The 282835-nt window shown below is 39.5% G+C and overlaps 8 protein-coding genes across 19 annotated transcripts; 2 read left to right on the top strand and 6 right to left on the bottom strand.

The window, feature by feature from the left end:
• Positions 1-8884: 8884 nt before the first annotated feature.
• On the top strand, positions 8885-12014 carry cldn11a (claudin 11a). Its single transcript, XM_085257727.1, has 3 exons — positions 8885-9351; positions 9612-9776; positions 10620-12014. Exons 1-3 carry the CDS (start codon positions 9126-9128, stop codon positions 10880-10882), a joined length of 654 nt encoding a protein of 217 aa, XP_085113853.1. The 5' UTR covers positions 8885-9125; the 3' UTR covers positions 10883-12014.
• Positions 12015-15464: 3450 nt separating this feature from the next.
• Positions 15465-41846, bottom strand: slc7a14a (solute carrier family 7 member 14a). Of its 2 annotated transcripts, XM_085257026.1 has the most exons (12): positions 41728-41841; positions 36685-36835; positions 35602-35714; positions 29386-29911; positions 28807-29043; positions 25498-25715; positions 25209-25355; positions 23314-23522; positions 23079-23226; positions 21659-22154; positions 21311-21547; positions 15465-20186 (listed from the first exon to the last, which is right to left on the bottom strand). In XM_085257026.1, the coding sequence occupies exons 4-12, from the start codon at positions 29690-29692 to the stop codon at positions 19888-19890; spliced, it is 2298 nt and encodes a 765-aa protein (XP_085113152.1). In that variant the 5' UTR covers positions 29693-29911; positions 35602-35714; positions 36685-36835; positions 41728-41841; the 3' UTR covers positions 15465-19887. The 2 variants fall into 2 exon arrangements, with proteins under 2 accessions (XP_085113152.1, XP_085113151.1); XM_085257025.1 differs by lacking the exons at positions 35602-35714; positions 36685-36835 and having other exon boundaries at positions 41728-41846.
• A 32249-nt stretch (positions 41847-74095) lies between these two features.
• On the bottom strand, positions 74096-82234 carry LOC146552180 (eukaryotic translation initiation factor 5A-1-like). 2 transcript variants are annotated; one of them, XM_085257297.1, is made up of 5 exons: positions 82075-82234; positions 80880-81060; positions 80645-80749; positions 77501-77632; positions 74096-77112 (listed from the first exon to the last, which is right to left on the bottom strand). In XM_085257297.1, the coding sequence occupies exons 2-5, from the start codon at positions 81039-81041 to the stop codon at positions 77050-77052; spliced, it is 462 nt and encodes a 153-aa protein (XP_085113423.1). In that variant the 5' UTR covers positions 81042-81060; positions 82075-82234; the 3' UTR covers positions 74096-77049. The 2 variants fall into 2 exon arrangements, with proteins under 2 accessions (XP_085113423.1, XP_085113424.1); XM_085257298.1 differs by lacking the exon at positions 82075-82234 and adding an exon at positions 81785-81939.
• A 1525-nt stretch (positions 82235-83759) lies between these two features.
• slc2a2 (solute carrier family 2 member 2) lies at positions 83760-91526 on the bottom strand. Its single transcript, XM_085256788.1, has 12 exons — positions 91432-91526; positions 89400-89495; positions 88336-88532; positions 88043-88167; positions 87714-87829; positions 87458-87620; positions 86852-86958; positions 86459-86539; positions 86236-86340; positions 85922-86023; positions 85298-85501; positions 83760-85177 (listed from the first exon to the last, which is right to left on the bottom strand). Exons 1-12 carry the CDS (start codon positions 91444-91446, stop codon positions 84986-84988), a joined length of 1503 nt encoding a protein of 500 aa, XP_085112914.1. The 5' UTR covers positions 91447-91526; the 3' UTR covers positions 83760-84985.
• Positions 91527-92031: 505 nt separating this feature from the next.
• Positions 92032-147026, bottom strand: LOC146552178 (traf2 and NCK-interacting protein kinase-like). Of its 7 annotated transcripts, XM_085256781.1 has the most exons (35): positions 146628-147026; positions 136215-136280; positions 120555-120611; positions 119449-119574; positions 118016-118126; positions 116991-117081; positions 116503-116633; positions 116363-116417; positions 115811-115889; positions 115506-115681; positions 113821-113887; positions 113525-113723; positions 111802-111918; positions 110548-110634; positions 109339-109548; positions 108457-108999; positions 105422-105586; positions 105006-105272; positions 104561-104667; positions 104286-104401; positions 103624-103721; positions 102522-102590; positions 101457-101554; positions 101214-101316; positions 100922-101071; positions 100721-100817; positions 100398-100568; positions 100147-100290; positions 99748-99882; positions 99011-99111; positions 98633-98782; positions 97882-97899; positions 96831-96990; positions 95581-95720; positions 92032-94873 (listed from the first exon to the last, which is right to left on the bottom strand). In XM_085256781.1, exons 1-35 carry the CDS (start codon positions 146682-146684, stop codon positions 94790-94792), a joined length of 4545 nt encoding a protein of 1514 aa, XP_085112907.1. In that variant the 5' UTR covers positions 146685-147026; the 3' UTR covers positions 92032-94789. The 7 variants fall into 7 exon arrangements, with proteins under 7 accessions (XP_085112907.1, XP_085112908.1, XP_085112910.1 ...); XM_085256782.1 differs by lacking the exon at positions 97882-97899; XM_085256784.1 differs by lacking the exon at positions 108457-108999.
• A 2488-nt stretch (positions 147027-149514) lies between these two features.
• Positions 149515-186624, bottom strand: pld1a (phospholipase D1a). 2 transcript variants are annotated; one of them, XM_085256875.1, is made up of 26 exons: positions 186536-186624; positions 174813-175028; positions 167726-167895; positions 167396-167538; positions 166664-166775; positions 166359-166424; positions 165825-165883; positions 165559-165651; positions 164653-164805; positions 164034-164183; positions 163169-163252; positions 160453-160534; positions 159929-160039; positions 159565-159756; positions 158723-158936; positions 158381-158509; positions 157964-158082; positions 157493-157606; positions 155337-155447; positions 154919-155007; positions 154466-154579; positions 154260-154309; positions 154000-154134; positions 153328-153481; positions 152016-152133; positions 149515-151696 (listed from the first exon to the last, which is right to left on the bottom strand). In XM_085256875.1, exons 2-26 carry the CDS (start codon positions 174994-174996, stop codon positions 151472-151474), a joined length of 3171 nt encoding a protein of 1056 aa, XP_085113001.1. In that variant the 5' UTR covers positions 174997-175028; positions 186536-186624; the 3' UTR covers positions 149515-151471. The 2 variants fall into 2 exon arrangements, with proteins under 2 accessions (XP_085113001.1, XP_085113000.1); XM_085256874.1 differs by lacking the exon at positions 186536-186624 and adding an exon at positions 185310-185471.
• Positions 186625-189159: 2535 nt separating this feature from the next.
• Positions 189160-193795, top strand: ghsra (growth hormone secretagogue receptor a). The gene is made up of 2 exons (XM_085256552.1): positions 189160-190941; positions 191169-193795. Exons 1-2 carry the CDS (start codon positions 190026-190028, stop codon positions 191480-191482), a joined length of 1230 nt encoding a protein of 409 aa, XP_085112678.1. The 5' UTR covers positions 189160-190025; the 3' UTR covers positions 191483-193795.
• Positions 193796-195611: 1816 nt separating this feature from the next.
• Positions 195612-282192, bottom strand: fndc3ba (fibronectin type III domain containing 3Ba). Of its 3 annotated transcripts, none has more exons than XM_085256974.1 (27): positions 282068-282192; positions 260340-260485; positions 256793-256868; positions 238155-238231; positions 235798-236029; positions 235466-235625; positions 234663-234793; positions 222981-223039; positions 221826-221977; positions 221662-221721; positions 221399-221537; positions 220920-220973; positions 220506-220630; positions 219621-219795; positions 218696-218782; positions 217604-217739; positions 217133-217207; positions 216242-216360; positions 215576-215681; positions 214716-214882; positions 213972-214085; positions 213054-213203; positions 211135-211415; positions 207996-208214; positions 204054-204220; positions 202347-202474; positions 195612-200194 (listed from the first exon to the last, which is right to left on the bottom strand). In XM_085256974.1, exons 2-27 carry the CDS (start codon positions 260454-260456, stop codon positions 199883-199885), a joined length of 3618 nt encoding a protein of 1205 aa, XP_085113100.1. In that variant the 5' UTR covers positions 260457-260485; positions 282068-282192; the 3' UTR covers positions 195612-199882. The 3 variants fall into 3 exon arrangements, with proteins under 3 accessions (XP_085113100.1, XP_085113101.1, XP_085113102.1); XM_085256975.1 differs by lacking the exon at positions 282068-282192 and adding an exon at positions 281664-281951; XM_085256976.1 differs by lacking the exons at positions 260340-260485; positions 282068-282192 and adding an exon at positions 257329-257468.
• Positions 282193-282835: the final 643 nt, after the last annotated feature.

The following is a 282835-nucleotide window of genomic DNA, read 5'->3' as shown; positions in this document are numbered from 1 at the left end:
ACTCGGGGTTCGTGAACAGTGTGGACCTTTATTGTTATTAGTGTATTGGATGTATGTTTGCTGCACTGTGCTCTTGTGTGTGTGTGTGTGTGTGTGTGTGTGTGTGTGTGTGTGTGTGTGTGTGTGGCTGGAGGATGAAGGACAGCCACCTGCAGGCCTGATGGGTGTGGCCCTGCCAGCTGCTGGTCACGCCTAGCTTACCACACACCTGCTTCTGATCAGGATCGTCGGGGGAGCTACTTAACAGAGCGATGGAGCTTCCTCCGGCGCAGGATCGTTGAGTTAGACTCCATGTCAGTGTTTCTAGTGTTGTTAAAGTGTATGCCTGCCGGAGTTGGTGCCATAACGGCTGTGTCTGTGTTTTTCCCCAGGAGGACAGCGGAACACAGGACTGCAAGACACACGGGGTGTGTGAAGGCACAGGGGCAGAGAGCACGGGATACCAGCACTTGGGAGAAGACACGTCACGGGAGTCGAGGGAGCACTTTTGGAGATTTAATGTGTGGTGTACAATTACCTCACTGTAAATAAACCCACTGTTCATTCCATTAAGTCTGCGTTTTGGGTCCTTTCTCCTACATCCCCCACGGTCTGGCTGGCAGACCGTGACAATTTCTTAACTACTCCAATGATCTTTTCCGGTATACCTTTCTGTCGCTGCGATATTTAAAATAAAGGTAGAGGTGTTAAGGTGTAGAGGTCTCCTCATGAAAACAAAGAACTTTAATTACTTATCCAAACCTCAATCTAGATTTTTTACACTATTTTTTCTTCCAATTTTGTTTTTTAATAATCATATTGCTATACTTCTAAAATGGAAAATGTGACATTAGCAGGCGTTTGGAGTTTTGTGTTTAAACCGATCGAATGAAGCTCTCCTTTTAGATTAGTTTTGGTGCCTCAAAGCACAGGAAAAAATCTTTAGCTACTAAATGGTCCATAAAGTTAAATGGTCAGTGTGCTAACTGTCATTTGGTGCAGGGCATGTAGTATATGGTGGAAAACAGCCAACTGCTGTTCTGGGAAAAGGGTTATGAGAGCAGTGAGAAAAGTAATGTTTAGGGATATAACACCAAAGAAATTAGTTAATGACACGCAAATGATAGCCGGAATTCACTGTACGATTATTTTTGATTAATGTGTTAAAATTTTCCATTTTAGAAGATATAAATCTGGGCTTACTTGATTTGTGAATTCAGTCACCCATACATTCACTGAGCTGGTGCGTAAGCTAGCTCAACTTAAAGAATGAAAGCAGCTAGCTAGCATGGCTCTGCCTGCAGCTTCCTTTAAAGTAGGAAAATGTAAGTGCTTTAGCTCATTTAGATGATTTAAGGTTCTGGGGAAACTTAATGTATATGCTGGAACAATTTCTTAACCAGTGACAGATAGGACTTTTTATGGCACTATTCCAACAGTCTGTCATCACAATAATTTTGCCAGGAGTGTTACCATCATGCTTCTGTTTATCTGCACACAGTACAGATATATATGCCATGCTTAAAACCTGCCTGCAGTCACAAATTGTTGCTCGGACTAAGTCAGACATGTCCTGACTTCTGGACCTCATTTAACACACAGAGTCGAACTATCCCTTTAACTGGTCTAACGTAATCCTGTGGTTCACATATGGCCCAACTTCAACTCAGTCCACTACTGCAGAGCCTCTCATCAAAATGATTTACGAGTCACAACATGGCTCCTTCTCCCTATATCTCTCCATCTCTCTCTCTTTCTGTCTCACTTCCCAACACATTCCCATCTCCTATATTAGATAATGCACAGCCCACCGTGTAAAGAGCAATAGATTATTCTATTCCTGGTGACAACAGGGGAGAGGGGAGGGGAAGAGGAGGATTATAAAGAGCAGAATGATGAGGAGGCTAATTTAAGCAGTTTGAAAATGCCGGAGAGAGGAGCTGTATGAAAGGAATAGGACGAGATGGGAAAGACGGAGCTCAGGTTTAGAAACAAGTTCATGTGCCAGCTGACAGGTAGCTTCAAAATATGTTTGTATACAAGAGTTTCAGAACATGTATTTTGGAAAACACCCCTTTCTTAATCCACCCTCCTAACCCCTGGTAGCTACGTAAATCTCTTCCCAGCATTAATGAAATATTATGACAAATCCTGTGAGTGCATTTACTGTGTTGACAGAATCTGCGCTCCTCGGTCCCAGAGGGTCAGGATGAATTATATATCACCTTTGTTTCCATTTGTCTCTCCCTCCCTCTTTATCCTTGCTTGTTCTCTAGCTGTAACTTTCTTCCCTCTCTTCAGCCATATGGGGAACGACACATGTATCTCTCATCTTCTCCCAGAGAGCGACGGGGTTCTACCACTCTGTTATGTTCTGTGTGGTATGTAGTTAGCAGAGCCAGTGGTGATGTATTGAGTGTAATGGCCAACAGCATTTGCTGAGATTAATTGATACTAATGGCTAACACAGTTAGTGGTGAGTGATGGCTGCTACACTGCAAACACATGGCCAACTCTGCTCCAACTGCAGCAACATGCTCCAACTGCTCTGCCATCTACAGTGCAGTCAAATCAAAGAGATATGTGTGTGAGACCATAAAGTAGCACTCAGCCACTTACTTCACTAGTGGTTTTACTGAAGACTTTTGTCACAGTGAGATCCACTTCCTGACAGCCAAAGGCTAACATTAACTGGTGTTCAAATAAAGTTAATTAGTGGAAACCCATTTTAATGAGAAAAATTATGAGCCACCAAAGCAATTTCACAAAAAAGACATTTAAAAAAGCACAATACCAAAGAAGTGAAGGTGTTGTGCAAACGTTCATATAAAAAAAATCAAAAAAACAAAATGGAAATTGCAGGAGTATGTCAATCAAATGATCTAATAACTCAGCAACATTATTACAGGAAGTGATGTGAATGATGGATGTACACAGTGGAGGAGAATAGAAAATGTAAGTGTAATCCATCTTAATCGTGTCTGTGCAATATCCCAACAAGAGATGCATGTTCACGCCAGGCATAAATCCAGGGATGTATAACAATTTTCAAAAGTACAGCTCCGCGGCTGCTGAGTGAGCCCTCATCTGGGACTCTCCTCAGCTCTTTCCGGGACAGTGGCGCAGCTGCCCCTCTGTTGGTCTTCCTTGGTCTCTTGTGTTCTGGGGGCCTCTGGATGTCTGGAGTTTTGATCTCCTCCACACCTGCTTCACGCCCTGGAGGATGGGGCTGTGGCCCCCCCACACCCTCTAGCAGATTATTACATGAAGGAACCTTTTAAAAAACAAAAAACAAGCGCGTCCATGCTCACAGGTGTACACACGGGTGATCACACCCACAAACTACACCCTTTTTGGCTCCTACCTCAAAGCACACTGTGTTCTGTTGATCTTATGTGCTGCACAATAATGTTTAACATTTAGTATTTACTGTCATATTCCCATATATCATTGTGATGTTGTTTATTCTATTACTCTTGTTCTCTTCTGCTTGCTTTCTTTTTTCTTTCTCAGCAGGTGATCCAGGTGATTGATATATGCATTTTTTTTTCTCTGCCCGTTCTGTTGGTTTTTGTCTTTTGCCCTTCTCCCCCGTCCCTCTTCTCAGCTGTTTCTCTTTCCCTCTTTCTTTCTCCCCTTCTTTCCCCCAGTCAAGTCTGTCCCGTATTCAGTAAGTGAAAATAAAATAAACAATAAAAGGTGAATCAAATGGACCATTACGGCAAGGCTGGGATGGTCAGTTTGGTAAAGTAAATCCGTTGGGCATCTTTCTTTGCCTTTAGACAACAATTCTGATGGCAAAAGAGCCAAACGGGACAGGCCAAAAAAAAAAAAAAAAAAAAAAAAAGTTGGAACAAGCTGAAAATACTCCAAGGAATAAATGTAGGTAAAGTGGTTAAAAAAAAAAAAAAAAAAAAAAAAAAAAGTACAACTAAGCAGCAATTTAAATTTGGGAGCTCTGCACTAAAGTCTATTTGAAAGAAAGGATCTTTCCTTTTAATGTCTTATAATTGCATAAGGAAATGTCAGCAAAAGTGTGCCTATGTGCCTAAAATACATCCTTTAGTTTTACTTAACCAAACTTCACCATAATTTATGTAATTTAAACATTGCTTTGAGAAATACAGTACTGTGCAAAATTCTTGACCCAGCTCTTATTTCTGTATATCTAGCTTTCCTATCATTTTTAATTTTTAAGTGGTGTTGAGCGAAGATTTTCTTTGGTTATTGGCTACTTTTTCAGTAACTTTCAGTCCACTACATACATATATTTATATATAATATATATTTTGGATTCACGCAGGAGAGATTATATAGCTCAGCTGGCCTGGGAACGCCTTGTCGATGTTCCCCCAGAAAGGCTGGAGGAGATGGTTGGGGAGAAGGAGGTCTGGGCTGGGATTTTGTTTTTTAAGCCATTTAACAATGACCTTTGACTTATTCAAGCATAAAAAACACATAACTCAAGGGGTGTTGTGTTTACACATAAAAGACAATTTAAAAAAAGCTTTGAAATGTCCTCCCAAAAAGCCTTTTTAAAGACTGCTTATGTATATTCAAAGAAGGCTTGCCAAAGAGAGTTCAGGAGGTGTTGAAGAACAAAGGTATCCGTAACAATATTGACTTTCAAGTTCACTGGAATTGTATAAAACCCCTTTTTTAAGACTTATATGGTTTATTTTTTATGTATCTTTGCAAATGTGTAAATAAATTGCTGCCCTTGTTTCTCAACTTAATATCAAAATATAAACGTCTTTGCATAGTTCTGTCAAATGACCAAGAGATGCATAATGGAACAACAGAGACTGTCACTATGCAGAAAAACATAACTGCAGTAATTAAAATATAGTTAATAAATGACCCAACATCATAAAAAGTCAAGTTGATACTTTATGTTCTTGATAACGCTTTTGACGAGCAGATGCTTTGTGTTTAACATTTAAATGATGCATACTCGTTTTTTCCTCAACACATCAACTGTGAAGCACTTTGATTGAAATCTCATCAGTGCAAGTCACGTCACTGTTGGAATGATCGTCTTCTCCTCCGCTTCTGGCTCCTGTTAATCACAGAATGTGACTTGACATCTATTTGAAAAAGTACCCATCATTCCCTTAGGCTGGGGATGACTCATCCAATATGGCTGCCACTCCATCACAGTGGGCTGGCCTAAAACGCTAACCTTCTTCTTCCAATCACTTTATCATTGCTTCTCTTCACCTCCCCACTCATAACTCATTCTCTTCCAATGCAACTCCACCTCTGAACTGGACGACTAGTCCGGGTTTTCAGAGACAAAGAGCATGTCATTGGTCTTCATCTCTTCCAGCTGACTGACTGACAGCTCTGACAGCATGAGGGGTTAGAGAGGAGTTACTCTCTTGTGCTTCCTGTCTTCTGTGTTCAAATGCCCTGTCCACAGGCACACACACAAACATGCTGCATGCACTGCCCCCTCCCCTCTTTCTCTCCCTAGGAGGGATAGAATCCCATCATCCCTCTGTGTCAGTGTCACTGTTGCAGTCCTTAATCCATTAGCATAATATTCCCATCCCCTTGCCGCCTGACTCAACCAGTATCTTACGAACTGCTCAGGGAATCATAGTGGGATTTTCTCTTCCCATGTTCAGGACATTTCTTATTTTTTGACTCTTTTTTTCCATGTGGTTTCCCCCGTTCATGCATGGATACTCCCTCACTTTTTTCCATCTTTGATTTAGTTACTAAGAGCAATCTATCTATATCCATCCATCTTTCTATCTATGCATTCATCCATTTCTATTAGGCAGTTGAGCTGGAGAGTTGAGGGGAGAGACAGAGAGCGATATGAATGACACAGAGTAGTTAAATGGTGGGAGAGATGAAGTGTAACACTTCTTATATGGCTGACTGGCTTAAACCACTTACCCCAATGATCTATGTGTTTATCTAATGTGTTTTTATCCCACCACTTTTACACTAATGTGATGCACACAGACTGTGTCTCATAAGGTTGGAGATACTATCTGAAGATATACGTTTGTGTTTTTCCTTCTTTTCTTTCATTTCTTTCATTTACTCACCACTAAACACACTGCCTGTGCATCCATTAATACATTTTGGATATAAGATTAACCCAGTAAAAGCAAGGTAATCTACAATAAAACAAAAGCCTACAAAAAGTCAGTGGTGTCAGCTGCAGATGGTGTAATGGTAAAGACATTTTTAATAGTCTAACACCACCAAGTGCATGCAGCAAACCCCTTTGCTGTCTTGAATGGAACAAAGTATAAATATTGATCTGAAACAAAGTAGTCTCTTTTAAAATATAACAAAGCTACACTGAATGACTATAACTCAATAGCTCTGTTGGACCCAAGTGAAAGTCATAAATGATTATCTTCAGTGGAAGGTTTTCTCTTTGAAGCAGCTGAAAGAAATATTGAAACTGCATTAACAAGATACATTGCTATTACCCAAAAAAAGAATAATCTGATACCAACAACTTTGGCTTTTCAGCAGCTTTTTGTCCTGCTGATACATTTAAGTCTTAGTCTTTCCTTACTGTTTTTTTCCCCACAGTACCTGGTGGAGTTTTTTTTTAAAGAAGTATGCAGTCTGTGTTAAATTTTGATATGCAGGGTGAGGTAATACTATCGAGCCCACATCTCTGATGTCAAAATTTTCTCAAAGTAAAATCCATTGACCTGGAAGCTATGACAGATACATTGAAAGTAACACTGCTTTCAGGATACTTGTCGAGAAACGTTTTCTTTCAGGCTGAAAATAGCATAGGCCTACCTGATGAGAGGCCATTTCTGTTTAGATATTCTGATCATACCTGATCTGATGAGATGTGCTGAAATAAATAAAATCTGAGATTTGTGCATCTGTGGCAAAGAGCAATGGGCAAAACACGCAATAAGGATGTAGCCCAAAGATGCCATTACAGTCAGTGACCTTGGGGTATCTGAAAAGTCTCAGTCAGTTTCAGTCTTCCTCTCAGAATGATTGCTATGCTGCTGCCACGTCACTGAGTGATGTGAGTGATGGAGGACTTACTTAACTCCATCCAGCAAGGACGGGTGGAAGGAAACACCTTGTCATACAACACCTGAATGTAAACGGTGGACCAATGCTGTGCTTTATCGCCCCCTGTTGATGATTTGGATCATTAACTAGTGGCTCCAAGATTGAGGGATCTTTACCATGATGTTAGAAGTCCCAAACTGTGTCTACATGTAACAGCACAGAGTAACCAGCAGAAATCATACTGAATGTGGGTGTAGATCAAAAGTGGGCATGCATCTAAGACTCATAGGTATGAAAAAATGAAGCTAATTTCACCTGTTTGTGAACTACAGGAGGACACAGTAAATTTCTCCCAGGCTTGTAGTACACTATATGGGAGAGGTGACAGAGAGTTAAAAGCCAGGCAAAAAAAGAGAAAAGATGCCGGCACAGAAACAAAGGAAACAAAAGAACAGAGTAAAGTGACTGGAAATACTTCCTAACACACCCTGGTACAGCAGCCAAATAAACAAATCTACTCCAATTTGCTTTAAGGAAAAGGCACTGTATATACATGTGGACAATAAATTAGAGCAGAAAATCCAGGAGAAAAATAAACAGCTATGATATTTAATCTGCGATGACTGAACAATTTTAATCTACTGAGATCATCATCATTTGTTAGGTAGAGCCCCCAATTCCTGTGGGCTATCATGTTGTATGTTGATACATAGATAGGCTCCTTCAGCTGAACACTGAGTATGTGGTTCTGATCTCCCACCCTGCGTCGTCACATGACAAAATTAATCAGTTTACCTTACACCCCAAGACAACTAAGTCACTTTACAGGCAGAGGAAGCTGGCGTTTAGGTGGTAAACAAGACCAGCAAACATAAAATGCTCATTGTCAGCCACAGCCTGTATATGTCAAAAAAAGGAAGAAGGAGACGAGTTGCACAGAAGGTAGCTCCACATATTTGATTTGACATATTTTTAAGGTGGATTTCCTAACTAACACAGCCCCCGATGGATTTGTGTCTACTTCTAGAATCGATCCTTTGCTTGTTAGGTGAATGTGTGAACCACTGCACAACATATAAAATTATTACTGACTGTTCTTGGGTGATGCTGAACATGTAGTGCTGATAAATTGGACTGCTGTCACAGATAGACATTCAAGGTTATTTCACAGTGTTGATTGTGCTAGCGGTCTTGATCATGCCTTGTGTCTGTTTGCCCAATAAATTAAGATGCTGAGCTTGTCCTCTTTCCTTAATTAGCATCTATATAAAGAAGATTACTTGTCATGTAGGGCTTAGTTCCAGCAACGATAGAAAAAGATTTATCAAAAATGGTAAAATTTACGCCAGGAAGAGTCTTTTTTTTTTTAACCAAACCCCCCCCCCCCCCCCCCCAAAAAAAAAAATAATAATAATAAATTAACATGTAATATATAGTAAATTAACCGATCTACTTTTGTTATTTTAAGGGAAATAACAGGCGGTCACACACAGAAAATTATATACAGTAAAAATATAAAAGTACATAAAAATTGTGGATTTCAAATAACTTTATTATCCCGCAACGTATCACACAATAATAGAAGTGCGGAAAATAAACGTAGCGATATAGTGAGGAATGTGTACCTTAACTCGGGTCTTCTTTTATTCTTCTCCAACTTTTTATTGAGGGATTGTTTCGTTGGAGACGATGCACCTTTCTGCCAGTCCGTTTGAAGAGAATGCAGAATGACCAGTAGATGGCAGCAGGCCTCTTGTTAAACATTCTGTGCTTCAATCTCAGCCACCTACACAGTCTGCATCACTTGATCCGGTAAAGGGGAGTGCACATTTTGTTTTTTGGAAATAGCAAACGTGATTTTCTGATTGGCTGAAAGTTTTAGGCTAGTTTTTTTTCTTTACTGAACTTCCCCTTATAAAAGGTATCGTCATATTAAACCTTTCTTTTGAAGTACGCAACAGATCTCATTTGATGGAATTATTCAATTGGACGTGGACCGGATTATCTTGTGTGGTGGAACTGATTTAACGCTTTATCACTTACATTTCTGTTTTGTCATTTTACTCAGCTTTAGTTTTAGGGATTCTTACGGTTTCTGAACTCGGGACAAGTGGTCTTTACTCGCAGTTTTCATCATGGCAAACTCTTGTCTCCAACTGGGCGGGTTTCTCCTCAGCTTCCTCGGGTGGCTAGGTATAGTGATCGCCACATCCACCACTGACTGGGTGAATATTTGTAAATACGGTTTAAACACCTGTAAGAAGATGGATGAGCTGGAGGCCAGGGGACCATGGGCGCATTGTGTCATCTCTACAGGGCTCTACCACTGCGTCTCCCTTACACAGATCCTGGATCTGCCAGGTAGACACTGCTCCGTCTACGTTGTCTGAACAGCACAGTGTTTGTTTATACACGCTGAGTTATTCTCTTCACTTGAGCTCATGCGGTTTGTTACACCATATTTTTGACACTAATTATTTTATTTCCCGTTATCTAACTACAAGTTCTTTATAATTTCATTCTTTTTCATCTATTGATTCATGAGTTGATTGTCAAAAAAACTGCATTGTTTTTTATGCCGTGTACATTCCTCGCATAACTTTCCTTTTCTGCGTCTATAGCCTACATCCAGACTACTCGTGCCCTGATGATCACAGGTTCAATCCTCGGTTTCCCAGCAGTGGTTATGCTCCTCATGTCCATGCCCTGCATCAACCTTGGGAGTGAACCCCAGAGCTCCAAGAACAAGCGTGCCATCCTGGGAGGAGTGCTTATACTCATAGTTGGTAAGAGATTAGTTAATATACACGTCAACATCTCTTTGAACCTTCCTGATTCTGACCACTTTTATACGTGCACCAGATGCTTACAAGCTGTGGCGAGCACAGGATGTTGAATTTGACTGTTTTCCTCCCTGGGGTACACATGCACTCCTATATGTTCCTGTTCCATTGAACCCACCCCCAAGGTTCCATCACATTCCTCTCCTCCACCTACTCGTCCACACCCTGTCTTTGTCCTGAACAACATGAACTCTGTGCTTATAAATATTTCACTGGTGCTTTAGCATTTCCAGCGCCTGTGTCCCTGAAATGAAATTTCAACCCTAGTGACCAAATCATTTCATACTGCCCATTTTTCTCATGACAGATTTTCTTTCACCATGAAGCTCAGATTTAATGAAGCTAGTAAAAAGTTTTCTTTAGCTATCAGGAACATATATGGGTATGCATGTTTTTAAATACTTATTGGATAGCATAATTAAAATTCAGTGGGCATGTTTCCTTATTGTAACTATACAGTATCTGTATTCTGTTGTCTGTAAAACTATAATCCACATTTTATCTTTATATCTGTGCTTACTTCTTTACATAAGTAGCCGTATCATTTATATATCTTTGATCGTGTTCACTTAGAATTTGTTCTTGTATGTAATGATACTGGATATAGGATGGATTTAAGTGCACTATTTAAATGTAATTTTTTACATTTAGACATTGTTTGTTTTACACAGGCTTTTTGGGATGAGTTTAAATTCAAGATTCGGTTCTCATAAAATCTAATCATATGTTTTTTTACATTAATTTCCTGTTTCTAACTGAACATTTTGTCTGTCTCTTTCTCCTCAGCAATCTGCGGTTTGGTGTCCACTATTTGGTTTCCCATTGGGGCCCATCGTGAGTATGGCCTCATGTCATTTGGCTTCTCCCTCTATTCTGGGTGGGTGGGCACTATTTTCAGCCTGCTCGGTGGATCCATCGTCACCTGCTCATCCGATTCCTCCTCGTCTCGCTCCTACCAGGAGAACAACCATTTTTATTACTCCAAACAGGGAGGCAGCAACCCACCAGCTGCGCCCTCCACCAATCATGCCAAAAGCGCCCACGTCTAAGATTGGAGATTAAGCCCATGTGGATTGTTGATAGCAGTGGTTTGTACATAGAGACCTATCCACGAGTGTTAATATATCCCCGTTTATTGCAGTAATCTTTACATGTCCCAGAAGAGAAGGCAACCCATTCTCACACCCATTCATGAAATGGAAATTTCACATTTTTGAATGCGCGCATATGCATACACAAAAATCCAAACATAAAAGACTGTTTTGGTGGAGTCGTTTTCCCACCAGTGGACTGTTTTTATGTCTTCCAGCCTCCTCATCTTGGGTGCGGTGCAAACATTCCCAAATGTTGCATAATTGTAGAATCTCTGAGCAACGGATGCTCAGTCACCTGAGGTCATAGTCAGATGAGGCCTTGTGTCATTCAGACATTGTATTCTATTCTGTATTCTATTTTTTTTCTATTGTGTACCTAAAGATGAAATCCTTTGAGTGCCTTTGTTAATGAATGTGTTTTTTAAACTGAATAATATCATGACCTATTGCTTTGATTTTTGCAGGGTATGACAGTATTGTTCTTGGAATTAAAAGCATGTTCAATGTTTATGCACATTGATTTTCTTTGACAGTGTTATACAACTCTCTAGCCTCTTGAGTGATAGACTTGATTAAAATGATGTACCACTGCTTTCTGTTCTAGTCCCCACTGAATGATGGTAGAACTATGAGGTCATAAATTTTACAGGAGAGCTTTACCAGTGTTACAGGCTTCATTAAAGTCTCACTTTTTGCACTGAAAAACCTTACTGTAGAATACAACTTTGAACTATGTCATCTGATAGCAGTATTTCTTAGTCCCTTCTTTTGCTACAGTTTAATGTTTGAATAATGACTTTCTGGCAAAATGTAACTTCAGGTGTTGTAAATTTTCCCACAAAATATCAGTTAAATTTTCTCATATATTAGCTCTTGAAAAATGTCTACAGCTAAAAGTATGTTTAACTTGTGTGTGCAAAAAAGCAGCATTGTGTCGATTAATTTCTCGTGAAAGAATATAACACAGATGGAGCCTGATACTTTCAAGCAACTCTGTACATAAGCAGCGTCGGCAATGACTATTTATTGTTTTTACTTATGTGTTGTTTTATTTTCAGCAATAAAGGCAAAGTAGTGAAATGAATAATGCTGGAAGGGTATTTTTTATCTTCTTTTTTTTCTATTTATGGGTGGAAAGAAACTGGAGAAAGCATGTGGTGTGGATGTGTGAGATATACTGCAATGTAACATGCTGTGTTGATTTTTGTTGCACATTAGTTACAAAGACAAACTATAATTGGCGTGTTTGTGCATGAGTCTGTATTTTTTACAAATCTGAACTGAAGACAATGAGAAAACATTACGCGCTGTGATAAAATGTGACTCAGTGACCTTGAGTTAAATCAGTAAATGAAAGCCTGTTTCAACCACACAAATAATATGCAACTAAGAAAGATAATTGTTTCCTTCGTGTGCACTTCTGTGCCCATATCGAGGTCACTTAGTCATACCACAGATATGACATGACACTTTGAAAACAAAATGTGCTATCTCTTTGTCCTGAGCTTTTCTCCTACCACACACGCAACCATCTATAGTGTGCGTACAGATTTCCACTGTGTTACTGTATTTCTGCATATCATTGTCGCTCTGCATGTGAATTTCCTGGCACGCCTGTGAGTGCAGGTGTGTGATCATGTCGGTGTGTGTATTCCCTGAAATGTGATGCTGTTCTAGGCATAAAGCCATCCAGTCAACAGGAGGCCAGTGGGAGGATAGCAAGCATACAAGCTGTCCTGTATTGCTGAAAAAGACTTGTAGTGTTATGATATCCTATACATAAATATTGCTGCTGTCCATCAGGGACAGAACTGACTAAGAAGTTTGAAGGTAATATGGCTCCCATTTACCATGTTGTATCATTTTCAGTAGCTAAAAGTACTTACCAGTTCCTAATGATGCTTACAACGTAGGTACATCATGGGAGTCACAGTTGGCAGTTTATAGCAAAGAATAAACTAATTGTGGGATTTTTTTAATCTCTCCTGGGACATTCTCATACACCAATCTTTATTTTCTGACTAAGTATTTAATTTTCTCTTCTTGTGTTTGCGCCATCATTCAACCTAGCTTTTCTATTTCCATTTCAGTCCCGAATCCAGTTCAAATCCACTATGTAAACATCCATTAATTTTTCTTCAGCTGTGAAGAAAATCATAGTAATGTTTGATTTCCCTTGACCACAACGCACTGGTCTACACTGCTGATGTGGGTGTTTCATTGTTATTTCTGCCTGTTATGTAATGGATTTCTCACAGTTTCTTCATCACTGATGCAGAATGTCCCTCACTGTATTTTCATACTGTAAAAGACTATAAATAATACCAGATTTTAAGTACATTTAATCCTTATATGCTGTTCAAGTACCAGATTTCAACTTTTAGGTTAAAATGTCATTCTTTTAACCTAAAAGTTGAAATTATGTTTTATTGGACAATGGTGATAAAGTTTAAGGGGAACCTTGACATTGTCATGACGACTGTCTGTGTTTGCCCAGGTTCCTGCAGAGACAGGTACATGGTTTTTGAGGGTTCATGGGAGAATCTCAAAACAGTGAAATAGTAAAATAGCACAGGAGTGACCTGGATATAAGGAACAGATGTTATACAGGGGTCAGAGGCTGTTTTGACACAGACATGAAAGCTGTGCCTGCAGGTGCAAGTGCCTACAATTTATTCTGAGATGTATTCTATGATAACTGAGACGCCGGTGGATCACTGACTTCCTGACGGACAGGAAGCAGCATGTGAGGCTGGGAAAGAATGTCTCGGACTCCCGGACCATCAGCACCGGCTCCCCTCAGGGCTGTGTTCTTTCTCCTCTGCTCTTCTCCCTGTACACCAACTGCTGCACCTCCACCCACCAGTCTGTCAAGCTAATCAAGTTTGCAGATGTCACCACCGTTATTGGACTCATCTCGGACGGGGATGAGTCTGCCTACAGGAGGGAGGTTGAACGTCTGGCGTCCTGGTGCAGCCACAACAACCTGGTGCTGAATGCCCAGAAGACAGTGGAGATTATTGTGGACTTCAGGAAGCACACAGCCCCACTCCCCCCCATCATCCTGACTGACACCCCCATCACCTCTGTGGACTCATTCCGCTTCCTGGGTACCACCATCACCCAGGACCTGAAGTGGGAGCCCACCATCACCTCCGTCATCAAGAAAGCCCAGCAGAGGATGTACTTCCTGAGGCAGCTGAAGAAATTCAACCTGCCAACACGGACGATGATGCAATTCTACACTGCAATCATCGAGTCCATCCTCACCTCCTCCATCACCGTGTGGTACGCTGGAGCCACTATCAGGGACAAACAGAGACTGCAGCGTGTTGTGCGCTCTGCTAAGAAGGTGATTGGCTGCAGACTCCCATCTCTGCAGGACCTGTACACCTCCAGGACACTGGGGCGTGCAGCTCGGATCTCAGCTGACCCTTCTCACCCTGGACACAGTCTGTTAGACCTGCTCCCCTCAGGCAGGAGGCTCCGGTCCATTTGCACCAGAACCTCTCGCCATAAGAACAGTTTCTTCCCCTCTGCTGTCGGACACATGAACAATAACCGTATGACTGTTCCCACCACTAACACATGACCCTACACTGTGTTCACTGCATCATTCCATGTTTGGCACTGATCACCACCTGCACTCATGTATATATCTATCTACTTAGCACTTTTAATTCTTATTCTTATTTTTATTTTCATGTCTATTTTAGCGTAATTTATGACAGTATGTTTGCACTGAAGCACCGCAGCAATTTCCTAATGTGGTAAACCTGCTCAACATTTGGCAATAAAACCCTTTCTGATTCTGATTCTGATTTTGAGAGCTAACTAAAATTAAAACAGATCAAAAGAGGAGTTCAAGGGGGTCATAAATTTATAAATGCACCTGAGCTGCCATTTCAGTCAGTGCAGGAAACACATGTGCAAGGGTTTCCTTCCAGTGCTTTGAATACACAGACTAGTGTGCAATTAGCATGTTTTATGTTTTCTGTTCTGCTAATTATGAGAATTTTTTTTATCATATAGCTGTGAGGGCACTAAAAAAACAGGACAAGTCTATTTTTACATACCAAATACTAGTATTTCAAAACAAATAAAGTCGATCATACTGTGGAAACATGAAATATACACAGTATTGTCTGGGTCCCCCATTGTAGGGGTCCAGCTGTCCTCCTCTGTAGACATGGCAACAGTGAGACATCTTATACTGATGACAAAATGCTAAAACAACAGTTTTATATTTTGAGAAATCAATCCGTATGCCTTTTTAAAATGGTCAATAGAAGTAAATTTGTATCTCATTTCGGTTAAAAATAGAATATAACATAAAATAGCTTGCTTTCTGCATTGCAGCCAAAAACTTTAACTGCATACTTTTGCACAGACATAAGAATTTGTATGTAATAAAAAATAAAAATATATCTATTTTAAATTTTTAGTTTTAGAGGGAAAAGACACGGAAAACATCTGTGTATGCATGTGCATTCACCTAATGTGTGAATAAATGTGCGAATAAACGAGCAAGCCACTGTTTTGTAATTGCAATAACTAACTTTCATTGTTGCATGGAAGCAATATCAACAACTCAGCAAAAACAGTGCACCCAGGAGCAAATTAACCACACATATGGAAGAAACCTTTAAAAAACAAAAATTAAAAACAATTACATTATACAGCTTTGTGCCAAAATATACAGAAGTGAAAAGGAATAAAATCTGCTGTTGCAAGAGAAGCCAATCTCAACAAGTCCAACACACACTGACTGGACGCTTGGCCACAGTGAACACAGAGCACAGGAAGAACATGGCACACCTTCTCCAAGACTAAATAAACAAACAGTAACTGACTTTAAAAGCAACAGAGGCAATCTTTGATTTTGTGTGTAGTTTACCATTTATAGAATCGTATTAAAATAGTTTCTGCGTGTTTTCTCTTATTAGTTATTAGTATTCTTACTCCTAAACCACCTATAGTCGTATTGACGTCTTGAACAACCATTTGAAAAACCTTCAAAGGAAAATATTAACGTTTATAAATGAGCCTTTTCATTCTAGAGAGACTATGGCTGTTAAAAATATATTTTAGCAGTTTCTCCCAGGCCTCCTTGTGATTAAACAAAACCACAGACAGTGAAGACTGATAACTCCACCCAACTCTGCTGTGTACACCTTCCCGAGGAGGATCCGTGAATGGGAAACAGCTGTAGAAAAATACCTTTCTTTTAGTTCACTCCTCCTATAGTGTTGTACTTTTCACCGCATCGTGTCGTTGCAGAACAGATGCATCGGATTCTACACTAATACTTTAAATATTAACGAAATACTAGCAAAAATTCAGAAATTATCCTTTATACCAATGACCAAAGTCACTTTAATAAAAGAAAAATCTGTCTGCTTGTGATAAAGTAGCTTATTAGAAGAGAAGAAAAAAATTTAGCTCTGTTTTTTTCTCAGGTCTTCACTCTGAAGAAACTACAGCCTTCTGTACGTGAAAAGTAAACAAACATTGTGGACTTTGGCTTGCAGAGGTTGTGGTTGAGAAGATGGACAAAGAGGAAGTAGGCATATTGTAAGTGCTTGAGGAAGGATGTGAGAAGAGCAACCCACATCAGTGTGTTTGCTACATGTACTCCTTCTTTTTCAAATGGAGTCCTGGTTCTCATACCTGGGCAAGGAGATATCGTATATAATATTCCTTTAGCTCTTTCATTTAACATAGTATTGAGTTATAAAGTAAAATTCTGGGTTCCCATCAGAATAGAAAATGCAGCAAAGTGCAACAAATGCACAAAATCATCCTGTAGGATAGTGGTTTTATTTAACCTATTAAATTGTTAAACATTAGTCCTTCCAGAGCAGAGAGGCCAGCGTTCCCAGGTATAAGAATTAAGCCTGCATTTGGTTTGGTTTAGTGTTCCATTACAGGTCATTGCGATCAGTCACCGCATGCAAGTACAACATGTATAGTCTGGGCCTCGTGCATGACAGCATGCTACACATTCACCAGACGATCACACTGAGGCGCAGGCGTAGACCACAAACACACATCGCACACACATACAGCACATGCATTCGCACAGTTTTTATACACACACGCAGATCAAATAATATAGAAAGTCGGCTGTACAGTCCAGTGTGAGAGGAATGGCATCGCCTGAATTTACTTTTTTGTTTTGGCTGAGCTATGAATGCAAAGCTGTTGGATTCTTTTGGCTGAGTTAGGAAGTGATCTGAGTGGGTATTTTGGCTCAAAAGTACAAAATGAAAATATGTTTAGATGTGTGCGAGACTTAATGTGCAAATGCTTTTCCAACTGTATCACCTAGAATAATGTTTATATTGGACAATTCTGCAAAACTTTCTATTATTTTTTCCTGTGCCAACCGTAAAAAAACTGCTATAAAATATCAGTTGTTCTAACATCCATGGCTGGAACTTACAGTGTGGTTTAATGTAATATTGTGGTCGTAAAATATGATTCCCCCCCCTCAAGTCAATAACCCAGTCACATTTCCATAAAAGATACTAAAGTCATGACCTTGGCAGACTACATAGGCTTCACACTCAACCGCAACTAAATTCCAACTCCCTAAACTTCCACTTGCCTGCACAGCATACTGCTCCGTGCGCTGGCTGCCTGCAGAATCATTCAATATGAACATAAATCCCTGTGTATATGGAGTTGGTATAATCTCTTCAATGGACATCACCAAAGGGCCTGTTGATATAATAATTATTTTAATTTATTTTTTCATTTTTGGTTTGTTTTATTTTTGTTTTCTTGTTTTTTGGAATGTGTATGGTTGTGAGGGGGGCAGAGGTGGGGTGGGGGTATAGCGTGGCATCCTTAGATTTAGTGCATTAGACAAATAAGGCTTCCCTGGAAGGGACTGATGCAGCAACAGGGGCAAAAGGTACAAGTAGGACAATCAGGGCAGACAGCAGCAGCAGCTATATAGAAGAAGCACCCCCCACCTATAAGGGTGGGGGGTGCTTTGGTTGATGCCAAAATCAGTTATAGTGCCATGAATGGATACATTGCACAATCCCTTCAATGTAAAGCACTTTGTATTCTCTTGTTTAAAAGTGTTTTACTCTTAAACATGCTTTGCAGTACATACTAATTATGAAATCCAACCCCTAACCTTGGCTGTAGCTTACTTGTCCTACATGTTAAACCACACTGGCTCATTATCTGATCCAGCTGATTTTCACAAGCTCTTCTGAGTGCACCAGCAATGTAGGTACAATGTGAAGAGTGGGACTTCAGCACAAGCTACATGCTTTAAAAACAAAGTAGGGCCAAATAGTGAGGTTCACTCATACCAGCTTGAGCCTAAGTGGGAGCAGGACCACAGGGAGTGTAGTAAACGCTCCAGTGACAAACCAGAAAAGCGATAGCGGACACCCTTAAGCGAAACAGGAGCTAATAGATCGACAGGCCATGAACAGATTGCTGTTACAAATCCTGACTGAAAACCAATCCTGGCTCTATCACTTGTGGCTTAAAGTGGATGACATGGCCCGATGGATATCAAGCCGAGGGTGAGGTGGCAGCGAGAGGAAGGTAGAGTTGGTTTGGAAGAAGAAAGGAATTGTGGAACCTTATAAAATGCAAAGAAGAAGAAGAAGAAGAAGGAGGAATTGAAGAAAGAAAAGGAAAGGAGGAAGAGGAAGGATTAGATTTCATTTCATTTGGTAAAAAAGAAAGCAAAAAGAACAGATGATCATAAGTCAAAAAACATTCTGAATGAATTTTAAATAAAATCGTAAACTTATCATGCAAAAAAAATCAGGAGAAAACATGACTTTCTTCAGAGTAACCATAGTGGTTACCAGTTATTATTCAGCTCATTCTCTTTTGCTATCGACTACTCTCTCCTATTTTCCAATATACTGATGAGTTGATTTGTTGCAAGTGAATTCACGCTGAGCTTCATGCTGGGGAAGAGTGGGAAAATATATCTATACATACAGAGTAAAACAATCTGAAGAACACACTTTATACGAACACAAATATAATAACCCATGTAAAGGTGGATTTTGAGTGTACATGCAGTACACCCTCAAATACACACGCAGGCAAAATTAAAGTAGAAAACCGACATAATCAGAAACTCACGTACACATACAGTAGATGAAGGCACTATTGCAAGCAAAGTCCAAGTAATATTTGTGACAGAAAACATCAACACCCTTTCCCACATTCAACTCAGAATCACTTGGGCTAGATGTTCGGGGTCAGGGAAACATTTAAAGCATGAAATAACACTGAGGGTTAACTTTTTTTTTATTATTATTATTTTGAGGGTATGCACAGCACTTTTGCTTTCTGTTGAAAATTCCAAATGAACGGAGAAAACCAGAGCTGTCCACAGGAAGTCATTTGGGCTTGCCGTGCTGTCATCTAACCTTCCTGCCTGTCTGTTAAAACAGGATGGAACATGCTGATTCATCTGCCCTATCTCGTTGCCTTCTCCTCTATTGTATCTCGTAATTCCGAGAAATAAACAGTTAAAAAAATTGCTTAACAGACACTCTCATTTGGTTCAGAGTTCAAAGAGCCACATTGTATTTTATCTCTTGCTACATCTGCACTTTTTCTGTCTGGCCTTTCTTTGTGTGGCATGTGGATTCCAGTAAGTAATAACAAGAAAATGAGTCAAGACACTCACGACCTTGACATCCAAATTTCTGTGGAAGCGGGGGAGCCAGGCACGGTGGAATAAAGTGATAGAAAAGCAGTTCCACTGCCAACAAACAATCTAGCCCAAGAGTTGGACACACAAAAAAACACACATGCTGGCATGAACACGCACACACACACACACACACACACACACACACACACACACACACACACACAGAGTCATTCGTGCACTCACATATTCTTCCCCACCCATCCCCCAGGCAGCAGACAAGGCAGTACATTCAGGGTAACGCAGAGTCAGTCCCTTAGAAATCCATTGGATCCTCCTCCGCGAGGCCATGATTGGCAATGGTTCTGCCTCCACTTTTCGATGGCATCCCATCATTTTCAGGTTTTGCCACAGGGGGCGAGGTTAGCCCTGATGCCCCGTCTGGCGCACCCCAGGCGTCAGTGGTAGGTGGGTAGAAATCATCTTCGAAGCCGCAGAAGCCTTCGTCAACACCTTGATCGTAGCGCTGGTAGGTGGAAGCATGCACCTCATTCTCTCTGGCTGTGATTTCCAGAGTACTATTCCACATGCCATAGCCAAAGTATATGAGCACACCTACAAGAACAGAACATGTTAATATTTTTCACACATACATAATCCAGTGGATCATATTTATTAGACCTTGGGGCATGATTTTAGTTGCTTAAATAAAAATACAGAAAAAAAGGAAAATCTCCATCAACCTAAAAGCTCTGTTGGACTCTCCTTTTCCTTTCAGCCGTATCCTTTTGGGGGTTGCCACAGCAGATCATTTGCCTCCATCTCACCTTGTCCCTAGAATCATTTTCTGTAACAACAAGCATGTCCTCCTTCACTACATCCATGAATCTTGTCTTTGGTCTTTCTCCTTTCCTCTTGCCTGGTAGCTTCATCTTCATAATCCTTTGTCCAGTATACCCACCATGTACTGTGTACATGCCCAAGCTATTTCAGCCTTGCTATTGCGACATGAGCTGTCCCTCTGATGTCCTCATTGTTAATCTTGTCCATCCTGGTCACTCCCAAAGAAAATCTTAGCATCTTCATCCCTGCCACTTTATCTTAGGCTCCTGAAGTTTTGTCAGTGCCACTGTTTACAAACCACATATCAAAGCAGGTCTCACTACCTTCTTGTAAACCTTCCCTTTCACTCTTGCAGCTATAGAGGCAAGTCAAAAATAGGTGCTCAGATAGATACAACTGAGGCAGGAAGGAAAAGGAAAGTTAGATGCCCCAGGTCTTCCACAATAAAACAAACAAGAAGTCACACACAGTCTGTTCTTTATTGGTCACAAAATTTTAATTAAAAAATAGTTATTTTTAATTACTCAGTCGTTACACTAAGTATCAACTGTCATGAGTCATTGCTTACAGTGCAATATTTTGGTTGGCTTTTTGTTTCACTGCTATATTGAGATGGAAGCAGCCAGTTTTCATATAAACCATTGCCAAACATATATACATTACATTCTATAATTATATTGAATTATTTTCATGCATACAACATGGAAATAATTTAGCAACCAACCTGCATAGTGATTAAACACGACAAAACTAAAACAAAAGTCTCATTAAGTTCCTGCTTGTCCTTCTACATGACTGACAGGTGTGGAACTGACTAAATAAAAGCATTATCTTTTCTCTTTCCGAATGTTTTAAAGTTAATTTAAAAGCAAACAAATAAAACATCATTTACTTACCCACGAGGCACCAGATTGAAAATCGTATCCAGGTGATTGCAGACAGTTTGAGCATGAGGTAGATATTAACCAGCATGGCTGAAGCAGGTACGAAGGGCACACAGGGTGCCATGTAGGGAAGTCGCTTAGGATTCTCTGGTTGTTGCAGGATGATGATGACTAGTAGGGCAATGATAATGATGAAGACGATCAATAGCAGCAAGGCCCACCAACGACCCTCCCCAATAGTGCTAGCTCCTGAAAGGAAGAAATAATTCATTCAATTCAGTTCAACGCTTTTATTATTTGTTGACCATTCTGTGCCTGAATCATACAAATGTGAGTGTGAGTTTGTTAACTTGTTCTCACCAAAAATTATGAAGGAGCAGAAAGCAAAAATGAAGATGAAGAGCAGCAGAACACACACAGTGACAGTTTTCCCCGTTGCTGGAGTCGGTCTATCCATTTTTCCCGGTAGGCCCAGTCGGATCCTCAAGGTGTAGTAGCGTGGTCCAATCAGCTTCTTTAACCGCCGGGACAGGCCACCTTCTGATTCTTCTGCTTCAATACCAGTAGTCATATCCACTGTACCATAGTTAGGGTGATTGGCCGTGTATGCATTTTTATCTGGTTTGCCAATCAGCATCTCATTGTCACCCAGTGAAGGCAGGTTTTTGGCTCCGCAGGTGTTAGTGGGCGGACCGCCATACTCATCGGCCTCGCTGGTTGGTGAGCAGGCGTCTTTCTCACACTCAGCCAGAACGCCTTCCTTCCTCTTTTTATTCTGCTCCTCAGAGAGAAAGTTCACGAAACCATGGATGTCTCCCTCAGGTTGGTAGCGTAAGAGAAGCACACAGAGACTCACCTGCAAAACACATGTCATTTATAAACAGGAGCTCCATCACAAAACCATTTTTAGTAGTGACATTCCCATTCCACAGGAATTGTGTGGATGTTTTATTTCAAAACAAACAGCTCAATAATTAGTTTTTACAAAAACTGACTGGTTCATAAATCAGTGACTCATTATTATCTTAGTTAACTGCTTACCATCTAACTAGTGTTGTGCAGCCATGGGTAGAAGGTAATCTTTAGAGCCTGATAAACACATGCCCACATGTCTTGTACATACTGGTGACTCTGTTAAGATTTGTTGTCTATGAACACATACAGCTATCCTGTTATCATAGGAAATCATGCACTAGAGAGATTATTTTTCCTAGCAAGGTATCTGTTATTGTGTGCAGTATTTCATAGCTCCTTTAAAGAGCAGTGCTTTTTTGTCAAATCTGAATGTATAGCTACTTAGGAGAAGAAACACCAATCTTTCTGTTTTCAGGCTATAAATTTCTTAGAGTTGAGATGAAAGCTGAGCAACGCATCTTCACTTAGTTCTTATAAAACAATTGTTGCTGGATTATGGATGCCCCCTGGTTACAAAATACTGTGAATTGATCTCTGTAAGGCAGTGTAATACAGTGAGATTGTGGCTTTGTATTGTTCTGCTTAGCAGTTGTTGCTAGTATGTTTGTTTAGACATCCTTAAATACATCTCAAGGGCTTTATCCAGATATATTAAATGCATTCAGTTCAATTCAGTTCAATTCAATTTTATTTATATAGCACCAAATAGCAACAGTTGCCTCAAGGCACTTTATATTGTAAGGTAAAGACAATCAGATGCCCCTCAATGTGGAAGGAAAAACTTCTTTAAAGAAAATTGATCTAAATAATATTGAGAGTAAGCTTCATGATGTACATGTTTCCATTATTATTATCCAACACTCACCAGGGTATAGGCCAAAAGCGTTCCTATGGACATCATCTCTATGAGGTCTCTAAGGCTGACCAGGAGGGACAGCAAGGAAGCCAGAAAGCCTGAAACCACACAGGCTACAACAGGGGTCTCTGTGTAGGAAGACACATGGGCCAGGAACCTATAAAAAAGAGATGAGATGAGACTCATATGCAAACATCATTAAGAATGACATATAAATAAAAATGCAAGTACAGTGTGAACTAACTTAAAGAGCAGGCCATCTCCTGCCATGGCATAGATGACCCTGGGCATGGGGAACAGCGAACCCAAGAGGGATACAGTCAGTCCAGCTATAGAGCCTACCGCCACTATGTACTTTGCGAACATACAACCATGCATGGCAAACATCTCCATCAGTGGTGCATCCTCATCAATTTCATTGTATGGTACCATCAGTGTCAGAATCACAGAAACCTGGAATAAAAAAAACAAACATAGTGTTGATTATTACTAAGAAATCTTTACTGCAGTTCTCACCATAAAATCAAAATCTCATCATGAATCTATTAAAGTACAGAGAAACTTTAATACCAGTGTTAACAAGCAGAAATATTAGATTTTTGCTGCCAGAATTATAGTGTATTAATGCTGCGGGATGATGCTGCAGAAAAGAGACTAATTCGACTTCTTGTGGAGGCTCTTCTCAGAGTAACTCTGTAGAGCCTATAGTCACATCAACATTTAGACCCTAGATACTAAAAAGAGTTGAGCTACATCCTTAGAGCTTAGTTTTGCTTAGCTAATATGCTCAGCACAGAGCATGCTCCATCACATGCAAAGTGGTCATTACTCGTGCCTCACTCAATATGTGTGTCCCTGTGTCTGATGTGTGATATCATGCAGAGCCATCTGTCACAAATGCTGTGCTGCTAATCAGATAGATTTGCATCAACGGATTACAGAAGGGGAGTAATAACAATAAAAAGCACTAACCCCTTACAGAAAGGAAGTTAACATCCATTATTTACTGTATGAAAAGACTGGCTAACACTGTGTGTGAACCAGTCATAAGGGGGTAAAGTAATCTAAAACAAATCTACAACAACATATTTGCTTAGAGCACAAATCCGATCCCAAAATGTATTTTTCAGTGTCCCCTTCAGCTCACAGTCGGCTAAGTTTAGTTGGCAAATTCATATTACCCATCTCCAGAGCAAAGGACTTCCCAGAAAAAATAATCCGCACAATTCTCTCCCTTGCTGCTCATTGCCCCAACCTAAACTGAAGACCACAGTATTGCAAGGCCGTACAAGGATAGATATGTCATCACTAACAGTGAATGAAAAGCTCAGAAACTGACAAACAAGCATAAGTTTGCCTTGCAAACTCTTTGATTTAAATGTACTGCAAAAATCAATGTCACACACACACACACACACACACACAAAAAGATGTGACAGGTAATGTGTTTAAGCTGATTTCTGAAGATTGAACAGCAGCAACCACGGGATCCTCACAGCAGCAGAAAAGTTATTCCAAGCAGCCTACAGTGAGTGAGATCAAAGAAAGGTGGAGATTAGAGAGAGGCTGGTGCATAGGAGAGCGATGATGTGGAGGAATAGATGTGACTGTGAAAGAGAGAGACAAGGATTTCAAAAAGAAGCACTCGAGTTTTTGAAGTTGATGCAATCTTTGCCACACAAAATGCTGAAAAACGTCTTATATCTGATAGGCTGCTGTTCCACAGCACCCATAGCAACAACCATCCAGCACACATTATGTAATCAGGAAAGCTGTACGGGCTGTAAAGGTGGAGATCATAGATTAGATATACACCCACAAATTTGAAATACAGCATCTTCATATTTATTCATTCCGTGTATTGGAAACTTGTCAACATTTGGGGGAGAGCAGGCAGCTGAAGCTAAAGCTGAATTTCAGCACATGATAAGTGATCAATATTCTTTAGGTTTATAATTAAATTAAGTCATTTTACAAAATATATCAACGGAAACCACCATAACATGAATGACGCTCTACTTTGTTATACACAAAACTATTAGTGTGAATAACAATAGATTTGTCGATTACTTAACAATAGATATATAAAGAATAGAGTGGTCATGTTTGTTTATGCAATATGTTATAAAGCTAACTCACAGAGACATAGGCAGTGAGGCAGGTGATGAGTGAGGCGGTGATAGCATAGGGGATGGAGGTGTTGGGACTCTTGGCCTCTTCTCCTGTTGTAGCAATGATGTCAAATCCAATAAAGGCATAGAAGCAGGTGGCTGCACCCTGCATCACCTGCAACACAGAGGAAACAGAGCTGATGGATGTCCTAAAGAAAACAACCAAACAGCACAGATACCCTGCTGATGGTAGGGGGGTTTCTGTTTGTTTGTTTGTTATTTATTGTGTGTGTTTATATATACATTCGGATGCATACCCCTGACCAGCCGAAAGGCAGAAATCTCCCCTCGTCCCAGTTCTCCCCATTTACAAAGAACAGGCCAGCGATCATCATGAACACCCACACTATAAGGTTGATGACGTTCAATGCGTTGTTGAAACCAACAGAGTTCTTCACTCCCAAAGCCACTATCACTGTCACCAGCAGTGCTATCAGCAGTGCCAGTAGGTCTGGGTAGGACTGTTCTCCTTTACCTGGAGAGGAAACACGCATGCTTGAATACACAGAAAGACATAAAAGTGCTGTCACCCTGTGGTGCTGAAGATGAATATATCCACTTTCCTGTGTGTTTGGCGTAAAACTGTTTGAGTAAGTGCTTTGTTATTTTTTCAAGAAAATACTAAATTGTCAGAACAAGAACAAGTCCTCTCACAGTTAAGCAGGTTTCTCAGAGAAATGTTTTTCGTTTTCTTATTTTGTCTGATTAACGCCAAATTAAAAAGAAAAGTAGAAAATCCTCACATTATTGGTGCTAGTTCCAAAGCGCTGTCAAATCAGTTTAACTAAATATAGTTTTTTATCAGAAGTACACATAAAGTACAATCATTAATGGGATAAATGTCAATGCAAATTTGGTCTTTTAATAATTTCTCTGAATTTTTCTTTTTCCAGGGTCGAATAATTGTACAACATACATCTAAAATCAAGAACCGGGTTCAACATTTTGAATTCATTTTGGATTTTCTGTAATCCACACAGGGTCAAACATACAACTTCAAATGTACCACTCTTCACCTCAACCCGACACTTTTAGTATCAATCGACAAGCCTCTGGCATAATTCTGGCTGGATATTTAACTACTCTTCTTGGCAGAATTGGTTTCCTGGCACCGGCCCGGCTTTTAAGCATAGCACACACATTTTCAGAAGGGCTGAGAGTGGGGCTTTGGGAAGGTCATTCCAGAAGCTTAACATTAGCCTGCTTTATCCATTCCAAAACCAGTTTTGATCTATCTGTTGGAACACCCATTTGTGTCATCTAGCTATTGATCTGAGGTGAAGTTGATGGATTTTGAGGAGAAGCATAAAGAAGCTTCTTCCTTCTGTATCATTCCATCCATTTAGTGCATTGTACCAATACAATAGTGGCAGAGATGCAGAGCATGTTCATAGGTTTGAAAGCCTCATCTTTACTCCTCCAAACATAACTCTTGTCATTGTGGCCAAATAGTTCAATCTTTGTCTCGCCTGACCATCAAACCTTTCTCTATAAGAAATTTAGCTTATCCATGAGGGCAGCTGAAAATTTAAGTTGAGCCTAAAGGTGTCAACTTTGGAAAAGTGTCTTTTCAAGGTCATCACCATTTCAGTCCATGGCGATGTAACTGTTACCCTGGTATTCCAGCAGTTTCCAGTTCATGGCAGGCTTAAGTGGTTAAGGCCTCAGTGGTTCCTGGCTTGCTCCACATGTCTTAACCAATTTTCTCTCATCTGAGGGTGACAGTTTGGACCTTTTTTTCAGACTTTGACAAAGTGGTGGCCCATCTGAATAACTTTACTTATGTACAATTATTTGAAGTGATGATCATGGAATCTGTCACGAAAGATGTTTGACGTACAATTATTCTTACCAAGAGAAAGAACAGTTCAAAGTCTAAAGAGCTAAAAGGAAGGTGACTTGCATTTGTTTTTGTTTTTTAAATGATGTTTCACCTGTCATCTAAGAGATTACTGAGAACCCACATAGACAGAAACTGTTCAAAGTAATCATTAAATGCTCAAACTTTCCACGATATGAAATCATGTCCATGATCACTCTATGTAAACATTTGACCACAACTATTAATCAGAATAAATAATCCCAGACTAATTTGTTGTTTCCAAGAGTTTCAGCCGCTCTCATAGAGTATGTTGGAGTATGTGTAGATAATTATCCAAGGGTATTCCAGTGAATTCATGTGTAATTCACAGGACATTCCCCAATGGTCCAATAAAACACCCAAAGCCATGGTTTAATAAAAAATTGAACTTTCCAACTCTGTTTAATTTCTTGGCAACAGAAAGTTGGAAACACCTTTAGATTTGGCACATCAACTGAACTATTTTTGTAAGATAAGTCGTCATAGTGAAGTACTGCATTCCTAAATTAGATACACCCCACCCAGTTGACCATTACGGCAACAAATTTTTAGATGCACATGTTCCACAAGAACTCAGCCTGTGTGTATTTGGAAATGAATGAGATATATTTTAGTTAGATTTCACATTTTTTCCCCTTGGGTGTGGAGAAACAATCATTTCTCTCCAACAGGAAAAGGAAACATCAGCTTTCCGTGATCATTTGGAACGGCTGGCCGTGACACTTGTCATGTGATCACTACCATCACTTTTTCAAAGGCTAACAGGAAGCAACTGATTAGGCAGTGTCAGCCAGATAGAAACATAGCTGGCACACACATCAGCTGGAGCATTGCACAAGATAAGCAGGCATCCTCCTCATGGTAAGATTATGGAAAACTGTGTTATATAGAATTCAAGTTGATGTGCCTGCTTTTACTTTCCGTGACAGTATGACTTCCAAGATAAGCTGCATAATATTCTTTGGATGTTCCTGGGAAAAATAAATTGGTATGGTTTGAATGGTTTCTGAGATAAGCATTTTTATCTTGGTGTTTTTATTAAAATTTGAAAGATGTGTTGTGATTATCAAGGCAATGGGAGATCCTTTGTATGATAGAAATGGCGCTGCGCTTCTATTCCACACTGATAAAGTAAATCATGACTCTTAGGAGCAAGTCGTGTTAGTGTGCAAATATGGAAGCAGAGCAAAGGCTGGATTTATTAAATGTACTTCTCAAAGTCTAAATGTCAAAGTCTGTTCAAGACCTCAAAGAGGAAGTATTTGTCTTAACTACAACTACAGCAAAAGGAACAGAGCGCTGTCTGACCTTCTGAGGAGAGTGGGGAGGGAGAAAAAAGATAACATCTCTCCAAAAGTCACTTGGGTCAATGCATGTTTTTACCATTAAAGCAAACATGTTTGACAGCTGAACCAAAACAACTAACTGTAGCTGATTGCTGATAAGATGTCGATTCTAAATGAATTACCCTGCTTCTTAATGCCTTTAAAAATGTGCCTTCAAGAAAATTATCTCACAGGTGATTTCTAAGAAGCACTTTGGCTTCAGTTCCCTGAAATATTGTAAATATAACACTGAATAAAGCATTCACAGTAAACCTGCAGTACTTTACACAATACTTGAATGAATTTCAATCCTGAGAAAATTAGAACCAGAGAGAAAATGTATCAAAGCTGTCATAGCACTGCATCTTTGTGCTACTTACCTAAGCCGTTGAGTGTTCCAATGTGTGAAATCATAAAGTTACTGATGGTGTGATTGGCCAGTGAGTCCGCCATGCTGCTGAGAGCTGACGCCCCCGCTGCTGTGCCAATCAGATATTCCAGAATTAAGTTCCAACCGATGAAAAAAGCCACACACTCCCCCACTGTCACATAGCTGTATGTGTAGGCTGAACCTGTGGTCTTAGGCACACGGACACCAAACTCTGCGTAGCATACTCCTGTGGGGGAGACAGGAAGAGGAGTACAATATAGACACACATAAATTCAGACACATATCAGTGATTTGACTGCATTATCACTAGAGTGAAAGGCTGAATTGAAACTATTGATATGAGCATTAAAGTATATTTTACTATCTCTTGAACCTATTATAGCTGTGCCCCTATAATGTCATTGCCCTTGTAATAATTACATAGGTATTAAAAGGCTTTTCAAATATATCTTACCAGTTTAATGGTAATAAGAAGGACAGCAACCTTTATACTGCGGCTATTGTCCCCTTGGTATTTATGTGATTAGAGAAGCCTTGCATAAATGAGCGTGCATAGCTCTAGTCTCACCTGACAGAATGGAGGCAACAGCAGCAATAATAAAGGACACAATGACCCCAGGGCCAGCCATCTCCTTGGCGACCAGTCCAGAGACCACATACATCCCCGTCCCGACGCAGCTGCCCACACCCAGCGACACTAGGTCGACCGTAGACAAAACCCGGGCCAGTCTGGTTCCATGTGAGCTTGTACCCGATATGGCTGAATCTAACATGGACTCCACAGGCTTGGTCCTGAGGACACGGGATGCAAAGGTGTTCCATGTTGACCCCCACTGTATCCTGCGAGGATCCAGCTTCCCTACCAGACCACTCATATTGAAAGCCAATGGGGAGTAGCGGAAGATACTGTTTGACCAGTGTTTTTCCTTAAGTTCTGTGAATGAGTTCTTCAAGAAGATGTGCAGATGTGAGGAATTATTCCTAATCCAAATAAATGAAGAAAATCTGATTTTGTCTTGCAGTCCACGCCTCTGTTTTCAGGCTCAGTAGAATGCCACGTCAGTTTTTCCCCACATAGTGAGAGAGAAAGTAATCTGAAAGACACAAGAGGGATAATTTATTTTTACAGCATTTCACAGCCCATTGCCTACTATTATTCATCTGACACAATGCTTATTTTGGAGTATGCATGCCAAGACATATTAGTTCAAAAGGGGAAATGTATTACAAGTTTGTCCACAAATGAGGTGTACCTGAATGAGGAAACAGCTAATTAGAAATCCTCTCCCCAAAGCCATGTCGCTATAGTAGCAAAGCTCATTAGTGACAGCCCTAATGACATTTTATTTTGTTTGTAAGGGGGAGAGATAGCAATATTAAACCTTGGCAAAACCTCTTCTGTTGTGTTTGCTGATAAATAACTGTAGAATCAGAGGCAATGTACTTCAACTACAACATCTTCGCCATACTTAACGATCACTCCATTAAAATTCAGAATGAAATCTTTAACACGTTTATTTACATTTTACTCTCATGTGAAAATAATACTGGGGTCTTTTTACATAATTATTTTTAATTTATTAGCCTGTGTTTTCACATAAATAAATGCCATATTATATGATGCATTACTTCAAAACAAGCTAAAAAATATTACATGCAAAGCCATGGCAATCATAGGGGCTGAATGTTTTTTTTTCCTTTCAGTATAAGTAGAATTTATCGGAATAATTCAAATGCAACTATGTAAATTCCTAGTGCTGCTGTAATGCAGGTTTTCCTGCCACGTTTAAACAAAGCATTAGCTGAGTCGAGTGAGTAACAGATTAGAGATGCTGTTGAAAAGAGAGCTATTAAAGCCATCAATTGTAGCCGAGTCCACCTCTGTCTCTCTTAACAGCAATGAACTAACACTCACCATTCATCTACTTTAAACAACAAATTCAAGTTACTGAACAAACACACTTACATTCAGCAGACCCACACTGCGCGCCCTCAACTATAACATAAGCCACTCAAATGATGACTGCAATTACTCAGCTATTTAACCAGATAGAGTGGGGCTGCTATTGTCACTGCACTTAGTGGGTGTATTACATGTGCAGCAGTATAGAAAGCTTAAAAGGTGATTCACTTTGAGCATGGTGGTTAGCTCTGGGTGGGGCGGTACCTCTTAAATTCTGACAAAAGGGATTTTCCTTAATGGAGCTGGTATGAAGCCCTGTAGTTATAAATGACGTGCAGAACCCTTCTGAAATTAAAATTCAGAAATTTCCAGTCATAACCATATATAATAATTTACGTTTAAGAGCATCTGATCAGTAGAGTTCTTACTCCTGGGCATGTAGATGAAATTCTGCTTCTATTCTGTATTTGCACACACATTCTAACAAAAGTTTTTATTGCTCTTCAGACATAAAATGATGACATCTTATTCAATTATCGTAGATTACTGCAATAAAAACTCATTTATTCTAGTGCCATTTATGTTTTATATGAAAATGTACTTAAATGAATGACGCAGTCACAAAATGTGACGCACAAGTGAGCTATGTGTTACAATCACTGGACAAACAACCTGATATTTGTGGAAACAAGATTTTATTTCCGTCATCTCATAGAAGCAATCAATAAGAAATAAGAAAATTTAAATTGAGCGTAATACTGCTCAATACTTGTGCGTGTGTGTGTGCGTGTGTGTGTGTGTGTGTGTGTGTGTGTACAGAAGACAGAAGAAGATGAACACATTAGGAGAAAAGAATGAGGATGATGAGCAGACTGAAAAACAGCAAATCTGGTTTCGTTAGTGCACTAAGCTTTGATCACCTGGCTCTGCTTTGTCAATCAATGTGTGTGTATGTGCGGGTTCATGAGTGTGTGTGTGCGCGCGTGTATGGAACATGAGTGTCCAGACAAGCCAGCCAGACCTTAATACCTTAAATTTGAAACAATGATACCCATACATGAATTCAATCACATTCAGCCAGTTTCAAAAATGTCATAAAAGTGGCAGATTAGGAAGACATACGCTCCATTTTGTGTGTACTAGAGTAAGTGCCACACATAAACATACAACCTTTCATCAGTCTATATCTTTACTCAGATCATACAAGTGCTCTGCTTTTCAGAACATCTGCTCACTTAAATATTCTAGGCCAGTTTTCATTGATGATGACCACCACCTGTCCTGCATTGAGTGCGAGCTATTTGAACAGTCGTACTCTAGATCAACAAAACAGAGCCGCACAAAGCCCCGTGGCAGCAGGTGTTCCATCTGCTCTGGAAAAATGACTTCATCTTGCTAATAGTTGTTCCTGGGTTAAAGGTTTATGTGATAAAGTGTCCTGTTGATGTTCTCTGTGTGACCTTTTTATGGTAAAGAAATACACTTTGCTTTCTAGCAGGTGGCATGATGAATGGATCAATGAGAGTCTGTAACCAGGAGGCAAATTTCTGGATCACCCTATATAATGAAAACCAAAACCTCCCTCATTAGTAATGAGTGCATCATCACAGCATCCAAAAGAAAATCTGAGCACCTCTAACAGAGACAGACACTGCTGTTCTTCGGAGTACAGTGCAGAAGCTAAAATGCCAGTGGTGACACTGGCTACTAAATTATTTAATAGAGTGTGGTTGCAGGCAATACATTTTAGATTTTTGCCTATTATTTAAATATCTTTTCATCAGTTGATCTAATTATTTCTGTCACTGAACTGCAGGGGAAGAAATCTTGGAAATTAACACGTACGTATCAAGAAATGTGTAATGTGCACAACACAAAGAGCTAAAAGCATCGCTTTCGTCTCCCAGCATGGGAGGAACTGTTTCACACTCTAATGGATTTTTGAACTAGACACTTCTTTGTTCTTCTTCCATAATTTTACACGCTTAAACAAACACCCATTTGCGCAGATGTATAAAGATCAATAGTTAAATCCCTGTCATCATAATCACCACAGCCACCTCTAGCATCTTAACATTAGTGTGTTTCCTCTCCAGATAAGAGAGCTGTCAGAACATCTATACTTGTGTCTAATCAGCCATGACTAAGCTTGTTTCTGTGTCCGCCCCTGCCTGTGTCTGAATTAACTGGATGAATAACCTGATTGAGCTCTCATTGCCTTTACAGTAAGAGCTGCTGTGGTTTAATAAAGTTGAGAGCACTTCTAATTCACTCAACACTGACATGGAAACCAGTCTGCAATGCATGGCCCTGGCCTCCACAAAAATTAGACCTGGCATGCTGCCCTGGCCCCATTCTCACATCCTGCAGACAGAACAGGAAGCAGTTCTTGGTAGAGCACCTGAGTCAGGGAAATTACAATTTTTGTGTGAGTTTGTTTTCCGTTTTATCACACACTCGATGTCAGTGTCACTGATGATTTGGATGTTTTTTTGAAAGAGAAATTAATGTAAAATACAAGTGAGCAAGTCTGTCACTTTGCAATTGCTTTTGTTTTAGCACAATTAGCAAATAGCAGTATATAAAAATGCTAAATTATATTTCATTTTAGCTTAACAAACGGACACACAAACAACTTATGTAAAAGAGAAAATATTATTATGCATAATTCATGTGTGTATGTGCATATCTCCATATTAGTGCCTCTCAGTATTAAGAGTTATGAGGCTAGCCTCTGTGGAGTGTTACACATCAGTGCTTAGAGCCCCATCGAGTCTTAAACACAATAATGTATTACTATCAATCACTATGACTAATAGCAAATACCCTCTTATTTAATCACAGCTAATTCCATTTAGTCATACATTATTATTAAATATATTCTGGTCTATATAAACCAGCTCTATTTTTCATGAGTTCCTATAGGTCTCGTACCTGGGAGCAAAGCTATTGTGCTAAAAGCACAATGACCCAGTCAGCAGATCAATAAATATCAGCAGTAACTGAAGGTTTTAACGTGGAAGTGGAAGTCCTAAATTCATTTTCCTCTGCATGGCTGATCTTGGTGGCAGTGTGGCTGATTTAGTGTCTTGGCTCCCCGGCCACAGTGTCCCTGTCTGACAAGCCTAATGAATCTGACATAAAAGAGAAATTGCCACCTGCCAGGTTGATTATGTTGTCTGGCTCATCAGTCACACTGTACCTATCCCTGTACGACCAAAGGCTGTTTTTTACTGTATACATGAACTTTGATTTTCTGGAGTTTCATCGAGCAGGAATATGCTAATATCATACATCATTTGTTTTATTTAATGTCAAACAAAACTAAATGACCACCAGTGCAATAGACACAGCATATCAATATGGTCAGTTCATGAGCAAAGACAAAGAAAACTGCACATGCGTTAAAATAACTAGGTAACACTCAATTCATGCTCCTCTGGTTTATATTGTAAAATAAACTGACTAAAGGTTTAAGAAGAGCAGATAAATATGGTTAATTTAAAGAGATTTAAACTTGGTGGTTCAATGTCCAGCAATGTTGCATCACAGAGAGAAGGTCCTGTGTGTGAATCCATCGGTCAACTGGTTGAAATTATATGGTTTTGGGGCCCGGTAGAGATCATGATCCAACGATGTTTGTTGGATTGATATCTACTAATTAAATTTTCAGTTCATAATAATACAATTGCCGACCCACTGTTTATTTCAGGCAGATGAAGACACATGAAAAATGTTTCTTTGCTTAAACACAGGATGAGACTACCTGGGGAAAAGGCGTCATCATTCATCAAGGGGTAAATAACATATTGTAAAGTAATGGTGCACACACAGTGCACAAGAGCCACTTAAGTACATATCTTTATTTGTTCATGCTGTTATGATATGTTTTATAAACTATTTCATATGTAGAAGCACATATAAAATGTATATAGCTCTAAATGTAGAGCTATATACATTCTGATCGCCTATATTTGAAGTGTAGACAACAGGACTATCCTAAGACTATCTATATTTTTGCTGTCTTGTTTACTTGGAAAAAACCACAGTAAACATTTAGCTTGACTTTATGGTAATAACTGATAAACTACATTTAGATCAAAACAATTTTTTTGGTGTTTGTTTTTTAGCATGTTGTATTATGTGTTAATATAAGTACGACTCACGCATCAAGATCTGGTTTAAGATCACTAAGAAAAGAGCCACCTACCATGCTTTTCTCATCTGTTACTACAGAAAAACTCTTATTCACGATTTTCTTATCTTTTGATTCTAATCTTGTGATTTTTAATATGTTAATTCATTCATAAAAATGTTATGATTATGGAGCACAAGACAGAATTAAGACAGACCGTGTGGCCTTGGAACTTGAAATGGGCTCGGCTCACAGTGTAAATAAACAGCATGCTCGTAGAAGATGCTGCTGAACCTTAATTAAGATTCAGGAAAACACAAGAAATCTGTGTCCAAGTGTAGATTGGGCAAAGATTTTCTTAAACAAGCCAAAAAAAAAAAACCACAACTAATGTACTGTATAAACCAATGAGTGGTTAAATGTCTCGAGGTTTCCAGGTTATGTATATAGTATCCACGTTACTGGAATTTCTATTCCTTTAGAGTACTGGAATCAATTTTTTGGCTGTCTCACAGGATTACTCTTTTAATGACTACCTGGACTATAATCGCTGCAAATTTTAACCATTAACCTTAAATCTGTTGAGGCATATTCTAGATTTCTAAGAAACCAGTAAACACAGGGAGGAAATGTTCCATTTCTCAGTCAACTTAAGACATATAATGCCTATCTATCAAAAGTTTACAGTGTGGAATCTCCTGGCACTAGTCCAAAAAGGTACAGACCAATTGCTCTGCATGACTGACCTGTCAGCTGGTCTGCTCCACTCACAGTTTGCAATGCTACATCCTCATCTATCTTCCCCTAATGTAGCACAGTCGGGGCCTGGAGCCTAAAGCAAAATGGATCTGCTTCTACACTGCAAGATAAACAAAAACAGTGCTGTCATTCCCTCTGGCTCTGTGCTTAACCAGCCATATCAATGACATCTCTGTCAATGTGGCCTAAAGCCCTAAAGAAACAACAGGGCCATCTGACATCCCCAGTTGTGACTCCCTTAATGTTAAAACTTCAACTGAAGACCTGGCCCTAAAACTGGCTTGTTGATTCCGTGGCAGACTTTAGGCGTGCCCTGCTGAGTAATTCTTTGACAAATAACTCCAAAACCATGAAACGCTGGTAACACTCTGAACCAATGGGAAAGGAAATATTGCCTGTGGCAGCCAAATGATGCTTTTTCCTCACAGTATTGTCACTATATGTCCAATTTGCTAATCCCTCTCAAATCAAATCAAATCAAATCAAATCACTTTTATTGTCACATCACATGTGCAGGTACATTGGTACAGTACATGTGAGTGAAATTCTTGTGTGCGAGCTTCACAAGCAACAGAGTTGTGCAAAATATAATAATGTAAACAAGCAAAATACAAGAATGGCTACATCTGAAACTAATAAATATATGTACAATATATAATAGTATATGCATTTCTGGATGTGTATACTAAATATTTTTCTACGTGTGTGTGTGTGTGTGTGTGTGTGTGTGTGTGTGTGTGTGTGTGTGTGTGTGAGTGTGTGTGTGTGTGTGTGTGTGTGTGTGTGTGTGTGTGTGTATACACATATTTTACAAATTAAATAGAGTGAACAATAAATAAAATATTACTCCCAACTGTGTCCAGGATTGTCACTCTGTAGTTCCTCAGTCAGAATTCTATATCACTGACAATACATCTATCATAAACCATGCCTTTAACACAACCCTCTCTAATCTCCACATTTCCTTTCTGATATATTCCCGTTTCAGCTCCGACAGTGCAGAGAATTGTTTGTCATCTCATACCGCTCAGCACTAAATGAATGCAGCGCCTGTTGTGTGCACTGCTCACCATGTCGAAACAGTCCTCTGCCAGTTGACAGTCTTTTATATTTCGATTCCACTTTCACCCGTTCGACCACTCCACACTCCCAGGTGTATTTCATCCCCTTCTCTCTCTGGCAGTGTTTCTCTGACTTCTTTCAAAGGAAAGCCTTGGGGTACTTTCCCAAAGAAAGCAAATGGATAAATTGAATTGACCGAATTAGTGGAAAACAACCTTGCATTTTAAAGTTAACACACGAATAAATGCCAGATTCAAAGTTAAACAAGACTGAATGATGTTCTGTGCTTTGTTTTCTTTGACCTTTCTTAATGGTCAGTGGTGACAGTTTTGAACAGACCAATGCAATTTTTGAGGAGTGACTGACTTGATATTGTAAAAAAGCGAGACAAACTGAGTCAAATTAATACATTTATAAGCATTTAACTAATGATCTTTCATTTGTTTTTGGGGTGAACATTTATTTATGAAATACATCATATTGAGGAATACGTTTCTGACAGCATTGTATTAATATCGTTTTATAATATGGAGCTATTTTCAGAGATCTTTTTTACATTCCTGTATTGCGCTACTATTGTCTCTTTGATGTAAAGATGCAAATATTAGGTTAGTTAACTGTTTCTTGTTGCTGTTTTCCAATATACCCTGGGCAACACTGAAATGAAGGGAAAATGAGGGGAAATAGGACTGTTCGGGGTAGAAATAGGACAGAGCCCCAGAGGCATCCAATCATTCCTACACAACCAATTCCACAGATTGAAGCTACTTTGTAAAGTTCCAAAATCATTGACTGCATTTGTCAGTGGAACAGAATGCCTTGGTTCACTATTTTATTGATTTTTTAAATAATGGGAGCCAATTGTTTTTTGAAAGGCAAACCTTGAGTGGAAGAAATGGGTGCTGTGTCTGAAAGTGGCAAATACATCAGTGTGTGAAGACTTTTTTATACAGATTACAAAACTGCATGATCCAGCCATTTATATTCATCAGCTACCTTTTAGCAAAGTGTTTTTCTCCAGCTTAGAAACATATGCTTAAGTGGCAGCTTTTAGCTTTAGTGTGATTCCGTACACCCATTTTTAGGAACGATCTCAAAATTGCAAGTGAAGCCTGTGAAAAGAAAAGTAGAAAAAGCCTATTTTTATGCAAATCTGCTCCTAAATAAGCAGTCACTTTCTCAAATCAGAGATCAGATAACATACTGGCCTTCAAGTCTTTTTTCTGTGTGTGTGTGTGTGTGTGTGTGTGTGTGTGTGTGTGTGTGTGTGTGTGTGTGTGTGTGTGTGTGTTCTGATTATATTAGCCTTTATGCGCAAGCAGACTCACTGACGTCAGTGCTGAGCAGCATCTCATAGAGGAAGGGTGATGGAGGCCATAAAATTAAGAGCTGATGTTTACGTGTCTGATTTTCTCTTGGTTAGTCACAGCTATATTTTACAGTATAGAAATTAGTACATCACCTATTCTAAAGAATCAATCTCAATAAATCAATTAACCTCTTATCCAATTCAGGTGTACCTGTACCTGTCATCTGTCTACTGCTGCAAAGAGAGAAAGACACTCACAGCTGCACCTACAGTCAGTTAAGAATTGACTGACCAACTGACTGTGAGTCATAGTACCTGGATACTCAGGCTAGCAAAGTGAGAGCACAGGGACTCCACATAGGCCGCAGCTAGCTCCTGGATTCAAATCCAGAACTCTATTGTTGTGTGCTTAACAGTGCATCACTGTGCTGCTCATATTCTATTCTAAAGTAGTTATTTGCAATATACCAGAAATATTTTGTGTTGAAGGCAAATAAAGATTTTAAAAATAAATATCAATTCCCTTTTTCGTATGTGTCTTGTATCTATCACACGCACACACACACTCACAACTCTTCTGTCAGCGCCTATTATTGCTAATAAAAATGAATGAGAGGCCAGTAGCATTTCATAACCTCTGCAGTAACATAGTTCCTGCCTGCATCTAAAGCCTTGAATAGGAGCAAGACAGTGTGGTTTTGAAATTGAAAATAAAACATATATTATTTATGTGAATGCAATATTTAGATTCAGGGGTTTCATTGCTGAAGCCTTACTACATCTGACACGACCAGCTAGTCTCTAGTTGCTCACTGGGGCAAGAGTCCGAAAGCTTTCGATTAATATTGCTGCCAAGCTGATATTACTAAGTCTGTTCGTTTATTTTGTTATCCCTTTTTTACTTGCACTTCCACACGTTTCAGCATTTGCTAGTTTTATTTAATCGATACTGAAAAAATGACAATTTGTTAGCCTTTGTCGATGCAGGACAAGAATCTTGGGAGAGAGCAGTGGGGAGACATGCAATAAATAGCCTCGGCGCACATATGAACCCACAAGCCTCTGAAGTGGCCTTAAGACATATGTGTCGCCTGCTCAACCCAGCTACAGCACCCGAAAATGGCAGATGAATCAAATATTGCATCGTCTAGGTTAAGAGCGCATTGTTAGTTTATGTATGCTGTTTAAAATTGTTTTAAAGTTGTTTAAAATTTGTAACACGGAGAAATCGTAACACATGAAAAAACCCATATGAGTTTATGAATGGTACCCTAAAGATGTGGCATCAAAAAAGTGTTTTCATTAGATTAGCATTATTACAAGCAGATACATTAAAGGCTGACAAAATAAATAGATAAGTAAACAATAATATACAAAATATTTTAAACACTTATTAAACGTACTACTTTACTGCATTGAAGGAACCATTTTTCTACCCCTTCTTTGCCACATCTCCAATATTGTTATCTAATAAAAGCTATTATCACATGTGCACTGTAGATATCGACTTCTCTAAACATTATCCAACGTATGCATGAGAATGCATATGTACAGAGCAGTCGTATTAGTAATCAAGCAGTCTTTGACATGTCAGCTCGCTAGTACAAATCTGTTTCAAGTTTATTGTGCCAATATGAGATCGATGAAGACAATAGTCCAGTGAAATCAGAGCCAAGTAATAGCCATCTTATATCCTTCTTCCTGCAAGTGCATCCCAACCCTAAACATTTTATTTCCAGTAGTGAGAACACATCTGAAGCAGACAGCCTCCTGCTGTGTCCTGTGATTCTTCTAACACTGTCTGGAGTTAAATTGTGAAGACAGCTAAAGACAGAAATGCTCAATAAACGTCACCAACAAATGAGTTGTGCCTTATCCTCTTCATTCAGCTGCAATTTCAATACATCTCTTCAGCATGATAATATTCAGCCAGTGCAAAAGAAATATAAAAGGAGGGGGGTGCAGATGCCCCACTCTTGACCTTTGTTACTGCTAAAGTGCCCTTAAGCAAGGAACGACTGCCCCTCAAGCTTATGGTGTGTCTCTACATGTGACTTCATCCTCCAATGTGAGACCTGGATATCCTGGAGGCTGTTTGACAGAGTGTGTGAGGGATATGCAGACAGACATAGTGCAGTTGCTAAATTGGTCTGTTATATAATATTCTGCTTCTACTTCTTATTGTTGTTTTCACCAACTCAATCATCAGCATCACCATGGTTTTCATTTTCCTATCGGATGTCCATTCAATGGTTTGGATGGACTGCTTTTGACTTAAATGCTAGGAGCTTCTGAACGTTTACTGCCTGTCCAGCATAGATTTTTCTGTTTGAAATAATAAAGTATTAATTATTATTAATACTTTATTATTAAGCATTAATATTGATCAGATATTAATATTTATACATTTTTACTGCTTGATTCTATGGTAATCATCCCAAGATTTTTTGCTTATTGATACATCCTGAAATTCAGAGCAGTATCACAAACCCAAAAATCTGTAAAATAATGTGTGTTAAAAAGCAGTAATTTTGCAATGCCCACTGCCCTTTGAATTGCATAATTCCATGTTGGCAAATTAATTGCTTCTGTGTCAGGAGCATGCCATTTCAGAGAAAAACTCAGAGTGCATGCAATCACAACACCCGTTTTAAATGACAGAGTTACAACTGAAATCAACTTCTCTTATTTCTGTGTAGCTGTAGCAGTAAAAGGCACCTGTTGAGCGATGACAGGGCCATCAAGCTTCAGCGTATTAGCAAGCCATCTGCAGACGACTGCTTTCAGCACCATGGACAGCACGACACCACAAGTGTGTTTTTTAAAGAATTAAGAGCAGAAAAATGAGACAAGGCCTTATGGCAAATGAGAGAGAAAGAATGAGAAAGAGAGAGAGAGAGAGAGAGAGAGAGAGAGAGAGAGAGAGAGAGAGAGATCTGGCCATGTCATTAGGGATTAGCCTAGTTGAACTGGTTGAAGCTTTAGTCCTCTTGTCCTCACAGACACACACATGAATCAAGTAACATAGTAGTTTGCTTTACTGGACAGACAGACAGACAGACAGACAGACAGACAGATAGATAGATAGATAGATAGATAGATAGATAGATAGATAGATAGATAGATAGATAGATAGATAGATAGATAGATAGAATGTCCACATGTCCAGCTTTATTTTTCCTACCCTGCCCTGATCATAAAGATCAAGTCTAACTCTAATTATGTAATCTTTTCTTTCTCCGACACACCCACTGAGCCAACAGTCTAGGTAATAACCGCATACATACTAAAAACTGCAAATGTTCTCAATTAAAGAACCCACCCTCTTTCATTTGGGTCCAAGTCGCCACTTTGTCTTGCCCTGTCCTCCTCTCGACCCTCCAAGCATAGCCTCCTGCAGCTCTAGTCCGCTGGGAGAAGCGATACCCGCCCTAAACTCTGCCTCCCCCCTTGTTTCTAACGCTCACCGTTAAGGTGACAGGACGGGACCATTGACCGACCATTCCGTCCACTCCGCGAAATCATAAACACACTCCCTATAGGAAAGACGCACGGTTTCCGCCACGTTATAATGCGCCATCACTCGTGAAAAAACTGCACAAAGGAAGACAACAAAAAAGGGTGGGTGAAGAGGAGGGGTGGATAGGTGATAAACGAAGGAGGAGGGTGGAAGGTGATCAAGTTTAAGATAACACGATGGCAAGGAGAACAAAGGGGAGAAAAGCGAAGGAAAAACACTCACTGTGGCACGGCCGGATTAGAGGATACCCATGTCGGATGCTGCAGTCGGTCACCAGCATCAGCAGCAGCATCTCCGGGCTGCGCGGTGCATCAGCGGCAGACAGAGCGGGAGGGAGGGTGAGGCTGATGATGTAAAAAGCTTTAAATCATTCAGGAGCCCGCTGCACGACATGTGACCGTCGACACTGTGTATTATTCATCCGGTTTATTTCCTGACCGGCCAAGACACCAAGCTGACCGGACATCACCGTTGCAGTCCACTACCCCCCCGTGACTTAAACTGATCCAGCCATGACACAAGGATTATCACTACAGTACGCCCACAATATGCCTCAAATTAATATTCGTATCTTATTCAAAATGAAATAGAGAAGATTCGTTATTACTGATCATTTATGGTGAACATATGTGCTCAAAGAGTAAAAAAGTTTTGTCAAGGCCAGTAACACAAAACAAGGGTATAAAAGGAGCATCCCAGATTAACAACTGAAGAATAGTTTAGGTATAACATTTTTTTAAGTAAATCGCAAAGGATATAGGGTTTTAATCTACTACAGTACATGATATTAAAACTCTTAGTATGAAAGAAAAAACTTCAACTCACTAAGAAAATATTTGCTTTTAAGACTACAGGAATTACCCTTTTTTAGTTCCAAAATTAGTACAGAGAGCTTAAATAGGTTTAATATTTTCATGCCGGTTTTAGTACTTTATAATTTCATTGAGCGGATTATCAGTATATCATGAAACTACCAAACACATCTGCAGCAATAAATCATCTTCCATAATGTAAAGCAGGTGGTATTCAGGCATGCCTGTAAAATATAATGATATCAGATTTAGACAGCTGTTGAATAGTTTCTAGTCAAGTGGCAGAATTGATTCCTAGTGTGCCAAGTGGACCCAACATTCACTAGCAGTGAGAGTCATGCAAAGGCCTGTTGCTAAATTATTAAGGCAGCGCTGGTCTCTGATCAAATATTCAACAGATGGCTATGTTGTTTGCCATAGATAGCCTGTTTATGTCATTGTGTGTATTTGAGTATGTTGAGGAGAAAGAGAGACAAAGGCTGTGTATTTGACTTCCTATGCAACATCAACATTGCCAGTGAATAACCTGTTCTCCAACTCACCAATTTCAGCAGCCATTAACCCGACACAGACCTTAACACTTGTTTATCAGCAATATTTCTTTACAGATATGCCAACATATATGTTTTTAGAAAAAACTAACAAACAAAGCTCTCTGTTGCTGCCAGGACATTAAGTAAGGTGGGCAATACTGAGTAGGAAGCAGGTCTTATTAATCTTTACGTTGTATGGATACAACATATACATGTTCAAGACTATTCAAGGCTTGAAAAAAAAACATGATTTTAAGAAATATTTTAGTCTGGAGATTGTTCTCAGCTGAAAAAACTGCTCTTAAAAGAATAACAAGGAAAAATAAATAAATAAAATAAACATATTTTCATAAAATGTATCTTGTAACATCTCGCAACAGTAAAGAATACTTGCAAATATTCCTGGATCCAGATCCAGATAACTTGTAATTTTTTAGCAATTTTGCAAACAGATAGATGAGATGTGGTGGTGTAAAGTGGTGTTCGCACCAAACGTCGTAGAGACAAGAGTAAAACAAACTGCAAAACATTACTGTAATTTATTTTTCATTAGTTATTTGCACTGTTGTATTAAAAATGCCTTGTTTAGATTTCAGACAGTAGGTCAGTTTCCTTATTTCAGTTTAGTTTTTGATTTTTAATCATTTTTTTGTTTTTGTATAGCTTATTAGTTTCTATCATAACATGGACGTGAACAGGATCCAATGAAAAGAGTCTTTATTGTGGTTGATTTGGGGGAGTTCAAAATCCCCCAAAAAGAACATCGCCATGAGCCAGGCAAAACAGAAGGGTAGATAACAGACCCTTTGACAAAGGAAGAGTCCGAGCTGATTAGGCTAAGATGTAAAATAATACTCAAACATAAACTAAAACACCCAAAACATAAATTTAAAGTAAAATTGGGTGACTCAATAAAAGGACAAGGATCCAAAACTGAAAAAGAAAAAAAATATCCTTAAAGATTTGATCTGTTTAGAGAACAGCTATTAAAATAGAAAAATATTATGTGCTGGCAATTAACTCACACTCATGTCAACAACCCCATCTCAAAGAATTATACGCACCAGTGCCCCCTGTTGTTTGTGATGTCGATTCATTTGACCTACTTGACTACAAGATTACAGCTGAAGACATTTCCTGTATAATTTTAGCTTCTGCGCGGTCAAGTCTAATCTAGCCATTCATCAATCTTTTTAGTTTCTAAGTGAAAGTAAGTGTTTTCTCACGTTTAGGTTTTAGTTGAAAATATCTAATGTTATTCCTATTTCATTTCAAGATAAAAATGCAGATATATAGCAAGAGACGTGCCACCTAACCTCTAGGCCAAGGGTGGGCAACTCCAGGCCCCGAGGGCCGGTGTCCTGCAGGTTTTAGATCTCACCCTGGGTCAGCACACCTGAATCAAATGATTAGTTCATTACCAGGCCTCTGGAGAACTTCAAGACATGTTGAGGAGGTCATTTAGCCATTTGAATCAGCCGTGTTGGATCAAGGACACATCTAAAATCTGCAGGACAGCTGCACTCGAGGCCTGGAGTTGCCCACCCCTGCTCTAGGCTAAGAGACTGTGTGTAAATCATATCCACCTCAACCTAAAATCTTGTTTTTGAGTGTTTGAATTGATTGAATATGGCTTATCTGTTAGACCTATTGCGTTTTTATCACTTGCTTAGGTCAGTGGAGAAGCAGCTCTTAGTAGGTCTTCAATCCAAACTAGCTTTCAAACTTTCTCTAAAGGCCATCTCAGACATTTCAGCTTCACTACTGATTTTCATATCTCAGGTGAAATCATATTTATTCCCACAGGCATTTCCAGACTGCACTAAAATTCAAGAGTATCTGCAAATAATGGAATGTTGTTTTAATACACCTTAAATGTCGTTTTAAAGTGTAATTGTTTAATTTGCTTTCATTTAGTGTGATGTTTTAATCTCTAAAGCAGATTGAATGACTAAAATTCTTGTAAATGTTTTGAAAATTCACATAAAAAAAACATGCTGTAGCAAAGAGAATAAGTACAGGCCAAAAAGCACACACTCGCTTTAAACACAAGTAGGCCAAATCTATGACTATTCTAGTCTTTGGTGCTCTGATGTGTTTGTTACCATCATGGCTGCAGCTCTGTTTTTTTCCAGCTCCCACTCATTGCTTTTTCCCTCACTTTTAAATGTCAGCGACTCTGCAGTCCAGCTGCTGCTGTGTGTGTGTGTGTGTGTGTGTGTGTGTGTGTGTGTGTGTGTGTGTGTGTGTGTGTGTGTGTGTGGGAGAAAGAGAGAGAGGTAGAGAGAGATGACTCACTATCACTGTGCCCAAAGCGGTGAGACAGCTGTGAGACCTAAGTGCCACTACCCATAATTCAACACTGTCTGATGGGGTCACTGGGCTACAGGGCAGGAGTGACCCTTTATGTCTGACAGATCTGACTCTGCAGGAATGGACAGACCACAAACACGTCCTGCTTCCTCAAATCTCAGATAAGAGTCAATATCTTTGCTTATACATATTTGAAGTGAGGTTTAACCATCAACACATTGAACTGGCTGTTAACATGTTTATGAAAAAGTCTGTATGCTCATTAAAAACATCTAAAAAATAAACATGTGCTTTTACACATTTTCACTTTTGCCAGGAAGAACCTAAAAGATTTATCAAATCTTATAATTTCGCCCTGTAATGAACCTGTCTGCTCATTTCTCAACATAATAAATGCTCCATAGTCACACGTTATAAAAACTCTATATCCAGCTCAATAGTCTCTCTTCCATCCATGTCAGCCTCCTCAGCTCTACTGTGCTCGAACAGGCATGTATTATTCAACAAATTCTTAAGAAGTAGTCCTCTTACTCCCTTTGGATGGAGGAGAGCTAAGAAGAGGGAGGATTCAAGAAAAAAAACTTAAAGAGTGAAAAAGTGAAGTGAAAATTAGAGGAACGGAATGTGATGAGTTGAGAAAGCTAAAACAGAAGGAATACGAGATATAAAGGAGAGGATACACCATGAAGAGAGCAACACAGACAGAGCGGGGGAGCTGAAAAGGAGGAAAAGACTAAACAGATATGTTTTTATATATTTTTGAACACTTTGGCTTTGAAGAAGCTTTGAGGACACTGCAGTCCTGTCTTTTTTGGAGTGTTTCTTATCCTCTTCAGTCTGCAGCCAGCCAAGTTTGCCTCATTAAATTTCAATACATGGAGATAAATTTAGTCTTTCATTCTACAATGAAACACAACAAAGCTGATAATATGATAAAAAATCGACCTTCCTAATCTGATGCTGAATAAACATTACTTGAGATCTTTGACAGAAAACAGCAGGCCAAACCAACAATAGGTTGTTGGTGTAAGCTATATGATAAAATTGAGCTTTATGATATTCTAAACTTACATTAATTAAGTTTAGAACTAGGAGGAGTAAACGCTAAATGGTCCTCTTCCTCCAGCTCTATATTTAACATGCAGGCATTTTTTTAAACTAGCTCTTTGAAGAAGGCAAAAGTTTCCAAAGCACAGTGGCCAAAAGTTTAACACTCCATTAAGGGCACTTTCAGTGGCACTTTAAAACAAATGTATTTTTAAGTAGTACCATATGCAGATGGTATTATAGACAAACTGATGAACTCCCCATATTAGTCAGCTTGGTTTTTGATCAGAATATGATAGTAAAAAAGTTTTGCTGCAGAAGTCATTACCAAAAATCTTAACATACCTTTTCCATGACTTCTTAAAGAGTGTGCTTTTCATTGTGTTGTGCCGCATGGTCACCTCCTCTAAACCAACATTTAAACAAAACTTGTTATCTCTGTGCAAATGCAATTTTACACAGACTTGGTCTGCAAAAGGCAAAACCCAGAGGGTTCACACCACTAATTGGCAGCGCTGTCAGTTAATGCCATGGTTTCTGGAGTCTCTTTGAGGCATGGCGGCTCCTGTGCCATGATCCTTTACAGCGCTTTTGAGGTTGGCTGTTCCCACAGGTGTGAGCTCCACACATGGGGTCATTATCGATGGCCTCCCCCGGCTGCTTCGACCCAGCAGCCATGCACTCACAATGCACATGCACCCACAAAAAAGAACACACACTTAATAAACAGCTTCGGCAGCTCAGCAGGAATAGACAAACAACTCTGTGTAGCTGGACTCGAACCAGCCTAATTGTGCAGTGCACCAAGTTTAGATTTATAACTGTGGATGTGTATCGATTGGTGTCTGTGCGCTGTATGCCTATTTGGCTGTGCACGTATTACTTATTTCAGCGATGATTAACAGCATATTGTGGTTTCATTCAGTTGGCTTCAACAGTGCAATTTATTGTGACAAATGTCTCCCAATACAAACAGGAAACTGCTGACCTGTTCACAATTTTCAAGAACACTAGCAAGCATTAAAGTGTAAGGGACAATCTTTTTTGTCCTGATGCATGGATAGCAAGAAAATATAAGGATCCCAGCTAGTGTCCTCTTTTAAAAGAAGCACGCACAGGACATACCTAAAATGCTATCGAATATTTGAAATGGATGATAATTTTATCCCATTGTTTCACTGTATGAAATTCTTCTCAATTCCCTTCCCCTGTCTCCTCATCTTCCACATATCACAGTGTCACTCACACACACATTCACATTATCAATGTGCTTTGTACATCTCCCAGGTGAAGATATCTCACATCTCTTGTCACAGAGGTAGCTCGTGAGTTGCATGTTTCTAAAATGAGCTCAGAGCTGCTGGATTAAAAAAACCTTGTATCTCCATGAAGCCCATGGCCTCATTTTCTAATGCTGATGAGTTCTTGACATTTCGGTTTGGGTGTTATTATCGAGGCAATTATACTAATGTATGCTTGTGTGGTGTTTGGTAACCACGGCAACCGTGTGTGTGTGTGTTTAGCACGAGAAGCTTCTAAACATATGTTAGAAGCAAACATTACTCATTAATCAACTTTAATCATGAAAATGAAGATGACAATTATTACTTGTAATTACTTTAATGCATTTGAATCACCGTCATCTCAAAAATCGATACAAAGATGTTTCGGTTATGTATAATGGGCTGTTTCTACAGCGGTGTTTACTTTTCTGCTTTCCACACAGAAAGGCTGGTCCTCCTACTTCCTTTCATCATTGTTTCCTTAGGTTGCAATCAATGAATGAGCATACAGATAGCAGCTCTCCATGCAGGCTCAGGAAATATAACATTTCAGGATTCAATAAATGATTCAATTACATTCCAGCTTATGAGTGTCCATGGGAGATTGACTGTGAGAGCAATTGTTGCAAGCATATGGGTAAGTATGACTCGCATGTGGAGCATGTCCTGTCACATGTAATCTCACGGAGACCAAGATGTAATTAAGTTGTAAACTGAGCCTTGTAAACGCAGCCAAGTGCGAAAAAACAGAGATGGCTCAGAGGAATATCATTTTTAATATCAGGGTGGGTGAAGCATTCCAACATTTCTCTAGAACTTGTTGTAATTAAATAAAAATGCAGATGATAAGCTATCTCCAGGGTGTGTATGTCTTTGTGTATGGGGTAGACAATATTCAGTGTATCTACTACTGCTATTGTTATAAGTGCTCTGTCAGAGAGGGGAAAAAATAATTTACCACCCCTACCTTGGGGAATTGACCAGTCTGCTCTTCTGCACTCTCTTTATTTCCTTCCGTTAATGGTTTTCCTCAGCTTTGCCCTCTCTCTCCTCAGTGTCTGCCCACACACATAAACACGTCACCATGGGGATGAAAGATGGAAGGAGGGGGTGTTCTGTTTTATGAAAATCTGGACAAAACACCCCTGATGCCAGCTTTTCATTATCTCTTGGATCTTTCCCTTTATCACTTTTTTCATAATGTCTTCATTATGGCGTCTGCACAATTTTCAGTTGCCACGTTGCCGTATTTGATATCATCAGTAAGCCTTGCTTCATTCATCCTTCTTCTTCCTTGTCTCTGCATCTTGTTTTAGAAATTGTTAAGATAAAGATAGATGCTATTCACCCGTTAATGAAATCCACCTGAGGCAAGGCATGACTCATTCAGTGTTTACCCTGGGTGACGACACAATGTCCTCTACATCTATCATGTGCGTATACACATACACCATTGTATAGTAATTAGATGTGTGTGGTAATAAGAAAATTGGGGCTATTTTAGGTGCCTATAGGTTGACACCCTGATCAAACACTGGATTAATCTTATATCTACGTTTACCCTGAAGTGAAAGTCACAAATGCATATATCCCTCGATCAAAACATCCCAGACACATACTTGAGCTCATCTGAGAGCAGTAGACTAAAACACTGCACACATATTCTATGTTTATTCATAAGGTCCACAGTGTTAATAGAAGCAATAGATATTGTTAGACTACACAGCTGCTGTCGCAATTAACCTAAAGCACAGCTGTTTGGTAATATTTATTATAAAACTAAATCCTGCGTTCTGAGAGGCACTGCTCATTGTGACAAATCCACAGAGAATTATCAGTCAACAACAGGCACTATAGAGCTTTTTAGTCTCTGTTAGCTCATAGTTTTGGTGCCGCAGTGTGCAAATCTTGCTAAAATAAGCTCCCAGCTAAGAGCAGATGTTTTCTGTAAATAATAAAGCTCTAAATTATTTAACCATTAAACACTTTAAAGCCAAATAGTAAAATCTGACAACAACCTCATAAGTAAATGTTTTTTATTGGTCTATACCAATAACTTTTGGTAGCTAGATGCAGGTAGCTAGGACTGATGATGCCATTAAAATTTCCCTGTGTAACAACTAATATAGAAATTATATTTGTGATTTAATATTTGTTGATGAACCATATGCTTACTTTTGTCATTAGCCAGAGGGACAGTACCACCTTATCTGTTAAGTCTGCTTATATCAGTTGGTTTCATATCCTGTGTGGAAGCTCTACAATGTGTGCAGGTTGTGTGTCTGTGTCTGAAATCCTATATGACTCATAACCAATGGATTTAAGTGCTTATAATCCATAAATGTGCACTTCTTTGTAGTTTTATTGTAGTAAGAGTACGTCTCTCTTCAGTAATCTCAACACAATGGTGGTATGGGACCTTGATGACAAACTGGCACAGCAAAATAAATGTCTAAGATTTTTTGTCTTTTTTCATTCCGTCCTTCTGTTCGATTAGTGCACAGTAAAGGGCTTCTGCCCTTGATAAGGTTCATTCTTTTCATATTTATTTCTTTGTATAAAAAGTTGTTTCAGCCATCAGAGAGGAATTCATTCTTTTCAGTGTAGCAAATTGTGACATATGTGAAAGACTTTTATTCAGTTCCACAGCAATAACAGAAAAAAATGTAAATATGAGTTTGTTTGTGCATTATGCAATGACCCTGGTGACCATAAGATGAGGATATGCAGATCTCTACAAATATGTTTGCTTCACAAAGCACCTCTAGCTACTTTAAATATATCAGAAACTGTGCATAACCTGTTTTAAGCTACAGTAAAATGTAAAATGCAAATAAAAGCGGAGTGCAATGTTTTGCAGGTCACATAAATCCAGATTTGCTTCACAATAGAATAGAAAAGATACATTTTACTATTTTATGAAAATTATTAGCTCATTTTGAATTTGAGCTGCACATGTATAAAAAAAGACAGTTGCTATGGGGGCAACAAAAGAAATGAAACAGCTGGAGGGACATTTTGCAGCTAATTAGGTTAATTGGCAACAGGCCAGTAGCATGACTGACTATAAAAAAAGAACATCTGTGGGAGGAAGAATTTCTCAGAAATTAGGACTGTCAGAGGTTCGTCATTCTGCAAAATCGGCATCTACAAACTGTGAAGACTTTGAATATCTTATTATCTTCAATCCAAAAATCATCAAAGGATTCTTGGATTCTGGAGAAACCTCTTTTGACTAGTGAGGTCAGTTCTGCATGTCTATGGTCTTTGGTTCCTCAGGCAGCACTACATTCACCATTTGAAAATATCTGATGCATGGTGACATGAAAAATACAGCAAAGGACTGTTAAGCAACTAAACTCCTATGTCATACAAGAAGAGGACAAGATTCCTCTTCAGTTCCCAGATATTTTTGGACTTTTGTTAAAAGAAAAGGGGACAGTACGCTGTGGTAAACATGGTCCTCTTCTCAACTTTTTTGAGATGTACTCCAGTCATCAAATTCAAACATGTCCTTATTTTTCTTAAAATTGTATATTTTTTTCACTCTAATCTTTTTATATCTTCTTTGTTCTTTTGTGACTAAAGTATAGGTTTATAAGACAAACGGTCATTTAAGTGATTGCTGTTGGTGCCACACAGGTTCTTCTGAGAATGGTCCAAAAAAGAGAAAATATCCAGTTTTTGGACTAACAATTTTTTGGACAAAAATGCCTTTTGATGCCAGAGGTCAGAGGAGTATAGAAAGGCATCAGTGATTTAAATAACCACTTATTAAAACCAGTATATGCAGAAGAGCATAAGACAGCATATCAAAGCTTGAAGCAGATGGCCTGTAGCAACAGAAAACCACACTGGGTGTCATTCCTGTCAGCTAAGAACAGAAACTGAGGCTCCAATTTGCAAGGGCTCATCAAAGTTGAATAATGGAAGACTGGAAAAATATTGTCTGGCATAATGAGTTAGAATCTCTGCTGTGACATTTAGATAGTAGGGTTAGAATTTTGTCTAAATGATATTAAGGCAAGGCTTCATCCTACATCATATTAGGTTTAGGCTGCTGGTGGTGTAATATTATGAATATTGTTTTCTTGGCACAGATTGGACCCCTTAGTACCAATTGAGTGTCTTTTAAATGTCACAGTGTACCTGATTATTGTTGCTTGCCACAGCCATCCCTCCAACCTGGTACTAAAAAAGTGTCCATAATAAAGTGGCTGGCGAGTGTATAATTGTTAGTTTTCCCAACTCTGTATATAAAAGAGCTTCTATGAGGGACTATGTATTCAGTTTGAAGAAATGTGCAGGTGTCATGGGGTTTAGGTTGGGTCAGTGGCCTTTCGTTACCTTCCTATTTTAAATGAGCATTTTAATTTTAAAACGCCTGATTTTAAAAGACCTCTGTTTTCCTAAGAATAACAGTAGAAAATGTTGACCTACTCGCTGCTGTGTGATTTTCATCTGTTCATGTTGCTTATATTTGTTTTTCAAAGCACACAATGGGGAGCTAATGAGAGGTCTAAGACTTGAGCAAACATGCACATCTGCCCTAACACATACTCACTTGCTTTATTAACCCCTGACCTACAATATCAGTATCAGTGTCATTATCATAGGTTTTAAAATACATCACAAGCTTGAAGCATCATTTTCAAAGCACTGCTCAATGATTAAACACACACAGACATGTAATAACACAAAGGGATGGACTCATTCAACACATGTCTCTCCGGCCTACTTATAGCCCCCAGCATTAGAACAAAGAGAGCTGTTAGGATCTGATTACAAAGAGAAAGAGCTATATAGCAATCCCCATTTCTCTAGTTCTGTTTTATTTAAGTCCTAGCTTTGGCCATTTCTGATTGATTTTTTTTTTCTTTTATTTGCTTTAACTCTGTTTGTTCATAACCAAAATACACAGATACATCACTCCAAAAAGACGTGCACTCAAAGTACAGTAAAGATAGAAAAGAAATGCAGCCCTAGGAAAGAGCTTTAACCACCAGACCCCCAAAATGACAGCAAGCCAATCACCTCCCAGTGCTTCAAGCGGGTCATGAATAAATGATGCCATGAAGTATTTTAACTGGAGCTGGAATGAAGTTAAAGTAAGTCACACACCATAAGTCAGAGAAAAAAGGAAAGGGAAATGAAAGCAGGCATTTACTGCCTAGAAAACGGGAGGTGTCTGTATTTTCTTCTCCAGTATAACAATTTAAAGAAACATGAAGGATAACTGCATTTAACAACAGCTGTGCCATGCAATGTTAAACTATGGCCACATGTCCATGAAGTAGCCTTGAGAGAGGGGTCACCAGAACTACAGGCCTCTACTGTTTGGACAAAGCGAACAGGAGGAAGACATTTAGGGCTGCTCCTGTGGATAAAGGAAGGCGCTTTGGGGGTCAAAAGTTAAATTAGAAGCATCTGAACTTTGATATGAAGGTTTTCATTACTCTGCTGACGTTGGACTCTTTACTCCCCCCATAGCATTTTGCATTGAATTTTGTACTATCAGTATTTTCTTGTTTTTCAGTATTTTGATTGTCTTGTGGGTTACATTCCTTATAAATCCCCAACATTTTTGTCTAGTTTTAGTCTCAATGTTGCTATAAAAAATCATTTTATGCATTCATTTCCTATGACTAGGGTTTTTCTTTCACTATGACTATACACTTCACTGGGACCATTACCGTTATCTTATATTAATCATGTTGTAATAGAAACACCACCACACCAATAACACCACTTTGGAAAGATTTGAAAACAGTACATCAGAATGCTTAAAGCCAGCAGAAAGAATGCTTTATGTTTTATGAATCATACAAAAAGTCTTTGTAATAAAATCACACTCAGGTGAGTCCAGATCCAGTTATGCTGCTGCTTCTCCAATGTAGAAACCAGTTTGACTAATCTAATAAGTCAGTGGATTCAACCGTTTCATTGGATTATACAGCAGGAAATGATTAACATATTGGAACACAGGGTCAAGTGAGAAGACTGTGCAGGAAATATCGTTTTCTCTCACTACCGGTGCAAGCAATGTGTGTATGGGTGCTTGTGCGTGTGCATGTGTGTGATGTACAGCTAGAAAAGCAATGACTGAATGAGTCACTTGGAAGAACAGAAACACCAGAGGGTGAACTTAGATCAAATCAGTCTCGAAATGGGGTCTATCTAAACCAGAACCAGATGACAAGGATCAGCTTACATTGATTGAGACATGACTTGCAGCCCAGTGTGAATGTGTCCACGTATGAGTGTCTCTCTCTTTGCCCTGTTTGCAAAATATTGCTTTTTCTGGATAAAATTCACAGTATGTGTTTATTTCCCTAAAGAAATAAAGGAGAAAAAAGGGTTCTCCACTGATTTGAATTTATCTCTAAAAGCAAACAGGCGGACCTAGGTCACAGGACTTCATATAACTAATTCTAAATTTTCATGAATATAAGGTATGTTTATTCCTCCTTTAGAAAGCCTGAGGCAGTGAATAAATCCAAAATATGGGGAAGTAAAATCCCCCCCAAGCCTCAAAGCCAGAAATATCTGTGGTGAATACCTTTCCCTGAAATGCCTCCATGAAGTTCAATTCAAACCAATTACTGTTGCTAAGTCAACAATTCAGCCGGTAGAGTACATCTCCTGAGATGTTATCTGACCTCCCAGTTTAAAGGTCAACACAGGCTTAGGAATGCCAGGAAAAGGGGTTGAAAACAGAAGCGACCGCTGGTGTGTACTTGTATGTACACACACACATTTATGTGGGTGTCCGATTGTGAAATAGTATCTCACAGTTGCCATTTTTCTAGACTAACAGCTTTTATTTTTGATCTTGTAGATGCTAGACCAAGCAGTTGCCTGATATACATCGTAAAACCACTGAGCCCAGACTAGCACAGCACACATCCTGCCAACATAACCACACACACTTGATATGCACATACACTCACATGCCAAGGGGGGGGGCATGAATTATTTATATGCTGTCTCCTGAAGCAAAATGCACACTTAGACTAATATATAAATGGATAAAAATCATTAAACTACACTTGCATGGCAATGACACCAAGAAAGACACTGCCAAGTTTAGATGCTATCACAGCTACTGAGTGCTAGATTCTTCACACACATGCTTCAGACAAAAGGAGCTTTATTAAACTGCAGCAAAGGACTTGATCTCATGATTGCTTATCAGGATCATGGCATCATTTACTGTGTTAAGTTCAAATTGCTCGCTTCGCTATTCCTGAGTCCTAAGACCTTGGCCGCGAATCAAGCTGTCTCAACTTTCAGCACGTTTCACCAGAAGTTTCCCTAAAGAAAGCTTATGAAACCACCCAAAAACATTTACTACGTGATAGTGGAACAAGGAGCTGTAGTCCTTTATTTTAGTTTTGTCGTTGGGTTTAGAGCTAGTAAAGCACAGTTGTGTTTAGGGAACATGCAGAGAACACAAGCACAAGTTAAAGCAGGTACATGTGAACATGGGTGTCTTGCTTTTTTCTTAATTTTTTCATCTGCAGTGAGTGCGTTAACCATATGAAAATGATACGCAGTAGTTATGGGAGAATACGCTTTTACATGTCTTCTCAGATTCACTGCTGTGTTAGCACATACCTGTCTGCCTCAGCGCTATGATTGCTCAGTCTGATTAGAATGTGGTTGGTTTATTTAAACTCGGGTACGAAGTGTAGTATTTATCTGATTAAGAAGAAAAGACATTTCTGCAGCTGCACATGCTGAACTGTGGAGAGGTGCTGGTTATGGAAACTCATATACTGTGTCTCATAGACAAAGTGCACATCCAAGCAAGACAATCTGGTAGCACGTAAGTAAGAATCTGAGCTGCTTTTTGTTGAAAAACACTGCTTTAAAACTATGTACCCATTCTCATAACTTGATTTTATTTGCAATCTTTTGGTTTATATAAAGTATATATCCTCTTTTCATGGTTTTTACATTATACAAATATAGCTTTTAAAATATTTATTTCAGTAGTTATGAGACTAGAATTTTGACTTTTCAGATTTCTGTGCTAAGCCTCACAATGGGAAAACTGGACAAAACATTTCCTGTACAGCACCTTTTGTGCAGTTCAGTGGAATTTAAAGTGGTTCACACATGGATGACATGCTAATAATAAGACAGCACAAATAATAAGAAAATAATAATTTAAGAAAAGCAGGGCTAGATATCAATCTCCTGCTCTGCTATTCACCCTGACTGCACCAGAAGTACCCTGGCTTATGACCTGTAGCAACTTAAAATATTACACTAAATTAGATTAATAGGGCTCAACTAATTTTAGTATTTTAATGTTCCTCCTTTCACATCTATCTATCTATCTATCTATCTATCTATCTATCTATCTATCTATCTATCTATCTATCTATCTATCTATCTATCTATCTACTCAATAAAACATAACATTTGATCAGTTTTTATGGTGTTTTTCCAAGAAATTCAGCCCCTGTTTCATGTTGCTGCTCACACATTCAGAGCAGTGGATAGCATGTACTTGATGAATGACCACTGAGTAGGTGGGATTTTGTTCTGTGTTAAAACTAAGCTATATAGATCTGCAATGGATTCACTTTCCTGCATACTGCCTGCTCAGGGCAGCAGGTTTTTAATCCTTTCATTGAATCAAGGTGGCTAAGAGCATTTAAACTGAAACTAATTAAATGGACAAAACGACTCCAAAGTATCAGCTTAAATAGCTTATATTGATTAGAACATTTTAATGCATATATGCATTTAGTGTATATGCAAGGCCTTGTGGACACACTGGAACACAGACTAAGTGTCAGTGTGAACAAAATCCAATGATACATTTTATGCTTTAACTTTGAAGTCTGAATTTTGTGTGTTGTGTGTCAGCCGCTTGGATTAAAAATTATAGCTGCACCAGCAATGTGAGGAACTAAATCATCTTTATATTTCGTCACAGGCCTGCACTGCAGAAAGGACATCCTTAGTTATTGTGCAAGTGTGGTACACTACTTTCATCAAATTACCAGGGATAGTGAAACATGGCAAGGTTGGAAATTTTGAAGGGATTGCAGAACAGATGGTGAGGATTTGACTAGCCAAAAGGTTTTGGTTTCATAGAGTGAGTCGGACATAGGTCTAAGCTCAAGGCTGGCTACTTGGAAAAAAAGACGGACAAAGTACAAAAATTATCATTTGAAGACAACTTTTTACTCTCCAGGGAATCATTACTCTGTCTGCTGATTGAAGCTGTAGAGCTAGACGGTACATTACAAAACATACTCAAAATAAAGGATTGAGTGTTCTATGACTAATTGACTGCAAATGTTTGGTGACAAAATGGTGTGAGAAAATGAGTGTTCTTAGGAAGGAGGTCTGTCTTTGATCATGCAGCAAGACATTGGGTAAAGAGAGAAGATGGACCAAGTGAAGGAATGGAGAGAGAAAAAGACATGGGGGCCAAAGTAAGCAGGACTATTGGTTTATTATCTAACCGACATCCATAGTGTGTGGGTGTGTGTGGGAGTGTGCAAAAGTGTGTGCTTTCTGTCCCTGTCCCTATTGTGTGTCCTGTGCACAGTAGTGGGAAACATGTTTTGGATTGTTACAGTATGTTCATAGTGAGAATGTTAAGATAAGCACACATGCGCATGCACGTACATGCTGTTCCACTAACATACACACACAGCGATAGCTCTGATCCACAAATAAAATCCCTGAAATGGATGCTGTAAGCAGGGCTCCAAATCCTGGTGCAGTGCACTGTTCTTCAAACAAAAACATTTTTTATATTAGTGATGGTCTACAGCCAAATTGCTTTGTTTTGTCCACAGTTTTTATAGTTCTTCTACGTGTCCATTTAAACTTAAAAATCTAATCAGTCTAACATATCTTCTGCTTTTCTGTTAAAGTGTTGATATATTTGACTCTGTGCCTGGCAATGCAAATACTTTGAAAAGAAAAAGTATGTATCCCTGCTCAAAATTCTATCATTTAGCATTTAATTGCTACACCTAGTGAAAAATACAACCCCAATTCCAAAAAAGCTGGGATGCACCGTAAAATGAAAAAAGCAACAGAATGCAGTCATTTTCAAATCTCATTAACCCATCATTTATTCATAATATAACATAGAAAACATATCAGATGTTTAAATGTAGATAATAATACCATTCTGAAGTTTAAAAAAAAAGAAAAAGCTTTGATGGGAGAAACACACCACAAAAAAGGGCCATCTTTAAACTTTGTAGCAGTCTGTAATCATCTATGAACTGAGGAGGCCAGTTGTTGGACTTTTGGAAAAGGAAAGGAAGTTATGTTGTTGTATGTTTGGTTTAGCATCAAATCATGCTGAAATATGCAAACCCTTCCCTGAAAAATATCATCTGGATGAGACATATGCTGCTCTTAAACCTGTGTGTAGTACCTTTGACCATTGATGGTGCCATTGAAGATGCACAAGCTATGTTTCCCCTACGATCGAAGATGAAACCTTTTTATCTAAGCCCTCTCCTCTTTAGTCTCAACGATGTAGCTTTTCCCAAAAAAATTGTAAAATATCAATTTTTCTCATCAGAGAAGATTTTTCCACTTTGCCATTTTAAATGCGCTTTGGCTCAGAGAAGAATGCAGTGTTTCTGAATCATGTGATCAAATAAGGTTTATTCTTTGAATGATAGAGCTTTAAACTGCATTTGTGGATGGCATCATACACTGTGCTCACAATTCTGAGTTCCTGAGTCCATGCAGGGATTTTATGGAAGAATTAGTTTTTTAATGTGTCTTGAGGGCCTGAAGCTCACTGGTATACAGTCTTGATTTTTGACCTTGTCATTTGCACATTTGCGTTTCTCCAGATTCTCAGATTATTTTGATCATATTATGTACTGCAGATGAAGAGATATTAATGCTCATTACACGGAAATTCCTGCTTGTCTAAGATGTTCTTTCTGTGAGCGATCATGTTACTGACCTTTCGCCAGTTAACCCAATTAGCTGCAAAATGTTCTTCGAGCTGTTTCTTTTTAGTACCATTTACTTTTTCAGCCTTTCGTTGCCCTTGCCCAACTTTCTTCTTAGACATGTTACTGCTATCAAATTCAAAATGAGGTTTTGAATTTTACATTTTACTATTATGGACTTGTGAGATTTGTAAGTCATCAGATTCTTTCTTTATTTACATTTTGAAGAGTATACTTTGTAAGTACCATCTTTCAAAAGTAGAGCAGTCTCGTAACAGAAAGTGAGTGGTGTATTGTCTCTTGCATTTCTACTTCTTATATGTCTGATGTCTATTAACTCAATTAGGTTTCTCACACACCACGAGTCAAGCCCTTTGACATTCTTTCATCCTTCAGACTCCCACTCTCACGTCTCAGCGCTCTCTTTCACCGCCCTACCCATTTTATCTTGGTCATACTAAATCCCTCACATTGTTTGGGATATGGTCTTCTCTCACGCCTCATCTCCAAGTAAAATTCAGTGAGCACTTTGATGATCCAACATTAGAACAGTAGGAGAAAATGCCTCCAAAGCAGAAGATAAAAAAAATTAACTGCAGCCATGAGAGGATCAAGCTCATGAAAGAGCTGTTATAATTCATCCAGTTTCTTCTAGCTGCATTGCATATCTTTCCCACTTTCTATATAAGAAGGAAATGTAAGAGTGAATCTCTGGGCAAAATGTTTTATGATGCAAATTATATTAAAAGCAATATCAACACCAATGATTGGTGCTATTTGATGCTGTTATTTGTGGCCCATGTGGACAAATCGAAAGCCTTGTGGTGAAAAAAGACAAAACTAGAATTTGTTGGTCACATTTATAAGACGTATGTTTTGAGGAGTAAAGTTGCAGCCAGTTGACAGTGGAATTGCACAAAATAGTTGAAATATTGACTGGAGGATGTCTACCTCCGATTCTCAAATCGTGTGGTATGAAATGAATGAATCAGGCCAACATTGTGCTTCTAGAATTGCCTTCCCAAACCCTCGACTAAAATTGAAAATCTGTTGCTTACACTTGCAACTGGCTCCATGCCAGGAAACCAACCCATTTAAATGAAATCTACCAAGTGTGGCAAGACGAATGGTCAAATATCCAGACAGGATTATGTCAGAAGCTTGTTGATTGCTGCCAAAACTGTCTGGTCGAGGCGCAACTTGCTAAGGGACGTTTAACCCAAGTATGTATATATTTACGGCTGTATATACACTTTTATCCCTGTGTGGATTAGAAAAAAATCCAGAATAAACTTGTTTAAGTTGCCAAGGATCATGAACTGATATTTAAGGCCTTATGTGCAGCTGTCCCTCTTTGCAGACAGCATTTCAACCCATATACCTTACTATGAAAAGACTGATTTGGTCTTTTATACATTGTTTGAAAAACTATGGACTAAATAACTGTTTTTCAGTCAGAGAAAAAAAAAACCACGGCCTTTGTTCTCATCTGTATTTTTACGAGGTTTTTTAAATCTGTCCCTTGTGAGCATCCCAGTTTTATGGAACTACAATATTAAATTAGTTTGGCATCATTGTAACACAGTTCCTGTTTCCCCCTTTGAGCCTTTCCACATCATCGTCTAATGACATCTTGAGGATTGTGAAGATTCATTCAGCATGTCCCATTTTAAGCTTGACACATGGTCAACAAGAGAGCAGAAATCCAGCTCTATACTTTATGTATGCTGTCGGGCCAAAGTTGTTCATAAACGACATCATTTATCCTGAAGGACAAGATACAGTATGAAACTGTTGACATTAGTCATGATGATGTAAGCATGTTTATCCAGTTTGTTCAGTGAGTTCAACCCTGTCCCACACTCAGAAAAATAAAGGTGCCAACTGGAACCAAAAGTGGTTCTTTAGACTGATGCCATAGAAGAACCTTTTTTGGTGCCACAAAGAACCTTTAAACAATGGTTCTTTGAAGAACCATTTCTTTCAGTGGTTCATTAAAGAACCATTAAAGGTTCCCCAAAGAACCATCAAGAAATGGTTCTTTGGGGCACCTTTAATGGTTTTTCAAAGAACCTTTTAAAAAATGGTTCTTTAAAGAACCATTTTTAAAAAGGTCCTTCAAATGGTTCTTTAAAAGAACCATTTTAAAGAACCTTTTTTCAGTGGTTCTTTAAAAAACCATTTTAAATCTTTCAAAATAAAATGCATCATAAATTGAATTTGAGTAGGGCAAAATAAATACTAGCACAGCATAGACATATATTAATGGTTTATTGTCATTTTGTAGTTACCAAAAGACAAAAAGGCATTTTAACCCTCAGCACAACATCACTACTAATACATGTCACATATTAGTGTTTTAAACAGTAATAATTAAATATATTTGCTATACTATAAATAAATATATATAAATACTATAGCTACAGATAACACAACAAATAATACATGTATTGTTTAATTAATAAAACATCAGAAAGTGATAAAACACAATAGAAATAGCAATGGCTTCATAACAGACCAATAAATCAAAACTGGAAAACTGGAACTGCAGTTCCAGTTTTCCAGCACTGCGAGTGGTGGGAAAATGGCAAAATGGCACAGAACGCTGAACTTTGAACATGTGTCATGTCTTTGTGTCTTGAATTGTTAGAGCACATTCTTTAATGTTTATTATTGAACACTGAGGAGGAGAAGCTGCTTAATGACCTCCAGTTCACCCAGAGACACACACTCTGGTGTTTATTATTAAATGCAGACTGATTGGCAGTTAGACAATAGAGAGGGCAGAGAGCAAATTTTCAATCAATGTGTAACTTCCACCTTTTCCATTGTGATCACAGAGTATTGCTTTTTTTTTTTAAATTAGGACACAGGTGAATGCAAGCACATGCACAAAAACACATGCCCTTACAAACAAACACACACACACACACACAAAGAAAAAATGGACATGGGAGAGTTTGCTCATCAATATGGCATCTTGTGTTGGATCTTTCCTTTCAGAGAACAACGGTCCAATCCTGACTTAATAGAAACAAGTTGTTGCACCTGCCCCTCCCCATTTGACCCACTCTGTTTTCATTGTTCTCAGATTTACAGCATGTTCTGAAGCTATATGCCATGAAATTATTTGAGATGAAAAGAAGTTTGAACTGATAAAGAACACAAACGGTTCTTTATCAGTTCACTGGCACCACTCACACAGTGTAGACATCGTATTTAAGGCTGGTTTCTGAACACATATACGCGCGCGCACACACACACACAATTACATAGAAAGAGGAGCCATGGGACAGCTTCCTTTTAAGTGCAGATTTATGTGATCTTGTGTTGGTCAGATCCCTAAGTCTTCTTGCTGCCACGGCAACAGGTTTTGGAAACAATGATTCTGAGCCGCTCTAAGAATGATCCAGCCTAACACACAGAAAGCAGCCAAGTCTCCCATGCACATGCGCTGGAATACATTATAAACACTCACTGCACACCGTGTATCATTTTACCTGATACACAGAAAAAAATACAAAGCCGATAGTAATGATAATGCCATACGGAGGGAAGCATAACGCACACATGCTTGCTAACAATTTCCTAGTTCCCAGTGTTGTTCACATCTCTTCTCACTTCAACTTGAAGACCACAAGTCTGTGCTGACGGATGTGGGTTACTGACCTGGTAGCCTGTCTGCCCCTGGGTGGGTGTGAGGTTCTAGGGCGCTCCGTCTCTGGGCTGGGGCCCTGTGTTGCTGGGGTTGTGGGCGGGTGGGTGCATCGGGGCCCATCCCTGGCGCAGGGTGCCGCCGGTGCGTCGAGCCACCTGGGGGGTTCTTCAACTGGTGGGGGAGATTGTCACACCTAGCAGGAGCTTTCCTCTCCCCAGGAACTCTCTGCAGGAGGGGGAGATACAGGAGAGGTGGAGGAAGATCTCAGCCTGGGCGTCTATTGTCTCATGTAGTCTGGAAGATGAGTGGATGGTGGGGTGGGTGCAGTTTTCTCTGTGGTGGGGTTGGGTGGACTGTCCCGGGCTCTGTGGGGCCGGGGGGCGCTGCTGCGCTGGGCCCCGGTCTGGATGGGCCTGGGCCCCCTTTCCTTGGCGGGTCGTGGAGTATGGGGGTGCCTACTGGGGTCAGCGGGGGAGCTGGCCCCAGGGAGGGGTTACCTGCCCCTCCCTTCCTTCCCTCCCCATCTCCAGCTGCCTCCCTCCTCCCGCTCCACCACAACCACCCACACATGCAGGGCCTTGGAGTAGGGGTATGTCACCAGGGTGCAGAGGAGGCTACCCCCCCCCCCCCCCCCCCCCGTCCCCTTCTGGCTGCCTCTGCCTCAATTTTATCCCACAACTTAGACATTCACATTACTCACACTCTCATTACACATACATATAGGATCTTGGGGGTGGGCACGATACACGGAGTCCAAATTACCATCAGGGTGTACACCTCACCCCTGGCGTCGTTGCCCACCTCTCAATTTTGAATACACGTAGACATTGAGGGCTAGCAGGAGGGCCTATGCGCTTACCTGCTGCTCTCTGGCAGGTAGCTCCATGCCCTCCTGGGTTTTAATTGCACCTTAGAACACACATGCATCAACACTACAATGAGCGGGTGGAGGGAGGTTTGGAGTCTTCTCTCACCCCCGTTCTCTGCGGCCTGCTGGAGCGGGGGAGGCTAGGAGGAGTTGGCCGTCCGACTGCGGTCTGGAGTGTGGGGCCTCCCTGCTGCTGCGGAGTCGGGGCGGTCTGCCTCTCCCCACCGCAGGGAAAAGGGTAACACCACCTGGGTCTGGGTGCAGTTCCCCCCTCCAGGGGCAAGGGTACCTAGACCCGGTTCGTAGAGTACGCTTGGGGAGTGTGATCGTGTGTACAGCGTCTCTTTATGTCTGTCTCCACGTTGGTTGAGTGTGGAGTAAGTGCATATGAGAGCATGAGGGTGGGAATGGATGTTTGTATCTGTGTGTGCCTGTATGTCTGTGTCTATATGTCAGGTTGGGTATCAGACGCCACCTCTCTGGGGACATCTCAGGCCCTCCAAGGTTTGGAGGCCTATCTCCACCCACCACCACTTCCCCTGCCAGTGGCGGACTCCCTCAGGTGTCGGTGCGTTGGTGGTTCTTTGTGTCTGGGGGTGGGCGTCCGGGTACACACCGGCTCACTCCTTGGCGGCCGCTTATCAGGGCCTGGAGCCTGGGGCTCGCTCGGGCCACTTCGGAGGTGGGGTGCCCCCGGCCTCTCGGCCTGGGGCTCGGTCACTCAGGCACAGCTGGCTGCCGGCGGAGCTCACGGGCGCGTCACTGCAACTCCCCCTGGCTTCTGCTCTGCGGCTGCTGAGTGAGCCCTCATCTGGGACTCTCCTCAGCTCTTACTGGGACAGTGGCGCGGCTGCCCCTCTGTTGGTCTTCCTTGGTCTCTTGTGTTTTGGGGGCCTCTGGATGTCTGGAGTTTTGATCTCCTCCATACCTGCTTCATACCCTGGAGGACGGGGCTGTGGCTCCCCACACTCCCTAGCAGATCGTTACATGGAGAAACCTTTGGAATGCAAGCATGCTGATTCACACAGGTATGCACACAGGTGTACACACGGGTATTCACAGACGCGGACTACAGCTTTCTTGGCTGCTGCCTCAAAGCACATTGTGCGCTGTCTATCTTGCGTGCTGCACAATATCGTTTATTACTTAGTATCTACTGATATTTACTGCTAGCTAGTTTATTGTGATGGTGCTGTTTTTTTTATTATGTTGCTCTTTGTTGTTTGCTTTCTCTTCTGTTTTTTTTCTCCATACAGGTGACCCAGGTGTTTTGTTTTTTTTGTTTGTTTGTTTTTCTTTCTTCCCCCCCCTTCTCACCGTCTCTTCTCCCCTTTGATTTTCTTTCTCTCCCTCTCTTTCTTTCATTCTTTCTCCCTGTCCTATCCCCCAGTCATGTCTGTCCCGTTTGTAGCAACTGAAAATAAAATAAATTCATAATTATAATAAAGGTCAATCAAATGGACCAATATGGCAAGGCCATGATGATCCACTTGGTAAAATAAATCTGCTTGGCATCTTTCTTGGCCTTAAGACAACAATTCTGATGGCTAAAGATCCAAACGGGACACAAAAAAAAAAAAGAAGAAGAAGACCACAAGCTGGTGCCAACCATAAAGTAGCCAGCTGTTTACAGTCACAAATGCAGAAAAGGTCATGCAGTAGGGAGCATGGCTTTGCAAGCCATTGGGCTCTCTTAAATAAGAAGCCCTTAATTCATGGGTGTCAATCATAAGGCCAGATTTGGCGCAACAAGAGAAATGCGAAGGAGGATGAAAACCTTGGACTTTTAACTGTATTTTGCAGCTTCTCTTACACATAAAGACCTCCCCATGCCCATTCATACTACGTCAAAGTAAATAAGTAGTAGATAAACAATTTAATGATTCCTATAGAAATGACTGTTTTATATTGGAGATTATGCATCAGAATTTCAGGAGCGGGACCACGCCTCCAAACACGCTCCTTCCGGTTGTCATCTATATAGGTTCCCCCCAGTTCTGCAAGCTGTTCATTCTCGTTTACGCGCCCCACCCTCCCTCCCTCCCCTTTTCAATTCTTTAACTTCTTCACTTCTATTTAGTACATGGGGATCTGCCAGGCCCGGGAGCCATCGCCAGTCCCATTCGAGGCCTTCCCCAAACCGCAGCTCAGTTCATGTCCAAGCATTCACCTTCACCTACTAAAATGCTGTCTAACCTAAAAAGAGGATGTGGGCCCAGCAAGTGAAAAGTTATTTCTTACAGTTGTGCTGACTGGCATCTTTTGTTTACTACAGCAGCATTTCTTTATCATGGAGAAAAAACGGAGGCATATTGTTTAAATTTTACTTCTTTTTTTTACTTCTTTTTTATTAAACTTGTAGTTAAAGTTCTTTATAAACACAAAAGGGAAAGTTTTACTGGTCTGGCTTCCTTAAGATCAAAGTAGCCTGTATGTGGCCTGCAGTATAAAATGAGCTTGACATCCCTGCCTTAACCGATCTCATCTTACAAATGTTTTATATAGCAGCAGTTGGACTTCTGACAACAGACGCAAAAAAATAAAAAAGCACCACCAATTGGAATTGTGAAGCTTTATATATTTCTGAGACTTACATACTGAATATTTACATTCATGTATCAAAGCCACAAATTCTGCTGAGGGATGGGATAGTAGGGGTTATAGTTTTATTCTTTTGTGCGAAAGGGTTTATTTTTCTTTTTATATCCTTTTAGCAAAATAAAATGTGTCCACACTGTTCTACACCAATTTTTCTCTTCTGGGATAATAAAAACCTAAGACTGAAATGAAACCACAGCTCTAGACCCTAAACATTATAAGTCATCCAAGTAGGCTTGGTAGAATTTTTAACTTCACAAGAACTGGATTCTCATGGGAAAACGGACTTCTCACCGTGACAGGTGCATCCCAGATGTGAGGAACTGTGATACTACTAGAGGTCTTGGAGAAAAAAGAAAAAAAAAACAGAAGACAGGGGAAACAATGAGGCAGAGTACAGTGGATTTATGAAAATAAGGACAAAACGTTTTGTATGGTGAAGAAAAAGAAAAGGGAAACTGCAGGTGGAAGCTCAGTCATAAAGGTCAGTTTGGGGGCATATTGTGGATTTTCTGAGTGAATCACGAACTAAGTAAATTCCACAAAAGTGCAGGGAAAATACATTTCTGTATTGTATTGCAAAGTGTACTTATGACAAAAAATGACCTATTTTTCCTGGTGTTTTCCTATTATTTTCCAATTATGCAGCTTGTTGCATGAATCGGCATATACAGATTGACATTCATAGTTGTTGTGGTGCTTTTTGTGTTTCTTCATGCCGTTAGTATTTCAGAATTTCCCCTTTTAACTTTAAAACAATAACAGATGGGTGGTGTTGTGCTACGTCTTCGCCGGTTTCTTAGACACTTTGGCACCACCTGGTGTATGAAAACAAGACTGCATATCTACCATTTTATAACATTGTAGTTGTATCTACTTGGATAGGACTACTATTCTAAAATTTACAATAGGTGACTTTCACATGCACCTTCTAGGCTTATAGTGTCAACAGAACATTTTTATTATATTTTATTGTGACCTCATGTTGAAAAGCTGTTAAATAAAATGGGACATTTATGGGATACTTAAGATTCTTAAAACTACTACTAATTCTAAATGACATATTTCCAACTACAGCTTTGCCTAGGTATGCATTTCAGTTACATATGGTTTGGTTTGGACACACCACGCTCACTCACGTACCTGCACGTACACATACGACTGTCAGTGGTGAATATAACGTTAAGCTGAAAACAGCTTGTTCTGTTTTAGCATGATGTCACTTACATCAGTCTCCTCGTCCCGCTTTTTGGGGGTTTGAAAAACGCACGGACTCACACACACTGACTCTCTGAGAGGTTTATCCGCTCCCTACAGTGTCCCAGCCTATCCCACAACCCCCTGGGGCTGTAACCTGTGATCCAGGAGAACTGTACTCTGGGTAACACTGTTTTCATAACCACTCCCAGTCAGTCCACAAACACACAGAACCACAGAACATATGTAGCACATTACATACTCATGCACACACACTCACATTGACAGGGTCTACAAACATACAAATGTGGAAAGCTTCACAGACTTTCCTGCTACGTTAGTGTTTTGGGGTCAACCGCTATTAATTCCAGGAAATTTAAGCTAATAAGCCAGACATTTAATAGTGCACTGTATAACAGACCCATGTGCATGTGTGTGTCTGTATAGCATTATCAAGTTTCTTCATCAGTATCAAGTCGGTTCAGCAACAGTGCAATGCACAGCTGCTGTGGATGTGTGCATATGTGGATCACTATATAGTGCTAGTCACTTCAATGAAAAGAGATAGGACATCTGCACCGGCAGCATGCCTTTTTCTCATGCCTTTCTCCTCAGAGGCGAGACAAAATATGACTGAGCTGTTTCACAAACAGCCTGCGGGAACAGGGAACACAACATACTGGCAAAGTGGCTCTGTCTGCATGTCCTTGAGATTGTTTCCAGGGCACTGTGAACAGATAACGTTCATACATTCAGACAGAAGTTGGAGCAATTTAAGGACACAAAGTTCACTTTATTTTTGGTTCAAACAAATATTACACACATCTTAAGCCCCTTATCTCTCCACATGAGAGCTTTGAAGCACATAGCTGACAATGCACTTTAAATATCAATCTTTGCTTTCTTTGGATCATTATTTTTTCTTTTTTTCTAGATACCAGTATAATGGTACCCCTCTCAAAATCTCAACCTTGGCATTTTTATGCCAAACATAAGCCTCGTTGGTCACTTGACAATCTCTGAAACCACTTTATAGCCAGACATCCACTCCAATTGATGTCACCATGGTGCTGTGTTAGTTTCATCTTATATAACATACTCAATGAGCAGCTGTGTGGTGGCTCTAGCTATGGCCTGGGGATTGATAAGAGTTTGAGGAGAGTGAATGGACATCTGTTTATTAGTATGATAGCATTGCCTAATTTCTTTTCCGCCTCCCATAATATCCCTTTACTCCATCTCCCTTAGTAATTGAGAATGAGTAATAGCACAAACAGAAACATTTAAGACAGAAGTTGCTGACAGTCAGTATTATTTTCACCTAGACACGTGTTGTGTACCAGCTTTTATTTTCCATAAATTCAGCTGATTCCAGTAATCTGAAACCAGAACCTTTAAAGGGGAAAATAAATCAGAGATTTTGCAGGAAAGAACAGCCGGTGTGTCTTTGGTGCTATGTTATGTAACCCTGTTAGTGGTAGGACAAATAAAACTAGAAGACAAACATCTTGTTCTTTAACAAAAATACATTATACATACAGTAACAAATCAGCAACTTTGAATAATGTAATATCAATACATTGCTGCTGTTTTTTATCTAAAAAAACAGTCACAGACAGATTATGAGACTTCCGTCCCTGGACACAGACACAGATGTCCCCTACCCTAAAACTTTTCATACTAGGTTATGAAAAAACAAGACGTAAGTTTTGATATTGAAAAGGTGGTTTAATGCTCTTACTGATTTACATTTCTGTGTGTTAGACTCTTCAAAGTATATAATTGAGTAAAATGATCCCTGGATACAAAGTACTGCAAGGTAAAGATGCAAACTTATGTAAAAACAATCTTGAAAATGAATTATCTGGTAATAAAGTAAATGGTGTCAAAATGAAAATAAATATACTTAAAATAAATTCAACCTAATGTACAGAAAGGCAGTGTTTTTATTCTTCGGCTATGAAAAGCTACTCTCATCTGGTTTGAATAATGACGCACCCAACCCACATACTCTTCTTTGCTGCAGGAGTCAACCTCCAGATGTTGGACGAAACCTTTCAACATTCCTACTACTAGTCTGCTAACTGCCCTTACAAATATACACACATACTTTGTAGGTTGCACACACACAAGGAAGTTCAAAGCTGTGCCAGAGGGGAGCAGGTGGCCAGAAACAACACACTGCATCTAAACAGTTCTAAAGCCTGCAGTCTGAATATTCAAAGTCTAATCGTCCATAGAAAGGAATTGCAGAAAACAGAAATTCTATTGTTATTTTGAAGTAACCCCATGTAATTGTAAAATTATTGCACATAAATCCATATATGCTTTTATTTTGTTATTGTTGTTATTGATGGATACAGGGTCAGGTTTGCAGAAGCAATTATTGGTACGAACTTGTCCATCATTCATGACTAGCGCAAAGACAATCAGGAAACAAGAAGAGAAAATCATTGCAGACCACCACACACACACACACACACACACATACACACACACACACCAAAACACCAAAGGAAATCTGTTTTTCCTCTCACAGCTACCCTAACAGCAAACTTTCCTGTCACTTTCAAATGCATGTCAATGCCAAATATCTGTTCATGCAGGCAAGCATGTATATATACTAAAACTACTGACTATATGTACTGTACATTAGGTTAGTTATTTTGTACATAATAAATATTTATTTCAGTGCTCACAGACATCTTCGCACTGCTTGTATAAATTCTCAAAACTTAAAAAGTTAAAAGCATTAAAAGCATTTATTTAGCAATTTAACATAGTATGTGTATATCTGTTTCCATATGGATACTGTGTCTCTCCTAATAAATGTAGAAACATTGTAAACACACTGAGAGACACCAGACCTGAATATACTTTGCCAAAAGTTGAAGGCCAGAGGCTCTTTTTTGTTAGCATTTACTATACTTATGCATTTCCTAATGTTAAGATGTGCCAATGTAATGAAAGTAATGCTATTTAGTGTAATTTCATTTTCTATCTTGAAATTGTTGGATGCATGTTTGTTTTTACACTTGTGAATATGTGCGAGTTTTGTCAGGTGAGAGTTGTGTTATAGTTGAGAAACAGCTTGTGAGCTGCCTACTAAGTCCTGGAAGTTCAATCACAGTTTGAGCATAAGAAGAACAATAAAATAGTTTGTGTTTAGTCATTTATTTGTTTTGGTGGTTTGTGGTTTGTGAACAGCATGTGCTTGTAGTCCATTGATGAGAAGAAAGATTCAATCTTTCATTCCATAAAAACAAGACTACTGTGAATATTTTGCCTGTGAAGTCACTGACTAATTCTTCCATGGAAGTTGTTCTTTTTCAAAAACAGATGGGTCTTCTCAGCAGTATGAGTGTACAGAAGGGTGTCAGCTAAAATAGAAGGTACATGCTGTGAGCTTGATTCTCAGATGAACACATCTGTTAGCATAACTATTCCTGAAGAAAAAACACTCCCTTGCCCTTCTGGTATTAATCGCAGCTCCTTACAAATGTGGAAAGGCTCACTGCAGAGCTCAAAATCACAGATTTTCCCCCACAAACATCTAACACCAAATAGCACATAAGAGATGAAGTCTCGAATTGAAAGTTGACGCCTCTAGCTGTCCAGTCTCTGTTCTAGTCTCATTATCTGCTTCAATAAATACAAAGAAAAATAAATCCATCTTTAAATACCACAAATGTTCAGCCTCAGAGCCAGACTAGAAAAAGTCAGGGAATTAACAAAGTCATTAGGACTTATCCTTTGTGGTTCAGGAACATGTGTCCAAAATGATATTGCAATCCATCCAAGACTTGCTGAGAAATATGGGAGGCCAACGGATGTACATTACCATCTCCGCAGTCACTGCTTTTCCTAACAAAAGAAAATACTCTATTAATTTAAGAAGAGATGGTCACTTCATTATATTGCAGTACTTTTAACTGTATTTTTGCAAAGATGGCTGCACACACAAACTCAGACACCACAGCTGTACAGAAACCTTACCTGGTGTTTCTCACGTTTTAGGACTGAGGAACTAAAAGGAGAACAAATACCTTCTTATGGACTTCAGATCCTTAGATAAAGCGTTCCTTCACTCAGTTCTTTCCTTACTTCATAATCTGGAGCCTGCAGTAAAACTTTCCTTATTTTCAAAAACACTTCACCACTACCACATGCTAAAAACATAAAAAGTAATATATAACACACTTTAAAACAAGTCACATTATCTGTAAATGAATAAATACAAAATATAAAGTTATTAATACTAATTAATTATGCTAAACCTTTACTGTTTTTACATGTTTAAGTTGGAGAAGTCATATTTATCTGCAGTAGTTTAAAAAACTTCAGGTGTTATTTCTTTTCCAGATACGAAGATGAGATGGTGTTTGGGAAGTGATTTTCAACTTATTAATGTTGCGTAGCACTTTTTCACCTCCTAGATTATTTATTGATACATTTTAATAAAGAGATTTTTGCTCTTTGATCTTTTCATGCCTGCCTGCCTCCGTGCCATGTTTAATATTCCTGTAAGGACTTCCAGCAGTGTTTATGTGATCTTCTATGAATAAAAGAACCAGTGCAACGTAACTTCAACTTGACTTTTCAGCTTTAATGGATGAAACACACTTTAAAATCTAAGGTAAGCATCTCACCTGACACTACCATGTGTCTCTGTGATTTTGATTTATTCATTTATTCATTGGTTAGATGCAAATCTGTGTCGGCTCAACTGAAATGGTCTGTTGCATAGACTAGGTAGTTTTTTGAACTTGAAAGCCTGTTTCAGCATAGTGATGGCCTTGTATGATAAGATTAGTGGTAACTGGGTAGTTTTTAATCTAACATGAACATTTACACCCACTAGTGCTCCTTTAGACTTTGTTTTGTACCAGGGTGATGCAGCTCTGATTCACTTTTATAAACATTTTTGTGTTTTTACAGTGTGATATCGCTCTTACCCTATGTGTGGCACTAAAAGCTGAAGATAGCTCTATATTTTTACTCAGCTTTTTCGCACACAGGCACAGTTAATCCCATGCAGTTTCAATAAAAGCACATGGTTCGCACTAATGCTTTGATCTCTTCTCTCCCCATCTCATGCTGTTTTGAGAAATGGGTCCCAAAGTTACATAAACGTACTTTCTGTGTTTGACCATACCCCACTGCTGATGTATGTACCCTATGTGTGTGTGAGTACTGTTTACCCTGACTTACAAGGCAAGCCCTCTATCCCAGAACTCTATCAAATCTCTAATAATTTGAAACTGGTTCATCTCCACTCAAAGTCAACCAGGAATCCAGCTGCTTCACTGTCTGGATAAACAGGTTCGGAGCACTGTGGAATGGCTCATAAAACCTTTGCCAATCCCCTCTACAATCCCTGCTTTGCTCCCCACATGAGTTTTGAAAGAGTTTGGCATTTCCCTGTAAAGAATTCTTGAAGATCACAGAAGACTTCTCTGTGTCGATTTTTGTTTTTGTATAAAACAGTATAAAATCTGCACAGTGATACGGATGTAGTTTCTACAAAATCTATTTACCAAGGCTACTGCATTTTTCAAGAATAGGGCTGAGACACGTTGGGGTGACTTCGATTGAATAGGTTCAGTTTGGCTATTCACACTGTTCATCCTGAATTAAAGAACTTAGACATCAGAGAATACGTAAAACACAGAGTGAATTCTTCATCTGTGGGGGAAAAGGTATAATTTCTGGATAACTTGAATAAACTTGAAAAAAAAAGTACTTTCCCTTGTTGTCCCTGTGCTATCATGCACACAGTTCAAAAGCAATACGAACATCTCTGATGTTGGACTGCCATCTGCTGAGCAGTTTAGGTAAAAACCTTTAACCCCATTGTTTCTGTCTGACTTTTTAAATGTTCGTTGATCTTTTACAATGAAAAACAAACATTACTGGAACTAGCCGTTGAATATGAAGATTTTAACTGCCGTGAATTTAAATTTACTTACAACTAAACACTTTAGATTCATAACTCTGAGCTTTCAAATTTACATGTAACGTTACATGATGAAAGGATTACAGCGCCATCTCATACATCCCCATCAACACACTGCTGTCTTGAAAATTAGCCTCTGTACACCACCACACTGGATTTTAAAGGAAACAATCAAGATAGGATTAAAGTGCAGACATGAAACCACTTCAGCTGCATTCAGTAATCTTTTAGGCTCTTTGGTATTTACTGGCCAGTGCATTTCTTCTTTGTAAGAATGCACGTATCTTAGATATGACTGTTCCTGAAGTTTAGGGGTTTTTTTCTGTCTTTGTGACAAGTTTATTTTAGTTTTTCCTTCATGTGCGCCAACATATCTTTGGACCCTATAGAGAGTTCCAGTGAACTCCTACCAAATAAATGTTCAGCATTTAGAATCAACTCCATATCCTTCATCTGCTTAATTCATCAAGCGAACAGGTTTCATCTGGCTATGAAACATGTCAATGACATTTTATTCTGAATTTCAGTCACATCTGGAATAGTGAAATTGTGACATTGCCCAAATGAACACTGCTCCCACCTCCAATTCAAAAACATATAAGATATTAGAGATTGCAATACATGTTCAAACTTAGCCACACCTCTGAGATGTCAATCATGAATATTTAAATAGCCAAAATAATACTGTACATTAAGGATATAAATTATGGTTATAGTAATGAGTTTTTATAGCCAGTAACATCTTAATGAGCTGTTATTTCAGAAACAAAACAGTAGCCAGACATTAGCAAGTACATGCATCTCATTTCCAGTTTTAAGATGCTACAATGTACCTTTGGTCCATATACAAATGAAGATACACCAGAAGAGTCAAAATTATATAGTAAAGTGCATACTTTTGATGGAGAAAAAGATAGATTCCCCCAGAATAATACATGATGAAGAAAGATTATTCGCAATAGAAGACATGCTAATTAAAGTCATTTATTATCCTCACTGATGACACAGTCTTATCAGTGCTCATTTACAAGCACAGCACAGGGCCATCTCATATACAGCGTAAACATTTCCTTGAACAGAATCGGATTAATACTGCTACCTAAGTCTCTGTGAGAGACACATCCAAGACTGCTAAACAGAGGATAAATGGCATGATGTGAAATACCAATTTGTGTAGCTCATCAGCTGTAGGATGTTTGGAGTCCATTATCCTGGGTTCAACTTTAGAAACAAATGTAACAGAGGGGCTTAAGGAATGCACATCTTCTGTTTGGGCCATGATGGTAGTGTAGCCATCTCTTCATAGGTGCAATGACAATTTAACCCACCAAAAAAATGAAAAGAAAAAAGAAGCAGCACAATACTACGGTGTATTCTAGTTTAACATTTATAGTTTTATTTCTGCAAAAGAATGTTTACTGTGGTTTGTAATGGACAGGTTACATTTTCACCACATTTTTTCAGTTTATTGCTTTTAAAGTAGAGTAAAAATCAGGTTAAGGTTCTGCAGGCTTTAGCTGTGAGCAGATTTGTGTGCTTGAGAAGGCAAGCAGGGGCTTCAAGCTGTCGAGCATGGGCCCTTGTTTGTCAAAGTCTGCCTAATAACTTCATTACACAGGCTCCTCCTGCTTTTTGAGCTTTCATCTGCTAGTTCTTCCACCTCCATGAAGAAGTTACTTCTCACTTTGAAATGTAGCATTAGTCTATTTAGTAAGGTCTTAAGGCAGTAGCCTTTGCTTTTTGCATTCCAGGGTACTGCTGTTACGGTGTTTCAGATCACACACACACACCAAAGAAAAAAAAAAAAAAAAAAAAAAAAAAAAAAAGGGGGGGGGGGGGGGAGGGGTAGTTGGAAGCCACTGTTATAATGCCAAAGCTCCACGAGGAGAGACAAATCCCTTTGGGGTTGTGTCAGGAAGGAAATCTGGCATGAAACTGCCAAAGCATCACACAATATGGTTTTGGCTCCTGAAATTATGTTCCCATACAAGTAAAATTAATTTGCAATTGCATTTTGTAAAGCCTTTGAAAACATCTTTTCATTTTCAGACCATCAATCAAAATCAGTTGTAAAGCAAAACATCTCTTTTTTGTAAACAAAACCAAGTAGTATTTGCACCTACAACCAACCACTGAATAACAACAAATCTTAATAGGTAACTAAGTGGAAAGACCCTGCTTTCACTGACTAACTCCTGGATATAATTTTCCCACTTGCCAGCCTGCCTCCTTATGCCAACTTTGAACATCTTGCAAAACTGCACAGTGTCTTGTTGGAGAAATTTTAAGTTGTCCATTCCAGTTTAGCTGTAAGGGAACAAAGGTTTTTAGAAGACCAGGTTGCACACTGAATAGGTACAGTATGAATACAATTATTACAAAACACACAATTTGCTGACAGATGTAATGGAATATTAAGCTTAGATTCAAGTCCAAGCAACAAAAACACAAAACAATAATAAAATAATAACATTACAGAGCAGCTGTTGTTGTGCAAAGGAAAAAGAATATCTTCCAATGTTTATTACAACCTGTGTTCACATAAATGTAAGAAGTCTGGTTGTTGTAGATTTTTAGCAATGACCTAACGTCATAACCATCATGTAAACATTTTCTCTACATGGTGTAAGGGACTGGGGGACTTCGGCTACAGAAAGCTACAGTTTTAAATGCATTTGCTTAACTGAGGTTTGAACAGGGTTTGTACAACAACAAAGATTCATGACTAAAAATGAATAGCTAGTGTTAGAATGTATACACACATGGACACTTGTAACCAAAAACCAAAAGGCAGACTAAAACCTCTAACCAGTCTGATTAATTCATCTACACAAGCTAAACAGGAGGGTTTTTGTACACTCTTGAAACAGTATCCAAATGCTCAGCTCAAAAAACAAAACAAGAAAAAAGAAAAAACTGACTGCAATGCTTTAAATTTAGTTAGCAATGCTAATACTCTCAAAACACTACATTCAGTTTTTATTTTCCATTAGGAGGTAGGGGAGAAAACCAACAATACCAGCATATAAATGCAGGTTCTCCAGCAACATTGATGCAGTGCATGTAAACACATTCTGATTTCCTGCCATTACCTGATGTCTCCGAGGAACAGTTTGTGAATGGAGAAGTAATTAACCTAAGCAATATGTAATAAAACTCCTTGTGAGGCATTTTAGACTAGAAAATAGACCTGCTTACTCAACTACTCTGTAACTACCATTTTCCCACTTTTCTAATTTCTGCTCGTCATGAATGTCACAACAAGAATTGGATAACTCAAAGTATAACTTCCACAGATTTTGCTACATCATACAATATTTTGACAATTTCTGCCAAAAAAAAAAAAAAAAAAAAAAAAAAAGAAAAATGATATCAGTAGCATTCTGAGAATGCGAAATGTACTTGTCAATAGAGACAAAACTGTTGGAATTAAAATAAAGAGTTTAAGACTAAATAGCACATGTTTTTAAGTGTTTTGTTCTTTTAAAATCAGTTTCTATACATCTGACAGCTTGTAAAGGCCTCAAGTGAAAGGAAAGTTTTATAGCATAGAGGAGAATATGGCCCCACCCAATCACCCCATTATGGCCTGTTCAGCTTCATAACAGCTGAGACTGCAAAAAAAAAAAAAATTTAAAAAAAAAAAAAAGGCCCATCTTGAGTCCTGGCTATGAGCTATAGAAATCCTGCCATGAGTAAGTAAAATTCTCATTTACATAAATTCATAGCTGCTAAGGCATGAGTATACTAGTCATGAATGTGCATGCAGATGACTGTGCGTCACTTGTAAAGGCAGGCAGATATAGTCAAGCTACTAATAACGTTAATGCTTTAGGGTCTCTTAACTGTGCAATGATTATAGCTGGAGCAAATATCAGCCAGCTGAATTTGAATTATTTTACGGGAAACATTAAAGAGAATAAATCAGGTACAGCATCTAACCCTGTAAACATAAGCCATGTTTACAGGCATCTGAAAATGTTTAACTTTTTTAAAAATAAAACGTAATTTAAAAGCAAATACACGTAACGAGTACTCAAACAGGAATGTTATGGAGTGCTGAAATATTTGTAGGAAATACTGGAATAATATCAGCACCCACTGCAAAGTTATGCTGTGATGGCAAGGGGAAGATGACTGTTTAGAGAGAATGCCAGTCACGTCTGAGCTTTAGATAGAGAAGAAGCTGACCACGTCCAGTTTCTGGATTTTAGCTGACAGCAGCAAATCTGGTGGCGGTGTGGGGCAAAGGCCAGTAGCTTTGGTGAGGCTCCAAAACCATAATGGAGGATAGGATTGTGAGGTCTCCAGCGTTGTCCTTGACTTATTAGGAAGTCATGGTCTTCGTGCCCACTACATGCTCTTCATCTATAGCTTTTAACACAGAGACCTGAAAATGGAAAGGAATTAAGATCTGGGTCCAGTATTCTCACATCACCTTGATTTTTATGTATATATTTTATGCAAATATGTTTGATCCAGTATGGCATGATGACTTCTCAAATTGATAGGCCAGGACATTTCTACCACTAAAACATGTTAAAGTACACTAGTACACTTTAAAATAGCACATAAGAATACAAGTGTTCTAGACTAACGTAAGGAATTTTTCTTAATTATTACATTATTAAAATGGACACTAAGTAAATATAGTGAAGACAGCAGAGTTCATTTATGACTAAATGAAATGCAATATATCAGAAAATATCCAAATAAATTTGCTTCTAAAATTTATTTGGATTTTAGAACTTTTTTTTTTTCAGGACACAGGAACTCACCATAAACTGGTCCCCGTTAGTGAACCTCCTCTCAATCTCTTTTCCCAGGTCATTGTCTGGCAATTTAAGGTCCTCTCTGGTTTCTCCGTTGTCATCCATCAGAGCCAAGAAACCATCAGCCACATCAATTACCTAAATTTGCCATTGTAAACAGAATGGAAGAGGTTAATAGTTTAGGAAATCATAAGAGTGATTCAAGTACTTTTTCCTATTGCAATTGCTGTAAACATTAATTTTAATGCTTTCTTCATAACACTGTGGTGATTCACACCAACAGAAAGCATTTACTGTGAAGCAGCAATACACAGAACATTGTGGTTTAGATCAATAACAAAATTCAAAAAAATATCCATTATACAAATATACAAATTAGGGCTGTGCAATATGTCCCAAAATCTCATATCCCGATATAAGACATTTCTCATCCCGATAGCGACATACCACAAAATAGTGCATTTTCTGTAAATTCTGCGAATCTCGGGGAATTCTATTTGTGTGAAGTGTTTTCAGTTGGCCGTCGTGTACCTGGAGTCGAGTGTTTTGACTGATCCATGAAACTGCTGCGGGGAAAAGCCTTTTCTCAAGTTTGAGTCTAAGGTTTATTTTGAGCACCTAATGACTCTTTTTTTTTTTTTGCTTCTCATCTGTAAACTCTCCACACTCTTACACATGAGTCTTGCGTAGCTAGTAGAAGTGGTTTGTCGTGTTTGAGTCTGTGGTGGGGACTGGTTTGCGGCATAATTTGCATAGTACAGTTTTCTGGTTCGTGTCAGACTTTTCATAACCAAACTATATCCATGCTACAGAGGTAGCCCCTCGTTTAGGAATAAGATCCGTGATTTGTTTTGACTGGTTTTTCTGTTTGGACCTACCTGGTTCTCCCTCATCTCCACTGGCTATGTTGGTATTCTCTGTGGTGACCATCCAAACAAGGAAAAGATCTTGCCGTAAACATTGTACTTTGCAACATCACGAAACTAACGACAGCGTATAATATGAAACGATAGACATTTTAATTTCAACATCTGATATATTTCGTCATATCGCACAGCCCTAATACAAATATTGGGAAAAAATAACACTTCATTTCTAATTTTTATGCATTTACCGTGTGGGTTATATATTGCACAGTGGTATTCTGGGCTAGAGGAAAAACCCTATTATTTTATACATACTACAACCAGAAGGAACTAGTACCTGATGCCAATTACATGGAATTTACGAGATTATTAAGTTAGTGACACCAAATTAAGGTAGAGCTGGGCGATAGAACGATAACGATATGTATTGCGAAATAACTTTTTCTCGATAGAAAAATTAAACTATTGCGATAGGCCTCGCCGCTCTTGTCCTCTTTAAAACAAAAAAAAAACAAAAAAAAAAAAAAAACAGCCAATCCAAATTAAGTAGCGCAGAACCGAACCAATCACAGCCTCAGCATCACGTCGCGTGACTTGTTACGTATAGCACAAGTGCCAAGCCGCACATGTGTATTTGTTTGGGAAGCAGCCAGCCGCTTTGCCGCCCGGGTAATGGAGGAAATGAGTGTGCCGACTAGAGAAAAATCAACCGAGAGCGTGACCGAAGGTTACTGAAGAGAACACAGATGATGGTTCCAATGCCGGAGAGATTGTCGAACGGAGGAGCCATAGAAGTTCCGTAGTGTGAAGGTATTTCGGCCATTTCAAGTCTGAGAAAAAAAACAGTAGATTGTGCCGAAAGCAAGTCTGGAAATACAATAAACTCATGCTCATGCTCAATCTCTGACTGGAAGCGCTAATTCGTCATTCGGCTTTTGTCAGACTAAAGTAACTGTTAAAACTGTTTGAAAAGCTAAGCTATACAACAAGGAGAGCTTGAGAATTTCCTTTTAGTTCTCAGTTTATTTGATATTGACAAAAGTTAGTCAATTTTGTCTGTTCTTCTGTAAAACAAACTAAGATTTATTTTTAGAATTAATATTTTGTTTCTAAGTGGAATTGACAATTTAGTAGTCTGTTTTGTTTGTTCTATTTTGAAACTTAAACGCTTTAGCAGCTGCCTTTTGTGTAGTTTGCAAGATTTGCCTTTATTTATCTGAAAAAGTCTCATGTTCCTTAAGTACATCTACCCTGTTGAACTTATTATGGGAAATAAATATTTAAATCAAAACAAGCTGCTGATTATTTCACATTTTACTTGTGAGCAACGGCACATTTAAATCTTACAAATATAGTTATTTGGCTTATATCGTGATAGATATCGTTATCGCCTGAAATGAAAAAACATATCGTGATATGAAAAAATCGTATATCGCCCAGCTCTAATTTAAGGTAACAGTAGTATAATTTTTACATCTGTGTATCATTTGATGTTGCTACAAGATCCAGATGATGCAATTCCCAAACAGTGCAAGATGGCTGATTACTCACTTTGAACTCAGTATAGATCAAGCCCCCGTCTTAGGTTTTGGGTTTCACATAACTATTGTTTAACATCCCCAGTATCTGCTGCATTTGCAGTTACAGCAATTATCATTTCTCATTCAAATTTAAACTTAGCAGTCTAGCAATGTGCTCTGTCATTCTTTGTTGTGCATGTGCCTATCAGGGACAGTGTCATGTACAGTCTTTAATTCTAAACCATTACCAAAAAAAAAAAAAGTGCACACTACGTGGAAAAGCACCTAGACAACCGCAGACACCAAAGAAGTTGTGAAGTGTATGGTCTGGGTGGCACATCTATACAAAACCTGAAATCTGTCACGTGGGCCTCTATACATCCATAGGTAGAACGTAACATAATAAACCACCACCAGGAAAATGCAAATTATAAGACTCATTTGCTACATAGAAGATTTCATTATACGAAGAAAAAGATGCATTTTCTGAAAACTACGGCCTCTAAATAGCCCAACAGTTAGAGAAGACTGCTTATTGGTCAATCCAAAACCTGACCGACCAGTCTGATGCCTGTATATATTTTTTTAAACATACTGAAGCAACACTTCAGCTCTGATAAATGAGACACACCCCTTCAGCAGTCAAACCATTCATTCCTTTCACACTTTAAACAAATTTCCAAACAGTTACTACCCTTTAGTACTAAATTGTTTAACCTGCACAGCAAGCAATATTGCAAGATATGTCCAAAAGAAACATTCACCTGATAGTCTTTCCTTGTTATATTTGGAACATCCATGTTGTGGGTAGATGGGCAGATATCTTCATACTTTTTCTGTGTAAAGATGTCAAGTCCAGTAAGGTGAACCTGGGAACAATGAACTGATTAGAGCTTACCTTGTGCCAAAGAAGCATTCTGTATTACTTGTACAACTGAGACCCATCAGGCTAAAGTTCCTTAAGCGCTGAATTCTAAAGTATAGACAAAGTGGTTTTACCTTTGCATGTCCATGCTTGCCAGTCTTGGAGGTAGACATGTCAACTATCTTACAGGGACGTCCTTTCAGCATGACATAGCCATTCTTCCTCAGTGCAGAGCACTGCATTGGGTATGTTGTAGAGGCCCCAGCATCAGCAGTGGAGAAATCATCATCTGCCATAGTGGATCCACAGGTTGTACTGTATCACCAGGATACATTTTTTTAAATTAAAAAAATATATACAATAAAAAATAACAATGATAATAAGATGATGATTTAACAAAGAATTTGGTTAATATGATTTGTATAGTGTCAAAAACCAATGGCCCATTGCAAGTTTACAAGAGGAATTATATAAGTGACATTAAAAAGTGAGTAATCAGCACAGATTTCCAGATTATAAACATGACAACTTAGCTCAATCTATCACAATTCAATACTTGATCTAATGTCAGCCATCCCTTTCGAATTACTTTGAGTTTGTTTACTTTGCATTTGTTTTAAAATAATTATTGCATTATTCTAAAAGTTCAATAAAGCTATAATTTTAACATGCATTCCCCAAACTAGTGTAAACATTTCTAGGCGTTGCACCCATACACGGTATCCAAGCTGCCTGCTATCCACCCGAAAAGCTAACGGCTAACGTCATATGTGAATGTGCTAAATCTATTTGGACACCAAGCTGTTGGGTTCCCAAATGTTCCCATAAACACTACTAAGTGGAAAAAAATAATACTCCAACACGGTAACTTGTCAGCCACCCTTTTCGTTCACTGGGTCAAAACAAAAGGTCGCGTTTTTCTCACACTGGCTAGGCTGCTAAGGTTAGACAAGCCCCATTAACGACCTAGCAGGTTACGTGGCAGCTGGGCCAGATGATCATCCGCCACTACAGCTTTAAAACAGTACGCTAACCGCACCTTCATCCTGTCCCTTTTCTGTCATAGTTAGCCACGTTAGCTCGCTAACCCAACCTACATCCACTGACACTGGATAACGATACTGCTGCTAATGTTAGCTTGACAACAGTGCTAAATAAAAACCTCAACGAGCGCCCACTAATTCCAAGTTACCGACAAACTGTCGAGATAACGAATGCATCACAGTGTTAGAGATGAGGTGAGTTTTCATTACACCGCAAACAAGCGCTGCACATAACGTCAGCGCTACTGTCAAAAATATTAAACTTGAGCCTGAACATTTAGCTTACCTTATATCTTAAAGAGAAAAGGGAGAGTCACTTCGCATGCGTGGAGCTTTTGTACCGCATGAGAAGCGGAGAGGGCAGGTACGGGCTCCGGTGGCATGTGTGACGTGTTAGTAGGAGGAGGGTGGGGGCGCTCATATAAACGTTGCAACGTTATGCGCTGGAGCGCAGTGGCTTCCTGGAGGTAACTTCCGCCCTGCCTTGCACACCTGTACAGACCTATCCAAAAAAGCCTTTTTTTTTTTTTTAAAGTCCCCCTGCATCAACAGTAGGCTATATGAAAACTAGTGAAGTGTTTTAAAGCATTTATGAGCTCATTTAATTCGAATCTTCAAATCAAATCATGTAAAACAGGGACCCCTACATAATAAGTACACCCAGGTCCACATTTTTGGGCAAAGCACAGTTTTTGTAGTTTTGATTCTGTACACCATCAGAATGGTTTTTAAATCAAACAGTCAAGACATGATGTGCTTGAAGTTCAGACCTTCAGGTTTAATTCACTGGGTTTAATGAAAATAGTGCATTACTGTTTAGAAATTACAGCTATTTTTATGCATGGTCCACTAGAGGCTCAAAATTAATTTGATAAACTTTTTTAAAATAAATATTTTTAAATATACTTTGCATGCAGTGTATGAAGTCTAGAGGGCATGGACATCACTAAATGTTGCATTTCCTCCTTTGAAATGCTCTGATAGGCCTTTATTGCAGCCACCTTACTGCTTGTTTATGGGTATCTCTGTCTTTAATTTTCTTTTCCCTAATTGAAAAGCATGCTCTACTGGAGAGATTAGGAAAAGAGATTGATAAGAGATTGCTTTTTCAGAGCTGTTCAGGCTTTTTGAGATGTTTTCTGTCTAATCTGGCCTTCTTGTTTTGTGTTTTGTACACCCTCTGTATTTCTGTTCATGAAGACATCTCTTGAATGTAGACCTTGACAATTATATACCTCCTTGAGAGTGTTCTTGACATGGTTAGATGTTGTGAAGTTGTTTTTTTTTATTCCAAAGATAGAATTTATGATGATCCATGTTATTTGACCCCTTTTCGGGTCTTTTGGTGTTGCTGAGCTAATCAGTGCAGGCAGATAAATTCAGTCCAGAGTTTCCATGATGTCTTCATTTGCCGTTTGTCCATCAGTGAAATGTAATAAAACAGCGAAATGAAAATTGTGATTTAAAATACTTCTTTTATTTTTTCTTGTACAAAGAAAATCAGACAATATATTTTCTTAAAAGCATAACATATATGGCCTGTTAACTTGTAATGTGAACATTAAAATTTATATATATTTCTCTAGGGCAAAGGTTGTTATTGTTGTGGTTAAAGATAAACATAGATAGAGAAAGCACCATCCTGTGTTTCCATGTGTGCATTAACCCATGATGATTTTAATTTACAACACAACAGTGGTGCTTATACAGTGAAGTGATGACACTGACAACTGCAAATTGGTCTTGAATTATTCCCTGGGTGTTGCTGGGGGCTGCGTAAAACAGATTGTGTTTCAGGGTAAGCAGATGTGTCTGAAAGCAAAGTAAATTTCTTCTATTATCAGTTAAACACCCATCTCCAACCATCTGTTCTCTGAACTCCTTGACTCTTTGCATGGAATTTCCAAAGTGAATGGTCTTTTTTGTGTGTTGCTACATACTGTAAACACACAAAGTTCCTCCATTTTTCCGTTTTTCTTTTTTTTTTTTTTTACAGGTGCACTTTGTAAGATGATGCAGAAATTAATAATAATAATTATAATATAAATCTTTATCAGTCTTTAAAATCACATCTAATACGTCACTTCAATCTAAACTGAGTATAAATAAATGTTCTTTCAAATTCACGTAATTTAACATCACAACAGGGACTACACCATGATTAGCTTTCAAAGCACTGATCAGTTTTACAAAGTAAACAAAGGCTTGCACTCACTATTAATATAATCACTGGGTAACTTCATTTGTGTAAGACACATACATGGATATACATACATTATTCTGCAGATTAAAGGTGACATGCTCCTGTAAGTCAATAATATCCGGTGGTGGCAGCTAAACATTCATACAGCATAGTCATACACTTTAATAGTTTGTTGTCTCTTGTGTTTCAAGTTTTAACTTCAGTGCTGTTTCATTAGCTCATTCATTAAGTTTTAAGTTTTTTCATGCTTTAATGCCAATAGCCAGCACTATTTTTTATAACCACTTGGGGGCAGAAGATTAAAGCTGATAAGCTGAGTATTTTACACACTAGCACAAAGAGCAAAATTAGTATTAATTTGAAACCCAGGATGAATTCAAATCCAATATTCATTCTCCTTTTTGCTCTATTTTTTGCTCTCCCCTTGTTCATATGCCGACATCTAGCTCTTTAGCTCCTAAATATGTCAGTATTCATAAGCCAGTCTCTATTCAGTTTTGGTCTTGAGTAGGTAGTTTACATTTAGTTTATATACTTAAAAATAATAATGTGCAGTGGCTGTAAATATCACTATGAGGATGATAAAAGAGAACCAAAACAGTAGTAAGTATCCTGGAAACTAACGATGCTACACATATAAACTAAGTTTCGTAGAGCTGAGGTGAACTGCAGAGTTGGGTTGTAATTTTCTGTAGTCAGTCATGTCATGTTATTTGTTGTCAGTGTAAAATGATTGTAGCTTCTTTGAAAGTTTCCCTCATATTTTGATAAAATGTAAACCTTTCTCCATGCATAATGGAAACATGACACTTTCCAACATTTCAGCGTTGGTTTTTGTGTAGTTCACAAGCCTTAAAAAATTTCTCTTTAACAAATCAGGTGGTCGTTATAACGCTAAATTGATAAGTGTGTGATAAACGAGCATCTAGGAAATAATATCGAATATACACTTGTATATCATAGAATAAGACTTCAAAAGCAAACAGCTTTTGTTTTAGGCATTTGTGGATGATTTAAGCTCTTGCAGTTCACTATTATCTGTAGGGATCCAACGTCCCTTGTGGAAGATAGCAGCAATCTCTTCAAAGGATTTGCCCTTGGTTTCCGGCACCCGAAAATAAATAAATAGTACGAAGCCAAGAAGCAGCACGGCAAACAGGATGAACACGTAAGAACCCAACCAATCCTGATGAGAAATATTAAAAACACAAATCAGGAATTATTAGTGAAGCTGAGATATGTCAACCTATTTGGGTTCACGAGAAGCACAAGTTTACATTGCCTATGTGTGTCTTTTCCCCCTCACCTGTATATACTGAAAGGTCATGCCTATGATGAAGTTGCAGGTCCAGTTACAGCAGCCAGCTAGAGCAATAGCAGCAGGTCGAGGTCCCTGGCTGAACAGTTCAGCCACTATGAACCACGGAATGGGACCAGGCCCAATCTCAAAGAAACTTACAAAGAGGAAGATAGCTGACATGCTGACGTAGCTCATCCATGAATATTCATTCTGGAGGAAAGAGCACATCAATCAAGAAAAACATTTTTATTCAAATTTATGGACATTAAAAAGGAAAAAATGCGCTTTGAGCACTTTTTGTTACTTTCTGTTCATAGGCGTGTCTCACTGAGTATGCACAAGAAATATAGGAGCTCTCTCTGCAGAACCCAACCTTCCAGCTATTTTTTCTGGCTTTATTCCCGACTCAAAATGACATCTGAACTTAACACATAATAATATTCTATAATTATCTTTAAATGTAATTATGCAATTGCCTGTTTTATACAGTCTTTTTGTTTGCTTTACTTTTAAAATACAGACTGATAAACAAGTTGATCAAGATATCAACAGTGATGTAACTTTTCTGCACTACATAATATGATCAAAGCATTGCAAAAAGACTGAGGGTGTGAATCTGAAGTGACAAACCTGCAATTTGAGGCCCACTGTCATGGCAACAGCACAGCAACACATTCCCCCAAGACCAACCAGAGTTAGGGTGCGTCTGCCAGCCCTGTCCACCAGTGCCACCTGGAACACATATATACATATAAATGTGTGTGTGTGTGTGTGTGTGTGTGTGTGTGTGTGTGTGTGTGTGTGTGTGTGTGTGTGTGTGTGTGTGTGTGTTTACATGTATGTAACAGTGTGTAGATTGAAGAAACAATACTATGCCAGTACATGGTTCCTGTTTTACATTTTTTGCAAGTTTATGTGTGTTTTGTATTCATATTGCTACTCACAGACACCATAGTGAAGATCATGTTGATGACCCCGACTCCTATAGTGGCATAAACTGGATGACTGACACCAGCTCGAGAGAAGATAGCCGTAGAGTAGTAAAAGATCTTAAAGAGAAAACAAGCAAAGGTTTTCTTGACACTCTGAGTGGTTGCATACTTAGGAAAAGTCACAGGTCTGTAGTCAGTTAACTCAGACAGAGTTAAAACTGCTTTTTCCACTCACAGCATTGATGCCAGACAACTGCTGGGAGAGGTGCATCATGAGGGCAACAACCAGCTGTTTTCTGTATACAGAAGAGCAGATCTGGGAGAGAACAGACAAAAGTGAAATATTGTTTTAAAAAAAAACAACTTTTTTTTTTGTTGATAAATTTGTGTGAATGGTGTTTTTTTTCTTTGGGGAATTCAGTGGAAATACCAGAATGCTGTATTATACACTCAGAAATATTCTGGTTGCAATATTATTTCTAGTGGCTCAGGCTATTTGAAATACAAAAATAACTGTTTTAAAGCCATAAAACCTGAACTTTTCTTTTGAGGTGCTGCTGAAATATTGACATTTTGTGAAAATGAATGGTAAACGGTGTATAAACAATAAAACTGCACAGACACCTACCAAAGAAAAGATAGAGACTCTGGCCTCTTTGTTTGCCTCTTCTTTTTCCCTTCTCATCTCTTCCAGATCCATAGTTGGATCATACGGCCCCTTTAGACGACACAGACCTGAAACAAATCATAAAATTTTCCAATTCCTTACTTAAATAACTGTTGTAGGACTATAATTTAAAATGTCCTGTACAGTTAAAAACATGCTTTTAAAAATGGCTTTAATATGGGAGGCAAAATGCTGGCGTTAATTGTTTGAGTGTTCCTGGAGAGCAGAAAAGCACTATAAAAGAATCAGTAAATGTGCCAAAAAGTATTGCCAGAGAAAAGTAAAAGCTATTTAGGAATCTTGGAAATTCAGTTATTCGCCATATTGCCAGGAGTTGCCAGTTGGAGACCTATCAAGGTCTCCAAAAATAATAAAAACACTTCCCCGGTGTCCTGTTTTTTGGTCTTTTTGTTTTTGTTATCCTCTATTTTTACTCTTTGTTCTAAGCTAAACAAACCAGCTGCCAACAGTGTGTCTAATACCTCTCATGTGCAATAATTTACCCAAGCGTACTGCCAAAATATACATTTGAAAGTTCCACGATGAGGAGTAAGTTTCTGTACTTACTTTGTCGAGCCTCTTGCTCCTTGCCCAATAGGATGTAAAGGTATCGTGGACTCTCAGGACAAAGAGGCAGCAGAAGGGATTGTAATATTGCTGGAGCTCCAGACAGACCAAGCAACAGGGGCCACATTTTATCATTACCAAGCACAAAATCCAAACCTATTACCTGCATCAACATATACATTTCAGATTATATCCTCCATGTGCTCTTGAGCAAAGATGATGTGCATGTACATGTGCGTGGATGACTGTAGCTCACCTGGCTGATTAGAATGCCAATGACAACAGCGAGCTGGTGTAATGCTCCCAGAGCCCCTCTGTAAGCTTTTGGTGCAATCTCCCCAATGTACATAGGGACTAGCCCAGATGCCAGACCTTAAATATGCATTATAAGTGAAACCATTTAAATTAATACATTTGCAGTTACAGATACGACAGTATAACAAGACTGTTGTTTAATGTCCATGTGCAATTTAGGAACTCTTGTTCATTTAGAAATCCCAGCGCAGTGTTTCCATAAAACCCTTAAACACTGTGATTTCATTATGTGAGTGTTGATTGAAGACTGTAAGATGTTCGTTAATGTACCACAATAGAAACCCATAACAGCGCGGCCTGAGATGACCATGATGTGTGGCTTCCACATCTTACAAAGACCCATCAGCAGTCCAGCTGCTACAGCCAGAACATTGACCATTAACATCCCTTTTACCCTGCAAAACAAGAGAAAGTAAACTGACAGTTTAATACAAAAAATGTTCCTCCCTAAACTTGCTACATCACTCCTGTCGTTAGTCTAATCATTTTCCATACTCTAGCTTTTAGTTTTTTAACCAAATTTGTTTCACTTGTGCCATTTTAATTCATTTTTCTTTTCTTACCTCCCTTTCCGATCACCCACAAATCCAACCAAGAAGGAGGATACCATGCCACCGATGGAGAAGATTGCCACTGACAATGACCAATACATGATCACAGAAGGGTGGTGACCTGGGTCTTCTTCTGTGATGTTTTCTGATGAACCAGCAGCCCTTTCTGTCCACACACCCAGGGACTGGCCATAACTCTTTTCAATGATCTACAATACAGACACAGACATGTTATGAAACAGTACGAGGAAGGCTGCAAACATAGAGATAGACTTGACTCAAAATTTGCTTGCACAAATAAATACAAATATGTTGCATCCAAACGTGAAGTCCTATAGGGAGAAAATCCACCATGAACATCCCTCAGTATACACAGTTTATACAAATGTATAGACAGATTTTGTTTTTTCACCACATTTCATAACAGTGTACAAAGAAGTTTCATCAAAGCACAGACAGTACATTAGTTAATTTTTTCTTCATTCATTTAATCATTTTCTTAACTTTTTGATGTTCATTACAAAGTTGCAATATTGATGATATACTGATAAATATAAAAGTTTTTAAATTTCAAATCTTCTGTAGTGAGGTGGTAGTGGAACCTGGCAGATTCTGGTTCACTATTCGGTGATGTTTTACCTGCTAAAACTATTCAGTTAGATTTAGGAAAAGATTATTGTTCGGTTTCAAATACGCCCACTCAAGCACTAACACTACACTGAAAGTTAAATGTACTGAGCGTGTAGAGGATCTTCCCAAGTGTGTATATGTGTGCTATAGTAATCAGAAGGTCATTTTTATCATCTCTTACAGTCCATGACTAAATTGGACAGAATGTAAACTTGCAACAATGGACAATAAGATTATTTTCAAACTTCACTGTCATTTCATTATTTAAAAATCCTATATCAGTCAATCTCTACTTCCCAGTCATCCAGTCTAGTGCTAAATATAAAGCTTACCTTACCTAACAATGTAATCAAAAAGCATCAAATTGCTACAGAATTTTACATCCCTCTTGTTCACCCTGGCTGGCAGGGACAATTGGGTAGCTTAGTAAGGGTGAAGTAGTCTACCTTTTGGGGTGCGTTGATGACTCCAAGACTGTATCCAAACTGTAGGGATCCCAGAGTGGCTGTGAACACAGCCAGAGCTAGAGTGCCTGTTAGCTGCTGCAGAAGTGAACAGTAATGATGAGTCCACAGAAATTAATAGACGAACAAACACAAGCTGCTTTATTTATAATAAACTCAGTGTTATTTCACAGTAGAAATAAAAATACAGTGCTGTGCGAAGGTCTGGAGCCACCTCTCAGTTCTTTATACAACACTATGGCTAACCCAATAACAGCCAGTTATTGAAACATGCAAATATACATGGAAATACAATCTATAAAGCAAAAATAAAGTTTATACAACTCCAATAAACTTGAAAGTGAATATTTGGTATGACCACCCTTATATAACCCATGTCATAAGCTGTGGTGGACCTCCCCGGAAATGTAATTACGTGTCACACTGACAACTACTGTGATTAGCCTATTACGTAGCATCTCAACAGGAGTAACTATCAAGATATAAATTCCCTGATGTCAGGAAATTGCTGAAGGAGATTGTAGAAACTACTGGAATGGATTCAAGAAGAAGGGGGTGGGGGACAAGTGGGGACCCAGGAGGGAAAATGCCCCACCCTTTTATATATTTTTTTATTGTGGCTGGCACCAAGACACAACCACAGGTCAATTAATATACAGATAAGCATGAATGCCAGTGAGAGCACTGGCCACTTACATTGGTTACATAGCAGTCTTTACAGAGATTCACTGCAATCTCAGTCAGCCAAAATATATAATCTCTCCAGCATGTCCTGAGCTTGTAGGTCATACCCAAAAAAGAGGCATTTGGGAGGCATCCTGGTCTGATGCCAATGCCACCTCAGCAGCCGCCTTTCAGTGAAGAGGAATAGCAACTCTACTCTGAGCCTCTCCCACATGACCAAGCTCGACACCCTATGGCTAAGGCTAAGCAAAGACACCCTTCAGAGAAGAGAAAACTCATTCCTGCTGCTTGTATCCACAATTTTATTTTGTTGGTCACTGGCCACAGCTCATGGCCACAGGTGGGAGTAGGACCCTAGATCAACCTATAAAGCTTGAGATTTGCTTTTAAGCTCAGCTCCTTTAACTCAGCTCTCTGTCGAACTCCTGCTCCATTCTCCCCTCACTTGTGAACAAGACTCAGAGATCTTTAAACTACTCAATTTGGGGCAGGAACTCATCTCTGACCCAAAGTGGGCAGTCTACCATTAACCGAGAGCCATGGCTTTGCACTTGGAGGTGCTAATTCCCATTTCCTGCCAGTCACTTCACATTCAGCTCCAAACTGCTCTAACACAAGCTGGATGTAACTTCCTGAATGTTCAAGTTCAAGTTCAATTCAGATTGATGTATATAGCACCACAACACAACAGCAGGCACTTCAAGGCCCTTTGCATTGTAAGGTAAAGAGTGTACAGTAGCAGAGAAAATCTCAAAAACAAATGACCTCCTGTGAAAAAGATGGCAACAGTGGGAATGGAAAATTCAAATTTAAAAGGAAGAAAACTCTGGCAGAACCAGGCTTAGGAAGGGGCAGTCATCTGCCATGACTGGCCAAGGGTGAGGGGAGGAAGACAGCACAAAAGACACATTGTGAAAGAGACCCAGAGAATAATAATTACTAATCTCAGACAGAGTGGTGTTTGAACACCCAGTGATTAAAAAAGGGGAGCGAATGAGAAACATTCAGGCCCCAGCAGCTCAGGCTTTTTGCAGCATAACTAATAAATGCTTTCACACAAAAGTAATTAAACAAGTTTAAGGTCTCTTTGAAGCAGACACATAATTTTAATCACGAGAGTGTCTTAAGCAAGGTAATAATGCAAGCAGGACGCCCTGATGATTAAAAGCCAGTGTCCTCTCATTTAACAGTCTCTAAGCTTTAAGCATCTTTACGCCAACGACACCTGCTTTCAAACACTGCTTTCCATGAACCAGTAAAAGGAGATAGATATGTAGCCATTTATAAAGCGCAAAGAATGTAAAGAATGTACATGTCCAAATACGCTTACCTTTCCCGTCTTCATGCTGGGTCCAAAGTGTCAGGAGTTTAGCAATGATCAAGCAGCATGCCTGATTACACTGTGTCCACTGACTAAAGACAAACACACACATGGCACATGCACATAGATGCACACACATCCCAGGAAGACCTTTTACAAATAAATGAAGCAATAATATTCCTGATTTCAATGCACAAACCTACATACTACTATAGTATATCATATTTATGGCAAGTATAATGAGACAACGAAGAATTTACGTTGAAAAGTTCTGATCTAAAGATCTTCTGTGTGGTGCTTCCACTTGATTATTATGAAACATGACGTTTATATTGCAATTAAATATGGAATCCAAAGTTAGCATATTGTTGCTAAAAAATGCTTTTCTTGATAGGAGCAATGACATTATCTTTCTCTTCCTCTCACTCTTACACACACACACACACACACACACACACACACACACACACACACATTTGCTGTTAATGATATACTTGAGTGCTGGACTGGACAAAGTCTGAGGATCAGACGTGATACGAATGTGCAAACTTGCAAAAAACAACTGACTCTCTCATAAACATGTTTAGAAAGCACACAACTCGAGAAGAGTAATGCTAGTTTCATTTATTTCTCTCTTACAGCATCTCTTTTACAAAACAAATAAATCCCAAAACAGGACATTAGTAATGCTCTTTTAAAATAAAGAAAACAAGAATTAAATTGAATAAAGAATAAAGTGGTTTCGTCTTTGAAAGGAGAAACCTCAGTGTAATGACAGTCAGCATTTTCCAATGAGGGGAGCGAATTAAATGATTAACAAACACCTCAATAATGCCCCATTCCCACATGATCATTAATCAGACACAGAAATGCATGTGTGCACACATACACACACACACACGGAAGACAGTGGTTTCTGCAGCTAAGCTCTTTATTGCTATAATGTTAGAGCCTGCTCCCCCTAACAGAGATCGGTAACCCTAAGTTACAGGTGCACAGTAACAGCTACTACTGTATATGGATGTGTAAAAAATCCTTGAAAATACAACAGAAAACATTCAACAATTTAACAGAAAATAAGAACTTCAATCAGAGGATCATTACTTTGAGAAACATGTCCATTTTTTGTGAACCAGAGAACCAATTTACTGAGAAATCTAAGAGCAAAGTTATTACAAAACAGGAGTCCATCTTTTTAAGCTCTGACTTTAAATTTAAACCATCACCAGGACTATTATATGTGGCAGGTGTGCCAGCTGGTTGCATTTCTGTTAAAGGTGTGAGTTTTAGGTCTTTAGTGGTTTTAATTTACTGCTCATGCAAAGTCTTCATATTTTCATAGTTACAGTAACTGAGTTCTACATGAGCTTCCCGAAGCTTGTCTCCAGGTGGTGGGATGATGACGGTTTTAATGTAAAGCCAAAATCGCCTCAATTTTGACAAGTAAAATCGATTTCATAATTTTGATGATTGAGCTGTGCAAAGTATTTGGACATATATGGCAAAGTTTCGTCATAATTAGTTGCTCCTTTCAAAGAATAATCAAACTCTTAAATTTGTTAATGTACATCTCCATAAGTGGAGAAAAATAACATCGCCAGTCAGTTACGTTAGATAATAACCTTCACAGAGATTAAAAAAAGAACAACCAAAAACAAACCTGTAATGTAACCATATCGGCCAAAAAAAAAGCAGTAATCTTTTGGCCTCTGATTAAGTTTTGCTTACATCATGCTAGGCACTGTACAAACAGTTAGGAGCCAAAAATCAGAAGAACCAACCAAGGAGGAGCATGATTCAAGACGACCCCACAGTTGTTAACAACGAGTGCTTTCACATGCACACAGTATTTGGGATAGTAGCTCATATCCTGTTGAGGCTATGAGCTCTTTATATGCATTGTCATATTTCTGCAGCTAAGCGGCTGTAAGAGTGAACAGCCAAGACACTACTGTGTTCATGGAAACACACAAAACACCCCCCTCCCACCCCAAAATCAGCCATTAATATTGCCTATTTTAAACGTATGGTGTTCAGACACCAACTCATAAACTTCATACTACGAAGATAAAATTATAAATCTGCATGTAAACACACTCAGTGTTGCTTTGATCAGATTAAGGTAAGTTTACACACAAAGACATGAATTACTTTATTCTCGCCGGACATTGATTTCAATGTCCAACTTTGATTGAGATACACAAATTCACACGCACGCATACGTACACACTAAAATACACTCCTGATTTCAGAGACACAGATGTGCTGTACATTTCATCAAACTTCAAAGACTGTCTGACTCAAAACTGTCCCACAGAAAAATAAAAGAACAGAAATAAACAAAAAAAAAAAAAACCCACTCCCATTGCTCGTTTAATATTACAGTATATCTGATGCAGCACCTTCAGAGTTTAAAGACGTAAAAGTGAAGAGATCATCATCACGATGTTGGCGGAAAGGGGTGAGGTGAGGAATGAAAGGAAAACAAAGAAGGGAAGAGGACAGGATGGACCAGTGATTTTCATTTTAAAGGGACACAGATATCATCTTTGCATACTGTTAAGACCCACCTGACGGCAGAATGTCTCACCGCATCTCTATCGGTGGCATGCGATCGAACGTTAAATCACAACTCGGTTTTCTCAGAAACCAAAAGATAGTGAGGGGAGGAAGTGGAGGAGGAAGGGAGTGTCAAAGGAGAAAGAAAATCAATCAGGCTGTCTGCTTTCATCGCTGACATTCAAAGAGGATTTGTCATCTCTCAGCTGCTCTCCCTGCACCGTTCTATTAGAAGTATATTTAAATTTAGATTAAATTGTATTCATATATTGCTTCTCCAATCTCTGAGGTGTAGTAGTATTCCACACACAGTGGGTAGGAAGTAAAGAAATTGATGAATATGGGTCTCAAAGGACTGAAAATGAGTTTGAGCTACCAAGATGGACAGGAGTGAAGGGAGGGGGGTTAAGAAAGGTCAAAAGTGTATTTCTACATTTGTCAAACACTTGGATGCACTGGTCAGTTTTGAGGGAATAAAGAGAAAAATTGAGCTACATAAAAAGAAGAGTTGCAGAGAAACAGGGAAGAAGAGATTGTTTGGAAAGTCGGTGGCACCAGTTTGCCAGTCAGCTGGATGGCTTCTGAATGACCCGGTTTAATCTAGAATAACTTCTGTCTTTATTTAGAATTTTTTTTTTTCCACTAAAATAACTTCTTTTTCTCTCTCTCTACACTTTGTTAGCCTCTCCAGTGTTGCAACAGTTCATTTGTGGCATCTCGGTGAGTCGGGTTCACTTGTGAGATGTGTGGTGGGTCAAGGTCGGCTGCCACCAGTGGGAGAGTGAGGCAGAGTGAGTAAGGGGAGACATCACCAGTTCATCATAGAGTTTCTGTTGAGCGTCATGAAGAAAACTTGGCTGCTACCTCCTGAGCGCACGGATGCAAAGAATACCTGGATAAAAAAAAACATGAAAAGCATGTGTTCTCAAAAAGCACAATTATTATTAGCAATGATGCAATTGAATTTACTTTTATCAAATAATATGTTAAGTGTACTCGAGACATCACCACCTACAAACTGTGACATATGTATAGGTATGTCCAACCTGCATCTAAAACTCTTTTTCACTAGAAGGGACCACATCCGGAGTTAGGCTAGGCGACATTTATTGAAAGATAAGCATATATCCATATAGCCTGAAGAAGGCATTAATGAGGACTGGCAGCAGCTCCTGGGCTGAGCAGATCCACAGTACTAATGAGAAGTGTGGGAAATTAGAAAGGAGAAGGAGATAATAAACTGCCTGGAGTGCAGGGAGGCATATATAAACCATGGGACTGAAAGGGGAGTGTATGAGATATGGTCCCACTCTTGAAATACAGCAGTATTATTCCCAAAACGCTAAAATTATGCGTGGCAGTTCATTCAAACTTTGTTGTTTGGTTATGTTTCGGGTGCACCGTATAATAAACTTAGTTCTTAGAATTCATGTTTTAAAAGCTTCCATATGCAAATGTGGGCTCTGCTCTATCCATACAGAAAAGCACTGCAACCGCAAAACACTCGAGATGGGTCAAAACTAGAGCAAGCAATGTTAGGTAATTTTACAGTATGTGACTAGTGCCACACTAGTCCAAAGCAGTAAGTCAGCATATTACCTTGTCATTCCGCTCACACAGGAATTTTAGTCTCTGGGCTCTCTTGTGCATAAAAACTCCATCCAGGTGACCCGTTTCTACAGAACGGATCTCTATGGCTTTCTCACCCCAGCCCATAATCTGATTAGAATGAATATAGGCTGAAAAATAGAAAAACATTAAAAAAATATGTAAAACAGTGTATAATCAGATTTACATACAGTTCATTTCCTTGTATATATAAAAACTCAACAGACCACAGTGTAGAAAGACTTTATAACTTTATTACTCGCATATTTTCTTTTCTTGAAAACTTAACTAGCAAGTTATGCAGTGATGCAATGTTTTACATGTGCTGACCTATTCTTTGTACTTTTTCCACACTGCACAGAAGTAAGAGGTCAGAGGCGACTATTGAGCAGTTCAACTGAAATAAAATATATTTCATGAACAATTCCTCGCCAACATGGCAGTTCTTAAACCTTGCCAGTTGAGCTCACGGGACAGATTTTAATAATCCAGGTAGAACTAGCATTATTGTACTAATGTAACACTACTAGCCACCCCATGATAATACTTTCTACAACACAAGAAAGAAACAGTATTTTTAGAGTCTTTTCTGGAGTTCTCAAACATACAGATGCATGGCAAACACAGCAAGCAACATTAAGTGTCTTATTAGGGTTCTGGGACACCACATACTGTCACAACAGTTTCAATGGGCCTTGACATCAATTCTCCAAGTGGGAAGGAGCATCATGTGGAATATAGGGATGGAACAACTAGCTTGCAAAAATATATATCAACCTTTTGTGTTCAGATGATGGTGGTTAAGAGCTATGTTAAACTGCATAGGTCTACTCAAAACTCAGAACAAGTTTGCATTGGTTTACAGTGGACCTGCCTACTATTACAATTTAACGCAAACCATATCAGTGAACTGCTTCACTATAAGAGCTAGTGGTTCCTATTTATGATTCCTCATTTTTGACAGCCTCTTTCATGGTTGTACTAATGAGTTTTTATGTTTTTAGCACAGTTCTGAGAGACCTCATATCACAACACACACGCATGCACACACATGTAGGAGCTGAAATGCATATTAATATTTCTTTATTTCATATTTTGCTAATTTAATTTAGATCTTTGATCTGGCTATTTCTCTGTGCTGCTTTAAGGTCTGGACTGAATTACTCTATAATTACATCAATTTTAACAGAAATCTATTTTAATCAAAAGCATTAATAAATCCATATGTAGGTGGGGCTTACCAACAGAGGTAGGCATCTCTCCCCACTGTAGCACCACGTCCTTGGTGATTCGACCATAGGTATTGACATAGACACCCTCGTCCTCGTAACACAGCAGCATCTCCATTCCATCAGTCTTTGGCAGCACCACGATGGCATGGGGTGTCACCTGGCTCTGGATCTAATACAGATAAACACACGCAAGCATTTCAGAGGGTTTAATCAAATCTGTCAACTTTAATCATAATCTACATTAGATTAAAATATTATAGAGCTTTCATCACTAGAATTTAAGCTGTGGACTGGCGTGGGTTCATTTTTTTATTTTTTTTTATTTTTTTATTTTTTTTGGGGGGGGGGGGGGGGGGGGGGGGTTGGACTATATTCTATAATCCTCAAACAACCTGCTCAAGTATCTGGAGCCTCAGACCATGAAAGTCTTTGGGTTGCTTGAACCTGTATACTTTCCATTTGTGGTGCCTCAGAATACAGTAAGTGTTGTTACTTGTGTCAGCATGCTATTTCATGGTAGTTACCTGAAAGCAGTTTGTGGCAGCCAGATGAACTCTAAGACAACAATTCAGGAGAAAGGCAAGCAGTGAAAAAACTCATCTTACCCCCACAGGAATATGCACATACATTTACAAAGGCACTCAAAACACAAACTAGCTTTCATGTATTAATGAATTCAATTACTGTACACAAGCTATCAAATTGTGGTGGTACTGATCTGTGAAAGTCAAGTGCATACCATCAGGTATGCCCAAAACCTGACTGCAATACAGTCAATGGAAACGCTGTTTGACTGTAATACAAATAATTTTCTTGCATGTCAGCTTTTTTATTTTTTAAGTTTAAATTGTGTGTTCTTGTTCTTGTTGGAAGTAAGTACATGTTTCGAGAGCCTTGTGCTGTCTGCTGTGGGTAAGACAAATTTGTTCACCAGTTTCTGGTTATCTAATATCTACACTAGTGAACTGCATATAGGCACATGTAGCTGCTGTGTATCCACTACAGGGGTTTTACTAAAGAACTATTGATCTAATCTAAAAGGTGGATAGCAGGATGTCACCTTCATCTGTTTGGCACACTGGAGGAGGAAGTTGTCAGGGAAGGAGAGAAAAAAGAAGCATGGGTGAAAGGTTGAAACAGCAAAACATGCCAGTGATTAAGAATATTCGGGTATTTATCCCCATGTACAGTATGCATTACTGCACGGTACAACAGCTCAAGAATAACATGTCTCATCTGTGGTTCATCATGTCTACTAAAATATTGCCAAGAAGTTAAGATTTGGGCTGAACTGTCTTTGACCTGGATTTGCATTAAAGCCTGAGATTTGCATCCACTATGGAACAAACTAATCTGCATGCAAGAACCAGATTTAATTTTTCACTCAAGCATACAAGAGGAAAATTAGTGACTGTCTCCCAACCTTGAAAGAGTGGAGTGGTTAAAATGAACAAGCTGATTTTTGATAGCAATTCTAAAGTCACATTTGGAAGTAGGTGTTCCTTCTTTATGCTCTGTGATAAAAGCAAGCAGTTTACATGAACAACCTGATTTCTTAACAAAGATAATCCAAGTACTATACACCAAGTGAAGCAAACTACAAAAAATGACATTCAATCATCCAAGTAAATTGTATTGCCAGAACCAACATGAGTCAATCCTCATGAAACAACAGATGAGTCAGCGTTGTCTCAAGCGGCAATAAGCAGGTAACGGTTGAAAAAACTTAGGAGTGAGATGTGGATGGTTACAGAAAGAGTCCCATTGATAAAACATGTTTAGACATATTTAGAAAGTAGTCTTGTACTTACATGTGAGGGAATGTATATGTCGTAAGGGTTGCCTGAGTCCACATCAATGACATGGAAGCCCACGCTGGAGCCATAGATGACCTTTAACCTCTGACCTTCTTCTACCGTCAGGTCAACCAGCTGGGGACGATGCTGTAGGTCTGTAAATGACTGAAAGAGAATGACACATAGTCAAGGGAGGCGCGATCAAAGAAACAGAAATAAAATCATAAAGTCAATCCATGAAACTGTAATTTACAAGGCCAGCAGTCATATATAGTATATAAACTTCATATAAATTTATACACATGCTGTGCACGCAGTAGACATGCATTCTACTTATGCGTGTGTCCAGTATGTTTTTGAGCACTGATGTCATTTCAGTTTTTACTTCTTTACCTTAAAGGCCATGAACTTGTGGTAGGGTTTTGGAGCCCAGGCATAGATTTCCACGGAATTTTTCAGAGCAATCACCAGGAACTTGATCCTCTCATATTTGACTGCAAACATGACAAAGACACATTTAAGACAACAAGAAATTAGAAGTGGCCTTACATTGGCCCAGTGTATATAATGAACACTCAGTTTTATTTATTTAGTATCAAGGAACTCTTTATTTAGGTTCGTGCTCCCACAGCATTTGCTGGTTGGGATTTCTTAAGAGACTTATGTTGTTAGATTTTACCTTCTAAGTATTGCTTAATCCTTGTCCCAGCTATTTGCATGGCAGATCTCCCAAATATCTCCTATGCACACCTTTTCTTGGCCATCTGATATGATTCCTGCCAGGTTTCTTGAGAAGATTCTGGCTAAGATCGCACCCTTTGCTTTGGTCTGTTATCAAATTGACTCTTTCATGTGGTTCATAACTTCTTAAAACTCTCACCATAGATACAATGGATTCATTTCCAAGCACTGACTAATTTCTAAAATTCTCAAGAAAGCTCTTGCACATCAGCTCCTTCACCAAGTTGGGGTTTGAGAAAATTCCAAGGTATTCGTCAAAATCAGCAGCAAATTATATTACCCATTTTAATTTTGGTTTATAAATTTCACAACAGGTTAGATAATACCACTTTAACTACAATGGCCCTTCAAATTAAACTTTATTTTTATTCATACAAACAGACACTTACCAACTTTATAATGCACACAGCCTTCCAGTTCTCCTACGGTAATCCAACCCTGCTTTTTCTCTACTTCTGGGTCATTATGTAATATTCTGTTCCTCAGCCAGGATAAATAGTAGACACGCAACTTATTCTTTTTCCCTGTGAAGGTAGGGGCAAACAGGAAAATAAAATCGATCAAATTAGTATTAAAATGATAATAATCAAATTTTTTGTAAAACAAAAAATAAATTAATGAAAGAATCAAAAACAAATGACCTCTTTCTGTAAAAAATGAGATAAAAAGCTACTTACGAAACAGATTTTGTCAACATGTCTTTTACTACCTTAATGTCTGTTACAGAAAGTGTAACTTAAGGTACAGGTATGAGCGAGTTGTGCATACTGTATGCATATTAAACCTACCAGATATGGTGACCAACACATTGAGGCCCTCTAGTACATCCATCTGTAGGAAACGCCTTCTGGTGATCAGGTTATAAACTTTTCCCTGTCCACTTCGGTCGAGCAGCATGAGACCATTTTCTGTCCCCACTAGTAGATTCACACCTAAACGTGTACGGATAAGAGTTGGAGTCAGAGAAAAGCAAACAAAAGCACACAAATAGAATATTTTGCTTTCTGTAGTGGGTAAGATAAAGGCTACACCGTCCTACCCCAGAGTGCAGCACAAAGGATCTCGGAGTTAAAGCGTTTCTTGTATTTGCGGATCTCTGGCGTGTCACTGTGGGGTCTGATGTTGGTGGGGTTGACATTTACCACAGAGATCTTCCTGGCTTCATTTAGTCGTGCCTGCTCCTGCCTCAGCAGCTCATTGGCAAACATGGCTGCCAAGACAAAGACGAACAAAGACAGAAGGGAATATGTGATTTTGGCAACAATGATGACAGATAAGAAATGCCTTTTTCCACTAACAGCTGATTTCAAAGATGGAGTTCACTGACTGACATTTAACTAAAACTCTACACTATCCAACTACCTGCTGCTGAGTTCTCATTGTCATCACTTGGGGAGGTCTGATAGACCCGTGGATCAACGAATGGAGTAAATGATGCTTTGGACCCACCAACACCAAACTGTAAGACACAAAACAATCAGTAAGTCCAACAACAGTCTACCTAGTGTGACATAAACACACAGGAATCATTGTTAAAGTGTGCAATTTGTGCCCGTGTCTCACCTCAGCCATGTCGCTGAGCTCCTGCAGGGCTGTGGTGGGTGTCGCTGACGGGGAGTTGCTCTGTTGCACCAGGTCAGGGAGGTTACCATGGTTACCATGATTTCCAAACCCATTGCTCTCACTATGACCTCCTCTCCTCCTCTCCTCTGCCTGTGTGACAAATAAAGACATATAAATATCAAGAGAAGTTAGGAGAACAGAAAGATGAGCACAAAAGAATATATTGCTCTACAGCAATAACAGTTTTGTAAGTGTGTAAGCATGTTTGAGTGTGTGCATGCATATTCGTCACCTCTCTCATTACTAGAGTACTGTCCTTCGAGCTGTTATAGGCATCTCCCAGAGAGTCTTCTGTCAACCCTCCATATGACTCTCCACTACTCTGCACTGCTGGCCTGCAAGAAAAATACAGAGACTTAAATATTTACATTTAAAATTAAACCAACTACTATGCTACTGGCATTGTGCTAATCCCAAACCTACGAACACTAGCATGTCAAAGCAAAAGAGAGGAAACATGAAGGCGAAAACGTACATTATGCGGGGAATATCGCTCACAGCAACAGTTCCATCTGTCTCCCCATCTTCATCGCTGCTCTCTGATTCTTCACTGGAAGACGAGTAGTCTGTCACCTGTGTCAATGAACAAGACGTAGAGAGAAAAATTTACTTTCGAACCACTGAGAAGAAACACTGATGAGAGAAGATTTACGGTTGTATCTGATTCCCTCTAGAAGTCATTTAGACTGCACCAGATATATACGGTTTGGTTTATATTGTGCGATCAGTGAAGAATGTGGGAAAGAGAACACAGATCTTTCATGCTGTTCTGCTAATGTGCAGTTGGTGGCACTATTGCACAAATGCATCATCAATTTTGGCAACAACAGCAAAAATGAAATAGACTGCAAAATAGCAGATATGGATGCAAGTGTGGTAGTGGGGTATGGTTTCTGCTCAGCCGTGTAAAGAGAAGTGGGGCAGAGTGGTGCAGTCAGCAGTGTCAGTGAAGGCTGAAGAAAGTCATTATAGGTCAGTTATTATTATAAGTTGTTTTGCCTAGCAAGATCTTTTTTCCCCTTTTTTAATAGAAACAAATTAAGGATTTTTGTGAAGAAGAAATTGCACTGCAAACACAATTGTTAGATCTCATAGATACACATATTCTGTTCTTTTTAATATATATAAAAACATTTTTAACACAAAATAACAGTCACTTTTAAGTTAGGTGGAACCTAAAAAAAATGTTAAGCAATTCAAACAACTTGTAGCTTTACGATTAACCTGAGATTACTATAAATAAGCAAAAATATATTTAAAGCAATGTTTCTTTTAGACTGAATCCCATCGGCTAATTACAATTTAAAATTGTATTGTAGCAGTGGTCAGAGATATCTAACATGACAGAGTCTAATTTAAATTTGCACTGTTTAATAACGAACGAGAACTTTGTTTTGCCCATTATCTCTACATGAAGATTTGTCACTACCATTCTACCTGATTAACGTCACAACATAAACAGGCTTTTAGCTTTGTCTATTTTCCATCCTCAACTTTTTATTTATGTTTGAATTTAGAGAATTTACAGTTGTCATTTTACCTTCACTGGAGGTCTGCTTCCCTCCTCTACCCTTAGTTCTCTGAGTTCCTTAGCTAATGCACTTAAGTCCTGTGAACAAAGGCAAAAGAGGAGAGAAAAGGTGATTTCATTCAGTCTCAGAACCTCAAGACTGAGAGACCAAATCACACACAACGGGCAAAGGAAACGGAGAGGGTCAAAGATTCAGACAAATAATGACCATCAAGACTAAAGGCCAACTTAATTGTTGTCACATAGCAATCCGAGCCTGTACACAAGAGCCGTGGAACAAGAGTGCTGATCTGGCAGTACACTTTAAAAAAATCTTAACAGTTAAATTCTAACTTTCAACATGAGGATTGATCAAAATCAGCACTTTCATTCACTCACAAGCAAGTACGACCCTTGAGAACACAAGTCATAAGAACAGAGAAAGACATATAATCAAGCTTTATAAACTACTGGAGTGCAGAATTACTCCACTCTACCAATCGCCCCCATGCCAACTGGCCCATGGTTCCTCCCCTCCCTCGCCTCCCCATCACCCAAGCAGATGGATCAGACCAAATCATGCAGACAGGGGGAGGATTATTACACACGGTGCGCTTACCAGCTCCTCCTGACCAGTAACCGTGATAATGGAGAAACAGGAAAAGAAATTCAAAGACTGTTCAGGTGCTTTGCAGTACACACATATTCACACACGCCCCCACCCAACACATGCAAACCCACACAGGCACGCATCCAAATATACACTCTCTCAGGTATGTGTGTAGAAGCACACATGCACTGCTATTGCCATTACACCCTGATATGTCAGCGTAAAAAGGAAACATCATCTTCTTGTGAAACCCACTAACTCCATCATGCCAGGGGAAGAAAAGGGCCTCTGAAGATCAAAGGAAAACCAGAATAAAGGAAACGGGAGGGGGGGCGCAATATTCACTAACCTCATCTATGGCTTTCTTATAGCTCTGAAGAATAGAAGAAGAAAGAGATGGGAAGAGAAAGAAAGATCAAGTGAATAGTAGAAAAAGAGAGGAGGAGGCCTGTAAAAGATTCCCAGAGAGGAGATGCCTGTGACAGAAAGAGGTTCTTTGTGTGTCTGTGTTGTTTGACTCACGGCAGGTCTGCTGGGTCTTGTTGACTCACGTCCCTCCTCCTGCTTGAGCTTTGCTTCTTGATTGGCTCCTAGAGGGGATCCCTCCTGCTTGCTTTGACCTACCAAAACAAAAAATGGCGATTAAAAGAAAATTAGCAGTTTAACTCAAATCTAGATATTAATTCACTGCGAAACTCGTTCATTAGAATTTTTTTTATTTTTCTCCATCTGTATTTATTCCATCTTTAAGACTGTTTTCTGTCAACAGAGTTGAAAAATAAATCCAACTAATATCAAGGTACTTCAACCTTTCTATGTGTTTGTCAGAGGGAAATCCATGCATATCTTAGATATCCCTCTGGCCTGTTGTTTGACACCTCGCTCTGCGCTTCTCTCTATCTCCCTCTCTCATTTCCTCTCTTCAACCTCTCCAGAGGCCCAGAGTAACAGGGCACATCAGACAGGTTGATCGGTGCAGAACTGCAATGTCCTGCTGATAGACTCGAAATCCATGTCAATGTATGTGGAGGTACGCATACACAGTATGTGTGATCCTCTGCCTACACATTGGTTTTTTTCTGGTTTACTTACAAGCATTCACTTGATGTTGATGTTTGCCAGATTAGGTTTTGTATGTGTCTTATGAGCCTGTATTATGTGTTTAAGAGCTTGAGGTTTTATACCTCTCCTCTCAGCTGAACCCCCCTGAGATGAAGGGGACGAGGAAGATGATGAGTTGGAAGAGGTTCTTTGCAGCATAGCGTCCAAAGAGAGTTCAGAGCGCCGCAGGTCAGGGTTGCTGAAAAAGGATGAAAGCAGACCTTTTAAATACGCAGTATCCTCATACAAAAGTACAAATAAATACAAGTTTTTATTTCTGTTTAAACACACTAAGGAATAACACATGGGAAATGTTACAGAAAGTAATTCAAAATCAGTTTGCTACTTTGCCCTTTACCTTGCCCTTATAAGCTGAGAACCTGTCCGAGGACCCAGACCTACTCCTCCATTAGGAGAGTTTTTCCTGACCAAGGCTGGGGAGATGGAAGTGGTCCGTTGGGGTACCTGGACAAACACAGAAACAAGATAAAACTTTGCTTTTTCTCCTGGAAAAATGTTCAAAACATGTATCCTCGTCTTTGTAAAGTACACTACCGATCCATGGCAAAGAGGGAAATGGTAAAACACCATGATGTACAGTATAGCATGAATTTTGTCAAGCAGCTGGAGAGGCCAACATTCATTTAAAACAGGATTATTAATAAAATTGCAAGTATACTACACTATGCAATATTTAAACACAGAGTTCAAAAAATGCTGAAACAATAAATAAAAAGCATAAACACAGGTTAATAAAAGATACCAAATATTCTTAGCCTTCATTTCTGATTATGAATCTCAACCTTGGGTGGGATGTCCTCCTCTCTCAGCCAAGCGGTTCTGTCCCGATCCCGATCTCGATCCCTGTCACGGTCCCGTTCCTCCCTGCCAGCATTGCGTTGTGGAGGTCCCGGGGTGTCAGAAGTGGGGTCTGAGTTCTGACGAGGCATCTCAGGCCTGGGGGAGCCCACACTCACACTCTCACTGAGAGCTGAGTCTTTCTGGTCCTGCAGAGACTGAGAGCCAGACATGGAGCTAGTGTGGGTTTTCACAGGAACCAGGTGAGCCATCTGTGGGGATAAACACATTGATGAAGTCAGAGTTTAACAGTGTGAGTGAAATGGACAAAGGATGGTTAAGGGTGAGGTGGACAACAATATGTGAGAGAAGGCACGAAAGGTGAAAGTGCCTCTTTTTGCGCGCGCGCACACACACACACCTGTGGTTCGTTGGAACGGTGGATGGGTGGGGTGCGGGCAGGCTGCATGCCCCCACTGCTGAAGGACTCGGAGCGGGGTGGGAGGGAGGGGTCAGAGATGCGGTTGGACACTTTGTGCTGCAGTGCTGGAGAGCTCTGCCTGTTCAGCTTAGATCGCTCCTCCACCTGAGGCAGGTCACATACGACTGTTACTCACAGTGAAGCACACAACACAGCCAGTCACCATGTATGATCCACAATGGGCACCACCCACACACCCATGCACCTCTACAAGCCACTAGACAATCTTAAACATCACTCTTCTCTGCGGTGACAACAACCGCAATGTAGAAGTGTGCGACTGATGGATTGATGGATATTACATAAGAAATTTACGAGAGCCTCTCTTTATATTGCACATTGTTTTAATGACATGATAGGACTCTGCGTGACTAAGTGAAGTCTTGTTTTTCGAGTTAAAACCAGTCTTAACCGTCTCTTCTATGCAATAATAACACAGGTGAGCCATGCCAGACTTCCACAGAAGCCCTTATCAGGGTAAACCAGCAGGCCAACAATAACACAAAGATTTTGTTTTGCACAAAGAATAGGTTTTTTATTCACAAACAGATTGGGCGTCTGACTAATTTATGTCTCAATTAAGTTGTTTGTGGTGTCGTTTCTCCATGTTGAGGAGTAAGAGTGTCTGATGGCTGTAGTGAAAGTTTAAGTATAGCTTCTAATCTGCTTTATCAGATGCCACATTCAAAACAGAATAAAAGAACCACGTAAGCACAACGCAATGTTGAAGTGTTTGTGTAATTCCAGTCCGTTTCCACTGAACTGTGCTCACGTGTGTCAAAGTAAATACATCTGTGTGTGAAAGGGGCAGGAAGCTCCTCTTGCCAGTGTAATCTGATTATCAGATTATCTGCTGTGCAATAGGAGAATGTTCCAAGGGATACGCCCAGCTGCCAAAATCACACTTTTCCACTCTAAACACTCTACCCATCTGTAGTTTCAGGGTTGAGTGATGGCTCAGCGGGTTCTAGTTTCAACAGCCCCAAGGTAAACAAGAGTGCCTTTCTCTTTAAAAGCTTTCTCTAAATCCACAGGAGCTCACATAATCTAGCAGGATTATTTCAGATTATGACCTGGTTCAAAACAACTATGCGATACCGAGCCATTCCTCAAATCTGTTAGGTGCCTGCTACAAGGTCAACTACAACGTTGCAACTTTGACATCTACAGCATCAAACAGCTTTTGTTAGTTCCTTGAATGAAATGCAACTACGGATGATGGAATCAGATTTAGACAAACAGTCTGCAAATAACTGAAAGAAAAACATTCAGTGGTTTAGGCGAAGTACTGCTGAGATCGAAGTTTGATCTGTGGAGTGTAATCAAGGTTAGTATATTGACTAAACAACAAGAAAAGAGAGATTAGAAAAAGATGAAGAAAAACCTTTTGGGTAGTGCATATTTCATTTTTTTGTGTTTGTCATAAGTTTACCACCCAAAAACTCTTTCTATTACAGAGAGAAGAGAATATTGGAGGTTAGCTGTTGGCAATGTTGCATCTACATACAGAAAAAAATACTGTATGAGATGAGGAAGAAGAATAGGTCGCCAGAAAGGCATCTCGGGTTTATTAAAAGGATCCCACCACCACTTGGCCAGCACCCATCACCAGGCTAGGATATGATTTACTGGTTGACTGACCTAACTGGAAGATGAGATGGGTGGGTTTTCCCTGATGCCATCAAATCCAAGATATCTAGAAGTAGGCTCATCACGGTGCCCTCTGGGAAACTGGGTGGCAGGGGCATTGAGGGGGCAGGCAGGGGGGAATGAGTGGTCTAGCTAACTAGGCTACTGTATCTACAAAGTGGTATTAAACTATAACTGAACACAGGCACCTCTCCCCTTGATCTTAAGCCCATAAATAATACGAGCTATATAAAATGAATAATTAAATGTGTTACTAACAGTAAGAAGAATATATATATAAGCTTTATAGGGACAAAAGTGGAAATGTACCTTTTACTGTCTGTATGCTTGAGTATGAACATTCTGCATGTATCCAATTGTACCTCTGTCTTTGTGGGAAATTTGGTACTTTTGACTGTTATGTCAAGCAGTGTTTTAGAAATTTATCAAGGTTATATCTGAGCCATAGAAGTAATACAAAAACTTGATATGCTCCAGTAGTTAAAATGAGTAGAGTGGAGCATTTATGTAATCACAAATATAGAAGTACAAGTGCGCGTGCGTGTGTGTGCGTGTGTGTGTGTGTGTGGTCTTATATACATGTGCTGGAGCAGAGTCTAGCACTCTGTTGCTCCAACAGACCTGGCGATCTGGGATTGGGATCCAAAGGGAGAGCCTTGTGGGGAGCAGTGAGGTGAACTGTTAGGAAATGACGTTTGGTTAGGCAAGACTAAGGTGGGGTAATAAGGAGATTCTGTGTTGAACCCAGGGCTCTCAGGGGAGAATGGAGGAGAGAAGAAACTGCTGGATGGCGATACTGGGGATGTGGACGGCGACACTAAGGATGTGGAGGACTGTGTGCGGAAAATTTGAGAAGAGCTGCGAGGAGAAAGGCACAACCAAGGGGATGGAGAGTTTGAACTCATTGAAATAATATTATTCATGCTTCTTTTTAGTAACCCTGCAGGGGCAGAAGCACTAAGATCACACATAGAGGAACTACCTCTAATTGCATGTTCCCTCCATGTCTCAGAGGTCATGCCCCTATCGGAAAGAGGGGAAAGTAAGTGATTGTTATCAGGGACTTGGAGAAGATTGCTACTGCTGGGAGCAGGTGAGTAGGAGTTCCTGTGTTTAGATAGGGCAGAACAGAGAGCATTTGCAGGGAAGGACTGAGAGAGTAGGTCAGTTTGGTCAACTGCCTTTGAGTCCAAGTGCATTGTAAGGCTGTCATGGCTCACGCTTTGCCTCAACGATTTGTGCCATCCTCCCGGATTATAAAGCTCTATGTCTACATCTATTCTATTGCAGGGTGAGTGTGACCTGCCACGTCGATGGGCACTAACCATTAAGGACACGGGTTTGGAAGGCGTGGGATTCTGGGTCTGTCCTGGAGATATCGGATGAGGTCGAGCCTTAAGCTGTGACTCTTGAGACATTAGCTCCTTAATGGTTGGCTGACTTGTGACAGATAGACATCTATCTCTATGCTTCCCATTTTGACTGCTAGGCTCTGGTAGATAACACAAGCCTTGTTTGGGGCTCTTGACAGGACCTTTATTGAGCCCTTGGTCAACAGACTTACTGTGCTCTAGGACATACCCTGGGCTACGCCCCCTTCGATTGTGTTTCTGAGCTCTAAGTTCTTTGACCTGCTGGCTTATCTCCAGCTTCAACTCTGGATCTAGGGGTTCACCAGGGTCTACTGAAATACATATATGGGGAAGCTGGCTGGAGAGAAGCTGGGGAGAATGAGACAGAGTACGCTTAGGCGCCTGAGGTCTAGATTGGCCGTGAGAGCTAGAAGTTTGAGGCTGGTTGAATGACTGATGATGTCGAAGGCGGGAACGAGGTGGGTTACCATGAGCATGCTGCTGCTGCTTCGGGACCTAGGGGTCACAGTCAGAGGACATTAAGCAACACAGACACACACAAAGCACACTTCACAGCGTAATTATTAAAGAAACAGAATTCATTTTAAAAGGGTGTTTCGATTCAAAAAGCAAAGTTTCTCCACTACTCTCCTCACAAAGTTCCTGCTTCTAGTACAACCTGCTAAATAAGATAACCACAATGCAAGAAGGCAACTGGTTGAGGTTCACTTTAAATACATTATTGACATCAGCATAAAAACATTTAGTACACAGACCTGGTGCTCAGAACCTTTCTTCATGGAAGACAAGCAAGTTCAAAAGACCATGCATAGCTTTGCATGCCATGTATATTACCTCTTTAGCCCAGGCAGGCTTGTCGTTAGGATTAACGACATCCTTATAGTGGTAAAGCGGTTTCTTCTCTGCTTGTCTTCCCTCCTGCTGCTGCTGCTGCTGTTGTTGCTGCTGCTGCTGTAAAGACACCAGGTAGGCTCTCTCCTGCTGGAGCTGCCTCTGTAGCCGCTCTGCCTGCCGCTGCTCCTCAATCTGCTTGCGCTTGTACTCCTGAAGAAAGAAAGGTAGAGGGTGAATGGCAAGAAGGAAAGAGATGAGAAACAAAAAAGAGGAAACTATTTTATATGGGAGCAAAGACACAAAGACAAATTAGCACAAGGGAAAACGGCTGAGGCAGATGAGGTACCAGTAGATATCGACACAAAATTTAGGTCAATAGGTATTACGGAACTTTCAGTGCATTTATAAAGTCAGGTAGAAAAACAGTGGATGCGTATTCTAATGATCATTATCCCTCCCTACATGTGCAGAATTTAAGGGTTCAGAATGGCTTGAATAAATGGGAGGAAAGTCCATACACAATATTTCCCTTTTGATTGTATTTGAAAATACTTTTTGTGTGACACAGTCTTCCACATAGTGTCAGATTTGAGTCATGCATTCACATAACAGACCTGACAAACATACAAACTGACCATTGGATTAACCCAATATGGAACACAAACAGACTTTCTACATATAGCTCTGGCAAAAAACCAAACAAAATCTGCAGGAAAAACAGGGAAGAGGAATGTAAGTATTGGAGCGATGGGCACAAGAATAATGACATAGCACAGCACTGGATTTTGGCACTAGGGTCATTTTTGTGGCCTTTGGATCTCAAAAGGTTTCCTTTCAAACTTGTCAGTCTTCAATTTTTAGCTCTAAAGTGCATGAGTGATGCAGTATACAAATACTAAAAGGAAATACTCTTAAAAAAAGAGCAGGGCACTGAGGAAAACAACAGTGTCCTACATTTTCTTTGCATGACATAACAGGGCAGTCAAAACAGAAGTCTTTTTTTCTGTAAAATCCTTTGAGATCCAGCCAACTAAATGATACTGCACATGCGTTCAGTGATCCGAATCAATTTCAGAGGAAAATGTTTTTGCTCAAATCCGTAGCTAATAGGCCAAAGAATATATATTCCATTCAGGTGCATGCAGTGGGGACAGGGATCACACAGCACAGTTGGGGAGCAGTTGTAGCACGTGGGAGGGCTGTGGTTACCAGCAGTAATGCCTGTTCCTGCAGTAGCTGCTGCTGGAGAATCTCTAACTGCCTCTGTTCCTCTTCCAGCTGTCTACGGATATACTCCTGAGCAGCACGACGGCACAAGGAGATAGAAATAGATTGAGAGAAAAATCTGGAGATCTGAACATTTATATACAGGCAGAGAAGAAAGCTAAAGACAGAAAGGGGGGAACAGAATAGAATAGAGAATATAATCTCCTGTGGTTCTTTTCAATGAGGAGAAAAGATAATAATAAAAGATATTATATCCTCAAACAATTTTAATGTGTTACAAAGGGAAAATGAGAAAAAAAAGAGATTGAAGTTATCTTTTCAAAAGACTTGAGAAGCGTGGCGGGAGAGCAGCAGAACGATAAACATTGAGTAGGATAGACAAAAAATACAAGGCTGAACTGCAGTTCAGGTTCACAGAGAGGACAAGAGAAAAAGATGTTAAAAGAGAGAAAGAGACAAGTAAGAGGAAAGATACAGAACAATCAAACTGCATGCATCTATAAAAAACTCTAAAATTGTCCATCCCCATAACGCTGCAAAAATTTCTATGCTGAAAATGCCGCAACAGCTTTCTTTGCATTCTAAAAAAAGGTGCAAAGTAATATCTCATGGGAGGGGCTCTACAATTTTGTTATGCAATATTTATATTTTTGCCACACAAACAAGCCGTGGATTTAGAGTTTCCACGAAGGTTTTTGGCACCTCTATCCAATGTAACAACTTTTAGTGCTTTTATGTTCTATACTTTTACTTTTTGAGGTTTTTTATCAAAACAATGGCATGCGGCTGATGAAGCTAGAAAAAAATAAATATTAATTTTGACATAACAAATACTGAAGAAAAACAAAACACTGAGGGACAAGCTGTGGATTTAGAGAAAGAAACTCCGGGGATGAGTTTCCACCAAGGCTTTAAGCAACCTCTGTGTAATGTAACAGTGCTTTTAGTTCTGCACTTTTAATTTTGATTCATGACTCAAACATTGAGCTTCTATATATAATTATATAATTTTATATTAGCAAGTGATGAAGCCAGATTAAAAATAAAGATTAATTTAAAACAGCATTACAAATGTACAAATAAAGAAAGAAATGTCCTTTCCTATTATGTAACTGTATTATACCAATGTGTAATTAGTTTGAGGAATTCTAGGCTAACTCCCAACATCGTGGTTCACATATCTGTTGCATTACATTGTCGCACGACAAATACATGTTTTGCAGTACAAGTATGGACCTGTTCTCTTTCTGCATGCCTCCTCTCCTCTTCTCTACGGAGCTGCTCCATTTCCTCATAACGTCTTCTCTGTTCCCTCTCTTGCTGTTTCCTCAGCTCACGCTCACGCTGCTGTTGCTGTTGTCAGGAAAGCAGGAACGCACAAAGATTAAGGATCATCACAGTGAACACAAATCAGGAAATCATGTTTGTTTGGCACACTTTTTTTGGGTACGTGTTACAACTTCTAGGATAATAACACAGGAAATGAGTATACAAACATATGCGGGCTCAAATTCTAACTAATGTGTGTATTTGGTCACGCGTACAAAGACACAGACACCATTGAAGTGGTGGGTTCATGTAAGTTAAGTCTAGTCATGGTGCTTAGAGGTGCATTGGAAGGCAAATCCTTGGGGAAACCCACAGAGAGCACACAGATTATGGGCTAAGGATTTCCTTCTGTAAGCCTGCTCTCTGGAACTAAGAAAGGGACATTGGGGAACAAGCTCTGACTGTGTCTGTGTAAGTGTGTGTATAAATGTCATTCTTTCTCTACCAAAATTGTGTTTTGCAAATTTAAATATGTGGAACCAAATATTCTTTCCTATAGATAATAAACTATTTGACAGAGGACACAAACATTATTGAAAATGGTTCAATTAGAAACATTATTTACATAGTAGTGATGTTAATTTGTGGTGACTGTTAATTTAGAAAAAAATACCTGAATTTGTCAGATGTATTGCTAATAAGTAAACTAGGTTATTGATGGTAACATGCTTACATATTTTCTGTAGATAAATGTAATTCAGCTGAGGTGGGGCCCAAAGGTTGTAATTAAACCAACTACTCTATTTGCACCACTTCCAAGTAGTTCTATATTCACGTTTGATTTAATGAATAGCATTTTTGCCATTTTTGTGTACTCATTCAGTTTGTAGCATATCTTCAAAATTTCAATATTTGCACGCATGCCCCAGCAATACATTCATAAAACCGCTCCAAGTGGCACACCCAGAGCCACACTATTTAAACCTGTCACGACTGATTTCATAAAGCTCGCTCCCAGTGTTGGTAAGAAATATTGTCTTATTATGGCTGAGACGTTATATCTGGGTGGAGGCCTTCGCAACATGAAACAAAGATGTCATAGCAAAAGCACTGTTGATAGAGGTCGTTCCCAGATGGGTAACTCCCACAAAAGTTGATAATTGTTCACAATTTGTAAGTATAGCTGTCAGACAGCTAGGCTTGGACTTAACACATCATTGTTCTTTCATCCAGCTAGTGGAGGAGCCATGAAACAAGAGAAGCATCCATTGAAACAGAAGCCATTAAATATTACGAAGAGACTGGCCTTCAATCATTTTCAGTCCCTTTGAAATCCTGTTTTGGAAAACTTCAGTGATGGTGATGGGTATTGATAAGCATTGATTATTACCATTTATATGCAAATATCCAAACAAGTTTTTGCATTCTGTTTGTAATTAAACTGGACACTGACTAACAGTGTCTGATTAACAGATGCTGCAAAACAAGAACAATTAAAAGCTGACATTCCTTAGACTTTCCAATGAATTTTGGATCGTTTTTTTTCTTCTTCTCCTTCTTTTTTTGTTGGTTTATGACCTACTATATTTTGTAGTTTAAAATTTTTATGCATGTGTATCTTTGTAGCTTTTGTTGTTTGAAAAGCTACAGTATACTTTCAAAGCTTTGCCTTCACTTCATTCTCTCTTACTTCTTCCAGTCGCCTCCTCTGCTCCTTTTGCTCTTCGATGCGTTTCTGTCTCTCAGCCAACAGTAAGCGCTTGTGCTCCTCATTCTGCTGTTGCTCCAGCTGTTGCCGCCGTTGGGCCTCTGAACGCTCCTTATTGGCGAGCTGTAGGCGCAGGAAGTCTCGCCTCAGGGTTGACTCCCCGGGGATGTTGATGATGGAGCTGGAAAGGTGGACAGTGAAAAAGACCAAGTCTATGTTGGGTGAAGTTGGGCAGAACATGTTAATGTTCATATCTGCGCATTTGTAAAAACACTGACCTCGGGTCACAACTGTCTCTGTCTTCATCCTCCTCTTCACTGCCACTATACTCATATTCTGTTTCATCTGGTAGGCAGGGAGATAGAGTGAGGCAAGTAAGAATGAATAAAAAAGAAGCAGCAAAGAGTAAAAACAATAAAACCTTAGTAAGGTAATAAGCAGCACAGAGCAAAGGCACTTCACGTTCTGAATTTTTCACTTTAACTACCTCTGTTCGTAACAAATTGCTCACGTTTTTGCCATTCCCAGATCATCGTCACTTCAAGGCACATTCTCTTAGCCACTGAATAAGAGTATAAATTGTCATTTTACTGTGTGCGGTGGGGTGGAGAACATTAGCTCAGAGCTCCTTCAGTCAAAAAGGGCCTTAAAAAACAGCAGTCATATAAAAGGCCCAGCTCTTCCTCAGACGCATGCACATGGACTGGTCCTCTGAATGTGACAAAGTGACAGCTGGAGAAGTCACAGCCTCTACAATGGCAAGATATTTCGATACATCATCCCGACGTCCGCTCTGCAGTGTGTTGTTTCCTGAAGCGGTTAATGTCGTTCTTTCTGGTGCAGTACTTTATGCGAGTGCCAGTCTATCACTCCGACACTCGCCAGTGTGTGTTTGTGTCATAATGGAGTTTAATGGAAGTCTGTCACTTTTATTTTCTGCCTTGTTGAAAACCATGAAATCAACGGCATAAGTGAGAATTTGTGCATTTGTCTGAAAGTGTTTAACAGCTCATCCTTAAAGTGAAACATTATTCATAATGTGACTGCGTATCTCTGAGAAAGTATCTCAGTCATACACTAAATCTGTGTGCTTGCTGTTTTTCAGCTGGAAAGATTTAATATGCTTAAATCTTGCTGTTACTGGTCTATATTAGTGGCGGTGTTCATTGTGCTGCAGTCAAATGAGCCTGATTTCTTTTTACTTACTAGGCATAATAGACATGTAATAAGTCCATGTGAACGCACTATACTGCTGCTTCACATTTCACTTACAACAACTTTGGTCAAAGAAAGATTGCTATTTACATCTCTAGTAGTTTATTTTTGATACTAATAACTTGAAGCCACCCCACCCTTCCCACATATATGGAAACCAGTAGTGAGACTCGCTTAAGCAGGGCTGTCAGTTTCAACCAACATGTGGTTCACTGCATTTATTAAAATGTAGAATCAGAGGGAGGCCAGGCTGAAAAGCAGCTTGTAGTGGCAAACATGACTGTATCCAGGCTAAAACAAGTTAAATAGTGTGTTATTTAAAAGATTTGCCAATAGGATGATAGGATGTATCAGCTAACCTATCAGCGTATGTGTGCTGGCACTGACATGTTGTCATCAGCTAAGGAACCAAGATGGCAGGTTAAGTCTGACGTTTAGTTACGCCTGAAGTAATGCTCAATTAAAAATAAAGCAAGATAACCAAATCTTTATTGATCTTAACTACTTGTGCCAAAATATATTTGGAGCATGTGCCAAGAATTACACTTTGAAAATACTAGAAAGCACAGGTGTGTCCAAATGAATAGAAACTACAGCTTGGAGGGATGAGTCACAGTGGGGCATAATTCAGAGAAAACATTTTAATATCCTAGTATGTCACTCCAATTAGTGTAAGCATAACTTTCACTTTGTTGTCTGCATGCAGAATCCAAACATGCACACATCTACAACACAGTTTGTCGCTCACCCCTCTCTCCTCTCTTCTTCTTGGTGCGGTCGATGTGATCCTTCAGCTGGATGCGAATTTGCCTCTCATTGGGCAGGTCCTTGATGAATGGGTGTTTGAGGAGCTGCTCTGTGCTGGGTCTCTGGCTGTGGCTCTTTACTAGACAGCTCTCTATGAATGACTGGAACTTCTTTGACCTGAACACACGTACACACACGTCTCAGCAAAAATGAAAAAAAAAAAACCTTTCGCTGTTTCTCTGCTACTGGCACTGCTGCTCTGAAGTATCTGCAAACACGAACTGCAATTATGTGATACACACTCACCACTTCTTTGACTTGAGTCTGGGGGCAGGGTTGCGTGGAATGAGGAAGAGGGCTCTCATTGGATGCATGTCACAGAGTGCTAAAGGTTCAAAATAAGAGAGATGCGAATGCTTTTAGGTATTTGTATTAAACATTATCATGGCATATAGTCAGAGCCAGCATGCTAATAATCGCTCAACTATATCAAAACAAAATTAGGTCCTTTCTGCAGATTGTGATCAGTTATAAACTGTAGCTTGAAAATAAGTTATTTTTTACTGAACCAAAATTAACTGAAGGGTGGATACAAGGCCTGTCACCTTAATGATGACAACTGTGTTCAAATACCTCAAAGAGGAAAATAACGCATAACAGACCAAACTCTGGGCAGCGGCCCAACAATGTGACACATGATTTTATATCCACTCCTTTGCCTTCGTTAAAATTATGACTTAAAATGGGTTGGAGTATCCTGGACTGAATAATGATCTGACTCCTGATTACAGTGATCTACTGTGGAAGCACTAAGAAATGATGTGTAACAGAGACATAGGTTATTCTTTGGGTACGTACGTGGTGCTCCCTCAGCCATCTCTATTGCGGTGATTCCCAGTGACCATAAATCACTCTGCAAAAGAAACACAAATAGCACAAGTCATCGAAATCCTTAGTGGGTTTACGAATCTTTAGAGGAAAGGTGATTGAAAAATCACCTTGAAGTCATATGTGGCCTCAGGGTTCTCGTCACAGGCAATAACCTCTGGCGCCATCCAATATGGTGTCCCAATAAATGTGTTTCTCCTTCCTACTGTTCTGTCCAACTGGGCTGAAACCCCAAAGTCCACTAGAAAGTCATGACACAAATACACACACAGACAAAACCAGTGAGCTTTACTGAATTCCATGAGAGAGAACATACCCTACAATAGATAGCCCAGTTTACAAATGCACACATACAGATCCCATCTTGGTTTTAATAAGAGAGAGAGCAAGTCATGTCTTCAGCAGTTTGCATCATGGACAGTGGCAGAGCTACAAACGGTTTTGTAATTTGGCATCCAGCATAAAAGAAGCAGGAAAGACAAAGACACACACACACACACACACACACACACATCTGAACCATCTGAAACTTTATACTCCATACTGCCCTCCCAATCCTGAAGCAGTTTTGTGAAGTGGAGTTAGATGACAGACTGACCTAGCTTGACCTCTGCATTCTCAGTCAGCAGGACGTTCTGTCCCTTGATGTCTCTGTGGATGACCTTGTGCTGATGGAGATGAGTCAGACCCTGCAGACAATGACAGAGACACAAAGTGAAGGAAAGCTCTGTAACAATGAGCCAAATCGTGACAATTATTACATAAAACACTCATTTCCAAAAGGAAGTGTCCTTGAGCAAGACTATCAGCTCTTGGGTTAGAGCTATGGAACTAAACGTGATCTGTACTTCTAAAAAGTTGCATTGTTGCATTGATTTGAAATCAAGCTGTAAGATGGAGAAATTGGTAGAAACTGCGGGGAAAAAATGTTAAAAGCACTGAGGGATGAAAGAAGAAGAAAGAAAAAAATGTGACGGGGCAGAGGCAGCAGAAAGAGCGAAAACAGAAAACACAACATGAGGCGAGAAATGAGGGTTGGGAAAAAAAAGAAAGAAAAAAAGTGAATAAAAAGAAATCATTGTTCAGAGCAGCACTGTGCTTAACTGACAAGATGCAGTGATACTGCTGTTTTCTGTTGGAGACATCAGCCCTCGGCAGCTAAAACGTACCATAACAGATAGCAGAGACAAGATGTGGTAGAATGGGTACAATTTCCCAAGAAGAACAGTTCATAACAGAGACATCATAGAAACCAATCAGCGTCTGATTGCTCTCAAATAACAGGCTGGGCATCGATAATTTAACACACAGTCATTTAAAAGAAGTATAAAGGTTTTGAACCAAGAATTGTCGCATATAACTATCCCCGTGCGTACTTTATGAGTTTAAGACAATGTGGGGTTTTTTCAGTTTGGATTATGCCCTTTCAAGAATCAGCCCTTTTGAAATTACTCTCTGATTTTCCACTATAGTGACAGATTGATGCGGTTTTCAATGACTGTCGGCAGGCTCACTTGCTCTTGCATCAGTCTTTGAGAACAAAGAAAACAAACAAAATCAGAGAATCCAGAAAAAAAATATTTCATTTCTCTGAAAGAGAAAGCTGCCAACAAGGTTACTTACCCTGAGAATCTCTCTGCAGATGTAAGCAGTCCATTCCTCTTTCAGAGAGTTGCCCTTGGTGTTCTTGATCAAGTCTGTCACTGAGCCAGCTCCACAGAACTCCATGACCAGCTACATGCACACATGCACACATATGCAGATACAAGGTCAATTACTGACTGGAAGCAAGCGACCTTGTCTTTATCTTTTCTAACCCAGTAACTCTCATAAAGCAACCTCCAATACCAATTGTTTACTTATGAATGTAATCTTTTCTTCTGTATTCTGCTTAACTGACCAATAACACTTTTCTTTTTTCCTTATTATCAAAGTACGAGAGAGCCAATATTATACAGTCAGGTCATTAATAAATGTGCATCAATAGTTCCAAGCCTGTTGGGAGGAAACTGTAGCAAAGCCAAGTAATTCTGTGCATGTGGAGATTAAGGAATCACATTTTTGGCTGGAAAGTAAGAAAACCTTGGCGACACTCTCTTTGATGTGTTCATATAACATTTATAGTCCAGTACTAACACATGTGCATACAATCAAAGAGCCATGTCCCACTTTACCAGCTCTAGTAATAGAGCAGTACACGTGTAGCTCACACACACTGACACAAACAGCCAACAGTGTTGCAGACTTTCTGTCTCTGTCACTCCTTACAAACACACACCCCACACAGACTGCAGAAACTACAGGCATAAACTGACTCGATGGGGTCATGAGATCACAGGAATGAATCAAGTCCATCTCTTGACCCAAACACAATGTGTCTATTCTCTCCTCTCCTCTCTACATCTGTGGAGAGTAGCAGGCAAAAGTTCAGTTGGTCAGTTCTGGCTGCGCTTCAAGCCTCATCGTCATCATCATCATGCTGGACTGAACAGACAACAGAACTCCTCTCTTCATGGCTGTCCCCATGTATTCAGACACACAAAGGAACACACTCAGGAATGCATGAGGATGACACATGTGAAAGCCCACTAAGATACTGTTATGATCACTAACATACTCGAGGAAAAACGGGCCGATGTTGAGTCAGGGAGAATTATGGAGGCAATACATTTGGCTGCTTTGTGTATCTACATATGTTTGTGTGTGTCTGCTCCAACTGTTGTGTGATGAATGCTGAGGGATTAGAGATGAGAGAGCTCCCTTAGATGGCGTTAACAGATGATTTATCGCAGCAGCAGCCAGCCAGCCTCACATTGATTTAGCTACTTATAGCTTATAGCTTTCACTGATACATTAAGTATATATACCATATATGCATTTCCAATTCACACAAACCCACGTTCACTGCACGCATGAGTGCATGCATTCATATAGCAGAAAAGCAAGAAATGGACCGCGACTTTTTCCAGACCTGTCATCCTCTCCTCCTGTGATGCACACATGAATGACCATCCAAACACACAGAAAAAACAAAACACACTCAAATAATGCCGTACCCATAGCTGGTCATCTATGCCAGGGGGATTTTTCTTGATGAAAGCTCCGTAGTAGGTAGCGATGTTCCGATGGTGACTGTACTTCTTCAGCATGTTAATTTCTGCCTTAATCTCCTCTTCCTCATCCTTTTACCACACAGAAAAATTAAAAGCAATTAGACCACAGTCTCCATTTGCGACCCATCAAATAGCTCAATGTGATATGGACAGAGAGTGAAGCTGCTGATGGATTTTCATTTTGAATCCATTAAAAGTCTGAAAAGTGTTGTTGCAAAGCACACAGCTGGGCCCTAAATTATCCACGATAACAGCATTAACTTTTAATTACTTTCATTTCAGGGAGCTACTGCCACAAAGCCAGTTGTTTATAAGAATGTGTCACTTATTGACTTGCTTATTTACAACGTCAGAAAATTGTGCCTTGATTAATTCCTTTTAGTGCTCACTGGTGAAAAAACAAAGACATTTGTTTCACCAAGCGGATTTTTTTCTACAACAGCAGATCATTAAGTTATCAATTTGGTTTTTGCTTCCATTTAATTGTCATTAGTAATTAACACGGTCATTCATTTATTGCCACAGATTTACACATATGCAGCCATTCATATAGTTTTAGTCATGTCTTCATGCTTTATTTTTAACATCTGTTCTTTTCCCCTTTTTACTCTTTTGTTCATCCTTCATATACCTTGCACCCTTTTCCCTTAATCATTCATTCAGGATTTTATTGACTGATTCATTCATTTATCACTTCCATTGTTGCTTAATTCCTGCAGTGCTTTATTGTTTTGCTGGCAGCTAAGTGCTGACAGGGAGGCTCTCTAAATATAGCTGAGATTCCCTCCTGCTTTACAGACACGCCTGAGACCACACTGCTGTCCTAATACTTCCAGCTAATATTACCATGGCAATAGGCCTGTCCTCATTTCCTCTCTGCCACATCAGACAAACACACGTGCACGTACACACACACACACTAGCACTGACTCATCGCTCATAATTAGATGACATGCCCAACACTGGTATAATCACTTGAGATGATATTCTGTGTGTGGGTACGTGTGGGTGTGTGAGCAAATGCCAAAGTGCATGTATGTGTGTCTTACCCCTGTGACATCCATGACCTTGATTGCTGCCAACTGCCCCGTCTTAACATGGCAGCCCTGGTGGAAGAAGCAAAGGAAGTAAGTACAAGAAAAAAGGCAGAAATGTGAATGTTCATTTAATGCAACTTTTTCCAAGAACGCAGCACATTAGCACATTTGCTTCCTCCTTTGCTTTCAGTCATCACACTGAACTTAAAACATTTAGATTAAACAAGAAATAGCATTGTTTAAAAGGAAAATCTGTAATTTCTGTAAAGATACAATCCGCGCGTTATCTTGATGAAATCTGTGACAAACAATTCCATATAATAGGAAGAAATTTGCTCGTTATAATTTGCAGGTCTAGCATATTTATTATCTTTTAACAGTGGAGTCTGGGAAGTTGAAGCGACAGAAATGGAAAGACATATCAGAAATCATCCTTGCTGTCACTCTAGCCAAGGGAATTGCAAATAATGGTCAACAACACAAATCTGTTTCTGAGAGAAATAAAGACTGCCAATCAGCAGACCTTGAATGTTGCCGAATATCAAGGCTAGGCAGAAGCCTGGGGGAGCTACGAGGCATGAAAACAGGAGATTGGAAGCTGAGGGGCAAATGAAAGGCCCAAGTGGTTTGTTTGCAACAGAGCATCTGTGGCTGTGATTAACTAATGAAGCTAACAGGGCTAAAGATGCTAAAACCACTGATGGCTATTACTTTCACCTATCTTAACTCAGCTGATTAGAATGTTATTGTCTGCCCAAATGCCTAGCAGCGCTAGCCCAAACACACACACACACACACACACACACACACACACACACACACACATACACACACACACACAAAACAAGGGCAGGACTGTTCTGCTGGTAGAATTGTTATAAACCAGATGGCATTCAGGGCCTGGCTCTAAAGCACCTCCTGAGGGCTTTAATCCAAGGGTCATTCTGATAACAAGCTGTAGCAAATACACAGGCTAGCAATGCTTTGGTAAGAGTAGTGCCAAATTATAGCTTAAAGTTGGTGCTTGCATTGCTTTGCAGTTCATTTGCAGGAGTGATTTTACAGTCTCTGCACCCTGTTATTGGTCATTAGTCACTCTCACTGCCTCACATTGTATTTTCGTGTTGTTTTAGCAGATCAGTTGCATCCACTGGCTCGCCAAAACTCACTTTACCTGATTAAAATCTTGAGAGCTTTCACTGTTTGAATGAGATTTGGATGTTATTCAACAGTGAAATAATGTTGATGGTCAACAAAAGGCGTATAAATAAAGTTGTGTTACTCAATAGGTCAACTGATGTTTAGGTGGATTCCAAATAAACTTCTGCTAAAGACTGATCTAAGGATGAAAGTATGATATCAGTGTTATATAATATAATATATAATCATTCACAGATCATTTCTGTCACCACTTCAAAGGGCACCGCAGTATGTTTCCATTTGAGAAAGTGATATTAAGAGCTATATGTGGCAACAAAACGCTGGTACATTTTATGGGATCCCACAAGATGACAGCCAATATTGTTAACATTATTATATGCTATCAGCTGAGGTCCCTGAACGAGGGAATATTAATTCCAGGAGTTGAATTTTTTATTACACAACTATTCTGGGACTGGAAAAAACTCTTTTAAACTTGCTGATTTATTGCTGAAAAGAAAGTTGGGATTTGAATATGATAATTCATTGTGTCACAATTCAGCACCACACAATGCAAACTAAGCACCACTGGATGGTTGAACACTGTGATCGGCCTCTTTTTCTCGCTTTCTCACACACACACACACACACACACACACACACACACACACACACACACACACACACACACACACACACACACTCATACATAAATATGCAGTTCAGATTCTGTGAGAGTAAAAGAGCTGGAAAGATTGACCAGGGATTTCTCATTAGGATCAGACTGCCCCAATTCCACAAGCACAAGGACTGGCTTTGTTGAAGACCAACAAAGGAATTACAGCCACTTACAAACCAGAAACCCTCTCTCACACGCTCACACACGCGCACTTCGACACACACAGAAAGCATAATAAGAGCTCCCTTTTTTCTACTACTCACACTGACAGAAAAACTCTTGCAAACACCCACACATGTGCACACAAAGACATGGTGAGTGCGGGAGAGAGAATGATTGAGGGAGTTACGAAGTGGCTGAGAGGGCAAGAGAGAGAACGTGTCAAATACATAGTGGACATGGATATCATCAGAGCTGGATAAAGATTCATTACTCCGAGCCACCTTGACAGCCTCCCTCCCTCCACTTCTCCTTTTTCCTGCAGCAGTAATGCCATCCAGCCTTATTAAATGACCTAGTGTGAAAGGAGCAACAGAAAAGAATTAGCACGGCCTGTTCATCTTCATCTCCTGCTCTGTCTTTGTCCTCTCCCGTTCATTTATTTGCCAATTCAGAAATAGGCTGGGGCTGGGCTATAATAATATTACCAAATTAGGTAACATGACGATGTGTGAATAACATTATCTAAAGAATAAGGAAAGACAAAGGTAAAGTAATAAAACCATTAGTTAATTGGCTGTTTCATCAACAACATGCCAGGCATATAAATAGTTGCCGATTCCTTTTTTTCTCCTCTTTTCTGTTTTATATAATTTGGGTTTTGAACTGCTAGTTGCACCACGTGCAATTAAAGTATCTTAAGTTCTGGGAACTTCCGAGAGAGACGGGTTAAAGCAGTATTTGAACATTATGATATATTACTTATTTGCTTTCTTGCCAAGAATTTGATGAGAAGATGTGTGCCATTCTCATGCCTGTACATTAAATTTAGAATCAAAGCTAGGAGCCAGGCTAACTTAATTTAACAACTTGAAATGGAGGGAACAGTTAGCTTGGCTATTAGACCTAAAATATATTTATAAGCTGTGTAAAAATTAATAATCAGTCCAACATGTCTGTGCGTTAATTACTTAGTAGAATATTAGCGACATATTAGCCAGTACAATGTAAAACCACAGATTATTGGTTTCGCATTTCTGGTTGCGTGCATAAAACACAGAAGACACAAAAATTTAATTATCGAGTATTTGATGTGTTGTTCTCGAAGCTGTCATGTGAATGTTGGTTATGCAAGATATCCTTTCATTATGTACTGTGAAGCATAGCATTCATTTAAGCAGGCCACTACTTCAAGCTCAAATGTAATTCCAGGGCATCAGTTGATCTTGATGCAAGCCCGCCTCAGTTGATGTTTCAGATGATACCAACATATCCACCTAGCAAATCTCTTAAATGGCACGCATACATGCTTTAGTCTGCCTACGGTTGCTGCACATCTGCAAACCATTATGCAACCCACCTCCACCCCAGCTCCTCTTTTTTATGTGGTGTCTGACTTCACTGTCACTGATGTCGTCGGAGCAACATTCTGTTTACAATGCTTGGTTTGGGGTGCTGGTGCATCCAATGGATGTCACATTGGAGATTAAGCTTTTTTGAGCTTTGATAATCAGCAGCTGCAGCCCTTACGATGATAAATATTGGAAAAAGAATTTCACACAGTATTAAAATGATGTTTTTATCCTTCTTCCTCTTTCTTTCTCAGAGGGATGGCCCACTCTCTCTCTGATCTGTCCCATTCAGAAAGACAAGCGCTGAGCCCGAGAGGCTTGTTCATCCCTTCCTCCACTCATGTGTTGACTGCTTTTCTTTTCTGACCTAGATCTACAGTTTCTCGCTCTATCTACCTCACTCTGTTTTATCCCTGTGGCTCTCTCTCTCTCATTATCTTACCCGCTTAACTTCTCACAATCTCCTCTTTATGCCTTTCATTATTTTTCACTTCCTTCCTGTAAATTTGTCGCTTATTTTTCCTTTGTATGTTTCTTGGATTTTGTTCTCTTTCATGCCTCACAGCTCAGCCTAGTGACCTATGAAAAGCAGGTTGAACATGAGCATGACTGAGCTGAACGGTAATGGGAACAAAATACCATTCAGTTTTGAATCTGACAGGCAAATATGACAAGAGCAGAACCTTGCTAATGCATATAGAACCTTCTTCAAACCACAGGAGGTAGTTCACTGAGGTGGGCCTGGGTGTGCATGTAAAATGAGGATATACCGCTGCTTCTGCACACAAACACTTTCATCTAGTTGATCTATTCAGTCATAATACAGAGAATACTGGATAATGAACTTAAACTGAATACATTATTCATCTAAATTAGATAGGAAAGTATCTTTACTTTGCTCAGTATGTCCATAACACATTTTTCTTCCTTTTTCAATCCTGTGGAGCTATTTTGACCACATATGAAAGCAAAACATCTGTCACTCACACACAAATCCACATGGAGCTGTGATGCCGCTAGGCCAGGTGTGTTTGAGCGATAACAGCCTAAATCGACTACGTTTATTCCGCTTGGATGACCGCGCTGTGATGGAGACAGCAAACTGATACCAAACTGATCTCCAATTAGCCTTTAGGTGGTCACATGATGAAGGACTTGGCATCATCCCTCCAGGTCAGGAGTTGATGAACTATTGTATAAGCTGGAAATTCAAAATGGGGTGACTGTTCTTTTTGACGGATCGACCAAACAAACTGAGGGAATAATTTTAAAAATCAAAGCCTCTTACTCTTAATTTGTGTCAATTTGTAAAACTGTTTGTCATCTCCTATGACAGCAGCACAGATCATGATTCATTTTGGCGAAAAAGTTGGAAAATGCCTCTAGAACAACTGAGAGACGAGGTAAATTTAAGTAAATTGTGCTGCAAACAATAATGATTTTTCAAATGATTGATTTGGCTTTTTTTTTTTTAAATGCCAACCACAACAACTGCAGCCCAAGACTAAACTAAACTGCATGCTTACTCAGACTAGGAAAATTCTTTGTTAACCCATCCATCCCTCCATCCATCCCTCCCCTCAACCATCTTCTTCCATTCGTAGTGGAAAATGCACCTCATAAGGAAAAGCTTCTTGTTTTTCAGCAACTTGGTTTTCAATATCAGGACTAGTATAATCCGGTGTACATAAAAGCATCTTATCCTTATATGTTTTAGCATCTTTACTTAACAACACTGTTATTTTCTTTAATGTGAATTTTTCAAATTTAATCTGTTGTCCCAAATAGACAAGATGCAACCACATAACTAAAAAACTCATAAAACATAAAACAGTGCAGTACTTAAAATTCCATCAGCATGACATTATGAACCACATCAATATGTCAAATACAATACATACAAGACAATTACTGGTGGTAAACGGTGATGCTGACTTAGCCCAGGCAGGTTTAAGCACTCCAAAAGATCCTCCCATGTTTCTGGGAATGAAATTCCACTTCCACTACTTTACCTGAGAACACTCTTTGTCTGTGTCCTAATTTTTTGTAGCTGCTGAGAATTATAATGGACTGATTTGGCTAACCATTCACCATGCTGTCTTTAAGTTCATACTGTCACAAAAAAGGAAAAAACTCCCAACCAATCATACGTCTGATAACTCATCGCTTTCTCATCTCTTGGGCTTTATTTTCCATGTTCATGTGCAGCACCGGGGAGGTGTCAGCCTGACAGAGCACACCAATTCCAGTAATTATCATCAACACATAATTATAATTACTTACTGCTGCCAAGTAATGGTAAAACATAGTGAAGGACTTGCAGCGTATGGAGAAAGATCTTATGTGTATGTTTGTGTGTTAGGATTCTCTTTATATTTTTTTGCTGTTATAAGTAGCTGAATGTTGACAAGCACAAATGCAGATACTGCAAAAGGAAGTATTTCTTCACCGGTTTTAGTTTGCAGCCTCAGCGAGGGGACACAAACCTGCTAGCTAATGCCAAAACACAGCCCGATACTGAATCTTGTGATGCCCAAGACATGTGTGTTTGAGACTGTGTGTGCACGTGTATATTTTATTTCTTTGTGTGTGCATCTCTGCCCTTGCCAAGTCAATCACACAGACGAGACTCACACACACACACACACACACACACACACACACACACACATACACAAACACCTCTACAACTCAGGACACATTTACTATGCAGGACACTTCCTGTCGTAGCCTAGCAACGGTCTAAGTTGGCACAAATAAAGTGAACACGATACTAAAATATACGGAGACACTCGCATGCTCAAATACAAAGACAGTCCTGTTCCGGGAGATTGTTTTTTTAGAAGAAGAGTTCAGGTGGGATAAAGCGTGAGGGAGAGAGAGTGGAAGAGGACGTGCTGAAGACACGTTCGGTGAGAGAGCGACATTTCATGCTGCCTCTGTCCCTGTGGCCAAGCTGCAAGGTCAGGAGAAGGCATCCAGATTTTCTTTTTGATGACAAAATGAGCTATGTGATATTTTTAAAAAATAAGGCTATATTTTTCCAAATGATTATTATTTAACATTTATATTAATACTTTCAATGCAGTTGCAAACTTTCATTTATTTCAGAAAAAATAAAAATCAACTTGGACACTTGACAGCTACTTAAGGAGGCTGTTGGCACGTTTAATATTGTGACTATAGAGTGTAGCCTTTGGATGTGAAAAGTGAAGCCAATATTCCTTAAAGCTCCATTCCTTCTGGTTGCAAAAAGAAATCCACTTGTGCAGATGTTTTCTGAATGAGAGCATGAAAAAACAACCGTCCTGTTCACGCCATCTATGACCCGAGAAAACAGTTTTCTAATGAGCTTACAGTACGGACCAAACTGCTAGTTCTAATTTTTAATGAATACAAAACTGTTTATTTTGTATACTTTGGTCCTGTGTACACTAAAACCACATAGGAACAGACAGTTAGTGACCATCCAGCAACCACGGGTCAGAGGGAAAAATGTGTATTTTCTGAGTGGTTGCTGGAGGTTGCTGTCTGTCGCTGGGTGAAATTGGTAAAAGAAAAAAGGTGCTAGATGAAAAAGTTTGCTTGAAAGACATTAACTTCTCTGCAAACATTCATCATCTGAGTCTTCACTTCCTCTTTAACTTGAAAAATGCAACGCAAATGAGAAATGGAGAATGTTCACCTTCAAAGTAAAAGTTATGCCTTACCACTGCATTGCCCACATTTCAAAAACCTTTACTTGGAAGACAAACTGTCTCTGTTTTTGTTCTGCATTACACTTTTCACAGTTTCACTACAGGTTGGTGGGTAGTTTGTGAGCGTTGACATTACAGATAACCGCAGCAACCTTCCAGGAACCAAAGATTTCCCAAAGAAGTTTTATGTGCAGCACCATGTACCTCTTTGTGATCAATTCCACAACAGCGAATGCAATCAACCTCCAAAACCCCCCAGCCAACCACTCACAGAATATACATATTTCAACAAGTGGTTACCAGATGGATATTAACCAATCTTTATGCCTGTTTTGTTTGTTTTTTACTTTGCTCACTGATATTTCACACAACTTAACACATTTTTTGAAAGACTGAGTAATGAAAGGTGAGGCCGCCATGGTTCTACAACCTGGATCTGTCATTTTCTTCCAAGGTATATAAATAAGTAAACATTCTGCATATGCTAAAGCATTCGAATGCATGCACACTAAACAGGAAACAGACTGCCAGATTGAGTTGCCGTCTCTTTGTAACAAGGAAATGGGTCAGGCCATAATCCTAATCTGTGCCATTATAGTAATCCACACAAATAAACACAGACTTTAGGAATTGCTTCAGCTTCAGCAATGCATTGTGTCATAGCGCAGGGCCTGTTTGCATAGTAACAGCATCTTAGGGGAGAAGGTCTGAATGGTGTGCACCAGGACTATCACCGTGTGCATGTTTTTTTGTGCTTGTTTTGTCTGACGTAGAGGTGCCCCCCACTTCACACGCACACACACACATATCAAAGTGAGGCAGTCTCAGGGTTGAAGGATTTCAGATAACCAGTGTTTCAGTCTGTACCTCTATATCAACGCCCACCGGTTTTATTACAAACCCATCCTGTTCAGCAGAAGGTGCTGGAGCTATGAGGCAGACTAAAAGCCACTTTTGGCTAACGAACACTACAAACACAGTTCTGCTGGAAGGCTCCCAAAGAAATAAAGGGGCAATACTCCCAGACACACCTCATTGCAGTTCAAACACCTGCAATCATTCCGCATTCACACGTGATCACACAGAAACACACACACAGAAGCATCTCGCATACACACAACGCGCAGAAGACGGTGTCGTGAAATCAGTGAGGCAGTAAATAAAAGTGACAAAGGCCTCCATTCCAATCTACTCCTGCACTAGCCAGGAAATACAGAAGCACCCCGAGGCTGTGCTCACGCTCAGGCATGAGAAAGAAAAAGAGGAAGACAGACTGAGATGAAAGAAGATTTAAAGAGAAGCCATAACAAGAGCCAGCAAATGTGAGGAAAACATACACCAGCACAGATTTTGTAGAGAACAATTATTAAAGGAACTAAGGTGAAGGTGATGAGGGAAAAGAAAGATGAGCGCAACGATCTGTAGAATAGTTTAGAAGCTATTATTGATGGGTGGTGGAATACAGCTAATTTGAATTTTGCGTTAGAAATCCTGCAAGTGTTGATTTCATTCTGAATGAACCACTGTTAACATCTAAAGCCTACTGAAGCAATAATTTATCAGTAGTCTGAAATATAGCCGCTTATTAACCTGCCTGCTCACAGTACAGCCAGCTAATTAACAAGCTAGTAGAAACAAACACACAAAAAACAACCTAATCTGGGTTCAGGGAAAGGATTCATACTGCCTCATAATGACAAATACAATCACACTAAATAGTTTAAAATGATCGCAAACATATCTGACACTGCCTATGACCTGTGAGTGTGTATATTTATTTTGGTATCTGTGCATACATGTCAGAAAATAGTCAAAGCTTAGCCTTATCATAATACCTGCTTTGTGACGAACTAGGTAAACACTAACAGAATAATCTGTTACTGGAGCTTGTTTATGGTAGACAGACTCAAATTGACTGAAACACAATCTCCCACATACACAAATGTAATGTACACAAATGCTTTATTTAGCTTTCTGTTGTTAAAATCCAACCAAATAACTGCTTGACCTTGTCTCTGAAACGGATCTAAAACGATCTGATCTTAATCAAACATGAATTCATTGATCCATTTGCTCATTACTTTGACCTTATCTCTCATTTCAAATAAAACTGCTGAAATTTTTTTAAATTTGGAAGGAAACACTTCTCCCTCTAAATGCAACTGCTGTCAAACAGGCAAGAAAAGAGAGAGTAAGTGATTCGCAATGTGCCCAAGCGAGGGAGAAGGGCTGCTGTGAAGAGGAAAAGCGGCAGGTTCAGCACTTCGGCATCACGCTCCAGCAGCTCTGGAGGTCAAACGAACAGCCAAGCTGATTTACTGTGCAGGATGAAGGTGAAAGAGAGATAGGAAGAAACAGATGAGCGAGGGTATGGAGGACAGAACACATGAAGAGAAAAAGCATTTTAGATGAAAAGCAGTTAGAGTGGAAAAACAAAGAAAATGCAGCTAAAGGCCATAAAAAAGGAGAAGACACAGCAAATGAAGGATAATAGAGAGTGAGGGCTGGTATAGCTTATTGAATTACCTATTGATGAACATTTCAAGTGGCGAAAAAGTTGTTTTAAGCTCAATGACAGTATCAGTGAAAAAGAGGCTGCTCTATAACTGGGAAATATACAGTAGAAAGAGACAGACTGGGAAAGAAAAGCAAAGACAGAAGGAGAGATTGTTATTGACATCAGCTATGGCTAATTGACTCTGGTCTGGGCGGCAGGAGTGCATTGTGGGTAAGTGGGACGTGTGGCCTTGGGGAAGATAGAGAGAGGATGTAGGCTAATGAAAACACTGCCAGGTGTGAGTTTGTGTGTGCGTGAGTGTATCTCTGTATATGGTAAAAACAAGCACATCTGCTGGCCCCACAGTAACATCCACCTCAGTCACGGTTCACAGTTCATTCATAATGACTCCAGAGACTGAAGCACGTGTGTGTGTGTGTGTGAGAGAGTGTGTGTGTGTGTGTGTGTGTGTGGAAAAACAGCAGAAATTACAGTAGAACAGTTATATTGAAACAGAGTGACAATGGAAACCACAACAACACCACCACCAGGGACATGTGTTATATATGGCAACAGGCAGACACAAACACACACATATTCAAGTAGTGTACACAAAAAAAAAAACAAATTACACCTGAGCTGCATGTGCTTCCAGCTGCGACCCTCTGCGAGCAGTATGGACACTAATCCTGCCATTCAGCACGACATTCTTTTACATTTACATGTCACTCTGTAGTTGCACATGTCAGCCTGCTATCACACTACCAGCAGCTTATAAAACATGACTGTAGCCTATACATCTTTTAGGGGAGTCAGAGAATGATTATAATTTCTCATTACCACTGTGCTTATGGTGGATGCTAAATCTATGAACATCTACAGTGTGATTTGCAAAAGAATTACATTTATACCCAAATAAAACACTCACATTACAAAAATATTGTATTATACTAAGCTGCCTGGCATCTAGTCAAACTAGAACATGTCACGGTAAAGTGTAATTATTGATCAATCATTCAGTTTTTACATATTCCTTTAGATAAAATAAAATGAATTTAAATCTTGTAAGAATACACTGTCACAATGGTGAAAACAAACATGGAAATAGGTTTTCCTGATTCAGCAACAAGGCTGGTTCCAGCTTCTTAAAGGGGATTTGTGCTTTTTCTTTGTTTTTATGATTTGGGCTTGGCAAAACAAGCTCTAGACATTATCTTGAGCTCTCTGACGTTACTTACCATTATACCCCAAAACCAAAAAAAAATCACCATTTGCAGAATGTGCAAAATAAAAAAAAATTTAAAAAAAGGGCCATATATTTTAGACTTCATTCTATCTCCAACCGTGCCAGTGAAAGTGTTTTCGATGTGACTAGTATTAGAAGGAAATCCATAAATCTTCAATTAACCCAAATATTTGGCATTCAAATTACAAACCTGTTAACTTCACAATCAATACTTGATAGTTAACCTTTGTTAAAAATCAACTGAAATGGAGCGGAAGGCACATTCCTCACAACACGTAATGCCAACCACTCATATGTCGTGTTGCCAATTTTAGCACGATCCAAGAATGACTAGTTTCAAAGAGATACAAACTGTATATGTGTATATGCTTGCTTTTGCTTGATCTTCTTTCCTGCTGTGAAACACTAGCTGGCGGAGTTTAGAACATCAAACAAGAGGAGTAAATGAAGTCCCTCTATCTATCATACTGTTTTGAAGTCTTTTATGCCAGACTTTCTTACTTCATGCTGCTTCTCTGAGATATGTGTGTTCGTGTGTTCCGTGTCTGCGTGTGTGTGTGTTAAAAAGGAGTCTGTGGCAAGCGTGCAGAGGGAAAAATCTCCCATGGTCCTTTGCTGCGTGACTTCCAGCAGATAAGGAAGATAAAAAAGAAACACCTTTGAAGTTTTATTCAGTTCCTTAAGAGGGCAGGGAGGGAGGAGGAGGAGGAGAAGAACCGGGGAGGGGAGCAAGACAGGCAGAGCACTGCAGGTAAAAAAACAACAACAACAAAAAAACACAACAAAAACATCATTTTCAGGATAAGTGAAACCCATGACATTTTCAGAAGAATACACACGACCTTGACTGCTGAACACATGAAAGGAGCATACACAGTGACAAGAGGAAATGTCAGACACTGCACGATCCTTGTATACACATTGATTTAGACACACGTACACCAGTGCAATAACCGGAAACCATGCAGGTGCTCTCTTTACAGCATCACTGTCACAGTGGGTGAGCATACACTAGAAAAGCCCACACGGCCCAGGTCCTCAACTGTCACGTCTTCTTCACTGTGTGTGTGTGTGTGTGTGTGTGTGTGTGTGTGTGTGTGTGTGTGTGTGTGTGTGTGTGTGTGTGTGTCTTTCAGACTGACTAGTGAATATTTAAAGAGGGTGCAGTAAGCAGCAGCAGCAGCAGCAGCAGCAGCAGAGTGGATGTGTTCTGCCACCAGAGAGAAAAAGACTGGTCGCCTTCTTTCCACTTATTTTTACTGCTTCCTCACTGTGTGAAGACAGCAAAGTCACAGAGAGGGGAGGGGCCGATATGTGCAAACAACACACACACAAACACACGCAAAAGTATAAAATGGTTTATTGCTGTGAAGGCCAAGGAGACAGTTGATGAGATGATGTATATGGGTGTCACACATCCATCCATGTGTGTGAATGCGTGTATCAGTTTGCACTCCTGTGACCATGATATGATTAGTTGCCATCTCTAGTTGTCTTTTTGCCCATCAAGCTGAAAAATCACTTCTCCCACGGGAATGGCAAGAAACTGTGATTAATCAATTAGCAGATCAATAACCCTGTCAGTCAATAAGGCAACCTGTCAGTTTCTTCCTATATCCTATAGTGCCAAAAGAGGTGAGGAGTCTTTCCTCATTTGGAGAAGTACAGCTGACATAAAATATTCACAGGCATCAGGAAGAAAGAAAGGAAGACGGACATAACAGAAGTATTATAAGTATAACAAGAGAGTGAGTGGAGGTGATGGCTAAATAAAGGGAATAAAAGTGGGGAATACAGATGAGGCACAGGGACAACAGTGAAATCTAAAGGAGGAAGCCGAGAGAGTGGAAGATGACGAGAGAGGGAAGTGGAGAGAGAAGGTATTTAATTATTCAGCATTACCCATGTTCTCTATTTATGGCCCTTTTAAACCTGGCAGTAGAAGCTATATATATATATGCACATACTGTAGGCACACTGTCCCCCCTTAAGTAGAGTTCACTGGGGATGTTTCAATACAGAAAACAGAGGAAACAAAAGAATGAACGTGATTATATATTGATAAGAGAAATCCACAAAAGCAAAAGGATGAAAAGTAAGAGGATGTGCAGGCAGAGGAGGAAGAACTAGCAACATAACCACCATGGATCTCTCATGTGAGAGGAGTGAAGGCAGGGTAAAAATATTTTCTATCATTGGCTACGTCTCTGAACTATTTCTGCTGTCAAAGAAACTACAACAAAAATGATAATGTGGATAGATAGTTTTTTATTGTGATAAGATTTTAGGCATATATAAGAAGGAAAGGAGTGAAAGAGAGATGGTGGAAAGAGAACTGAGAGCCAGATCTGTATCATTTAACTAGATGGAGTAATGGAATTGCTGATAAACCTGTTATCTCTTGCTCACAGGCACACAAACGTGGAACTATGTGGCACATTAGTGCCCTTCTTTAACCAATAATATAAAACAATGCTGCTATCACACACAAATGGATGCACAAAACCATGCATGCATAGTAAACCTATAGCTTCACTATACACATAGTTCACCGAGTGCAATTTACTACAGCAGAATAAGGCAAACTCATTTTGTGTTTTTCCTGCTGTAGGAATAGAATTGAGAAAACACTTTTTTTTTTTACTTTTTCTTATAATCTTTCTATTCAGTTAAAGTGTAGATGTAAAAATGCCTTAAAACTTATTAAAAATTAAAACTTATTAAAGTTTTAATAACCTCAAAGCTAGCTTTAATTTTTTTTTTCATCCATATGATTTTTTTTACTTGTTATTTATGGTTTATTTGAAACTGTAGCACACCACAAATCAAGGCATAACTTGTTAACTTGTACTCTGTGATCACATAAACATCAGAAAAACTGGCCCCTGAGCAACTTGAATATATTTTGGGAATCAAAACAAAGAGTCAAATCATTTTTGCAGTCTGTCTGACTCTTATCTCCTTCTGCTCTTTTCATCTGAGCGAAAAAAGGCAAACTGCACAGCACGCTGACAAGGATTCACTGATGCAGAACAGAGATACCACAGCTCTAAAGAATGATATTGTCCTGTGTTATTTTTCTCATATAACAAGTGTTTAAAATGATTCAGAACGAGCCAGAGCAATTCCACTTCACTAATACCCGCCAGGCTGAAGGTCAGTTTATCATCTCAGTGAGTCAGAGGTTCACCTGCTCAAAAAACGTTGATCCTCTTCAGGCAGCCTGCCTGAAAGAGGAACCTCAGCTGTGTGAGAAATTTAAAATAGATGACATTTTTGCTCAAGTGACTCTGCTGCTTATCTCTGTGTCTGAGACTGATCTTTCCTAGTTTAAGCTGTATTTATAGAGCACTGAACAGGATGATATTTGAAGTTTAATCTTTTTTTCTGCTATGTTTGTCCCTTTCATACAGCTATTATGACAGATAGGCCTTCATTTTTTTCATTAAAATTAAACTGGCAGTCCAAAATCTAAATATATGAGGATTCATATCACATATGAAAAAAGAAACCGGAAAACCCAACAGCCAATTACCATTCTGAGAAGAGAAACAACACTTCAAACCTCATTATCATCCTAAATTTGATCCCATTGTTACAGTTTTCAACACGCAGCACAGTTTGCTTTGTAAGCATTTCCAGGCACATACTTGTACCACCAAGAGTAACCATTATTCTCAAGCCATTTGTCATTAAATTTGCATTCCCCCACTTCCATACAGTAACAAAGAGGAATGACTAGCAAGCCCTTTTTCCTAATCATCATATTCCAGTCTGGCACTGAGCCTATGATTCTTTTTTTAGCCACAAAAATAAGCTAATTTATCAAATCAGCTTAATTGTTAAATAAATACGGGTGAGTGGGACTGTAAAGTATAGCCTTAACAAAGCACTCACATTGTGTGAGGTAAATGTGTATCAGAGGGGAGAAAGCGGCATGTATGTGTGTGTGTGTGTCATGGAAAATTTCTTGGTCAAGTGACTGAAAAAGTTTAAGACCAACCTGGGCCTGAAGTTTCAAACAATATTTTTTATTATTATTATTTATTTATTTGTAGACTAAAAAAATAAAGATTCTACTATTATTTCTGTTTTTCGTCCTTTCTGGATCTTACAAACAACCACACACACACATATTTTTAGAAGTGTGGATAAGTATGTCTGACCTTTGTCTGACCTTTCATTTGGTTAAATAGGCTCCTCTCCATCACCACCTGACCGTAAGTCTCTGGTTCATTAGACACATCCTCAAGCATGCAAAATACATGCACTGAAGGCTTTCAGAGTCAGAGGCTGTCCACATATTTTATCGGTCCATATATTTAAACATATTTATTCCAACTAGGGGTCATTAAACAGAGTGACACAGGCTGCTTCCCTATCCTGCAGAGAGGCAAAATAAAGCAGCAGAATCAGGAAAAGGAAGCAAGGAACAGAGAACGACAGGCTGTCATGAAGAGAAGAGGAAGCTCAGACAGTGACATGGACTGAGAGATTCTGTTTCAATAACTGTGGGAAACAGCTGAGCCCATCTGACAACAAAAAGCACAAACCACAGTGATGTCACAAATGCAGACCGACTTAGCACGAGTACTTCCTGTGTCCCAGAAAAACCTCAAAAGGTTAAAGCATTGCTGAGATAAGAGAGGTCTAAAAACAGTAAAGAGAGTAAAGTGTTATTTAAAGGGACAAGAAAAATTAGCAGGTTATCGTACTTTTACACATCTACAGTTTCACCACAGCTGTGGGGTTTCTTTTATCTCCTGTATTATTTCCTATGCTCCTTCATTTACATTGTCTTTCTTTGTTTCACGCGGGCTACTTGCAGAGGCTAAATAAAAAACTGATAAGAATGAGGAGCATGCTATCAGAACGACATTCTTAGTGTATATAAGTCTCACCTTGTACACCTGCCCATATGTGCCATTTCCCACCAGCTCAACCAGCTCAAAGATGCCGACGGGATCCTGTAAATTCAAAGAAAAGACAGTGGAATGGTTAGAATACAGACACTCAGCTCTACATAACCTTAAAACAAACTCAGATTGTTTGAATGCAATAAGGTATGGCATATGTTTGCACAGAAAAGCCTTCAGCTGGTCTAAGTCTTAGGTACAGGAAGAGACAGCTTCACAGCTGCCAGATGAATTGTCTAGAAATTTTAATCAGATGGTGATCAGAGATGAGTCTAAAGAGAAGCAAATGAGCGGTGATATGGGGGTTTAAGTAACTTTACATCCAGCGCCATCATCAAAAAAAGGATTACATTCCCTCCAGCCTTAGCTTCATCTTATGTTTATTGCTCAGTGATAAATGTTAGCATGTTAACAGACAAATTATATCTACTTAACATCAACACACTGTAATTCTGAGCATGCTAGCATGTTGATGTTGCATGCAGCGTTGAGTCTTTTAATCCATATTACAACAGTGGGCATGTATTCTATTTTTTTTTTTTTTTTTTTTTTTTTTTTCTAAATGGGCATGTATTCTAAACAGTGCAGGTAGTTTAAATGAGCAGTAATGTCTCAGTAAAGCTCCCAGAGTGTTGATACACTATTCTGAAATGCAGTGCTGGATTGCTTTAGGCATGCATCCAGACTAGCTAATAATTTAAGCCCACGGTCGCTAGGTTGCCAACACAACTCAACGCATCTTTGAAAAGGAGCAGCTTGAACTGAGCATAAAACCCACTGACCCTGTGCACACACACACACACACACACACACACACACACACACACACACACCTCCCCCTTCCTTTCTGCTGCACGTTGCTACGGCATTCCAACAATAGCTGGCATTTACCCTCTCCTTCCTTCTCTCTCTCTTTCTTTCTCCCTGTCTCTTTCACACTCTCTCTGCTCCTCCAGCTTCTGTTTTCCAACCAGCTGAAGTCCATCTATGTCTGTCTCACTCTTTTATCTGCACTTTGCTCTCATTCCAACAGTGAATGAGGTTCAGAGTTCCAGAAACACTGAGGTCCTTTTACCAGCTTTACCAGCTTTTCTCCCCGCCGCTGTCATTCACAAGTTTGATAAATGTGGCCATCATTCATCAATACATCAACTGTCCTCAACCAGAACGCTGGAGCTATTCTTGAGGTTTTATTCACTCGACATGTTCATGATGACAACACAATAAAGCATGTAATCTTACAATGATAGTTCAGACTTTTGAAAATGTCATTACCAGCTCACTGGAATGTGGATTACAGTATGTTACAGCCAACTCTACTGGGTATTCAAATAAATCTTTGATCCGTTTTTTATATTCCATTCTTCTTTTAGAGCAAAAGAAGATGTTTAAAAATGTGATTCTTCAACTGGGGGCAAAGCTAAAGGCTTATTTCATTGCTGATTCACCAAAAATAAACTGCACTATTATGTAGATCTACACTGGGACTCATACAAACCTAAAGAACAGAGAGTTTTACACAATACTCCTTTCTCACAGACAATTCCCCTCTCAATAATACATCTTTTTTTTAATTTCTATTCTGAACAGCCACACATGTATTCTATTTGCATCCTTGTCCCTCTTTTCTAACCTTATCACTTTCCTCCCGTCTTGCATTCGCAGTTCATCTATTTTTTTTTTTTATCACGTACTTTCTCTTTCTCACTGTTTGCACTTCACATTCATATCATGTCTGTGAATTTTCAATTGAACTTGCAGCTAACTTTGCTGGCATGACACGTGCGCTACCACAGTGCTAGTGAACCACATACCACAGATGAAAAAAGATTTTCCTCTGATGTTAAACAGGTAACGCTATAGCCTATTTTAAGGGGTTTGCATAAATGTTAAGACTTCTAAAATGCATTTTCTCCTTCTTCTGTTCTTCTGTCTCAACTTCCCCCTCTTCCTTCTCAGTGTCTCTGCCTTTCCCCATCCCTCCCTTTGTCTCTCTCACTCTGTCTCCATATGTTTGTTTCTGTTGGTCTCAGCAGACCTGTCAACCTGTCAGCTGTTTCTGAAGACAGGGCCTTGCGCTTTTCTTGTTCCCTTCTTCCTGTTTTCTGTCGTTTTTCACCCCTCCGTTGTGTTCTGCAGACGCCAGCACACACATGCGCTTTTCCTCGTACACAAACGCACGCGCACACATCGCAAAACTCATTCTCTCACTTTCTGTCTCAAGTACATCCTCCCGCTGTCTAGCTCTCTCACACTCTCAAAACTACATGCACACAAAAACACACACACTGTGCCAATAACACACTCCTACACAGGGATAGTGTTCAAATGTTCTAACAAGTATGAGTGGGCACAAAATGATGAGTGTATGTCTAAGTAAATGCTTGTGCACGTGAAAGAGAGAAAGTTAGAGAGAGACTGCTAGTTGCTTTTAACAGTGCTAACATGGGCATTCTGAGTGTGCATGTGACCGGTGTTGCCAGCTTATAGAGGTAGATTATTTCACCGTTTACTTTCTTTATCTCTCACTACTTCTGTGTGTGCATCTCCATGTGTGTGCTTGACAGCTGTGTGAATCAACTCTCAGAGCCGCAAACAAAGTTCTGACAGTCTGTCTCGAGATTCATCGAAGGATGCCTTCTCGTTTCCTTTTTTGTTTACACACAACAGAAACGTTCACGTGCAAAAAAAAGAAAAGAAAATACATATAGGTACAAAGGCAATGCTTCAGTTCATACATATCTTTAGGCTTACCCACAAAAATATAGTACAATATCATTCATATTTTAGAGGCCACTTGCAGAATCAGCTCTCGGCACGTGGCCACCTCTAAGACTGCATCTGCGTCTGTGCGTCTGTGGGTTGGAGTTCCCTGTAACTGAAACAATTCGGCCTACTTCCTTGTTTTGTTTTGGGGTTTTTTTTTTTCATTTTGTTTTCCTGCTGAGTCTTTGCCAGGGTCACATGACAGCCATATGACCCCATTGGTGGCCAATTAATCATGCTGTGCGTCTCTATAAAGCTGCTGAATAACAGTACATTAAAAATAGCTTATGATACATTAAAAAAAGTGCTCAGAGAAAGAAGAATGAGGATCCACCAACAGATGTAAAGACACCCACAGACAACTTTTGAGCAGAGGCTTCTGTCTGATGACGGTGCAGTTTTTTTTCTTACTTAGCTTTATTCCAGTTCAGACGCTTCTCTAAGAATTTTTCAAAGCCACAAAAGAACACGACTTCCTTTATTTTCTATAAGCCGTTGCAACATGATAGAAGCATGACACTGACTGGTCACCGATAACCTTTATTGTACTTCATACAGCTTTTCTAATAAGTTAATGTAGGTAACAGCTAATTGACCAATTGTCAGCGATGATTTTATTGGCCAATAGCTATCTGCAAATCTATCACTATCAGTATTTATAACAGCTGACAAATTAAAATGTAAAAAGTAATGAGCAATTCAATAACTACACATAACAAAAGTTACAGAAAAAAAACATATCGGTCGTTATATGTAATAGCAGATTTTTAAAGCACCAAATATCGGTAGCAGTATCAGTCTTAAAAATCCTATATCAGTCAGGCTCTAGTCACAAGTACATTGTATTAACTTTTGGTACATGAGATGAATACAGTAATGGCTTGTCTCTTTTGCTCCAGACAGAGAATATTGGCCCATGAGCAGCAGAGTCCATTAATAATGGATTTTTAAGAGCAGGCCTGCAGCCCTTGTGAAAGCCACTTTACGACATGTGTGAGGACTTTTACTGACTGCATTCATTCTTTCATTCTACAGCCTAACCTTAATTCTCTCCACTACATTCCTAACTTTAACTCCTATCTAACCAAAAGCTAATCCTAGCTTTAACCTTAAAACTAATGTTAAAACCAGAGCAAATTACTCACATAAAATCGCTATCAGGTGATCTAAGCATGGCTGAATACACATGGAAACATAATCAATCTGATCAGAACAAGTTGCATGCAAAGGCCATAAGAAATGCAGCTGACTCTTAAATATATATTGCTTGCTCCAGCGGATTACAAGGCTGAGAGGGCCATGTGTAAACAAGGTAATTAAAGATTTTCAGTAGAGCTATTAACAACGAATCAACTGTTACTTACAAAGTAGACTCACCCTTCTTGAGAAGTAATGTATGACTCAATGCTTTGTTGCCTGACACATTTTGATGCATTCGAGGTATGTGAATTCCTTTGACAAAACCACACCTCGATGCCATTGTGTAAAGTCTAACCAAAGCCACTTTTACTCTCTAATGCTGTGTCTGTTTGTTCATTGTATCAGCCATATATCAGCTGTGTTATGAATTAAACCAATACTAAATCTAAAGATCACATTGCACTAGAGAGTAGTCACTAAGGTCTTTGTATGAGATTTTACTTAGTTCTGATTTCTCTTATGAGTTCAGCTCCAAACATTAGTATTCATATCAATCACACAACACAGTTACATACTTTAAAAATATGCTCAAGTGACATGTGACTTCAAATTAAAAGTGGAGAGGAAAAATGAAAAATAAAATTAAGACAGAGGCAACACATTTAACACACAAAAACAGCAGTACAATAAGTGAACATTAGAGTCCCGATGAAATTGAAAATAATCACTGCAGATGCTGGAAATCTAATCTATGACAGTACATTTACATGGTGACACAAACAATTATTCTTCCGGTTTAGTGAATCAGTTTGCAGCTACATCCCAATCACGCTACATTTTACCAGCTATCTTTATCTTTGTGAATGACAGACCAACAGCAGATAGCTTATTCAATGCAAAGTTTAGAGTCATATATTTATAATATAGCAGAGAAAGACAGAAGGTCTATTAAGGTTAAATCATCACATCTGAGAAGATAAGCTATGAGTATTCTGATTAAGATGACGATTTACAAAACCACTTCTCAAATTATTTGTTTAAAAAAAAATTGGCTTATCAGAAAATAACAAATTCTTTCAGGTCTTTTAGCGTATTTTTATTGTACATTCCTGCTGCTAAAAAGTAAGACTTTGAAGTGTCTTTATAGTCATAACAGTCATGATTATTTCAACCAGACCCAGCAGTGAGTTGTGCAAGCTTTGCAACGAAAGCTGAGGAAATAAAATTAAAATTGCACAAATCTCTATTTTCACATAGACAATTGCTAAACTTGTATAACGTTACGCGTAATGTGATGTGGGTCAAACTAACAAACCACATGACTAAGACAACTGGCAGTTGATGTGAATACTATTGATCATCCTGTTGCAATGCTGTGTTTTGAACTTTTGGATTCTGGCAATTATTTGAATCTTTCATGATACAACTGTAAACTAAAAAAAAAAAACCCACATGGCAATACTACTGGCCCAATATACAGCCCACACCCCTATACCGCAAAATTGCTCTAGAAAGTCTTAAGGATTGCGACAAAGAGCTCAAGAGGTTGACTCCAGATGGCCAAAATGTGTATACCATATAAGCTGACAGTACATCCATATTGTGCTTAAAACTTATCAAATAATCCCAATGCACCCTGAGTTACTATAACATGGCTTATGTATAGTTTTGTATCGCACAACAGTACTTTAGCATTATATCACCAGCCTTTATGCAGTAAAAGTTAAACTCAAAATGTTACTTTTTACACTCACCAAGATCAAGATTTTTGCCAAGCTCATATTTACCTATTGTATATCTGTAGTATATCTTTCTGTGCATTAGCCAGTGACCAGGTGAGTGCAGTTAATTTTTGTAGAAAGTGATTTTCAGAGATGTGAGGTGGATTGAATTAGGGACTCTAAGAGGATGATAGGAGTCATGCTGGGACCAGCTTTGCCTCTTATAAAACCACTTACACTTAACAACACAGCTCAACACTGCTTGTTTTTACAAGGAGATGTCGTTGTAGCCCAATTCCCAGTACATCTCACCCAGACATGTACAGTACATTAGCAGGAGTCCACTTCTAATCACAGATTAACAGGCCACTGAAGAGGGTACACGCTGCAGGGTTTGTTCTGCAATGCAACAGAACCTCTCGCCACCCGATTCTGCCAACTTGCAATCTCACACCTTTCCCTATCCCCATTTGCCCATCACTCCTCCCCTTCTGCATGAATTGCTTTTCTACATCCCTCTGTCATTTCAATACATTTTTCTTTCCTTGCTGCCCTGCACAATGTGAGTGTGACACAATGGAGGGATCACTCCTATTATGGACTTGTCTGCATGCACATGATTCCTTCAAACACTTCAGATCAAGTGTAAGTGTGCACTTGTGCGTCACTGAATGAGAGGGGTGAAAAAGGAAGCTAGTATGTGGTGCAGTGCATACTTTCAAACATGCTGGAATAGAACGCATTCGATATGTTGCACTTTGACTGTTTTAAGTCATGGAACTGGAGCTCTTGATGTTTTTCATGATGTTTGCCATGCATAATGCAAACCAGGAGTTTACAAACTCACGGAGGACATCAAGGTGGCTACGTGCATCTTTTTTATACAGTCTACATTTGGTTTTTGTCAAGCACTTCTAAGAAGTCGTTTAGAAAGCAGACAGTGCGGTCAGTGCTTACACACAACCAACTACTCACGTGAGGTTTGCCAAGGAATCCTTTCCTACATCTTTTCTTGGCTCACTTACTTTTTTCCTGAAATGAGCTAGCAAGTTGCAAGAAGCAAAATACCAGCATTTATTAATTTGATATCATAGTTTTATATACTGATTATTACATTTTTAAAGGATTTTAATCATTCATAAACACACACAAAATGTGTAATACATAGTTTACAACACTAAAATAGTTAAAGGCACATAACTGTTTACAACAACTCTTTCAGGTACCATATCAAGTGATGGTTTTTATAGATCTAATAAAGTACAATAATTAAAATGTGCCCATCAATCCTTATAGATGCTTACAAATATATTATGGTATGTTATAAATAATTAATTAACTATAATAATAATAAAAGCTACACTGGAGGGCTTAAATAAGTAAAACATGCATGCAGACCACAACTACTTATACATTTTAATACTTATGGCAGGGAATTAAAGCTTTAATCTAACTCCATTAGTGACTTGAGGGGGAAAAAATAGGTCAACTAGAAGCAGGCAGGCACAGTGGAAGGGAGGGTGGGAGGGAGAGGGGCATTTCTCAGCGACAGTCTGCCATACAGTATATAGACTATTCATGAATAAGCTCTGTGTAAGCCTTGGGCACTGCTGTGGCCCCGTTACTATGGAGTCCATAGTGAGGGGCAGAGGAATGTGGCCTTACTGGGCAACAGGGATTGAGAGGGAGAGGCTCTAGAGATGGGTCTTTGCCTTGAACTACTTTAGTCACTGGTCACATCTCCACCTTTACCCCGAGCTCAGCCCTCTTGTCATTTTCTTCTTCCCTTCTTGGGTTCTCTCACTGTCTCTCAATGTTCCTGTAAATCTCTCTAAGCTGCCTTCATCTTCAATCCAGCTTTCTCCCTCTGCGTTTTCTCTTAGTCTTTCTCTGACCATGTCACTATCCCTTCATCCTTTCACCTTTTCTCGCTTTCATCTCAGCTTTCACACCTGACTCCCAGCACAGCACATTAGTCTACTGCCAGTATTAGTGTGTGGTGTGTGTGTCTGTGTGTGTATTACTCTGGCTGGACTTCCTGCTGGTTTGCCATCTGTTGCTCTAGTCAGCTGACTAGATGAGCTTGTGCTCCTGACGCCTCTGACCTGTGTGTGTTCGCATCACTTTGCATAAAAACCACTGTCTGTATTTAAAGAATTTTTAAAGTATTCAACCTTGTATGATATTTTTTTTATGGTTATTGCGGGTCATGGTAGGATGGGCCAGAGCAGCAACATTTCTGTGAATGCCTCTAGTAAGTCTGGCCTTCCCCACTAAAATAAAACATGATGCATCTATGCAGGTGCCGCAGGGTTGATGTGTCACACCAGCAGATGTTGCAGAGACCTGACAAGGCATATGAAAACAAAGCAAGAGAGGAAAAAATGCAGAGGCAGCAAACATGAAAAACCACTTCTTTTTCCACTTTACTTCCCACTCAATTCTGTCTGTCTCTTGTAAGTGTGTGTGTCTGTGTGATGCTCATTGTGCCTATAAGGAAGCTCTAGCCCTGGAACAGCCCCCCACCCCCCCCAACCATACACTCATATAGACTAAAACACAATGCCCCACCATCTTCACCAAGCCCAGTATTTATAAGCCCCCACTCAACCCTCCCCACCTCGTCAGAGCCAGCTGACCTACTTCCTGTCTAGCCAGTCCAGCAGTGGATGACTGTAACTTCATCTTAGACCATGTGTGTGTCTGTCTATGTGTGTGTGCGCGCACGTATGTATTGCTTGGGAAGATAGGTATTGTTCGTACATGTTGAATGGACAAACCTTGGTTTGTTTAAGACTTCTCTGGAAATCATTGTTTATTTCAGCTTGTAAAACATGTTGTTCAGGTTGTGTAACTTGGTTACAGAGGAAATCACATAAGACATTCACAACATAATATTACAAGGAAATAGCTGGAGTATAGTGTTGGGGAAAAATATTAAAATAAAAGTTTTGGCTTCCCTTAATGTAGCATTATGGTGGTAGGAAATCTCTATTCTATTTTTTCTGTTCTATTTTGTCCACTTCCATCTTTTGACTCAAGTACTATTTTTATGAAAAATATGAAAACTTTTTTTAGAGCTGCACCACTTCATCAAATGAAATATGTAACATAGGATTCTGCTCTTGCCAAAAACCTTTAAGCCTCTTAGTGTTTTGAAATCATCACTACTTTTAAGATAGTAGTAATCATTTGACATAATTACATATTCCGATACTCCTAAATGCACTTCTATGTAAAGGCAAACATGCGCATCTGCACATCAATGTAAGCTGCCTCTAAGTCACAGTGACAGACACTTGAAATCCTGCCTCCTAAAGAATAAGGCATCCATGGCTGAACTCCCACTCGCCTCCTCATTCCTCTTTCAGTGTTTCTCTGTCTGTTTTGTTCTACTCCTCTTCTTCTTTCAGATTTCTCTTTCCATTCTGTCTTTAATAGAGCTTGTCCCGCTGATGAAATTTTGCTAGGCGTAAACCTGAAAAGTAGCACTTATTTTCCTAAACACTTGATTCACAATTCCTTGGAAATGTTATTCTTCTTTCAAGCAGTGCAAGGAGGTGGGCGCAGAGACATAATGCTAGGAGACAGAGCGACTGGCAGAGAGACAGGGAGGTACATTCACTCAGTCAGATAGTCAAGGTGATAGAAAAACAGGTGATGAAATTGATAGAAAAGAAATGGAATGGAGGTAGATGGATGAGTTGGTGTTAGTGGAGCAGAAACAAGTAGGCGAGAAACCATGAAGCAAGCAAGAGACCAGCAAAGACAGAACCGGAGACAAAAATGGCATGTGGGCACAAACAGACGACAACTGCGCTGTGTGAGAGAGACAAAGCAAGAGGGATGTGGTTTTGTTTCTCAAAGCGGCAAACGGGTCTTTAGCTGAAGCATCCCTTACTGCTTTATGCAGTTGACTATGAGCTTGGCAGACACCTACACATTAGAAACACACGTACTGCCCAATGAAGTGAAAATACGGGTCTGCACACATAAACACAGGCTGTTTGTGTATGCCTGTCTGTTTGTGTGCACATGTGTGTGTGCGTGTTTGTGTGTATTATGGCTTACAGCACATACTGGATGAACAAAAGAACTGGCTATTGCAGCATGCAAGGCTTCAGTTGTGACTTTGAGTAGGTTACAGTGACTACAGGTAGGTTGGCACACTTCCCTCTCTCTCTTGCACACACACGCGCACACATACACTGAGTAAATACCATGATGAACAGCAAAAGAGAGGAAATCTGGATGAATATGAGTTTGACTTAAAAGCAGTTTCTGTCGTGTTCTTACAATACACAAGCCAAGAGAATCAGCAGCGTGTGGTTGAAATAGGTTAAATTCCACTCTGAATCAATTCTGATGAGGCTATAATAGGCTGGCCCACTGAAAGAAGATACACAACACCCCCTATCCAGGTCAGCAAAATCACAGCCTCAACCTCAATTCAGCATCACACACAACACCGACCTTCCTGTAACTGACTTGAATGAAGATAAGCCTTCAGATGTGCGAGCCAGCTGTAATGTTAGTTAATGTCTATATATAATTTGATCTATAATTTGACACACTGTGGCGGCCCGTCTCCCGCACATCCGCCTTTTGCAGCCTCCTCTGCTCTGTGCCGGTTGTTATTCAGGGAGCACTGTCAGGTGCAAGAGAAGGAGGAACGCGCGAGTGCACACATCAATTTTCTTACACACAGACACGCACACACACACTTTTTCTTTTTTTTCTTTAACAGAAATTAAACGTAAATTAATCTTACTCTCAAAGTAGATAGGTCGATTTCGTCCAGGCTCCGTGCTGGAGAGTCACTCGCCATGATGGAGGACACAAAAAAGCGACTGTCTGTTGTCCGATATCCAGAAACGGTCTTAGCTGTCACGACTGTGTGGTCTCCTCTGCTGCTAGGTCTCTACTATTCCCCCTCTCTCTTGCACAGTGATGTGTCAATGGATGAGAAAATAATATCAGTCCCTTTCTCGTCAGCAGCTGGACGCTCCTCGGGCCTGGAGCGCACAGCTAGAGCGCAAACGCGTGGATGATAGAAAGCGATAGCACCGTGTACATCAACACTTGGAAGTCCATGTCTGCGGGATGTAGACCATACAGAGTAAGGTGAAGCAATACGGAGACTGATTTGTTTCTGGTACAGAAGCTGCTGTGACAGCCAGCCAGTAAATATAGAGAAGGAGGGAGGTGGGAGCCGCTTTCCCTCAGCAAACCACGCCTGTTACCGGGCGGGGTTTACTGAGGCAGCGAGGACTTCCAAACTTTTTTCTTCCTCATGTTTAATAGCAATGTCCTTGTACAAAAGAAAAGAAAAGAAAGGAAAAGAAAAGAAACTGAGTGAAGATATACTTTCTGATTTTTGCTTATATTTCCCTGTGTACTTTTGATTAAATAGAACAACTATGTATATTTTCTTTCTTTATTTATTTTTTTCAAAAAATCGGTATATTTTAATCACAAGGTATAAGAAGACTAAATGTAACCCGGCACAACACACACACAAACACAGATAATTATTGAATCCACACACACAGCAAGTGAACTGCTGTCTGTTTATCAGGTTTCCTGTTACCTTGCAACCGCTTTCCCGAAATGCCTGAAGCGTTTTCATAAATCTGTGGAAACATGATAAACAACGAATAACATTCTCATTCCACCAAAGACAATACGAAACCTCTCTGGTCTCTGTATCCAACTCTAGGTTCCCCTGAATTTGCCTGAGGGCAAGCAAGAGACAAGAAAAACACAGTAAATGATTTATTTATTAATCAATTATTTAAAAAACAACGACAACAACAACGATGCTACTACTACTACTGATAATAATAATAATAATAATAATAATAATAATTCTTATTCTTATTATTATTATTATTATTATTATTATTATTATTATTATTTTATTTGTCTAGTACTTTTCTACAAAGTGCTTCACAGTGTCAATAGAAGCCACAGATTAAAGTTAAGTATGCCTGTTCAAACATACAGACACATTAATGGACACTAAATCAACAGTACGGTCAGACATTCATTCCAACATACACACTTCCATACACGCAAATAGTTGTAAAGTATAGCCCAAAGCAAAGAGGGAAATTAAGGGAAAGCTTATAAAAATGTGTATTCAGCAGTTGTTTTAAACAAATATCAGAATAGGTCACCTGATAGAGGCTAAGCGAGGCTGTCCCAAAGTGGACTCTGCTGATTCTGTCAAACAAGAACCTTGGATTTTGTTTATCATTATTAACCAAACCAGCAACATAAGATGTGCCAAGATATTTTATGAGTTAGTTTAGTGTGGAGGAAGTAAAAAAGTTTCCAAGTATTTACGTTACAGAACATCGTAAAAATAGCATTGACTTCCATCCAAGTTCAGTCAGTGTAGAGTTTAATATTATTAGCACTAGGCGAGGCAAGCAAAGCCATGCCAGTAGAAAACAGATGGAAACATCAAGACATCAAAACACAAAATTCCACACTGACATACCTGTGAAAGGAACTTCCTTTTCAGGGGTTTTCATCATGCCCTTAACTGAAGAGATTTCTAAGGAAGAAAGTTTATTTGGGTTTGACATGTTTTTTGTTTTTTTTTCCATAAAGTGCCAAACAAAAATAAGAACAAGGAAGGAGGGCTGTTTTCAGGAAGAAAAAATGGAAAATTAATTATTTCCCAGCTGTGTGTTTTTGGCTTTACACAATTAATTTCAAACAGATTTTATTTTAGAGAATTTAGACACTCAAGCAGATCAGAGGTAGCTTTATATCCTTATGTTTCTAAACCAGCAAGCAACTAGGCCATCTCACATGCCATAACATGCAGCCAACGACATTCTACTGAATAAGGCCTCCTGAGTTTTATGGAGTGTCATTTTCCAGAGAAGGGAGGAGCGTTATGTAATCAACTGCCTTCAAATGGAAGGACAAAAAAAAAAAAACTAAGCCTTTAGCATTTATGCTCTTTATGTTTTGCTGTTTCTTTTATGCTCCTTATGTGCTTCCTATGAAATCCCCTCGTTTGGGTTTGTTAGTACTTCTTTTGCTATAGCAGAGCTGATTGCACACATGTACAAGTGGCCAACGCCCCGGTGATTTTTCACAATAAAAAAAACCCATTCGTTTAGCATATTATTCTCCACTTTCCACTATATATGTTTGCAATTTGTAATTCTCCATATAAATTTTAATGTTTGGTTCATAAACACAGTGGGTCTTTTATACAACAGTATAGTCTTTCCTACCAGATTCCCAAATAATATAAGATGTCCTTCAGCCTAGCTTTTGCACCCAACTTTTATTCACAAAGTTAATTAAACATATTGATTATTGCAAATGCTGCTGATTTCACTGCTTCATGAGAAAAGAAATACAAGTTTGCTGTTTTCTGGGAGTTAACAGGTTCAACAGTTCTTATTTCTTATGCAAGAACCTACCTGTTTGTTCATAGTTGGAGCGAAAAGCCGTTGTTTTACTCATATTGATGTGTACTAGAGATGGGAATGTAGTCACACAGAAATTATAAAAACGTATTATGCAGGAGCCTGTTATTAAAGCTGGTCTGTCAAGCCATATATCTTAGAAATGATCAAGTTTCACAGCTGTGTCTACTTTCATGTGAAAAGGAAACAAAAAGTCCAAAGATATGCGTATTTGTTAGTCATTTTAATTACATAGTTTCAAATGAACAAATAGATATCGGAAATCTTTAACTGTACAAAAAGGTTATTGTGCATAAACTGAATGAAGGCAAGAGGTCCAGAGAGTTTACAGAAACAACAGCTTCAAGGTGGGTATGAAAAAGAAAAAAGTCCAAAATCATCAGTGTGAACGTGACATACATTTAAAAATAAATCTTAAAGAATGCTCGATTCTTTAAAATCCATAAATAATAAACAGGGCAGACGATAATGTCAAATTCAAAACAGTTAAAAAAGTAAAAGTGTTTTAAGCACTTTATTTTACATCTGCCAATTTTGTGGTCCCAGTCATTTTCTCTTACATAAATGGCAATGATTCACACATTGGGTAGACAAAGGGTTCTGCCTTTTCATGACAAAACTGGAGCTCTATGCCAGGTCAAAGTAATTATGTGCTTGATTTGTAAAATACATTGCGACTCCAATGTGTCATAATTACCGGCTGTGCGATTCGTTTCTAAAGAAGTGTTTTTTTATCTTCACATTTAGGGGATGGTGATGCTCAAACAAGACAATGTGGAAAATATTAAAAATTAAAACAAACTGGGTAACACGAGTCCATACTTTCACATTTACAAAATATATAAACTGCTCGTGGATCACCTATCGCAAGTATCTCGATAAAAGGTAATTTTACTCTGAACTGTTACATTACAATAAAAACAAAACAAAAAAATAAAGACTTTGAAATGCTGTTTTCAATCTGGAACTACACAGAAGCTGGAACGAAGCAATTTCAAAGCCTGACTTCATACGAAAGCTTTACATCCAGCTTCATCTGCATGCTTAATGACAAACATAATTGCTGTAGTTTTGCTGGGTTTCTTTTGTTACAATGTTCAAAATCCATTTTCACTCACCAAGAGGACCTTAAAGATCCTGGAGATCTTATTTTCTAATTTTGCAACTGATTTTTAGGAAGCTAGCACCATCTGCTGAACAAAGAAGAAATTTCTCTTCTCAATGGGTTCGCCGATTGTCTTAAAAAGCCACTGAATCATTTTAACAGGTCACAAAACATCTTCAACAACAAATAAAATGTCAGTGATGAAGTTTTGTTTTTTTTCTCAGAGGTGCGATTGGTACAAGCATCACGGCAATCAGATTTCAGCATAGTTAGTAAACTGTGCACTGCTCTCGAAACGGTAACATTGTCTCTGTGCAGTTGGCAACAAAGTAAAGACCAAGCATAACTTCAATTTCTTACACAAACAAAATCTTCAAAACACCTCTGAGATTACATGCTTGTAAATTTAAATAATTTATCAAAAGCAGCACATACTTAACAGACAACTCTTCCGTGAGCTCATAAACAGCATACATGGCACTAATGCATGTTACGGGCATACATAACGAACTCAGTTAATCACATTTTACCATCTAATGTTTAGATTTTGTGATTTCTAAACAGAGCTGAATATCTGTTAGTGTCATAAATTGGTTATAGACTTCATCATCATGGTCCCATACAAGCTTCTGCCATCTTATGAGCCTTTTGCACAGTTCAAAGGTCTAAGCATCTAGAATTCAAGATAAAGTGATTCCCAAAACCCAGTCTTCATGTTGTCTTTCCACATATTGAATGCAGTCACACTGCTATCATAGGTGCCCATCTTCTTCACATAATACATCCAAACACTAACATGCTATAACTACTGTCTAGTGTTTTCCAGTAGCAATAGATCTCAGAGATTTGTCATTGCTCAGCAATCATATCAAGCAAAAAGAGAAAGTTTTAATCTGACTTTCATCTCAGAAATCTATTATTCAGAAGTGATCTCTTGCAACTCCAGTACTGAATATTTATCATCATTAAACTGTAAAAAACCACCCAGAGGCTTCCCACAAGAGGCCTTCTCAAGGAACAGTCCATTTCATTTTGTGAGTAATGGGCTGAAACCCTTCATGTCCAGATCTCAGTTGGAACCATGGCTTCCTTTGTCCCAACAGAGGGCATGAGATTTTGCTCAGACAGGAAGTCCAGAGGAAATTGCACTAGGAAGCCACGGATTTTGCGCAGCTCCTCCTGAGCTCGGGCAAGATCAGTCTGGGCCAAACCTGGCTTGGACTGGTACTGCTCCAACTCCGACATATTTCTAACAAGGGATGAAGGAAGGCAGCGAAACACCTGCAACCAAACATATGCCTCATTAACTTAAGTCCAGGTTTGTGGCAGTCTATCTGAGTGGACCGTGAGATTTTAGTTAACTGTTCTGTCCACGAGTTTCTCTGAGAGTGAAAGACAAACTCGTGGGCAGTTACAAAATGGGCCAAGGTAGTGCTGTGTTCAGATAAAACTTTAGCTAAAATATGGTCTGTGCTGAGTTTAAAACATGGTTTATCTCTGAATTATCTCTTTCTTAAAGGCACAAACTCAAAATGATTACCTGCCATTCACTAAACTGAATGTTTTCTTTCCACATGTGAAATGTTAATGTTCACTCTACCTTCTCGTAAATGGTGGCGTTGCGGCCAGCTGTTGTCATCCACACCTCCTTGTAGAAACGGTCACTGATGGGGTCAGAAAGGTCAATGCTGGTGTCAGAGTGTCCTCCAAGAATAGTTCTGTTCAGAAGGGAAAGACAGATAGAGAAAATGTTTTAGTGATTACAGAAATCACTGCTTATTATTGCAACTATCTAACTAGGCAGTCACAGGGCAGCAACACTTTGTATTTAGGCATGTAAGCCTGCTGAAGCTCAAAATGAACATCAGAAAGGGAAGAAAGGTCATTTATGTGACTTTAAAAGTGGGATGGTTGTTGGCACCAGCCAGGCTGTTCTGAGTATTTCAGATGTTGCTAATCTACTGGGATTATTCCATAAAACCGCATCTAGGGCTTACAGAGAATGGTCCACAAAAGGGAAGATATACAGCTGACTGGCAGTTCTCTGAGGCTGTACATGCCAGAGGTCAGAGGAGTAAGGCAAGACTATTTCAAGCTGATAGCAAGGCAACCATCTCTCAGGCAACTCAAATAACCACTAGTGATAACCAAGGTATCTAGAAGAGCATCTCTGAACACACACAACACATCAAACCTTGAAACAGATGGGCTACAGCAGCAGAAGACCACACCAGGTGCCTGTCCTGTCAGCTAGGAACAAGAAACTGAGGCTACAGTTCACACAGGCTCACCAAAATTGATTCATCTTGCCTTCTATCAACAACTCAAACAACTACTGGTAGTGTAGTTATCTGTGTGATATTTTCTTGCCCCTCTTTGTGCCCCGTAGTATAAACTGGGCAGTGTTTCACTGAGCCTGACGGCTTCCATGAAGACCGTTCCCCATGTCACAAAGCTGAAATCATCTAATACTGTCTTAATTATATTCAAATGGCTTCCACGGTTACCAGATCTCAATCCTATGGGATTGGAATAGGATTAAAAAACAATTCTGGAAAAACTGTGTGATGTGATCATATTAATAGACCAAAATCCATGATTAATACACCCAGCACCTTGTTAAATCTATGTCAGCTCTAAAGCGAAATTGAGTCCATCCCAGTACTAGCAATGTGTTCCTAACAAGGCAGCTGGTGAGTGTATTTCTTTTGCATTCTTTCTTTCTTTATTGTTTCAAAGCCACATGTACATTAGCTGTTATTTACATGTAGGCATGTAGTGGGATTTTCGGCATGATAAACAAAAATTTCAATATATAAAATGTCAAGCACTTAAAAAATAACAACATATCACAAAATAGCAATGTGCTTTTAACGTTGTCATCTCATACACACATAGAAACAGACAAGCACCTGAAGCATTCGAGGCGCAGTTGAAGAGCGTAATGCCCAGCTTCATACTCCTCTCCATCCATTACTGAGGGAACCTTTTCGGAGTCTTCAACGATCACTGCCACCTCGCTGTCACGTTTACCCAGCATACTTCTGTCATTGATGTTCGCAGAGCCTGCAACAGACACACAGAGCTGGTTAAATGTAGTCTATGACTTGAGTTAACTTCTGCTGTTGGTATGTAACCCTGTTTTTTTATTATTTTGACAGATTCAAAGTGGCGGTATCCTGCTAGGGACTGATTTACATATACTGTCATAAACAATAACTTTTCACCTTATTTACATTGATTTGTATTTACAAGAGAACAGATTTAATGAGCGAAAAGAAGAGGAATATTAATAAGAAGACATGGAGTGCTTTTCCTTTTGTCGAAAGGGTGAGCTGCACTTTATACACCAGCAGGTGGCACAACAGAGCAACGTACCACTCCACACACATTGACACAACAGCATTATTATGCAAATGTTTTAGCCATTCACATGGTGATAAAACGAGGAAATAGAACCAGATTTTTAGCATTATCACATTTTGATGGTGTCGAGCCAGAGAAGCCAGTTTCTTCCAATAGTAGCTGGTGAAAACAGCATAAGAAGAGAAAGTGGCAGAAGGTGAGATGAGAGAAAGACTAACCAATGATGACTGTATTGTCGTCAGCGATGAGCATCTTGCTGTGGACGTAGATGAGCTCTGTGACGAGGCGTCCTGCTAGCTCAGCATGAGTCCGAAGTCCAGCAAAGGAGATGTAGTTCATCCACTGATCGCCCACTGGGAAATAGAAGAGATCAAAACTAGAATTTAGATAACATTATGGCGGCGGGTGAATCTGAAAGAATATCTGAAGTTTTTTGGGTCTCAGAATACTTAATTTTATAGCTTATCTCTCAACTTACTCTCCTTTTTCAACTGGGAGATGATAGAGTACTCTCCTCTGATCATGGTTCTGAGGGGACAAGAGATTAAATCTCACCACAGCGCATGTAAACGTCACATGAGAAAATCCTAGTTTTGTGATGTGCTTTCTCATTTCCCTTCCCCCTTCCTCTTTCAATACGTTCAATACAACATTCAATTCTTCTGAAAAAGTCATGTGATCTACCTGTAGTTAAAGTGCATGACAGCCTGGATGGCATTCCCTCCACCAGTGGTGATGTCTCCCTCAAACCCAGGCAGCAGTGGGGTGACCACATACACACGGTATTTCTTACGCTCTCTGTACACAAACATACATGATTTTTAGACTTAGGCCCAGAAGCATATGCATTACATTTTACATCTTCATTACAGTAAATGGACTGGTTCTTATATAGCGCTTTTCTACTCATCTGAGCACTCAAAGCACTTTACACAACTTGTGCATTCACCCATTCACACAAGCACATTTTTCTAAGTCCTTTATAGCTAACATTCACACACATTCATACTCCGATGGATGCATCACCACCAACCTTCCGATTAGTAGATGACCTGCTCTACCACCTGAGCTACAGCCACCCTAGTACAATCAAAACCACTTCTTAAGCAAACAAGCTGCTTCAATAAAGGGAAGTACTTGTCTGCCCTGATGATCCTTTCAATGATGGCGTCTCCAATCTTGTTGTAGACCGTCCTGTTGTCAGCACAACTAATGAAAAACTGATTCTGAGTGAGACAGAGAAAAGAAAGGGAGGAATGACACAAACCCAAAGTGCAAAAGCAACAACAGTTATGGCTCCCAGGTTTTGATTCCCCCTAAAATAATTATAGTTTTATGTTTCTGACTTTAATTTCACGATGTGAGAAAGCATTTTGGCTGACATATAATAAAAGGAGTCATCTCTGTACTGGGAATATTAACACATTTCAGAAGAGACATGTGTTGTTTTGCATCAAAGTCAAACATCAGTGCTTTGATAATAAAGTTTGAATATCAGCTTCAAAATGCAGTATTTCTCTTTTATTTTTATATCTGACTCTCTCTGTTGTTTTACCTCTATGTAGATGTAGTGCTTGCTCTTGGCGATGACTTGGATGTAGGCATTGTGGATGGACTCCTCGTGGTATTTTATGCCTGCCGACCAGTCTGCAGATGACCGTAACACCTTTTACACACAGACAGAGTACAAATGTGTGTGTTGATTCATTTAATGTTTCACACATACAGTTGTGTTTAGAAGTTTACACACACTAATCATAGCTGTGGATGTCATGGGCTTGTAAAAATTGCAGATTTACAGAAGTTTGGAAGCTCTCTAAGAGCCATTTCTAAACAAAGATTCTTAGAACATCATTTCAAACAATTGCACATGTTATTCTGATGTGTCTCCACTTTGTCATTTGGAAGAACGCCCAATCTGTCACCCTTAGATGAGAGAAAATTTGTTAGGATGTTGAGGAACCACCAAGACTGCCATGAACTGGAGAATGGTGGCAAGTTTTGCATCGCTATATATTGAGAGGCTGCCAACCAAGAAAGAAACTCCTGCTTTAAAATCAAAACCTTCAAGCTTAATTGAAATTTGCAGCTACCCTCATGGACAAGCCAAATGCCTTCTAGAGAAAAGTTTTTTGGTTTTATGGACATGGCAGACAAAGACTGAGCTGTTTGACTACAATGGCAAGAGATCTGTTTGGGGGACTGCACCAATTCTGCCAAAAAGACCACTTAAATATCCAATCAGAATTATGTTAGAAGTTTATTGACAGCTATCAAGTGTCTGGTAGAGGTGCAACTTGCTGAAGTGTCAGTGGGGATATATGCATATGTTTGAGTCTGTTTGTATATAGGGCTGTGCGATATTACCAAAATCTCATATCCCGATATTAAGACATCTATCATCCGATAACGATATAAATCACAAAAATGTAACATTTTCTATAAATTCTGCGAATCTCGGTCAGCTCGACTTGCGTGAAGTGTTTTCAGCTGGGCGTCGCGTACCTGGAGTCGAGTGTTTTAACTGATGCGTGAAACATTTTTAGACAGTTGTAACGGCGCAGTTTTCTTTGTGCGTATTCATTACACGGCATGCTGCGGGGAAAAGTATGTTCTAACGTTTGAGTCTAAGGTTTATTTTTTAGCACCTGGCGGCTCTTTTTTGCTTCTCATCCGTAAACACTCTGCATCTTTCACGTGATTCAGTTTATTTTGAAAAGTCTCAACAGGATCTTGAGCTTTATTGTGAAAGGTTTATGCGGAACAAGCGGACACGCGGTGGTTTTACGTCGTTGTTGCTAAAGACAAGGCATAAAAACAAACGCTTGTCTGTCTGTAGTGTGGTTATATTAAATATAAGAGAAAGTGAGAACTTTAAGAAATTAATATAGCCACTACAGTGAAATAATGAAAAAATATTGCCGTAAACAGTTTATTTTGCGACACCACGAAACAAACGATAGCGTAAAATGAAACGATAGACGTTTTTATATCGTTATATCGAACAGCCCTATTTGTATACTTTTAACCCTGTGGGAATTACAAAAATCCTAAATAAATTCAAACGTGTGCAACCAAATTTTTTAAAGTCATTGAAGATGTATGTTGTACAGTAATTCCACCCGGAAAAGGAACTGTTCAAAGAAATCATTAAAAGCCATGATGATGGACAATGATGTATTTGTAAACTTCTGACTGCAAATGAGAACTACATGCAAGAAAAATAATGGGATTTCCAACTGTGGTTCTCACAATATTCCTGATCAAGTACAGTTTACATATTTTGTCAATGGTTAAAATATATAGTTAAAGTTAACTAATTAAGCATATGAGTAAGTTAAATGTATATTAATAGACACAAATGGAAAGCTTGCACATTATGTTCTTAGAGACGTCCCTTCAGAAAAGTGGCTAACAAAATAAACGACATAAACAAACACAAGTAATGGAGTCATGATGGTTTGTTTGTCCACTTCTTATGTTAGGCAACAATTTCTCTCAGAGGTCGGTTCCTTTTGGGTAAAAACCCTTGAGTATCAACGCAAGACAAGCTTTGTGGTTATATAACTTTCTGGCCCATAGACAGTTGATTTTTTTTTATCATTTGTTTGCATTATGTACATGTTTTGGCTTGTTTTTGTTTCAGTTTGTACTTCATATAAATATGACATTCACAATATGCTTTCTTTTATGCCTAAAATGTTGCCTTACCTGAACTTTAGCATTAACACATTCAGGAACTTGGTATCTGAGCTCATTGGTAGTGGAGTGAGATTTAGGCAGCAGGAATGGATAAGACAGGGAGCGATACTTTGGCTTCATGATCTGCAGAAAAGACATGTGGAGAATTTAGGCGGGAGACGGTAAATACAGTCTCTATAGAGGAAGCATTCTTTTTTGAATAAACAGGGGAAAAAAGTTGGTGGCATGGAAAGCCTGAGCACCACGATGAGGATTACATTATATTTTCCATGTCTCCTATTATCCTGCTTTTTATGAAAGTGAGTCATGATTTGAAGTTAACACCATCTTTCCACAACTTATAATAATAATTAAAGTATTTAATTATTAACTAACAAACCACTAAAAAGTGGCTATAAATTCCCAGTTAAAGAAGTTAAATTTTAAGCTTTGCTCCTGCTCTACAACTCTTTGTGTTTTTGCCCAAAGTACACTGCATGCCTTAGTGAAGTTCCAACGCTGAATAAAGTGTCTTGCCACATCCCGGGCAGCTCTACCATGAACCACTGAGGCAATGTCATGCCAGGGCATTCTGGAAGTGGTGTACCTGTCGATGAAGTCTGCAAAAAGAGGAACAGATCCAAAAAGGATTTTTTAGATGAAGAACTTAAAAATGTAAAAGAAAAGAATGGCTGCAAAAATATGGAGAAATATACAGTGATAAAAAATAAATAGTGAGACCAGCTGAAACAGTAAGAAGACATAACGTACAGTGAGGTCAGATATTTTAGTGGAGAGGGTTTGAGTGAAAAAAGTGGAACAAATGTTGCCAATGTGACTCAGATCGACTCTATTTAGTTTTCCAGATGATTATATGTTTCCATCAAACTGCTGGGTGTGTCCATGTGTGTGACCGACCATCAAAAGGTTTCTCCAGCTGGATCCAGTCCTTGTACACAAAGTTGCAGTAGTCCTTTCCATGCCAAAAGCGAGTGTTTCCTTGTAATTCTCCCACACCTGTCTTCAGGCTTCGTACCGAACCGCTCCCTACACATGTGCACATATACAGAACAAATGAATCTACAGCCTTTAAAATATCGACTGCATTTGAAAGTACAACCTTTTACAACGCGCCTCTCATTCACTCACATTCACATTCTCACCCACACAAACACCCCCGCTGTCGTGAGAGGTGGCGTAACAGAGCATCTCACTGCCAAAATAGCAAAGCACGATTTTTTTTCCTCTGCCTTAACATACCTGCGCTATCAACACTGCTGACACTGTCCACATGCTGCAGAGTGTGTTTGTGCCTCAGTGTGCGCAGACTGAAGCGAGCCATCCTGTTGCGACCGATTCCCTTCAGCTTAGGTAAATCCGCTGGATCACTGGGCGGTGTCCCTCGTCCATTGCTCTGAGAGACGCCATCAACAGAGGACAAGCCCTTACTGGATGGAGTGTTGGTGGAGCCAGTCTAGGAACATGAAAACGATCTATAACTGCAGTTTTTTACCTTAAACTATAAGGTTATAATGGACACAGCAGTTTTAATAGGTGCTGTTGATTCATGCTCCATTACATTGCCTAGGGGTGTTGCTAATATTTAATAGAGCCAAATAAGGTTTATAAGAAAAGGTTGAAGTCACAAGCTAGAGAGACATTTGCTTTTATGTGGATATTTGCGATCTGTTTTTTTTTTGTTTTTTTTTTTTTGTCCAGCCAAAAGTAGAACAATTCAAAAGGTTTCATTTGCTTTCTGGTCTGAATGGCGTTCTCCAAATTGGAAACTGTCATCACGGGTATTAACAACACATAAAGACTTGTTCTCAATGATGTAAATCATGTGAGGAGTCCAAAGTGTCAATGCAGTTGGAAAGGTGATTAAAAAAAATAGATACTTGATATTATGAAACTTCTTGCTGGTAGCAGCTCTGTAGCTGTAATGCTGTATGAGAGTTACAGAGAATAAATATTTTATGGTCAGCAGAGCATAATGCGATTGAGTACTTGTGTATAGGAATTCAGTTCAATAAAATTAAGAGGTTGCCAGCTTGCATTTTTATACTTCATTCCCCACATGCAGCTGTGTGTAAATGGAGTACTTTTCTCAGTCTGCTCTCATCTGAACGTGTCACACTTCCCACATCCGTCAGCCGATGCTCTCTGTCGTCCCAGCGCCCGTACGCCAGGTCAATACCGCCCACAAAGGCCACTGATTGGTCAATAACTACGATCTTCTCATGATGTGCCCACAGATAGACAGAGGAGGAGACGTGATCCGGATGGCGCATCACCTGGAGCATAAACACACAGCACATATGCAGTACACTTGTATACATTGTAATATGAACAAAAATCTATTATTTTATTTATTCTCACGGTTAATCTGGTCCTGGATATGACATTGAATAATTTGGGAAATGTGGCACTGCATTGTTTATCAAACCTTAATATCATGTCACTTACCTTAATGTTCGGGTTCAGGTGCAAAAGGGTTCTTTTGCTGTAGCCTGAGTTGATGCCCAGAGCGAGCTCCACCTCTTTATACAACATTACAAAAATTCGGACTCCCTGTTGCTGTTTCAAAGGGCAAATAAATTCGGTTATTCTCCAAAAGTCTGTATCTAATTCAGCTATAAAAGCAATGGGAACAGATAAGGATGTGGAATATGTGCACTTAAAGTCACAAATTCCAGTATCACTAATTTCTTTGGCTACGATAAAAAGGCCTTTGATTTATACCATCTACAGATATAGACAGGATGTACTCTTATGTTCAGTTCATTATGAGAAGTTTAGTAAACATAAACCTTGTGAATACTGGGAGAAGAGCTTTATCCAACTAAAAACAGCAACTTTTCACTACAAATGGTTACATTAAAAAAAATAATTAAAAGGAAAGTACAGGGAAACATTTACACTGAGTGCTCAGTACTTGGTCTGATGTGTATTTCTTAATGAATAATGCTGGCAGTCTAATGTGTACATACTGCTTTGCGCTTGAGGATGCAGTCAAGCCTCCACCTGTTTCCTTCTACAACAGGTCTTTTAAGGAAGATCTCTGGACTCAGCCTGACAAAACAAGAGCGACAGAGAGGAATAAAATTCAACACTAAAGAAGGACAATAAGACAATAAGACGGGAGAACAGATGAATAAATGATGCATTCTCACTCATTAAGACAGATTAAAAGTAATGTTTGCCTTCACCAGTCAGAGCTCGCGGCACATTTCCTCATAGAGTGTGACAGACATGACATAATGATATAGTCTCATGAGTCATTCACATTGGCATCCTGAGCTTACATGTCTACAATACCATTGGCTCATATTGCACAGGGTGACACCTCATTGGTTAAGACCATAAGCCTAGTGATTACTGCTTTAGAACACAGGGATTTCAGCCACGTCCAGACAGTGGTGCATTTGGCTCTGTGGGATCATAAACTATTATATTTTAAATTACAATGTCAAGAATATTACACCTCTGTTAGCAGAGACAAATAAGTTGGAAAACTTATTTGATTTGGAAAAATGTAACAGGTCATGGGCAATTTTCTTTACCATGCAAACTAACCAAGCTAGTTGTATCTGAGATAAGATTTCCATCTTTGTAGCATACGTTTCCAGGATACTGTAACCCCCCCCGGGATATAATGCAATGTAGGATGTCATACTGACTAAGGTATCACAAGAGAAAGAAAGAAACATTTCAGTTTTATTTTCATATATTAATTTCCATATATTTTCATCTAATTATTTATCTATCTTTTTATAGAGTGCTGGGACAGACTGGCAATCTGTCCTGGATGTTCCATGTACCAGGGTGCCTCTCACGCCATGACATGGTTTATCTACACATATATTTCATAGCCGATAATAACAACATAATACTTAATAATTTCTCAGGTGATGATAGACAAGACAGGGATAAAAGGGGTGGGGCAGAAGGATAAACTGATATGGAGATTGTATCTTTGTGTCACTGTATTTCTTTGCCTGAAGCAAGGAGATAATAATTAAAGTTAACAACATGTCATGGCTCTATAGTACAGAGTTGTTGGTTATAATGTAATGTTTAACTGCATTTATTACTCTCACAGGTACCAAAATATCAATCTGTTGTTTCGTTCCTTGGAAGCAGCTCAAAAAAGCCATTACTATTAATCTGTATATTATCTTTATCTAGTTCAGAGCCATCAATTGCTATGGAAACATCACCGAGAACGGAGTTTCTTCATGTTCAGGAGACGTGGATATGCACTTTAAAATATATAGGTACTATTATTTTAGAGATGTATTAACTGTGTTTCCAAGCAGCTAGGCAGCTGCTGAGGGCCTCAGTGAGGGCAAAACAAAGGATGTTGAGTAGTTGGTGTCAATATGGTGCAAAATTTTCCACTGGGCCTGACCTTTAAAGTTCGCAAAACAAGAAGACTTCAGCATATAGTGGGAGTGGAAAATCTATGACATTACTCTGGTACTGATGCAAAAAAAATATGTTCTTTCCTCCAAAAATGTACCAGTTCTTAACCAAAATAACAACTTCAAAAAACAATTCTCTAGCATGTTAGTAGGCTAATACAGAGAATGAAACATGAAGCTGTGGACTGACCTGTTTCTTGTGGCTTTTGTTATAACAATGTCTTTTAAGCAAGGTGGATGCCACAAACTATGCTAATCCAAGGTTTACTGCAGAGGGTCAAATCAGAATGTGTCAACGGCTTAATTACTAAGCAACAAACAAACCAATCAAATCAGGTCAATTAGGATTTTTCAGTAAAGGAACACGAAACACCAAGAAACAGCTTTTTCCCTTCAGCTATGGCCTCCATCAACCTCATCCAGCCTCACCACATACTAAAAAACTTGTACTGATAACAACTTTCAAGGCTCTCATTCCACCCTATATAATATTATATATTATTATATTTATATTATCGTCTATTTGATAGTTTTTAGCATTTGTGTTGGGTTTTTGTTTTTTTCTTATCGAGATACTAGAGAAGAAATTATTTCTTTTCTGCAAGAATTTAAAATAGTTTCGCTGTCCTTACTTTTCCTCCATAGTTTGCATACATCACACATTTTAACTGCTTGCATAAAAAAATCACTGCATGCAGTGCATCATGTGCATTCTTTAGAAGTACTGTTTACTCAGCTGTTTACTAACTTCATTTAAACAGTTTCCACAGTACTTCTCATAAAGTGCACCCATAATGAATACCTTTTTCTCCCTCACTGAATATCATTGATTGCTTTTCTGCATATTCATGGTTTTGTTGTTTCTCCTTCTAGCCATAAACCTCGTCTCTCTCGCATGAACAGGCTCTTACTTGAATCAGAAATCTAGAGCCCCTTAAGCCAGTTTACATCTTTGTATTTCATTACCTAACAATACCCGAGTTAAGCTCAGATTACTCACGGAGGGCTAGACTGAGATAAATATGGTTTGCAATAAACGGCGTCAGTAAAGGCCGTTTATAGCACTGGCACATTTTTCTCTGTTATTTTATGTCTGCAGGATTATTATTCTATCAGGTTTGGATGTTACGGTTGTAAAGTGTATGCAAACGGGGCACATGTATAAGACCTTTATTGTTAACTTGTTTACTCTGGGCTTTCACACTTCAGTGCTGACAGCAAACACTACTTAACCACATCATTTGGCATCCTGTATGTTTACACAAAGGACACTAGAACTCACCACCAGTCAGTGATGAAGATTTCCTCTTTAGCCTCCTCCAAAGCATCGGCCACATCCTCCATGTAGGTCTTTCCATTCACATACCTGCAAAGATATATTGCAGTCACACTTGGGAGAACATTTTGTCACTTGAGCTTGGGATGATACAAACATACATATGAAAAAATAAAATAGTTCACGTTGTGTGGTATTTAAAACAAACAAACAAACACACACACAAGCTGAATGATGGCGCCTTTCAGTTCATTGGCCCGACTGTCATTGCACTTTAACAGCCTTACAAACTTAAGTCTACACCCATAGACATGTCACCATGACGTAACCGTCTTTAAACATTCTCAGCTTTCACCTCCCAACACGTCTTATCCTTCCGACTCCATGCTGAGTACATAGACAATGTAACGACTTTATTACACTGATGATTCAGTCTCGCAGAAAGTGCCAGCTGAGGGGGAGAGAATGCAGATAAAGAACAGCACAGCCAGAAGAGAGAGAGTCCAATACATTTCCATAGTTACCAGTGAAACACTAACAAATAGAATATGTCCTGAAGATTTGCCCAATTTGAGTTTTTCTTTTTGATTTACTGCATCTTTCCCCAGAATGTGTAGGTTTCTTGTAATAAGAAGCCATAAATCATTTTTCTAAATAACACATTTGGTTACAGTTGTATTTTTCCAAATCCAATAAGTATAATAGATACAACACATCTTAAATGTATAACATTGCATTTGTCCGTTCCACAGAAACAAATGTTTCAGTCTGAAACTGATGCAAACATTGTTGGAATTAAGCATTTCTAATCCCACACAAACTTCCCGACAAAACAAGCGCAGCCAGCTGTGTTCTCTCCCAGTGTAGTTACCATTTGGCAGGGATGTTTTCCTGTTCTTGTGCAAAAGATCCAAAGCGGTGATCTCGGAGGAAAGCCTTCCCATGATTCCTCACGAAGCTTTCAATGCTCTGACCCCACCAGCGTGCGTGTCTGTAACTGCTGCACTTAAACACGAGGGTCCTGCCGGTGGGATATTTATAGATACAAACATAACCAGAGGAAAACAAGATTATACATATAGTCTAAAGCCTACGTGAGAGCGAGGTAGTCATATCGTTTCATATGTATATATATGCACATTAGCTGATCAAGGCAGAGGTATCTGTTGTCTTTCTGAGATATATGAGACCTAGTCAGTAATTCCTAAAATAAAAGCAGCACTGATTAAGAGTCTTGGATTTGTGGTTTTTGGGCCCACCCATGATTGTTTTGGTTAATATTTTTCTTTTTGCTAAGATCTGATGAAGAGTTCATCTTCTGGTCCAGGTATTATTCATCACACTGATTTTATCTTGAGAACGTCTCAGAGGGGATTCACTGTTTAACTTGTATCTAGATAGTTAAGCACTAGTATATGATCACTCTCTGGGTAATCTGCTGCAAAGATCAACTGTTCAACCATGACAAACACAAATACACACACACACACCTGGAGAGGCTATCAATCCGGACTCCGTGTTTGGTCTCCGTGTCTTTGGAGTCCATCTTGATGGTGAACTCTTTATCCACCAGCAAGACGAAGGAGATGGCTCCCGTGTCTGGCTTCATGTACAGCAAGAATGAGTCTTTCACCACAAGCCAGCTACAACACACACAAAGTGGTCGTCGCAACATTAATGACGTCTGTGTAGATGTAAAGTTTTGCAGCTTTCTGCTGACTGCTGTGGACCATTTCTTATGTTTCTCGTTTGGAGGAAAGGGTGTAGGAAGAAAATCATCATGAGGATGTAGGTGGACGGGCTGAGCGTTTCAAACGTGTGGGATTATTTTTTGTGTTGTGTTTAAAGAAATAATAACAACATAAACTGATCACATCATAATTTGGATGATGTAAAGTGGAAGAGAAAGACAAAGTCAGATGTGAGTGAATACCACTGCCGTCAGACTGAGACTTTCTTATAAATATAGAAAAAATGAAAAATGTTGCATGACGGCAAAAATGACCGCCTATTAAGATGTCACAATTATTATGTTTGTAAATGTGTAATGCACAATTGTGTAATAGATGTTCACTATTCTTTGACACCCACACTCTGACAGCTCCCTGCCAGAAATTTGAGAATGAATGTTCAAGAAATCCTCCTTCTTGTGTTTACCATAAGACATTCAGGAGTTGATCAACAGCCTGAGCAACTCCTACATGTCACCATGTTTCTCGCCTTCCAAAATAAACTGCACAGTATATTTAAACTGCTGGCTTAGACAGCTTAATTACAAGAAAAAAAACAACTAGTTAACACGGCAGCTAAAGCAGTGGGATTGACTAGAAGATGCACAGAGAGAAATAAATTGGACAGACAGTGATAGCTGGAGAAAAACTGCAACATTCACACACCGTTTGGACCAGCGATAGCAGGCCTGGCTCTGACCACAGCAGTTCATTCCAGGGATACGATGTCCGCCTGAGCGTTTATAAATCATCCCTTCCCTGGAGGAGGGAGAATAACTGGTGAATATTTTCCAAAAACTGTATCATGGGGCTTAAGAAGAGTGTAAAAGAAGATTGCAAGTTTAAAATAAATACACCTAAGGAAAGAACAACTTTGACATGGGATATTTGACCCTGATCCCCAGAGATATAGGCACTAAGAAAATGCTCACAGTCCTTTGGGCCCTAAGTCATGAATGAAACTCATCTGGCTGACGTCAATGAACTCCATCTGTGTAAAGAGGGCAAGCACAAACAAGAGACTTCACATAATGATTCTTGTATAGACAGACACACCACTCATTGTGTAATATATCATCATGGGAACTAGAAAGTGTTAGTCCACATACGTAGAGTTAATATGACTCATCTTAAATTGTGTGTTGTCATCTCTCATAATAACTTTAAATGCATAACAGCAAGTTTTCTGCCTAAAATATGTTTTAAGTGTGAAGGAGTTATTTAAGAAGAGGCACAGCATAAAGACAATTTCCCTTCACTTTATAAGAAAAAAGCAAAACAGAACAACTTGAGGCTTTGCCAAATTCCACAATAAAGGTAGTGAATTAAAACATGTAGAAAAAGACTAATAATTATTTGCTTTTATTGTACATTATCTATAGTGGCTAATAGAAATGAGGCATAAACACAAGTGGTATAACATTATGTTTAAGTGTGACCCTTTGGAGTGTTTTGTATTTACTCACAGTATGGTGATATTTTCGGTACATGGCCATCCTCAGCAGCTTGTTCAAATAGTCTTCTAGCTGTCTCTGTGGGAACACAAACACTATATTTGGACACTGACAAAGCCCATGCATATAAACACCGAGATGTGCAAAACAATGTGAAACAGTAGTTCAGAGGATAGATTTGCTGGCAAGGAGTTAAGTGCCATGGCAACAAGTGAGTGCCAGGAGAGCTCCCTGCAATAAAGTTGAAATATCACAAGAATCAATTTCATGGCCCTGAAAACAAGGCCAAAGAGGACAAAGACAGCGCTCCAACATACCTTCCTGCTGGAGACCTGCTCATCTCGCACTAGCTCCTCTCCTCCTCCCCTTGGCAGGGAGGGCATCTCTCTCACTTCACTCTTCCTCACCGTCTTTCTCCTCACTGTGTGGCTGAAAAACAGAATGTGGGAAATGTAATACTTTAAAGACAGAATATCCTTGGTCCTTAAAGTATAAGATAGAAGAAAGAACAAAGGTCCAGAGCTTTAAAAACACTGTTTAAGTGGCGGATCAGAAATAAAAAATCTGTATATTTCACAGGTGTGTCAGACTTCAGAGAATGCCAAAGGGAGTAAAAGTGTTCACTGAATTTTAAGCCTATTGTTTACTTCAAAAAATAATCTATGATTATAATAGACTGCACCAAAAACGTGAATGTGAAAAGTTCATAAATTTCAGTTGCACTGAAGGACAGTATGTCAACACTTAGCATTCAAGCTAAAAAAAAAAAAAAAACATCTCCCTGCTGGCAATAAATTTGTTGTTTTTACATCTGTGCTTATGAGAAGAAAAGTGCTGATTATATCATCTACATAAAGTAAATACAATACTCTCTTGATCTATTAAATATACTAGTATGACAATTGTGTCTATGCATTTGGGTAAGTATACTTTTGTCACATCATGGACATATATCTCCCATTTAAGGACAAAAAGCTTAAGGTAAAACAAGCACTTAGGTCCATGTGAGACTGCAAATTTATCTTTTACTGTATAGATTGCGTGCCAACCTGCGTGATGGCAGTGGTATCCTCATGAAGGTTTTGTACGTCCTCAGCTCTCTGTGCAGCTCCATGAAATGCTTCTCCTTCCTCTTAACCACCCAGGTAAATTCCCCATGTTTCAGCTCAATCTTAAAAACTGCTGGCAGAGACTACAGAAACATGCACATGCTTAACACCTGTAATCATGGTAATGTCATCAATAACATTAAAAATGTTCAACATTTAATAAAAAAGAAAAACAATCGATACAATAGAAAATGGAAAAATCTGTGGCATAAGTAAACAGCAAGCGCAACAATCAGGACCATATAGTTTATAGAGAGGTGTGTGCAGTACCTTGTTGACACTCCTTTGGTGTGACGCATTGAAGCGGTCCTGTGCAGTGGTGAACCTCTCCACCTCCAGGATTCGGGCAGTAATGGGTACAGTGGGGAGGTACACTTTTGCATTGGCTTCTTTAAAGCCCACTGTGGCATACACTGCTGAAAATGGGATACGACAGTCCCCTGGGACAGAGACGAGGCGGGTGTTTAGTGTGATCTTTCTGCTTGTACATGTAGGAGTTGCTCAGGCTGTAGGAGCGAGTAGGATGCATCAGTGAAAACTCAGCCTTTGTTCAAGACCGTTGTAGTTCGCGAGTTTGCAGTGTTAGGGCAAATGTTACCGTATATTTTCTGGTAAAGTTTGCAAGACTTCAAAAGTGCAACCATCCACCCTCATGTGCTGGCACCGTTAGATAGTGGTTTGGAGCCTCCATGTAGTAAGTTGCTTTTTTGACTAATTGAATTATGTTAATACACTGTGATCCCACTTTGAATTAGTTTGACGGTCATTAAATTAGTAGAGGTCTTGAGAACAGGATCGTTACAGACTTTTTTTTTGCATGTGTATATTTAAGCTCATATTCTGTTAAGTTAAGACTAATAACATTTAATAGTGAGGTAACTGACTTGACCACTTGCTTTTGAACTCTGCTACTTTGCTAGGTCTTCCTCCTCTTCAGCTCACTTAAGGGTTATCACAGCTTCTTCTGTCATACCAGTCAGCTCCATATCCTCCTTCACTACAACCATGATTGTTCACTTCAGCAGCTCCATATTCAACATCCATCATCCATTATAGCCACTATCCTTCTACTCCACATCTCAACCCTGCCGCTCTGACTTTCTTCCTTCATGTCACTGTTACACCTGTCTCCTTCTCGTTCACACACGTTTTGCTTGACTGACTTTATTTCTCTTCTCTCCAGAGCATACTTCCACCTCTCCAGGCTCTCTTCCACCTGCTTGCTACAGATCACATTATTGTCTGCAAACATCACCTGCCTGACCTGGCTGTCAACCTTTTCACCCCCCCTGCAAAGAATCAGAATCTGAATAATTTATTAAGGAAATTATGAATAATGTAGGAAGAAATGTCTCAGAACTGTCTCCTTGTGTAATCGCACCTCCACCATCTATCACTCATACCGCACATCTGACCTCGGTGTCCCCATACAGATCCTGCATCACCCTCAAATACTTCTCTTCCTCTCCCGACTCCTACAGTATCTGCTATTTGCCACAGTTCTTCTCTTGGCACCCTATCATATATTTTCTGTGGATCCACAAAGACACAGAGCAACTCCTTTGACCCTTCTCTGTACCTCTCCATCAACTCGCCATATAAAATAAATATTGCATATGTAGTGGTCTCTTTGCATGAACCCATAATCCTCTATTCTTAACCTAGCTTCATCAACTTTATCCCTCTGTAGTTGCCACAGCTCAGCACGGCACCCTTGTTTTTGAAAATCTGTATCAGTACACTTCTTCTCTGTTCTTCAGGCATCCTCTCACTCTGTGGTAAACAATCTGGCTAAAAAGTCCAGTGCCCTCTCTCCTATACCTTTCCATACCTCCATACCTCTTCTCAACACACTCTTCACTCATTAGTGACCTTAATCATCCTAACCTGCTGCACATCCTTTCCAATCTCTTTGACACAGCCAATCGATACAAACATTTGTGCTTCCTTATTTTTCTTAGTACTTCAAATACAAGTAATATCAACCAGCCTCTGCCACCTCTCTCTCTCTCTGTTGTACTGCCAGTATCTGTGTCTACGTTCTTTATCTCCCTGACCCACTTTTTCTTAGCATACTTTGAACTTTTTCCTGTACTTCCTCATTCCACCACCAAGTCTCCTGGTTTTCTGAGGATACAACAAACACCTTCTTTTGAGTTTCCCTCAACACTTTAGCTAGCACTTCATTCGCTTCCTCTACTTGATTTCCAGAGTCATCCTACAGACTACCATTCTATGCTGCCTAGCTACATTCTCATCTAACACCACCTACCCCACATTTGCTGAGTGTCCATCAGACTGAGCCCACAATTAGTAGGTTATGTCAATATTTGTGTGGATGCTTTAAGCATCCACACTATTGTTTTCCTGTTTCTCTTTATTCTTTATTATTATTATTATTATTCCGGGTGTTTCCGTACACTTTTCGCCGTTTAACTACTTCCACAATTTTTGTGCTATTTTCACCGTTCAAACTTTAAACTATTCAGCTATTTTTGCTAATTCCTGCTACGATTTTTGCTATTTTTAACTATTATACTTTTTAAAATATTAAGCTTTTTTCCTTTAATTTGTCCCATTGAAATGAATGGGAAACTTCTGCAATTCTGCTAAATTTTGCCTGTTTTTGAAACTTAACTACTTCCTCATATTTTCACCTAGAACAACCATTCAAATTTTAAAATGTTCACAAATTATTTGGCTATTCAGGTATGATTCAGCTTTTTCAAATCTTCTACTGTTTTACTTTTATGCCTCTTAAAGTTTTGAGTTGCAAAATTGTGATTTTTCACAAAATACATGTGTTGTTATGGTTGCTATGCTCTTGGCTTCCAGTGTGCCACTGAAGGTTTTGCAATTTTCACTTCATGTCCGAACAACTTCCTGCTACTTGCTCAATTTTCACTCAACTTCCACAAATTATACATCAAAACGTAGGTATTTTTGCTGGCTTTCAGAAAATGTCACCATCATTGTTGTGGGATTTATAGAATTTTTGCAAATCTCCTCAGACTAACACAAGGTCAGAAAACTCTCCATATAAAGTGAATGGAGAGCTTGTTCAAAATCACCGCTGGATTTCTGTAATGAGAGGCATATTCGAATCGTCATATCTCCTTAACGAAGCAAAGTTAAGACATGAGGCTTGTCCCCGAATATCTTCAGACACCCCTGACGCTCACAATTCAAGAATTTCTTTCTCACCTATTACCGTTCTGAAATGAGTTGGACTTGTTTGAGGGTAGGAAATTCGTCCTTCGCTCAGATTTCTTCAGATTTCAAACTGTGGAAATGAACCACTTTTTTCTCTCGTCATAACTTTTTGTTGGATTTCCACAGAGACCTGAAAATTTCCATGATTGTTCACCAAAGCCTGCTGTCTCTTACGGTGAAAGAATGATATCGATACTCCAAATAGATTTCGAGTTAGAAAGCGTTGTTTGAGGGCAAGTCAAGGCAGTTTTTGCTTCGCTCTACTCAGTTATGGTGCATTACAAGTCAAATATCTTTAATAATTCATATTTTAATGATAAATTGTAAACACTGGAAGATTCCCCCATCTCTTCTGAACAAAACGGTGTAAGAATGACCGCTCTAGCCCCTACGGTTTGGAAATTATGGTCATTTGTTTGAGGGGAGTCCTCACTATGAGAAATAGGCTGCAATAATCCTGTGCCTCTCTGTGCTGCGTGTGTAAAAAGAGGCACATGTTTTGGCGGGAAAAAGTACACAGGCTCTCTGATTGGTGGATTCAAATTCAGCAGCTCCCAGGCTGACCTAGAAACTTACTTCTCTCTCCCTGTGCATTTTTTTGCTGATTTTTTCATTTAACAAGTATATTTGAGGGACCCTCAGCATGTTCAGCATTTTTTCAGCTGTCCATTTTGCTTTTCCAATTTTTCTGTTTAACTTATTACTATTGTGCTAAATAATACTATTTCTGCTATTTTATAAGATTTGTGCCTAATATAGTATTTCTGCTAAATTACAATATTTCTGCTTTTTATACTATTTGTGCTAAAACATAGTATTTCTACTAAATGTAGTATTTATGCTTAATCATACTATTTCTGCTTTTTATGGGATTTGTGCCTAATATAGTATTTCTGCTTTTTATAGGATTTTTGCTCAAACATAGTATTTCTACTAAATGTAGTGTTTATGCTTAATCATCCTATTTCTGCTTTTTATAGGATTTGTGCTTAATATAGTATTTCTGCTAAATTATAGTATTTCTGCTTTTTATAGTATTTGTGCTAAAACATAGTATTTCTACTAAATGTAGTATTTATGCTTAATCATAGTATTTCTATATATTTCTGCCAGGTCCCCAGGCAGCCAATCCTCTGTGAGGACTGAGAAATTCAAATTTTCAAATCAGGGCCTGCACGGCTTCCCAGCCAATCATATATGTGTCCTGAGGCATTCAAATTTGCATATTGGGGCCTTCATGGCTTCTAAGCCAGCCAATCATATCTGAGGGCTGAGGAATTCAAATCCACAAATCAGGGCCTGCACGGCTTCCCAGCCAGCCAATCATATATGTGGTCTCAGGCATTCATATTTGCATATTGGGGAATTCGTGGCTTCTAAGTCAACAAGTCATCCATGTCATATATCTCTAAAAATTCACATTTTAATGATAAATTGTTAACACTGGAAGATTCCCCCATCTCTTCTGAACAAAACAGTGTAAGAATGACCGCTCTAGCCCCTACGGTTAGGAAATTATGGTCATTTGTTTGAGGGGAGTCCTCACTATGAGAAATAGGCTGCAATAATCCTGTGCCTCTCTGTGCTGCGTGTGTAAAAAGATGCACCTGTTTTGGCGGGAAAACATAAACAGCCACTCTGATTGGTGGATTTAAATTCGGCAGCTCTCTCCCTCTGTTTGTGTGTGTGTGTGTGTGTGTGTGTGTGTGTGTGTTTAGTGGGAGAGAGAGGACCCTGCCCTTATTTGGCAGCATGTCATTGTAGGATTTAAATTGAATATAGTTAGACTGGTTGACTGGATTAGAGCCTGTGTTTGTGTGTCCCTCTGTGCATTTGTGTTTCAATATGCCTCCATATTTGTAATTTTGTAAGTTATTACTATTCTGCTAAATCATAGTATTTCTGGTACTTTTCGGTACTTGTGCTAAATACAGTATTTCTGCTAAATCATACTATTTCTGCTTTTCATAAGATTTGTGCCTAATATAGTATTTCTGCTAAATTATAGTATTTATTATTTTTATAGGATTTGTGCCAAACATAGTATTTCTGCTAAATTATAGTATTTCTGCTTTTTATACTATTTGTGCCTAATATAGTATTTCTGCTTTTTATAGGATTTGTGCCTAATATAGTATTTCTGCTTTTTATAGGATTTGTACCTAATATAGTATTTCTGCTTTTTATAGGATTTGTGCTTAATATAGTATTTCTGCTAAATTATAGTATTTCTGCTTTTTATAGTATTTGTGCTAAAACATAGTATTTCTACTAAATGTAGTATTTATGCTTAATCATAGTATTTCTATATATTTCTGCCAGGTCCCCAGGCAGCCAATCCTCTGTGAGGACTGAGAAATTCAAATTTTCAAATCAGGGCCTGCACGGCTTCCCAGCCAATCATATATGTGTCCTGAGGCATTCAAATTTGCATATTGGGGCCTTCATGGCTTCTAAGCCAGCCAATCATATCTGAGGGCTGAGGAATTCAAATCCACAAATCAGGGCCTGCACAGCTTCCCAGCCAGCCAATCATGTATGTGGGCTCCAGGTATTCAAATTTGCATATTGGGGAATTCGTGGCTTCTAAGTCAACAAGTCATCCATGTCATATATCTCTAAAAATTCATATTTTAATGATAAATTGTTAACACTGGAAGATTCCCCCATCTCTTCTGAACAAAACGGTGTAAGAATGACCGCTCTAGCCCCTATGGTTAGGAAATTATGGTCATTTGTTTGAGGGGAATCCTCACTAAGTGAAATAAACTGAAAGAAGCAGGTCTATGTCTCTGTGCTGCGTGTGTAAAAAGATGCACCTGTTTTGGCAGGAAAACGTAAACAGCCTCTCTGATTGGTGGATTCAAATTCAGCAGCTCCCAGGCTGACCTAGAAACTTAGTCCTCTCTCCCTGTGTGTGTGTGTGTGTGTGTGTGTGTGTGTGTGTGTGTGTGTGTGTGTGTGTGTGTGTGTGTGTGTTTAGTGGGAGAGAGAGGACCCTGCCCTTATTTGACAGCATGTCATTGTAGGATTTAAATTGAACATAGTTAGACTGGTTGACTGGATTAGAGCCTGTGTTTGTGTGTCCCTCTGTGCATTTGTGTTTCAATAAGTTATTACTATTCTGCTAAATCATAGTATTTCTGGTACTTTTCGGTACTTGTGCTAAATACAGTATTTCTGCTAAATCATACTATTTCTGCTTTTCATAGGATTTATGCCTAATATAGTATTTCTGCTAAATTATAGTATTTCTGCTTTTTATAGGATTTGTGCTTAATATAGTATTTCTGCTAAATGTAGTATTTATGCTTAATCATACTATTTCTGCTTTTCATAGTATTTGTGCTTAATATAGTATTTCTGCTAAATTTAGTATTTCTGATTAATTATAGTTTTTCTACTAAATCATAGTACAGTATTTCTGCTTTTTATGGGATTTGTGCTAAAACAAAGTATTTCTACTAAATGTAGTATTTGTGCTTAATCATACCATTTCTGCTTTTTATAGGATTTGTGCTTAATATAGTATTTCTGCTAAATTATAGTATTTCTGCCAAATTATAATATTTGTGCTAAAACATAGACTCAATTTAAAATTACAATATTCATAGTTCATCACAGTGTCTCTGGTAAATCACAATATTTCTGCTCTGTTGTACTATTTTTCTAAATCATAGTGTTTCTGTAATGTTTAAGTATTTTTGGCTAAATATATTCTTTCTGTTATCTTATACTATTTCTCCTAAATTCTTGTATTTTTGAGAAGTTATCATGTTTCTGGTAAGTTACAATATTTCTGCTAAATTCTGCTATGCTATTGTATTTCTGCCAAGTATTATGTTTCCTCTAAGATATTGCAGTTCTGCTAAGTTATTCCATTTTAGCAAACTTCTTTTGCTTCTGCAAAGTTTTTACAATTTCTACAACTTTTCAGCTTTTTCAGCTACTTTTTGCATACAGCTTCAGCTTTAAGCATCCACACTGCATTTTCGCAGGAAATGCAAATTTTTCTAGTTTCTTCTTGCTTTTGAGATTTCTTTACAAGAAATTATTGTAATACTGTAAATTTTGAGAGCAACAGGTACATAATAAGTAATTACAGTAGGTAAGCACATATATTTCCTCATTTCCATAAACTTACCTATGTTGTTTCCATCATAATCCACATCTTCTCCCTCCCCTATGTCCAGCTCTCGGGTATCCAGGCTTTCCACCAGATCTGCCATCTTAATACCGTCGTGTATGTCTTGAGCCGCTCTGCTGTCAGAATCTACAGAGTTCACCAGGTTGAGGTTACTGGTAGCAGTCTGAGCCTTACTCCTCATGCTTAGCAGTCAGACCCTGGAGCAGGGCACACCTAGAAGAGAGATCAGATGTATGACCATTTCCTGAGAGTATATGTACTCCCACAGAGCAGGACAATCTTGTGACATTTAATCTTCCAGTGACCTTACTGTGACTTTCCTTTTTATCATGTGAATCAGATAAGAACTGCAAAGAATACAAACCCCAAAACAGACACATATAATGTAAATGTGTATTTCAGCTTGTGCTGAAAATCAACAGAAAGGTAAATAAATGTATTCTTATTTACCAACAGCTAAGCTTTAGAAGAAGCGTAAATCATGTCCAAGCGAACACCAATGTATCTTAGTGTCTTAGCAGCTTTTGAGCACCGCAGGTAGACATTTACTGTTCACTTCTCTCCTGAACTCCTCTAAATAAAATAATGATAATAAATCATTATTTAGACTCACTCTATAAGACCTGTGTCCACTAATTTTCAGTGCAGTTCTTGTGTTATTTGGCATACACCAGCCTCTTCTAAGCCCTTCATACCTAACCCTTTCCAATGAGCTTTCAGTGAACAACTGAGGGGTCAGAGGTTCCTTTTTCTTAAAGACATGATTTTCACATACTCTTAATCTGCTAGAGAATTTTTTTATTGTCTGTCACTTCATTTGTCCTCCACCCGTCCAGTTTCCTAGATATTTTAAGAACACATCACACATGCAGTGTTATATGACTGACATGGCTTATATCTCTTTGGGAATCACATTTTTGCTGCAGAAATACTCTTCTATTCTATATAAAGTGCCAAACGATACAATTAAAAATATATAAATATAAAGAAACACAAAGAAATGAGAGGCAGACTTCTGCACAATACCATATCTATACTTTTACTGTATGTGCAGTCCTACTCACAGCACTATTTAGTCACCTCTAATGACCTTTTTGGAAGAGTCAACATTTGCGATGTTTCTCCATCTGTTTATTATACAACCTGCTGGTCACCTGCTGGTCACTACTCCTGGAGACTATAAAAAAATTTAGTTTTTATATTTTAATGAAACATGTGCACAACAAATGACCTAATTTTTCAGCAATACAGTAATAAGATTGTGTATTTTGAATGTTTGTTTTTTTTTCAGGACGGGGTATAGCACTTAAACTACTATTGTTTTTTTCTTTAACCTCCTAAGACCAGAACTCTTCCACAGCATGCATTTAATTTCTCTTTGATATTTGGGCATATTGGGGCCCGATGAATGTTATAACAAAGAATTACCAGACTTTTTTTTTTACCTTATTTTTGTTTTTAAGAAAAATAAGAGCCACATATGAGGATATTCGTTTAAAAATTTGATAGAACAGTAGCAGTATAGTGATATAAGTGGATATCAGGCCCTTGTAGAGCAAAATTTTGTATTTTGATCTAAATAACCCAAAATGTGATGTCCACATATGTGGACGCCAGGTCCTATTAAGGAAATCACTTGTAAATTTCTGCCTGAATTAGTTCAATGGGACCAATAAGTTAATGTAGAAAAAAACAAAAAAAACACCCTTCCACTCCCTAAACTACTCCTTTAAAAGATTCATGCGAAATAAAACATGTGTAGTCATGTTGTGGTTTGTGACTTCAGAGACCTTGTGAGTAGAAATCAACTTTGAATCAGACACAATCATCAAATGAAAAAAAAATCAGCTGATGCCTTTCATTCTATCAAAATCAGAAAATATGCTCATATTTCTAAATTATTGGTCACTTATCATATATTGGTCATATAGGATACACTTGCACACTACTCTGCACAGAAAAAAAATATTTAATTCACTGAATGGGCTACAAACAAATATTTTCTAATAAAATGTTTCTGAAATAAAGCAAAACAAAATACACTGAATTATCAAAAGCAGGCAAACCAGATTTTTATGTAAAAATTTGTGGAAATTGATGTTTTTTGTGATAAATATACAAAAGCTCAGAATCTGCTGAAGTCAAAGGCAGTGCAGTTCAAAAACAGGTAGGTTTTGGTAGACTATAAAAATATAGTATAGAATAGTATTAAAGACTAATAATTAGTTTAGACTAATAATTATGTAGATATTGTGCTCAGGTCTCTCTTTTACTTTCAACTTTACCTCAACACAGAGAGTTCTGACACAGTTTTGTGTACCAAACAATTATTGAGACACCAAAACCTGCTAAACCCGTCACAAACATTATTTCTCACTTTTGCTACACTTTGCTTCACTGTAAATCCAATATTTGCTCTTAAGGTATAAAATATCTTCCTTTATATTTCTAGATAGAAACAAAAGTATTTGGTTCTTTTTAAAAAATGATCTTCACTAGAATGTGATACAGTTTGCTCAAGAGCTTTGTAAGAAGGCCTGTTAGTTTCAGACAACAGATGCCCCTGCCATAAAAAAGACAAGAAAATGTGTTGACATTTTGATTTTTTTCATTAAGGGCAGGTAAAAAGTCATCATTAATCTGAAAAACATCCAGACAGAAAACCTGATTTGGTTTTACAGAAACAAAGTTTCGAGAGACAGCAGTTAAACAACAATGACTGAAAAACAATAAAAATAAAAGTTCAAACAGAAGAAAATAGGACAGAATCTGTTTTGCCTATGGCTTTTCATGATTCAGCAGTGTTGGTAACAACACTCAAAACACACACGCCCAGAGAAACAGAATAACGTCAACTGGTTCTTTAGAGCATGTGAGAAAAAATGAAACCACTTCCTGCATTTCATTAAAAAAAAGAAAAGATAGAAACTGTGTATGAGTCTTTTTAATCTCCCACAATTAACTGCAGTTTAGCATTAGGCTGACACCTATGTGGTCAAGTTTGAAAGAGGAAATGATCTTCTGACTTTCTTCTGACTAGCACCAAATTCTTCCAGAGCAAAAACTACTTAAAATGCCACTAGCACGTACGCTAAGAGATAAAGAGATGACAGTAAACATTCCCACTCTAGAGAACAAGATCCAACATGCTCGAAGCATCAAAAGAGTCACCAACTGCCTCAAGTGACTGTTTGTCTGCTTGGCTTCTGTTGTCCTTGTGAACTTTTATTCGCTCCATTTATTCATAAAAGTGAATGAATGAGTTTTGATTAGTTTCCTATTTAAAATAAAGCTATTCCTATTAAAAATAATTTCTTTGATATTTGGGCTTGATTTGGTTCAGTTTGGTTACTATTATAGCTACTTAAATTTTCATTGACTGTCACATTGTCACGTCTGCTGTGACAGATGTGTGGAGTGGAGAGAGAGTGTGGACCCAAATGCTGACGCAGAAAGTGATGGACTTAAAGTGAGCCTTTATTACAGCCAAGCAAAATACAAACAAAAGCAAAGGAGAGAATGACTAAGCTAAAAAAAACTACAAACAAGTATAAAGAAACTAAAGACCTGAGAACCTGGGGCTTGGAGAAGTGGAACATGGAGAACTGCGGTGAATGACACACAGACGATCCAGCAACAAAAAGAGGAAGATAAAGGGCTTAAATACACAGAGAGATAATGAAGGAATGAGACACAGGAGGAGAGCACAGCTGGGAGTAATCCCATATGAGGCCGGGAGAAGGCAAAACTGAAAACACATAGGACGCAAGATTGTCAAAGTCAAACAGGAAACAAGAGACATTCACAAAGACACAGACTTGACACTGAGGCCTGGAGATACGAATGACTGGAGAGACACAGGAGATGCACAAACATAGATGACATTAAACGTGGAACACGGGAAGGCTTCGTAACAGAAACCTAAAGACTAGAAACTAAGGATATAACACACACAGAGAACAATAAGAAGAACCAAACCCATGAATAACACTAACTCAAAGAATACAGACTAATCAAAAAACACAGCACTGAATCACAGACCCAGTATCTTGACACACATAGCCCCAATATTCATTTGAACTCACATTACTACGCAAAGCATGTTAACTGAGTCAGCACTGGCTATAAAAAGCTCACTTTGCATGGCTTCATTCTGCACAAAGCAACAGTGTGGAATGAGAAATAGCCCACCGACATGAATGGTTTTACATCTACAAAGCATCGACTATAGATAAGTGTATAGTGTAAACTGTGCCCACTGTTTCACGATTATTATAAACACAATAAAATTCCTTGTTAAAAAGTAATTGCTCCCTGTGTTAAATCATGAATTAACCACATTTTTTGGAAAGCTAGGTTCAGTTTCACTAACCACATCCAGCTATAGTTACTGTCAGTCCTGTTGAATTAAGAAATTACTTATATACAACTTGTCTGACCAAATGTAGTATGCTAAAAGATCAACACCAACAAATGGACAAAACTATGAACAATAATGAACCTTCCCAGGAAAGGCTGGCCAACCAAAATTATTCCAAGAGTGCATCAATGACTCATCTTGTATGTCACGAATTGCCATAATTGACTAACCACGAATTCTGCTCTCTATCAGAAAATCCTGAAGGAGAATGTCCGGCCGTCGGTTCATGCCCCGAAGCTATAGCATACTTGGGTTATACTGCAGAATAATAGTCCTAAATACACCAGGAAGGAGAAAGAAAATAAAGGTTTTGGAATGGCCTAGTCAAAAACCAGACTTAAATCTGATTACACAGCACATTCACACTCATAAACCAGCGGGGATAAATTAAAGCATTTCTGTCAAGAAGAGAGGCCAAAATTCCTCAACTGTGAGGTGGAGGAGTCATTGCCAGTCACAAAAATTTATGACCGTACTTCTTGCTACCAGGAATAGCACAACCAGCTATTCAATTTGAGAGACAAACTACATTTACTGGGTTATCTTTGTTTAACATTAAAATTTGTTTCATCACAAAACTTTAAGTGTGGGAAATGTACAAAACAAATGAATCAGGAAGGGGCAAATACCTTTTTCACGGCACTGTATATCTGTTAGAAAGTAGTACTTTTTTATGATTAAATATTTTATGCTGCCTATAGCTGTATTTCCTGCTCTGAGAATGTCCATGACCTCCCAAAAACCTTGACCCACAGAGAGGTTAACAAGAATGTCAAAAAGTGTGTGTGTAGACTGAGATGTAAAAAGCACAGTCTGTGTTATCTGTGTCTACAATATGCAACCTGAGAGTTATCTCTCTACTCCATTGTAATAAAAAAATGCCAACTTCCTGCTTCCTGTCCTGTTGTCATGGTGATAGCTTGAGCAGCTAGAGCTGCTTATATATAAATATCAACAGAAGTGCACCCGCCTCTCCCATCGTGTGCTAGCATCCCTCTTAAATGTCAATTAGTAGGAGTGTGTTAGAGAGTCAGAAAAAAAAGAGGAATTACAAGTAAAGTTGCCGCTCATCAATCTTTTCAATGAGACACATGGGAAATTTGATCTCTCACCATGTGACACAAAGTCATTAAATACATATCGCTTTACTTGCCATGCAGGAATCAGCTGTCTTGCATTCTAAAAAGGGCTAAATCCATTACTGGGGATGTGAAATTTAAAGTAATTTTTAACTAAAGATTTTGTGATATACGTGTATATCCCACATAGCAAAATTGGTATGGCCTGGATCTGTCAGAAGTGCCAACTTCATGCCAGATCCGGGCCAGACTTGTTTTCAATTAGCCTGGGCCACAAAAACCAAACCACAATCGGGCCAGATGTGGCATGCCATCACATAAACAGTGCCATCATTGCGAGACCTGGCCATATCTGGATGACATACCACTTACCATGACACCAGTCAGAACAGCAGTGCCGGCTTGACATCAGATCCAGGCCAGACCCGTCTGCTATGTGGGATTGTCAGCTACAGCTTGCTTGGTCTGTAATACTTTGTTCGTCAGATAAAGTTCTCCAATGAAAAATTTTTCTCACCTTCTGGAAAAGGGCTGCAGAGCATCTGAACCAACATATAGCAAAATTCTTCCCAGTTGTGTGAAATAAATAATTGGACATTTTTGGGGGAAAATACACTTGTTATTAGAGATATGATGCCACACTCGAGTCAGTCGTAATGATCCGCAGAGGTGTTACATGCATGACAGTTTGCCTTTTTATAAGTGCCTCTATCCAACACTACCAACGCCGCCACGTCTAATGACCAATTTCAAGCTGAGACTTGGAGAGGTTACTACTCTAGCTAAAAGGCAGCCAAGACAACGCATGGTTCTGATAATCCAAGCTAAATGGCCAGCGGCAAAAGATTCCTGTTCAATAAGTACCGTAATAGTTAGATTAATAATTTATTAAAATTAATAAATCGATAAGCTACAAACTGAAAGAGTGTTATGAGAAAGTGGTACTAATAGTTAACTATTTAATCCATTATCAATACTGTACTATTGATTCATTCACAGAGCAACAATGGTTCATTTTTCTCTACTGTGTGCACACGTTGCATTTACAATCCCTAATTTGGTCCCATAAAGTTTGCTCAAATATACAAACCTATGACTTACTTCTCTCTGTGGTTTTATAACAAGCAAAAATGAGATATTTATGAGCGTCTTTGCACCAGAGCCTCTAGCAGCCCTGTTCCTGTAACAGTGCAACGACCCACGAGAGACACATGGGAAAGAAGACAAGGTCACAGCGGACGTGTATCTGCAACCAGAAAAAAAATATATATATCTGCATCCCATATCAGTTCTGTGGCTGCTGGTGTCCCAAATCAAGTTCAGCCAAGAAGTATATATTTTGTATATTTTGCAGCTAAAAGTTTGGCTCACTCCTAATATTTTGCAGAAAGACAAATCAACATAGATACTTGCCTTTTACATATAACTACAAATAAGATACTTTCGAGCAAATCGTGTTGAGTGCCCTTTTCAGATTACAGTTTTGAGGTCTATACAGTGCATAAGTTCTTATAAAAGAAACAGAAAGCAGCGAGACCTTATTTTCTAAGGTGTCTCACATCTGGAAACATGATTCTAATTTACACAGCAACGTGCTGTTTTGGGTGGGAGCTCACACTGCAGTGGTTACTTCTGGGAAATGGGTTGTGTTCTCGGCATGAAGCTTAAACCAAAACCTAAATATTTTGAACAGAGCCGTCTGTTCAAATATGCTAAAAGGAAAATATTCTGCTGCTTCAGGGCATCCTGTTGGCAAAAGGGACTTAGATATGCAACACAAACATTTTTTAAACCATCAAAGGAGATTTCATGCACCAGTTCTAAAATCTTGTGTTTTCACTTCTCCATTGTATCTCTAAGTCATCACCTTTTAAGGTGTCTAACAGCTTTGAAGAAGCAAAAAGATGCTTTAATAATAGCTCATTAAACTTTAAATCTTCAACAGCGAACGGTACTTGCATTAGTGACTCTTAACTGCACTTTTGTTTACATTATAGGTCAAGCAAAGACAATATAAAGCCATTACACTGTGTTTTCAGGGCAGCCACATACACGGTTCATACCAGAAACTGCTAAACACATCAAAAGACAAAAATACAGCGCCCCACTTCTCTCTGATACATTCACTAATTACGCTCAGTGCAATCGATGCATCCTGTCTTTTTGCACAAAAAACAAAAATGTCATGCAAAAACAAGTTCATCTAATGTCTACCAAATTATAAAAGAAGATTAATATCATCATGATATAATTTTTTGCACATTTTTGTTGTATTTATGAAGATTTCTGAGCAACATGGAATTAAAAATGAATAAAAGTTGCTATTCAACCTTTTGTTTAGACAGATTTCCCGTTTATGGTCTGTGCCATTGCATTGTGGTAGAAAACAGATTATTGTTTTGTAGATTACGATAAAGAAATAAAGTAATCAGTATAAAAACATCAGTATATTATCTATCCCTCAAACAGATTGGAGATTGTGGGAAATCACCTTCTCAGGCAGACTAAGATATGACATATGACACACGCTGATTATATGTTTTTGACACAATAACAAACTCTATGACTACGATCATCACTGCTTATTTACAATTTTACTGTAAAAACTTTTCTTAATCACCTCTAAAACGGACTCTGATGTCTGCATATATGTGTTGATAAAAAAAAATCATTTTCAGAGCTGCTTCTTGAATCCAGAAGCACTACTTAAAAATGCATTTCTACCAGTTGACCTCAGCATATTTGTCCACCTTACATTGGCATCCAGTACTTCTACTTTTCTCCCTCTATAATAAATCCGCTTGCAATACATGTTTTAAAGTGTCAAATCATTGAAAGGAACACTGGAGGCGGACTGAACATGTCAACCTCAGCAGAGGTGCTGTCACGGATTATCCATTAAGTGTGAGGAAAAATAGGTAGTTTGTGAAATGTACCATCTATCCTAGATTCCTGTGCGATAGCCAGTCTGACATTTATGAAGTGCTGTGGCAAACACAGTGATTGACTGAAACTTTTTAAATATACAATGCATGTAAACGGCATTTTTGCATTAGAGACTACAAGTCACACGCCATGGTACGTATATAGCAGCGCAACAAAGGTAACATAAATGTAGCTTGGCATTTATAGACTGAACAGTGCCAAGCTCCTCGTGGCACAGATGGTACAAAGATAGAGAGAAGAAGGGAGGGAGGGAAGCAATGAGAGAGGTCTGTGACACCTCTTTTTCTCTGCCCACACTAAAGCTGCCTATTATCTAATCCTTAACACCATGGATAGGGGGATTGGGATGGTCAGAGCGGCAGAGAAAGCAAGACATACAGTAGATGCCAGAAAAAGAGAGCGAGCAATCGTCATCATTGCCAGAGTGTCGTTCGGCTGATGGTAACACAAGGCATCATTGTACTGAGGGAGTGAGAGAACTGCTCTCTCTCTCTGTTTCAGCCAAGCCTGATTCGGCTCGACCAGTGTGGCCAAGTCCGAGGCTGGAAACTACTAAAGTTTAACTTGCGCCAGACCACTGAAGTGACTCATGATTACAGTGGTAGGAAAAAAGTATAGAGGATCTCTAAGTTCTTGAATTGAAGGGTTGGTGCATGCAAAATATAATTTAGTGCTTTAGAAAGGAAGCACTATGTTCAAAAATAGACACAATATGAATGCAAACATCTTAGGTGCAGATGTGTTGTACTGTATGATGTAGTATGAGTGTCAAATGGCCCAGTGAACGCGGGGAAATGTACATCGTGGAGAACAGCAGCAACAGGTTGGTCTCCTGGTTCATTTCAAATACATTGAAATAGCTCGTCTACAGACTTGCTCTTGAAAAGTCAATGAAAACTGTGAGAATTTGGAAAAGAATATATATTTATATAATATATATATATATAAGAATATATATATCTATAATGCTTTAATTATAGAGATATATTTTAAATCGTAGTTGGAAAGCCCAAAATAATATTTGATGGTGGCACATTGTCTGGTATTACACAAGCCAGAAGTTCACATCTGGATTTAATTTGTAGTACTAAATCTGAGAACCTTGCTAACAACACTGATCCCCCCTGTCTCTTCTAAGCAGCAAACTGCAATGATGCAAAACTTATTATGCTACTTTTTTACTTTAAAAGAATGGTGGGTGGTTATAGCAAAGATCGTACCCAAGAAATCGTCAGCTCAGTATTTTTCTTACTGTCCAACAAATATTTAATAACAAATACATCACACAGCAAGCACAGCAAGAAAACACATAGACTTAGGTCGATAAACTTAAACGCATGCATTTAAAGCCTCAGGCAGGAATAACAGTAATAAAGTTTACTGTTTAATAATGCTGGCACCACAACAAAAAGTATTGAGGTCATTGAATGCCAGAGGTCAGTATCCAGTATATCTGTTGCAAAGACAACAGAAGAACTGCAGAGGGGAGGGGGCTGGTTTTCTATGGGCGAACAGCAGGAAAAAAAATATCTGCAGTCTTCCCATGACATTCCAGCTGCAGCAACCAGTTTTCCCACAAGGCATGAGAAAGGGGACATCAGGCCAACACACAAACAGACATGCACACACGCACACCTGTGAAGTCTTATGCAACAGGTAAAACATTATTTGTCACAGCATTACACTGGTACAAAGTAACCAACAAAAAGATCAGGAGATTCATCTTCACACCTCACTATAGCAGCCACTCTTTACATTTTACACTTTACTTGTGACTAAATCTTAGTACAGCATATATCATTTTGTGACAAGGAACAGAAACAGTGATGCACATTAACCACGTATTTGCTCTGCTGCAGCTCAAAAAGAACTAATCCAACTTGTTCAGCAGTACTCCAGTATAATCCACTGTACATTTCTTGTCCATGATTCCAGTGATAACCCAAAGCCAAAGAGTGTCACAGACACATATCTCCCAAAGCCCCTGGACGCAAATAGAACAGAGCAGACACAAAAACAAACAGAGAGTCAGAGGGACACATTACCAACCTGCTCTTTCTGTGGACGTGCAGTCCACATGTTGCTTAGTCTGATCCACCTGGCTTTACTCAATGTTGGGCAAAACTAAAGCAACTAAGACGCCTAAGCAGACAAAGAATTGCACAGCAGCAGCAGCGGCGACAGCAGACAGCTCCTTCTAGTCTGCACTTCTGTAAGTGTGGCTGGGAAAAAAAACTAACAGTGAACTCTCTCCAACTCCTCAGGAAGGGAGGGGTCACACAAACTCTAGGCCAATCACAAAAAGAGACTCTTCCCATAGCCTTTTCTCATTGGATAAAAAATAGTGCTGGACTTGTGCTGAAGTAGGAGGAGTACACTTGGGAAATTCTTTGACACTGACTCTGCCTATTATCTCATCACTTCTCACTTTTACTCATTCTCTGTTATTTGTTTATTTTTCTTGCTTTCCATTATTTATAGCTCATCTCTCTGTGTATCATTGCACATGTCACTTGGGTGTTATACTAAATATTTAAAAATAAGAAGAAAAAAAAAGAAAAATAGTTAGGCATTTGATTTGGCTGTGTCTTCACTTAAACTTGGTGTATAAATACAACTTATACTCCGTATGTTTTGCCTTCAAACTAAAAGGAAAGCGATCTCTTCTTCCATCTAGTGGAATAATTGATGTACTGCACCTCTGTGCAGGCCGAGTAAAGCCAGTAGTTCTCGAGAGTGTATATTATGGGTTTGATAGGGACTTTAACCTGAAATCGACCACACCCTGGAAACACTTTCTCGGTTAACATTGCAGATAAAAATGTAACCACAAACCTTTACCACATTTACCACGTGCACTTGACACATGAAGGATGCTAAATGTGCTTCATTTTCAAATAAAAATAGATGAGAACTGTCTTTTTCTAAATAAATAACACACATTTTCAACTCTACTAAAAAGAAACGCATCTGAGAAATTAAATCGATCCCGACACTAAAATAAAAACATGACATAACAGGTAATACAACCAGTTTTGCTGTTAACTCGTGTTGTCTTAGAAACAATCCAATTTTGTCCATGTAAATAGTGAGTCAGTCTGTTATTTGGCATTACTTCAGTTGTTATGGGCACACCAAACCACGACGTTTGACTGTGCAGTACAAATGTCTAAAGTTGTGCTTTAGACCATTGTACAAATACGCACTTGCATGTGTAAACACACGCATCCAATGGTCTGTACACACATCTATATCAAATGATGACAGATACATACCGGAAACCTTCAAAGCACGGCTGTCCCGAAAGCTAACGACAGCAAGATCAGTCTTTCTCAAGTCATTTCTAACTAACCGGCTTCGTCTCCTCGCTTAAACACACACACATCATAATTCAGTGGTCATAAACGGTGTCAGCTGGTAAGCACTGAGCAAAGGGCAGAGAGATAACACCAATTGAAACATGAGAATCTCATCCGTGCAGGAAAAACAGAACTATGCTGCCAGTCAAAGGTGTGATTTTTGCTATTTTATTTTTGTTTTTGCTTAAGACAAAAGGAAAATAATCTGATATATCTTAATTATATGTCATTAAAAATGGTGATAAGCCTCTCACTCTTATCGAGGCAATCCTAACCTACCCTAGAGTAATTATGTAATTAGTTTAGACCAACCAGTTCAGTGGGGCCGGGGCCGGAAAAACTGCATTGTGGTGATTGGTCTGCCTTCCATCCACCTTTTTGGGCGTTTGCACACATACATTCACTCACTGCATTTCTTATACTGCTGACTTACACTCTCCATTGTTAGTTAGTAGAGCAGAGATGCCAGAACGTGCCCAGAAATTATGGTGAAGGCTAAGTTATGTTGTTGGGCTTTTTGTGACAAGCCCCACAAGTTTGGAGGTCATTTTGGTTCCAATAGGCAACTTATACAAATGTGATTTGGCAACTTGAAGTCCATTTTGGGTTGATCTACAACCCAAAATTCTAAGTTACTTCTGTAAATAAAGACAGAATGCAATGGTTTGCAAATTACTTGTTTCCTATATTTAACTGAATATAGTAAACTGAGAAATATTATTTATCTATCCATCTATTTTCTTAACCATTTAAGAAGTAGCAATTAAGTATAAGCTTTAAATTGTTTTTGCAAAGTAGGTTTGTAGGTGAGATTGTTGTAAAGTAACACATGTTTATTCAAATTCATGTATTCTTAGATTCTGAACATTTCAGTGAAGAAATAGATGTTATTTCGTTGTGGGAAATGGTATAATGTACATTGTTGTCCAAACTAGAGAATGTTTATACAGCACTGAACATATCAGGGGGTAAATTTTTAATGGCAATCTGAAAATGCACAAGATCGTTATCAATTATTCTGTTAGTGTTACCTGCGTTTTTGTTTTGTTTATTGTATTTTAATATAAGGCAGAATGGCCAGTTATCGTGCCAGTTCTTAGGGCAACATATAATATATTGTGAAAGTTAAATAGGTAATGGGCAACCAGAAAAGAAAGTGTCTTTTTCTGCTTTGTGCAAAGGGGTCATTCATTATAATCCATATTTCTAGGGCGCATGACAATTTGGCTACGTTCACACTGCAGGTGTTAATGCTCAATTCCGATTTTTTGATCAAATCCGATTTTTGTGTCTGCTTGTTCACACTACAAATAAAATGCGACAGCAAACGCGCTCTAGTGTGAACGCTCAAAGCGGCTCGCATGCGCAAAAGAAGACGTCACACACAACACGCTCTGTACACCCAGAGCAAACCATATTGTTTGACTGATGGGCCTTAATATAAAGACTTCGGACTTTAGAATTAAACTAATCAGATTATACAGTACATAAAATATACGTGAAAGTAAAATGTTCACGTTTCCCCAACGTTGTCTTCCCAACAGTTTCACTAACATCTACACTTATTGGCCAGGAAGCGTTCGCGATGTCTTCTCCAGAACTGATAATTGGCGTCTGTCTTGTGTCAGTGACGTAAAAGACGGATTTAATGCGACATGACCGTTCAAACAACAGTCGCTTTCTAAAACATCGGATATGTATCGGAATCAGTACCACATACGAAAGTGACCCAGATCGGATTTGAAAATATCGAATTTGTGCCGTTCACACTGTCATACCATGATCGGATATGGGTCGCATAGGGTCCAAAAAATCGGATTTGATGCGCTTTCGCCTGCAGTGTGAACGTAGACCTCAGCAGCAGCTGCTTCCAGGCCCTTGGTTGATGAGCTAAGAGGTGGAAAACGGGCGGAGAAAGCCTATGTGAAGACTTGAAAATTGGATCACACGACAACTCTGGATCATGGGTGGGAAATGGAATTTATTATGTTAGTTTCAGTTAGGTTTTGGCGCGTTCTAACCCTTTTTGTGTCTTTGTGGGCTGATCAGCCACTTTTTAAGTTTCCCTTTTGTCTCATTTAGGTAGGTTAGTGTTTGTTGCCAGCTTTTGAGTAGAGTTCTGTTACTTTGACCTCTTTTATGGGCTCAATATTTATTGTATTTTTATTTATTTTATTTTATTTTTTGTATAATTTAACCAAGTTTGTTTTATGGACTTTAACCCTTGCCTGACTTTCCTTGTCTTCTTGGTCCATCACATCATAAAACAGAGAGAGACGACTTATTCTCCAAATGCTAATGAGGAATACTCTTTCTCATTGGCTGGTGGTAAACACAAAAGGCATAATTGCTTAAAATGCTGAAACCGCTACCAATCACTGCAACAGTACCGGTAGGTGGTGTTGCAGCATCACACTCAGAGCAGACCCCCACAACACAACCACTTCACTTGGGTAAGATGTTTTGCGCACCGGGAATCATGATCCACACACTGGATATGCACCATAACTACAGGAGCAGAACAGAAGTCTGGTGTTAAGGTGGATTTTTTTCATCGGTCTTGACTGATATTTCTTCTTTAACCATTTGGACTCTTAGATTTTTTATTCCATTGACAATGCATCGTTCTTTCGTGGTGTTTGTGAGTTTTATTAAACTGTCTCCCTTCCGTCAGACAGTGATTGTTTTCACGCTAGTTGTTATTTGCCCGTTTGTGTTTGGCTGAGTTTGAGCGCCACTGTCATTTGCAGGACAGATGTTTTTTTGCTGCTGCCGCATCATTATGACCCTGAGTCTGACTCACCATCACATGCTGCCAGATGCAACTCGTCAACCGATCCAATATTTTGCTTTTTATTTTGTGCAAACGCGGGGACTTGCTGCCGCTGATGGGGACTCTTTGGGGCTTCTTAGCGCATGAAGGACCTCAGGCTTCTGGTGGGTTTCACAAATATTTTTTTTAAAGATGGAGAAGATAAGATGCGCTTAAATGTTAGATTTTTAAATACTAGATCTGTTTTTATTTTCTGTCATATCCGTTTTTATTGGAGTATACATCCCCAAAAATTTCGGCTGGCGATTTATAGCTTGCGAATATCCGGATGTAATGCATTTTGTAACCATCACTCCTACTCTTCAGGTACTTTTGGAACACTTTAGTGTGCGTTATGAAGATGGGGTGGATAATTCGGATCGATCTGAGATGGCCTCATATTTCTGTTATAGTCTGTTCAACACCGTCTATGTCGTGTTTGATCTTCAAAGTAAAGAAGTGTTAGGCTACACAGGATTGCTTGCACCACTAAGGATATTACTTGTGTTCACGCCTGATCTCCTCCGTTACACGTTTTTCTTAACTCCGGAAATCAAACAATGAATAACGCAGGTGAGTGCGGCATCGAGGGGCATGAGGAGTCCCAGATCCAGGGTGACATCAGCAGTCAGGGTCAGGTGCGGCCGGGAGAATAACCCAGAGGCAACAATGCCCTCCTGGCCCAGCCAACTGGAGTGCCTCCACCATAACTGCACCTGGGAGGAGACCAACAATACCATAAGCAAAGCTGACCCTTCCCCGCCCCCTCTCAATTATTATTCAATTCCTCTCCTAACGGCCATCACCGTCGCCTGCACACTGCTGTTTCTGATAGGGGTGGCCGGGAATGTTATGACCATTTTGGTGGTCAGCAAGTACCGGGACATGCGCACGACCACCAATCTGTACCTGTGCAGCATGGCGGTATCCGATCTACTCATTTTCCTTTGCATGCCACTTGACCTCTACCGCATGTGGAGATACAGGCCCTGGCGCTTTGGAGACGCGCTCTGCAAACTCTTTCAGTTTGTGTCAGAATCAAGCACTTACTCCACCATCCTCAGCATCACCGCCCTGTCAGTAGAGCGCTACCTGGCGATCTGTTTCCCATTGCGCGCCAAGGCTCTGGTAACCAAAAGGCGCGTAAGAGCCTTGATTTGTCTGTTATGGACAGTGTCCCTTTTGAGCGCAGGCCCTGTGTTTGTCATGGTGGGAGTAGAGCAGGACACCATGGGGCCACTAAACTTCAGTTCGTGGATGAATGAGTCTAACTTATTCCTGGAGGCTGAGGACACCCGAGAGTGTAAGATGACGCACTATGCTGTGCAATCCGGTCTGATGGGGGCCATGGTGTGGCTGAGCTCCGTTTTCTTCTTCATGCCCGTGTTCTGTCTGACAGTGCTCTACGGCCTGATAGGCCGTCGGCTGTGGCAAAGGCACCGGGAGACGAACATGAGCAACCGCGTGTCTCACAGGGATAAGAGCAACAGGCAGACCATAAAGATGCTGGGTAAGTTTCCAGAACGCGCAAATTATGCAAAAATTCTAAAGTTCTTACATGATTCGAGTTTGAGTTGTCGACACATGAAAGACACCTTAGGGCTTTAAACTGTGTTCATATTAAAGTGATATCAGTTCAAATGTCCAAATAAAGATATATATGTTTAGGTAGAAAATGTTAATCAGCATCTCCTTTGACTAACCCCTGCTCCTTTTTATGTTTTTTTTTTCCAAAAGTGGTTGTTGTGCTGGCCTTTGTCCTGTGTTGGTTGCCTTTCCATGTGGGTCGCTACTTGCAGTTCCGCTCTCTGGATGCTCCTTCCCCGTTGCTGTCGTTGTTATCCGAGTACTGTAGCTTGGTGTCAGTGGTTCTCTTTTACTTGAGTGCTGCCATCAATCCCATCCTCTATAACACCATGTCGTGGAAATACCGGGGTGCAGCGGCGCGCCTCTTCGGCCTGACCGACAGCCTGCCGCCACGGGGTCGCACAGCGAGCACTGTGAAGGGAGATGGCTCAAACGGCTGGACAGAGTCTACAATCAGCTTTTGAATGCATGGCCTAAATGGCTGGCGTAATGAATAAAGCTATTAGTCGTGGATCTACATTACTCACGTAAAGGCCCTAATTTCTGTCAGGGCGATGCAAAATTGTGGTGAGCACTTGCCTTTATTTGACTGGAATCAAAAAGGATGATTAAAAAAGCACGAGCCATAAACGCTCCATATGCATAAAACGCTTTCTTTTAAATACAATTTGCTCAGTTACTTGTCTTGTTCGGTTATTTCAGCAAGTGCCACACACTATTCATAGAAAACAATTGAAAAGCAAAACTGGTGAAGTGCAAAAGTCACTGGCCTGAAATGCTTACAGGATATCAATCAAAAACAGACACGCACGCCTGTGTGCTCACGTATAAATGTCACGCACATCTACAAATGCCTTATACTGCATTTATATTCTGGATGACAAAGAAAGCACTGTAGAATTTGCGGCACAGCTCTGTACTCATTAAGACAGAGGCAGAGGTGCAGTGTGTATGTGCATGTGTGTGGAAGAGATTTTTGCATGTGCTATGCAGGCCAAGTGTCATGCTTTTGGGTATGCTTTTAGTCACGTTACATGAAGATGTCGTGGGTTACTGTTATAAGTTGTCAAAATTCCCAGTGGGCACTTTTATATTCAAATCAATGCTGTGTTTGGGATCAATGGGGTGAGTCAACAGTCCCTGTGAGTATTCTTGTGAATCTTTGTGGTGCACAGCCTTTGCTTTTTTTTGTGATTGTGAGACAATTTATATTTCCAAAATATGTATCAGTCTCTGATCTTGTTGAATGTATTTCACTGTTAAATGATCAGCACTGTTTAATCTGTAGGACCATCAGAAATGTGTATTAGGGGGTGTGGGGGGGTCCTATAAGGTAGCAACGCAAAAGGTTTTTACAGGTCTTATGACTCTGCAAGTTTAGGTCTGGTGCATACACAAAGAAAGCTGCCTGTTAATGTATAAATAAACATGTTAGCAGTCACTTTCTGGGCCATGTGAACTGTGCACCATTTTCCAGCAGTGTTATCCACATGTTTTCAGTCACCAGCTATAGTTACATATGTTGCACTGATTAAGCATACAATGCTATTTTTTGCTGTGGCTGTAAACACAAAACGTTATTATAAATTTGTCTAATTTACCAATAGCAATCATGCTTTTTGCAGCCATATTTATGGCAACAAAAACATTCATTTTCACTAGTCCTGCTTCTATACAAGTAGCTTCCACTGTAAGCTAGCCCAAGGCTTCACACTTATCTTTAGGAGACATGGTTTTCCACTGACAAACGAGAGAAGTGAGTTCTCACACGATGTAAACTGTATAATATGTGTCTTCTTTTTCTCATTTAACAATTTACTAAAGCCTGGAAGATGAAAAGTCTTCATGGGTGATTAAACAGCAGATCATGGCATGTAAAGTGATTTTAAATGTTTTCCAGTCTGATGAAGTGCTACAACAATGTATAAGAAAGTTTTAAAATAGATTTTCCTTTGAGCTTGTGTAAGATAACACAACAGGTGGAAATGTAAAAGTGGTACATTTTGTAAAGTGATTTGTAAAGAGCCTTGTCGAAAAGATCTTTGCTATAATTTGTATATAGATGCTTTGTAATGCAGTACACTCAGGTGGTTTACGCAGTCCAAATCACCACAGCAGCTTCCTTGATTTAAAACATGGCCTCATGACTTTGAAGAATGTATCTGTTAAATGAATGTTTATGACCATATACTGATAACATGACATGCTTTTATCAATCCATACTTATTAACAGTCAAAATTTATTGCTTTTTTTTTATTTTATTAATCTATGTGACTATCTTCACTTAGTTAATGTGTATGTCTATGATAATGTCTTGTAAAAGAAACAAAAAGTTTCCTCCTCTTTTGTACACAGTATTCATATTCTTTGTGTAACCGACTCGACAGTCAGAAAGTTGCCCTCAGCAGATATGAGATGCAAACTGCAATCAGGGTTATTAAACCAACAAACACCAGTAAACACCTTCTCAGTCACATTAAAAAATAACAAAAGATAACAATAGGGTATGCAGTCATTTCTCCATGTGGCCCAGCAGTACCCCACTATATAATGTTGGCCTCAAAGGGGTTTAACACTGGCCGAAGGGACACTGCAATGTGCCTCTCCCATCTCAGCTGACAGGATTTTCTTGGTGCCACCAGGCTCCATTCTATCACATTAGATAGCTTATAAGACAGCAGGTGCTGCCAATATGAAGCAGACCTCAAAAGAGCACTCATTCATCACTAAATTCCCCTCAGGTACTTGATCAAAACACTTACAGGGGAGTCAGCAAAAGCCTTTGAGTGCAAAAATGTTCAGCAGATTGAAAATTAGAATGACTATGAAAGGTAATGAAGGATTCACAGGGAATTAAAGCTCAAAGTTGAGTTGGTAACTCACAGGAGAAGTGGGTGGATGAAAGGTGGAGAGAAGAAGAGATCTGAAACACAAAAGTCCACATGAAATACCTCAGTGGAAATGGACAATAAAACACAAGGTGAAAGAGAAGAGGCTCAAACAGTGAATCAGAAATCACAAGAGCTTGTTTAAATGAAGGTTGTGAGTGTGGATAAATGAACATTACACAATTAGGATGAGAGTGGAATTAAATAAGTATTTTTAAAAATGCAGCACCTTTTTTTTATCATTTTGATACCAGTTCAGACAAGCTAATGTTTGCTGGTATACCAACACACTGACTGTTTACAAGTACACTCACAGGGGTGGACCAAAAATGAAGTCATCTGCAAATGGGATAGTGCAGATGGTTCAGACCAGGACAAACGCAGCTATATTTTTTCATCAGTCTCCTGATGATGACGACAAAAAGAATCCTCCAAGAAGCTTTCGTTCAAATAAGATTAGGCATCTGTGTCCACACTAGTGGCACCTAAAGTTATTGTCAATCTCCTTCATCCTGGTTGGGACAAGCACCCTGTGTCTGTGCTAAATTTTACATTTAATTCGATAGTCAAGTGAAAACATTAAAGGCATCATTATAAACATCAGTCTGTACAAAAGAACCCCAGCCTGCAGTTTTTTGTTAATACAAAAACAATTGCTTAAAAATTTAAGTCTAAATAGTTCAGTATAGACTTTTGAACATGAAATGAATATGAAATGTTGATTTTCCCCATGAGGAATACGTACATAACCCTATCAGTGTATTAGCAGTCTGGACTGTTAATTATTAAGCTATCAATTTTGACCCAAACATTTGAAAGCCACAAAGTGACACTTTTTGTTTTGTTTCTCGGGAATCTTTGGAAAAAGGTTCCTGCATTAAAAATGTGAAAACTGGAACACCCGACAGTGAAATCCTACCACTTCCAGTCACTAGACTTATACCATATTAACCTATAGAATGGTATTGTTCAACAAAAGCTACTGCAGTGCACTTAAAAAAAGGATTTGTAGTTTGACTAGGAAAATAAATGTTTGATTTTCTTTCATAAATGTAATCTATGGTCTTTTTGTTAAGACAAAAAGACTAATGTTCCTCTGATGCCCTTGGATTGCCTGTGATTGAGGAATATTGACCTTGCAGTGCTGCAGTTTCTGTCCGGCTGCTTTCAGGGCCAGCAGGGCATAAAGTCTGTGATTTAGTCTTGTCACAGCTTTCTGGTTAAACAGTATTAAGGCCACCAGAGAGTAAATCTCAACATGACAAACCTTCACAGACACACATTTACACTCACCTCAAATCCTTGAACCCTAAGTGACAAATTAAAGGCAAAAACTATTATATTAATGATTTGCGGTGAAATTTCAAATGAATTACAGTGCTCGTAAGATGAGCTCTCCAGCTGAGTAATTCTAATTTAAACCCTAATATTATAAATATTGATTATCAGTCCTCTATGTTTACAACAGTACACAAAGATGATGCAGATGAAATGACAATAATGACCCTCTTATTAAATCTGAAAGATACAAATCAATACTGCCACAGAGAATGTCAGAAGTGTGTTTATACTTGTTTCTCCACCCTATATTGATGTATTCAGCTGGTTTGGGAAGTCCTATCCAAAAAAAGAACAAACCAACAAACTGCAGAGCATCATTGTGTTGAAGCGTAATGTTGATATTCAATAAACAGTGCAATTAAAGACAGAAAAAAATTAAAACATTTATTGGGCATAAATATATTATATATACGCTACCGATACAGTTACGTCTTACATACATAGGGTAGTATTTGCAAAAATCTATACATTAAAATTGATATGGCAGTTTCTTTTATATAATGCATATGAAATTGTCTAACATTTACAATACAAGAAGAAATGCATGAATTTCTTTTTTTCCTCAATTCGTAGACCATGACAACGTTGGAATGTTTATTTTTTAATTGTGAGGTAAAAATATGTTTCTGTTTTTGTCTTACTTAAAAAATAGTTAAATACCTGTGAGTCTCTGTATGTTTGTCAAATCGCCAATCTCTCAGTCAAAATCTCTACATGTACAAAACATTCAAAAAAAAAAATGATCAGAAGGCACAGACGTGGGGTTGCTGGGCAAAACATTGTCTCTCACTCTTGACATACCCGCCAAATGTACAGGACCTGCAGGGTGGTGAGTAGGGAGGCTGGGGTTCTATAAAATCACCTGTATTTGAGGGGAAAAAACGCAAAAAAAACCCCCAACAATGCACATCAAGGGAGTACCCTGCCCACAAACACAGTGCCTTTTTGTTAACACTGTGCTAACCTTGGACTATTTAACACTAGCATAACTGGCCTGACAATGACCATACACCAAGCAAACCTCTGCTCTTCCACTGGGGAATTAAGGCTTAAAAGGGGGTAGTGTTGGGCAACATAACATCAGGAGTTTAAGGAAAGGACACCTCACAAGTCACCTGTCAATTACAATGCAACAGGCAGACACAAGATGAACACATCAGACAAAGGCACCATACTCCCTATAAACTTTCCTTTCTTTGTGGCTGCACTGTGCATTCTGCAGAGAGCGCCCCAGTAATGCCAATGTCACAGTGATGCCAATAACAGAATAATGCCAATAAAAGTAACAGACAGTGTTGGCAGTAGAGTTTGGAATAGAGCAAAGGATCGCGTTCCCTATCGCTCATATTTACCTCATCAAGCCTAATGCTTGGCATAAAAAAGTGCTTCAACTCTGTTAGTCATAATGAATTTACCGTCTTCTTCTATAGCTCTATAGATATCTCTGTATATCATCTCTTAGCAATGTACGGACACAAAAAAGCTCACTACTGTTATACCAGCACAAGCCTGAAAAAGGATTTATCAATATTATTATTTTCATCATCTGCCGGAAACCATCGTATGATTGTTTTTGCTTTCTTTACCTTTCAGTGTGAAATCAGGTTGTGTAAAAATTAAAAAACGGGAAAAAAACTCCACCGAAAGGGGCTACACATTTCATAATGGCACATTTTGCTTTACAAAACAAAACAATAAAAGATAATATGAAAAGAAGAAATATCACAGATCAAGTTAATGTTTTTTTTTCCTTTAGAAAGAATAATGATAATAGTCGTAATGCTGTGTCGCTGCAGAAGAACATCTCAGAACCCTTTAGACGATTCAAAACGCAACAACTAGTGGACATAAAAAGTTTGCACTTTGGCATTAAAACAGTAAAAATAGATATCAGAAGCTTCATTATAACACTAATCAGAACAAAAGCCAAAGGCAGCAACGTTTATCCCAAAACAGATGACTTGAATTGACCATAAGACCTGGCTTGCTACATGTTTCTCTAAGCGTTTCAAGAACTGCTTGCCTGTGCACAGCCAAAACAGGAAATGTAAAAAATAAAATAAAATAAAATAAAAATACATAGGCAATTTGGTTAAATGTTTGAAACGGCAATGATAACTGCAATTCATGGACTGATGAGCTACAGGTTCCCAACAGCTGTAAGAAAAATACTTAAAGGGTTACTGAGATAAGGAATGCTGGCCTTAATCATACAATCTAACATACATCCATTAAAACAAAAGAAAAAAAAACATGCTACAAGAAAAAATTAGTATATAACTACACTTGTCTCTTAATCTTTTAACAATAAATAAATGAAGATTGCACTGTAATTGGCATGTAAAGTACTGTATGCAAATATATAGTATAAATAAAACCTAGAAAAGAACTCTACCTTTACTTTCCCACCAACTTTGGCAAAGGTTTTTTAAGCTAGTAAACCACTTTACTTACTGACACAAACAGGAGCAAGGCACAGCACAGACAGAGCACAAGATACAGCATCAAAAATGAGAGAACAAAGGGAAGGAAGAGAGAAAAAAAGAAGAAAAGAAGCTAAAATGATAAATTATCATGATGACAGCAATAGGGATGACAAGATTAGATCTCCCCTCTGTGAGGCCTTATCCCTGAGGTACATTACAGGCTGCCAATCAGAGCTAATCATTACCTCCGTCTCCCATCCAATCCCTTTTACTCCCTGCACCCCATCCGACAAACATGTCACACATTAATTACGCAGGTCAGGGTGACTTCTTTGGATTATCGGGGCATGTATTGGGTTGTACCTTGGCTTTGTTGCTTCGGGTTGGGGTTAAAAAGGGTTTTGGGGACTTGGGTGGGAGGTGAGGGGCTGTTATGTGTGTTAGAATGCCCTGTTCTGATGAGTTGTGTCCTGTCAAAGGCTTGTTTGGTTAGTGAACATTAGTTCAAGTCCTCAGAGAACATGTCCGTCTGAGGAGAGACCACAGACTTGCTACTGCTCTGATTACATATCAATAAAGCACCTTTTAATAGAGAGAGCGAGAGAGAAGAGAGGGAAAGTGAGAGTAGTGCATGGGCAGACAGATGGGATGGATCGAAAGCAAGAGAAAAGTGGCCAGAGCAAAAAGGGTAATTACAGATAATCACGGGTGGGAAATGAGAAAAGAGGAGAATAGACTTTAAATGCATCAATTGACAGGCTAGCCGGAAGGAGAAACAGCTTTAGCATTGCTCTGGCTGGCTAATTCTTAGTGGGGGCTAAAGCACAAGCTAACTCCTAATGGCTTTCCTAGTTAACACCCATACAGCTCTGAGAAGGCCGGTTAGCTGGCAGACTGTTAGCACCTCTGGGTCAGTGGAGCTACGTACATATCGCTAGTAAAGCTACAGATAAATAGGCTGGAGCAATGGTATTTGAGATGGTAGATTAAAGAAGAACTGACCAATGGCCCAAAATATGCTCAGCCCAGCCCTTTCCTTGTCTGCTGCAGCCGATCACAACCACAGCCCGGCTCCCCAAAGCCAGTTTAAGCCTCACAAACCAATACCTTCAAGGGCTCATATTCTGAACCAAGACAAGTGTTTAAGGGCTCCTTCAACTAAATGTGCAAGCTGCTGAGCTGACCTCAGAGCTGCCGTCTATGAGCACCTAGAGTCCACTATTCCCCCTTTTACACTGTACTTCAGACCTTACATTGCCATCACTTATATTACATCAATTTATAGCATCATAGTATTTGCTATAATATACATATCTATATATAGAGTTCATATATTAGATTACTGGTTTTCCATTCTTTTGTAGATATAATAAAATCAAAGGATAGCAGCATCTTAAACCATACATGGATTGCATCACTTTGGTAGCGGAAAGAGTGAATGAGTGAATGTAAAAAGCTAAGCAGATATGTGATTTACTTCTTAGGATGAAATGTCTTTCTCATTGTCATTGCATTAGTGTAATTGGATATGTGTGCAAGGTTATGCATGTAAGTCTGCACCTTTGTCTGTGCACTGGGTATTTGTCAGTCTGCATGTGAGAATGGGTGCAGATTGCGTGAAATGTCTGACAGCCTGTAGAGTTGTAACAAACTGGGTAAGTAAGAACAACTAAAGCTTTGAAGGCCTACACTGGAATATGGCTGAATGAATAAAGACTACAGCAAAGAAAATGCAAATTAAACACTGAAAAATAAACCAAAAAAGTAAGGCAATGACCATCAAGAAATATATGTTCTCTAAGTGAATATGTTTTAAAAAGATACAAAATAAAAACATGCAAGTCAGTCTGGAGAGCAACTGTTTTGCTCACAGCTATTTTAAGGCTTGATTATCAGCTTTCTTTCCCAAACGAGGTACAACTCAGACAAGGCTTCCCTCGACAGAAATCCTTAACAAATGAGACGGACAATGGTATGAAGACAACAGAGACGGAGAGGGAAAAAGTCCAAGGTGAGTGAAGGCAAAAGACAACAGGAACAAGGTGGGAAAAGCCTGAATCAAAAAATAACCAAAAAAAATCATAGATAGCGTTGAATGTACATCTCAAGTGTTTGTTTTGATTTCATTCGGTTCTTTCATAGATGTTTTTTAAAGTTTTTTTTTCTGCGATTTTGCTTTCTCTTTCTATCCTATAATTAAAAATTCCCTCACTTCATGAAGAAGTACTGTAGCAAGCAGGCCATGAGGATGGAGAAGCCTGCAAACACACACACAATCAGCGCCGCAAAGCGCTCGTCGCTCGAGATCAGGCCCGCTCCTTTGCTTGCTTCCACGGCACACTGCTCTCCTGATGATGCTGCCTCCTGGCGACGCAGCGTGAACAAAGAGGAAGGGCTCAGTGGTCCACACAGCTCCTGGCACGTATCCTGGCAACGGCGGCAGGCACCCACACGGAAACGGTAGTCTGTGTTGCTCTGGAGACCGGAGATTTGAAACACACCCTCCTCTCCCTTGAAAACCTTTGAAGGCAGGAAAGAGGTGAAAAAAGTTTTACAGCTGACTTGGATAAGAAAGACATTTTAAGAAAGAAATAAGATAAGCGCAAAGGACGCAGATTTTCATCCAACTAAAAAGCATAACATGCTCCTGAGTGAAATCATTTTAGCTAGAAAACAGACATGCATGCTCACGTAAACTCATATTTTATTCAAAGAACACAGAAAAACAAAACAAATTAGATGTTTAAACTGTGAAAATTTTAAGAAATTTGGAATTTAATGGTAGCAACATTTAATCCTCTTTTACCAACTTAGTAGATTTGTTGCTCAATTTTTGGGAGAGGAATGTTCTTCCTATCATTCTTATTTGATGGGTTTCTAGGTGTGCAACAGTCCTCATTAAGGTCTTCTTTGGTGTATTTTGTTTCTCATGATGTGCCAGACGTTTTCAGCTGGTGAAAGGTCTGGTGAAGAGGCAGGCCAGTTCAGCACCCGGACTCTTCTACAAGAAGCTGTCCAGGAGACATCTTTTTAATGACCACCCTTAAAAAGATGTCTCCTGGATGGGAGCATATGTTGCTCTAAAACCTATATATACACCTTTCAGCATTAATGTTGTCTTTCCAGATGAGCAAAGTGCCAGTTTCCCTAGGCATTATTGGGCTCCCATACCCTCAGGCATACAGGATTTTGAACTAAGCGCTGATAACAAGCCAAATGGTCCCTCGCTTCTGTAGTGTGGAGGACGTATCATAGTATCATTCAAGTTTCCTGAAAAGAATTTCAAATTTGTCCTCCCACAGAACAGTTTTCTACTTTCATGTTAACAACATTTTTACATTTTGCTTTTTCTTTGCACGATAGAGTTTTAATCTGCATTGGAACTGTGTTCACAATGATTTCTGGAAGAGTTCCTGAGTCCTTACAGTGTAATTGATGTTACTGCAGTGCTGCTTGAGAGCCGAAAGATCACAGGCGAGGATCACACCGAGATTCTCCAGATTCTCAGAATCATTTCAAGATATTATGTACTGTAGATGATTGGATACTAAAAGTTTTCACCATTTTATATTGAAGAACATTATTATGAAACTGTTCCACGATTTGATGATGCGTTTTTTTTGTTTTGTTTTTTTTGGGGGGGAGGGGGTGTATTCGCAGACTGGTGAATTCTCCTTCTAGCTTTGCTTCTGAGAAACTCTGCCCCTCTAAGATGTCATGTTACTGACATTTTGCCAATAAACCTAACTAGTTGCAAAATGTTCCTCCGGCTGTTTCTTTTTAGCACCACTTAGTTTTTTCGGTCTTTTGTTATCTCCACCCAACTCTTTTGAGACCTGTTGCTGCCGTCAACTTCAAAATGAACTAATATTTTTTGATGAAATAGTAAAATGTCTCCGTTTAAAATTTCATGTCTCCTATGTTCTATTGTGATTAAAAAACATGTTTAAGACATTTAAATGACCGCCTTGTGTTTTTCTTTGCATTTTACAGGGTAGAGTTTCTTTGGAATTGAACTTGTAGAAAGGTAAGTGGTGTTTGTGTCAAAGGAGAATGTGTGTAGACAAAAAACACCATTTAATTTTTAGTGCTGCAGTAGAAGAAATGGTTTGATAAAGGTGCACTGAACTTTAGCTGTTAGACTCTCAAACTGACGAGAGGTAAATATAACTGAGTGCATTTACTGGTCTTCTCATAAAGAAATAAAAAAACCCAACAAAAATAAGGAAAAACAACCCCCCCAAAAAAGAACACAAAATGTTAAAAGCAGCATCTGATAACATATGTCTGCACAGGTTTTATCTACTTATGAGAGTGCAGTTCTTCCCACCAACCATTCTGTAATTCAATAACAGAAGTTGAAATGGCCCTGAAGACAAATAACTTTTTGTCTACCTGCCTGCCCACCGCTGCAGCTGTGAGCAATCAAATCCTATATTTCCAGGTGCAGCAGACTCTTCCTGAGATACTTCTGTTTTGTAATTTTCATTAAAAGTATTTAATACCTCTCAGCAGGGGGGATGTATATGAGGGAAGTGTTCACACATGGGTATTTTACTCTTCTATCAAATGTCAAAAGAAAATTGAATTAATTAATTCCAGCAGCTTCCTAGTGTTTAGATGAACTGGACAGCTCTCATGTAAGACCCGTTTACATGTGTGTGTTACAAACCTGTTTGTATTCTGACTCACGTCCCACCAGCACCTGGAGCACATAGCTCACAGGGTCCCCCCTCATTGGTGGAATAGTTTCCCATGTTATCTCACACATGTTCCCCTCCAGCTGGTGCACTCTGGGAGCTGTTGGAATTAATAATAACAAATCATTATCTCATATACATGACTGCATATCGTTAAAAGACGCTTGCAAACAGATGAAGAGTATAATTAGAACACCATCTCTTGTGAAGTCAAGAAATGGTGTTTATCATTTTACAACATTTAAAATGTTGTAAATGGCCTGCATTTGTATAGCGCTTTTCTAGTCCCTAAGGACCCCAAAGCGCTTCACACTACATTCAGTCATTCACCCATTCACACACTGGCGATGGCAAGCTACATTGTAGCCACAGCTGCCCTGGGACGCACTGACAGAGGTTGTAAACAGTAAAGTGTAGATAAACTCACAGTTCAGTGATTTGCCAAACACTTAAAGCCTATATTTAACTGAAAACATTAAGAAGATAACTTATCCAGAGCTAAAACTTGATTCAGCATATAGAAAAAGTGGTATAAAACTGGGTATAAAAAGAGCATACCCAAGAAGGTTCATTCTTCCGTGAAACAGTGCAGCAAAACACTTATGATTGAAGAACAACATTTTTCAATATGGAACTGCAACGACTTTGGGGATATTATAATGTATAATAGAAAAAATACATCATATAAATGTAAGGCTTATCTTAGGGCCAATGTTCATTTAGGATGAACTAAAACAAAGCAGAAGAAACAACTGAAATCTATCAATCAAAAATAGGAAACTGAGAAACATATATATGAATATAAATAGTGAACATCAGCTACAACAAAGTGAGTCATGAAATTCATTTTGTTTTTCAGTTGTAACATTTGTTATGCACTGCAATCAAATCCTTGGGGATTAATGTCATTTTACACTGTAAATTACAATGTTAACAACAACGATGTCATTTTGACTGCAATAAACTGCTGCATTAAATACAAAACACATTTTACTAACTGCTTTGATAACCAAGTATCTATATGTTGATTCATCTCAACATCACCTGCTCTTTATAGTTTCAAATGAATGCCTGACCCTTTTAGATGGCGTACACTGCTATGAGCTTTACAGAAGCTATTCGGTCCCTCGAGTGGGTTTATGGATATATCAATGCTATGCGGCACAGCTACCATCATACTTTGTAGATATATCCAGAGAGGTTACCCCTTACTGCAATTATTGGAGCTGTAATAAGCCACCCCCTCTCTTACAGTAACAATCAGATGCTGGAGGCAATAATCAGGCAGGCGACAGTAAAATTCATCACTAAAAGCCAAAAACAGATGCATTTGTTGCATGCGTAAAGCTTGATTTAATCCACGTAGAAGTGGCAAACATTACTGTATGCATGGATACTCGTGCACTGGTGTGTTTGCGTTGCTCTGCCATCATATGTGAAATTGAGCTGACACTGGTGGACTGGTAGGACATCTTCACATGATCTGACCCCTGAAGATATTTAAAGTTAGATTTACCTAAATAGAGGACTGTGCGTTTTAATATGTCTGATAATTCCCCACTAATATCCCTACGGCACAACTGTACGATCTGAAAAGGCAGCTGGTGTATAGCTAGTGATGAAGACAGGACTTCTTTGTGTGAAATGTGTTTGTGCACAAAGACATTTTTTCGGTTTACCTTTCAGGGCAGGGGGTATAGACTTGGTGGTGCAGAACGTATGCGTGTCAGAAAAAGGACCCTCCCCAGCATCACTGATGGCCTGTATTCTGAAGCTGTAGCTGCTGGACTCGGTCAATCGCTGAACCTTGTAGGTGTGGCTGGGACCACGGTAGATTGTCACAAACCTAAACAGGGAACATAATGAAGAAGGAGAAATAAACAATAAGATGTAAATCTAAAAAAATTTTTTAAAAAGGAAGGACGGTTCAATGTGAGGGAGCACTGACAGGCCTAGGCATGAAGGATCACTCCATCAGAGATAAAGGAGAAATGGTGAAGGGAAGTGAAGGTGATGGTGTTATGAATGGGTATAAGAAGGGAAGAGTTATGATAATAGAGAAAAACATGGTTAAACATCCATCCATCTATCCATCTAATTCAAGGTTGTTGGGGGCTGGAGCCGATCCCAGCTGTCAATACGGCTGAGGCAGGTTACAGCCTGATCATGTTGCCATCTTATTGCAGAGCACGGTCAAACAAGAACAGTAAAAAGTAAGGCACAAACACTTAGATACCCACTAATCACTAACTTAGTTATAAGGACTGATAGACCATGTTTGTGACTTGATATAGTTTAACTCAGCACAGCAGGCGTCACAAGAAAAATGATGAGCAGCTCAGCGGTGAATGTGAATATTTTAACACAATTATAAGTTAACCTGAGGTAAGATTAACTTCAGAAATAAAATGTGGGGACCTTGAAAAGCAAGAGGAGCAGCAGAAGAAAAGAAAGCACCTTAAAAAAAAAGATAGAGATGATTGATGAACACGCAGGACAAACAGTGGCAGGCTATAGTCACAAATCTGATGAAAATGAGCACCAAAAGCATTCCTGGCTGGCTCGATGGACAGATTCATGGAGTGGGAGAGATAAAAGCAGGAAAAGTCTGGGAGATAAGTGAATGTGAGCCGAAGAGGGGTTATTTATCTCAGCAATCAGCTTTGCAGCAAAATAAGGTAAATGTCTAGGTGGCAAAGGAAGCCATGAAGCAGAGGAATGAGAAAAGAAAGACAAAGGGAAATGGTTAATGAACAAGAGAAGAGGCAGTAATAGAAGAGTAAAGTCGCAGGAGGATGCAAGGGAGAGAGAAGTTAAAGCAGAAGGATAGGTGATTGAGAATTAAAGGAGATGATGATAATGTTGAAGAGAGAAAAGAGAGTGCGAGACAAAGAGGAGAGGAGAGAGGTCACGGTTTAGTGGAAAGCTATAACTCCAGATGAGCTCTTTATGTAGCTGCACTACAGAAGTGATGTGTTTCTCTGGCTGATATATGATGTTATTAAACCTTGGCCTTACTGGTGGGCCATACAGTTAACACGTGCAGCGATCAACTGCATGGCTTAAAAAAAACAAACAACTAATGCATTAACTTTTCCATCATCAGGAGCTATGACCTCTTCGCAGTCGACCAGACATAAATGGTAAGATATCAAAATAATTAACATTTAGCACAGCACAAACAAACAATAAATACCCTTGCACAAAAAAATCACTAGGACATAGTTAATGAGATGAATTGCCCTGGTGCTGACCAAAAGCTGACCAATTAACTACAACATGGCAGAGCAGAGGGCAGGATGAGAGAGGTCAGAATGTAATGAAACAATCTGTTATTGTTCTACTGCAGACGTCATCGTGTAAGAAGAATAAAGCCCTTGAACTACACTGCCCTGTGTTGTCATGACATTCTTGCAACTCTCAGATTTGACACAAGGCATGTCAGTGGGTAACATGGATGAGAAGAGGGAGAAATGAATGGAGCACAGGAAACAAGTGAAAATAAAAAGCCCTGACTCAGGGAGGACAGCGCATGAGCAACAAGTCTGCAAACAGGGAGATAAGAAAAAGAAAAATTAGTCTGAGCAAGCAAGGGAAAGGAGGATGGGAAGGTACAAGGATGAGAAATAAATAATGGCAACAATAATGGGAACCGGAGAACACTTTCTTTATCATCATAAAATAGAGGAATGCTTGGGTTTACTGAAAAATAAAGGAAGGGTAAAAAATGCCAATGCAGGGGAAATAATTCCTGAAAGGAAGCACACATTCATTGTCAGAATCTCCACATTCGCAGTCACCTGTCTAACAATAAACCCCGATTAATAAACATGAATTAAATCAGAGGACAGCAAGAGACAGAGGAGGGGAGGAGTCAAGGTCAAAAACATAAGTGTAATATCAGAAATGATATTTGCACAGATTATTGCTGGCTATTCAATATGTTTGTTTACAAAGCTAAATACTTCAAGATTTCATTAGTTCCCTGCTTTCAATGTGCCCTTCCAATCTCGCTTATTATGTCAGCAGTGAAGCTTCTGGTTGCCATGGCTAACTCATACTAAAAAATAAAAACCCTTCTAATTCATTTTAACAGAGCGTGATGAGAAAGAAAAGGGGAAAGCAGAGCAGCGTAGGAGGAGTGCCCTGTAAATCTTCTACGTCCATTCTTAATTTTATATGCCTTTGCACACAAATACACAGTGTACAAGAAACTGTGATGCACCACTAACCACTTATACCACCTTTTTTTAAAAACACATTTAAAATATAGATGCCAGTGATCGCAAGGTACCCTCCCCACACACTGCTCCCCGAGAGCTGCACTGGTGGCTGCCCACTGCCTCACTGGGTGAATGGGTTAAATGCAGAAAAGTATTTTCCCTATGGGGACTAACACATACACATTCTTTCATTTAAATGAGCCACTCCTCATCCCTAAGTCTACAGCATAAACACTTGGGGAAAAAAAAGACAAATTAACCTTGAGTTTAGTTGCCAACTATGTTTAATACTCCAACTCCTATAACTTCATCGGGTGCATACAGACACATGCATAATATACCTAACTGCATCCAAGTGTGATTACAAAGAAAGAAAAATGTACATAAATATGCACAAACATTACTGTGGCAGTTAGAAAAGGATAAACAAAACTGTGAAAGCTGTTTGCATTTGGTATGGCAGAGAGCGATCGCATACCTCTATGTTTGTTTATGTGTATGTGTGTCACAGAAGCTAACAGACCACAGCCTGCCAGTTAGGGACCCATCTGTCAGTTATGGTACCCATTCCAAGGGTGTCAAGGTGCCAGCTTGATACAGCCAACCCTTAATTCAAACACTGATAAGGGCCAACCAGAAGGATAAAGGAGGGAGCTAAACAAACTGACAGTTGGGCAGACGGGCTGGTGCGATGCATTACAGATACTCTTAGCTCTAGCTACTTGCAAAAATTCCCTCCTCCTGAACTTTTTTTGCCCCCAGATGTGTATTTGACTCCCTGTCCATGATTATTTTCCATCCTCTCCTCCTCAGTCTGCTAACACTATCTTTCCATTTCTCTTTTTATCGCTGCTGTCTGACCAGTCAATTCAATGAAGGCTTGATTGTTGGGGGCTGCATCCCTGCTGTGTCCAGCTCCACTCAACATGACTACTCCCAGGTACATCTAGTTACTGCACACAGAGGAAAAGGCACAGATCCCCACAAGTACCTTTAATGTTAAATGCACACACTCCCTCGGCTCCCCTCAGCTGCTCTGGTTTTGTCCTCCTAGTATTTGTGTGTTCTTCTCAATGATGTGCATATTTTTAACCTGGGTTCTAATTTGATCAATTGACTAGTTATAGGGTGAGAAGTCCTCTGAGGGCAACATCATAGTTTCAATCCCTTGTTACACATGAGGTTCCATAGATAAATGCAGACTATCGTTCTGTCTATTGCTGTCATAGAGACAGGATTAGTAGGTTAATTCGGTGTTCCACTTTTTGTTTATAAATGGGTAAATATAAGCTTCAAGTCCAAGATTTTAATGTGTTGTTTAAATAAGCTGGACTCAGCCCATTCCCTCAAGTAAACAATGATGATGGAGCAGTATAAACTGGTCCATGTATACTCCACCTGTGGTTCTTGTCCTCCATCTGTAGTGTGTAGACCATGTCATCAGCAAGCAGAGCACGTGTGTGGCTGGTGTTTTCGCCCCACTTGAGCTTCAGGCTTTGAGGGCCAGCCGCTGAGCATTCGAGTGGGGGCGGCGGTGGCGGGAGAGGGCGTGTCCTCGCGATCAGTGGTAAACTGTTGGGACTGGAGCCAATGGCATTCACTGCCTGGATCTGCACACTAAAAATCATGGGAGAGAGCGAGAAAGAGATAGAATTTATTTGTTGAATATTGCACTGTAAAAATGTTTATTATTTTTTTATTATTTATCATCTTATATTGATTGGATTTTTGTGGAAATGCCTCTAGAGATGAGAGCCAAACAAGCCAGCATTTAAATTTTACTTGAGCATGTGTGCACTGATTTAAGATCACAAGCCAAAGTACGTGACCGTGAAAGTGCTGTACCATGCAACCTTGAATACTCTCCATGTATTTGCAGACCTATCTGTCCAATGCTGGACACTAATGTGGTATATTAGCTTTGACCTTGGATGTTTGTGGATCCTTTTGCCTGTTACCATTCTCCTACGTACTCTGCATGATAAGCCTTAAATTTGTCAGACTTCCTGGTCCACATTTTCCCTAAATGTGTACCAAGTTAGGTAACTGCTATCACTGCTACAGGGTGTTTTAGACTATTTGTGCTAAAGAGAGAACTTAAATACTACAATGTATTCCCTAAAACATAATTATAAAGATTATAAATGACAGAGAAACATCATTTTAAGCACATGCATTTGAACTCGTATGCCAAAAATATATGGACTCAACTGGACACAAAGACACACACAGCTGCTAATTAAAGAGAATTGGGAGAAATGGATTTCTGTTTTTCAAACTCCCCTGCCGCCTTTCTTCCAGGAAGCCCCCCCTCTGTTCTTCGCGGTTTTTCTGTCAGTGTCTGATCAGCTTATTAGCATCAATATCAGAGGTCCTCAGCTAGTTGGTATCCTTCTTCTGACATTTAACCACTGATTCTTTGTAACTGCAACCTTTCATTATAATTCATGCAGCTTAGGTAAACATTTTTGTGTTTGTGTCTGTGAGGTAAAGGGCAACATGTATCTATCCAGTGGATAATTAAGGATATGGATAAAAGATAATAAGAGATTGTGAACAACGTAAAGATAAGGCTTAGCTTTTGATGATAGGTGGGGCTACATTTAGATATGATGAGAGTGAACGTGAATGTTTATTTGTTAGCCCTGTGATGGACAGGCAACCTCTTCGTGTTGTACCTTAACAAACTTGCATCTTAGGCTCAGAACAGATGCAGTTTATTTATTTATTTTTAATTTATGATTTATTTTTTTTACACTGTCAAGAGAAAAAAACTAGGGGACAAGTAATTGAATAATCTTGAGACTATAATTTCACCAGTGCAAGAACCTCTGACTGGTAAATTATTTAAATCTCACCTCAATGACTCCAAGAAAATCACTAAAGTGAAAATACACATCTAATTTTAGAGGACAAATTGAACTCTCTCCTTTACTTGAAGTTAAGGTTGACATTGTTGATAATACAGAATGCACCTTCTTTGCACTGCAGCTTTACTTAATGTGTATTCTGTCATTGATGACTAGACCACAAGTATACACTTAAGGGTTTTCTTTGGGGTTTTCTTTTTACTTTAATATGGTTTTGTTATTTATTTGGGGCAAAGATGCAGGAAAGATTTTCAAATCTTGTATTTTGAAGGAAATATTTTAAACTCCATTGACAGAAAATGCAAGTCATCTTAAATCTATATAGATATTTAATTTACAAATATTTAATGTAACTATATTTAATGTTTTATAATTTAGCGTATTGTATTGTTGGCGGGAAAAAACTAAAAACGAATTTCTTTGTTTTAAAAAACAAACATATGTTTCCTTTTTCATCGGTTTAGAACAAAAACTGAAGTCTAAATACTAATACATAACAATAGTGTGTTTAACCTCCAAGCTGCAAAAAAAATTGTACAAATGTGGGTGCGCACACACACAAACAGCCACAAAAACACACAAATGTTTACTGTGGTCCTTTACAAGGCCACACAGTCAAAGAATATCTGAAGTACAATTCCTGTCGTAAATAACAACCAGAGTTATAGCTATTTGGACACACAAAAACTCCCACAGATTCTCTCAAATGCACACAAACACACGCACGGGCTCACACATGTTCTGTCTCACTGGCAGCCATTATGCAACAGAGCACAGTGACACCGGGTCAAAAACAACCTCAGAATGAAAACAATGGTGCGAGATCACCCTGCCTCTGCACATGTCACCTTACCTTGGATAACCTCTCCCTGTTTGTCTTTTTTAATTAGAATTCAAAGAACTTGCTGCACAATCATATGCATGCTCACAAACACAATTACAAGCAATCACAGACAAGCGGGATCACAACAACGCTGTGCATAAAGATGATTAAGGGGCTGTTTACTGCTACTTGAGTACATGTTTGAGATCCAAGCTCATGCAATCATCAAACATTTTACCCCTATTTAAATACAGAATGTGTATAAAAAAATAGATGTAGCCTGCTTGTCTGTATGAAAAGAAGCCAATGCAGAAGCTGTAAAACCTGCATTCTCCAAATGGCCAAAGGAGACAGATTGTGTAAAATGAGCTAATGAACCCGCTTCTTACACCCAATTTATGCTTCAGTGGGAAATTTACATCATAGCCTAAGACATAACTGTAAACCCCTCTGAACCCAATGCCGTAATCTCCAACATAACTTGATGTTGACCTCCCGACAAATCTAACTGTCCTCTATTCTCACTACTTTTCTGCTGTGATTTTTGAATTCATCAGTGATAAAATAGCAATCATCCCCCCAGTATAATAGATAATTATAGGATCACTATAACGAATTATAAATATTAGCAAATTCGTAGAAGGATATCAATGAAACTATTGGAACTGATGTGAGGGAAGGTACAAAGAAGTGGAAAAATTAGAGCGCCAAATATGTTTGCACCAGCATTTTATTTCTTTCTATGGGCTGGCACCGCATATGAAAAAATGGGACACAACCACACGGTAATTAACATGTAATGCACCACACACAAGCATAAATGCTTTGGTTTAGCTATCATTACCTGTATTCACTGTCTGGCTGCAGGCCTGTGACAAGGTGAGTTGTCCGTGAATCCACAGTGATGGTTTGGTCGTCCAGGGTGATGACGTAGGAGGTAATCTCGGCCCCGTTACAGTTTGGCTCCTCCCACTTCAGGTGGAGGCAGGTAGACGGGGAGTGGCCTGTCTCTGAGGAGGTCGGGAGATCCAGGGGGGTAAGGGATGATACCTGGTCAGGATTTGTAGCTGGGGTCTGGAAACTGCTCTGCTCACTATATGGACCAGCACCTGCCTGATTGACCGCCTGAGTGGGAGACACAGAAACACAGAGGGGGTGAGAGAGATTGAAGAGGGGGGGAAACTGCTGTGATTGATAGTGCTGAGATAGAGGATCCCGGTGATAGAACAGAGGTGAGGAGAGGGATAAAAAGAAAGGGATAAGTGAAGACTAAAACCAAGGCAGACAGATGATGGTTAACAATAAGAAGGGAAGAAGATAAATATGAAGGGATTTATTAATAAGCACAGGACAAAGAGCAAGACAACGTTAAATGGGAGGGACTGATATAGAAAACTGAATAGACAAGAAAACTAGCAGAAAGACATGAATTCAAATTAGTTTGAAAGAGCATTAATCCTTTACTTGTGCTGTCAAACACATTAATATTCAGCTCAAGTATCCACTATTAAATGCCTTTCAATCGCTCGTTGTAATAGTCACCTTCATTGCCTCTTACAGACTTCGAGAGGAGGAAGGAAGGACAAAATTGGTATTTTATATACATCTTGTCCATTCGGAAAGCTTGAACTAAAAATAAAAAATGTAGATAAATTGCTTCCTTCCATCCATTTTTGAGCCTTGTAATAGTTACATGTAAAAAGCAACATTCATGGATTAAATGTACTTAGCAAATCCAAGCAGATGAGCAGTGTTTGTTTTCTTGTAAAAATGCACTGTAGCCACTTTCCAAAAACAGCCAAGCACCATTCACGAGTAGATACCAAGGAGAAGGAATCTACAATGTGCACTTATATATAAATCCTTGACGGTTTATCTCAGCATTAAACTATCTAGATAACTCTGGGTCCAGCAAGAAAAGTTATACTTCAGTAGTTTCTCGGATTTATCCTCAGCTGTCAAATTCATTTTGCAGAGGCTAGAAAAACACATAGAAACTGATTTAACTTATCCTTACGTTGGCGTCCCCCCATTCAAAGCATTCTCATAAAACAAGTGCGTGTCAGGTTGTGCAGATTTGAAACACTGCTACAGAAGATGAACCAGTACAAGTTCATTCAGGTATAGAACGTATGGAGTCACACAGACTTCAACCAAGTCAGCGCCTCTGGTGTGATCCATTCCTGCAATCTTCTTAAGGTGTACAGATATGAACACACAGGCGTACACTTCTAGTGCACAGAGACAAAGAGAAATCACATACATGTAGAAAAGCAATTATTAGGATGGTAGGTTGACCTTGGATTGTCAACCTATTAACTATTAACCGATTATAAATAGTCCTATAGAGATGTGAGCCATAAAGCATGTTGTTATTGGATTCATAGCTTCAGAGGGTACAAGACAGAAAGGGAGTAAGGGAGAGAGTTAGACAAACAGAAGGAGAAGGAGAAAGACGGCACTTATTTATGCACCACATTGAGGGTCAGAATACAAACTGAATCAATGACCATTAATCTTTCCCTGGAGTCTGAGTGTTTGTGTTGCAGCATCTTGGTTTCATGTTTCCAGGCTGAATTTTTGTCGCGCTCACAATTCAGTTATTTCTTTTGTTTCTGGAAGTGCTTATGTTCCATAAACTAGTACGTTCTTCTTTTCTCATTGTCAGTTTAACTATGCATGGCTTCAACAAAAGTGAATGTTGTATGCCTGTCTATGTTCATCTAAATCCACTGTAGGGATATCTAGTAGTGTGTGCACTACCTGTAGCCTGCAGCAGTAATTTGTGGCAGGTGTCAAATCTGACAGTTCACACTGCGTGGCAGATCCGCAGTAGATGAGCTCCATGGGTTCATCTTCCCTCGCCCACTCCAAACGATATTCAGAGATGTCTGTACCCGAACCCTCAGGGCTCTGCAATAGAAACACAAAATCAGCTCAATGGAATTAACAGATACCTGAAAGTTAATGGATTCAGGTCTTGTTTTGCAAACCCAAAATGAAAAACAAGATTTTTTTTTTTTCCATCTAAACTTAAGTCTATTGAGGTAGGTAAGTATTTGGACCCACATTTATTGTCATTTAACCTTGGTAAATCACCACAGCAGATTTGAAATCAAATGATCAAGATCTGATTAAAGTGCAGACTAAATTCAAAGGTTTTAACAAAAGTACAGCATTAACTGTTTAGAAATTAAAGCCATTATAACCATGCATAGTCTGATAGTTATACCATGGTTGCATAGTTACTGGCCAGGTGAGGCCTGTTCCTTAATTTTCCAATGACAAATTAGGTATATAAATCAAAAGTGTGCAACCTTCATTTGGTATATTTTCAGTGGAATATGTGGAGTATGGGGACCAAAAAATGATGAATGTGACTATTAGTCTGAAAAACAAAAAAAGATACCCTTTAAAGTGATAGGAAAAAAACTTTAGGAGTGGCCAAATCAGCAAGCTGGTATATTCTTAAGAAGGAATGAGCCTGCTAAGCAACACCAAAAGGCCCAAAAGATGACTTTACTACTTTTTTTTATTTTAAACAGTAAAAGGGAGCTAGAGCTCTTTAGCAGTGTTAAAAAATGTGGCCTGTCTTTTTATATTTGCTTGTCTGTTTTTTGTTCCTTCCATACACTGTTTATTTCCTTTGATAAATGCAGCTGTGTTTTTGGTTTGCCTCACCTCCCAGTTGAGTGTTACACAGGTGTTACTGGTGAGTGTGATTATGGGAACTCCACACTGCGCAGGAGGACCCGCTGCAGTCGTCACCTCTGTAGGCTCAGAGTATGGTCCGTACTAAGGGAGACACAGATCGATTGACACAAAATAAATGAGAAAGTTGAATCATTTAGACAGTAAAAAGTTTACAAAAGCTGAAAATCAAATTCTAATCCCAAACTGAAAAGCTGTGAAATATAGACACAGTCATCTTGTTCAATAAGCAACAGTGCTGAGGTTTTGGCGCCATCTAATTCACTTTCAGGTGACCGGATAATCAAAACAATCAAATCTTATAATATTAAGTTAATTTTCTAGGGGACACTGATCCAACTACTCAGTGTCTGTGTCTACACCTACGGTTTTAAGTTGAATTTTCTGCTTGTTGCTTAATATTGGATGTGTATTAAGAGCTCCCAAGTTTGTGTGCTCAATATGCAGAGCAAATTTCAAAGCCATAAGTAAACAAATGCTATTTAATTCAATATTTCATGCTTAGCTGTTATAAAACATCCCTTCTTTTATAGGCTGACCTATTAAAGTGGCTGGATCAAGCTTCAAAAGGTTTCAGCTACGCTTTTCTGTTGTTCTTTAATAAGTTTTATGGTCTAGCCTGGTGAATTACCAGATCGTCATGGCTTTCATTTATTTATTTTCATTTTTATTATTGATCACACTCTTGCTTTGAAAAGCCAGACAGTTTCTTACCCCAGCCTCATTGGCAGCCCTCAGTCTGAAGCTATATGTTGCACCAGGAAGCAAACTAGCGACAGTGCACTGTAGCTCCGAGCCATGATACACCTCCGTTGGCTTGGCGTCTCCCTCACTCATCTCCAGACTGTACACACACTCCTCACACACTCCCTCAGGGGAGTCTAAGAAGATCAAATAAGAGAGAGCGATAAGAAGAAACATTTACAGTGAAACTAACCACAATACATGAATTGTGATGAAAATACACAATACATATGTCACGATATCTTGTTACACATAAATTCTTAATGATGTATTCAGTATTTCACAAGCTTTTTATACTGCTTACAGATTAATACACAGGGTATATTTTGAATACTTTCTAGGGGTTTTTCCCCATAAACCTGGTGCTATTCTCTGCTTGCAGAAAGACAAAAGTAATAAATAATGGTGACAGTGGGGAAAACCCTCCAATACTTTATGTTTGACCTTCAGCTCGAGCCAGTAATTGCAGCTGCAGCAGTGCCTGAATGTGAGCTGATTAGAGACATGACCAGCTGTATTAAACTGGTAAAAGAAAGAACTTCCTCAGCATGGCAGGCTGGAAGACCTTTTCCTGCCAAGAGATAACAGTACTAATCTACAATAATAGGCTGACATTAGGAGAGTTAAGTCAAATATGAGGCTAGGTTAGGCATTTAATGAGCTAAATTAGGGCTCAATTAGGCTGAAACGTGGTTGACTCGGCTTACATTAGAATTGGCCAGGGAAACATATTAAACGGCCAGAAGGTGATTTAGCTGCCTTATACGAAAATAATTCGAATATATTCTAGTAAATAAAAGTAAACAGGGTGCGTGTATGCCTGAACTCACCCCATTCTAACTGCACCTCCTTGTGTTTGGCTTTACCGACAATCCTTGGCGGCTGGCAGGGCCCTGGTGGGACACTTAATGTATGGACTGGAACACTACCAGTGCACTTAAAGAGCAAAAAATAAAAGGTACAAAAGACAATTACAGATAGGCTTAATTATTGGTGTACATGTATAATTTTAGGAAAGATTACTGAAAAGATTGTTTGACAACAACAACTATATTTTTCAGTGCAAAATATCTTTTGAAATTCCCATCATATTTAGTGAGCGGGTACTTCATGTCCCTTGGTACCTATGGAGTTGAATGAACAAAAAGTTTGTGGAGTTCCTCAGGGCTTTATTCTTGGACCTCTCCTATCAAACAGACTTTTTTTTTTTAACTTAGATTATAGAATATTGCTATTTTTGTATTATTGTTATGCAGATGACATACAACTGTACATATTAGTGTAACCTCAGACTGACAGTTTACAACACTCACTCAAAAAAATTGACTACAATTTATTATTGGACGTGCAAAAACACACAACTGAACTTAGATGGGCCTGAAACTGCCCCCATTGCCTTAAAGAAAAAAGAAACATATGTATGTATATATATGTATATCTATGTGTGTGTGTGTATTGCTGAAATTTGTGTATGCATGCATGTATGTGAATCTTACTGGGCTGTGTCCTCCGGTGGTGATACTACACACACGTAGGTGATAAACGGTCCCTGGTCTCAGTCGCTCACACACACACTGTGTTGCCGGACCACTGTACGCTACTTCCCATTGGTTTGCTGCACACACACACACACACAAAACAAGGAATTACACTAAAGCACATACACATAATCAGCTGCTGTTTTGTACGTATTTCTGCAGTTTCCAGAAACAGAATCCCACTGACAACGCTTTGTTTCTGTTCTGCTGTTGATGGATTGCGTATGCCTGTGAAATATAATACTCTCCCTGTGAAGCAGCACTATGCCGTGCAAATATAGGCCTTGTTTACATCACAGCGTAAATTTCCTAGCAGAAGTGTATTGTGTTTCTGTAATGCATAATACTATGTTATCTCTACAGACTGAATGTACCTAAAAGTGAAGTTTGAATAAACCTAATATGGCAGAGTCATTCGTTTCAATGACCACATCTTTTTAAGAAGAAAAAGGTTTTAAAAAGCCTGTCTTGATATCACAGGACAGTGTAAATACAAGCTAGATAAAATCATCCAGATGACTTTTTAGGTCGATTCTATTGACAAAAGAACAAAGGCTTTTGATATTCTCTTCTTCTGTACACTGACACTCAACAGCAATCTTTTACTATAGATTGAAAGGAACTAGACAAGATTAGGTTTCCTGTAGGGCAGGTGTGAGCAACGCTGTGTGCTTCAATATCTTAATTTGATGCTAAGAAAGACTCAATTATGGCTTCTATTTTTTTTAGGCTGGTAGTTGAGAAAAGTTAAACAGCACACGAAGAGAAAAAGGTCTGTCCTAAGATGCTGGAAAATCTTTCATGGTATGTTTGAATAGATACAGTGACAGACAGATATAACACAGGTACCTTCAGAACATCCCTCTGAGATGATCTCAAGCAGGTACGTAAGAGCTTCAGATCCCCCATTGTCCATTGGAGGATCTGTCAAAACAATTGATGAACTGATTTTAGTTTGGAATATTATTGCACATAAACAATATTCCAATTCGCAGGAGACAACATGTAGAAAATAATTGTTATTATTTTAGTTACTTTAGTTAGCTAAATTATTTTCTCTGGGACATTAATATCAATACCAAAAAAATCTATCTGTTGCAGTCTTATGTATTTTTGCAATTCTTCTGAAAGTGTGAAACACACTAACAGCAAACAGTGTCAGGATTCAGTTTGATCTGGATCAAGTCAACTTGCACACATGTAGTCTTGGCTTGGATAATGCTGAAAAGTCTGTACCAAATCAATTTTGTATGAAAGCATCTCAATGAGTATCTGTATGTATATGATATGATATATGCGCATGGATGTGTGCCTCTTTACCCCATGTGACAGTAAATCCATAGGGTGTTGCCTCTGTGACACAGGGTGCAGATGGAGGGCCCGGTTTGTCTGGATTGGTGGTGCAAACCAAAACTTCACTTGGACTGCTCTTTCCCTCCATGTTTGATGCTATGAGCTGCAGGAAGAGAGGTGGACAGAAGGGACAATTAGAGACACAGAGCACGTAACAAAGGTAAAAAGACAAAGAGTGTAGTGGGAGATCAGAAATCGAGAATAGGTTGATAGAAAGGCCTAAATTAGGCTCAGTGATTGAACAGGCGACTGCATGCTGCAAGGCCAAACTGTACTAGCCTGGGTTCAATTCCAACCCAAGGCCCTTTGCTGCACATCATCACTGCTCCCATTCTCCCTGCTTTCCTTTCTCTTTTTACTTAAATTTGTCTAATACTAGTCAGAAAAATCCAAAAAGTAGATAAAGGATGAAACGAAGGGGAAGAGAAAAAGAGGAAAGAAGAAAAGGCGAAAAGAATATAGACAGAGTGGAAAACTGAGAAAAGAGCCACAGCAAGCCAAGCAGAGACACACAAAAGAATTTCTGAAAACTTAAATCAATTGTCGTGATAAATAGGAGCCATTAGTCTCTGCCCCTTCACGTGTTGTTGTTTTGGCTTCTCTGCCTTCTTCTCTTTTCTATTATCTAATTCTGTCGCTACATCCAATAGATAATTTTGCTTTGTTACATTATGTCTACACCAGATGGATAGCACAGGGACAGCAGAAAGACTTGATTCTTTGTGTGTATTCATGTGTTTTGTGTTTTCGAAGATGCAGAGCTTTATCAAACAATGTGCATGAGGCAAGGTAGAAAAACCCAAAATAAACACAAACTCACCTGGTGAGGTACGCGCAAGAGGATTTTGATAGATTTGTACAATGTCCTCGAATTATGAACAGGCACAAAAACCACAGCTGAATGTTGTGTACTTGACAAATGGTTAGTGATTTGCAGTGTTAGACAACTCGTTAAACTATAGCCAAAATGACATATTTTGCATATTCTCTCTTAGTAAAAAAGCTTCTGATTTTCAACAAGTGGGACACAAGTGCAGAAACCAAAACACAAATGCTTACCCTGAATTTATACTGTGTACTCCTCTTCAGGCCTTGTACAGTACAGCTCAAGTTTTCTCCAGTGTACTTTGGATGAAAGTCTGTTCCCTGTGGGAGGTACAGTGTTTGATTCTCTCAGGGTGCATTAGGATCGGCATAAATTATTGAGTTTATGGATGCAATAAATGCTGACTTTTAGCTCACATTTTATTGTATATAGATATATATATGGATACAGTAGAAAGAGAGCAGAGAACCTGTGGGAACATATAGTGTGGTTTATATGTACAGTACTGTGCAAAGGTTTTAGGCAGGTGTGGAAAAATGTTGTAGAAAATGCTGTAAACAAAGAATGCTGTACATCGGGGGTCCCCAATCCCAGTCCACGAGGGCCGGTGTCCCTGCAGGTTTTAGATCTCACCCTGGGTCAACACACCTGAATCACATGATTAGTTCATTACCAGGCCTCTGGAGAACTTCAAGACATGTTGAGAAGGTAATTTATCCATTTAAATCAGCTGTGATGGCTCAAGGACACATCTAAAACCTGCAGGGATACCGGCCCTCGTGGACTGGGATCGGGGGCCCCTGCTGTACATGCTCAGAGTTTATGTCTGTATTGCATATTTGGATTTACGGCTGTGCATCAGTGGCACTTACCCTAAATCTTTTTCATGAGATTATGAATATAAGCTTCGATATTCCTTTATACTGTCTTTTTCATTTGTTATTTTCATGTGTATATCCATAACTTTCAAACTGAGATCTTTTAGTCTTCGGTTGACTGACTGCTGTAGTACAACACACCCTGATGCTGATTTATAAAACTCGTAAACTGGACACAAACTAACAAACAGACAAAAGATGTTCTAGAGTCTTTGAGGTCTATTTTTAATGTAAAGAAAAATAAAAGTTACAAATGTTTTTGTACATGGACGGTACTCACGCTGTTGTCCTCCTGGATCTCAAGTGTGTATTTGAGCTGCTCCACATTGGGACTGCCCTCAGGACGCCCCCACTCCAGGGTCACCCAGGACACCCCTGCCCTGACAAGCCGTGGTGCCAGAGGCAGAGCAGGCAGGGTGCCCATGGTGATATACACCACCTCTGAACTGAAGCCACTGCCGAAAAAGAAATTTCCATTTTAAGCTTTCCTTCAAAACGCTGAAGAAATGATTGCCATGGGTTTCAATTTCAGCTGAGATGGAGACATGAATATTTTTCAAAGTGAAAGGTGGAGAAAAATCAGCGAAAATGAAAAGGAAAAGGACACTGACAGAAGTGCATTGGTGAATAATCACAGAGGTGCGTGGAGTTGGGAGTGAAGACGTTATATGAGTTCCGAAGAGGATGTTAAACAGAGAAAAAAGGAGCGCATAGGGAGGATGGATGATTTGTAGTGGGGGGAAAAATATTCAAGTTAGAATAAAAGCAAGTAACCCAGCTTCAAATCTGCCAAACTGAAGGATGCATTAAAGCTGTTTTGAGTTCGTTCACAGAGCTAATATCTCCTCCCTCACTCTCAGTCCCCTCTATGACCTCTCTGCTCCCTTTCACCCTAATAACTGCAGGCGAGATGGTCCACGCTATGATGACAAGAGGAGGCAAGAGAAGAGTGGAAATAGAGGGAAATGGGAAAAGAGGAAGTCTATTCTTCTGTATGTAACTGATGTTACATGGAGAATAGCAGTTCGGTGCTTGCCTGCTGCCATAGTGGTATACAATGAAGAACAACAACAAAAAAACATGCAATATGCCTCCCATGACACTGTATTCATGCAGGTGTGCGTATATAAAACGTATATATACACATTCAATAACAGAACTTTACCTTCTGCCTATGTCGTTGTGTGCAGCCAACCTGAATGTGTAGTCACAGGCGGGGTAGAGTCGTGTGACCTTATGGTGCCTCTGGTTCCCAAAGTAACATTGTCTGAAAACGCTGTTCTTCTTTCCCTGCAGAGAAGACGTATACAGAAAAGACATAAAGACAAGAACGGACATTAGGATTGATAAGCTCACCTACAACAAAATGTTAAATGTGAAGAAAAAAATAGCACGACAAAGTAAAGAAGTATAAATAGAAGATGGGAAGAAAAGCCAGACATTCATTGCAAGAGCATAATTCACAGTTTTATTCCATCTTGTCTGAAGAGCCCAATGTTGACATGTGTTTAGGGACACTGGTGATAGGTGTAAGTGCTGCTTTGAGGTAAGGGTAGAGCATGACAGATGACAGACTTACCTCATCCCACTCGAGCAGGTAGTTTGTAATTTTGGATCCGTTGTCACCTGGGGGCTATGGGTGACAGTGAAATGGACCGAGGGAAGCAGAGAAGAGAGAAGAGAGAGATTGAGAGATTAGCTAAGGATAAAAGACTCTGACAATGAGACAGACAGAATACCGGCTGTGTTTTTATGATTGGCCTTATATCCTGTCTGGGTGACTGATGTTACTCTTTATGAATGACAGTGTGCAAGGATATAAAAAAATACTAAAATAACAGGTCAGAGAGGACACAGGGGTGCATTCTAACAGAGTTGTGCAACTACTTGTCGGTGCTGCACGGCTGATGCACTCAAACTATTAACGCATCGGAGTTGTAATATATTTAATTTAAAATATCATTAAATGTGTCACAATGACAAATCACTGTGATGTTTCTTGGGAGTGAAAATACTTCATGGAGGAGTATCTGGACAAGAAGATGTCAGTAGCTGTACCTTCCACTGTAGGGTGAGGCTGGTCTTGGCACGATTTGTGAGTTTTGGTGGTGACGGGACATCAGGGACCGTGGATTCTGTGGTAAACGAGCCGGCCTCTGAACACGAGCCTCGAACCAAATTGTACATTGCCGACACCCTGATACAGAAAGACAAACGAAACAAACAGTTAAAGGATGTTTTTATCCAACATTTCAGGGATTCCTGGACCCCCATACGCTGCAACACACAAGTAGTTAATATTAAAAGGATTGAGGCCTTACCGTACGTGGTAGTCTGTAGCTGGCCTGAGATCTTTCAGATGATACTCCAATTCTTCACCACTGAAACACAGACAAGACATACAAAGTCACCAGTGTCCTTTGGATGACCTTAAGGATTAAATTTGGACGCTGTATTTTTTCCCCCCAACTTCTAAGTTTCCTACCTGTATATGAGGCGATATTTCCCATCTCTTCCCTTATCTGAGAGAGATACCTCATAGGAGCAAGACACAGGTATCCCGTTACTATGCCTGTTCACCAGCCCTGCTGGGGGGGCCCAGGACAGCCGTGCAGTCCGTGCCTGAATATTGGAAACCTTCAGGACACAAAGGAATACACATAGTTATAGCCGCATTGCTAGTGAAGTCAATAACAGGTAGTTAAAAGCCACTGTACAAATGACTGTTGGATTTGCATACAATGTTACCAATAGTAGTCATTTTTAAATATTTTAAACCACAACATCTTGTGGTTTAAATGCCTGTTTGAAAAAAAGCTGAATCCATCCATCCAGGTGAATTTATGCTGTTTATATAACTCTATGTGTACATTTGCAACAGACTACTGCATTCATCATAAACGCTTTAAGTTATAGGACATCGAACATGCATCATGCATCGGCACTGAAAAAATAGACAGTGTCACAAGGAAACCTCCGAATTGTATTACTTCTCATTCTCAACTATAATAAACTTGATCAGTTTATAAGTTATCTGAGGTTTTAAGCATAGATAAATCACTACTACTGGACATCAATCAAAAATCTATTTCATGTATTTCTCAGCATCTCCATCTGTAGTTATACTAAATATCCTCTTTGTATCATCACTCAGTTGTCACAGTCTCAAGCCGCGGCGTAAACTCAAAGATGTTAAATGGGCACAGCATGCTGACCAAACTGTTTTAACTTGGAATGAGCAGTTCCTCTCTAGTAAACCATGTCTGCACGGAAGCAGCTCATTCATTCAATCACATTCCCCTCGGGGAAGGAAAAAAGCTATTACAGAGTGTGCAGCTTGGGTGAGCAGATGCTGCCCTCAGGTGGCCAGCATTAGCACAGCGTAAATTATAATTACTCTCCCTGCTGCTCAAGCCCCCCAAAAAACATTGAAAATGAGGAATGTGCTGCATATACAAGTCAGTATAGATATTATTCTAAACGTAAGCATTTCATTTTCATGTGACTCAAAGAGACCAAATAAACATACGGAAAAGTCATCACTGCTTAAGCCAGCTGTGACTGCATCGGACAGGGAAGTGATTGATGAGAGCGGTTTGAATGTGTGTGTGCGTGCAGTTGTGGGAAGAGGTATGCCAACCTGTGGTTTTTCGATTGCAGACAGCATGTCTTGAACACGCTTCCCCTCTGAATCATGATCTGAGGAGAAAGACAGACAAAAAAAGACAGTAATTATCAAGAATGACATAATAAATATTCCATCATAAAAGAGAGGCTCTGTGTATAAACTGGGGTGAGAATTCCCAAGGGCATTTTCCCCCACATGTCAGGCCATAATTACAATCTATGAAAACTGTTTCTACCTTTCTTAATGTGAGTTTGATTGCCAGTGAAAATTCTAACTTTCAAATCACATCCACATTGGCTGCATGGCTGAAAATGAGACAATGAGAACATTTTCAGCTCCCAGATGTTACCGGTACTGTCAAATGTAGTAATCGAGGGCTCATTATTACACAAGGTCGGCCAAGGTTTGCGTTTAAAAGGGGGAATTAAGGTTGAAAATGTCACCAAAAAGCATTTACATTCCCTAATCAACTGTAATGTTTTCTGTGGCATTTTCAGTCCAGCAAATAATTCAACCATCTGTGGAAAAATGAAACAAAAATAGCCCAAAATAAAATAAAAAACCCCCATCAATTCTTTAGAAATTCTGTTGCCAAATGGTGTGTGATGCAACACTTGTTTTCTTCAGTAAGTGCCTATTTCATCTCATCAAGTCGTTACACAGCTGTTGGGGAGGAGGAGAGGAAAAACCTAAATGCATTCCACAGAAAGGATTACTCATAAATTTCTGACCTATGAAACAATATGGGGATCACCAAAACAAACAAATAAATAAATAAATAAACATGACTCATATTCCACAATGGCTACTCTGCTTTGTACATAAAAACTGATGATGGTTTTCAGATTAAACAGTTCATAGAAATAATAATTCTAATCATTATGATGCACCATTTTCACATCAACTATATCTACATCTGTGAGTAATTGTTCCCAGGAAGGTCTGACATCAGTTTGGCTGTTGTTGCAGCCCAGTTTGTTGACTTTATTGCGCGACTTCTACTGAATACATGTGTATATGATGACTGTGTTTCGTGCATTCTTTAAAACGCAGTTAAGCAGATTTAGCTTGGAAGTGACATGTGATATTCATATGAAAAGTAATTCTGAAGCTTAGAATTAGACATTTCACATGTAGCTATTTTGACAATCAATTATTCATTCAATCGTTTATTAAGCAAAAATCACAAAAGCACATTTCCCATTTATTAGAACTGAGATTTTGCAGTTTTTCATCTATTACAAATCAAAGTTTCGATTTTGACCTAGAATATGAAGCTGTCTCTAACAGATAGCGGGAAACATTTTTCAATGACTTCTTTCATTTCTCAAATATAATCTGTTCAAAATAATTATAATGAGAATATTTGTAACCCACATGAAGATAAAGGCTACTTAGAAAGCATTTCAGGGTGTGAGTGGAGCTGTTGTTTTTACTGTCCCTTCTGAGTGTGTCACTGGTTCTGCACAGCCTCTTTGAAAGTGAGCAGCATAAACACATGCATATAAAAACTGGTCCACCGACACATGTAAAGGTGATTTAGTAGACGCTCGAGGTTGTTATGAGGGTGAGCGCAAGTGAATGTGTGCGCACACGTGTGGGAACTTCCCACTCCCCCACCGCTGCCGCCCACCCCCACCCCGTGTGATCCCCGAAGTTGAGGTTTTTCCTGATTGAAGGGAATCTGTTTTCTCCATTTCAGTGTGACCACTCGAGATCACACAGGATGTCTCTATGAATCTTTGCGTGAAGGTAAGCAACAGCTAGACCTGCATGAAACCAAGATTGATTGATGCTCGTGCTACAGGAGCGAGGAAACTGTCAAACATGCAAGCATGCGTGCATGCACGTGAATGGAGACCTTACACACAAGCGCAGTATATTTGTGTAAAACGCAGTTTGGGTTTCAAAGATCGATGTATATTTGGCACAAATGATGGAGTGTGCATGTGTGTGTGTGCATGTATGTCGGTTCCTCTGACGGGTTATGGAGGAGAGCGCCTTAATGTGCCTGGGGTACACTTATGAGTCATGGCAACAGTGATGTCATGGAAGCACAACCTCTACTTGCCCTCCCTGTGTGTGAGAAAAAAAGGGCAAGAGCAAAAGAGAGACTGTGTGTGTGCGTCTCAGTATTAGGTCACAGGAGATTGCTGATGGGCAGTGGGGGGGAAGTTTAAGCTACTGTTTGTACATGTGTGTGTTGGGGCTGGCAGCACGGACAGAGTTCAACAGATGCACTGCTAGACACATTAGCTCATTAGTGCTCTTTTCTCTCCTTTTTTTATACATACACTTATCTTTCCATTCTTCCATTGGGACAAAACCGAACTTTTTCTCTTTTATGGAATTACAGCACAGCTCCAGACATGAAGAGCTCCATCAAACAGGCTGACCCAGCTTATCGGATCAGCCGTTGAGTGAAAAAAAGACAGGAGTATGGCCTGCTCAGTGATTTTGCCCCACATTTACAGTACTGGTCTCATGTAACCAAGAGCATAAAGTTAAGAGGTGGTCTCAACAAATTCAACTTCTGACATAAGAAGAGAACTTATTTAATATTTCAGAAGACGTGTAATAACGTTTGAAAAACACTACTTCTTTACCTCACCACTGAGTGTTATGACTGGCGGTCGTTGGCGAGTCCATCTGGTTAAGTGTTTAATACCGAGATGAACCAGGAGATGATGCTGACAGCTGAAATCTGAAACGGAACCTCTACTCGGTGTTACTCCACACCCTCCTGTGTCCTTACTGTTCCTCTCTCTTCTGTTTTTGGCGCTGCCCACGCACCATAACTTCCTATTCTCGTCTGACCTCACATCCCGTCTGTGTCTGACCGACTGTGTTTGATTACCGAGAACAGTCAGACGGAGCACAACGGACAGCAGGAAGAAGAGGAATAAGGGAAAATGATGGGGGGAGGGGACCAGGCGACGGGCAGATTTTATAGGAAGAAAGAGAGACACTAAAAGACAGAGTGCAAAGAGAGGGGAAAGGATGGGAAAGATGAGTCTGGGTAAGAGATTAGGTATAAAAACACAAGGAAATTGAGAGACAAAGAGCAAGCCAGGGATCAACGGAGAGGAGGACAAAGGGGGGATGAAAGTGGAAAGAGGGAAAAAGGATTAGGATGATGTCAGGAAAGGATTACAGAAACTTTACTGACATCATCAGTAGGTGCAGAGCAGATGCACACCATTGATCTCAACAGCCGGATAAATAAAGTAATGACTCACTTACAAATCCAGGTTGGCTTTTCCTAAAAGTTACAAAAATACAGCAGAAGTATATAGTGTATGTACATATTTTTATTTTGTTATAACAGCGCTCTGTAGTGGTATGAGACATTCTACAGAAGCAATGATAATGTAGGTATGTTATTAAAATAACTAACTGTGATCATCGCTTGGATTTCTTTTGTTTGTTTGTTTGTTTGTTTGTTTTTGGTCCAATCTGAATATTTTTCCCCTTTATTAATAAGAATAGTAAAAAACAAAGAAACAGTTGAATCATTAATAGCATCATTTTTGCCTGTGAAGCAGACAAAAGGCATTGACAGTTTCTTCCAGATGCTAGCAATATGCCTCCTAGGGAGATTAATAACCACTCGCATACCTTCTTCTCATGGTGCAACATGCCTTTCTGGCACAACAGCAACTGCAAACTACTAGGACCGATGGAGACCTGGAGTAAATTGATGTAATAAACAGGGAACTATTTTAGCTTAAAACTTCCGTTAAGTCATAAACGTAGGAGAGAAGACAGTCATGCTAAGAAAGTGACCACCAAAATTCCCACCTGGTGGTAATGGCCTTGGTTAGTCTCATCATTTTATTCTGACTAACAAAACCTCAGATTAGTCTAAGCACTTCCCACTATATAATTTGAAGCTTCATGACTGGATGTTTCTTTCTTAAATATATTGAAGTCGACTTAAAAGCAAAGAGTAAGCTTGACTCTCTTCATTCCTGTCTTTGCGCTGTAAATTGTACCGCTTTCTCCCTCCCTGTTTACAGCATTTTCCTAAATGTTTAAATGTTACACATCCAGAGACTTCAAAATTAGTTATGTCACTTGCAAAGAGCGTTTCAGTAAAATGTGAGTCACTTTGACATTCAGGAGACTGCATTCCTCCTGCATGATGGCCTATGGCTCGTAGACACAGTCTGTCTGCACTGGGACAGAAAAAGACCTTTAAGGCCTGGAGAAAAAAAATGTGAAAAATGTGCCAACGGCCGCTCACTCAGCCCCCGCTCCACACACGTACTGGGCCACAGGGTGCGTGTGGTGTGTCGCTCAAAAGGAACAAAGTGAGCTATGATACCCATCTTTAGAAGCCTCTAATCAGAGAGAACAAAGCAAAGTGATGGACGCTCAATCTGTAGCAGGGAGAGGTGTGGAGATCAGAGAAAGACCAGAAGGGAAGGAGTGGGTTCAGAAGTGAGAGCGGAGAGGAAAGAGGCAAATAGAGGTAGAGAGGGGCATAGACCTCAGATTCCACACTATTATCATCTACTGCATAGCAAGCATTCCATCTGTTCAACAGCTGGGCTACACACACTAGCGCACAAACACACACACAAAGTGAAGAAGTTGTTGGGACATGCCTGAATTTATGGTTGTCATGGTGAAGGTTTGGTTCTCATGGCCAGAGCCGTTATGGTTTATAAAAGGGATTAGAAAAGGACAGACGGACAGAGGGACTGGTCCAGAGTAACGTGGAAAAGTTGGAGAGTAAAAAAGAAAAAGGCAGCAAATAAGGTGAGTGGAAAGTAAAGAAGCAAGAAGTATATTCAAGAATCAAATATCAAAACACAGATGAAGTGACACTTGCAAATAAGAATCTTGATTATGACTCACTTTCTCTTGTAACCTGCTTAATGGACTTCACAAAAATAAGAATAGGGTAAGGGGTCATCCTGGGGAAGAATTTGGTTACTACTGCTGGATGTCTGCATACGCAACCTAATCTCTTGGTCATTAATAACCGTTTAGAAAGAGTGCATGTAAATGATAAAGACTATGCAAAATGAAGGGTAAGCTACCAGACCATAAAAATAATATATAAAAGCTCATGTGTTGCAAATATTGGAATACAAAGGCCTTCTTATACTCTTATACTCAAAATCACATTTTTTGACTCCCTTTCCTAACCTGTTATCTCTTAATATGCATGCATGCATGCCAATGTAGACACAGAGACCTTTTCCACTGCAACCCTCTCACTAAGGAAGAAAATGAACACTTCAACTGCCAGCTGACACAAAAAAGTCTATCCACGTTTTCATACCATTTGCACATGCATGCACATGTGTTTATAAAAGAATGTACGTGCTGTGAGTGACAAAGCAACCTGGCTAAGCAGTGAGGGATTATGGGGGATGCGTTTCTCAGAACCCTGACCCCATTTGACCCTGCTCAGCCAAAAAAAAAAAAAGTTTGAGGGAGTGAGTGCAGACTGGCAGACAGCGGGAGGGAATTATACAATCCACAGATAGCAGGGCTGGTTAAAAACAGGAACAGCGACAAAAAGGCAAACAACAAAGTGGTAGATAGTTGGAGACTAATCAATGCAATGTCTCCTTTACTGCAAAGGCAAATTAAAAATAAATACCTCAATTTAAATTTAAATGCCTTAGGCTGTTGTTAAGCTGTTTTTAGTAATGACAGAAATTGTCTTTACCCACTGTGCATACTGTGCATGCATTTGATGGCACCAATAAGTACATTAATAAGCAAGGTGATAGCTGTCCATGCTCCAATATCAGTCATTTGTATAGTTTTACTTAAATCTGATGGTTTTTTGTGACTCATTTCCCAAAAGCAATTTGTGTAAACAAACTGGCAACATCCATTAAAAAAACAAAAACAACAACAACTCACTAAATCCCAGTTTATTTGTGAGTTACTGGAGGTTTCATGTGTGTGAATTTCAAAAATGAAATTTTAGGTTTTGATGAAACGTTAAAATTATCCCAAGATTCCCAAATGACCTTTTTCATGTGTTTCATGTTGGTTTGTTAAATCATGCCTCTTCTCACATATTTTTTAAAGAAGCCCTTTTAGATTTATTATTTCGTAAGACATGGTCGAAGAAATTCAAAACCTACCAAGCAAAACTACAGGTAGCCACACTGGCCTGCAGTTCCTCAACTGGCCACTTGAGGTCAAACACAAATCAATCCCCTAAGACCAGGGGTCAATCAAAGTTTACACAATTACAGACATGTCTGCTCTAACAGAGAGATGGAAGCCAACACAGGTGACTGTAATTGCCACGTGTCTTCTAACTGTGCTCATTTCAGAGCTTTTGAAAGTGTTTGTAGCGTTGGGACTTTTTGAAACAATTTTAAATGCATTTGTCTTATGAGTGGCTGCTTGTACAAACACCTACAGTCTGGTCTTCAGTTTTGGTGGGTGAGATGCAGAGTTTGTATATTATTTAGCACTTAACAGCAGGTTTCTGTGTTTAACTAGTGCTGCCAGACAGTGTGTTTGCTTGCTAACCAACCTTGCTTTCATCTTATATGGATCGCTGCTTTATACTCTGCATTTTTAGCTTTAATTATTACGTTTAAGTTTCCTGGGTAAGTGGTATAAAGGCCACCTGAGTGACATAAAATGGAAAAAAATATCTAAAGGGAAGCAGCGTCAGGTCTTTCCCTTTCCTAAAACTGACGACCAAGGACACTAAATTACTTAGCAAGTTTAAATCAACTATAATTTTGTTTTTCTAAGCAAGACTTGCACAAGTCTGGTCAGTGTAGAATGACTAGGTGCTATAGTTTATCACTTGTATCACAAGATTCATTCAACTGAATGGTGAAATATCTGGTGTACCCATTGTGACTAACAAGAATACCCTCCCCTTCTAATCCCATTAGTCCTGTTACACGATATTAGCGGGAAAGACATTCCTCTGCTGATAAAGCCATCCCACACTCGCTTTCTGTTTTCTGTACATGTCTCCTTTTGACTCTTATTTCCAACTCTCATTTTTTTTCTTGTGCATTTTCTGTTTTTATTATCTCAACTTTCACCTTCTAGTCTCTTTCTTCCACCTCTCTGGCCTCCAGGTTGCCCTACAAACATGGCCATATTTGGGTTTGTGGGAAGGGGTAGGAGTTTTTCTGTGTGTCTGTGGGAGGGTGGGGGCCTGAGATTATTGCCATGGCAACTCACAAAAACAATCCAGTAAGGAAAGGCTGGGTGTGTATTCACACAATTTCAGGCCCGCTTCTGCAATCACAGCAGGAGAAGCTGGAAGGAGCTGGATGGTTAACATACATAATTGATGAGTCACGACTGGACTCGGTCAAAGGACACACGAGCTTATAAAACCTTACAAAAAACTGCAGTACATGCCTCATTTTACCAGTACTAGTGCTATGAATTTCTCACTAATTGGCATTTTAACTTAATTAGATAGGATGGCTACTTAGTGCAGTGGTTTATATTTGTCTAACAAGAGAAAGAGTCCTGGGACTTGCATCAGGGGTAAAATTCTGCTTTATGTAAACTTAATGATTATTTTGCAAAGGACATTGCTAATACTTTGCCTTATTAACTCTCTCTACTAGTGTTTCTTGTAATAAATGTTTTAGCATTTAAATTATGCTATAATTCTAACTTCTCGTACAGTTTACTTAAAAAATAGCCATGCTTTGACTTCGCAGAGACAGTAATATCTGAAGGTCAAGTGAAAATGCTTACTTGAGTGAATTTTCCATGCAAAGTGAAGTGGCCATGATAAAGCTCAGTCGCTACTGTTGATACTTTTATAACCTGAAAAATGCATGGCGAAAGTCTGAAAAAGGAGGCCACTGTAGAACATGTAAGGAGAATATTTTTCAAGTAAATATTTTAGAAATGTTCTTCAGTTATGAAGCAAAGAAATGGTTAAACGCTGAATTACACTCATGCTTTTTTTGCTTTTAAAACGTCTTTCTTGGAACACTGTCGTGATTGGTAGCCTATAAAAATCTCTTCACATAACAGAGAAGGTGGGTTTCCATACCTCTCATACCTTAAGATAACAGACATACCTTAAGATAACAGACCACTTCCATATCTATGACTGTGAACCCTTCTTATTTTCCACACCTCATTCACAGAGACGACATAGTGGACAAAGCAGCCACTGCACACATCTGGTTTCTCCTGCTTTCACAGTGCTTAGCAGTGACGTAGAAGAAAAAGATGGAGGAGCTGAGGGAACTGGTCCATCTGTTTCTGCTGAAATCCCAGGTTTTTTTGAGTGAGAGACAGGATCTGTGGTGGTGATGATGCAGAAGCAAGATGGAGGAACAGAAGGGACGGAGCCCACATCTGTTTCTGCTCAGCAAGCAGCTCAGTTCTGAGGAACAGGGCCTGTAGAGCTGGCTTTACTAGAGAATGGACGCTCTGCTGGCCAAGTAAGCCTGCTGCCTTGCTGGCACTGGGGCAACAGCCACACACACACACACACACACACACACACACACACACACATATAAAGCAAGGGCATCAAGGGCAAAGCGTAGGCGGCTATGTGTGGTGTGTGTGTGTGTGGTATTCTGGATTGGACTTGACTTGGATGCATCGGGCCAAGGAGCAACTTTGTTGGAATGTTTGTACTCTGCTCTTTAACTTTGCGCCTCTCTGTCTTTCCATCTCTGCCTTCTCTGCGATAAAGAAAACTTTGCATCCATCTCTGTCCTCTCGCATCTGTCCTTCAAATCCAGCATTCCACCCCCTTTCTCACCGTTTGCCCCCCTATCCTCTGGAGCCTCATGGTCTGATTGTTTTACAGGAAGCTCAGTCACGGGGTGTTTGAGCATATGTGTGGTTGTGTGTTGGTGTGCAAGTGTGTTGTGTGATATATCCAGCTGACTCAGCCTGATCTCCAGCCCTGTACTGAGACCCTGGTAGACCAAACAACAAATGACACGCTGACATGCTCCTATCTGTCAAGAGTGTTATGGTTGTTTGAGTTGTACAGTATGTGGCACATGAAACTATGAATCCCATAAGCTGAGATGTTGATCTCACTTCCCTTTTCATCCTGTGGCTGATTTTAGCTAATTCCCTCTAGTGTGTGCGCGCGCACGTGTGTGTGTACTGTAAGCTGTGCAATCTCCCTTTTGTTGCAGTGCAATAAGATGTTTGGTTTTGGTTTGCATTTGCAGATGTCAACTTGCATGTGTACAGATGTGTTAGCTCTTTACTTTAGTGTGTACGTTTTTTTTACTTTTTTCACTTTTCTTAATTATTATAATGACTATTATTGTGAAAAAATGTAAAAAGGAAGTAGTTTCCATACTGATTAAGTCCAGTGTACACATTTGATTGCGTTATGTGGACATTTTCCTGGATGGAGTTGGTGGTGCTGTTACATTTTTTTAAAGATCATTTTTCAGAGCTGTGAGCAACAAAAACAAAATTCTAGTCACCAACATTGCATGGATGTGGAAAACTAACTCAATATTCAATGCAATATTCTGACAGTAAATTTATATTCCTAACATGGTTCTTTGAAACACAGCACCTGCCTAAGCAATGCTGCAGATCTGTGTTTATTAAATGAACTAACCAATGGTAGTGGTCATCTCAGCAGACAACGTCTTCCCCCCAAAAATTGGCTCAGAAACACAAACAAGGATTCAAGTTGTTGACCCAGCCTCTAAACTCCCCAATTCCCAATTGGATCGAGCATGAGTAGGATGCAACTGATCTATCTAAAACAGGAGTGTCAAACATAAGGGCCTGCAGCCAAAATCATCCCCAGCAAAGACATCCAGTGTGGCCTGGTGGACGACTTTGGAAAAGCATAAATTTTTGGACTCTATTTTTAGAATTTGTACAGCTTTTTGCACTGATAAAGACCTATCCAAAGCCATTCATACTACATACCAAAGGAGCTAAGTAATAGATAAAAAATTAAATGAGAGCAACGTTCCTGTTTTTCATTGTCTACAATAGAAATTTGGCTTTAAAAAAAATAAATAAAGTCATCAATAAACAAAAACTTTTTTATAAATATGTGAAACTCTGGGCAGTGAGCTACCGGAACTTTCTCTGCAATTTCACACATGCAAATTGTAAAACTACACATTTAATTACAATACATGTGTAAAAAAAAACACACTTGCAATAACAAATTTTAATTTACTTGTGTAGAAAAACTGAGATGTGCTGCTGAAATTGCACTTTCTCATTTTATGTTAAGATATCTCAAGGATTAAATGAGTATATAAATATCTTTACACTGACAGAAAGTGGAGTTTTGCTCATCTAGCCCACTTAAAATCACAATGGATTACATGTGGCACAAAATGTAAAAATAAATCTGACATCCCAGATCTGTTCTGAAGGCACCCCCTCCCTTTCCTTAAGTGATCCAGTGTTCACTCCCTGACAAGCCAGAGCTGTTTTGCCATGACAAAAGAAGCCCACATAATATTGGACAAGTGGTTTTAATGTTGTGCCTGATCAGCATCTCCACACCAAACCTAGCTGGAAGATCCCTGTGATCCTGCACCATGCTGTGAGTGACTAAGCCAAAGTTTTATGGGGAGGGTAAATTTAAAAGAGCCTGACAAGTACAGTCAATCAATTTACGTCTCACTTTGTTTCTGTCATCACCTTCAAAAACATCACTTTGTGTGTGTGTGTGTGTGTGTGTGTGTGTGTGTGTGTGTGTGTGTGTGTGTGTGTGTGTATAATGAAATATTCTGTCATTTTTAACAGCTCAGACATTCATCTTATGCGTCAAAAGACCTGCCATTAAAGAAGAACCGCACGTGTGTGTGTGCCTTAATGTCTTTGCACATGTGCTGATGTTCATGTGTGTCTGAGCGATAAGGCTAAGCTGCGGTATCTAAATCTCAGCGCTCAAAGGTTTCCTTCATCTCAAGCAGGGCTCTACAGGTATGTGACTCCACCCTCCCCCATCTCTCTCACCCCTCTCTCAACCATCCCCCCCACGGCTAAGCCTTCACCAACAAGGCCGGTATTGTAGCAAGGGTAAAATGATAGTGCTCAGGGACAGATTCAGCTATGTGCTTACCCAGACAACCCTTACCCCCTTTCTCCACCTCCCTGCCCACACCCCCCTATCCCTTCAACTCAGTGAGGCTGCATTCATCCATTCATTTCTTTCTGTGTGACAAAAAAAGGACAGTGATAGAAAGAGAGGAGCAAAGGTTGTTTTATTTGATTTAATTGAATGCAGAGGGGCACTGAGGTTAAAGAGGACAAAGTAAGTCACACAGAGCAAGACAGAAATGTCACAGAGAACACAAATTATTCACATATAAAAGATGATCTTGTTGCATGGTGACATGTCTATTATTTGGAAAATAAAGAGACTGTAGTGACATTTTCTGTTGAGCAGATATTTAAACTTTAAAACGCTCACATTGAGACTGTCTCCTTTCTTTTGATTTGGTGTCTCGGATCTTGCGATAAGCGGATACACTGAAATATGATATTTTGATTTAACTCTTTTATACTTGTCTGTATGTCTGTGATGCAGGTTTGTGTCAGGACTCATTCATGTCAACATCCGTGTTTAATGTTACTTATTGAGTGTCATTTTTTTTCTATTTGAAACTATTTGAACTATATCGACGTATACATTTAAGACAGAAAAATATTCATTGACAGTGGGTACTAGTCTCTCTCATGCCCTTGTGTTTGTGCAAGTCCTACCTTGTGTGTGTGTGTCTGGTTCACTGTTTCGCGGACTGCTGCGGAGCCGTCTCTCTGGCTTCTTCCCTCCTGGACTGCCAACTCCACCACCAGACCCCGCTGACCCGAGCGTTGGGCCGTGTGATTTGTTGCTGCATCCCGAAGAAAATCACAACAGAATTCATTGTATTTACATAAAAGACATAAAACAAGAAGTATATAAATCATACACCCTTTGCTCAGTTGCAACCAAAAGCTGCAGTGACCAAATGAGCTGTTCACCTTTCTCTTCAATAAAAATACTAACTAAATAAGGTGTGGAAAATAGATCAAAAGAAAGAAAAAAATTCCTAGCAAAAGATTCCTTCACATGAGCTGTTTTCACACATGGGCAAAATCGACAGAACAACATTTAGCAAGGTTGTGTTTGTGTTTATGGATTTTCACACTAATATTGGGTGTACTTTTTGCAGCTGAGGTTAACACATGATGCCTATGTAATCCCTGTGAATGCTTCAAATAACTGTGTGCTCTAACTTTGTGTTAGGAAAGGTGTGGGTAGAGTTCACTTATTTGGACATTTGCAGCTGCAGCATGTAATTACTAGCACTCAGGCATACATGTGAAAACAGGTCCATTCTTATTCCAAATGAACAGCTAATACATTAAAATTTTACACAGCTTAGTTAACTGATTTTTATATTACCTCCATATAATGACATAAAAAATGAAATGAATATATAAATCATCAACATCGTGCCTTCAGAAGTCTAACCATTAATGAGTTGGCTAATCTTAAAGTGCATCTCATAAATGATGATCACCTGTATCCATTGTGTGCTGGCCCAAGGCTGCCCTTATAGGGAGTAGAGGGAGGAGAATTGACTCGATTCTGTCTCGGTTCCTTTAACTTTTTAGGTTGTGGCTTACTGTATGTATCCTCCCTCCCTATGAAGTTTGACATCCCATAAACTGGGATGATTTCTGCAAGGAAGAAGAGCATAGAAAATATTTCATGTTAAATTTCGTACCGTGCAGGTTGCGTGACGCATATTCGTAACTGAATTTTAACTCAATGTCAAAATCTGATTTGGTTTTGTTTTTTTGCTTTCTTTTTTGTTTTTGCAGATGGCCTGTGTTCAGTCAGCACGAGTACCTGGATCGCCGTACATGGGGGGAAGGTGGTGTTGGTAGTACTGATGGGGAGGCAGCTCCCCGGGGCTGACGGGAGGATAGAAAGAGTGAGAGTTGGGGATGAAGTGAGGGTGAGGCAGGTATGGCGGCAGGTGATGTGTGGGGGAGAGAGCTGGAGAGTAGGAGGGAGGGTAGCACTCCGGAGACTGGGGGGTCACAACCACTCGGCGGACCCCTGTGGTATCTTCCAGCACCTGTGGGAGAGAGGAGAAAAGCTAAGTATGGGTTCACAGAACATGAAAATAACATTTTTAAAAAGCCTAAAAGACTAAGAAATGTGCATCTGTGCGCCTGAATTTTAGTACCTACAAATCACGCAAGACTTGAAAAGTGCACACTGCCTTTGACTGCTTTATATACTGTTGAGTAAAGGTTCCTCAGATAGTGCTGGCTTTAATTTAAGTCAAGTGATTCAGAGAACTGAGTGAATTGCCCATCATGCCAAGAGTACTTCACTGCCCATTATTTTACAAGAGCAGGTGCTCTGTCTGTTAAATGGTGGATATTTAATAAAAGAATTAACTGCATGATTTATCTGACAGCTGAGCGTGTACCAACAGGATGTGCGGTCCCTTAAAGCAATGAAAAACAAATGTGTCCTTAGATGGCCTGCACATTTTTCTGGCAACAAGCTTCAGAGAACTGCCTGAAATTAGCATAGATCCCATACTTGTATTCATTTTCACTCGGACACAGATACAGACACACACATTCCAACTATTCAGATACTTTCACAGGCCTGCATTCCGAGAAGAGCGCAAACACACACTCCCTGCAGAGAGGGGGAAGTCATCTGCTGGTGCCTAACAACAACAACACCGCACACTGTCTCTCACACACACACATACACTAAATAACACCACCGTGAAATCCCCACACAAACTGAGAAGCAACAGACACCACACAAAGAAAGATGGTGGGGAATGAAAGAGGGTCAGGAGGGGAGGAAGAGAGTTACAAAACTAATCTGATGTGAGAAAAACCTTGAGAGGGAGCAAATAGATGCAGAGGAGGAGGCCCGCTCTCTGCCCTTTCATCCCCTCTGCTGCACATGAAAAAACGATGTGTTTACAGAAAAACAAGGGCAAAGTCTCTGCAGGAGTATGTGCAGACCAGGCCTACAAGCGCACACATTTATTGGCAAGGACACGCACATTCCAAATATGAAGCACCCACAAACACACATGGCATCACATTGCAGGCATTAGTGAAAACTCCCAGAGGACACACATACACATGAGCACTTTAGACACATAAGACACAACTACTTCAACACACTACTGTCCACCACAGCAGTGCTCTTTCTCCTTTCACCCCTTCGTGCAACCCTAATCCCCCCCTTCCAAAAAAAATTTTGCCCAATGAATGCCTGTCTCCCGTATCATGCTTGTTTATCTAACAGTGACAGTGTTTCCCGCTCAGGCTTGGCTCAGTCCCCACTCACACACACACAAACACACACCCACGGTGAGCCAATGACCCAACCTCCGTTGGGTAAGAGCACAATCTCGCCAACAGACAAACCACAGGATTTTTTTGAAATCTTGTGAGGATAGTTTATTGACTTCTTTTTCTCATTGTCCTGGTGTTGTTATCTAATAGAGAAAGCGCATACACATTTCCTGTAGAGGACTCAAATATTAATTGAACCTAATACTCCAAATTCTTGGTGCTCTGTTGGGTCAAGAAGACCAGCGTGGTTGCTTCTCTATGACAGACAGAATAAGTGACTTTTGTGGGAGTCAAGCACAGGCTAAAAAAAAAAAACCTATCATCTGCATCCTTTAATAATGACTACTAGACCCACTTCTGATAGCTGTTCAATAAAACATTATACAAGTACAAATTGCTTAGTCTATCAACCAGCCAGTGCATAGAAATATGCTATGCTGCTATATTCTCCAGTTTTGGACACTAACGCAACTACTTTTTACTGTTAACGCATGAGTTTGATTTATGGATTTATTTCCATTTACAGCATCATAACAATTTTCCAGTGACAAGAACCAACATGCTGAAACAGTCTTCAGACAGACTAATTGAGTGAACTGAAAAAATAAATGAACACTGGGTAAATTTACCTTGAAATATATTAAATTAAGAAATATCTGCATTTTTATTACTTAAAAGAAGCCTCTTTTTGGTGGAGAAATGAGAAGCACTAGCTAATTTAGTGTAGTCGTGCATGCACAAATCTCCCCCTGAGTCCATTTTTTTTTTCTTTACTCAAACGCTCCCACACAACCCAAACACGATAAACATAAAAAATAAGTCAAAGAGTATTAAACTGAGGAAAAATACACACAAAAATAAACTAACCTGTGAGATGTAGCCTGGGGGGACGTGGATGGGAGGGATCGACCCATTTGGGGACATCATGGGAACCTCAGCAGGACCTGTGAGGAAGGAGAAGAATTATTTACTCAACCAGGCAACTAATGCTTAGATAAATTCTCATTTACATTCATCAGTTGGCAGTTCACATGCGGGGACATAAAGTAGACAGATACGCTGAAGGTTGGGCTGTGTTATTTTATATAGTTACTTAGTCCCACAGTATGAAGATACTAGGAAATAAAGGTAATTAACCACTTAAAAATAAGAGTCTCTTCCCTTCAAATCTGCTTGTATAATCTCAAACAGCTCACACATAAATATAAGCAAGCCTTTTCGTTGTTACTGGCTATTCAGCAGTACTATTATGATAATTATAGGTGTAAAAAATAAGGGTACATGGCTGCTTACTGAGAAATGAGGTTTCTACACTGAAGGAGAAGTATGCGAATCTAAATAGAATTAGCAGACTGAAAATGATGTTGACTTTTCCACTGTCTAAATACCCCCCTCCAAAAAAAATCTCCCGTCTCCCTCTTCCTCTGTCTTTCTGTGATGGAGGTCTGCGCCTGTTAAAGTCATTGGGACCCCGTCGGGACAGCTGGAAGCAGACCTAGCCTCAGAATAAATCACACTGCACAGAGGCCTTCACTACCTCCAAGCACACATGCTACTATGAAGACACATTAACATTTTTTTCCCAAGTTGACAACACTTACATACTTGTTGACTATTCTAAAATCTAGTCTCCGTTAAAGGGCTATTTTTCATCTTTTCAGCTGCTTTACCCTCTAACTCCATACTTCACAGACTGTTTTCAGGGATTTCTCCTCTTTCCCCAGCTTCTGTTATTACTCACATCCTTTCTTCCCTCCAATATTACTCATCTGATCCTTGCCTTCCTTACTAAGTTTATCCTTTCCATACTTCATCAATGATCTTTATCATCTTTTCTCCGTCCTTCACATCAGCCCTCCATTACTCACCCACTTTACTGACCTCTCATCAGCCAAGCAAACAGGTAACAGTACAGTAAACACACACCCACCTACACACAGAAAAACAACCTGAGCAAAGTCTGCAATGTGGATTAATGTGTATGTGTGTCTGTTTGTGTGTGCGGTGAGTAGGTCACAGGTATGAAGAGACAGGCCTCTTTCAGTCTAGTCTGCTCCCCTACCATGGAGACTAGAACTGCATATGAAAGTCTCCATTGAATAGAAGGTCATAGCATGGGGAAACACACACAGAGCTGCTCTACACCTCTTTCCACCACTGCTCATAGCACACTTTCCCCTCTTACTCACACACTGCCCCAATCACACACACACACACACACACACACACACACACACACACACACACACACACACACACTATCTCAGGCATCGTCACTCAGACACGCACACACACTTGGCAAACAGACGTGTGTTTGGACAGTCTCTGCTGCCTCTGTGCTCTTCACTCAGCAAACAGCAACATTCTTCCAGTCACACACACACTGAACATTCCCATCCCTGGCCCCCAGGACTGGACCCAACAAGCCTAACTACCTCCCAAACCATTGCCAAAATACAAGACACTCTTTGTCCTGCTATTCAACACACACACACACACACACACACACACACACACACACACACACACACAGAGCTGTCAAGTCATACAATATTAGACTGACTTTCATTCACAAAAGCCCGAGATAATCACACGTTTGTATGTGTCCATCAAAAAGCTTTCAATCGTGTTTGTTTGTGCGCAAATGTACAAATAAGTCACTGTGGTCCTTGATTCACACTGTGGTAACGTCACTCTCTGGTCTCACCCCCAGCTCTCACCCCCAGCTCTACCCTTTAAGCACCACGAATAGAGTCACAACTTCCTCTACCTAATCCTACTGGAATCCTAGACAACACAGCTAACCAACCCCGCTCCCCTTTGCTTTTCCGCTTCTCATCTTCCATCTGTTGCTTCTTCCGCCTCTGAGTTAAAAAGAGGTCAGGGCAGAGATGAGATATCAAGTCATATCCTAGATAGCATGCATATGACTCTGCCTGCACCACAGCAAGGAATCAGCACGTGTAATGAACCACAACAAGAGACAATCAGAGCTGCAAAGACTAGTTTAATTCCTCTGAGGAAATATTGCTCTGTTGGGCAAAGCTTAACATTTTTGATGTATACAAGGCAATCAGGAATGTGATATGTAACATTTCTGGCTCATTGACATAAATGTTACTATGCCCAACCTAGTCAGACTGCAGTTGCCACTTTGTGACAATGGTCGTCATTCTGACATGAAGCCAACAAGTTCAGAAGCCATCACATAATGGAAAGCAGTGTCTGAGGGTAGGTTTATATCTTACTTATGTTTGCTGATAAAGAACACTGCACACAAGTTGCTTCCACAGCAGGAACTAAGCAGTCCTGACTGGAAGGGTTAATGAAATAAATCTGAGGTCTGTGGTCTAATGTGGGGGTTCATCTGGTGGTCAATGACATATTCTAGTTTGACAGACTCTGCTTCAAGAAATCAAAGAGGACCACAGGAATTAATACAAAGTATGTTTTGTATTGCACAGAACAGAGATAGAAATAGCACAACCATGACACACTCGGGGCAATACAGAGGAATGGTTAGGAAAAAAACCCAAAACACAATGTCATCATGAGCAACAAGTGTAGTGAAGTGAAACACAAAATAATTACATTTAATGACACAGAAAAAAGCAATGAAAATAAAAAATTCATAGCGAAAAAAACTCAAGCTTACTGAAAAAGCAGAACATATTCAGATCACTAAATTAATTCTGTCTAAAACACATTTAGAGACTTTATTTTTAAAGTGCCACCTTCAAAAGTCTAGTATTTGTCACTGAAGAATTACACATGAAAATATATACACATGCCCATAATAAGCATCCTGTCTCATCCACACACACACAACAAACAGTCTCATTCACAAAGACACATGTAGACAAACAAACACACACACACACACACACACACACACACACACACACACACTTGTGTTTTTGCGCAGCTCCTCATACATACATTCATATACATACACAGACTGAGGCTACGTCCACACGTACCCGGGTATTTTTGAAAACGCAGATTTTTCTATGCGTTTGCACCTTTCGTCCACACGTAAACGGCGTTTTTGGTCACTGAAAACGGAGATTTTTAAAAACTCCGGCCAGGGTGGATATTTTCTAAAACTCCGTTTTTGCATTTATGTGTGGACAAGAAAAACGGAGAAAACGCAGCTACAAAGATGTGCGCATTTTTTGACGTCACAGTGTGCGCCACGTTATTGTTTCGGTGAAATGAATTTCTACAATACTGTTACTGTTAATTGTACTCTCTGCAGTGTTTAAATGCTTACATATACACACACAGTTACTGTCCCTCCACACAGACGACTTGGTTCTGCTTCTATGCCCCAGCTTTGTTTACTTTTTCCCACCGAGGCTTCTAGACTTCTGATTGGCCAACATTTCTACACGGTTAGGAATATCCGGTTGTTCAGTGATGACGCGACGAATCCTACTTCCGGGTCTAAAGTAGTCTGCGTTTAATATGGCTTTTGTGTTGTTAACATGTTTAATGTTGTGTATTTTCTTCTATTTGATCTCAAAAAGCTCCTAAAACAGCCAGTGATCACTGTTAAATTCCGTTTTCATGGATGCCTGGATGTTAAACTCAATTGTTACACCTGGTAGAGCAGAACGCTGATCATTTTATTAAAGATGAAAGACTTTAGACAGTTTTTCAACTCTCAGTAATGCCATAGTGATCGTTTGATATATGGACCTGCAGCGGAGTTTAGACCCACACACGGCTAGTGACGTCAGACTGAACAACCGGATAGCGCCACCTGTTGCTTTGGCATGTTCATAGCAGCGTTTTCCTTCATTTTTGCCTTTACGTGTGGACGGGATTATTTTTTAAAACGAAAACGGAAAATCTCCATTTTCAAAAATACCCGTGTACGTGTGGACGTAGCCACAGACTAAGAAGATGATGCAACACTTCAGATGTTTACCATGTTACAGCTGTCTTTAACAGCTGTGGCAGGGCCCCCTAAACACAACAAAAATGCTGCAAGACAAAAATGTGGCCTGACACACGATCAATTACTTATCTCTGTAGTAACGAAATAACTTATACACACTGAATAAACACACATTTGTTGATGGGCCAACACTGCTGACAGTTAGTGTAACCCAACAGTGTGTATTAGCATCTTGCTTATTCCAGCAGAATGAAGCAATAATCAGCTTCTAGAAATAAGCGAACCACTTTCTCTCTTTCCCTTCATCACTAAACATGTGGTTACCACATTGGAAGGAAACACAGACCCTCATGGGAAAGCATATGTGCACGAGTGTGTGTGTGTGTGTGTCTGTGATACTGGTATTATACTGGTATTAAACCGATGGAGCTTGTTTGCAACATGACCTACATAGAGAACAACTAGCCACAAATGGATTTCCCGATAACAGAGACACACACACACACACACACACACACACACACACACACAAATCATTTCTAGAAAGATTTCTAGAATGCTTTTCCTTTATCTTAAAAGTACATCACAGTCACAGACACACAACCTTTGTATCACAATCAGAGCCTCATGGAGGCAGCTGTTTTATCTACATGGGTACAAATGTACCAGTTTGTGTGTATGTTTATGTGGGAGCAACTGTGTATGTGTGTCTGGGTCACTTGTGACGTGGCATTGCCTGGAAGTTATGTAAGCATCAGCGGGGTAATGTTATCTGTCCTAGGAGCTGCAAAAGACACTCCCACGACAGCTTCCTCTACTGCCTGGCCAATCCATGCGCACACAAAATACACACATGCATGAACACTAAAGAGCCAATTGTCATGTCAACGCTGAATGCTAATTTATGCATTAAAAAGAAAAAACACACAAAAGCAAGCAGCAGCTGCCCAAAGATGTTTTGTAGTCAGCTGATATGGGTACTAGAAGCTTCCACAGTGGAAAGGACTCTGAGAAAGATGGATCGAAACCTGGACCGTGATGGGAAGTGTAATAAAAAATATAAGACAATAAGAAGAGTAAGAGAGAGATTGCTTAAGGTGGAAACATGGGAGAAAGATTCAGAACTACACAGTGTACTACATATACACTGTGTACAAAGATACACACTAATACACAAGTTACAGCCCTAAAATAAATCTCCGGTGAGTCAACTCCACCGGACATCTTTGCCATGGGGAGGGTTTCTCAGTGATGGAGGAGGAAGTCAGAACTTCCTGTGCTGCTCTGCCCCAAGTCCTCTGCCCTCATGACACTTACACACTAAAGTGTGACAGAAAAACTAGCTTTGCATGTCAAACCCCTCCCCAAAAAGTCCTCTACAAACGAGTATAAAGAAGCACATATTCACACTTCTGATCCTGAGCCCATGTTCTGTGTTTGCAGCACAGACTGTAATTTAAGCAAGCTGCTGATTTGCTGTGGAATGTAAATCAAAAGTTGGGCAGTTTCTACATTTGAACACTGGGTCATATCTTAAGTACATACTGTAGTGTGTATGCAGGTACGTGTAAGCACATTCCTTATTATGACTGAGCTTCTTTGAACTTCTAAACTCAAAGTTGCATAATGGCATCATAAGAAAACAAGCAGAAAGTATTATCGCTTATGCCAGCTGATGAATATCAGTGCCATGATGACTTCATTAGGATCTGACATCAGCACATTATGAGCTAAAGTAGAAGCAATAAGGCTTGTAAAACCAGCACTATATTTTATTAGTCCATTGGCTCAAGCTCATGTTTCTCCTGTCCGTACATAGGAAAAATAAAATAATAAACCAATAAGTTTCCACCCCACACACACAAAAAAAAAATCCTATCAAAGCTTTCATTTAAATGGTTTTGGAATCTGATGGCTTGAACATTTCCTGCGAAACAAAAGAGCCAGACTTGTGCACTGAGCTCTTCAGCTCCACCTGTGGTTGCCTGCCCATAGGCACTAGCTGAGGTTGTCATCCTTGTCTCTATTTGTGATAATATTGAAGTCCAAGTATAACCTTCTGCTTTTTCAGTTTTGTCTCTCCAGTTAACCCTATGGCTGTGCTCATATCCAGCTTCAATTCTTTGATTTTTTTAAGATTAATGCTGCATCCGACTCAATAGATAAACGCTAATCTGACAGTAATAAGAATAACATACATGTCAAAAATATATTCACATTAGGGCTGCCACGATTTGTCGACTAGTCACGATTACGTCGACTATCAAAATCGTCGACGACAAATTTAATAGTCGACACGTCGTTTGAAGGTTTGTAAGATCGCAAAACACGCAGGAATAAAGTAGCAGGATTTAAGAGTGTAATAACGGACTGAAACAGAAGATGGCAGCACTGCATGTACAAGGATGCCAGCTGCCGTTAAACCCCGAAGAAGAAGAAGAAGAGAAGCAGCTGTGTCCCAGAATTCATAGCGCGGCCCAGCTTAGTTTCCAACAATGGCGGTAGCTAGTTAGTTTTAATATTACTCTTATTATTCTTTCTGGGTCACAAAATAAACGTTTAACATATTTTCAGGCGAGAATGTAGCTGTGTAAACCTCAAATATCGGCTCAGTTTATCAGGACACCACATATTTTCAAAAGCGCTCCGACGTTTTCGGAGACGTCTGTTACCCACTAGCTCGATAGCTAGCCGGGGGCTAGGTCACTAGCGTTGTGAGAACACCGGACTCCCGGCAAATTGTTTTCAAACCCACCGCCGTCTTTCGCTACTCAGGTTAAATATATATGAGTCACTTAGATAAATTAAAAATGTTGTTGTTTGGCTTTTTTTTTTTAGTATTTTATTTGTTCCTGAGTAAATCGGTTTGTCTGAGATTAAAGTTATAGTTTTTACACAGCTGAATAAACGTCAAGCAGACAGCTGATTATCAGAAGTGTGAGATGCTGGAGAATTTACTCCGGTGTCCTGTTATATTTTAGATAGCAAGGAGTTTATTAAACTTCACCGAAACAATCTGCAAATTTCATTAAAATTTAATAAACTATCATCTTGTCTTTATTTTTAGTTAGCACCTTAAAAGCTTAAAGCTGTAAGCTAATGATAGTTATATAAGCGCAGATGCTGCTGGTGCAATAAGCTGTAGTTTTACGTCCAGTGGATGATGATCTGATTAGTCGACTAATCGCATAAATAATCGGTGACTAGTCGACTATCAAAATAATCGTTTGTGGCAGCCCTAATTCACATATATCCACAGCTATATCTAAATAGTAATCTATGTATAATTTGTAAAAAAAAACATATATATATATATCATGTAGGGGTGCAACGATATTTGTATCATTATTGAACCGTTCGATACAGTGCTTTCGGTTCGGTACGCATCGAACAATACAAAATTTGTAATTTATTTTATCAACTTTCCTTCTGACGATGCTGCCTGTGTTGAGCGCTCAGTGAATCTGTGTTCGACTACTCCGCCTAGGCTGCACTGTCGAGCGCAGATCCACTGAGCTTCAACACAGACAGCATCGTCAGAAGGAAGAGCGCAGGGCAAGCTAGCGAGACAGAAGTTAAGCTCTCCTTGCAACATGGCAAATTGAACCTCTCCCACCCTCATTCAGATCTGGCGTTTGGAATTATTTTGGTTTTCATGTGACGTATGACCCTGAAGGTAAGCGCGTCATGGACTAAAGTAAAACAGTATGTTGGATGTGCCACGCAATGCTCAATTACATGGGTGGGAGCTAGTGTATTAGCGCAGTTAGCTCGTTAACGTGTTGGCCGTCTAGCCCCATGCACGGGGCGATCAGGGGTCGCTCGTAGAGCTGGGCGATATATCGAGTTTTTTAAAAATATCGATATATTTTCATACGAGATATAAGATGTGACAATATCGTTTATATCGATATAGTCTATGTTACGTTATAATTATACTTGTGGAGCCGCAGGTTTGCCTCTCTTTCGTCCACTTTTGTCTCTACGCAACGTTACTCGGCCTCGCCTCTCCTTCACTGAACACAACTCCGCCTCCCCCATAGCTTCACCTGCAGGCAATGACAAGATGAAAGCGGAAAATCTCCGTTAGCGAGTTACCGTGCGTGGGGCTGGACGGCGTCAACGTGTTAGCGAGCTAACCGCGCTAACGAGCTAACCGCGCTAACGACATGCAGCCCGGAGGAGCTGCACGGCCTAAAATCCTTTCATTTTCTCAAAACTCGACAGTGCGCCTTATGTATGAATTCTGGTTGTGCTTACTGACCGCAAACCGATTTTATGTGGTACACAGCGCTCGGCAATCTGTCAAAAAATGTTTTAATATGACTTTGCTAAGCTACGGAGCTGCACCGCTTGATGGATTGTCGGAGGATTACGGCTACCGAGGAGGAGCCTCGCGGAGTGATACGTACTGTGTGTGTATAAGGACCACAAATGGCACCTGTTCAGAGACGTGGTGCAGCTGTGAAATCTGTCTCTTTGTTATTATGCTCAGCGTCTATTAGTTTACATTTTGACTGCACAATTGTGAGCTTTTTGTTATGCACAAAAACAACATTGTTTTCTTTTATTTATGGACCATGATTATTTAATAAATGCTGATAATTTATTTTTGAGTAATTTCTTCATGTACATCTACGCTGTATGTAAAGAAAATGCCCGTGTGACATCTGGGACACAGTGTGACTAAGAACTCTCTTTTTGTTCTTAACTTATGGCTTTAAAAAAAAAAAATCGAGATATATATCTTATATCGCCATCCAGCTAAAAAATATCGAGATATGAATTTTGGGTCATATCGCCCAGCCCTAGTAGCTCGTTAACGGAGATTTGCCGTGTTGTGGCGTTAAGGTCATTTCAACGAGATTAACCTGAAAGCACTAGTGGGAACACAACGAATATGACTGCACATTTACATCATCCTAGTGCAAAGACAACTGGAAGCAGACAAAAACGACAAGCATGCATGCTACAAACTTTACCCGAGTCATTTAGACAGCCGTTGGCACATGATTCTCCTTATGGGGACCTGATATGTTTAATATGCTGCTGAGAATATAGCCCCCAATTTATCCCATGGGTTACATTTTTCAAAATAATGTTAACATCTACGTCTTATCCTGTCCTGATAACTGTGTAAACAGCCTCTAAGCATACAAGCCTAAATCTGTGTAGTGTTGAGTATGTAGCCTGTGTGCCAGCCCATACCTCCACCCAACCCAGATCTCTTGCCAGTTCTCCCCCACCTAGAGGAGGAGCGCCGTCGGCCGACCTACTTCTGCTGCTGGGTCTGCTCCAAAGGAGAGCAACGTAATGTCTGGAGGGACACTGAGCCCAGCCACGCTTTGTTCTCAAGATCTTAACATGTGCAAACACACACCCTTGCAGCTGTGCACACACTCACAGTCACCCAAATGTGCACAAACACGCAAAAGCCCTCATAAACTATGGCAAACACATCTTAACAACAGCACGCAAGTGGCCAGATACCCACCTGGGCACTGCGCATAAAGACATGATTGCTCATACGCAACTAATTTGTAGAACACACTGACATTTGGATAGTGCACACTGACAAAACCACGGTCACCTTGGCACACGCAACAAACAACAAAATAAGACATACATGCATTAATTCAAAGCCAGACATAATAACAAACAAACACGCACACCAATCTTGCTTTTTCCAGTTTTATCACGAGACTATTCGCATGCCTTTAGATACAATTGTTTTGGGACTGGTAACCATGCAACACACTGCATGGGTCCAGCATACTTCACTTATCACTTGTCCGGTCGTGCACGGAAGTATACATGCTTGTAGACACGCACAAACACTTCTGATGTGCATAAGCAATAATACATGTGCACACACAAATATACACAATCCAGACACTGATGACTCATTATATCCATTCTCTAATCAACTCTACATGTCTGCTCTCTCCAAGGAGAGAGCGAGTGAGAGAGAGAAAAGAGAAATGCAACAGCTGCTTGTGTGTAAACAGCGTCAAATAATCATTTCCTGCTCTGGTTCCCTGCTTCTTTCTTATTCTCACTCACTTGAATACTCATGATGCATCAAAGCCTTAAACCTTGACCCACTAAGAGTCATATTTTTTTCCATTTTTTCTCCTGCTGTACACAACCTGCTACGTTTGTACCCGGCTGTACTCCTCTCCCATCCTCCCCTCACTTTCCTCCTCCTATCTCTCCACATGTTAATGTCGGGCATTCCTACTGTATGAGTCACAGTCTGAACAGCACCAAGTTTGTGTCCACCACAGAGAGCAGAGAAAGTGTGGAAGAGAAGAGAAGAGAAGAGAAGAGAAGAGAAGAGAAGAGAAGAGAAGAGAAGTTGTGTGAATGTCAATGGAAAGAAAGAAGCCGAGACTGGAAGGCCTAGATTAGCAGGGACTTTCCCCTGCTCTCCATCGCTGAATTCCACTGTTTCTGTGTTTGTGGTGCAAGGGTGGGTATGTCCCCTGGCTGTTAGTTGATCAAACAACCAAAGAGGTGAAGATATGGTTGGTACTTTGTTTATAACCTGTACATAGGAAAGAAAAATACTGAAAAGCATCTTTTAAAAAAAGTTATTACTTAACTGGTTATTCCTTATATTCCTAAATGGAAGTCCCACTAACTAACATGTACTTTTGCCCAATAACACCAGATCAAGGAGGGGAAAAAAGAGGGGTTTCCCTACAAAATTAAAAAAAAACCATGATGTAAACATTCACATGTGGAATTTCCGCAGCTGTGCAGTGCTTTTCACACTAACTGAATCCAATCTGAAAAGCAGCATGTGCAACCCGTGGAGAAGATGCAATATCTTTAATGTTCCTAATAGTGTTATGATTGGTTTTATTTACATAAAAAACATGCAAATCAGCAAACTTGTGTCATTGTTGTGAAGATGAGACTAAAATTAAAAAGAAAATATAGAAACACAGCAAGAATCAGAGAGAGAGAAGGGAGGAAGTGACCGAGCCTGAAAAGAGAGGGAAGAGGAGGAGAAGGAGGGAATAAGGTTGGAGAGTGGGAGAAGTGCTCCAGCTGTACCCTGAGCTTCAAGAGAGCCAAGAATTTCATCCCTGGAAAAGATATTTCTTTTTCTCCATTTCTCCGGAAAAAATCTGTGAGTACTCAGCTGCTGTTTGCCCACGCATCAGCTTTCACAGTGTCTTACATATAAAGACAAACCAGTATTCTCAAGAGTTTTCGTCACCCTTCTCTTTCCCCTAATGCAGCCTTCTCCAGAGCTGGCAGACCAGACCAAGTCAGCAGCAGCACAGGGGTGGCTGGGGTCATAGAGGAAGTGGCCTCACCCAGAATGGATGGTAGCAGGCACGACCAAACATGCAGCATGTGATTCTCTCGGTCTCCCTCTGCGCCTCGTTTTCATTCTGCCTGTCTTCCTTTATTTACTTTGCTTCATTCTATTTTATTTCAGCTGTATCTCTCCCTCCCTCCTTTCCTCTGCCTTTTCATGCCCTACTGTATGAGGGCATTGAGTTTATAAGTGAGGACTGGGCAGGGCATACACAATTAAGTCTCTTTTTCTCTCTCCCTCTCTGCCTCTATCTAAACCACGCACAGAAAAGTCAAGCTTTTAGCCACCGTGTATCAAAGGAACCAAACCAATTATCTCTGTCCTTTTGATACTTACAAAGTACTTTGCAGTGCAAAATGCTGAAAAAAAGCAGGTATCCCCCCCCCCCCCCCCCCCCCCCCCCCCACACACACACACACACAAATGTGATCTCTCTAGGCACAAAGAGATCGCATTCCATTACACACCACCTGGAGGGAGAGTCCGTTCCCATGGCGACCAGTTTCCCAAAACCAGGAGGAATTAACACCAAGTTAAGACATACATACACTAAACATACCTCTAGAATTAGTTTTACACCTTGCCTAAGGGCATACAGTCTTGGAGGTAAAAAGGTCTTCCTTTGCCCAGCTGTCAAGGTAAAAATAATAAAATGAAATGCATACAAAGGCATGCACACACCCAAACACACAAGAGCTCTCTATTATTAGATCCCTCTGCACCATGGGGCCTTATGACCAAACCCATTATCCTTATTCTTTTCAGTGAAATATGAAGCATACTACAACAATACAGATTTAGTCGTTATTTAGTAAAAACATCTTTAAACAGAAGAGGAAGAAGAAGAATTAATTAGTGAAGCATATATTTGATTCCATTAAACATTTTTAAACCACTGGATTTTCCAGAAAAAGCATTCTTGCAATGTTGAACAGAAGCCATATCGCTCTACCCTGTGAGAAGCTGTGATCTTATATATAGATATTGTTTTCTTGGGACAGATTAACAACTCAAAAAAGTACATTAGGAAATTTAAAGCTGTGGATGCAAGTGTCTCGAAAGGCTGCACAGGCAGAGAAAATGGGAATTTAGGGCATTAATATACTGTACAGGAAATTGGCTATTGGATTAATTATACTTTGGGCAAAATGCAAATGCAATATTAATTAAAAAATGCATTCATTTGTCAAATCACACACAGACAAAAAGGCAAACAGATTGAGAAACACTTGCATGAACACTTTCCATTTGATCAGATTTACAAAAATAAGGCATAAAAACACAATAAATCCTTTTAGCTGACAGTTCAGCTAGATAACAGACATCAGTCAAACCTATCATTGCACAGCAATTTTCATTCAGTCTACTGTCACAAAATTGAGTATTCCGATTTCAAGGAAGGCTTGTTAAAAGTTCCTCGAACAACCACACCTGCTTACAAGCAGCACCAGGATGGTCCGAAACAGTACCGTAAATTAAGGATTTCAGTGAAAAATGTATTTGTGTGTTCTCCACCAGCTTGTTTAGAACCATCTGGCAAGGTGTAAACACAGACTGAGACTTTCCACCGTATTTCTCTCAACCAGCTATTTCCATTTACATCAAAGGGTTTGCAGTGTAGAAGTGTGCACTCTGTGCAGAAGGCCGGTCAAAGAAAACCTTGATAACCCCATGTAGCGACACAGTGAAGCCAGTAAGAGACTGAGCAAAAAGCTGAAGTTGAAACTGAGGAAAATGGAGAGATAAATGAAGAGAGTAGTCAGACAAAGAACAAACACAGAGGAGGTACACCTAAATTTCCTCCATCAACCCTTTTTTTCCATATCAGTTTAGGTTTGTTAAATTTGAGGACAAAACCATGTTTAAAATAACAATATGATCAATCGACATTTTTTCCACAAATATAATCATCGAATTTTACAAAACTGGATCCAAGACAACAGACAAAAGCAAGGAACAGGGGAAGAGAGTAACAATCGGGGGGATCCAAAAAGATTAGGTATGAGCAGAGCGCACACCTCTAATGGCAAAAGACAGCAGATCTTGCCATGATTCATACAGTACCCTGCTGTGTCCAGATGCAGAGAAACACTGGCAGGGTCCACCATAACCATTGTTTCTCAGAGAAGAAAAAATGCCTGGGCTAACAAGGCCTCAGCTGAGACCAGAACCACATTTTCCATTATGCCACTGCAATATAACAGCAATGAGAGTGGACTGCATGCAATTCATCCATTCCAAATTCAGAAATCAGCGTAAAAGGAGAAACATCAACCAATTCTTTTGGCTTAATATGAAGTCCCAACAGCCTGCATTTATATTTGATTATATTTCTTATATGAAGAATTGTTTCATTAATCTTTTTGTGGCCCATTAAAATTGGAAGAAAAAGCAATAAAGAAAAGAACAAAATGTGTGATTTGAGCTTTCTCTACTCTCAAGGGACAAGACAAAATAAGAGCATGTGGAATCGCAGGATAATCTTTGGGTTCTATACCTTCAAGATAAAAAAATTCCACAAACCAAAAGTTGGAAGTGAAATATACTTTGCACATAGACCTCTCCGAATTGCATTATGTAACACAGACAGAAAAGAAATGTAATTGAAAACACAGAGAATGTTCTAAACCAGGGATGTCAAACTCACTTTACATCACGGGCCACATGCAGCCCAGTTTGTTCTTAAGTGGGTTGGACCAGTGAAACTCCACTTTCCTTCACTGTAAGAACACTTAACTGAACATTTGATCCCTGAGATGTCTTAATATCAGAAAACGAAGTGCAATTTCAGCAGTACGTCCCAGTTTTTTACATCAGGGGTGTCAAACTCAAATACACAGTGGGCCAAAATTCAAAACTGGAACAAAGTCGCGGGCTAACATTAATATTTATTGAAAAAAAAACTTCCTTCAGATATAAGAATGAATCTTTTCTTATGGACTCAAATAAGTTTTGCTGGAAAACTGAATATGGAACAAGCAAAGCTTAATACTAAACAATATATATATTAGCTGTATAATACCAGTAGGCCAGATCTAATAGTAATTTGGTATGGCTTCGCGGGCCAAATGTAATTAGGCTGCGGGCCAAATTTGGCCCGCGGGCCAGAGTTTGACACCTATGTTCTACATGATCTGTGTGTAAATTACAGAAAAGATTTTGGCAGCTCATTGTCCAGACTGTCCAGTATTTATAAAACAGAAAGTTTTGGTTAATTCCTTTTATCTAACCAACATTTTTATAGTAGATTCTAAAAACAAGAACATTTCTGTCATTTAATTGTCATCCTATTGCTTAACTATTTTACTACTACTTAACTACTCATGTAGTATGAATGCCAATAGGGAAGTACTACTGCTACTACTGTAAAACACCGCCGAAAGTCCAAAATCTTTGTACACCTTCACATTTTCCAAATCTTTAAACTACACCAGATTCAAGTCTTCATCAGGCTGATTCTGGCCCACAGGCCTTTTATTTCTCTAAACCAACCATTCTTGTTGCTCTAAACCAACCATTCTTGTGTTAAAGAAAGAATTTACCGATTGAAATCCCGTTGCAGTACCAATGTGCCAAAAAAAAGTTTCTGTGGAAACAAGACATCCTGGTTGTAGGGCTATTAGACTTTTTTTCACAGATATTCCACTTTAAAGGCTTTCTTTATGATACATTTGCTTGTTTGTACTGCCACCAACCTGGTGAAATGGATCTTGAGTGTCTCATTCTGCAAAGCATGCTCAATCAGAGGAGCGGTGTTCCATGGTGCTGGCCACTGTTCCCCCGTGTCAGCAGTGCGCGATTGCTCACGTGCTCAGCTTAGAGGGAACATTGGTGATGGCTCTGGCTTTTTAACATGTTCGGTTTGGTTCTTTGGTAGCGGGTCATGCAGCAACACAACAAGCCTTAGCACACATGCTCCACCAAGCACAGTCAATTAAAAAACAAAACAAAATCATAGCGTTAAGCAATACAAGAGGTGAAAGTTCTCCATTCACTGTGAAGGACACACTAACAGTTACTACTCATACTTCTCAGCCTCACATATACATTTATTATATTACAACAGAGAATAATTCCAAATGTCCACAGAAGACCAAGGCAAACAAACCCCATGTATTATACTGAAATGCATTTTAAAAACACTGCAGCCAGTAAACTGAGGACTTACAGGATTACTGCTCATTAACTAGAAAACTAATCAACTAAACCTTGTGGTTATTATCAACTACGCCCTAAATTTCAGAAGAAATTAAGCTGGTGCCACCCAAACTTCATGATGTCATATTCTCCCAGGCAGGGCACAGCTTCCTGCTCTTCACCCTCTGGCCTCATCATCCCTCGTAAAAGTCCAACAAAGACCAAACAACACAGTAAACCAACACAGCCTTGTAAAACACACACAGACACACACGCGCACACAACGCATATTAACACACTCACATTCCAGAGCAGGGTGCTCTAACACACCCTCGAGTCTTGTCCTTTGATGTGAGTGTGGGAAAGCTCAGGGGAATTGTCTTAGTGGGGGAGGGGGACAGACAGGGGGACGGACGGGGGTGGGGGGCAAAAGGGAGGAGGGGGAAGGTGGGAACAGTGAGAGGGTAGGAGTGTGTGTGGGGGGTCAGATGAATCTGGCCCCTGGATCACTGAAGGGTCATGCTGCTTCAACAAGGGATGGAGACATGCAGTCATACACATGCAGAAATGATGCTAATAAGTTGCTGGAAAGGATTTCAGGTCAAGATACAGTCTTTCACTGGATCAATGAAGGAAAGGGACACAAAAAAAGAGACGGTAAAGACAGATCTCTAACATATCTGAAAAGTGGTAAAAAAATGGCTTTAAATATATATTTTAGAGCATTGTGAATTATTTCAATATGCACAAAAAAAGCTCTGAAAGGATTTCATACGCCCTGAGGTTATGGGATTCGTGGACCTTAGTAAGATTTTATGTACACTTTCAGCTAAAATAAAAGAACATAATTGAGCCTGTAGCAGTTAGCAGGGGTGTGGTTAATGAGCAGTACTTAACATCAATCCGGCAAATACAATAGCCTCTTCTCTGCTCCAGGTTTGCCTTAAGGTCAAGACAGATGAACGAGAGGAATAAAAAGGAAAAGGGAGGGAGGTAGCAGGAAAAGATGATGAGAGGAAGGAAGGGAAGAGAAGTGAGGAGAGGAGAAGGAAGGTCTTGTGGTTCATATGAAAGAATCTTTTCTGGCTGCTGCGTTGACGTCTTCAGGCTGGTCCTGCCTTGGCAGAGCATCCATGTCTGCGTGTGTACGTATATGCATGTTTGCATGCATGCACGTACCACACTGCAGCAGCTAAACAGAGGTTACTTTATATAAAAGCTGGTTCCTGGCTGTGCCCTGAGGTCTCTGTAATCTTGCTCTGTCGCACACACTTGCACACAAGTACACTGCAATGCAAACACACAAGCAGGGCCACAAATACACAAGCATGCGCGAACACGAACCTCTGAGGTCTCACTAATCACACTGAGTCTCTCTAAAGTGCAACTCAGTTATCCTTCGGAACACACTGCCACACTCCAGCTTTCATTAAACTCAGTGACCTCTTGCCGACTAAGATAGAGAGAAAGTTTGTGCGTATGTGTGTTTGTGCGTGTGTGGTCCTTCACATTAATAATATCTGCATTCAAAGAGGGCTCAAAGTCTGTAATGTTCCACCTAATTTGCTGTCTGCGACTGTAGTAAAAGGCACCAAAAAGGTGCACAAAGACACACATTGTGCCTTCGATGCCAAATTTTCAAGTACAAACACGCAACCACACAAACAAACAGAAAGCTGGCAGATCCCAGCTACATCAGTACTGTGTCTTTTTGCAAATCACTGTCTGGTATCCCTCTCATATATCCACTTTCTACATTAAACCATTCTTTCGTCTGTCGTTTAGCTGTTTTTCTACAAGTCACTAATTCACTTATCTTATCTGGCAACTGTATCTTCCCATCTTTGCATACATCCATTAAATCATGCACCGTTTCTATCTGGCTTTATCTGTGCCCATAGCTCTGCCTGGAGCAGTCTCTCTGATTTGAGGGGAAAATTGAATTACAAGGCGGGTGGAGGAAAAGGTGGTGGGATGCCATTTGTTACAACACAGTGTTGTGGTAATGCGTCTTTTTTGTTTTGTTTTTTTAATAAATGGGCGACAGTGACTGAGTCGAGACTGCTGTCTGTCTTTCTTTCTTACAGAAAAAAAATTCAAAGGCTGAAAAAAAAAAAAAAGAAGGAGCGAGTGAAGAAGATGCAGATTGAAAAAGACTGAGAAGAAAACAAAGATGTCCTTTCAAAGTTACATTTCTGACATCATCAAAGTGAGACACAATTTCAGCAGAGTTGTGTTACTGCCACCTCCTTCCGTCTTTGAGCGATCCTAAGTGGCTTGTATTTCCAGTCTTTTCATGCACTGCTATCAGATGCAACCACAGTGAAGCCATGGCTGCCCACTCTGTCTAAATCTGTCATTGTGTAGACTATGCTTTCAATTAGCTGTACTTCATTTGGAGATAACACCCTTAGATCCCATTCCACTTGCTTTCCGTTTCCTCTTCCAAAGTTCTTCCTGCATTATTGACCAGTCTACTAAAAGGTCTCACCGTTTCTGGAGTTTCTGCATTTTCTGCATTTGTAGTCTTATATATACACTCGGAATTTCAAAAGGGTTGAAATCCAGCTGAAAACACTTCATTTCCAGGCTTTCTGGTTAGAAAAATAAACCATTAAACCATTAGCCATTGTGGTGGTTAATGATACAGTCACACTAATACGGACTGTTTAAAAATAAGTAACTTACTGGTCTGCATGTGCAAACACATGAGAACTGAAATGTCTGTCTCTCTGTGTTGGCTCTACCATGTACTGGCAGACTGTCTGGGATTTAAGTCTGACCAGGTAGAAAGGAAGACTTTTGAAAACTCTCTGAGACTTTATTGGACAGCTACTCCTTTGACATTGCTATGGTTTTCTCTGGTAATGGATAATACTCAAAGTAAAAGTCGATTATTTGCTTTCACATTTACCAATCAAAGATTTCTAAGCATAGACTGCATTAACATTATTTGTTTTTCCGTAAATGTTTTTAACTTTTAGGAGTCAGCCCAAAGATCTCATTTAAATCTTGTTCAGCCAGGATATAATTAAAATGATGGGTAATACTCTGTCTCACAGTGACAAACATCAGAGCGGCCACCAGGCTACATGTTAATATGATAACGTAATAATATCGTAGAGGACTGACCCTGGATGCATTGCAGTGAGCCGTCCTCTGCCCGGATAGTAAACGTCTCCCCCGGGTTCACCTGCACCAGGATTACCTGCACAAACACATAAAAAAAACAACAACAAAAAAAGAATCGATCAAACTTTGTGACAAAAATATCTATAATTTAAGGGGAAAAACATGTATTAAACATTTTTCTTTAGCAATCACAGAACAGGACAGATACTCAGCTAGGCAGAGCTTGCAGCAGTGACATAACACAATAACCATCGGCTCTCATAGTTCGGCAGAGAGTTCACACATATGAATGAGGTGTTAGAAAAGCTAATGGTGACACTATTGCTGCCATCTCACAGACTCTTATTTAAGAAAAGCCTTCATCTTTTAACCACTCTTACAAGAATAAAACAAGTATGCACAAATACATCTAACAGACAGATGGACGCACACACAGACAGGTGAGCGCACACAAATGAATTCAAAACACATGACATCGTTTCGATTTCTCAGCGCTTCTACCTAATGTGCCTGAGGGGAGAACGCATGCACCTTACCGTCATATTTTCCGCATACAGATTGTTCAGAGTGTACACGTGGCTGTACACATGAAACAGGTGCCCCTCCATTGCACACAAACACACACACACATACACGTATTCAGGCACACACGCATGCACACACAGGCACAGCCCTGTCTATGCTCTACAGGTGTGCCGCTGTAAAATCCTCATATCCTACGTTCCTTCTGTAGTGACTGCATCTTCTCCCATCTCAGCGCTAACCTGCTCCTCTCCCTCAGTCACACACACTCACACACTTCCTGCTCTGTCTGCTGCAGCGGCTGCTGTTGCTATGGGAACCCCCAGCACAGGGTGACCCATGTTTCCCAAGGATTGAGAAAACCCCTGCATTAGACCATGTAGGTGTGTATGTGTGTGTGTCTGTGTACTGTTATACCATCACATGTCAAGATCACTCAATGCGCAAAATAATCATGTAGCACATTTGTTTTGATATTATGACTGATTAATGAGACTATAATGACTCAGTCAGTAGTGATTAAGTCAAAGTGACCCAATTCTTCTACCTTTAGTTAGGATTATAGAAAACAAGCATATTTTTTAAGATTAAAACCAGAAAAGGCTTCTAAGTGTAACCACTTGTGATTTATGATTTAAAAGCTCCTTTTAAAAGGCATCAATTACAAATTACAAAAGTGCAAGAGCAGGGCTCTTTATTAAACACGGGAAGTTAAATTAGCAAACCCATACTGACATTATTCAACATTTTACATAAAAAGTGGCATATTGAAAACATTTCACTCAATGTTTCTATGGGCACTTTTGGACCACAGGATATCATTCACAGTTCTAGGTTTTAGGGTCTATTTTCACTTCCATAGACTTTCTCTGCAAAAGAGTAACTGAAACAGGATTACAACTAGTGCAATTACATCACCTTATAGTTTTGAATGCAAATGGCACTCTTTGGTGTGAAAGTGGTAGTGTGATGTTGTTGAGCTATATCATTAACTGCATGGGTTACCATCTTTGCTCTCATGTTCCTTAAGGTCTGAAGTGATTCTGAGCTGTTGTGAATATGTTCATTAAGATCTTGTACAGTACACTGGTTTCACACCAACATGGTTGTCACTAAAGCTTTTATGTTTTGAACTGTCTTCGGTCCACTTTTAGTGTTTCTTTCTCTCTTTAGATATTTATCTGGAAAGGCACCTATAACAAGTACAGCGGAGAAGCTTTGCACCATTTCCTCACTACTATCACTGCCATAGGTTAACAAGAAAATTCCTCAGAAATATTGAAGGGAAGCGTGTCCTTCCCTTTTACTCACTAGTCTCTGACCCATAATTCTGATGCACTGATCATAAACTAAAGAAGTAGACAGCCTAAACACAAATACATTTGTGTTTAGGCTTTCAGGTTTAAACAGACCCCTTCCACTATGGCTTACAAGTCTCATGCACAACAGTGGCCAGATATGGAAATGGATATGAATGTCTGAATATTGCAAATGTTTTGGACAGTGCTTTACAGATAATAACTAAAATAAATGTCTTTAATCAGATTGCAGATGGATTTCATAGCTTAAGCAATAATAGTCAATAATAAATTAGCGTGCCTAAGTCCATTATGTGGTTACAAACTCTCAGAAGGACCGGCACTCCAATTGAAACTGAATAAAATGATTTATAGGCATTTCTTCGGCATGTAAAACTAACTGACCGTCCTACAACAAAGAAATGTGACCAATACTGTAGATCCCAATAATATAGCTAATAGAAGGTTGTAACTGGAGCCTCTCATTGACTACATTGATGCACATTATTATTCAGCTACTTCAGGTTTCTATATATTTAAATACTATTACAGTAGGACAATTAAAAGTATTTTGATATTTGTTTTAATCACAATAGATAATTAGATAGTAACTAATTTTTCTAAAATATAACTAAGAATTTGAACACACTGTTGGATTTGATGTGATGAGAGAGCCTCCATAGTGAATTTTGTTTTTACAGACAAATTATGACAGAACGCGCTTATACAAAAACAGGCATGTATGTATACATGATCTCGTTGCATGTACCAAAGCCACTGACTGATAAACACAATCATAAACAGGTGAAGGTAGGTGGATAAAGAAACAAGGAAGCTGAAACTGAAGCAAGCCGACAAACACGTAAGTATGTATTCAGACTCAACACAGACACTTGCGTGCCCACACAGAAACGAATACACACACGTACACGCAGACAGACCAAGAAACAAACAAATAGACACACACACACGCAGAGTCAAATCTATATAATCATCGGTCTAGATCACTGATTCCATACTGGGAACCAAGTTTTAAACTGCAGGGTGTTAGAATAAAAAGAGAGCCCTAACTGCTGTGTGCCGCAGCCAAAACCCCCCCATAACTGTTATGTGTTGCAGCCAAAACACTCCCACGATGCTTCCTCTGGACTGTGAGGGAACAGGCTGGGGATGGTGCATAAACATCATCATCCTTCATATACCAAAAACACACAGTGTGGGGGAAAAAAAGAAAAAAAAAGTGTGTGTGTGACAACAAGATTAGACCGAGGTGAATTAACTGTGATGCTTTTCATTACGCCGATCGCTTCCTTTTGCCTGTGCAAAGCCCGGGTGCGGTTTTGTACTCTGAAGGTGATCCAGTTGGCTCTACAGCACCTGATAAGATCGGTCTGTCACAGAGAAGCAGATGTCCGTGTGCAAACTATTGCAAGTTTGCACACGTAAAGGTTTGAAATCTATCAATAAAGCCATTCAGTGTTTTAAATATTGCCTTTAAAGCTGCGCCAAAGGAATAAGTAATGCATTTGAATATACCTGTATGTATTTAGTAGTTTATCTTCTGTGACACACGAGGGCTTTTCTCTAGCAATTTTTATGGCAACAATCCGTGTGGTAGGTGCTCAACTGACAACAGAGAAGTGTGCGCTGTACTGTTTGATGTACAGGAAATGCACATTGCAGACATGCGTGTGCGTTTGTTCGTGTCAGCGTGAGCGAGTATTTACCTGCTGTGTCGCATCGCCGTTAACCATGTGAGGCATGAGAGGGACCTCCCCGTTCAGGAGGGGGGGCGGAGCCAAGTCCAGCGGAATCTGGTCTGTCATCATCATTGTGACGTACATTCATGGAGAAATTGACTGAACTGCCCTACCTGGGAAAGTACAGAAATAAGAAATACATTAGTTACGAGCATTCATTCATTTAAAAGTCTGAAACTTCCTTGTGCTGAATGATTTCCTTTGAAGCTACTGTTGGCTATATTTCAAACACATTTCTTGTCTGACCAGATTTTTAGTTTCAGACCATCAAACCTACTTTTTGGAAGGAATTGTTGGACATTTTTGGGAAATATGCTTATGTCCATCTTGGCAAAATGTCTTTCCTTTTTATATTGACCTGGACCAAGAGGACAGCTAGCCTGACTTAGCCACAATGACTGGGAGCGGGTTGAAGCAGCTAGATAGGCTCCATTTTAATGTAACACAATCCACCGACAAAGCTCCCCAAGTCACAAATTAAGTCTAGTTTGTTTAATTTTCACATAAACTGAGTTATAAAAAAAGGCTTTGAGTTTTTTATGTTAAAGTAAACTTATGAGCTGCTGGATGTAGCTTCATTCTGAATGGGCAGACACTAAAAAGACATTGACTTTCTACTAAACTCTCGGTAACAAATATTTAACCATTTTGCAATTAAAATTAAATCTAGACTGTGCCCCACCTGTATTTTGCCAGCCTCCCAGTGTGTTTGCATTAGTGTTTACTGTGCAGATTCCTGATTAACAAAGCAATTTTCCACTTCATGTGAGCGTGAAAACCTTCTTGAGGCACTTTTATTAAATTTGTCTGCTTTGTTTAACTGTAGCCAAAACAGTTTTCATTCCTATGTGGATAAGATCTTGGATTTTTTTTTTAAGTGTTATATTTCTAATAACAGAGGTAGAGGTGAAAAATGATACAACGACATATACTCAAAAGAATAAAACTAGAATGAGCTACAGCAAAGAATTTAAAAAGTTTGCAGACAAACGCAGAGATAAAGCAAGATTGATTTTAGCAAGTATAACAAAAAAATACAGTTTTGCATAAGAGAAAACACATAGAAAAGGGGCATTATTCCACTGTTTCAGCTCACAATGAATTTGCACAGGCATATCAGCTTTCATAAAATACAACAAGTCATATCATGTCAATATAAAGGTAAAAGATTAAAGAGGCAAAGGAAAATGGAGATTAGAGTGAGAGACTAATTCAAAGCTCTTCCCACCAGCAATAGTCTGGTAAAATAGAGGAGAGATTATATCCTGTTTGGAGGATTAATTTTTATGAAAGAAACACTAAATGAATATGGTCTGGCTCTTATAGGTGAATAAGGATAACTGCACCTGCTCGTAGCTTTGAAAATATAACACAGAAGACGAGCATTACATGTAAACATGCAAAGAGGCTGCAGGAATGGGAAGTCTTTTCAGGTCTTCTGAGGTCAGCTGTGCTGGCACTCTTTGCAGAGTAACTGGGAGCTAAATCTGGAGATGGTTTCTTTGCTTGCATAATAAAGCGGTAGCAGTAAAACCAAAAAGCATAACTATGAAAAAAATAAAAACAACAACCAGTGCCATTCATCTTAAGTGGAAAATAACATGGCATCACCTAAATGGCTACAGGGGGAGAATTTAAAGGAAGCCAAGCGACATGTGTCAGCCGCGCACGTGGTCTTCATTAGGGCTGAAAACCAAGTGGCAAACCCTAACCTTAACAGTCAAAATGTATGTACTTCTACGTACACACAGCGAAAACCACGTAGATAAACACGCAAGTGTACCACTGAGGTACAGTTACATCACCCATGTAACTCATGCAGATGGGGGAAATATATACACACCCACGCATATACAACAGGTAAATCCAGGAACCCCGGCCAAAATATTCTGCAAGAGCAACCGAAGCTCACACATAAACACATACATAAGCACACACATACAGACGTGCACAGGTTCATTGCCAGAGGTGGATTTCTCAGTGACGTACAGGTTTAAATTTAAGGCTGCTGAGTGAAATCGCAGCTAAGGAGCTACTGACTAATGGCTCTAAGCTGCTATTAGCACACATATGATACACATACAGGATCAAATACTTTAAGTGAAGGAAACTTATGAGATATCCATTGCACTCACTCACAAGCTCGCTAAAAGGACTGTAGAGAAAACAGCTGCATGTTAGTGTGCGACTTCTCTTTCAGCTGGTCGTCTTCTAGCACAGACAAGGTCACAAGAAGGGTTAGTGGATCATACAGCTGTGGCTCATACTGTCGCATCATTAAAAACACACTCACACCACTCTTTGAACACAGTTTTAACAGTTTTCAATCTTTCTCTTCTTATTATTCTTATTTTTTTTCTTTGTCTGTCTTTAACTGTCTTTCTGACTCCATCTGAGCCCCGTTCCCAGCTCAGCCTGGCCATCCTGCGTTGAAAACACACACACACACACACACACACACACACACACACACACACACACACACACACACACACACACACACACACAGAGTTTTGTCCAGGACACATCACAGACAGATGGCAACACCACTGTCGGCTCTGCCAGGAAAAAGAAGAGCGAGACACAGAAGCTAGCAGAGAGGAAGAGAGGGGATAAGCAACTGTAAGATCAGCACAGATAATAAATAGAGAGCAAACTAGGTGAAGTACATTCCAGTACATGACCTTGTGTTCCTAAAACAAACTCAAAGTTCCCAAGGAAATTCATCGCATGCAGAAATGAGATTCTAATGTGCATTATGTGAACGATGCAAATAGAAACCTGGCGTTGGGTATCACTTGCAGGAAGTGTTTTCTGCATAATAGTAGAATTTTCAGCTGGAAAATCCACATTGTTTAAAAAAAAAAAAAAATACAAACACAAAGAGTGTTTGAGAACTTTTTAAAAAAAATCTTCCTGAGATTAAGATGAGAAGGTGAATACCAATTTCACGTTTCTGTCTCGATCTGGGGCCATAAGACTTATTAGCTTAGCATAAAAAACCGAAAGAAGGTGGAAACACAGAAACCAAATGTAACAAAAATTGAGTAACAAAATTCAAAACTGACATATTTATTCCTTATAGACTGTAAAACTAAAAAAAAAAAGATCTTGTTATGGTTTATGATCAGCAATAACAGGATCCCTACATTAAGTCCATGTGAGGGTCATTTTTTAGACACCTTTGGAGGTAGAAATACGATATCAAAGGTATTAAATTCCTCCTCTTGTTGAAAAAGATGCCGTTAGTTTATTTTCCAAAATGTCAAATTATTACCTTTCGTTCACAGAGCAGCCTGGAAACAAATACAATGGTGTTTTATCCAGCTTACAGATGTCTTATATCATTTCTTGGCATTGACGTTCTCCAAATTTAAACACAACCTTTTTGCTGCAATTTGGAGGAAGTGATGTGTAAAATTACATAGTGTAGAAGCAACTTTATGAAAAAAATAAAAAACTCAAAACTATTTCCACTGTGATGCAGGCTTCATTGTTGATTCTGTAAAAATCGCCTCAGACACACAAGAGAGGGAATACGCACTTTGTTTTGCAACTGTTGCATGTTGTCGAACAAATCCCATGTACATATTTGGAAATCTAATGCAATGATGAATGAATAATACCCTTTGTTATACAGTGGAATCATTACCAGGCGCATTTAGCTGCTGACAGCTTCAGACATCACTGTGCTCACACTCATGCACAGTTATACAAACACAGTCGGTGGTTTCTGTTCCCCAAAGGAATGCAGGAGGAATAAGGTGTTGATTCCCAGCGGGGATAAAATGTTAAATTGAAAAATTCCATCTTGAATCCAGAAAACAATCAACCACTTGTCCGTGTGTATGCGTGTTTGTGTGTATGTATGTGTGCGCGTGTGTCAGTATGGCAGAAAGCCTTGTGTAAGCATGGAAACTGCCTCTCCAACATAAAGATGCATAGAGTAAAACATACTCTGAGCTGAGATATATACACACTCACACAGTAAAACCCCAGATATTCAGGGGCAGCACTGACCTCATAACTTCAGTCGTTACTCATACAGTCATTCATCATTCACACACACGCCCAATGACTCCAGTTTGTCCATCCTGATGAAGCATAATGGATATTCACAACCACCTAACAGACTGTCTGATTTACTTCCAGTCGTCTGCTTCACACCTCATTCTCCCTACCATCACTTACACAGCCAAGGAAATATAAACACACATACACACACATTTGTGTAACAGACGCAGGTAAAATCTCCAGAGCCTGGCATTAAATCTTGTCTTGAAAACAGCTACTGAAGTCATCACATTAAGCAAAAAATAAACCCCATTCAAAGAGTCCAACGGAGAACTTTTCCTGTCAGCAGAAAGTAGACCACCAACTTCCACTTCTCTTTTTCCTTCTATGAATGAATTGCCTATAAACAAGAATTTAAAAAGACATGATGAAACTGATCAGCTCTACTTCTCCATCTTCCCGAACCGCATTTGTTTGTGATGCAAAGAAAATAAAGCAGCGGGACTAAAAGGGGTTTCTCCAGGAAAGTAAAAGAAGCCACAGGACCTACATTCACTTCCTGACTGTAAATATCTACTACTTCTGCTGCACAAACTGACACTTTTATTCCTCCAGCTGGGGGAAGAGAATCAATGTCATCCTTGTCCCGGTAGTCATCTTGCACAGCAACGCTAAATGAGTGTGCCTGACTCATCAGCTGTTAATGAAACTTACCAGACACATCCCCAGCCTTATATAGTAAAAGAGGTTAATGTTGTAAAAACCTTTAGTCTTAATAAAAGTTGAGCTTTGTGTAACCAAAGAAATGAATATTTTGACTAACTGTAAGTAAATTTGCACATTACATTGAGCAAAACAACCTTGCTCTATACTCTTTTACACACTAAGATATAATCAGTTGGAAGTTCCGGCTTGTTATCTTTTTATTTGCCTTCAACTCAGTTCTGTCCCAAACATCCAGATTAATTTATCAAAAGTATAATCAGAAATTTGGCATTGGCCTCAATGTAAGTCACAGCATACTGATAGATGTAATGCACTACAAATGGGTTTCTTCTAAAATTAACTAAAGGTTCAGCTTTTAGTCAGTCTTTTTAAAAGCACATGACGCGCAGTGACACATGACTGACACCACAAGTCTTTTTTAGACGTGAATGACAAAAAGAGATAAGTAGTGATTTCAGATGCAATCCCACAGTTCCCCAAACTACTATCATCATGGGACAGGCAGTGGAGGAGAAGGCAATCTACAAGTCAAGACACTTGGGCAGGAAGCAGGTTGACTTTTAAGAGACGTTTCGCATGAACAGTTACAACATGGCCAGAAAGAGATTTTCTATCATTCTTACGACTGATCACAGTTTGTGCTGGTTACAAAACTTGTTACACCCCTACTTATTTTTAGATTATCTCAGTTTAAACAATCATGGCCCAACAGCTATGATAAGAACACTAAAAGTAACCAGCATTTGTGCTGACCTGGATAACGGTTTGTCACACAAACTAGTTTTGCACAGTATTCCCCAAAAGAAAGAAAAATGGAATCTCAGCACTATTATCCAGAACAACTCTTTCAGGGTCTCAGACAGTTCAAGCTGATTCAGGATTTTGGTGTTTTGATTATTTGTGCAAAAAGTGTCCTCCAGCCAAAGTGGCAGTTCTCACCAAACTGCAAAATACTGAGCAGGAATCTGAACTATGAAACTGTCTGACACACTTATCAAAAATACCAAATAACGAGAAAATGTACTGAACTGTCTGGGGTTTTTTTTTTTTTTTTTGAGATTTTGTTTTGTAATAATAGTAATAACTATGTTATTTATTTAAAATAGGGTCTTACAATATTCAACAGTACATTTATCATGTTCTAGTTTTGACAGAAAATAATATTTAAACCAAAATTCACCTTTTATATTCACATCTCATTTATATTGTGGTATATCTCAATATCAACCGATATTGAAAAAAATAATGTGTTAGGCTTTTTTTCTCTCCATATCACCCTGCCCTACTATTGCGCACTTCATTCTTTAAGTCCTCCTTGTGTGTAGAGGCAAAACAAACATAAACCAGGTTTTACAAATTTCCACTGATTTTCATGTTGCTGAAGTTTAAAAACCTCATCAAATCTTTTTTTGATTTTTCTTCCTCGTGACAAAGGTGTTAAAATGTGGCGTGCATATTGACTGTACATTCACAACAACAGTTCCGTTAACAACCAATGTCAGGTTTGTCCTTGCTGTGTGTGTCTAAATATATAAATAGACATCATGTGACCTAACTTTCTAAACATCAGCTGCTGCCTCACTTCTGTGTTTCTATTAGGGATGGGAATTTTATTTAAGGTGGAGAGGACAACAACAAAAAAAAAAAAAAGTTGAACATGAAATATCGAGAGGAAGAACTGAAACTTAGCTGTGCTTGTTACATTTGGAAATGTTACATTTGCAGAAAGGTATCAGTGATGACCCAGAAATCAACCTGTGACAATAGTTTCATAGGTGGGTGTAATATGTGAGCTCTAAACGTCTTGTATATGCTTTTTTCACAAGTTTCCTATATAAACAAAACATAGATTGTGCTATTCATTTGCTTAGTACAGCACAAGCATATCTACATCTAGATGTGTATGTAAATGTGATAATGAAGAGTAGATAAGAAAGAAAAAGAGACGCACAGACCTGGTATCTTATTTCTCATGCTGGGTGTGTTAAACTGAGGAATGCACTCAGGTGTCAGTACTTAGAAACTAAATGAATGAGTGTTCACCGCAGTGCACACACAGGATCACACATGCACACAAAACAGCCACCACAACTGGGATTGGTCCAAGCCTTTTAAAACCAATCTTATCAGTTGAATCTGTGCTGGTTTTTAATACACACACACAGATGCATTGATACACGTTTGTGCGTTTGGGCAAGGGGGGGGAGACTTCTACATATGGTGGGAAACTGCCACAAACACCACTCCCATTCAACCCCAGCTCATTTTACAAAAGGTATTCAGTCTAGGAGAAACCTGCTCTCTCTCTCTTTCACCCTCTTTCTAATACACACACACACACACACACACACACACACACACACAGTGAAGGGGGGTGCAGGGAAGGAGAGAAGCAGAGGGCAGAAAGAAAGAAAATGTGGAGAGGACGGCAAAAAGGAATGCTGTGATTGTGCTTACACACACAAACACACACACAGGAACACACACTTGGGAAGGACAGAGAGGGGATTTATAAAAGATGAAACCTCTTTTGGGTCCCACATTGGCCGACAGCTTGCTGCACATATGCAGACAGTGTGCTTATGTGAGGGAGGGAGTAGCAGACAAACAAAATTCAGAGTTTCAGCTTGTTCTTCAATCTGACTGCATGCATTTGGCTTGCATGTGTGCGTGTGTGTGTGTGTGTGCGTGTGCGTGTGTGTGTGCGTGTGTGCTCTTATAGCTGAAGTCCTCTTGCCCTATAATTGCAGTAATGACATGTCATCCACGCAGAAGAACTCTGAACGGGTGGATTGGAATGCAATGGACACATACAAGCGCACACACGTGCTGCACTTCATACCGTGTATGAACAAGCTCCTCTCCAAACTACCTAAACTTAAACCTTTAGGGCACCCTTTTTCCTTCAGAACAGATGAGATCCGGCACCTAGAGAAACCACATCTAATGGCAAGCTAAACCAGCCAGATGCTGCATTTCACTTTTAACGAGTCTCTTTTAAAACCCTAAATCAGGCAAAATTTACCTCAATGCCACAACATACGTAGACATTGCTATAAACAGTGTTGGCTTTAGAAATCATGACAAATAACAACGTTTTAGGTGAAAAAATGTGTCTGCTACACAACGCAACCCAATGAAAGTAGAGAGAAAGTAGCCATTTCCAAAATGTGTGCATTTAGCAGCTGTCTTCCTCAACTACAAGAAATAAAATAAAACTAGGACTAACTGTAGAGAAGAACTTGAATTTTAATGCTGACCTGAAAGCTTTCTTCAGCTTCACCAGTACAGGCTTTTACTGTCTCTACTGCAACACTTTTTCTTTGCAATTTCTGCAATTTTTCTTGCCACATCCCCAAAAGGATGTGCATTTAAGCAGTCCTAGAGAATACCAAAAAAGTGTCCAAGGTTATACTGCGGTCACTGGCTTCAGATTGCTCATAACAAGAGGCAGATGAGAAACTATTAACAGTTTGCAGTTATTCATGTGAAATGCAGGAATGCTGCTCCTCTTAATGTCAGTGTCTGAGGAAATCTTGGACTTTATTACTATGTTGCATAAAAACATCACATGCTTGTCACCGTTTCAAACCTTGAATAAAATCATTCTTTCTCTTTCATTTTCTGTCTGCCTGTATTTATTTCTGTTTCCTCTGAATGCCAGGCATACTGCAGATCACCGTGCAGCCAGAGTGTAGGCAAGTCAAGACTTGGAGCCTGGTAAATGATGGCCTCAGCACTTCTTTCCCCATTCCCTCACTCGCACTCACACTCTCTCTCTCTCTCTCTCACACACACACACACACACTGAGCATCCTGAGCGAAGCCTTTCTCTTGTGTCATCCTCTCATCCATGTACCCACATACCCAATGCACATATAAGGCCAGTAAAATAGGCAGCAAACTAATGACTCAGTGACTTTAGGTTAGTCTTCACTCTCCTCCCATGTGCCCTCATAAACTGAGGCTTTTTAACTCTTAATAAATTGCCAACTCTAACACAAGATTTTTTAAACTTTTTTCATGGTCTTATGTTACAAACCAAGCAGCCATATATGGTTCCTCAATAAAAGGGTTAATGGAAGGAGTTCTTACATGGTCACTCAAGTTGACAGTGTGCATGCTGACCAACTTCAGATAACTTGAATTGCAAGATATGTAATGTTTTTGCCTAAACTCATCTACTTCTTTTAAGAGCTAATGCACCACAAACTAAATCCTTACACCTTTAATCTGCATGTTGCCACACAGACTACTTGGGTTCCTAAGAAGTAGCTCAGCCCAGGAGTCCAGGATTTGACTCTTTTGCTAGGCGCTTCCTGGAAAGACCCCGCCTTCCTCGCATTCCACGACCCTGTCAAAATACGACCGATGTTTCCAACTGGCTGATGGGAAGCTATTAGCTCTCCTTATAGGCTGTTGCCGGAGCACTGGGCGGGGAAGTAAAAGCTGATCTCCAAGAAGCGGCAGCCCATTCCCAAGGAGAGAATTCAGTTACATAACTGTGCACATTAGCACACACAATGTCAGGAGAGCACCCTCAACACACAGTGGAACACAAAAAAGTGTCTAAGAGAAAGAGAGGTGAAGAAGCATAGGAGGTAGTGCCGAAAAAGACAGACAGGAGAGAAGCTGAGAATGACAAGAAGGGGGGAGAGGGAGGGAGGGTGTAGGTGAGGCATCATTTTTCCTTGGGAACAAAATCAAGAGGAAACGGCTATTTTACACTCAGGTCAGGAGCTGTGGGAGAGGACTTCCAGCCAGGGTGTGTGTGCGTGTGTGTTTGTGTGTCTCTGAGCAAGACAGAGAAAGGTTAATTGGTGGATGGTGGAACATCACTTGCATCAAGCCGTAAGTGGCAAAGCAGTGGAATGAAGAAAACTATGCCAAGAATAGAGCACACCGACAAACACACACACAAACAGCTGAGACAGGCCTGGAGTTTAATGAAAAAAATAGCAATTTTGGTGTTATTAAATACATATAATCTGTTGCTTGTTTACAAAGGGAGGTATTGATAGTAATCTGTTAAAGTAGAGAAGGGCAGCACAGGCGGTGTTAAAGAAGAAGGGGTGGGGGTAGTGATAAGACCAGAGAGGGGAGAGACGAGGAGACTGAATGGGGATGGGTAAAAACAAGGAGAGACGAGGGTTGAGTGTGTGGTGAGAGAAATGTGTGGAATTCTAATTGTGTTATTGCTGCAGAACAAACATTAGTCCTGCCTGTCATTCCGCAGACAGCAGGCTGTGAGAGACTGTGTGAGTGAAAGAGATGGAGAGGGAGAGAAAATTGAATGAATCCGGTAAATTAAGGGTCAAGCCAAGAGTTTCAGACAGGCTCTCCCCTTTTTCCCCGGCTATTTATGAAGGCAGAGTGTTTACAATCAGCTCTGTGTTGCTCTGGGAGTTATGTGTTTGCTGCTAGCTTTAGCACAGCACAGCCCGCTCCAGCAGATGTGTGCATCTGCCTGCAAGCCCTCCCTCTTGCAGCTGTACGGCTGTGAGTTGGCCTTGTGTGTGTGATTTTGTGTGTGTGTTTGTGTGCTTGGCCAGTAGGCAGTAAACCCACAGTAGAGGCCTGACAGTCCAACGCCTGCCACGTAGCACCGACGTAACTTCAGAGGAGAGAAGATCTATATCCAAAAACTCTCCTGTGTGTGAGAAAAAAGGTGTATGCGTAAGAAAGGAACTAATAAATGAAATAATGTGGGTCATTGTCTGAGAGTCTGAGTATAAACAGAGGCATTGCAGATAGCCATACACAGAAAGACAAAGTGACTCTGTGATACCATTCATCCCAGTCAGATGTTTCCATCAATTACATCACCCAAGACCGCCAATCTCTCGCTCTTGTCTTCCTGCTGAGAGCTCCTTTAACTTAAAGATGTTAGTGGCCTGAAACTGAAACTAAGAATTTTGAAACCCAGTGACAAGATTTTTTTGAGAGCGCAGAAATGTAATTGGCCAGTGTTACATATGATCCATTTTCATAGCTGTATCCAAGCAGCCCTGCAGCCCTGGACTTGCTCAGGCATCCCTCGACAAATGAGAGCACAACAGTTAAATGCAAAAGTGACAGGACATTAGCTTGTACATATAGCCCATCGACTTATTAGTACAAAATAAAAGGGTGATGTTGTAATATATCACTGTGCAAATAGTGCATCTAATAAGTCTGATACACCCACCGCTATGGAGTGGGCATGAATGTATACCACCTCCTTCACGCTCCCTGCAAACCCATTCGAAGCAAACTGTTTCAAGGAAAAGTGTGGAATATTTTCCAACCTGATTATCCCAAAATTGGCCAAAGTTCATGTGCCAAATTGTCATATGATGTCAAAAACAACCAGTTTCCCACTTATACTAAAAATACGTAATTAGCAGTTTCCTTTTTGCCTCAATATAAAATAAACACAATGAAATAATATGCTGACATATATAATAATTTACCAATAACATAATTAAACCAGAGCATTTGAAAAAAGTTTTTTTTGTCCTAAATAATGACATTGAGACATTTAAAAACTGTAAACGTAGATCAGTTTAAAATACATCAGTCTCCTTGATTACAAATAATCATCATGAGCCCTGGAAAAATAAAACATATTGGCGGACGTCTTATAAGAACATTCTGTATTTTGTTGGTGTTTTTGTGTGTTACAGAGGAAGTGGCTATTCTCCCACAAGCACATGAACATGACTCACTCTTCTTCATGCAAGCGCTTCCAGATTTTTCTTCTCCATTTGTCCTTTTCTCCCCTTACTCCTCATCTCTCTTTCCCTCTATCATCCCTCCCTCTCTGCCGTCTTCCTCCCATCCCACAACAGTTAAGACTTTTCCCCATCAGATCCAAAGAAGCTGAGGATTGAGAACTCAGCTCAAGGACAGCTCACAGCAATCTCTTTCCTAACACCTTGGATCTCCAAGGCTCAGTCTGGCCACGCCGGGGAAGGCCAACCTACAGGCCAGGAGACTAAAGGCTGAATTGGTCTGACTGGTGGGCATGACAGGCGTCATACACACAGAGGCCGTCTGGGCGCTGGCTTAACATGGCTAACCTGCTAATGCCCAAGTTAAATGGAAATCAGCAGATTAAAGTCCATCTACTCCTAAAACCCAAAGATTATTAAAGGTTAAGAAATTCTTGTATGTCTTAAGTCTCAAGTCCAGGTTTTGCAAGCAAGTAATCACTAAACCTTATTGATCTTTACCTTTAGGTAAGACTGCATGCCATTTTCAGAAGTGTTTTACTTTGTCAAACAGTTCTAAACGCAAAGACTACAAAAGAAAGACAAAGTCGAAAAAGTGACAGAATAATGAAACAAAGCAAGATAGCGCTGGAGTCAATAACCGACATGCGTTTTATAAAATTATCCACATTGCAGACTTTCAGCAAAACTGATAAACACACTATTTGCATTTCATTTACATCTCAGATCGGCCAAATATTATGCTAGCATGCCATTATAGGACACTAGCTCCACATTCTCATTCATCTCTCATCCACTACCTCCTCTCATTTTTCCAGGTTATTGCCATGTAATGCAGTTGGATCCATGTAATACAGTGCTTTAGCATAAATCAGATTCTTTGCCTGCAGAGCTGGATCTTCTTCAAGTTGACGGATTAGATAGGGCTGGGTGTGTGTTGTATACAACTTTTGCGGTTGCATGCTTTTTGAGGCTCAGCTGCTGATTCGCACGAAAGAATCAGCAGCTAATGAACAGTTAAACTTTGATTTCCGTGCACCATGTACTCCCTCCCTCATCTTCTCATCTCATCCTGGGCCCTACTTTCAGCTTTAACCTATTGCAGCTCTCCCCTGCCCCTGTTCCTCCCCCTCCATTCTTACCTCCCCACACTATTGGCTCAACTTCTCAAACAACCCCTCAGCCTTCAAAAGACAGCCGCCCATTCAGAAGGTTTTGGGTTAGAATGGGGGAGGAGAGCAGCACAGACTTGTGGAAGTTTGAATGGTGGGTGGGAGGGAGGTGTGGGGGGCGGGGTATAGGTCTCTGATTCCCGCTAAATTGTCCCACATGGCTGAGCGTGCTTAGTTTAAACAAACACAGCCACTTCCTCCTCACTGCACACATCGAGCACACAGACAAGCGAGCATGTACATACACACACACGCACAATACACACCAACAGGGTGCACAGGCATGCTTAAACTCCAGTATACACAGCATGGGCACACATGAACATAATACATTGTATACCCTAGCAAGCAGCAGACAATACTCTTATTCTAAAACTCCAGCCAGAAAAGACAAAAAAAAAATTACATTAAAACCAGCACATTTGGGAATGTGTTAAAAACTGCTTTTAGAGCGCCTGTGCATATTTATACCTTATGACCAATATTACTAACTAAATATTACTTACTTGGCTACTTTGGCAATCAATTATTCAAAAGATTTTTCCATTTTATTTCAATTCATATTTCATTCATATAGCAGGAGTTCACCATAACACTTGCCTCAAGGCTAAAGCACAGCAAAAATGTATTGATTTCTCAATTTTTCTTTCCCATGTTTTTCATATTTAGTGAGTTTGGTCTGGATGTCTGATGATGTCAATGGCAAAATACCTCAATTTAAAAAAAAAAAATGAGTTAGTTGTGATATTTAAACACGCTGAGTGTTTAAACATGAGTATTAACATAATTGTATTTAGACAAGTAAAAATCACTTTTTCTTCTTTTACCAAAGACCTAACTTCTCTGTCTTAAAGACTATGTATTTCAATGAAGTGACCTACAATCATTGTAATTAGCTCTGCATTACAAACGGCCTATGAAGAGAGGTGAAGGAGGACAACCGCAGAGTCCAGACAAAGAGCGCACATTCAATGCCAGTGGACCTGCTGCCATCCAGACCTGCACACACAGCATGTCTTAGCCACTAATGCTGATCTCCATCGCGGCTGGATGCCATGAGTCTTAATTAAGACAGCCATGCAAAGTCAAGAAGTGAATAATTCTACTCCCCAACCAACCACCACCATCCCCCTATCACACACACACACACACACACACACACACACACACACACACACACAGAGAGAGAAGCCCAAACTCTCATTTGCAGATGGATGAGTGTGTAGATGCAGACAAACCACCAAGAGAGACTCGGATTTTATGGGTCAGGAAAAGCTTGCTCAGTGAGTAGTGTGTAGATGCCTGTGTGGGCGCTGAGATAGAAAAATCATTTAGTCACACCTACACGAGAAACCTGTTGTGTACTTGTGTTTATGAATGTGCATGTGTGTGAGTGTGTGAAAGAGAGAGAGGAGGGAGCGAGTGCACGCATCAGTGTTAAATCCATTAGAGGAAAACTGAATTGGGCTGAAAAATGAGAGAAGACACTTCTGGGAATCGCAAGCCAGTTGAAGGTGTACATACAATCACTTGCTCCCTACGATCAAACACACACACACTTATAACACCCCTCCCTACAGCTTGGGGTCACAGGGTCACATTCCTTCTCTTCAATCAGCCTCAGGATTTCACACACTACTTTGGGGAGGGGAGAGAGGGGATGGAGGGGAGGGGGTGCTGTGTCTGTGGATTTCAGTATGGAATATTTTATTGATTTGTGTGTGATCCTGCTTGCAGGTAAGGGGAAGAAAAGTTCAAGAAAACAGAGGTCTGAGGCCATGTGTGCACAAAGCTTAAATAATTTGAAGATACACTTTTCAATCTTTTTTTAAAAACACCCTCTTAATTACTTATAAGTTATTAAGGTAACTAGGCCAAGCAGTTAAGGATTTCTCATTGTTACAATTTACAGGTGCCATTTGTAACACATAATGAAAACTAGAGTTGTTTTCACGGATATGTCAATGGCCAATATGCTCTCCTCTGATCAGTTTCTCACTGGTCAGGCAGTAGCAGGTCTTACTGCTGCATCATCAGTAGCTTTCGAGGATTAATCTTTCACATTTGAAAGCAAGAGGAAGAGGCCTGCTATGAAAAATGGAAAGAGACATTCCCCTTCTCGTCCCCGTTCACTAAACATTTAGTCAGATCGAGCTTCAAAATAACTGGTGCCATGTCAAATAAGTTGTCACGGTTATTTTAATTTATTAAAACAAACGGTCAAAAAGTCAAGTGTGCACCTTGGAGCAGGAAATATCACAGCTCAGCATTCAACATGACAGATCGTGTTAAAAAGACAGGCTAACCTGTGGGTGTTAGCAGGCTACGTTAGCATCCGTAGCTTGAGGCTTTGAGATTCATCATTTTTACATTTCGCTGATAAATCTAATATTTTTTACTGAGCATTTATTTCCTCCTTTTGCTGAGCCCCAAACTAATGGTGAGCAACATGGCCAAAAGATCACAATGATAACATCAGTGTTTTACAAGCAGTGTGACCATTTAAGCTTACGTCGAGCTCAGGTGTTGATGAGCGCCAGGATTTTCTTTTCCTTTAAGGAGAATAGCTGCAACTCTCAAGGTAGCCACTGTAAGTTATTAGCCTTCTGCTCGTGTTAGGCATTTTTACACATATAAATCGGCTTGAGAAAAAAAACTATAAAGAAGTTCAAAAACAGGGAATAAGGAGCCAGGAAAGTGTTATTAACTAATACTGATTTACGAGTTCAGCTTAAAATCGTTCATCGCCGTCTCTTTCCTTTTGCTGTTGTTGCACATATGCAGCTCCACTGTTCTGTCTGAAGTTTAAGGAACCGCCCGATCGAAAACTTTCTTGGCAGAAACCTTGCACACGATGACCTTTTGGGGTAAGATCACTCTTTAAGGTCACAATCTACAGTGTGCATATGGCTATTTGGATTCAAAGCCTGGCATTTCTAGTCGCACAAATCCCTGCTTCATGGTTTTGCTATGATTTCATTCTGCTGACTAAACATGTTATTTCACGATGCTTTCCACTTTCCATTACTCCAACCACAATGTTTTCTTCCGTTTAAAAAATAACTTCTGACACTTCCGATATAAATAATTCATCCAATGTGTCACAACCAATCAGTTTGCTTAGTTCATGTGATAGTTTGGACGGGGCTGTTTCTTTGTTAGTTTTAATGACAGGATCCTCTAAGAAACGGATCGGAAGTCAAATTAAGATTCCTCCCCTTCACCCTTAAATCTGGCCCAAATATATCCTCCATGTGAAGTGACAACATGTGAAGCACTGCCACACACACATGCACAGTTGCATTAATCATACATACAAATAATGATGGTCACATACAGAGAGACAGGCATACTAAGAAGTCTTATATGAGTTCTAATTTTGGTTCACAACATAAAAGAAACTGAAAATAACTAGTTACAGATTCAGTTCCCCACTTCAGTGCACACACACACACACACACACACACACACACACACACACACACACACACAAGAGAGACTTAGCCAACTGCAGATTTAAGACACTTGAGATAAACACTCAAAATGCTCACAGCCAGGCATAAAAACAGCCATTAACGACTGGCGGAACTTTCCATGGGCCTGCCAACCAGCAACACCAACACGCCTGGCATGCTAATACAAGCACATAAAGTTAACTGAGTGTGTACATTTCATGCATATGTGTTAAATCAAGGCTGTGTCTGTGTCTTTGTGTGCATATATATATTATATATATATGCACAATTAATGTCTTTGGCCAGCTGACTGTGCATGCTCACACAGAGGCATCTCTTCAACAAGCCATTTCTATGGATGATACCGCCTAGGGCCTGTGAAAGGGCAAAAGGAGGGCAGGGTGACCGAGAGATACACACCTCATTTGAATCATTCAAACCTTTTTTTTTTTTTTACCTTAGATACTAAGTTGATGATAAATTTGGCAGCCGGCCTTCTTGTTGTGAAACTTTTACCTCTTTGTCAAAATTCTTTGACTCTATCACGTTAACTATTAGTCTGTGTCTCAGCAGGTGAGATGTTTCAATAGCACCAGTTGGTAAAATCAAAGATTTAAGCGAGGGCACAAGTTGAATCATGTGCCAGTATTGCTGTGCATTGAAATGCACGTAAGGTATTCGAATATACGTGGCTCAAATTTCTGCTTGTGGCTCGACTTTAAGTACTGTTCCAGCTTATGCGTCATCTACCCTCATATAGAAATATGGCTGCAACTAATGATTATATTCATTAGCTCTGCTTAAACAAAGAGAGAAGTGAATCATGTTTAACATTGTTCATGTGCAGTGATGCTTGGATATCAACAGAACAGGTCAAATTTTGCTAAGTTACTAAAATGGTACAAAAGCTTAATTAACCATTATAACTTTCTTTAAGTGACTGGTGTAAGGGTCAAGCTAGAGTGTATTCCATGCAGCACATTGGCAGACACCAACACACAACATTCAGTGTGTAAAACATCAAAACAAAGGGGAAATTACTTGTATAGTTTCCAGGTATATGCCTTGAAATAGCTTTTGCCTAACCAGGAGTCTAAAGGGGTTCTGAAAATGACCCAGGGTAACCTATTATTTAAATTACTGACAAGAAAATAACCATCAATCATTTAATTCATTAACGAGCTCCTCGTTTCTTTTAACTGTCAAAATGTAATAAATCTGCTGCATAAGAACAGCAGTTTGTTTTCATTTTTTAAATGCCCTATTAGGTTGTTTAGTTTAGTCATTATAAAGATGTTTACTTAAAAGTGAATGAACACTGTTACTATTTTCTTTGCAAAAAAGCATTAAGAGGAAGTTCAATGACCTTTCATGACAGTCTTTGTAAATATTTATTTCCAAAAATATTCATTCAGTTGCATCACATTTGAGAAATCCTGTCTGTCTTATTTTAGACTGAAACTCTGAGACTGAGATTGTTTGAATTATTTTATCAAACACTACGATTAGCAAAAGAAGAAGCCAAGAGAAGAGGAAAGAAAAATGCAATGGAAAAGGGGATGGGAGGGAGGAGATGGGGGAAGAGAAGTTGAAAGGCTTCTTTCATCTACATCTGAATCAACTGTCAACAATACAGGAAATTATCGAGGGAGACAAAAAAAAAAAAAGAAGGGAGACGGGATTCTGGAGAGCAAGAGGGGCAGGGAGGAAGGCAAGGAGGACGAAAGAAAGGGCCGAGAAGGGTAAACATTACAGTTCTATGCCAAGCAAACATTAGATGCTGGGATACTTCAACAAAAAGCCACCGTTCATTTGGGAGAGAAGAAGATGGAGCAAGAGAGAAAGAGTGGGCGAAGATGCGAGTGTGTGGCAACAAGCAGAGACACCCAGTCAAAAGCTGGGAAATGGAAAGTGAAAGCATGGAGCGTCAGACAAACAGCTGCTGTTGTTAAATAGGACAAAAGTTTTTTTCTCATAACACATCCATGCATCTCTTTCTCAGTGTCTGTTTGCACAATATCCTGCAGCAAACACAGGGTTTGACCTCATGAATCAGATGAGTCATTTGTAACTTAATGTAACTGTATATTTGCATACACACTTCATGAAACAAATCAAGAGATGCAGCACACTAAACCTGCACTACAAATTCATCCTGTAGGACATCATTACTCCACACTCGTACGTTATCTTGAACAAAAAGACAGTGTTACTTACAGTAATTAAAAAACCAGAGAGGCAGCAAGGAGATAATCTACAGAAATCCTGCTTTTGCACTTTAAGTGTTGACCTTTTGACCTCACAGTAGAGGAACTCCTAATCACATCCAACTTACAAATAAGATAACCTCTCATCACTGTCAAGGAAATGCACCTCCGAAACAGTAACAGTGAAGGTAGCAATTTTTCTGGGAAGCACACCTGTTGCATTCGGAGAACCAGATGGCAGAAGAGACAGCAGGATACATAGAAACTGCAGACATACAGTAGAGCGGTGAAGCACAGTGCACAGCAAACACACACCAGTTACTAGAAGGAAATATTCAGAGCAAACTGAAGTATTTAAATGGTTGGAATCAGTACTATAAATAATAATTACTACTGATTATATGCAGACATGACAAGAACTGCAGATCATAAATGTAACAAATTTAAATTTGCACAGACTGTGCATGTTTTTCTTCTTTTCTAAAGCCTTTGAAGCTGACACACTTGTCTCTTGAACTAAATCACCACTGTGCTGCAACGACTAATTCAGCAAAGCAACAATTATTTTCAAATCTAATCTTGCTTATTTGGTCGATAAAATGTCTACAACTATATAAAAACTATAAAAAAAAAAAGTCTAATGCCTGAAAAACTACAGTAACAGGAATTCATGAGGAGTTTTATCATAAGTTTCTTCATGTTTGCCTCTGTTTCACATGCTCACACACACACACACATTCCAGGGCAGCATTGTTTTGTCTATGTAACTCTATAGCTGCATCTGCCTGTGTTCCTGAAAAACAAGAGCTACTTGGTAACACTACCCATTTGATAGCGTGTTCTAGGTTACCAGTCAGACACATAAGTACACACATACAATGGCTAGCATCATCCAGGCTGCCCATTCCCTGACCCCATTTCAACCAGGCATACCAAAGAGTTTTATTAGGCCAGTAGCGAACCAGAGTACTAAGACAAAGAGAATCCTCCTGGCATCCTGAAATCACATGTAACATGAAAGTAACTTCCTTATTGTTCTTAGAATAACCACATTCTGAATATTGGACCCAAAGCTTCTTGTTTTAATATCATGTATGCTTTCTGTGTAGATGCTGGAGAAGTAGAGAAGAAAAATGTATGCCATATAAAAAGAACTTACCAGTGAATTGACATATAAGATATTTTAGCCTCCCTTTTCCTCATTATTTTGGTTGTCACTCATGCAAAAACTAATTAATTGGATCACAGAAGCTGCAATGTTAAAAATCACCCCATGTGTAGGCAGTGACGCACCATCACAGTTAGTGGCACAAAGGTGTGGGCTGCACCTGTGTGACAAATTTAAAACTTACATAAAGTGTTATTCAACCTCTGTTCTTTCTCTGTTTGTGCAAAATACATGGAAAGCTAAAGCAACAATGGTTACCCTCCATCAATGTGACTCCAGTATAACCCCAACCTGACTGTGTCTGCTTAAAGACACACAGAGAAAATGTGAAAATGAGAAGATAAGGATCATTTGATATAAAGTTGCATCAGTTTTAAGGCAAATCCTTGCTACATATATCCTAGGAGTTTCAGCTGTGTACAATGTTGCACATTTAATACAAGCTTCAGGCAACAAGCTGTGCTGAATCTGACACCAATGAAACACAAAGAATAATGCTGGAGCTGTAAAGCAGGATGGTCCCAAATCTGAAAGCCTATCTTACCTTTTAACCTGATTCCTCTTGGGATCTAAGTTAGAGCCAACAGATGCTACTTTCAGCAGAAAAGGCTTTTAATCATGTTAGAGTGCCACACTTTGATTAAAGCTTTACCTGCATCCAGCTGTCCACCTCTCAGCTTACTGTCCACAACTTAACTGTCTGATGCTAAAAGTTTTTGATGCTCTCATGGAAGCAAGATAAATTGCTCATTCAAGCAGCACAGGGAGAATTCCTTCACACTCTAAACCCAAATACACCTTTTCAGCTGGAAGCCGACCTCATTCATCCCCCTCAAAGAAAAGTCAGATATCTTTTTCTTTTTTTTCCGGGGGGGTAAAGAAAGGGAAAAAAATCATGGCCACATCAGCCTTTCACCAAAGGAATGTCACGTGACGTCATCTATTTGGGATCGGATTTCTCCGTCTCCCTTTCCTTCACTTTCTCCCATGAAAAAGTAGAAGAAGCGTACATGTGTGTGATGCGTTGGGTAATCCCCCCAAGCCCGTAACCAATATCATCCGACGTGGACCTGAAGCGCACAACAAGGGGAGATATGCAACCCCCAAATCAATGCTCCAATTACACCTCACCAATACTGCCACCACCAGTAATGACATTTTAATGACAACTATTGAGTCCCGTTATTAAACAAGGGGAGAAAAAAAAGAAAAACCTGACAAGCTACCAACGATCCTGCAGCCCAACTCATCTGAAGTTTTCTCCTAATGCGGTGGGACAAGGGCCTATAGTCTTTCTGTAACTACGTGGACGTCAGATAATCGATCGTGTCGAGCAGAAGACCAATGTTTGATTTCCACGTCTGCATCAGAGAGGCTGAGAGAAAAATTTGTCTCCTGCATAAACAGACACGTAGTCGTTTCTGGGGGAGAGAGAGGGTGAGAGAGAGAGACTGGCTGGCTGGAAGGAATGCTAGGATATGCTGGAGTTGGGATTTTTTTTTCCTCCTCCAAAGCTTTTCACTGCATTCTGCAAACGCACACAAAGTCAACGGAAAGTCGATCTTAAACGGCCCCTTCAACGCTTCTCGACAGTTATCCAACACAACAGAATCCCCTATAGTGTCAATTCAATGATTTCGCAACCCCCTCTGTCAAATCTGGCTGCCTCAGCATCTTCCTTTCCAAGTTATTTTCCAGCTATAAAAGTGCTCATTTCCTGATTTTAAGCAGCAACAACAAAAACGACGATTTCCACAATGCAAGTCACAGCGCACCAACAGTTGATTATTAGAAACAAGCCACGGAGACAACGGTTTTCTTCTGTTGCGCACTCACTCCATCTGAAGTCCTCGGAGACAAAAACACATTCTTTGGTGAAAGCTGAGAAATCGGGACCACAAAGAGCAGACTCCAAAACGCACAGTCCGACACATTCACGCGACTAGTGTGATGAATTAGCACGACTATCCCCTCTGCTTTGCTTTTCCTTATTGTTTCAAAATAAAAGGAATTTTTGAGCAACAAAAAAAAGTTTCGTTTCACCCTCCTCCGCAGTGGCAAAGCAATTTTCCTTTTTCCTTTGCGTTGGCCAAGTGGCCCAGACTGCCGGCGTCAGCGCTCAGCTCTCCAAACTCACACACAGACACACGCACTTCTAAAACTTTTTCAACATCCACTCCAGTTGCCTCGATTCCCCCACTTTGTGGGGAATGCTGCTTAAAAACTGTAAAACGACTCACCTCGCTGCAATAAAATAATCTTCAAACAGACGTGGCTGCGCGATTTTTAATTCCCTGGGCCGGGTCTTGCCTGTCTGCTGGCTCGACGCTACGAGTACTGGGAGACTCCGCCATGTCAATCATAGCCGACCCACATGGAGCGAGATCCCGCCTCTACCGTAATGCACAGTGCGCAGTGAGAAAGCCAAAACAGAACGCTATAGCGCGCTTCTCTCACAGCATAGAATAAATGAGGGCGGACAGCGGTTTACAGTCATGAAGAAAAAGAAAAGAAAAACAAAAAAAAAACTAGGGCACGATCATTTTTTAAAGAAATAAAAGTTTTAAAGGAATATTTTAGTTACTTTAAAGCTATTAAATGCCAAATTTGCCTATCAAGTAGACTACAATTTTGAAGTGCCTTTAATGAATTATTTATTCCGATAGAGCTCAGTAATCAGAACATTTTGTATACAAAATTCACAAATACTGAGTTATAGTTTATTCTCTTTGTGATTCAACGAAAAAGATTCAAACTAAACACAGAACATGAAAAAATATTCTACGCATAAAATATAAGATCCTTTTATGCTTTTTATTGGTTGTTGACTCCTAAGACATCTGCGTTAATAGATTATGTAAGCCCAAACAGGTGGGTGAACTCTAAGGCAAACAAACCCAAGGCTGAATTGATTTTATGTGTCATAATGCTACAGAATATATTAATTCCAGTACCCAGTACCTGTGTCATGTTTCTTGTCATTTCACATTTTTTAAGTTAAAAATAAA

Source organism: Mchenga conophoros, linkage group LG19 (genome assembly GCF_057382185.1).
Source record: "Mchenga conophoros isolate Kocher_MC1m ecotype Shallow Benthic linkage group LG19, M_conophoros_male_GT1.1, whole genome shotgun sequence".
NCBI lineage: Eukaryota > Metazoa > Chordata > Actinopteri > Cichliformes > Cichlidae > Mchenga > Mchenga conophoros.
The sequence above is the reverse complement of the archived record's forward strand: the minus strand, read 5'-3'. Positions and strand labels throughout refer to the sequence as shown.

What these genes read in the sequence shown, in the direction of transcription:
- cldn11a (XM_085257727.1), top strand. Translation starts at nt 9,126, where the DNA reads ATGGCAAACTCTTGTCTCCAACTGGGCGGGTTTCTCCTCAGCTTCCTC. An exon ending in ACAGATCCTGGATCTGCCAG is followed by an intron (nt 9,352 to 9,611) that starts GTAGACACTGCT and finishes CTGCGTCTATAG; the next exon opens with CCTACATCCAGACTACTCGT. An exon ending in AGTGCTTATACTCATAGTTG is followed by an intron (nt 9,777 to 10,619) that starts GTAAGAGATTAG and finishes CTTTCTCCTCAG; the next exon opens with CAATCTGCGGTTTGGTGTCC.
- slc7a14a (XM_085257025.1), bottom strand. Translation starts at nt 29,692, where the DNA reads ATGAGTGGTCTGGTAGGGAAGCTGGATCCTCGCAGGATACAGTGGGGG. An exon ending in TGCCTTTCGGCTGGTCAGGG is followed by an intron (nt 25,356 to 25,497) that starts GTATGCATCCGA and finishes TCTGTGTTGCAG; the next exon opens with GTGATGCAGGGTGCAGCCAC. An exon ending in TTCAATCTGGTGCCTCGTGG is followed by an intron (nt 20,187 to 21,310) that starts GTAAGTAAATGA and finishes CTGTTCTTGTAG; the next exon opens with GTGTGCTCATATACTTTGGC.
- LOC146552180 (XM_085257297.1), bottom strand. Translation starts at nt 81,041, where the DNA reads ATGGCAGATGATGATTTCTCCACTGCTGATGCTGGGGCCTCTACAACA. An exon ending in GCAAGCATGGACATGCAAAG is followed by an intron (nt 80,750 to 80,879) that starts GTAAAACCACTT and finishes CATTGTTCCCAG; the next exon opens with GTTCACCTTACTGGACTTGA. An exon ending in CTAACGGGGACCAGTTTATG is followed by an intron (nt 77,113 to 77,500) that starts GTGAGTTCCTGT and finishes TTCCATTTTCAG; the next exon opens with GTCTCTGTGTTAAAAGCTAT.
- ghsra (XM_085256552.1), top strand. Translation starts at nt 190,026, where the DNA reads ATGAGGAGTCCCAGATCCAGGGTGACATCAGCAGTCAGGGTCAGGTGC. An exon ending in GCAGACCATAAAGATGCTGG is followed by an intron (nt 190,942 to 191,168) that starts GTAAGTTTCCAG and finishes TTTTTCCAAAAG; the next exon opens with TGGTTGTTGTGCTGGCCTTT.
- pld1a (XM_085256875.1), bottom strand. Translation starts at nt 174,996, where the DNA reads ATGAGGAGTAAGGCTCAGACTGCTACCAGTAACCTCAACCTGGTGAAC. An exon ending in ATCTTCATCACTGACTGGTG is followed by an intron (nt 160,535 to 163,168) that starts GTGAGTTCTAGT and finishes TTGTTTTGTCAG; the next exon opens with GCTGAGTCCAGAGATCTTCC. An exon ending in ACGCCACCATTTACGAGAAG is followed by an intron (nt 151,697 to 152,015) that starts GTAGAGTGAACA and finishes GTTTGGTTGCAG; the next exon opens with GTGTTTCGCTGCCTTCCTTC.
- slc2a2 (XM_085256788.1), bottom strand. An exon ending in GAGTCTCTATCTTTTCTTTG is followed by an intron (nt 86,540 to 86,851) that starts GTAGGTGTCTGT and finishes GTTCTCTCCCAG; the next exon opens with ATCTGCTCTTCTGTATACAG. An exon ending in AGTTGTCTGGCATCAATGCT is followed by an intron (nt 86,341 to 86,458) that starts GTGAGTGGAAAA and finishes TTTCTCTTTAAG; the next exon opens with ATCTTTTACTACTCTACGGC.
- fndc3ba (XM_085256974.1), bottom strand. Translation starts at nt 260,456, where the DNA reads ATGTACGTCACAATGATGATGACAGACCAGATTCCGCTGGACTTGGCT. An exon ending in CTCACTGCAATGCATCCAGG is followed by an intron (nt 238,232 to 256,792) that starts GTCAGTCCTCTA and finishes CCTTCCTCACAG; the next exon opens with GTCCTGCTGAGGTTCCCATG. An exon ending in GTGTAACACTCAACTGGGAG is followed by an intron (nt 213,204 to 213,971) that starts GTGAGGCAAACC and finishes TTTCTATTGCAG; the next exon opens with AGCCCTGAGGGTTCGGGTAC.
- LOC146552178 (XM_085256781.1), bottom strand. Translation starts at nt 146,684, where the DNA reads ATGGCGAGTGACTCTCCAGCACGGAGCCTGGACGAAATCGACCTATCT. An exon ending in GCATAGATGACCAGCTATGG is followed by an intron (nt 118,127 to 119,448) that starts GTACGGCATTAT and finishes GTGTGCATGTAG; the next exon opens with CTGGTCATGGAGTTCTGTGG. An exon ending in ACAAGTTCATGGCCTTTAAG is followed by an intron (nt 98,783 to 99,010) that starts GTAAAGAAGTAA and finishes ATTCTCTTTCAG; the next exon opens with TCATTTACAGACCTACAGCA.